The sequence below is a fragment of the Microtus pennsylvanicus genome, chromosome 7 (assembly GCF_037038515.1).
Source record: "Microtus pennsylvanicus isolate mMicPen1 chromosome 7, mMicPen1.hap1, whole genome shotgun sequence".
Classification (NCBI taxonomy): domain Eukaryota; kingdom Metazoa; phylum Chordata; class Mammalia; order Rodentia; family Cricetidae; genus Microtus; species Microtus pennsylvanicus.
The window spans coordinates 10761767-11046306 of record NC_134585.1 but is presented as its reverse complement, the minus strand read 5'-3'; the positions used below and the strand labels follow the sequence as shown (position 1 = coordinate 11046306).

Below are 284540 nucleotides of genomic sequence, written 5' to 3'. Positions count from 1 at the left end.
CCCAGGTGCCTCTCTCTAGTTCTTCCTGGTCACTTGACCGGAAGTAGGACTAACTGGGCTTGTGAGGCCCATGACCATACAGGTCTAGTTTCGGCCACATCATGGCCTTATTGAGATTCTTTTTGCCCTTTCACCCCCAGGCGGTGACTGAAGGCCTGAAGACTCGGAACCACTACATGGAGGTCACGCCCACCTTCATTGCCGTGGTCCAGGCCGTCGTCCGAACAGCCAATGGTTGGGCAGCTGCCTCAGACTCCAGGAAGGGCGGGGAGCCAGCTGGCTACTGAGAGCTCAGAAGAGGCAAGACCTACCTGCAATCCAGAGACGAGATATTGATCAGGAACAAGAGTTGGACTTTGGAAGACCTGCTGCCCCTGAGTGAGACAGCAGTATAATAAATGTGGCCAACCGCCAAGCTCCGGGAAGTCTTGCTGGTTGGACTTTCCGTATCTTGGCCTTTAGTGTCTTGTTATGAAATGGAGACATCTGGCTGGGAGAATGATTAGGCAGAATCCTAAGACCTACTACCTCAACCTTTAACCCAGTGTGTTTGGGAGTTGGGAATCCTTATCCTAAATTGTCCTAGGCAGTAACATTTCCCAGTAGCAGCCACTAGAGGGCGCCCCAACCATGCCGTTAACTGGGATAAAGCAACCCCTTAGCTGCGTGGAAAACCTTGAGACTGCTTCACATCCAGGGTAGGTGTGGGCTCTTGTTGCCCAACACTTTTGGAGGTAAAACCAAAAGGGAGCAGAAGAAAGGCAGCTTGGCCAAGGCCATAGCTGAGGTCACTTCCCGAGCTCAGACCCGGAGTGAAACCCACGCTTGTCTTGCAAGAGGCCCAGTTCTCAAGTTATCGGAAACTCACAGATCCATGAGGAAAACACAGCTCAAAGTGGGTGGGCCCAGAGGAGCACAGTGAGGCATGGTGTCCCTCCTTGTCTTAGTCAGGGCTACTATTGCTGTGATGAACCAGAGAACCAAAGCAACTTAGGGAGGAACGGGTTTATTTGGCTTGCACTTCCACACCGCAGTTCACCATCAAAGGAGGTCAGGACAAGAACTCAAGCAGGGCAGGAACCTGGAGGCAGGAGCTGATGCAGAGACTCTGGAGGGGAGCTGCTTATTGCTCCTCCTGGCTTGCTCAACCCGCTTTCTTACAGACCCCAGGACCCTCTGCACCAGGATGTTCCCACCTGCAAGGGGCTGGGCCCCCCTGCGTCAATCCACTAATTAGGATAATGGCCTGCAGGCTTGCCTGCAGCCTGATCTTACGGAGTCAGTTTCTCAGTTGAGGCTCCCTCTCTGAAGACTCTAGCTTGTGTCAAGTTGACAGAAAACTAGCCAGCACGTGCCCAAAGGGCAGCCCCTTCCCACGTCCCTAGGTCTGTAGAACTCATGGCCTTGAACACTAGGTCAGGAGACCTTGAAGACGTGTAGAGAAGTGGGCCATTGGGGCACTCACAGCTGAGGAGCTAAATATTGCCCCTAGAAGTGAGCACAAGTTGGGGTTCCTGAGGGAAGGGGCCCAGTGGCTGGAGGAGGGGCCCGGGAGCTTCCAACCTGCCCACAGGAAAGCAAGAATTTGTCCTGTAGTTATGCTCCATGTCTGGGCCCTAGGAGTCTCCGTCTCTGGGGTTCCCTGGGGAAGACAGAAGCTGGGCCAGAAGGGGTGGCAGTCACTCCTCCTTCCGGTGTTTGCAGGGGAGAAGGCAGGCTTCTTAGGCCAGCATGTTGAGGTGTGGCTTGTCACAGTGTTCCGTGCCTCATGGGACTGGCTAGAGAGGTTCATGCCCCCAGGGTGCTAGAGGGGTACCTTACTCTCCCAGACCTCTGTGGTTTAGCCCAGAGCTTCTCTGTGGTTTGGGAACTTGAGCGCCTTTTCCATCCCATCGCCATTTCCCCGTCGCTTCTGGAGTAGAGACCTTCAGAGCCACCAGAACAGGCTTCCCCCCAAATTCAGTATGATATCAGTTCTTGGAGACTAGAGCGGGTGGGGGTGGGGGGAGATAAGTTACCCTTGAGTCTGCTTGTCCCTCATTGCTTTGTCTCGAAAGCTTTGAGGACCATGACCAGTGGGTGGGCTGGCCCACACTCAGGAATGTGCTCTGGCTCCTGGTGAGCAATGACATGGCCATGCGGGGGACAGTCGGGATAGGGAAGATTCCCACAGACACTAGTCTCTCCCTCTAGGCAGATGTGGGAACAGGCTTACAGGAAACGGTGTCGCTGGCCCACGCTGAGCTGGGCCTCTGGATGGGAAGCCCTGAGTAGATGTAGACATTCTCTCTCTGGCCCTCATTTTTGGGTGGTACCAAGCGGAAGATGCGAGAGAACCATGCTCAGTGGAAAGATGACAGATACTGAAACTCCGAAAGTCCAGCCCTGAGCGCTTCTGTCCTGTGAGCCTGTTAAGTCTGCTCAAGAGAGCAGCACCTCGCTGAGGCCTCTCTCCTCCAGCTGCTCCCACTTGAACATCCTGAGGTCACACAAAGACAGGACCCAAGCCAGACCCACAGGAGGAGGAGGCTCACCGGCACAGGCCCAGTTCTGAGAACCACTGTACCCAGGGAGGCAGACTAGCAGCCAGTGGGGCTCTGAGCTGCAGAAGAAGTGAGGGTACCCGGGCAGAACAGACTCACCCCCGAGAAGTCTAACTTTGCGTTTCTGGGTCACCATGTCCTAGAGTGGATGATGCAATGACACTGGGTGCCAAGGGCTACACATGTGGCCCATCTGCTCACCCCCTTCCTCCCCTTACACACCTATGTATGGATGAGGCTGTGCCAGGCTGTGGTAAACGGTCCTGAGCGGCTGCCCTGGTTCACTTTCAGCCCCTCCCTATGCCATGTGGGTGCCTAGATTGAGCTGATGCTTAGGTAGGACCACCTGGGGGTATGGGGCTGAGCAAAGGAGTTCCACCCTGCAGGAGACACCCTGACCCTAAGCAGGTGGGAGCCAGAGAAGGGCTGAGAGTCTCCACGAGTTCTGGGTGCCATTCTGGATGTAGCAAGTGTCATATTTCAATGGCAGTGGGATGAGGTTTCCCCAGGGGCCCTGCCCCGGGTGCCGGCAAGAAAGGCCGCAGGCTCCACTGGCGGTGAAAGAGTTAACAGCAGCAGCTGGCCCTTCTCATCAAGAAGAAAACTCCCTGTCCTGGCCTGCCTCCAGGGCCAAGCTGTAGGAGCTAAAAACTGGAAGTTCAGACCTGTGACCAGATCTGCCTCTGTAGCAAGTACTGGAGGAGGGTCTGTCTGTCTGTCTGTCTGTCTGATGTTTGTCTCTCCATAAACCCATCAGGCTTCCTGTTGATCCTCTGTAAACCTGCCTGCCCACCTAGCTGTAAGCCTGTTATCTTTTCTGGCCAGCTGTCGGGCCTGTGTGATAATTTATCTCTATCTCTGTACCCATTGATTTTTTTCATCTGTCTGGTTGCTGGAGTTTACCCGTATACTTTCTTTCCTGTTCATCTGCCGGTCCGTTCATTTCTCTGTCCACTGCCCTGTGCCCACCTGCCTCCCTCTCTCTTCCTGAACCTCTGAGCCATGGCCTGGAGTCACAGGGCCACAGTCTGCCTGGTCCTGCTAGGTCTGGGTCTGGGTCTGGCCATCGTTGTGTTGGCTGTGACCCTCTCTCACCACCGTGCCTCTTGTGGCCCCGGAGCCTTTGCACATGCTGCCGTCGCCGCTGACTCCAAGATCTGCTCAGATATTGGACGGTGAGTAAGTGCTGGGTGTGAACTTGGTGGCTCTGAGCAGCTGACTGCTCCTGGAGACTGTGTGACTGTGGTAGGGACCCGTGAGTGCCACGCTGACTGTGTGTTTGGCCTCTGACAGCAACTCCAGGGCCCTTGTGTGGAAGGCCCTTGTAGGTGTGTCCATAGGGGAGGTGGGGACTTGGGACAGCGTTGCAAAGGTATTGTGACACTATTGCTCAAGAAGACCATCTAGACAGTGCTGGTTGGAAAGGTAAACTAAATGAGGCCTGCTGCCTTGTCCCTGCCTGTCCTGAGCAAGGCTGGCACTTTTCCGGGAGCCTGCGCAACAGGCTACAGGGTTCCATGTGGAGGTCCTGCCCTTCCTGCCATACACAACGCTTCCCAGGGCCGGGCTACCTCTCCAGGTCTTTCAGAACAAGCACACACATACACATGCACACACGCACGCTTGTGCACACATGCATGTACACACACAACACTCTCATGGACATATGCATGCGCAATGCATGTACACATGCACTCGTGCACACGTGTGTACACACACTCACCACACTCATGCACACATGCATGTACACACACATACACGACCAGTGCCACATCTACCAGGACTTCTCTATGGTAGACTCTGGCCTCCGTGAGTGGAGTCACTGATGACGGTTGGTGGACTAGGAGAGCGTGACAGAAGCCACAATGGGTGTTTCCTGACCTTTTTCCAGGAAACCCAGCCCATGGAGGGTCCTGCTACCCACCACGCTGCCACAGGAGCAGACTGTGGCAGGAAGCCACCTCTGGTCCCCTAAACATTGAGCCCCCTAAACCTGGACAAGCCTCTCCTTCCTTCCAGCCATCTGGGCCTCCTTCCCATCATATTAGCCTGGTAGCCCACTGTGGGGGTCCAAGTGCTTTATACACCCAGGGCTGGGGCCTGCAGCAGGGAGAATGGTGGGCTCAGTCCAAAACACCAGCCTCACATGCTTTCTTTTGCTGTTCTTGAATCCACCCACCCTTCCTTCCTTCCTCCCTTAATCCACCTGTCTAGCCCTTCTTTCCCACCTCCCTTGCTCATAGTAGCTCCCAAGCCTGCTGACCTGGTCCTCTGAGCTCCCAGACTTTCTGTCTCCTCCTTCACGTCTCCACTGAACTTGGTAGTAGCTGGGACTAGCCGTTCGGATCAGTAGAAGCGGTCCTTTCTGCTCCACATGCTGTTCCCAAGGGAGGCAGGAGTTAAGATCAACTGTTTCTTTGTGCGTGAGATGCACTGTCTACTTAATCCTCCCAGAATGCAAAGATGTAAATGAGGTTAAAGTGTGTGCACATGCACATACTCAGGCCCCACAGAGAACCTGCCAGACAGGCAGCCCTCTCTGAGGAAGGTCTCTGAGCAGTGCTTGGTCCATGAGGGCTGGACTGCGGTTGGTGCTTGGAGCATGGGGCCTGTACTCTCTTGCACCCAAAACTCTCCCTCAAGCTCTCTCTGATGAAAAGCGGATGTGGGTTCCCCTCCTGTGTTTTGTCAAACAACTCTCTCTGCTTCCTGTTCTTGTTTTAAGAGCCTAGGAGAGGGGAGGGAGCCTCTGGCCCCAACTACTTACTGTGAACAAAAGTTCAGGGACCATAGCCAGGCAAGGCCTCGGGAAGGCGCCCCAGCTGCTGTAACCCCTGGCCAAGAGCTTTTCATTTGATTTAGGAGGTCTGTCCAGGGGAAGAACCTGGGCAGTGTCTTGGCGGGCCATCTCAGTGGGTCTGGGGTTTTCCCCTGACTTTTGTTGCTGCTGCTCCCGCCAGGGTGGGAAGGCTGTGGAAGGAGCTGTCTTCCTCAAGTCCCCTGCCCATCCGCTTTTACCTCAAACTGTCCAGCTCTGGGCACATATTGACCTCAGCTTTATTTACCAAAATTGCAGAGGGTAGGGCTCCCTTGGGGTTCTGGGGAGCAAGTTTCTGGAGGGTTCCCATCTGGAGTGCGGCCTGTTGTTTCATGCCCACCTGGTGTCTGAGGGTTGCATTCTTAGCTCAGAGGAGAGCAGTAACACAGACCAAGCTATAGCACCATGTGAGCCTCAGTTTTTCTTCTGTGACATTTATGCTGATACCTCCCTCATAGGATGGCTGTGAGCATGCAGGTGAGTTCACCCCCCCCCCACACACACACAATAGACATGTTTCTTCAGTAGCTCTGTATAGTGTCATCTGCCTGGGTTGATCCAGACATAGCCAACATCCCAGACCTAAGGGAAGATTAGCGCGTGGCTCTTATCCGGGTTCCTCCCTTCCAGGGCCTTGGCTTTAGTTTCTCCTCTTATGTCCTCCCGGCCTGAAACTTGTTCCATGACCTTCTTGGTCTCTGTATTCCTGGCCACCTCACTGGGAAGTGACAGCCTTCTCTGACCGCTGGGGCTCATGACGAGGCGTGCAAGCAAATGCCCCTGTGAGCACACCCACGTCTGAGTGAGCATGTCACGGAAGTAGTGGTGACAGCAGCCTGCTGGTTCCTTGGGGACAAATGATATGAATCATTCGCCTGCTGACAAAAGCGATCACATTTCTCAGCTGAGGAGAGCCAGGCTCTGGACACCGAGCTACCTGCCTCTTGCAGCTGGCTAGCAGGAATATAATCCTACTGGAATAGGACTACTATGGTCCCAGGCTCCCGGCTCATGCCTGTGGTTGGGGGTTAGAGATACATGTGGGCAGGTCATGAGCCCTTCTCTTACCTGCGACATCTGATGTTTTTGTTTGTCATATGTCAGATATGTGAGGGGCGGATGTCTGGCTCAGCGGCACGGCTTTACCTAACACGCATGAGGCTCTGGGTTCCATTTCCAGAATGGAAAAATAATGCCTGGTGAACACCTCTAATCTGTCATGGCCTGGGGACACAATGGTAACCAAGAGGGACAGAGTCCCGCTGTTGGGGAAGGAGATGCAAACAGATCTATAACTGTGTTAGATGGTTGGGTATGGTAACTGTTTATCTGAAGTTTTTGTTCTGTGAAAAAAATCTCTGCCTCTCTGTCTCTGTCCTCCCCACCCCTCTCCCTCTTTTTCTCCTCTTCCCTTTCTGTGTTGATCAGGACAATCCCCTTGGCTTAGTCAGCCCCAGGATTACAGTTGTGAGCCTCACGCCTGACAGCATGGGGCGCTTCTGCTACTCTCTTCCTGCCATTTTTTAAAGATTAGCTTGTACATTAGATCTTCTCCTTCTCCTTCTTCTTTTTGAGATTTATTTATTATGTACACAGTGCTATGTCTGCATGTATGCCTGCAGGCCAGAAGAGGGCGCCAGATCTCAGTACAGATGGTTGTGAGCCACTATGTGGTTGCTGGGAATTGAATTCAGGGCCTCTGGAAAAACAGTTAGTGCTCTTAACTCTGAGCCATCTCTCCAGCCTTAGATGTATTTTTTTTATCTTATTTCTCTCCCTTTAAAACACAGTGAGTATTTGTATTCCTAGCATAAACTCCTTCTTTTTTTAATGCTCACATTATCACAATATGACCAGTCGGTGTCCCTTTAAGACAGAAACTATATATTTTCTACTTTTTAGATTTATTTGTTTTATTTTTATGTATATTAGTATCTTGCTGCATGTATGTCTGTGTATCACGTGTGTGCCTGGTGCCTTCAGAGGATGGAGACACTGAATCCCCTGAGACTGAAACCACAGGAGGCCATGAGTACTGGAAGTCAAACCTGGGCCCTGTGCAAAAACAGCTAATGCCCTCAACTACAGAACGACCTCTCCAGCCCATAGCTAAGTTCTTTCACACGTGTGTTAGTCGGGTTTCCATTGTAGTAACAAACACCTCAGATAGTCACTTGTAAAATGAAATGCATTTGGCCTGCTGTTGGGAGGTTTGCCCATTGCTGTTGTCCACATTGTTTTGGAGCAACATATGGCAAAACTGTTCATCTTGTGGCTAAGATGAAAAATGAAGAGCCAGGTGTGGGGCATCAAGGTATGTTCTCAGTCCCTAGAATATCTCCCACGAGGCTACATAGCTTGTGGTGGCTTGAATAAGAATAGCCCCCTAGGTTCGTGTGTTTGAATGCTTAGTCACCAGTTAGTAGAACTGTTTGGGAAGGATTAGGGGGTGTGGCCTTGTTGGAGGAGGTGAATCACTAGGGGTGGGACTTTGGGGTTTCAAAAGCCCATGCCAGGCCAGCTTGCGCTCTCTCTCTCTCTCTCTCTCTCTCTCTCTCTCTCTCTCTCTCTCTGGATCAGGATGTAAAGCTCCCACCTACTGACTGTCCCTGCATTATGTCCACCTACTTCCTGCCATGGTGATCATGAACTAATTCTCTAAAATCGTAAGCAGGCCCCCAATTACCTGCTTCTTTTTTTTAAAATAAGAGTTGCCTTGGTCATAGTGTCTCCTTTGATCGATAGAATAGTAATTAAGACACATCAAAAATATTCCACTATTGCCGGGCGATGGTGGCGCACGCCTTTAATCCCAGCACTCGGGAAGCAGAGGCAGGTGGATCTCTGTGAGTTCGAGACCAGCCTGGTCTACAGAGCTAGTTCCAGGACAGGCTCCAAAGCCACAGAGAAACCCTGTCTCGAAAAACCAAAAAAAAAAAATCCACTATCACCCAAGACTGCCAAGTTGGGAACTAGGCATTTCATACATGGGGGATCTCCCCAACCCAGACTCATCAGTCTTGGAGACCATTCCTGTCTACTAACTCAGGACGTCTCAAGATCAATTTGCATATTCCATTGACTAGACCTGAAGTCAAGAACTAATCAAGGATGGTATGCATGAAGGAATTATGCATATGTAATTCAGTTATTTTATATCCTGGTTGGCCTAGAATTCACTAAACAGACCAGACAGCTTTGAATTTGTGTTATTCTCTAGCCTCTGCCTCTTGAGCACTGGAATTACAGCCGTGAGTCTCCGTGCCTGGTTTGCAGATGGTGCTCTGGAAGTAAGAGCTGAAAGCTGCTGCTTCCATTCAGAGACTAGAGAAGTCATGTCTGGGAACCATGCGCTTCCTGGTAGCTCCAGTTCAAATCCATAATAGGGTTCTTCCAACACACACACGCACGCACATACACACATACACATGCACACACACTTGCACACATGCATGCAAACACACACATGCACACACACACTTGCATACACATGCACACACGCATGCACACACACGCATTGTCATGGATATAGAAATCTACAACAAGCTCATTATTTGCTTGTCTAAATTTCAGAATTGCTTCAACAACAATATTAATGCTAATAATTAATTTGATGTTCAATGTTCTAGCAGACTAGATGTATTAGTTATTTTTCTTTGCTGTCATGAAACACCACTGTCAATGCAACTAGTTATTAGCTTAATATATTATTAGATTTTAAGGTTTTATTTCTTTCATCCTTTTCATTTTTATTTTGGAATAAGAAGTAAAAGGTACTTAAAAGGTATACTCAAAAGTCATATTCCCACTCTTCACCATATGCACCAAGTCACTGCAGAGGTGTGAGTCTGTGTGTGCATGTGCTCTATGTAGGTGCTCATGTATTTGTGTGTGCATGTTTGCAGATGCACATGGAAGCTGAGGCTGGCATGGGGTATCTTCCTTTGTCATTCTTCATCCTATGTTTTGAGACAAAGTCTCTCAAACATCGAACACACCAACTCAGCTAGGAGTTCCAAGAGCTGATTTTTTTTTCCTGAGACCAAGTTTCTCTGTGTAGCTCTGACTGTCCTGAAACTCACTCTGTAGACTAGATTGGACTCAGACTCACAGAGATCCACCTGCCTCTGCCTTCCGAGCACTGGGATTAAAGGCACGTGGCATCTTTAATGGCCTGGTTCCAAGTACAGCGATTAAAGGAACACACCACCATGCCTTATCCTGTTCTTAGTTGTTACTTGTTGGAATGGTTTTTGTTTGTTTATTTTGATGTGTTTGGGCAGGGTAGCCCTGGTTGGCCTGGTACTCACTATGCAACCCAGTTTATCTTGAAATCATAGCGATTCTGCTCCAGCCTCTGAGCACTGGGATGACAGGCAAACATCCCAACACCTCGTTTGGGTTTTAAGGGCTTTAGATTTTATATTGATGTTGCAGGGCCCAACTTCATCAGCTGTGACCCCATATGGGGTGGGGAACTCAGCATAGGATCCCCCAAATGACAACTCTAAAAGATTTCTGAATGAATGACCAAAAATTATTTCAAAATTAAGTAAATTCTAAATCCGAGGTATTCCTAGATCACTGGTGCTGCACACATGCAGCCCTGGTTCTGAACATGCGGCATGCATGCTTTGTATTGTGTGCACCAGCTTGCCATAAAGCACAGGTGAATGCTGCAGAAACCCCTAGGCAGCCTACACTCTGGCTGTTGTGTGCTGTGTCTTCTGCTCTTATAGAAACGTAATGCTTTTAAAGGTCTTTACTTTTTTCTTCCTCGGCATTCCTCAGTATATAGGAGCCAAGTTAGAGTGTATTATATTGTGTGAAAATGCTTGATTTTAAAAGTTATTGTTCCAATTGCTGACTCGAGTTTCAAAAAAAAATGTTAAATACATTTTGTCTTGTGATTATGAGAGAATTTTTAAAAATTTCTGAGAATTCCCTAGATATACTTTGACCATCTTATTCTACATATTTATGCAAATGTCTTTCTTAGTATTGATGATGATAAAGCCAAGGCGTCAATCAACTGAAAAATGCTGAAGATGTTCTCGCTCTAGAAACATTAATTAATTATTAATTTGGAGTTTAACTCATTATGCAAAAATAAATAAGCATATCCATGTCATTAATATGCAGGTTTGTTATTTTTAATAAGTGGAAAACACAGGTGTGGTGACACATGCCTGTCATTCCAGCACGCTGGAGGTAGAGGCAGGGGGATCAGAAGCCATCTTTGTTGCTTATCCAGTCTGATGTCAGCCTAAACTGTATGAGACTCTGTCTCAAAAGGTTAAAGAAAAAAAAGGGCAATTGAATGGATACTAAAAAATTGTTTTAAAATAAGTGTCTTCAGTACTTACACCAGTAAATATTTTATTTATATACCCAGAGTCATACAAAAAAGTCTCACTCAAGAAAGGTGACCCTGTTCTTAAAGAATACTTTTAAGAAGCTTTAGTATAGTTCAACACAAATGAAAAAAAATCCAGGCCTGGTGGCCTAGGCCTATATTCCCACCTGAGGGAGACTGAGGCAAGGGGGTTACAAGCTCAAATCTCGCCTAGGTTACCTAAAATACACACATGCACACACACACACACACACACACACACACACACATTGTCAATAGCAAAAGCTTTGTCTGTGTCTGTGCTAGAAGCAGTTTTAAGTTGATACATTTTAGTGACTCTTCAAACCATGGCTTGGTTTGTTTTTTATCCACAGCTTTGTTTTTTATTTTGCTTTTGTTGTTGTTGTTTATTGTTGTTGCTTTTTAGACAGGCTCTCATTGTGTGTCCCTGACTGTCCTGAACTTACTACAGACACCAGATTAACCTAGAACTCAAAGCTCCGTCTACCTCCCCCTCCCAAGTGCAGGTATTTTTTTTTTTTGAATTTTCGAGACAGGGTTTCTCCATAGGTTTTGGTTCCTGTCCTGGAACTAGCTTTTGTAGACCAGGCTGGCCTCGAACTCACAGAGATCCGCCTGCCTCTGCCTCCTGAGTGCTGGGATTAAAGGCGTGAGCCACTACCACCCGGCTCAAGTGCCAGTATTAAAGGTGTGCACCACACACCACACTTGGCCTCAGTTCTGTCTCTGAAGTGTTAGTGCCTCTCTGTTTTCTCTCCTGTCGTCACAGAACTCCAGGGTCTCAGGATTTCTACCTTCCTTTATCTTTTATATCTCTTAATTTACTTCTTGCACGTTCTCTTTTTCTCTACCCTGTGTGTGTGTGTGTGTGAATGTACATGTGTGCGATAAGTGTGTGAAAGTATGTAGGTGTGTATGGGTGTGTCTGTTCTATTGCTGTGAAGAGACACCATGACCAAGGCAACTCTTACAAAAGAAAACATTTAATGGGGGGGTTTGCTTACAGTTTCAGAGGGTTAGTCCATTATCATCATGGCAGGGAAAATGGAGGCAGGAGTGCTAGGCATAGACAGAGAGGAAGAGCCTGGACCTCAAAGCCTCTAACAAAGCCACATCTCCTAATACTTCTAATCCTTTCAGACAGTTCTACTTCCTGGTAACTAACCATTTAAACATATGAGCCTATAGGAGCCATTCTTATTCAAACCACCACAGTAAATATGAATGTGTGTTTGTGTATGCTTGTGTGTGTGTGTGTGTTTGAGTGTATATATGTGTATACATTCGTGTGTGTGTGTGTGTATACATTCATGTGTGTGTGTGTGAATGTATATGTATGTATACATTCGTGTGTGTGTGGAGTGTATATGTGTGTATACATTCATGTGTGTGTGTGTGTTGGCACATGTACCATAGTGAACCTGTGGGGGTCAGAGAATAGTTGGGATGCTCCAGGGGATGATGACAGCAGAATCATTTGAAAACAGAGAACAACCTTATATATGGTACAGGGAAGTGTAAATGCCTTCCTGCTTCGCAATCTATTGGGTATGAGGATGGACCAAGGAGTAGCTGGATTTGAGGGGGCAGTGTGTTTTCTCATCTAACTTGGGGTTTGGGGCCAGAAGATACACCATCACTGTTTCCGAGTAATCACCAGTCACATGAGCCCAGGAAGAGATGGGGTAGGGATGCCAGATCGCTGATTCTGTGTCTTGTCGCCTAGAGCCATCCTCCAGCAACAGGGCTCACCCACGGACGCCGCCATCGCTGCCTTGATCTGTACTGGTGTCGTTAACCCACAGAGCATGGGTCTGGGCGGAGGGGTCATCTTCACTATCTACAGTGCGACAACAGGTGGGCCCTGTGTGATTCCCCCTGGGGAGACAGACTTATCTTTAATCACGGGGCACTCATTTCTTGGGCTTTCTTGCATGCTTCTTCCTTGGTACTCCTGGTACTCTTCGCCCTGGCTTTGCCTCTGTTGTGTGGAGCCCTGGTGGTAGGTGGCATTTTAAGGGTTAACAGAGATGGAAACCAAGACCTAGAACAGGTTGGAGCCATCTCTCACCCGCCTCAACTCCAGGGAAGGTGGAAGTCATCAATGCTCGGGAGACAGTGCCAGCCAGCCATGTCCAGGGCCTGCTAGACCAGTGCACAAAGGCCCAGCCACTGGGCACAGGTAAGGCCTTTGGAAGGGTTCTTTAGACAACCTCACTGACACCAGAATGGGCCTGTCCAGAACACTCCCCTGCCAAGGGTCTGTATGACTCAGGCCGTGATACTCTGACATTGGGGATGGCCTCTGGACATGAGGGAACTGTGGACCCCCTGATCTTCTGTGGTGGGTTAGAGGTCTTCTTTTGGGGGAGACTCTGAAGAAAGGGGTATTCTGAGGGGAAGACCAATCTTGGGACGCTCAATGGGTTTGGGCTGGTGGGACAGGGATCCTGGGTCTAGTTTACTTGAAGGCAGAGTAGACTCCAGCGGGTAGCCTGGTGCCTTGGTGGTGGTATTCTTACGTGGACTTTATATGGAAGGCATTGGGGAGCCACAAGCAGTCTATGACAAGAACAGTATGGTCAGGCATGGTCTTCAGAAGCTGGGCGAGCAAGTTGGCGTGAAAGGGTTGTGCCAGGCTGAGGTTGGATGTGTATTGTGCAGGGGCCCAGTGGATTGGGGTTCCTGGGGAGCTCCGTGGCTATGCTGAGGCCCACCGCCGACACGGCCGCCTGCCTTGGGCTCAACTTTTCCAGCCCACCATCGCTCTGCTCCGAGAGGGTTTCCGCGTGCCCTCTGTCCTCAGCCAGTACCTCAGTCACAACTTCCTGCGGCCCTTCTTGTATTCGTCATCCCTGAGGTGAGTAGGCACTGTAACGCAGCTCTCAAATCCACATCCTGCCTGAGCACAGCCACCAGACAGCTGTGTCTCGTCATTCCTCAGCCAGAGGGTCGAACCTGAGGTGCCAAGGCCCTTATAGCCAGGGTAACCAACGCTTTCCTCAGATCAGAACCGAACTCAGGCTAAGCGCGGCTTATCCCTTCTGCTCTGCCTTCCTTCTGCTTCTCTTTGGGAGTGGCAGACAGTCCTCAGCTCACCCCTCTGCCACCTCAGTGATAGGTCCTCCCAGTAGGTGACAAAGTGACTCTGGGTGACACAGATAGACCAGAAAGGTTGCAGGGCCAGGAGTGAGGGTGGTGATCCAGCCCCAGCTGTTTCCAGAGAACCAATCCCTAGTGGTTCTGTGCTGGGGCCGCTGCTGTTCCCCCAGAAGAATCCTGAAGATTTCTCTAGAGCCCAGAGGAATGTGAGTGTCCTCTGGGAGCTGGCATTAGTCTGAGGTTGCCTCCTCTCCCTCCCTCCCCATCCCAGACAGCTCTTCTTCAATGGGACTGAAACCCTGAGATCTCAGGACCCATTTCCGTGGCCTGCCCTGGCCAACACCCTGGAGACAGTGGCCATGGAGGGTGCAGAGGCCTTATACACAGGGAGGCTGGGCCGCGTGCTGGTGGAGGACATTGCCAAGGAAGGTTAGCCATGCGCCACGCTGACGCCGCATCACCCAGCCCAGCTAGGGAAAGAACCACGTTCTGGGCATTGGGGTGGAAGTCCCACCTTTCCCCAGGCTCCTCAGGACTACTGGGTGCTCTGGGATTCAGGAGGGTGCTGCTGGGGTTCGGGAGAGGCCAGGTGCCCATCTAGTCCAGCCTAACCATGGCTAGCCTTTGGGGTCTCTGTGGTTAAGAACCTCAAGCGGCAGGGCTTTCGGCATGTCTGCCTGTAGAGGAGCAGTGGCAGGCTTGGGTGGCAGAGTTGGCCATCTTTCTCTTCCTATTTCCCACTTGCCTTCCTCTGGTCTCTACCTGTCTACCTATACCACTGGGTGCACTGGTCCCCTTTGGGACTGCACCATTTGCTGGCGAGAGGAATTCTTTTGGGTGTCCCTGAGACACACTGCAGGCAAGAGCAATTCCTTTGGGTGTCCCCCAGAAGCATCGCAACTTTCTTGCCCTTTGGCAATCTCCATCTGCACCTGGAGCTCACCGTCTCTCTCCAGGAAGCCTGCTGACAGTTCAGGATTTGGCTGCCTTCCAGCCTGAAGTGGTGGCCCCCCTGGAGATGGCCCTGGGAAACTACACCCTGTACTCACCACCACCGCCTGCAGGGGGTGCTATTCTTAACTTCATTCTCAATGTGCTGCAAGGTAAGCCCTTCATCAGGTCTCCTCTCTGTCTTTGGGCTCTGCCCTGCAGGGAGCCTGACCTCCTGGTTCACCCCTGACTTTGGTGAACACATTAGCTTTCTGTCATTGTAACACCAGGCTGGATGCGGCTACTTATTAAGAAAAGTTTATCTCTGGGAGTTGAGCTCAATAGGAGAGTGCTTGCCAAGCTTGGCCCTCATCATATCAGCCCTCTTGTAAGAACTACCAGAGTCACATGTGGGACACTTCCCAACAGCAAACTCCCTGTGACCTAAAGTCTTATCAGGTCTTCCTTCTTAATGGTTCAGCCACCTCCCAATGCAGACACTATGGGGATCAAAGCTCCAATCCCAGTGGACCCTCAGGGACACCCATGACATAATCCCATCATAGCATATGGCCCTTGACTTTTTCAATGTACACTAGATTCACAGAAGCATGCTATCCACGTCAGGACAGTGAGTTTTACAGTTGGTCTCTGTCTCAGGAACTGGCCCAGATTGCAAGGAAGGAAATGGCATCCTTTCCCTTAGTGCGTGTGTGACTCAGTCTCAGGGCATGGGAGCAGAAGGCCCTGCGGGTAGCGAGCTGCATGTCAGGTGTGTATGCTCCGGGTTGACACACAGCGCAGGGAACCACAGCCTGCAGGGCCTGCCTGAGGTCTCACAGTTCCAGAAGCCAGAAATCACACAGCAGGTTATACACAGGCCAGGCTCAGTCTGGAGTCTCTGGGGAGAATCTGTTGGCTCTCCTCACCTTTACTGCATCACCCTAGGCTCTGTGCCCAACAGTTCAGACGGGTACAAAGCCTTCGACATGCCCCATGTTTCCCTATGGCTACACTTGTGATTAAAAGTTTAATTATAAATTAGGGACAGTAAGACACAGCCTTTCACCTACAGGAAGCCCTAAGTGACTTCTCTTTGGTCTATACAAATCATCATCATTGCCATCGCTGGTTAGTTTTCTGTTACTATGCCAAATATCTGGGATTAAAACCCACTTATAAAGAGAAATGGTTTCTTTTTGTCTCACGGGTTTGTAATTCCTGCCTGTGTTTGGTTGGCTCCATCGCTTCTGGGCCTGCAGCGGGGCAGCATGTTATGGCAGGGATGGGTGATAGAGCAAAAACTCCATCTCAAGGCTGCTGGGAAATGAAAGACAGGGAAGGAGAGAACACAGCCCCATCTGAGCACATGACCTAACTAACCATCCTCCCAGGCCCCGCCTTTTAAAGTGTTCACCATTCCCCAACAGTGTCAAGCTCAGAACCAAGCCTAGACGTTGTGCACTGGGGCCATTGTTCAGTAACAGAGGTCACCTTGGCATAAGACATTCAATAAGGTGACAGCTGGTTTCACCGTAGAGAGGGTTACTAAGGTCTGAGAGCTCCGTGGTAGAGCTCATGTCTAGCGTGTCCTGTCTCAGTGCTGGGGCAGGTATTAATAAGGGATTAATAGCCAGGCAGCAGATACAGTGTGGCTACATTAGACAATAGAATGAGTCACGTCCTTGGTGTGATGGAGCAGGATGGCTCAAGATTTAATCATGCTACACAGAATAGCACTTAAAATGGACGAATTGTTTATTCTGGAACTTTCCATGTAATATTTGCAAGCTATGATTGACTGCAGGTAGCTGAGATTGTGGAAAGTCAGATCACACAGAAGAGGGGGATATCTCTTCTCCTCTATGTGTCTGACTTAGAAAGGTGAGTATGGAGGCTGGAGAGATGGCTCAGAGGTTAAGAGCACTGACTGCTCTTCCAGAGGTCCTGAGTACAATTCCCAGCAACCACATGGTGGCTCACAACCACCTAAAATGGGATCTGATGTCCTCTTCTGGCATGCAGGTATACATGCAGACAGAGTACTCATACCTAAAAAGTACATTTAAAAATGTGTGCTGGGCAGTGGTGGTTCACACCTTTAATCCCAGCACTTGGAAGGCAGAGGCAGGCAGTTCTCTGTGAGTTAGAGGCCAGCCTGGTCTACAGAGTGAGTTCCAGAACAGGTTCCAAAGCTACACAGAGAAACCCTGTCTCGAAAAACACAAAAACAAAAAAGATGTACGTGGCCTGGTGCGGTGGCACACGCCTTTAGTTCATGTATTCAGGAGGCAGAGGTAGTTAGAACCCTGAATTTAAGGCTAGCCTGGTCAACAGAGAGTTTTAGGACAGCCAGGGCTACACAGAGAAACCCTATCTCTGGGGGGGAGGGTAGAGAGACACACTTGATCCTCAGATTTAGGGCTAACCTACTAATCTATACAATCCAGGATAAATATTGCCTCTCAAAATCCTTAACATATTTTGCCATACACTGTGATAGTAATTCTTGTGCTATATAAATCAATATTCATGGATCCTGAGAAGTAAAGAAATGAGTAAATATTTTGGGGGGCCAACATTCACCTCACTACACAAGGTAACCCCCTTGGACCCCCACTACCTCCCAAGGGTTCAACTTCTCGGCAGAGACGGTGGCCCGGCCTGAAGAAAAAGCGAACATGTACCATCACCTTGTAGAGACACTCAAGTTCGCAATAGGGCAGAGGTGGCGGCTCTGGGACTCTTATAGTCGCCCGGGGATACAGGTAAGGCTCCCTGGGACTGATGGTGTCCTCTTCCAACCCTTTCCTAGAATACAGCATGGAGGGAGGGGCAGCATTGGCATGGGGAAGGTGGAGGAATTTCTTTGTAGTTCTGGGCAGGGATATCCTGGCAGCAGTCCCCAGGGCTGCAAGGGACTCTGAGGTGGTAGCTATAGTGGGTAGGATCTGGTCTTAGCATGGGCTCAAGTACCTTCTACAACAGACCGGAGAAAGGGTCCTCCCAGGGGGAACGAGTTCACGCTACGCTCTGCTTTGAGGACCCTGCCTGGCTCCTCATTAATTTGCTATCTGACTGCTCACTCCAGAACACCTCCCAGAACCTTCTCGGGGAGGCTCTAGCCCAGCACATTCGCCAGAAGATCGACGGCCGCGGTGACCACCAGCTCAGCCACTACAACCTGATCGGGGTCAGGGGCAACAGGATGGGCACTTCTCATGTGTCGGTGTTGGGAGAGGACGGCAGTGCTGTGGCAGCTACCAGCACCATCAACACACCGTGTGTGGGACCTGGGGAGGGGCAGGGGCAGACAGGGCGCAGGGGCAGGTGGGTAGATCCCTCCGCCAAAGTCTCCTTTGACCCAGTTTGGTCTACACCCTCTGACCTCTCCTTGTTAGTCCCTAAGCAGGCAACACCTCCCTTTTGTTTTTCCCACTGTCAAAAAAGATCTGGCACAGGGACCTCCTTGCCTAGAAAAGCTTTTATTTGGTGGCCCTTAGCCCGGTCCTGCCTGGGTTTGGCCTAACTCAAAAAGGAGTCCTGATGGGAGCCAAAGGGGATCTTTGAGGTCCCTGAGTGGTTCTGGGCTCCGGTGTGCTGGAAGCACTTTTGTAAGGGGTCCTCAGAGGTTGCAGCCCTGTGTTGCTGGGAGCCAAGGCCCCAAGTTCAGACCCCACCTTACCCATCCGCAGCTTTGGAGCCATGGTGTACTCACCCCGGACAGGCATCCTCCTTAACAACGAGCTCCTGGACTTATGCTGGAGGCACGAGCCAGGTTCCACTGCCACTCCTCCACCTGGTAAGAGAGAAAGAAGGGTGGGTGGGCCACTAACCCCTGGGCGAGTTACCCCCATCACTGAATACTGTTAACTTAGCAATGTATGGAGGAGGGGTAGGTGGTACCCCTAGAGGGTGTGGGTGATGCTTGTTGGCCCCAGTTCCAGGTGAGCGCCCACCGTCTTACATGGTACCCTCCATCTTGGTCAACAAGGCACAGGGATCCAAGCTGGTGATTGGTGGGGCTGGTGGGGAACTCATCGTGTCTGCTGTGGTCCAGGTAAGTCTGAGAGTTCCTGGCTAGAATGTTGCCTCTCTGGTGAACTCCCTGGGGTGGAGATGGGAGTGTGGCAGTGGGAGAGCCCGTGTCCCTTCTCTGTGTCCTCTTATTTCTTCCAGACCATCATGAATAAGCTGTGGCTTGGCTTTGACCTGACAGAAGCCATTGCAGCCCCCATCCTACACGTCAATAGCAAGGGCCATGTGGAGTATGAACCCAAGTTCAATGAGGTGAGGCTGAGGTCCCACCGGCCTCCTGAAACGCATGTTTTTCTCCCCTGTAAAGAATTCGGTAACTTCCTGTGCCAGGGAGACACACTCCACCTCCAGGGGCCATGAAGAGTTGAGAAGTTTAACGGGAAGACAATAGGTCTGTTCCATGGCATCCAAGTCAGAGAGTAGGCTGTTGCCTGAGCATCTCCTGGGCTAAGGACTTCAAAATCTTGTTCTGTGTATGCCGTTTCCAGGAAACTAGCTTTTCTGACTGTGGTCAGTTAACCGTTCCTTCCTGGCGCCTTCTTCCCTCATGTGGTGAAACTCAGAGTCAAGAGTTTATTCACAAAAGAGCTCAGTTTTTCCCCTTGGGATTTTGTTCTGGATCGTGGGAGGTCTTTCTGCCCTCATGTCCAAACATCTGATTTCCCCACTAAGACCCTGGAGTATGACCAGAGGCTGAAATCTCTTTACTCTCTGCCTACCACCTTCCTCCCCAGAAACTTAGCTTTCTGGGTGTTTTCTGAAGCTCAGTAGATGCACTGTGTGGAGCACATATAAAGATTAGCAGCTTTGGGGCTGGAGAGCGGGCTCAGTGGTTAGGAGCACTTGCTTGGTGGTTCTCAGCACCCATATGGCAGCTCACAACCACTCTGTGAATGCTGTAAGAGATCCAACACCCTCTTCTGACCTCCACAGGCTCCTGCATGTGTGTGTGTGTGTGTGTGTGTGTGTGCATGTGCGCGCACGCATGGAGGAGGAAAGTAGATAAATGTTTTAAAAACAGATAAATAAAAAAAAAATAAATCTTTAAAACTACCAGTAGCTTTCTGAGGCCACAAACTGTGTTCAGGATCATTTCAACTATCTGTGGTTCAGGGTTCTCGAAGTTCTATGCCTTGGTCCCAAGGCCATCTTCCAGGGCCCCTTCCAGTTCTAAAAACCATTAGACTCGGAGGCCGTTAGTGAAAAGGGGCATCAACAGGTGCTCCTTGGCTCATGGATTTTTTAGTTTTCTAGTGGTATAAAGGCCATCTATGCAGGGCTGGGGTTGTAGCTCAGTGATAAGGTATGCACAAGCCCCCAGCACTACAAAAGGCAAAAGAAAGAGAAAGAAAAGTTACACGCATTCAGTAGAAACCATCTAATGTCCATTATACATTAATGGTGATGACTCATATAACCATTCTATGTTATATAACTTTAGGACAAAACTCAAAAAACTACATGTAAGATGTTCAACACCTTATAATAAAATAATCTTTGTCTCAGATGACTTTGTAGGCTAAAGTAAGTGTTCTGCACATTTAAGACAGGCTATGATGTTTGATAGATTAGACATACTTAAATTTTAAAAAAGGATTTATGTGCATGAGTGTTTTGCCTGCTTGTCTGTATGTGCACCATGTCCACGGCTGGTGTTCATGGATGTCTGGAAGGGCACTGCAGTCCCTGGAACTGGAATTGTAGCATGGGCCCCCATACATGGACTGAGAACCAAACCTGGGTCCTCTGCAAAAGCAACAAGTGCTCCTTAAGTGCTGAGTCATCTGTCTGGTCAGGTTAGATATGTTAAATATATACATGCATTTTTGACTTGTAATATTTTCAAATTATGGAGGATTTATTGGGGCACATCACCCAATTGTAAGTTGAGCAACCTCTGTAGTGTTGAGAACTTGTTCAGATCCTGAGGTTCAGGGCATAGCCCCTTGGACTCAGATTCTTGGCATTTTAGCATCTGCACAGGGTTCTCCCAGGGACCTGAGACATTCTCTCAGAGCACCGGGTCCAAGGAACTAATGTCTAGAGGATGTAAGAGCCAAGACATGTTCTTTTAAGCTCGTACTGCTTGAGCCTTGGCCGTTGACTCTTAACTGAAGATCCGTTGTCAGTGAGTATCAATTCTCAAGACTTGGCACTCTGAGATTCTTGGAGCATTCAGAAGATGACACAAGGTCTGGGAGCTGGGACAACGAAATCCAGAGCCTTGTGAAGCCAAGCTTGTCAGCACCCTGAGTGTTCAAATGTCAGTTATGCAGATGCAGGGCTTTCCCTGGTGAACCCCATCAATCCTGGCTTAGAGACCTCAAGTCTCCAAGGACCCTCATAAGCAAAAGCCACCACCAAGGCGAGGAAGGGCTTGGAGTTTGGCCACTAAATTCTGAGAAGCGGAGCCTCCGAGGACTGAAAGTGTAACTCTGGCTTTAGCACTGGGGTCCTCAGCCTCTAATGTCAAGGCCATTGGGCAATTCATAGAGTAAACACGGAAAAATTAAGAGCCCTAAAGGCGTGGCTACAGATCTCACCTTGCCAGTGGCTCAAGTCACATAATGTCACCTGGGCAGCAAACAATTATAAGGACTTCAAAGATGCTGTTACACCTGGACATCTGTAGAGTATCCGGTCACCGTGAACAAAATTCTTGGCCCATTAATCCGGAACAGCAAATGGAGACGTGGGGCTGAAGAAATACAGTTTTTAGGATTTTTGCTCCCTTGTAACATGATAAACTGCAGTAGTGGGGGTTCATACCCCAAGAATAGAAAGTCCTTAACATCTTAGACATCAGAACTGCAGGGCAAGGCCCTTCTTTAGTTTCTACCTCCAAGTTCACAGATTTAGTATCTTACACCTGAGAATTAGGGCCCCATGTTCTGAGTGTCCCCCACTACTTCCTCCAGGGTTTAGTTTTCTTGGATACAAACCAATTTGTTTGCTTTAAAGACAGAATTTGGCTCAGGCCAGCCTCAGACTTGCTATGTAGCCGAGGCTGATCTCAAATTGACAATCCCCTGCCCCTGCACCCCTACCTGGCTTGATATAGGAGTGAGTGTGCCTTTATGTTTATCTATACAATCACACACACACACACAAGAAATGCTTCATGGATTTACAAGTCATCCTGAGTGAGGGCCATGTTAACCTTTCTGTATTGTTCCAGATTTAGAGTCTGTCTGCTGAAGCTAGCACAGTGCAGTGCACGCATACCCTGGACAAATGGGATCAGCAGCCTTGGGTCCTCCTTATTAGCCATAAAGTTATAGGCACCCCCAGGTTCTATATGGTTTGGTACTACTCAGGTTGGTGGGCCTGGGTACCTAGTATCTAGTGCTTTGTCCTCCTCAAGGTCCCAGGGTATCTATGGACTCCAAAATTGTGGCCCTTTAACCTAAGTCATCTTCTTTTTTTTTTCTTTTTATTTGTTCAGTATATATACAGAATTCTGTCTGTATGTATGCCTGCAGGCCAGAAGAGGGCACCAGATCTTGTTACAGATGGTTGTGAGCTACCATGTGGTTGCTGGGAATTGAACTCAGGACCTCTAGAACAGCAGGCAGTGCTCTTAACCTCTGAGCCATCTCTCCAGCTCCCTAACCCAAATCTTCTAAAACGACCTTCTCCACAGAAGCCCTGAGATCACCTCAGATTTGTCCTCTGGGTCCACAGTGAATTAGACCCATGAACAGAGTGAACTTTGTTCTTGATGGGTTGTTGCTTTGAGCTGCCCCGTCCTTGCCTGGTCCCTGTAGCCTCTCACATCCCTCTGGGATCTCCAAGCTGTAAACTCAATGCTCTAGGACCAGTTCCTGCCCACAGTCTTTCCCTAGCCAGGATCCTCGGGCTCCCTTCCCCCAAGCCCCACCTTTTCAGGTCTGTTTTTCTATTTTTTGTCTGGCCACTCCCTTGCATAATGGGGGGACTTGAGCTGCCCTCTCCCTCTCCATGAACGCTTCTCTCTCTTTTTCAGGAGGTGAAGAAGGGACTGCAAGACCGGGGCCAGAGCCAGAGCCCGCGGCTCTTTTTCCTGAACTCTGTCCAGGCTGTGTCCCAGGAAGGAACCTGTGTCTATGCGGCATCTGACCAGAGGAAGGCTGGAAAGGCTTCGGGATACTAAGACAGCTTTGCCCAGAGGTGGGATCTGACCCTAGATGAGTCCTGGGCTTCAGATGGATGAGGCTGTAGGTCTAAGTTCTCCAGGACCTGGAACCTTTGCTACGAGACCAACCTGGGCCTGAAGAGGACAGGGACCAGCTCGACAGATGAATGACTGAGAGGGAAGGACTGACTTGTCCGTGGTCCCTTCCCAACACCTCTGGTGACCCTGCTCTGCCTCTTCTAGCCTCCCTCGGCATCATGCCCATATTCCAACTGGTGTGCCTACCAGTCCAGGATTAAAGAGGAGCCATACTATGGGCTGATTTGGTGGTTCTCAGCAGTTAAAAGACCCCCAGACAGTGTCCAGTGACATACAATACACCTCACACTCCTGTGGTCCTTCATGGCTCCATTCACCATCAAAGCTCGGGAATGGGGCAGTGAACGGAGGGCGTCCACCTCTACCCTGCTCAAGCTACAGTGTGTCTGGGGGCTTCACAGTGTGGCTGCCTCCCATTTTGCCTGCCAGTGAGAAGGCAGGAGTGTGGCTTGTAGTACTTTCCCTCAAGTCTCGTGAGGCCCTAATCCCCTCCAGGAAAATGTCGATTGAAGCAATTTTTTTTTTGAATTTTTGAGACAGGGTTTCTCCATAGCTTTTTGGTTCCTGTCCTGGAACTAGCTCTTGTAGACCAGGCTGGCCTCGAACTCACAGAGATCCGCCTGCCTCTGCCTCCCGAGTGCTGGGATTAAAGGCGTGCCCCACCACCGCCCAGCTCCTGGCTCAGGTCTTAATATTGCATGTTCCCGAGACTAGGGCTCATTCTTGGTAGTACTGACATGTGAGATGAGGTGACTCTTTGTTGCTTAGAGCTGTCCCTACATGGCACACCCGTGGCACAATAGCATCCCTCATATTCCCGCAGACACAGCAGCACAACTCTCTGGACAGGGTTAGACATCCCTGGTTGAGCAGTACTGCTTCGGATGGGTGGGAAACTCTGCAGACCATCCAGTAGGGTGCCTGTTATGAAGGAATTCCTAGAGGAACCTAAGCATCTTGTATCACACTCCTGGGAACATCAGGCATTTCTGGGTCACCCCAAGTGTCTGCAGGAGTTGCTTTAGTAAATCCAGGGTGCCACAACAACCTGCATGACTTACGCATGCATCTTAAAGAAATCCATCACTCTGCTTCAATGGTTAAAAAGCTCTTTTTGAAAAAACAAGACTCTTTTTGCTAGGACCTAGGTTTTAACTCCCAGCACCCGCATGATGGTTCATCACCATCTGTAACTCCAGTTCCCAGGGATCTGATGATCATTTCTGATCTCCACAAGCACCAAGGATACATGCAGGCAGAACACTCACACATAAAATTAAGTGAATAAATCTAAGTTTAAAAATTAAAAGCAAAATTGATGACTCCTAACTCTGAAAACCAGGCAGTCTGAGATAAAGGTGCGGACCGGTTCGGTGTTTGGAGAGGGCTCATTTCCTCTCAGATGGTCTGTCATATGGTAGAAGGAGTTAGGTGACTTGCTCGGGTTTCTTCAAAGACAATAGGGTCACTCCTCACGATGGGTAGAAGATTGGTTCTAGGACCTCCCCAAAGAAGACTCAAGTCTGTGGATGCTCACATCCTTTATATAAAACGAAGCCATGTTTGCATCAGCTGCTTGTAGAGTCAAGAACTGGAAGCTCATGGAAGGTTCAGTGAGATATGGTTGGGATCTTTTGGTGTTCCTGATTATAATCAGATTTTCTTCATCTTCACTGTGGCATTGTGGTAAGGTATGGACTCCCGTCCCTTGAGTTGAGACCATAAAATTCTCTACTCCCTCCTGACCACAGCTTCTCTTTGGGCATGCACTTCTGTGCCTAGCTACAGGATCATTCCTGATTTTATGACCGTATGCTTCAAGCTTCTTCATCTTGCCCCTCCATGTGCATGTCTAACTCCTGCTACATCTGTGATGATGGAAGTTACAAAATAATCCAACACTAGCTCAGAATTAAGTATAATAAAGGGTTATTGATTTAGGGGTAGACTCACAGAGCACAGTCCTCTGGACAAACAGGGAAGAGGAACCGAATCCAGCAGCTGGAAGAGAGAGCAAGCACACTATTTACATCAGCATTTATAGTATAAGAGGCCAAGCCTAAGTCGGCTGGTGTCTTGAAGGCTACTGGCTGAAGGAGTTCCTACAGCACCTCCCCCTTTTGTTTGCACAAGAGAGTTCTAAGCCTAATACAAAACTATATACAATAAGGACAAATATCAAGTATAAAAATTAGAATTACAACCAGCATAAAACAATGGTGTGTGTAAGTCTAAGATACCACTGCTTGCTTAATTTCCTTTAGATCATTCATACCTATAGGTATCCACCTACATTCTTTGGCTCCTTTGGGGCATTTAGAACTTGATGGTTTTTCAGAGGTGTTTACAGGGTAGGAAGCTAAAACCCTGGGTAAGCCATCTCTGACTCTGACACATACTGGTGATGTTACACCCTGTCCTTTTACCTTCCCTCCTGCCCATCAGCTCTAATATTTTCCTCCGTTGTTTCAAATCTCTTTACCACTGTCTTTTGTAAAGCCTGAATCTACTGGCTTGTATATATTTCTAGTGATTTCACTGAGGCACCTAGCCTCTGCTCCTCATTCTGCACATGTGATTCCAAGGTCTAAAGTTTTTCCTTTTAAGATAACACCTCACCCTTGGACATTATTTGGATAGCGTGCAGATTGCCTTCCTGGAGAGATACTCTGTCTGCTAACCTATCACAAGTTTTTAACAGATTTTGATTGTCAAATTCAACAGTATGAATTCGTTCAGATAATTTCTCAGTACCCTTTGACATGGATTGAATTTTGTCCATCAAATTAATGTTATCCTTTCAATGGTATTAATTTTTTTCAGCTGACTTTTGTTTTTTGATGGTATTAATCCTGTCAGCTAGCTGTTTATTTTTAGTCTGTAAAGACTGTATCATTTCTAAAAGTGCCTCATTCTTGGCTGTTATCAAACCATTTTCTTAGGGATATAATATGAAAAAGAAAACTAAGTCCCAATATCCAATAAATGGGTGTATCAGGAAAACCATATAAGCCTTACAGAATACCATTCATAGTATAAGCAAAAAGGTTATCAAAATCCTGGATGGAGATATATATATATATATATATATATATATATATATATATATATATGTATATATATGTATATATGGCATACATACACATAAATAAAATAAAAAATAATAAGGATGAACATCAAACATATATATATCCAAGTTTATTGATTTCAAGTTTATTGATTTGTTTATTAATCAAATAATTACCTTTGTTTTGAGATTTCAGTATATTGCTGTAGGTATAATAATCTTTATTGGCCACTGGGTGTCAATGTTGCAGTCGCATGGCAGTGAGGTGCATTGGTGGCAGCAAAAACAGTCCAGCGCCACTTTGGTTACAATGCTGGTGCCTGGTTAAATACTAACAAATATGCTTTGCTCTTTGCTTCAGAGCAATTAAATCAATTCCATACATGGAGAGAGGGTTTCTTTGTATAACAGCCCTAGCTGTCCTGGAACTGACTCTTGTAGACCAGGCTGGCCTCGAACTCACAGAGATCCGCCTGCCTCTGCCTCTCGAGTGCTGGGATTAAAGGCGTGCGCCACCACTGCCCCGCTCGAGTGACAAAATCTTTACAAGAGGATTTTTCCACAGCAGTGTGAGCTGTAAGTGCATGGCCAGAGTGGTACTGGATGAGCAGAAGGAGAGGGAGCCTGAGACTGGAGAGCTAGAGGGTGCGTGGGACCCGCATGCTGTGAGCTTTGTCTGATCCTTCCATGCTTATCACAGTGAAAGAAAAGGCACGGGATACTCAGGCACGCAGAGGGGATGGTGTAAAACGACAGTGCTGTGGAATTGAATTCGGAAAAACTTTGAAACTGCTTCCCTGTGAGCACCAGGCTGCCGGATAAGTAGAGCATGGGATGGAGGGGGGTGTTTCTGTGGTGGGAAATGATGTTGATAATGTGAATGGCAGCATCATTCATCCGGCCGTAAAGCCGCTCATTGCCTGTGCAATGCCTGCTGGATCCAGGGAAATCATCCCTTTATGGACGGGTCATCTTGGCACAGGAGAGGCATGCCAAAGGTGGTAAGCAGTGGGCAGATCAAGCTGCCTCGTGGGCATGCTGAGTTTCTAAGTCTGTTTCTGACTTAGAAAAGGTGGTGGTTTTGCAGCCCTGCTCATGGAAACTTCTATGGCTCTACTTGGTCAATAAGAAACAGTCAAATGGAAAGAACTTGGAAAATGAACTAAGTTATAGGGAGTCAAACAAGGTGATGTTTATCTGGAACATGGTGCCTAGTAGTACCTACTTCTGGGGCGGTGGAGGGAGCAGGGTGCGGAGGAGGGCTGGTGGGCTTGCGTCATGCCCCTCAGCTCCACAAATGCTGTTCCATACGAATGCTGGTTCAGCATTCCTTTGAAACTGGGCCCGCCAGACCAGCTCACCCCCACTTGGGAAGAAGGCCAGTAGACATTCCCTGCTGCTGATAGTTCTTGGTTCCACTGTAGCCACAACAGTGTGCTCGCTGGTACAGGACACCAGAGGATGGTTGCAAGCCTTCACACGAGGGATGTGTAGGAAGCACTGTACTACCCACCCAGTCCCAGGTATATTCCAGTTAATGAAACCTGCTCAAATACAGACGTGCTAGGAGATAATAGCAAATCTTCTCTACAGAGAAGGGCGTTCGGGCTTCATTCTTCACCTAGCTCAATGCCTATGCTGACTGCGTCTTCTCATTGGGAGAGAGGGAAGGAGTCATGGATTTGGGGCTGTGGCTCAGCGGTAGTGTTCACCTGCCAAGTTTGAGGCCTTGTGTTCTTAAAAATGGAAGGGGAGCATGGGACTGGGAGACTCTAACTGCAAGCCTCTGCAAAAGCACTTAGCAGCCCGTCTCAGACTGCGGGCACCTGTTACCATTTCATCCCCACAACAAACGGCATGAGCTGGGCCTTCCGGCAAGAACCAATACAAAGGCAGCTCTGATGGAGCTGACCTAGGCTTCCTCCTCAGAAGAGCAATCTTGAGCAGCGATTCCTGCCTTAGAAGAGGTGGAGCCACTGCCTGGGAACTACCAATCACAACATGAAGTAGCCTGTCTCGGTCCACTGTAGTGGGGACCCTGCTCTACGCAGTGGCATGTGTCTCACAACTCAGTCTTCTCAAGAGCTTCCTGACTCCTGGGCCACAGGCAGTGTTAGGCCTGGCTACCTCCAAAACAGCTTCCACCAAGACGGCATACATACACATAAATAAAATAAAAAATAATAAGGATGAACATCAAACCCCCAGGGCTTTGGAAAAGGTGAACATACATAATATAGAATATAACATAATATATTTATTTGTAATAGATCAACAAGCTACTGAATAAACTGAAGGAAGTGTAAATGCATAAAATAATACATTAGAATGGAGAACTAACTATAAATATAGATATAGAAGATGTTACAATATTATATTAAAAAGGCAAAAAATTTGACAAAATACTTTCTAGGACAATATAATTAAGGTTTTAATATTTGGGACATATTTAAACTAAATACCATTTATCTAAAATGTAGGTTTATTTGGCATCTTATATTCTTATTTGCTGCAATGTCAAATATGAATAACTAATGAATATGGCATTAAGGTCAAAGATCTAAACACTGCTGACTGTGCTGGCTAGTTTTATGTCACCTTGACACAAGCTGGAGTTAGCTGAGAGGAGGGAACCTTAACTGAGAAAACGCCTCCTTAAGATCCAGCTGTAAGGCATTTTCTTAATTAGTGATTGATGAGGGAGGGGCCAACTCATTGTGGGTGGAGCTATCCCTGGGCTGGTGGTTCTGGGTTCTAAGGAGAAAGCAGGCTGAGCAAGACAGGAAGAAGCATCTCCCTATAGCCTCTGCGCCAGCTCCGGCTTCCAGGTTCCGGCCCTGCTTGAGTTCCTGTCTTGGCTTCCTTCAGTGATGGACCACAAGGTGGGAGTCAAATAAACCCTTTCATGGTGTCTCATCACAGAATAGCCACCCTAAGTAAGACAAATTGAGACCAGGATAGTGGGGCATTGCTGTGACAGGCTTGTCTAGGTTGTTTATGGGCCGACTGTGCAAGGACTTTGGAATCTTGGGCTAAAAGTCATCGAATGCTGAGAGCTCAGTGGGCTGCTGTGTAGGAACTTGGAAGATGAGAGCGTTGAGAGCAGAGGGGATGACGGAGGCCTGGCTTGTGAAGTTTCAGAGGGAAGCAAAGACGCTACTGGGCCGCCCGAGCTAAGAATTGGCGATGTCTGGCCCAGCTGGAGCTTATGCATCAGCTGTGATTAACAAGAGGCCAGAGCCATTAGAGTGAAATCTTCGCTTTGCTGGGATAATGGACGCTGGTCAGCTGGGACTGAAGAATCAGCTGCGATTAAGGAGAGACCAGCATCGCTGAGGTGAAATTTCTGAGAAGTGTTTTCTAAGGGTCAGCACACAGAAGCTGTGTCCCAGAAAGGGGCACGCTTGTGCCTCCTGCTGCCAGCTGAACTTGGCAGTGCAAGAGCCCCAGGCGGTGTTGATTTTGAAGGCATAAGTGAACTATGGAAAGCAGCTGAGGTTTGGCGCCACGTGGCAGGGCTGGAGTCCCCAACGAAAGCCTGTTGGTGAAAGCGCAGCCCAGTCACAGCAAGGGACCCTAGCATTTTGGAGATGCCAGTCCCATGGGATGGCCACCAAGAAGAGCGGCAGGTGTGGATCCAGTTGGAGCCCAGCAGACAAGGCGCGTGTGCTGCCCAGGGTGGAGCCGGAGAAGCAGAGGATAGCGAGTCCGAGGTAGCTGGGCGGTGAGTGATTTACACTTTGGTGGTTTCGTTAGTTTTGCTCAGTTTGCAACAACGCCCTGGGTTCTCCCCTCTGAAGTAAGGAAGTGTTGACCTTATTTTCGATTTTATGGAGGGCCACCGTTCGAATGCTGAATTTAAAAAGAGATCTTAGACTTGGATTTTTAAACCGAATTTTAAAGTGTTTGAATCTGTAAATACTGGGGACTTTTAAAGTTTGTAAATGTTTTATATTGTGACATTGATGCTAATTGGTGATCTGGTGGATGGACAAGGAAAGGTTTTGGCATAATCGTGATATGTTTGTGAATCAAGTGGACAAGGCTAGTTTTTTGTTGTTGTTTTTTTGGTTTGTTTGTTTGATTGAGACAGGATTTCTCTGTGTCACCCAGTTGTCATGGAACTCACTTTGTAGACCAGGCTGGCCTCGAACTCAGAGACCTGCTTGCCTCTACCTCCCCAGGGCTGGAATTAAAGCTGTGAGGCACAGCATCTGGCATGACCCGGTTAGTTTTCCATCAGTTTGACACAAGCTAGAGTCATCTGTGAGTGGGGAGCCTCACTGAAGCACCAGAACCCCTAGGACAGTGACCATTAAAGAAACCGAGAACCTTGCCTGAGCCAAACCTCTCCTAGATCCCCCTTTGGAAAGCTCTATGGGTAAAGCATGTCCTGCCATTAGGACCAGAAAATTCTTTTATGAGTTAAGTCCCACAGTGTAAAACAAGGAGAAGGAAGTCCACATTTAACTTTGTGAAGTCATTGTCGATCCCAAACCTGGCAAAGACAGGACAGACCAAATTGTGCTTCCTGTGCAATACAAAGTCCTAAATTAAACATTGGCAAGGGGAATCCAGCTGTGTACTCAAAAGCGTGGCATGTCCCACCTGTTTAGGCGGAGCTGGCTCTAATACTTCAAGAAAAATGTCTTAGTATAGTTACGAACACAACTTTGACCTCTGATCTTTCACTAGAAAGGAAAAACCACAGGGCATCTCCAGAGGACAAAGCATTTGACTCCTGGCAGCATTTGGCGTCTGTTCTTTCGTGTGTGTGGAGGTAGAGTGTGTGCCGCTGTACTCAGAGGACAGCTTTTGGGAGTCCGTTCTCCCCTGCCACCTTGTGGGACAAGTGCCTGTACCAAGAGAGCCACCTCACTGGCCACACATCCATTTTTTTAAGATAAATTTTATGTGTATGTGCGTGTGATTATGCATGAGTGTATAGGCACCACTTGCATGCAGGGAGCCATGGAGGCCAGAAGAGGGTTCTGAAGCTTCTGGAACTGCAGTTATCAGTAGTTGTGAGCTACCATACGAGTGAGTCCTGGGAGCCAAGCCCCAGTCCTCTACAAGACCAGGAGATATCTCTCCAGCACCCCCACAGCAACTCTTTCTTTTCTTTTTCTTTTATGTGCATGGGCGTTTTACATAGATGTCCATGCACCATGGGCACCATGGGATGCCCACGGAAGCCAGAAGAGGGCAATGGATCCCTTGGGACTGGAGTTAGACTGTTGTGAGTTGTCTGTCATATGGGTGCTGGGAATCTAATCCCAGTCCTCTGCAAGAGCAGCCAGAGCTCTTAAACACTAAGCTATCTCTCCAGCCTCCTCGGCCCCAACCATCCATACACGAAAACAAAACCAAACAGAGAACTGTGGTATAACCCATCATTTGGGAGGCAGACACAGGGTGATTCAGAGTTTGAAGCAAGCCTGGGCTACCTAGCAAGTTCTAAGACGTCCTGGCTAGAGAAGGTGAGCTTGTCTCAAAACAAAATAATTTAAAACCCTAAATAAAAAGAAATGAAATGGATGGAAGCTCCCTTAACACAAATCTACATGTAGAGATATGAATAGATATAAATATATATGAATATATATACTTTTCAAGATTCTCTCTCTGTCTCTCTCTGTCTCTCTCTCTCTCTCTCTCTCTCTCTCTCTCTCTCTCTCTCTCTCTCTCTCTCTCTCTCTCTCTCTGTCTCTCTCTGTGTGTGTATGTGTGTGAGTCCAGAATAGGGTACCACAATCCCCTGGAGCTGGAGTTACACGTAGCTACAGGTGGCTGTGAGCTGCTCAGCACGGACACTAGGAACCGTGAACTCTGAGAGAGCAGTAAGTGCTCTCTCCTGACCAATGAATATGTATCTTAAAACAATAGCAAGTTTTGTTGGGCACTGACCATGGCCTAGGTCTGTTGCTTTACCTACTCAATTTACAGAATTTTTCTTTTTGAATCAGGGTCTCACTATGTAACCCTACTAGCCTGGTGTAGGCTAGGCTGGTTTTGAACTCACAGAGATCTGTTGACTGAGGTTTTCTGTCCTGCCTGGTCCTGCAGTCATTAAGTCCCAAAGAAATTACACAGAGGTCCACATTAGTTATAAACTGATTGGCCTAGTAGCTCAGACGTCTTATTAACTATTTCTTATTACTTACATTAGTCCATAATTTTTGTTTGAGTTAGACACGTGGCTTTGTACCTTTTTTTGGTGAGGCAGTTACATCTTGCTTCTTCTGTGGCTGGGTCACAACTGCAGAAAGAGCTTCCCTCTTCCCAGAATTCTCCTGTTCTCATCACCTTGTCTCTACTTCCTGCCTGGCTACTGGTCAATCAGCGTTTTATTAAAATACAATTGACAAGGTACAAACCATTGTCCCACAGCACTCCCCCCTCCATTAAAAAAAAACAAAACCCAAGAACTCTAAATCTAATATCCTTTGTTTAGCTTTTCTCCTGACCATTAGCTATAACAACTTGTAACCAACATTCTAAACAAAGGAAAATATCCATAGTCCATTTTTGGGAATGTGGGTCTAGTTTTCCAGGATACTTCCTGCTGGTTGGGGGCACTGATAATCTTATGGGGACCTAAAATATTTAGAATTATGATCAAGTCATGACTGGAGTATCCTGTAAGACTTGATCATCTCAGGCAGCAGTCTGAAATCTGTTCTGGATGTAGAACTCAGACATCTGGGCCATCTGTTCCTACTGGAGATTTCTCAGGTGGTCTTCCTTGATCAAACCTGATTTTTCTTAACTCAGAATGAATCCATAGCCTCTCATTTCCTGTGGAAACGAAAGCAAAGCCTTTTCTCCAAAGTAACATACCTTTTGACTTCAATTTTGACGTCAAGGTATTTCCAAAATACCTTGGACTAATTCAATAGCATTTATAAACGAATATCTTTTAGTAGCTGTTGCTCCTTCCTCAGCTGTTGCTCCTTCCTCAGCTGTCAAGCAGTTCAAAGACAGCATAACAATTTACAGTATCCAGACTCTCTGTGCATTTTCATCTTTATGTGGCTTTACTTTAAATTCTATTTATTTTTACTTTTAATTTTTTGGCTTTTTGGGACAGGGTTTCTCTGTGTATTTTTGGCTGTCCTGGAACTTACTCTGTAAATCAGGCTGTCCTTGAACTCACAGAGATCTGCCTAGATGCACCTGCAAGGTTTTACAGCTAAAGCTGAGTCAGGAAGCCTCTCTTAAATGAGAGTGCTTGTCTCTAGCAAACAGAGCCCACTCGAGAAAGTGCTGCTATCAATAAACTGTGCGTAACTCTATTTTTTTCTGTCTAGAATTACTTCTCAAGCTCTTTCAGGCTTTATGTGGATGCAGTTGTCCATATATTGGGTACCAGAGATCTGTTTGCTTCTGCCACCTGAGTGTAGAGATTAAAGGTGTTTGCTTATAATGCCTGGCCTCAATTCACGGAATTCTAATGAAAGGAATTAGAATGATCTCAACTTCACAGATGAGGTTACTGGAGTGTTAATACTCGCAGGGTGACCCAGAATAAACACCAGGGTGAAACAGATGAACTTACAAGTGACCACACTAAACTCACTGGCTCACCAATGAGCCATAGGAATAGTCCTGGCGAGAAGCAATAGATGTCTACTCACCCCAGAGAGGGACTTGAGGACCGGACAAAGTATAGGCACTGCTACCGAAGTCCAACTTGGTGAACCAGTGAGTTTAACTGGGCTGACTTACAGGAATATGGGTGAAGGGTTACTGACAGGAGAAGAAAGGACTCCGAAGACAGTGGCATCACCAAAGCCCACCCCAGCATGAGCGAGAGCTCACAAAAGCTGGGAATCCAGAGCATACTTCACAGTCTAAAGGCAGTTCAACAGGCTGAGAGTCTTTGCCTGGTAGCTCAGCTGGTCTGAACCTCTTCTAGGCAGTTTGGTGGTTTGGGTTTCTTCTAGGCCAGTGGTTTTCAATCTGTGAATCAAGACCCCTTTTGAGGATGGAATGAGCTTTTCACAGGGGTCAAAACAGTAGCAAAATTACAGTTACAAAGTAGCAATGAAATAATTTTATAGTTGGGGGTCACCACAACATGGGGAAACTGTATTAAAGGGTCACAGCATTAGGAAGGGTGAGACCCACTGCTCTAGGCTGCCCCGCTGGTCTTCTCTTCCAGGATGCTTGAATTGGTTTCTTCCACCAAACGAGCTTGATCTGAGCCTCTTCGAGAACCTTACAGCTTGTCTTGTCTGAGAGTGACTCTCAGCAGTCTTTATTGCTTATATAGTCTGTGGGAATCAGAGGTCTAATGAATCTGGTCAGTTTCAGGGACTTCCTGAAGCTCTTTTGTTTTCTTTCTGTCTTAAGCAGCTTTCTGCAGGATGGAGGGTTTCAGTACTGGGAGGAAACTGCTACACCCCACCATCTTTCCATCCCCAAATGTAACAAAACAAACAAACAAACAAAAAAAACCCTGGTATAGCAGAGGCCAGAGGAATGGCTACAAATTCAAGGCCAGCCTGTGCTATATAACAAGTACCAGGTTAGCTAGGGGTCTATAATAAGAAAGACCAGTTCTCTCAAAAAAAAAAAAACAGGAGAAAAAAAAAAGGAATAAACTATGTGAGCCAGAGGTGTAATAGTTGCCTAGCATAGTAAATTCCTGGGGTCTGGCCTAAGTATAGAGAAAATGATAATTAAAAAAAATTCGGGCCAGTGAGATGCCTCAGAGGCTAAGCAAGGCTGACTACCTGGGTTCACAGAGTAGGAAAGGATGGAGTCCCACAGTTGTCCTCTGACCCACGTGCATCATCTGCACAGCGCTTCCATCCCCCAGTGTAATGTGTAAAGGAAAAATTAAAGCACTAAAACCCTTTATTTTATATTACTATATGCTAGCAAAAAGGAAGATGTATTTTAAACGTGAAACAACATACAGAAAGAATAAAACAAGTAGAAAAATCAAGCCATCACTGAACATGGTGGCGTACACCTTTAATCCCAACACTCAAGAGGCAGAGGCAGGTGGAGCTCTGCGAGCTTGAGATTAGTCTGGTTTATGTAGGGAGTTCCAGACCAGCCAGGGCTACACAATGAGACCCTGTCTGGAAAAATAAATAAATAAAAATTAAAAATAATTACTTTTTAATTTTAAAAGGTAGCATGGGAAACTATCTTAAATAGCTGGTGGAGAACTTAAAGAAAAATTTCAATACATAATATGATGTGGGGCCCATTTCTTTAATATTTAAATATTTATAACTGATGGCCAAGATCCATTAGAAACCCTCACCGGGACATGAGTCACTTGTCCATTAGAAACATCACCAAGGACATGACTCACTCGTCCACAGCAAGAGTCCTCCAAATGCAGAAAGTTACTCAACCGAACTCATAAATCAGCACCGACAATTAAAATAACACTGAGATCTGGGAAGGGCAAAATAAACAATTCGCAGGGAGAACCTTCCTCCAGGAATCCTCACAAACAGAGCCGGGAACAGCAGCAGTCTCTCACAGACTCTTCCAGGAAACAGAGGAAACGTTTCCCAGACTTTAGACAAGTTAGCGTAAAGCTGACAACCTTCAAGAAGGTGGCAGAGGGTAATTTTAGAACAAAGGCGTGAGGGAGCCAAAGCCAAGGATGCAGAGCAGACCTCTTCACCAAGAAGCGTTAGATTCTATCAGAGAAACAAGCATCGCCACTCAGCGCTCTCACAGAATAAAGAGAGGAGCAAAAACTGATCACCTCAATCAGCGTGGCAAAGCATTTGATAAAATTTGGCAACGTTTACTCATGCTAAACATTTGGAAATAGGAAACTTCCTCAATCTGATAGGATGTGGCTTTTTTTTTTAAAAAAAAACAAAACCCTACAGTATAGAGAAGTTGTCTGACGCATCAAAGTCTGGGAAGCGGTTTACTATGTCTAGTAAACAAATGACTTGTAATAAAAAGTAATGCAAACACATGTCTAGTAATAAAGATTAATGCAACAATACTCATAAAAAAATCCATAGTGAGGCATCATACTCAATGACAAAACAAAAAACATCCTTCATTTTTACATCAGTCACTTGCTTTTATCTTTCCCTTCAGTAGTAATATAAGGGAAGTCCTGGCCAGCACACACACACACACGCACACACGCACACATGTGGGCGGACACACACACACACACACACACACACACACACACACGAGGCATAAAGATCAAAAGGGAGAAATGTGGGCGGGGGTGTACTCAGTGGTAGAGTGTTTGCTGGAGTCCCTGGATTCCAAACCCTAGCAATGGGAAAAAGCGAGGAAAGCCATCAGGGGCGGGGGCAGTGTTAGCTAGAGGCCGTGCACAGGGAAGGCTCGGTCGTCAGGTCACTGTCCTATTGGTACAGAGTAAGCAGACTGACCACCAGAACAGAGCAGGGACAGCAGGCCTCTGAGAGAGAACACACGCAGTCCAGTGGGAAGGGACAGCTTGAATAGAGCCATTGAGTCATCTCGACAGGAACAATTGCAGTTTGACCCCCCCCCCACACCTGAACAAACAATCTATTCCAGATGGTTTGAAAATCTAATTATGAAATATTAAACAAGAAAACAGAAACCATCCCGTGACTTTCAAATAGTAAAATAACCAACTCTAAGAGAAAAAAAAAATAACAGTCCATGAATCAGACTTCATCAACAATAAGAGCCGGACCGAGGATCCGGAATTAAAATGTCAGCCTGGGATTCAGAGCCAAATCCTATCAGGAAGAGGAAGAGGAGGAGAGGAAGAAAGGGAGGAAGGGAGAAGGGAAGGTTTACTCTGAATTTGGAAGTGGCCTTTGTGCAAGCCCATAATCTGGGCCTTGGGGAGCAGAGCCAACTAGATTAGTCTAAGGTCATCTTTCAGCTACACAGCAAATCCAGACCGGCTAGGGCTAAATGAGACCTCATGTTTTTTTTTTTTTTTTTTTAAAAAAAAGCCAGAAAGATTTACTTTGAAGGTTTCAGTTCATGATGCTTTGGGGGGCTGTGTTGGTAATCATTACCCACAGTGCTTGGGGGAGGAAACCCACTCCTCAAGGCTGGGAGCAGAAGCAAAAAGAGGCTGGGTCTTCACCTTCACTATGAGGGCGTGGCCATGGACGGGGAGACCTCCCACTAGAATCTACCTCTAAAAGTTACATCGCCTCCCAGTAAAGGGTGACAAAGTCTTTAGCAATAGGGGCCTCTGAGGAAGCATTTATCCCAAACGCAAAAGATTAGATGGAATCTGATTGATTAATTAATTAATTATATTTTCCCATGATATGGAATACACTTGGCAAAAATAATCAGCTTCAGCCTCGCATCTTAAGCCAGATAAGCCTTGTGAACATAGAGCTAAATATTCTAAATATGCAAAAATATTGCCCCGCAGCTCTATTTAAGGTGAATGCCAGGTAAAGCTGAGCTATGGCGGGGTAAATTCAGACAGTGCCAGGCAGGACAGTGCGCCCGTGATTTCAGCACCCAGGAGGCTGAGTTGGGCTAGCAAGACACTATCTCAAAAAAAAAAAAATAATGCCTGGCATGTGTGAGGCTTGCCAGAGGGAAAAGGGAGAGAGGGAGAGAGAGGTGGTGATGAATTGCTAGGGTGGGCACAGTTCATATTGGTCCAGTGTTTGGGTAGGTGGTGGTTGCCTGGGTGTGGTCAACTTTGGGCTAATCCATGGAGTTATATCCTTAGCTGGCGCTGGCTAGTAGTTTTTCTGCATATAGGTTTTGGGTTTTTTTTTTTTTTTGGACAGTCTCATGTCTTTATGCATAGCCCAGGCTAGCCTCAAACTCTTGATCCTCCTTTTGTCTGGCTTCCCAAATCCCAGAATTAGAGATCCAACATCTGGGGTTCTCGCACGTTTTTCTTGGCCGTGTTTCCGGTTAGAAGGAGCCACAAGAGAGCCTCTTGTAATAGTGGACAGGAAGAAATGTCATTCTGGGGGCTCGTCCTCCCTGCTGCTAATCTGTGGGTCAGCCTTCAGCTCTGCAGTTCAGGGCTGAGTTTCCATGAAGGGTTCCAGCTCCTAAAGGCAAGCTTCGTCACCTGCGACAACTCCAAGGAGACCCCCCAGCCACATTTCCTATTTCACTTTTATAATTCATTCATTTTTCAAGAATGGTTTATTGAGTTCACTGCCGGGGAACAGTGGGATGGGTAACAGCTAGAATACAGCCTGCTTGTTATTCATACTTTACTTCTTTTAAATTTTACATGTATTTATTTATTTTGCATGTGTGTCTGGGTGTGCACATGCCACAGCTCATGTGTGGCAGTCAGAGGACAACCTGAGGAAATCTGTTCTCTCCTTTTATGTGTTCTGATGTCAGACCTGGCTTAGCGGCAAGTGGCCCTGACCTGTTGCTCCATCTCGCTGCCCCCCCCCCCCACGTTTTTTGTGTGTTTGTTTTTAACTTAAAGGCATATTTATTTGTTTTGGGGCATGTAGGTCAGAGGAAAACTTGCAGGAGATGGTTCTTTCCTTTGGTCATGTGGGTCCTGGGAATCAAGCTCAGGTTGAGAATCTTCAAAGCAAGCTCCTTCACCCACTGAACCACTTGGTCCTTAATTCCTATTTTTAAAGACAAGTTAGGCCAGGTGTGGGGCCATGCATAGTCCGAACTACTGCAGAAACACAAGCAGGAGAAAAGCACAATCTGGGGAGTTCTGGATCCACCATAGCAACAGGATGAGACCTGATCTCAAGAAATAAACAAAGCCGGGTAGTGGTGGTACACGCCTTTAATCTCAGCACTTGGGAGGCAGAGGTAGGTGGATCTCTGTGAGTTTGAGGCCAGCCTGGTCTATAAGAGCTAGTGCCAGGACAGGCTCCAAAGCCACAGAGAAACCCTGTCTCAGAAAACAAAAACAAAACAAAAAAACAGAGAGAGAGAGAGAGAGAGAGAGAGAGAGAGAGAGAGAGAGAGAGGGGAAATAAACAAATTGGGCTGGAGAGATGGTCCAGAGGTTAAGAGCACTGGCTGCTCTTCCAGAGAACCTGAGTTCGATTTCCAGTAACCACATGGTGTCTCACAATTATTTATAATAGAGCTGGTGCCCTCTTCTGGTGTGCAGGCATACATGCAGGCAGAATACTGTATACATAATAAAAAAAATCTTTAAAAATGAATTAATTATTTATAAACTAAGGGGCTGGGGATGTATCTCTGAGTGCTTGCCTGGCATGTCAAAGGCTCTGGATTTGATCTCTGGCAGAGAGAGAGAGAGAGACAGAGAGAGAGAGAGAGAGAGAGAGACAGACAGAGAGAGAGACAGAGACAGAGACAGAGAGAGAGAGGAAGAAGAGGGAAAGGAAGAAGAGGGAAAGGAAGAAGGGAAGGAAGGAATAAAGGGGGATGCTTGGCTTGGTGGCTCTCCTCATCTCAGGAAAAGAGGGTCTGATTCAGGAGGACCTGGAGTTCAAGCCCACCTTGGCTACAGAGAACTTGTCTTAGAAATAAGTGAATGAAATGAGCTGTAAACAACAAAGGCCCGTAAGCCAGGCATGGTGGTCCTCAGATGGCTGGCTGAGGTAGAGGGTCACTGTGAGTTTGAGGCTAATTTGACTAAATAGTGAGTTCAAGGCCAGACTGGGCTACATAGATTCTAAAAAAAAAAACAAAACAAAAAAACCCAAATAAACAAAAAGGAAAAAACGAGAAAAGAGAAAGAAGGAGAAGAGGGGGGAGGAAGGAGGGACGGCACGTGGGATGCTGGGGCAGGAGGTTCAGTGTTGGTTTCACTCAGGGAGTATCAAGCCTGGGCTTTGATCCCCAGAAGTCCATCCCCGCTCCAGCTATCGGAGAAGCAGGTCCCGCAGCGGTGGGAGGGGTGCACCAGCTGTCTCTAAATCTGTCCTCTGCTCTGTGTTGGAGCCTGAGGTCCATGCAGCAGGAAGTTGGGAGGGAAAGAATGTGACCGAGGGCAGGGGCCCCAGAGCTGGCTGGAACACCCTGTGCAGACTGAATCCCAGGGGAAACACTGACTCGGCACCTGTTCCTGTTGTCATGGGTGATGAAGGTTTCCCTCAGGAGCGAGGACCCTTCATCGCACATCAGGCCTGGGAGTCTACACAGCTGAAGGCCGAAGCAGGGGAATGTGGGTCACCTGCAGGCTAGGCTCTGTTAACCCCAATAGGTGGATCCCACAGATCAGCTGCAGGGAGGGTGAGCCCCCAAACGACATTTCTTCCTGTTCGCTATTGCAAGAGGATCTCTTGTGCTCATCCTAATCAAAGGAGGAGAAAGTAAAGTGTGGGAAACAGGCAGTTTAACTAAACTGACAAAGGTACCGAGCTCCTTCCTCCCCGCCACATTTGGCAAAGAGTAAAGCCAGAGAGATGTCCTTGTGCAATGGTGAGTTAGTCGGTGGTGTTAGGGTGTGTCTCTCTGTGTGTGTGTGGCTTTTGGCTCTAGGAGGGTGTTGTGTGTCCCAGTTCATCAGCCAGCCTGTGTAGATTGCTTCTCCAAGGAGACCAGACCTGATTGCATGACTCTACAGTATGGAGCAGCAGGGGGACCTCAGTCAGGGTGCCCCGCGGCTGCCGTGTTCCCTGAAACTTCTCAGCTGGAGGCTGCTTTAGCACTGACATTTAGTTTCAAAGCTAATGGGAAATTCAAGGCCAGGTTTTCATAGCTCTCTTTCTGGTGTTTCACGCTTTTAAAGCCAGGTGTGGTGGTGCACGACTTTAATCCCAGCACTCAGGAAGCAGAGGCCAGCATGGTTTGTACAGCAAGCTCTAGGCTGATCCCGGCTACACAGTGAGACTGTCTCAAAAATATTATTTTTGCAGCAGAGTTTCAACGTGTTTTCAGGCCTGAAACTCAGCTTCCCAAGTGTTGGGACCAGAGGCAGGGACCACTACGTCCTAATTGATCTTCAGAGGGAACCTCTGATGGCAACAAGGACTTTCTCCAAATGCATCACGGCGGGGTCACAAGCGAAATTCATTTCTCGGGTTCATAGTTCTACAGGATGGCTGAGCAGATTGGGGTGAGAGTGGCCTTTCCATGCTGGAACCTCGCTGGGACACAGGTTGCCATGGCTTCCGACGTGGCCCTTCGCTTTGCGTGACAAGAGCAGGGGAAAGAGCCTAGAGGGATGCTAATGGGTTTCATGGGCTTGCACCGGAAGGATCCTGTCTAGACCTGCGACCATCCCAGGTACAAGGGAGGCTGGGAAATGTAGTACAGTGCCCGGCTAGGTCTGTGAGTGTAGGGTATACCCACATAACCTCACCGTTCTGGCTTCTGTTGGTTCCTGGGCGCCATCAAACCAGGAACACACATCTCCTTTTGTCTGTCTAGCAGCAATGCTAGAATCCTGCAGGTGATTTGCTGGCTCCTATTCGCTCACCTGGTTCTCCCATCACCTGTTCCTAAGTCCCTGGATTACTGTCTAACCATTGCCCGTGGATACAAGAGCTGGAGGGCTCAGCATGGGGTTCAGAGAGCTGGATATTCTTACTCCAACCAGGGGTAGGCTGTCTGCAAATTCCCTGCGCTGCCCTCCTGCAAACCCTGGGGCTGGTGTTAGAGAAACACCTGGCTGAGGCCAAGGCCCTGCGATGCTCCGAGGGTCTTCACTTCTGGTACCTTCCGTCTTCCTACAGGCTGAGCAGCACCTGGTTTCTCTGGACCCCTAGGGAAGTCCCTGTCATGTGACCGGGCTTCCCAGTCCAGCCTGTCCTTGGTGCAAAGAACAACGTCCGTTTGGGACCAGAGCACCCATTTTTATTCTTTAGATGCCTCACCATGCATATAGGCTGGCCCCAAACTTATGAGCTCAGGCAATCCTCCTGTTTCAGTCTCCGGAGTAGCTGAGACTATAGGCATGTTGCCACAGTCAGCTTAGAGCTCCTGGGGTCTTGGGGTAGAGACCTCCTAGAATGTTCTGATGGGCCTGCAGCTAATCCCCCATGGGACTCCCCGCTCCCACATGAACAGGCCCTAGGCAAGAAGCTAACCTCTCACTCACTGGCTGGCCGGGCTTAGCTTGGCTCAGCGACCCTCCTGGGAACTCAGGCAGTGGGAGGCAAGCCCTACTTTACCTCATCTGTGAGAGGAAAGTTCCAGACCGACAGCCAAGACAGAAACCCTCAGTCCTACCCTACCCTGAGCTGCAAACCTAAAAAAGAGAAAAATAAAGCAGTGTGTGTGTGTGGTGGTGGTGGGGGAGTCAGAACCTAGGAAGCTGCCCCCTCCTCTGGCATTCAGGTGCTCCATCCTCCAAGCCTGGAGGTCCCAGGTGTTCACACACAGTGTGTCCCATCATGTAGTTCCTTCTGGAAACTCAGAGGGACCCGCCCTTGCCACTCAGTTCTTCCATTTCTGGCCAGGACTTCTGGCTATGGGGAAAGGTTAAGTGGAAAGGTGGGACTCCTCTTCAGCCAGTATCAGCTGGACAAACCTGTACAACCTGAGATTTCTGAGTCTGGGAGACGACATGGGTGTGCAGGAGCCTTGGCTGGAGTGTGAACAAGTTAGCAAGGGGCTGTCATCCTCATCCCTAACCACCTAAGGTCAGGTGCCACCAGCATTAAGTGCTCCTGCCCTCTTCTTCCCTCTTGTGGCTGCCCCTGGAATTGCAGCACACTAAGTCCCACATGGGATTCTCCAGCAGTAGGTGGAGTTCTGCCCCACTTTTTGTCTGAAACGTAATGTTACAATTCTGAGTCCACCCTACTTTGTCTAGGCCCCTCGCCACACTCATTCAAACAAAGAACTTCGGGCTTGTCCTTTTGCTGGCGACTGATCTGTTTCCACGGCAATTCGCTTCAGGACTAGGTAGGTCTGGGACGAATAAAAGAGGCTTAGTTCTGTGCCTAGCTTCTGGACATCTCTGGCCGGAGGAGCATGGGTTCTAGTTATCTGAGAACTTAGGCATGGCCCTTACAGTGACGGCACCTGGGCAGGGTTTGGAGCTCAGGCCAAGCTTGTGCTTGGCGTGTTAGGGAACACCAAGGGTAGCATGTTTGCCCTTCCTAAAGTACAGTAGCTCATGAACGGTAGAGGAACCAGTGTCACTATGGCCAGCTCTCGAGGGTGATGTGTGAGAACCTGTCTGGAGAGGAGGTAGGGCTTGGCGGAGGGCACCTGTCTTGCCCATCTCCCAACATGACAGCCCTGCTGAGCCTTTTGCAAGCATTGGCCTTTTTGCTGGTTCCTGTGATGCTTCTGAATCCTCCTTGCACATGGAAAAGCTTGGGGGAGACTACGTCGGGGGAAGCAGGAACAGCGGAAGCAGGCGGGGTTCAGCCTGATGTTATTAGTGGGTGACCTCCCAGGCAACTACGGAACAGTTGGCAAAGCACAGGCAGACGCACACGGGGAAGAGGTAACACGAGCTTGTTTTCTTCTTGTACAGGCAGGGAAGGGTGTTCCTGAGTACGCAACAGAAGAGGTAGGAGTACAAGCCTGCTGAGCTAAGGGTGTCTCTCTTTTTCTGGAGGACTTGCTCTCTCTGCTCAGGCCCTGAGGCCTCTCCTTACTGTGGGACTGGGCCTACCGGGCTATCCAGTTGGGTCATGGTGCAGTAGCCAAGGCAGCTCGGTTCTGGGGGCCCTCACAGGATGGGCAGGCAGTCTATCAGGCTCTGGGAAGTGAGGGACTTGTGAGCTTCCAATGCAGGACCATTTGGGCTTGGGACCTGGGCACTCCAGCTCTAGGACAGGGCAAGAAGATCCCTCAAGTCCGAGAAATCAGAGCCATAACCATTAGCAGAGTTCAGGTTACTGATGGAGGATTGGGGGGTGGGGGTTTCAGGAGTTGGCATATCTGGCATCGTGTCTCCCTCAGTCAGGACAGGTTAGTCACAGGTTTGGGGTCCGCAGCATTGAAGGCACAGATAGTAGACGTGGGAATCAGGACTAGGGTACATGTGACTGGGGCTGCTCCTGCGAGGCTGGGTCTTGGCGGCCATGATGCTGTCCACTAAGCGTGCTCCTGTGTCAGGGCTGTGAACTCCACATGGCCCTGTAACGGATATGGGTTTAAAGTGGTACATGGGTCCCACCAACTGCTTCTTGGGCCTAAGAAAGCTAGAGGGACGGAGGGGGGGTTCTTAAGTGATGTCCTCCCGCGGGTGGAACCTTACATGTTGTTCTTCCTGCGGCGGTGCAGCAACACATAGATGATAGAAATCAGGGCCACGATGGCCAGGCCTCCGAAGATGATACTCAGCAGCACTGTGTAGCTTCGTCCTGGCAGAGATGAGAGTAGCAGACAGCGGTCAAGGAGACACAGGTGTGCAGAGGCCAGATGGCTCACAGGAGGGGCATCTCACCTGGCTGACACTCTGGGGTAGGTGTAGACCAGGTACCATCAGCTCGGCATTTGCTGGTCTCGGACCCTACCAAGCTGTAGCCACTGTGGCAGCTGAAACGAACGGTGGAGTTCACCAGATACTTCAAGCCTTCCTTGTGCCCATTCGAGGGTGGGGGTAGCCAGCCACAGGACACCACTGGGATAGGGGTAGAGCACCAAGGACAGGCCTGAGCTGCTGGCCGCTGAGCGGGGCTCGACAACCTGAGGGGTCCACCGCTTGACCCCCTTACCATCCCCTACCAGGTTGTAGGCTCCCCAGACGTTCTTGGTGCAGTCGGAGGGCCGTCCGTGTGGCATTGCCCACACTCACGCTCCCTGTGCTTATCGCGTCAAGGATGCAGAAGCGGTCATTCTGGCACAGCCCGGACACTTCTTCTACCTGGCTGAGTGTGAGCTCGTTGAAGAAGAGTGGTATGAAGTTGGGGTCGTGCTTGGGTTGGTTCAAGAATTTGGAGACCAGAAATGAAGAGTCATAGGTGAACAAGGAAGAGGTGTTGGGAACAGCCCCTGGGGAGACAGGCGGCAGTCTTGTGTGGGCACAGTTCCCTGCCACTGCCAAGTTTCTCTCCTTGATCTGTTGTCACCCTGTCCAATCCCCTCTCACCCTCCCTGCCCTGCGTATGTCGCCCCCCTCCCCCAGGGTCACTCACAGTTGGCTCCAAACTGGAACACCTGCTGATCGCTGGCATCCGGGGGCAGGACCTGCTCATCACGCAGGGTGAAGTCATCTTTGGGGTTATCATTGAGTGTTCCCAGGAGACCACGGGTGTGGGTCAGGAACTTCTCAGGCAGCAGGACGGTCACACTCAGAAAAGGACCTTGTACGCTGACCTCAAGGCCAGCCCCCGATGACAACATGATTGACACCTTGTCCTCAGAGGCCACTGACAGGAACATGCCTGGCCATAAGTAGATATGGGTTAGGGTTGCCCTCTTGGCTCCTGTGCTCTGCCCCCCAACCCTTGTCACAGCACCAAGGTAGGGTAGAGGGTACTTAGAGGAAAAAGGAGGATGCACCCAGGACTAGCTACTGACTCTGGCCACCATTCCCATCTCACAGCTGCATGCATCCAGACTGCAGGTGGCTGGCCCCAAGGCCATCCCTGCAGGGATTTCCCCTTCTCCATGCTGAGGCTACATGTTTGGGGTCAATCCCCGACGTGACTACAACAGCCTGGCCTGCTGGGGCTTTTCTTGAAGGTCTTTTGGATGCTCTCACCCATCCCCCGTAGGAGCCATTTCATGGTTCAACTCTGGTGTAACACAGCCTGGTGGTAAGGGGGACGGATGCCACTGCTGTGGCTCCTGGCTGCCACTTCCAACCCGTCTTAGCCCGTGTTCTTAAATCTGTAGGGCCGGCTGGTGCCTTTGCAGTGGGTTTTGAAAATGGAGTAAGGGGCCACAGCAGGAGGCGAGTGCCATCATCATGGTCTTTAGGCTTCTGTGGGCTGTGTGGGCTACATGCTAGTCACTGGCCTTTCAGGGCTCTGAGCAGGCCCTATAGTTTTGACAGGCATTCCCATGCATATGAAGGTATGAGAGAGACCTCGGGCTGAGCAACGGCTCCCTTTGGCCTAAGAGAGTCACAGGCAGGGCAAGGATCCCCCAACCTGTCACCATGTGCATCGTGACTTCTTCAAGGCCCGAGAAACCTTTGCTTTTGTATTTGAGCCCCAGAGTCTACCACCTCTTGTGGCAGGACTAGGGACAGCATGACAGCCATGGGTAATCCCTGCATCGGGCTTGGCCACTCACCCTTGAGGTCCATCCAATTCTGTTCAGTGAAACTGAGGGCTTTCTGGTTCAACAACACTTCCAGGGCCTGAGGATTGCCAGCTAACCGCACCTCTACTACATCCGAGTTGCCTTCCTGGACAGCCACTGAAGTCAGTCCCGTGCCACGGGCCTGGGTGCCTAGGTAGCGGGTGCGGAATGGGGTTCTTTTGGTTCCCGTCTACTACCCTGGATGACCCAACAGTGCCACCCCCAAATACAGACCATGGGGCCCTGCCTCACCATTGGGCATTCTCCCGGGCTCGGCCTGTCCCTGTACCCTCAGGTCAGTCAGTCTCGCCTCCAACAGCACATACTCGCCGCTCCCGCTGAATGAGAAGCTGGTGCCATCGAAGGTGACAAAGTGGGGGTCCCCAAAGGCAGAGGCTAAGGTGAAGTCAGAGGGTCAGGTAAATTTCCTGGGCCTCTTCCACCCAGGCGTGACCCTCCCTCTGCGATCAGGTACCCAGGCCCACACCCACCCAGGCGTGGAGGTCTGTAGGTGCGGCAGTCACTGGAGGGCCGCCGCTTCATGTAGCGGGGACACTCAGGTGCCCAGAGACAACAGTAATAGAAGCTGATGACATCGTAGAGCCAATGGGACATGCCGGGCACACGGGGCGGGGTGCGGTATGGAGGTGCACCCCAGTCATGGCCGCGGTCAGGGGTGCTGCCGCTCGTCGAGTCTGAGGTCAGGAGTTGTGTGCCTGCTGCCGTATAGCAGCACTGCTGGCCTGAGCCATACCTGGGGCTAGGGTAAGAGCAAGTCAGGGGCCATGCTGGCAACGTCCCCGGATCCCTGCCCATCCCTTATCCCTAGTCGGGTAGCTCACCTGGCCTGCACGGAGCGCACACAGTGCACAGCCCCTGGGTGGTAGGTGCAAACGCTGCCTTGCTCAATGTCACAGCCGTAGTCCGTCTGCAGAGTACCCAGGAGCTATCACCTGGGCTCTGCATCCCCTCCTCCCTGAGGACCAACCCCAAGGAGACCTTCAGATCCCACCCTACCTCCTGGTGGCCTCTGTCTACCTCAGTCAGGGAGGTTGGCCCCGCCTGTCCTCCTCCCGCTTTCTGGGGGGCCCTAATAGGTTCAGGGGCTTACAAAGAAGCGGCCAGAGTCAGCCCTGGCCTGGGCCAGAGTGCAGGGGCAGTCTGGCAGCTCCGTCAGGAAGTTGGGCAGCTGATCTTCCAGTGCCTCCCAGGCTAGGCATTGTTCACGGGCCCAGGCTACAGAGTCTGCCCGGAAGTCGTCCCCCAGGTGCCAGGCCAGCGCGTGATCATTGGTCCAGAGCGCCAGCACATCCCTGAGGGAGAAATGATGCAGCGGCTAGGGATGGGCTGCTAAGCACCTGACCCCCGGGTTTTCCTGGGCAAACTCTGCGGTCTGCAGGCGATGATCCCGGCGTATCGTCTGCCGAGGCCCTTACTGTTGCCCAGGATAGTTCTTGCTGCTGCTGATCCTCAGAGCTCCCACTTTCCACTTCTGGTGCTCAGGAGATGCGGGCTTTGGGGTGAAAGTAAAGACGCCGGAATTGGGGGTGTTTCCAGTCAGAGTGTACAGATAGGACCACTTTGCTGTCCAGTCCTCTGAGTAGGGTTTTCCTAGAGGAAGAGGAGACCATGATCAGCCCTCCCGTGGCCCCTTCCTTGCCTCAGTTTCTGGAACTGACGGCCTGACTGATAGGCAGAAAGCAAATGGATAGGAAGACGGTCCCTGTGGTTGGACATGCTCTCATGCTTCAGCAGGGTCCCCAGCTTGGGTGACCAGTGGGGACACTCTTGAATCACTGGCTCTGATCCATGCCAGGCTCAGAGGTGACAGAGTGGAGGTGGTTGCTTCTGTCTTCAATATACACTAGCTACTCAAAGGTCGCAGTATCCAACACTCTTGCTGGATCTGGGGTCCACCACGCATGCCGGAAGGGACTGTTCTTCTCTTCACCTAGCTGCAAAACCCTCCTCCTCTGCTACGCTGGCCTCAAATCTCTTCTGACTCTCCATTTGTAAACTGCTTCCCATTCCCCTGCCTCCAACCCCACCTGGGACTCATTGTCTCCTAGCTGAGGGTCTGAAGTTCCCAACACCTCTACCGGCCCTTGGCAGGCCCCACCTGTCTCCTCGTAGCCCCACAGCTCAATGGTGACAGTTGGCGTGGGCAGCACGGAGGTGTTCCAGGTGAGGCTGAGGTTCCCAGTGGTGTTGGAAGTGCCGTAATATTGCCAGCGGGTCTCGTTCACCAGCTGGCTCTTCTCAGACTCGGATACTTTGTAGGGATGGGCTGCGCAGGGGTGACGAATGAGAGGGGACTTGATGGCACAAGAGACCTGGAGGACTCTGAGAACCTCTCAATAACAAACAGTGAAAGCAGCCAGGTGACAGTCTCCCTCAGGGTCTCTAGGTGGGAAGACACCATGGCCAGGAGAGATGAAGGCCTGGCCTGCAGAGCTGAGGACCCAAGCCAGATTCCAGCTCTCATTTGGCCCTTCCTCAGCCCCTTGCTGAGGGACCATCAGGGGCCAAGTCTAGGCCTGAACCATCTTGATGGGGACCCCACAGCTCCAACTCCCTGTGGGCTGGGCCTCTGGCCTACATGCCATGGGTGGAGTAATGACAGAAGCCCTCACCCAAGGGACTGGTTCAGCCAGAGGGACGGGTAGGCAGACTGGGTGTAGTATCAGTATACATGGATTAACGTTGGGGAAAGTCCCCTGGCCTTGGGCTGCGGATGGGAACCAGGGCCCACGGGAGGGTGGGGTCTATGGGCTTAGAGCCTAGACCAGCTTGGCAGAGTGAGGGCTCACCAGCTAGCCAAGTGCCTGCACGAGGGAAGGAACGGCCGTTGTCCAGTGAGATGGTGAAGGGAATGTGGCCGCTTTCATAGAGCAAGGGTGATATACAGTGTACTCGGGTCAAATTGTCGATATAGCCAAGGGTCTCGATGCTGTCCTTAAACCTGAGGGAAAGAGATGGTAGAGTCAGCCTGAGCCAACAGCTCAGAAGACTTATACTGCTCCTCAGGGAATGGATTATCCTGTGTTCCTTTATCTTCCTGTGTGCCCTTGGTCCCAGGGTGCTACCTCCAGCTCCCCCCTACACATGTGGGGTTGAGAGTGTGGGAGCCCTGATGACCCAGCTGCTTAGGTCCCCCTACCTGCAAATGACGCCATCAGTAGAGCCAGGCCACTCCAAATGCTGCACCATGAAGTCTTTGCCACCCATCATGGAGCCCGAGGTGGGTGAAATCTCTAGGCAGTAGTCCAGAAAGTCTTCACAACAGGTGCCGAGGCCAGAGCAGGTCGGATGACAAGAGCAGAGTCCATCCTGTTCCCCACAGCGCAGGGAGCAGCTACTCTGGGCACCTGGAGAAGAAACTCTCGTGTATTGGGGTCAATTACCCTACACACAGGGCCTGTGTACCCTGGAGTCCAGGAGAAGCCTCAGTGGATGTTGACCAGGAATTGCTCTGGCTACCAAATGACACAGTGGAAAGCCATTGGTTCATCTTAGCACATAGCCAACAAGAGTCCCATTCAAGGTCCAGGAGGGAATGGTGTCTAGGTTGAGCTTTTCCCATCTTTTTCTGGGGGTAGGGTAACAGTTGAATTCCAGAGAGCCCCACCCTCTGCAAAGGCAGCCAGGACACTCCCTTTTAGGGGACAGGAGGAACATTCCAGTGAGGATTCCAGCACAATGTAGTTTGGGTGTACACCACAGGCATTGTGGACATCCTGTTCAGGCCTTCCGCTGTGGGCTGTGGAGACCTGTGGCAGGGCTAGATTTCAGCCCAGGGCTGCAAGGCCAAGACCGGGGTGGGGTGTTAAGTTCTCAGGCCAGAGCCCATCTCCCAGCAGGCTCTTGCCAGGCCCTTGATGAAGGAGGTCCACCAAGAGCCAGGCCCGGGCCTCAGCCACCAGCCCCACTTCACTAAGTGGAGTGTTTGCACGCCAAGAGCAGCAATAAATATTTATTGGCTAAGGACTCAATGACTGCAAGGGGTGTGGGAAGATGCTTCAAGATGCCAGGAGATAAAAGTATCAAAAGGGCGGTGACACTTTCCTGTGATGGAAGATAGAGTGAGGCGGGGGACTGCGGGCTGATAACTCCCAGCTCAGTTAAGGGAGAGGCTGAGGCAGGGGACTGTGGGCTAGTAACTCCCAGCTCGGCTCAACCTTCTTGCTAGATTTTCTTGATTCAGCTGATAGGGACCAGCACAGGGACAGACAGAGGCTGGAGCTCCATATGTGATCACACCCTTCACTGGGGCTAGGAGTGCAGGCCAAGGACTCTTGGGTCCCCCGCTTCCTTTCTAGACCACGTTCTTAAGTGTCCAGGGAGTGCAGGATGAGCTTGAGTCAGACCTCCCATCTCTACCAGAAATGTCTAGAAGCGGAAGCCTCAGAATTTCTTCCCAATACTCCCGAGCACAGCCACAGATGGACTGCCAGATGGACAGACGCTGAACCCAGAAGGGTGTCTGCTTAGGGCCTGCCTGCCAGATCAGGCAGATAAACAGGGAGGGCTCAGAGGGCAGAGTGGGGCATACCTGCTGTGGACTTGGGGCCTGGGGTGGTCACTAGCAGCATCAAAATCCAAGGCAGGAGGGCCAGCTTCATGGTGCGTCCTGGGTGTGCAACCAGCAGCAGGCAGCACAGAGGCTCAGATTGCAGGACGGGATCCCTCTCTGCTGGCCTGGCTCCGCCTACCGGCCCCGCCCAGCATTCTGCGGCACCACTCCTCCCCTTCCCTCCCCCCTCCTCTCAAAGTCCACAGGTGCCCTTAGAGACCAACAGCCTGATCTGCCTAGCTAGCACATTCTTGTTCCATCGGCACAGCCTTGGGACCCTGTGTGCGCATGAGGGGCTGGAGTGAACAGGCATCAAGACCTTTGGCACGTGAGAAGCCAGCTGGCGGACGCTGCAAGACAGCTCAGACCCTGGGTCACACAGTCCAGTCTTGTGTGCGAGGCTTCTGCAGGGTGGTAACTTAGTCCTGGTCCCTTCAGGACAGACGCAGGCCTCTGCTTTCCTTAGGGAGGTGTTGCTAATGCCCACTCAGCCTGACGGAGGTGGAGCGGGACTTAATCTTCTTGGCATGCAAGGTGCTTGGCATGGGTCACTTCTGATTCACAGCAGGCTTTAGAGGAGCCCAGGGCCCTAGTGTTGCCATTCGGTGAGCTAACATACCCTGTTCTGGGTTCCTGAAGCTTCTGCAGAGAAGGAGTCAGATGGAGACACTCTCGTGGCTCCTGGTAGTCCTTGATGCCAGGGTGGCCCATGAAGGCCCCCAAGCTTGGGCTTGTTACAGGAGAGGGAAGCTGCTGTTTCTCAATGCAGACACATTGGCTAGCCTCAGGGGAGGAAGAGGTAGGCAGGTTGGCCAATGAGCCGAAGTCTTCTGGTCTGGTTGGTGATCCTTCTCTGCTCCCGGGTCTCCGCCAGCCCATTGTTTCAGGCCTTGTCTCTTCTTAGTCAGGGCTGGAGCTCACCTGTGGATCTCCCTTGAGTGAGGAAACCTGTGGTCAGGAGCGGAGCCAAGCTGCTCCTAAGGTGACCGTGTCCCCACGATACCTGCCAACTCCACAGGTCTATGTGGTGAGAAGTCTCTCAAGGCCTTCACGCTTACCTTCCAGAGCAGGAAGAGAAGCTGTGTGCACACAGGTCCTGTGGCAGAGAGCAGCCTGTGCCAGTGTTCTGGGCCCAGGCCTGATATAGGTAGGCACAGAGGCTTGGTTGAGTGCCTGCTGTCCCTGATTTCTTGGCTCTCCAGAGGGTTGGTTGTATGAGGACTCAACTTGGGCCTCCATGTTTCTAGCTCCAAAGGGTCTGGACTAGGGATCTAGGTCTGGTTGAGTTTCTTCCTTCTCAATTGAGGGCATGTGCCCAGTCCATGAAGGCACAAAAGGGTACCTCATCTCCATTCTGGCCTAGAGCTTTCAAGGAAAGAAAAATAGGGCCCTAAAGTGCTGTGGGTGACAGCCATGACAGGCAGGTATGAGCCCCTGGAACCTCAGTATCTCCAAAATGAATGGCATGGAGCCCAGGAAAGGGAAAGGGCCAGAATCATGACTCTGATCTGGTGTGGTCTTAAAAGTTAACTTTTAGCCAAGTGCTGTGGCACACACTTGCAACCTTGGTCAGGAGGCTGATGCTAGGCCTGCCTGGGCTTCACAGTCTCAGGGCTTCAATCTGGTCTCTCTCCCCAGATCTTACATTTTTATTCTGCTAGCATGTATGTCTGTGCATATGTGTGCAGCGCCTGTGGAAGCCAGACGGGAGCACTGGATCTCCTGGAACTGGAGTTCTATCTGGATGTGGACTATTGCGTGTGTGCAGTCAGGGCTCTTAGTGGCTAAACCAAACCATCCAGCTCCCAAATCTTACTTCTGAGCCGGCAGTCCACACATACTGTCCCAGCTCCACACCTGTGCAGCTGGTCCTCTCTGGGAGGAGTTATGATGAGATACACCTCCCAGTTCCTGAGCTACCTTCTTCCCCATAGTGCCCTTCTGTTAACTCCTTGGCATCCACAGTAGGCTCTGCCTTCCTTGTGTTCTTACACTTAACACCATAGGAGCTCCAGGAAACCCGGCACCCTCTCAAGCACTGGTCCACCCTCACCAGGAGTCTCCCCAGAGTCAGCAGTCCAGGGGTTTCTGAACAGTAGTCCCTGTCTGAGAGTGGGGGGGGGGGCAGTCCCTGCACGAGGTGACCACCCCCAGGGTAAGTAAAGAAACAAAGACCATTTTCCCAGCTTTATTAGAAAAGAAACAATGACAAAAAGGGTATGGGGTGAGCTAGACTCTTGATGCTGCCACCAGAACCCATGTTAGTCTGTCTTGGCACTGAACTGTGGGCATGAGCTTGTACAGAAAGTCAGTATTCATAAAACAAAACAAAAAAGTGCCAGCCCTGCTGTGTAGACCACAACCAGTTCATCCTCATGTGCCTAAGATAGCTCTCATCTTCCTTTGGACCAATACACTGGGCGGACAGCCTCAACCAGGGCAGGATGCTGTAAAGAGGGAGCCGGGCAGGCTTAGGAGACCATGGGAAATGGTACCTCACATGGGCTTCTGGCCTTGCTCTGGGTATGGCCGTAGGGGCTCTAGGTGGCCCCCCTCACATGTCCATATAGTCGTCATCCTCGTCTGTCTCACTCTCCAATGAGGACTCCTGGCTGGATGTCTCCAGAACCTCCAGGGCTGGCTGGCACAGGCTCTCCTTCCTCACGTTGGCAGCTGACTGGGCGGAGAGGATGGCTGACTGCACACAGGGCAGGGAAGAACATGGTCAGGAGTGACCGGCTTTACCCTGAACCTCTTGACATTAACCCAAATTCTCACCCAGGCCTCCCTGTAGCTCAAGCCCCTTCGCAGACCTCCAGTATCATTAGCCCCTACACCAGGCCCCCTGCCTGGTACCCAGTTACCTTCAGCTTCTGCTTGGTCTCCTCCGAGATGCTGCCTTTAGGGGAAAGCAGGGTCGGGGTAGGTGGTGTGACAGTGATCTCAGGGGGGAACTTGGTGGTGGCCGAAGGGATCACCAACTTTGGCATGTTGGACAGGAGGCGGGATTTGGCCCTGCTGGACTCAGTCTTGCCTTGATGGCTCTCCGGTGACTGGGTACTTCCGCTGCTGGGGACCTTAGTGCTGGTGGCTGTTGGGAGACCTCAGAGTTTGAGTTCACTTGCCTGCTTAGTCTGCCTGTCCCTTCTCGCTAAGAACTCAGTTCCTCCTACGGAAGTCAGAGAGCCCATACCATGGATGCTTTTCTGGCTTTCTGCCTATGTTGACTGTTAGGGTCCCAGGCTCAACTCTGGTTGCAGACCTTGGCACACTAGGTTTGGACTTGCAGCTTGGAGCACCCTGGGCTCTGAGAGCATCAGAGGCTCCAGCAGTTTCTCTGAGGTTCCCCAGCACCGAGAGAACACAAACCCGCTGTTGCATCTTCTGAACTATTCCATTCCAAGGGGAACACAAGCTGGCCCCAGTGCATACTTTTTCTCTCTCACTCCAGTATGAGTAAGGAGCTGAGTCTCCTGGAGGCAGTCAGGGCCATGGCAGACTGCAGATCTGGAACCTGGCAGCCTCCAGGGAGCTGCATGAACTGGGAACAACCCAGCTGCCCTGGCATGACTCCACATTCTTTTAGCCTCATCTCTTTAAAAGGAGTGGGAGCTTATCCAGAGCCCTGCTTGGTCTTCGCGAGCTGGCGCCATATCCTTCTATCCCGAGTGGTCTAGGGGAGACCTCGCCAAGCAGTCTCAAGGAGCCTGACTAGGAGAGTGGCTAGTGGGTTCCCACAGAGAGGCTATCTCTCTGCTCTGTACAGACTTAGCTGCCCACAGAGAAACCTCGGTGACAGGCCCAAGCTCCTCCCCGTACAGAACTGCTCCTCTGGGCTTAAGAGAGACTCCACACCCGGTAGGACCCTTCTGTGGAGCTAGGGTGAAAGGAGGCTTTAGGGTCCCAATAGGTCCCTGTTAGACTCTAACCAGGGCCTTTCCTCATCTCTCTTCCAATCCACCAAGCTGGATGGATCCTCTGTGGGGAAGCCTACCTAGGGCTGTCATCTGAGAGCAACCTGGCGGGAGCTGGTGCTGGGCTCCCCTCAACTAGCCTTACCTTGGCTGCAGGTAGGCTCAGCACCTGTCTGGCAAGCAGCCTCCACTGGCCAGCAGTGCTGCCCAGTCAGGGGACCTGTGGCAGTCATTTTCATCTGGTGCCGTGGCTCTTGGGGTGGAAAGCTGGTACCTTCTGTTGTTCCTGACAGCTGCTCTTCTATCTCTATGGAGACACAGGCAAACTGCAGGTAACAACCCCATTCCGTGGGAGTTGGGGACAAGTCCCTCTTCCCAGATCCCCACATTTCTGTGACAGACTATTATGCCTTAGGACATGTAACAGGGAAATGTGGCCAATATGGGGACACTGGGCTAAGGTGGCTCTCCATCCCCACAGCCCTGACTAGTCTTTACAGTCTGGTACCATGTCCTTCCATCTTGAGTGAGTGACAGTCTTTGGAAAACCTGGCTAAGAGATCTTGAGGAGCCTGACTGGTAGAGTGGCTAGTGGGAATGAGAGAGAGAGAGAGAGAGAGAGAGAGAGAGAGAGACTCTGACTGACTATGTCTGTGCCCTGTCTCTGCCCACAGGAACTCACCTCTTGCATCTAGTAAGATACTACCACAAGGCTGTCAGGGGTGGGTTTATATGTGAGGAACCTAATCCCTCTTGTGGCTCATAGGAGTAGGAATCACAACCAGAGTCAAAACCACCAGCTAAGACCAAGGTAGACAGAGAACATGAGGGCACCATGTCTTCCTGCTGGACCGAATCCCTCCTTGTTTGGCACAAGGCAGGAGTCTGGCACTGGTCAAGTGTGCCAGAGCCTGAATGGCATTAAGGGACAACTGTGTACCTGTATTATCAGCTAGGATCTGCCTCCCACCTCCTTCAAGTTCACAGTGGTCTTGCAGGTGGTTCTCTCCTTCCACTCACTCAGGTACACTGTCTGCCCAGCTCTCACTCTGCCCGGACAGCCGCCACCCCCTTCCTCGGGCAGGGAAGAGGCAAGGGCCTGAGTGCCACGGAACTGTCCCGCCCAAGTCTCCACAGAGCTGTTCCAGGAGAGGAGGAATTGCTATGGAGCCCAGGATAGGTCCATGGGATTATTCAGTTTCAGCCTCCTGAGGAAGGGCTATACCACCACACCCAGCTTGAAGAAGGCCATAGCTTACCTGACCCGAACCACTCCCTCTCCTGTCTTCAATGCCTGGCAGTTTAGGTTACAGGCAAACAATGGCTGGCAGCATGGAGCAGCTCAGGATTCCCCTGCAATGTTCCCAGCACCACCTCCCATGTGCAAGGGAAAACCACCAAGCTGCCTTCCCTGGGTCCTGACCCAATGCCATATCCATCCATAGGGAGCAGGGGGTACTTCCCTGAGTAGCAAAGGTGGGGGGTCTGAGTTGGGTGTGAAGGCCCATGCACTCGATTTCAGCACTCGGTGGATGGAGACAAGAAGGCCTGTGGCAAGCTAGAGGCCAGCCTGGACTACCGAGACCCTGCCCAAAAAGTCAAAACCAAACCAGAGTATCCAAGTTTCTAGATGATATGAGTCAACAGGCCTGACTTCCCTGAGGTGGGCTCAGGCACACTCTGGGTAAGGCTTCCCCTCATGCCAGGATGGATGAAGGCTGCTTAGTGTGCCCAGCTGTCAGGTGCCTTGCTCTTCCAGCCCTGCAAACAGCAGCCCCAGGTGGTAGACTGTCCCAAGTCCTCCCTTCTACTGTTTACTATTCAAGGTCTTCACCGGTAACAGCAAACACTGGCGAGAATTTCGTTTCCCTCTATTTCCAAACACCCGAAATATGGACAGACACTTAAAAACCGAAACTGGTCATGGAGTCACACAGGACCACCTCAGGACCATGGGGAGCCCAGGCTTCCTTTCTAGTAAGATGCTTGCTGAGCATGGCCACAGGGTGCTGTTAGCAAAGTGTTCCTGTTCCCTGCCACAGATTTCAGGTCTGGCACCAGGTCGGGGATGATTGTCCTGGGAGGCATGGGGCCTGGCTCAGACTTCCCCTGGACTCTCAGGACCTGCATGAAGCCGACATCTTGGCATCTCTATACTGTTTAGGGCAATTCTTCTCCACATGCTGTCCTAACTCTACTCTTTACATGATGGCTTCAGGAAAAGGGACTCTTCTTCATTAAGATGGTGAAGCTGGCCACAGGCTGAGGCTACTTAGTCAGGCAGCAGCAGGCAAGATAAGCTGGGGCGGCATGGTAGCAAGGCAGAAGGCAGAGAGCCCTCTGCCTTGGGGAAAGCCCCACCAGGGTCTCCTCAGCAGCTGCCCCCTGGCTCTCCCATATGTACCTTGGAAGGGTGTCCTGTAGTTCTTGCTCTCAGGTAGGTATCTCAGCCTTCACTTAGCCCCACTTTCTAACCATCTGCTACTGAAGTCCCCCACTATGGCTGTCACTAAGCAGACTCTACCATCAAGAGAAACAGTGCACCCAGCCACACGGCTACACTAGCCTGTCAGGAACCTGGAGTTGGTGATGCTCTTTCCATGAGGGCTCGACTAGTTCCAGAGATGGAGGGTGTGGGCTTAAAGAGATTGGTCTGTCCCAAACTGGTCCCAACATCACCCCCACAAAGCTCTGGTGTCCATGGAAAATCCCTACAAACATCACATGCTGATACGGGAGTAGGGGGCAGGCTCGTTCAAGAATGTGAGTGCGCCTGGGATGCTCTGCCAGGCCTGAGTGGGCACAAGTTTTTGCTGAGTGCTGTCTCTACCCCATGTTCATTATATTGCTCCCGTGGTAAAAAACCATTTAGTCTAGTCTTGGGGGAATAACTCTGGTGAATAGATACCCAGAAATAACAGGTACTCTTTCCCGGAGCTAACCTCCAAAGAGAAAATGTGAACTGTGGGATTTTGCTTGCTTGGTGGCAGACAGGTGAGGGAGGCTGCCAGCCAGCTTTCAAGTGGTCTTGATGTCTACCGGCTGTACCTACCAGAATAGCTGATACCAACAGACAGGAGCAATGTGTGGCCCGGTGATGCTCAACTCTTCGGAAACTAGGTTGTAAGAGATGCTATGGCTTCCTCCCCACTCTAGCAGAACTCCGGCTCTCAAGGTAGGAGAGCACTAGGTTGTCAACAGAGAGACCCACAGGGGAGAAGACCCCAGTAAGAACCCGTTTCCCACACAGGTGATCAGCCACAGACAGCTGCATGGGAGACCTTGAACTAGGAATATTCCATCTACAACACTGGCCTGGAGCCCCAGTCCTCAGACTCTCCAAAGTCATGGAGAACATGGGTTAAGCAGAGGGTGATACAACCTGAGGTGAGGGGCAGGTGAGGTCCTTGTGGGCCCGTGCCCCCTCCCCCCCTGAACTCACCGCCACCAGCACAGCTCCGTTTATCTGCTAAGTGTGATTAGAAGGGCTCAGACTCCTGGAGGCAGAACCTAGCACGCGTAGCTTTCTGACTTTTCTGGGTGGCACTGGGGGTGGCACCCAGAGCTTTGTGCATGCTAGCCCGAGCCCACCTCAGATCTGACTGCTCTGTTCTGTGGACTTCAGAGGTTCCCTTGGAACAAATGGTGACAGAGAGTGTAACTGTGAGTAACTCGGAGCCTACATGGGCACAATCCTTGAAGTAACCTGGGGAGAGCATGAAAGCCCCAGTCACTGAGAGGGGCGCTTCCAACCCAGCCTCCCTACTATGCAGATGAGAGGGGAGACCACACAGTCAAGGTCCAACGCCTGCAGGCGGCAGACCCAGATGTGACCCACAACCACAAAACTGACTGGGAGGTCAGGCAAGCCCTAAGGGATGGCTCCAGGTATGCGCAGGTGACCCTGTGACATGGAACCCAGGACACAGACCAGGTCTCAAAATGGTAAGAGAAGGAAGGGTGGGCAGACTGGGGCAGAGAGCTAAATCTTAGCTATTTCAGGGTCTCCCGAGCCTGGCTATGGTGCCAGCATACTGGGAGTCAACCAGAAGCATGCAATGCCTGGGGGTTGGCAGAGTCTGGCACCATGCACAATGCCAGAGGAGTGTCTGCACTAATGAAGAGGATAGTGCCTTTATACCCCGTGTGTGTTGTCTTCATGCCTCTTCCTCCTAGAAAAGTTCCAGACCACGTCCTGCCTGCCATGCTGACCACCCTAACTGGCAGCTCCTGATTAAGACAGCCTGTGACACCCCATCCTGTATTTTCTTCACAGGTCCATCTACCTGGTCCTGGAGAGTACCTGGGGCCTCAAGGATGGCTGAGGTCAGACCCTTTCACAGCAGCCCAGTCTGCACCAGCTCCTGACCATCTTAGGTACTGTGGGGCTCTGCTGGGGCAAAGACCAAGACAACTGCACACCCCTCAGTGGTGGTGCCTGTCCCGCTCCTCCTCAGCCTTCCATGTGCAGCGAGGACAGGCACAGAGGCTGTGATGGTTTGAATGTAATTGGTGCTCATGCTCATAAGGAGTTGCACTATTAGGAGGTGTGGCCTTGCGAGGAAGAATGTTACTGTGGGGTGGGCTTTGAGGTCTCCTGGGCTCAAGCTACTCCCAGTGCCACAGTCCACTTCCTGTTACCTGCAAGATGTAGGACTCTCAGCTGTCTGTCTGCATGCTGCCATGATGATGATGAGGGAATAAAGCTCTATTGTAAGCCCCCCTAATGAAATGTTTTTCCTTTATAAGAGTTGCCGTGGTCATGGTGTCTCTTCACAGCAATAGAAACCCTAACTAAGACATAGGGCAAGGTTACCAGAGTTATGGACACAGGCAGTTCCAACTAGGCCATAAATAAATACTGTCAGCAACTGATACTAGACTAGCAACTGACTGCCCCAGGGTTTCCCCAGGGGTTCTGGAGAGCAACCCCCATGCCTCTTTGCCAATCCCACAGGGAAGGATTGCTGGTAAAGGGGACTAGGCTCTGGGAAAGCTGAGTATGAAAATCTCAGGTTGCCAGGTGGATTGAAATGGCACTTACCAGGACTCAGAGAGGCCATGCTGGTGGTAGCCTCTGGTCTGTGTGGCTGCAGAATTCCAGGATCTGCGGACAGGTCTGGGGTAGAGGCTGATGTGGAGGGAGGGCAACCGATGACAGCGGTGGCAGAAGACAATACAGTCTGAGGCTTGAGGTGGGAGTCACTGGGCCGCTGGAGGGCATCAGCTGGCAAGGGGTCAGGTGCTGTGGGGGCTACTGTGGCAGGGAAAAAGTTCTCTCTACTGTCCTTGGGGTGCTTGGGGGTGGTGGGTGCGTCTCCTGAGGCCTGCGACAGCAAAGGTAAGGTGAAGAAGGTCAATGGGGCCGCCCTCTGAGCACGCATTGCCCTGTCCCACCGCAGCCTAATCCAGTCCCACAGGACACTCCTTCTGGGCCCTGGAAGCCAACATAACATCATACATTACTCTGAGGTTCTTGCTGGCTGTGCCAGAGAGCTCAAACATTCTACCAGGACACAGCTGCCACCAACACACAGCCGAGAGTCAGCTCCTCCTCTCTGGAGACACCCACCATGCTTAGCAGAGCCTCATGAAGACCTGGCTTACTTCTCTGTCCCCTCCACAGTGCCAGTCGAGAAGGACCCATTCACCTATATCTCTATGGAGGATGTAGGCCCAATCTTGGGGCTGGAGGAATGGGCGGTAAACCTACGAGAGTGACTTTCCAAGGGAGAACAAATGAACTAGTCTGTTCCCCAAGCTTGAGACCCTCAGGCCTAATGCTACTAAATTTGGCCACAGAGGCCTTTCTTTCGCCTGCAGCCTGGCCTTTGGTTTCCGGGAAGCCCTTAGAAGCCTCTGACTCTCCACACAGTTCCCTTTGCCTTGGTACCCATTGGTGCTTTCTCTTCTGACATGTTTCTCCTAAGGTGTTTCACATGATGGGGACAAGCCTGCAAGTTCTGCTTCTGGTGGCTGTCTAGTGCTGGGAGAAGTTAGTTCACTACAAGATGAGGCAGGAGGCCACAGCAAGGCTGGCAATGCGCAAGAGGGCAAACACGAGTCAGAGTGAGGGCTACTTGCCTGCCTGTCTTCAGTCAGGAACAACCTCAGCAGCAAGTGACTGCATCTAAGGAGGCCCACGGTGCTTTCCAGGGACACACCAGGCTGCCACAGCAACAGGGACCCCAGCAAACAAAATGGAAATTCCTAAAGGGGCAGGAGCTCTTGGCTCTAAATGCTGGTGTCTTCCTAATCCTGGCCAGAGGTAGGCCTAGGCTAGCTCTAACTGTCTCAACTGCTCTTCTCAAAGTGCAGGCTTGTGCGACACTCTTTGGGAAGGGGTGAGGTAGAGTGGCTTTGGAAAAGACCCGGAAGAACGGCCTGCCAGCAGTCCCACCCCCTGGGATGATTATGGGATAGTAGGGGACGACATGAGGTTTAATGGGAAACTGGAGGGCAGCCCGCTAGGTAGTGTCTCCTCCAAGAGAGGAGACACAAGGAAAGATGCAGAGATACAAAATAGCCCTCAGACTGGGCCCCCGGGGACAGAGCTGCTAGCCAAACCCAAATGGTGTGTGGTAGTGAGAGAACCTAGGACAATCCTAGGAGCACCCCATCCCAGGGGGATCTGGGGAGTGGGTGGCAGGCCCTAAGGACCATTTGTCTGCTCTCTTCCACTCTGGCTCTGTATCCCAGGAGGTGACCTGACACTGCCTAGCAGCAGGCAGTCTACCCCATTACCTAGCCTGGTGCTTTCAAGAGTTGCTGGTAGCAGCCACCACTAGTGACCCAAATGGTATCGATATGTGTAGGTCTTGACTTCAAGTAGTCCTCTTTCCCTTTAGCTGCCTCCTCTAAGAAACCAGATTCCACCCTGTCCTTAATTTAATACTGCACCAGTAAAGGGAGGGGGTCTGGATTTCCTGAATGTGTTTAACACTTAAGCCCATTCAAAGTCAGATATGCACTTTTTTTTTTTCTTTTCGAGGCAGTTTCTCTGTGTAGCTTTCTTTGAGTTCTTTGTCCTGGGAACTTGCTCTGTAGACTAGGCTGTCCTTGAACTCATAGAGACCCACCTGCCTCAGCCTTCCAAGTGTTAGGATTAAAGGCATGTGCCACCACTGCCTAGTGAACGTACACATTTGTATTCCCAATACTCAGGAAGCTGAGGCAGGAGACTGCCAAGAGTTATAGGTCAGCCTGGACTACATAGCAAATCCCAGGCTTGCGGGCAACAATCAAGTGGTGAGGTCGGCTGGCTGGTTGGTCAATCCTGCCAAGGATTCTGCTTCTCATCTAGGAGGCTGACCCACAGCCTGCACGCTCAAAGATGAGTCAATCCTTGGACCCTTAGACCTAGGGTCTGACAGTGTTGATCACCTCAGGTCCTATTCTACCAGGAGGAAGCCTGTCTGAATCCCTAAGATACCTGCCAGCTGCTGGGGCTCCTAGGACAAGGCAGTCCAAAACCACTGGGTCACTCCTAGGATGAGAAGACAGACCCACAATGACACAGACACTGACCACGGCCACTGACAAGAAGACTGTTTTGCCTTTTCTGATCTGTAGCTCTCAAGGCTTTACAGGGGTGACTCTTTGTCCTGCTAGACCTGCCTCCAATTCCTCCTAGGCTGTTCTCTGGCAAGATTCAACATGAGCCCAGGTCTCCCCACTTTTTAAATTTGAGACAGGACCTCTCTATGTAGCCCCTTGCTGTCCTGGAACTCACTGTATAGACTAGGCTAATCTAGAACTCACAGAAATCCACCTGCCTCTGCCTCCTGAGTGCCAGAATTAAAGGTGTGCCCAACACATCTGGTCACCAGGAGCTCTATCTTTGGCCTAGAGGGGCTTCTCTCAGCCCATCCCAGGAGGATCTTACTCTCGCTGCCATCTTCCCCTGCCTCTTCGGCACCTGAATACCCTGGCTTGGGATGAGCCCTATCACACCTAGTGATTCCCCCTACAGGCTCTGCCTGCGCCCCACATTCCCTATTGCTTCGGTCCTAGTCAGCCAGATTCTGGAATCACTCCTGTACTGGTCACAAAGGTTAAGGCCCCTCTACTTGTGAAGGAGCGAAAGCATAGCACCTGAGGACCCACATGTATGTCTGAGTCCTGTCAAGGCACTACCATGTTGGGGTTGTGACCCATTATCCAGAAGCCTAGACGCTTCCTGCTCTTTCCCCTGGGCCCATGGTGACCACAGGAACAGCTCCAGGGCACATTTGCTTCTGAACCTGCAGTCCAAGGCTTTGGTGTGGGACAGGTTCTGTATGAAGGGTGGCATAGGCTGGGGAGTTAGTGGGATGTGTGTACAAGGCAGAGCTTACGAGCTTACCTGTCTCTGGGTAGCAGCCCCAAGGTGAACCTGACAGAACTTCACAGCCTGCTCCAGTGCAGTCTCCTCGTCCACCTGAACAGAGAGATGCCTAAAATGAGGGAACATAGGCCACAGTGCCTGACCCTTAGGTGCTATATTAACCCAGCTCAAGAAGGGCACTTCTATGTGGACTCTCCTCAGTGAGGACCACACCCAGCAACCAAGTCTCATCCATGTGGGGATGCAGCCCAAAGGCCCATGTACCAGCTGCTGCTGTTTGGACTTGTCCCTGTTAACCCTCAGGCCACATCAAGTTACTTTCCATGGCCAGTTATTTGTGTCCTTCAGGGCTGAGATTGACAGAGGCCTCAGACCCCAGTGAAGCTTTCAAATTCAACTGAGAGCTGGGTTTGCAGTACACGCTTTTAATGTTAGTACTTGGGAGTCAAGAGGCAGGATTGAGTGTCTCAGGTCAGCATGAATTACACAGTAAGACCCTGTTTCAAAACAAAACCAGATTAGCTAAAGTGGCTGTCACAGGTTGGTTTCTGATCTACCTTGAGAGTGGGATGTCGATTCCAATGGGAGGAGCCCTCTAGAAGCCCAGGTAGGATGGTGAGTGTGTACCACAGACTAAGAGCCTAACATGTGGAGGTCAGTATGAGACTAGAGGTGTAGGGCATCATAAACAAGCACATGTGGCTCGAAGGAGATGGCCACATTGTCAAGTGAAGATGGGGACAGGCAATGTAGGAAGGGACCGGTTCTCCCCGCAGGAAAAGCGGCTGCACCTATGCTGTTCCTAGGAATTCATGGTGGAGAGGATCTCAAAGGCGCCATGTGGGAAGCCGACCACTAGGACAGTCACCCCATCTGCCACAAGTTCTGGGGATTCCGCCTATGGGAATAATGCATCTGTTTGGGGGGTGGGGATCAAGCAGACCGAGAAGGGTGGCAGACTCTCTGGGTTGCCATGCTTAGACTCCAGTTCTGTGCCTAAGACTGGGTACCACAGTCACCCATCTCAGGAAGAGGCTCAAGTCTCTCCTCACAGTGATGGGACCGGGGCTTCCACACTCCTGTGTTTAGTCTTCCTTAAAGGCTGAATTCACACGTACACCTCATTGTTTTCTGAGTCTAAACTTATTGCCTGCTCATCAGAGAAAAACCTCAACAAACAAACAAGCAAAGTATACAGTGGGAAAGGGGTAGGCACAATACCTAAAGCCTACCTCCAGGGTGGGCCCCTGATACATGTGGACCCAAGAAGGAACCTTCTGGAGAACAGAAGGCCCAGGCAATGAAGGAGTCTGAGACACATGTGGCCCTGGGGTCAGGGCAGCAGCTGCCTACCTGCTTGATGAGCATGTAAGTCTCCGACATGATCTTCTCAATGCGGCCCAGGTCATAGGCCATGCTCTTCTGGCCCTGCTGCCACACTCGATAGGCATCCAGCAGGAGAGTCTTGCCAGACTCTGTATCCTCCAGGAGTTTCCTTTTGCGATTAGGCCTTGGAGGTGCCTCCTCAGGGTGGCCAACTCCCCTGGCTCCCGTAGTGGGGGGAGTAGCAGTGGTGGTGGGCGTTGCAGGGGTTGGTGTAAGTGGAGTGGGTTGTTGTCGGGTACTGATGCTCAGTTCCTCTAGAGAAAGCTCAGCGGACCGGCTCTCAGGGCCCCTGTCCCTTGGGGGACGCCCTGGAAGCAGAGGTGAAGTCTGTTCCAAGTCTGGGTGGTGAATAGTAGCCTCAATGGTGTCCATGGGTTCAGTGGGCCCTGCCTGGGGACTCTCTTTGTCTTTCTGCTCCCCACCCTGGTCTGTGCTGTCCCTTGTGTCTGTGGCCACTGGCAATTGGCTGAGAGGGCCCACTCTGCCCCCTGGCTCAGGCCCTGGTCCTGAGCCATCAGCTAGAGGTAGCTTCTTGGGTTGGGGGAGGCTTTCCTGGCCATCCTCGGGACTGGCTTTGTGTGAGACATCGGTGGTCATCCTGGCTCCGGAGTGTCCACAGCCCTTGGGTCCTGGGTGTTCTAACCCCTATAAGAAAAACAGACTAGTTACTACTGGGGGTTCACTGATCTCAGAGCCTCTATGGGTCTCTCGACCCAACTGCCATTCCATTCTGGTTATGCACATGTGCCAGCTGGACAAGACTGGGTTCCAGACACAGACGAGGGGGCTAGCCGAGAGTCCCATTCTCCTCTGCTCCCCTGGCATCCACCCTCCTCACATAAGGGAGTGTGGGGCAGGTCAGACAGCGGGACTTTTACTCACTGCTTCTGGGATGGCACAGCCTAGTTTCCCAGAGGCGCTGTGCTGTGAGCCTTATGGGGTGCTGACATGGGAAGGACCTGTGCAGGGCCTTACTGTGGCTGCTGCAGAGACTTGTTTTCTTAGGCCCTCACGCGCAAGACCTGGGCTGTGGTGTGGGAGGCTGACATACCTCTGCAAGCTCACTCAGTGTGTCCTCCAGCACTTTCACAGTGAGAATGAAAGCCCGCTGGGCCAGGACCTGGCGGTCAGCATCTCGTAGGTATTTCCTGTGGTCACACGGGGACAGAAAGAATGGGACAGGGTCAGAAACCATATAGTGCAGCTAGGTGGTGAGCCAGCACTTACCCCAGGAGCACTTGGGAACACAGTCACATATTCATATTCAACAAGCCTCTGACTTGGTCCCAGTGACTGCCCAGAGCCCTCTGGACTACAGGCTAGCCGGAGATCAGTGCTATGGTGGGCTAAGTGCCAGCTCACAGAAGGCTTGGGGGCTAAGTTCCTCTCCCTCGGGTTGGTTTCTGGGATGCTTATGCTTTACCGCAAACCTAGCCTGTGTGAGTAGCATCTCTGGGTATGCCATCCCCAATCTCTACGCATGGCAGCTGTGGCAGACATCCTCTGTCTTTGTGTCCCATCCTTCTGGCCAACGAAGCCCTGAGAGCTGTTGAGGCCTAAGACCTCTGCTGCCTACCTATTTCCCTGGGGTGCCAAGGCGATTTTCTGATTGTCTATCCCCTACACCCCATGCTAGTCAGTGCCTCTGAGAGCCCCACATTGGACAGAAGGGAGGGTCTAAGTGTGGAGACTAACAGCATGTAAGTCCTAGGGTGTTCGAGGCAGAGGCAGAGTACTTGAGTTCTAGATACTAAGAGATGTCCCTCAGGACAGAGGGAAGGCTGTGGCTTCTGGACCAAAAGATCCCAGAGCCAGATGGGACAGTGGGGACAAGCCTGGGAAGATGATAAGCCAGGCTGTATGTGGTGGCTCACTCACTTGCCCTGGTCTGGTGTCCGCTGCAGCATGGAAGACACCTTCAACAAGGTGCTATGGTCCCGGAGCTGGGCTAGAACCTTGAGGAGCAGCACGATGGAGCGGTTCATGTGCCAGGCAAAGCTGCCTGGCCGGTCAATCTCATCCACGGGGATCCGCCAGATGCCCTAAGGGGTAAGCAAAGGTAAGCTAAGGAACGCTGTCCCTGGAGCCCTGGGGATACCCCTCCTGAGGTTCCCTCAAGCCTGCCACTGTGTTTAGGGCCTAGCCAGGGATTTCTCAGCCCTGTCTTGCCACCCAAAAGAAGAGATGGGCGTGGCTGCCTCTACCAACTCCCTTCTCATCCAGGGCAGAGGATTGTACAAGTGAGTTTCCACGGCCGTTTTCCCAAGTCAAAGTCACACTAAGTGAGCTGAGCCTGCTTCACTCATGATCCTCCTGCCTCAGTCTCCTCTTTTGTATCCCACATGCTCACTGGACCTGTTCCCTATGGTGGCTTTCACACCGTGCAAACATTTCTCTGCACAAGTATTGGCAAAGACACAGGAATGACTCCCAAGGGAAGAATACTGAGCCAGAGGGGACCGGCAACAACTGCTGCTGGAGGTCAAGCCCCTGCAGTCTCACTTTCTCAACCCCAATGCTACCCAGGCCCCCACCACCTCAGTCATATCATCTGGCTTTGGTGGAGTGTTCCCATCTCTCGGTTCACATCAAAGCATGAGGTATTGCCCTCCTTCTCTCCCTGTCACCAGCACCCTTGTGGTGACAAGTCTGGCATCTGACAATCACTTGTTGGGTGCCATCACATGGATGCCAGAGGGAAGGAGTGACGAGCTGTTTGACACATGACTTCAGCCTGGAAGAAGCTGGGGGGTCCCTGTAGTCAACCTCAGAGAAGCTCCAGCAAGCCCAGGCCCTAGATCTTGACAGGCTTCATTAGGGGTTTTTCAGGTCTCAAGTGCCAGTCACAGGTATTAAAGTAGCATCCATGTGGTGCTCTGTTCTCATGGTGGTTGGCTGACTATTAGCGGTTCATACCCAGAAGTGTAAACCCAGGCTCTAGCAGGCCAAGGGGATGGGGGTGGAAGGAGGGCAGGGCATCTCAAGATGACCTAGAAAAGCTTAATGCCCTCAGTCCTTAACACCACAGCCTCCATACTAGGCCACAAGGAGAGCCCACTTGGCAGGCTAGGGGCCGAGAATATCCACCCCCAGGACAGCAAACACCGTTATATATTCCTCAGATATGTATCTATAACAGCTTATAAAAAGCCACACAGTGTGTGTGTGTATGTGTGTTACTCTCAACTACAGCAGTTGGCGTGGGAGGCAAGGACCTGCTTCCCTGCTCCTAGTGCTGAGGCTAGCCTAAGACAGACTACAGTGGCCATGAAGGTATCCACAGGTCCAGCGGTGTGAGGCTAGGAAAGGGCTCCATTTGATTATAGACATCACACACAGACAACAGACAGTGGAGCTCAGAGAGCAGGGACTAAGCCTTCTGGAGCTACAGACTCGAGGGGCTACCCAGAACTGGGTGGACCTCACCACCCCACTGCTTTGAGGAAAAGATCCCTGTGGGTATTCACAAGAATACTACACCTGTACCAACCTCCACAACTGGCTGCAGCAGCTCTTCAGTCTGGATGGTAGGGAGAGTCACCCCAAGATCTGGTGTGACCAGGTGCCCTTTTCCAGGTCCCCCATGCCCAGCACAGACACACTTGGAGAGGCCTGGAATCAACCTGGATCCACAGAAGTCTCCCCTCCACAGAAGTCTCCCTACTTTATTCAGACCTCAGGATGGCAGAGGGTCTGCCTGACTTCTCAGAGATGTGTTCAGAACCAGGCATGGTAGTGCACACTTCACCTCTAGTGCTCAGGAGGCAGAGGCAGGGGGATCTCTATGAGTCTGAGGCCAGTCTAGTCAGCACAGCAACTTCCAAGCCAACCAGCCGGGCTACATGGAGAAACCCTATCTCAAAAGTCAACCCCCCCTACACACACATTTGCATCTGCTTTTCTGACCTGTGACTAGAGGAGCAGAGCAAGGCAGGGAAGGGGTCCTGCTCCAAAACAGTGGTACTGGCGTGCAGACACAGGAAGGCTGAGCAAAGCACAGAGGCAGGGACCTGGGGGCCTCAGACACCAGTTAAGGGTGGGGGTGTTGGATACTGTCATGTTGTCTAACAGTTATACATACTGGAGCTAATCACCCCTGGAGGTAGCTAGTTAATTAACTCTGGTTAATTAGCAGAATGGAGTTTTTCTATATGGCACAGGGTTGCTCCCAGGGCTTTGGGTGTGCTAATGAAGCACTGTTAACCTCTGAGTACATCCCTAGTCCTTGTTTGAGAGAGGTTACACTATATACCCAGGCTGGTCTTAAACTCTTGGCCCTCCTGGCTCAATTATATATGTGTGGACCAAGCTAGGTCCCATTGGCCTTTTAAATTTTCTATCTCAACTGCCTCTCCAACTTCCCTGAGTCCTTTTGACTGACACAAGCCAGATTCCATGCACACGAGCGTTTGTTTATGTCCTTCCACAGCCTCTGCCCAGCCAATAATCCCAGTGTCTTCCCAGGTCCATGTGATATCTGGTCCCTTTTCTATGGAGTTCCTGTGGCTTGCTTTCTCTGATGTGGAGGAGATAACTCAAGGTCAGCCTTTCTTATGGCTTTGCATCTGGCAGTGTGTCCTGGCCAGATACAGGCTATCTGTGCTAGGGGAATAGATCCTAACCTTCCCCGCCTCTTTCTGGAAATTTCCATGTTCAACTGTGTGAGGCAGGAGGGAAACAACGGTGTTCACAGCAAACACAGCTCTTCCAAGCTCCAAGTGTATATGACTCCCACACTTGGGGGACATGGGAACTGCAAGAAGGTAAAATGACCCTTCTCTAAGAGGCAGCCAGTGCCAGGTGACAATGTTACGGTTCCAAACAGTGTTCGAGCACGGTCCACCTGGCCAGGTGAAACTATCACACCATGAAAAAGTGAGCTGAGAAGGTGCTACCAGCAATAAATTGTGATTGGCCACATGCAGGGTGTGCTGGTAAGCAGAGGAGACCTGGCAGATGTTAAGGGGCACAGGAGGCCAGGAGTCCTGAAAAGGCTCTCATTCCTCAAGGTGAGGATTGAAGGCACAGCGCCTCAGGTCGCCTTCCCATGCAAGGGCAGGACTAGAAGGGCCCAACCCCCTCTGGGGGCTGTAAAAGACCTGTCAGGCAGGTAAGGCGGATGGCTGCAAGGGAATCACATTCAATACCAGGGGAAGAGAAAACCAACAGGGAGGGACTGTTAGCAACAGTACTGCACCACAGCACGGCTAGCTGAGGGATCTCGCCCCCGTGTCTCCCAGAGCACCCAACAACAAAGGTATTAGTGCAGAGAGGCCGAGTTTCTGACGCACTACGCATGGGTATGGTTTGGATCCCTACCTCCTTTCACTTCCTTTTATAACACAGCAGTACTGAATCCAGAAAGAATGAGGCAAGTCCTAGGAAGAGCGGAAAGGATCCACAGATGCCCCTGACAAATACTCCAAATGAGCCCTAGGAGGCTTGAAATCCAGCAAGTGCAGAGGCTGCTCTCTCCTGGCCCTTCCCTAGAGGAAGTAGTGCTGGAAGGCACACTTGCTGGGCAAGGTTGGCTCACTCAGGCCTCAATTTACTGCTTCACAAGACTCTTGATTTACTGGGTACCATCTCCTCCCTGTTTCCCGTTAACAGGTCCCTTCTCTTTCCTGGGCATGCAGCCAGAGGGTAAACTAGCAGGAGCTCTTGGGATCTCCTTTGCCCTCTCAGCATGGGGCTGTGTGTGCAGATGGAGACAAGCCTGGGTAGGCAGGGGAGTGTTCCTGTGGCCACCACGCTGGCTTTTGGAGACAGCTATACTGAGAAAGGGCAGAGTCATGAGCCAGCAAGATAGAAAACAAGCCAACTATGCCTTCTGCCTGAGCTAAGCAGAGTCCAGCTTCTGTGTTTACAGCTCCAGGATGGACTGGGCAGGGCCCTTTCTTAAAGGAAAAGCTGGAACTCACCTCTCCCTGACTGCCCCACCAAACCCACCCCAGAGAAGGCATCAGAGGGCCTCTCAGGAGGAAGGCAGGTACCCAGCAGGTAGACAGCTAGTCTGTTCTGTCTCCCTCACCACAGTTCACAAGTGAAAAGGGATGGGGCTAAGCAGAGGCCACATAGCACCTAGCCCAAAGCCCAGAAGAAAAAGGCACGGACCTCTGGAGGACATTAGGGGAAGCAGGGTCTGAGCTGGGCTGGAGCTAGTATGGAAGGAGCCTGCAATGGAGCTCATGCCATAGTAGGAACACACGCTTGAGAGCTGGCAGCATTGCTGGAGTCAGAGGGCATCAGGGACCCCGACCCCCAAGGAGGTCCCTGTGTAGGACCATACTTTCCCACCCCTGCAGGCATGCACGCCATCTTTAATCAGCCTCACTTGAATCCTGAGTTGTGGTGTCACCAAGACTGGATTCCCTGGCGAGAATGCTTGCTCAGAGCAGTCAGGGGCCTTCCCAGCAGCCCCAGAGCACTTCTAATCACCACATTGTGCTCAAGTTTCTCCTGCATGCCAAGTACTTCATCCCAAGCATCTCAGCCCATCTCCGTTCCTCAGAGTGGTTCTGGGCTCCTGGATGACCGATGAAGTCACTGAAACACACACTGGCCACTGAATAATTTATGCAGTCCCAGACTGTGGGCTGAAGGCTGGACACAAGCTCCCAAACCCTCCTCACAGTGTCCTGCTGTGGAGGCAAGCTCCAGCCCCCCCCCCCCCCCCCAGCAATGTGAGTCTTGGGGCGGATGGAGGCGGGGCATGGGCACTGCTGTGAGGGTTCCTGAAGCCTTTCTCAGAGGAGCAGAGAGCTGTGTCAGTGGAGGTAGTGGGTAAGCCTGAGTAGCACCCACTAATGCTCACCTACTCACAATGGACTGGAGAGCAGCGTGGGTGGACAGGCCTGGCCAGGAGCTGGTAGAGCTCTGCCTTCCATTAATGGCAATCTCGGGAAGTAGTACACTACAGAGGTAGCACACAGCATTGGCTCCTGCAGGTATGAAGCACTTTGCCTGGGCTACCGTCTCTTGACATCCCTGCATGCTGTAGTTAGGGGAAGCTCATTCCTGCTGAGACCCAGGCTCCTCTTTCCCTATATTACAGACTCAGCAGCCAGCTCATACTCCCCTGAGGGCCTTGGTGTAGGCAAAGCTCGTCCATGCACACTTCTGGATCTCAGAACCTACATACCTGACCTGGGGGCTGCTAAACATAGCCTCTTTACTCAGCCCAGAGCCACTAGCACAGCACCCGGAGCCGCAGAGTCAAGTTTAGATCTGGTTCTCCCGGCACACTCTGTAGAAACAGTTACTGCCCATGGCTATTCTGAGATTCTTACCTTTCAGTCACAGATCCTCAAGAGCCCCTTCTCTAAGGCACAAAGTACCCTGGGAACTTGCCTGGAAGGGCGCCTTTGGGAAAGCCAGGAAGGAAAGGAGGTGGGGAGGGAAATGGCCCAGCCAGAGCTAGATGGTGGTGGGCAGGGGAGGACTTGGAGTTTCATTCTCCTGCCACACTGGCAGAGACAGCCCAAGCTATCCCTTCCCAGAGAGAATGACTGAGCTCAGGAGACCTGCTCAAGGATGTCCAGTGATGGTGGGACCAGGAGCAGGGATCTCTCGCCCTCACCTCGGAGCCTCTTCCCATGCCCCTCTTTAATACTCCCAAAGGGAGGAGCGGGCAGGGTTTTGAACCATGTTTCTCACATCCACTCATCTCAGCGCAGGGCAGCCTCTGCCGAAAGGCTTGCTCACAGATAGGGCGGCTGGCCGCTGGCTGGTGTCCCTCCACTGGTAGCATAGGTGCTTCAGAGGCCCACTGCAGGAGAGGGTCTTTAGCCTTGGTCCTCCCAGGGCTTGACTGTTTCCCCTAGCTGTCCCCTGCTGCCACACATGGGACTGAGGTATGACACTTGTTCTGATTTGCCATTCTCAGTGTCATGCCCAGTAGGGCACCAGGCCAGGCAAGAGGGCAAGCAGGGGAGGATCTCATCTGGGGGTACCTAGAAAGGCTGTAAAGGAGGCAGCACATGGCACCTCCAGCGGCACTGACAAGGAAAAGGCAACAGACTGTGCACAGGCTATGTGGCCTGAGGAAACAGGTGGGATACTAGGCAGATGGCAGTAAATTTTCCCCTCTCTACCTCACCGAGGCTCCCCATTCAAGGGGTCTGAGTCTGGCTGGGGTCTGGCAAATTGAGGCCAAGACTGACTCCAGCTTTTGACCTTGGTTCAAGGGCCTTAGTCTTGGACTCAACAGTTGCCCCGGCACAGCCCCAGGACACTGAGCTGCTAAAGGCAGGAGGGCAGATGGACAGATAACAGGGTTGTGCTGCTCTTGTGGACCTCATGACGTATGAGGTAAATCTGAGATGGGGGCAGAGCTCCCAAAGCCCCTGAGGAAAAGGAAGTCCACCAGTACAAGAATCCAGGAAACAAGGATGGTACACTGTCGTCTATGGGGCCCTACCTGCAGACTGAGCGGAAAACTAATGTTCTGGATTAAAAAAAAAACACAAGATATTGACTCCAATTCTCTTAAAGAAGGGGTGGTAGGGCAACATTCCAGCCATCCAGGCCAACTATAGGAGAGAGTGGCCAGTGAAATAAGAGGCCAAGAGAGCAGAGACTCTGAGGGTGTCTGGGCAAAGCCAGAGGAGACAGGAGTGGGAGGCTGTGTGCCTCTGCTGAGCAGACAGAAATACAAAATGGGCAGCTGAGAGGGGATCAGGCAGTAGCAATTTCCTTGCAGTCAGCCCCATAACTTGGGGAAATCCTGAGCACAGGGAGGTATTTCCCATGTCATCAAAACCATCTCCTTGATAACAACCACAGAACCCTTTGTCCCATAGTACATGGGCCACAGTTGGCATCTGAGCTCGTTTTCAGGGTCAACATGAAGAATGATGGGTTGGAAAAGGAAAGCTGACAGCTGGGGGATAGCCATGGGACAATGGGGCAAGCAAGGCTTTCTAGAGCAGCATACTCGCACAACCCTGTCCACCAAAAATAGCACTGTGAGTACCCAGGAGAAACCCTATTCCTCTCCCTGGTAGAGGTGTTCCTATGGTCCCTCTAGGTATGGGCAAATGGTGAGCAGGTGAGAGCAAGAATCTTATTGCAAGAGTAGACAAAGGGTAAAGGAGCAGATTGCTGTTAGCAATGAGTGGCTGAGCAACAGAGTGATGGCGCTTCAGCAAGGTAGAGCTCAGGGCTCAGCAACTCCCTCCCCCAAACCCCAGAAAAGCACAGAAACCTGTGCAGACACCAACACAGCCTCAAAATTAACAGCCTGACTCCAAGGAGCCAGGGATGGCCCCGTGCAAGGGACAAGGGCATCCTACAGTCTTGAGGTGACACCTGTCGCCCACTAACACACACAAACCACTCAGACAAGACGACCTAGAGAGGTGTGTGAGCAGGGTCTAGAGAGATGCTCTCAATATCGCGCAGCTCCTGGACTGACTACACCTCTTGGGGCAAACAACTCCTGGTGAGTGCCCAGCATCTCCCACACCAGATTTCAGTGCTCTTGCTCTGAAGAGACTAGCTCCTTTGTGAGCCAGCAGGCAGCAGGAAGCTGAGGCTACAGCAGAACTCTCCCACCAGCTCTGCCTTTTATACCCATTTGTCCCCAGGAAGGAGTGCATCAAGGATGCTGGCAGTCAGCGCCCTGGGTAGCGCCCATGGCCTCTTGTATAGATGCTCTCTCTGGCACCCTCCTCCTGCTCAGGAATCTCGGTGTTTGAATCTAGGGCTGCTTTCTAGGTAGGTAGCTCCTCATCTTTTTTGATGCCCTGAGGAGAGAGGGGCCCCGCAGCACTTCTGCTCCATGCCTAAGAACCGGGAGCCTTCCCCCCACCCTCCTGCAAACCAAACACCAGAGGGGACAGAAGTTTCTGCAATGAGTACCTCATAATCATATGGAAAGCAATCTGTGGTCTCAGGACTGTGCAGAGGCCATCAGGGACACCCTCCTACTCCCTCATAAGGTCCTGACTGTCCAGGCAAGGCTACTGAGGGCAAGGGATTTCCCCATGCCATTACAGGTAATGAGTCCTCAACCGACTCAGGCAGGGGCTGGGGAAGCCTGCAATTTGCCTGCAGCTGGCGTCTGCTGTTTCCAGCCTTTTCTGCCAAATGAGACATATCATGCACTAGGTCCCCTCCCCTCCCCCTTCTGGGAAAAGCAGAACCGACAACAACTGAGCTGGGGGAGAGCCTGGCGGCCGGCCCTGCCCCCAACGTGCGGAACTAGAAGCGCCCCATGCCAAAGCGACCCCTACTCCAACCCTACCCCTCCTCCTACTCTTGAGTGCTGAGTGGCTAGGACCCTGGGCCCGGTGTTCCAAGCCGGCCCGCACTTGCAAAGCGCTGGCACCATCCTCCCGCCCCCGCACAGCGGCTATTTATAGCTAGGGAAGCACCGCGCCCGGGCGCCGCTGCCCATCCCGCCCGGCGGCCCGCTCACCATCCCCGAGAGCGGCACCGCACAGCTTTTCGTCAGCGCCTTCTGCCGCGAAGTTGTTGCAGCTAGTGGCTTTCGTTTTCGCAGGCGCACACCCACGCCTGGGCTCCGGCCTGGGGCTTGGTCGGGCTGGGCTGTCCTGGGTTTGCTGGGCGGGCTCAGTACAGACTCCACCAGCGCCAGCCGCCCCCGCATGCCACTACCTAGGCCAGTCTGGCCTCCCACCTGACGTTCGGTAGAACGCCAACCCAGTACGGGCACGGGGGGCACCGCACCCACAGTCGGCGACTTCCTCTGTAGAGGCGCTGGGGAAACTACGGCCCTCGGGCTTCCTGCTGCGCCTGGGGTGGGGGCAGCTGCCAGAGCCCACCGGGGGGAACTGAGCACTGAAAAGCGGGGAGCCAGGCAGGCAGGCAGAGGTGAGGTGGTCGTGCAGCCCTGGTCCCAATCCCCGCCCTCGGCCGCGGGCAAGTTCCTACCCGCCGGCTCCCTGGTGGCATCTGTGCAGGAGAGCTAGTGCGGGCGCCAGGCCATGGCCGCGCGGAGGCTTGCTCCTCACTCGTGGCGGGCCGGGGCGGGGCAGGCAAGAGTCGGACGGGCCCCCGGCAGTCGCTTGGCAGCACAACTGACTTTTGCCGGCCAATCCTGGCGGGGTCCCTGGCCTAACCGCCAGGGGTTCAGTGATGAGGGGCTGCGCACTGGTTGAGGGATATCTTGTGTACAGCCCTTGGCACAGGAAGCTGTGGGATGAGGAGGTGAGGAGTTCGGGAGGCAGGATGGCAATGGCTAACGGCAGCATGGGGGTGGGGGCAACCTTCCACCTGCAATGGGGTTCCAACGTGAACAGTACCCTTCCCCCATTTGTGCCACACAGGGCCTTGTGGTAGGTAGAGGTGTAAGTTGTAAGAGGGCCACACACAGAGCTGTCAGTCGGGACTACAGTGAAGACTTCTGGAGTAACATCCTCAAAGAAAGAGGCATAAGGACGATGTCACCATCAGACCTCCAGTGAGCTCTCCAGATGGAAGCCATCTATTTTTCCACCTGGGGCTGGGCCCTCCGCATGCCATGTAGTGGGGGGGGGGGAGCTGGGCCAGGTAAATGAGGATCCTCCCCACCGATGATGCATTACTCCTTGGAAGGTACTGAGCCTGTTCTACAGTGGAAGGGCTCAGGAGGGGAAAGTATTTTTGGCATAGAAGGGCACCCACAACACTGGTCTGCATAGGGCATCTTCAACCTAGTGGGGCAGGCTGCACAGGCACTATCCACCAATTTCTGCCCAGGTTGAAGAGAACACTGCAGGAAGGGGCAGAGCACCATACGAGGTCTATGCCATATGGAGAAGACCCTGCCTCCACAAATTTCCCCTCACCGCCAAGGCCACGTCCCCTTCCTGGCCACACTCCCAAAGTGTCTTCTATTTCCATCTGCCTTACCCTATTTGCCCACCAGTGTCCCTAGGTTTCGTACCTTTAATCCAAACAAGGCTGGTCCAACCCCCCTCCTCTCCACCTAGAAAATAAACCATTTTCTGCCCTCGGAAGATGACTCTCCTGCTCAGCAATGGGCTTGCTGCTGGGGACATGGAAGAAGCAGACTTGGGCTCCCAGAGGTCATTCAGTTGCAGGTACACACCCGAGCGCAATTCTTCATGGCTTCAAATGCATGTTCCCCGTGATAAGAGTTGAGAATTACCAATCTGATTGTCTCTCAACTCACTGCACCCTCACTGCATCCACACTGCGACCCTTTTGACAGACAGCAAAATGCGAAGAGGCAGGGAGTTTGGGCACTGGTACAGTTACACAGCTGTTAAGACTGGGACCCATCACGCAAACCTGGCCAGTTCCGGCGTGGATCACTTCTTGAAGTTGTCCCCAATTGCTGGAGCAGACATCATGACCAGGTGACAAAATGTCATTTGTATTTCACATAACTCATGACCTCACTTCGTTCCTTTTCTACTTCCTAAAAGATCAAGTCAGACTAAAGGAAGCTGAGAACATGTGCTCATCACCTCTACCCAGGCCAGGAAGAGGTTGTGGAATCAGTGTCCAGGAGGCCTCCAAGTCCAGTAGCAACACCTGCTCTCCAGAGCACACCACCCTGCCATACACAGCTCTCACACACACTGCGGAGCACATACTGGGGTGTAAACGTCTGCTGGCATCATTTTACCCCAGCCCGAGGGTCCTGGGCAAGGGTGCCAAGTGGCCTCAAAGCACAGTATCTGTCTTTTACAGCAACAGGGAAGCATACATTACCTAAGAACTTGCAGGGTATGGGGTGAACAAGCAAAGTTTCAAGAGGGACATCCCTGGGAGAACATTTATTTCCAGCTCAGCTCTGGAGGCCTTGGCATAACCACCTAACCTTGTTTTTTGAGGTAGGGTCCCACTGCAGTCCAGGCTCAACCTCATGGTAACCTTCCTGCTTCATCTCCTGACTGATAGTCACTAGCTATCTTGCCCTGTTTGTACACCATGTGACGCCCGGCACTCTGAGCCCTGGCTTGTGCCAGCCAGCTCTCTCCAGAGGCACCATCGTCTCTAGATGATCAGCGATAACAGAGTCCCAGTGAGACATTTCTCACAGGGAAATCACCCTCCTTGTTCCTAGCACCAGAGGGATGCTCTAGAGTATGTGTCCGAGTGACAATACTATGGCAGATGCTTGTGGCTCGTGTACCTTACATCCTTGAAGAACTCTGGCTTAAAAGAGCTTTGAGATTCCTGGCACTTGTCAGTAGCCTGAGCAGTAGAGTCTGGTAGGTCCTGGCTGCCCATAAAGCGCCTGACCTTAGAAGGTGTGTGGACCTCTACCACTACCCTGCAGACAGCCCCTCAGTCACCTCTGGGCATCCTGAAGCCTGAGATTGGGGGCTCTGGCAGCTCTCTACCAGCCCAGAGGCTCAGGTGATTAGGCCATCTTGACCACTCTTCTCTCGTAGGCAAGCAGTAGCCCCCCTTGAGTGGCCATAGGTCTTCTTGGGAATGTAGACTTAGCCTTTGGCACACCCGGCCAATGGCATAGAAAGACATTCCTGACTCAAGTGGGGGTGCATCTCTGGTCTTACAACACTAAGTTCTGGATGACAGAGCTTAGCAGTGCTTAGCTCTGCTGGCTGAGTTACCCGGAGAACCATGGAGCCCCGGTGGTATCTTACAGCTGTTCCTTCTCAAGACCTGGGTCCTTGTACACCTTCAGGTCTTTTTTGGTTCCTTTCTTGTAGGCTTTTACTTCAGTCCCAAGGTAGAACCCGTCTTCCTTCTGAGCTGGATTGAATGCTGGAACAAGAATGCTCCTTAAGAGCCCTAATTTCTAGCCTTGCCACCACTCACCTGCCTCACTACTGTGGGACAGTAGCTCTGTGTAAAATTGGATCTGGCGTCTTTCCTATTATGTATGTGATAGCCAGTTTTCTTCTTTAGGGTTGAGAAGGGTGAAACAGGCCACCCTTCCTGAGGTACAGAAACCTTGGGTTTCCCCCAAACCATGTGCTCTACTTGACTCTCTTGAGCTAGAACTTTTGGTTCTGAGAAGCTGACCCTCCTGTACTATACAGCTCTTTTAAGCCAGAGTTCTTCAAGGATGTAAGGTACACGAGCCCAGCATCTGTCACAGTGCCTTGAGATGTCACTGTACCCAACAGTGTCGGGAGAGAGCCAAGGTGCAAAGCATGAAGACTGGCCCGAGGAACATCTCCAGGCTGCTACTGCAAGGGCTCTGCTCAAAGATTCCTGCCCCTAGGGCTAGAACTACAGCAACCTCAGCAGATAGCTATGTTGTACCACTTAAATGTGCTGGGCTGTGAGGTCCCAGTATATGTGTGTGCACCCTCCATGCACAGGGCCACTGCTCACACCAGCTCTCTTGTGAAGGGAAAGACAGCCCCCCACAACAGGAAGAAAAAATAGGATCTCAGCCAGTTCCCTGGGCTCTTGTGAACAGGCAGTAATGGGGCATGTCAACTTAGCTTAACCGGCACCTTCAGTCCAGCTACACTGCAGACCACAGAAGGAGGATGTCAAGGGTGGGATGGGACCACGACTGCTGTGTGGGAGAAGTGGCAGGCAGTGCTACTAGGTGGATATTATTCCACGCAGGAGGGCCAACAAGAGAAGGAGAGGCAGCTCACAGAAAGGCAGTGACAATGGCTGGTATCTGGGAGGGCAGGTGTACTTATGGGGCAGGCTACATGTGGCAGAGGGTAGTGGGTAATCTTCAACAACAGGGAAGGGTTACTAGAGGTCAGAGGAATAAATCAGGCAATGGAGGCCAGCAGCCTCTGAGGCAGCCTGGATGTGCTGGGAGGCACCAATTTTGACCATGAGCTCCCTGTCTAGGAACCTGTGGTTGGTCCACTACTGATAGATCTGGACAGATAGCAACGGTGGCATCTGGGTCAGATAGGCCAATTTTGTCTTACCCAGTTGTGCCTCTCCTGTCCACAAAAAAATGCCTCCCTTCACTTTCTCCCTTCTAAGAGGGTATGAACAGGTCTGGGTCCCTAAGTGCCTCCTTAAGATAAAGGCGCTTACAACAGGCTCCTCTGTGGCCTGCTCCCCTCTCCCCAGGCTGGACGCGAACCCCACTGCAATAACCCACTCTTTGGAGGACTGCAAAGCTGCCTCCATTTCACCTCAGGAGGGTAGCCCAGGTCCTAGGAATTCTCCTCTGGCTAGCACACTGAAAAAAAAAAAAAAACTAGCATAATCTATACGTCTACTGGTCCCTGGTCCCTGGCCCCTAAGGAATAGCTGTTATGGCTTGAGAATTCTTCTTCCTAGCTGGCCTAGGGGAGTGTGTGTGTCTGTGGGGGGGGTGGAGGTATGAGGAAACAATGGAGGAAGGGCACAGTCTGTAAGATCAGATGGCCTCTGTCAGGCAGCTACAAACAGGTACTCTGGCAGACAGGAAGGCTAGGCATGATAGCTTGATGACATGACAGGAAAGGGATAAGCAGAACTGGCACCTTCGTGGGCATTCCAGTTCCCAGGAAGGCCCATACCTCACTGTTTCTTCCTGCTCTATGATGGCTGGAGGAAGAAACCTTTGCATTTCCGGGTGATGTCAAAAACAAAACAAAAACCCTCCAAGCAGGCTCAGCTCCACATATGCACAATCACCTCCTAGCCAGAATGGCAACAAATCCACATGTAAGGGACAGACACAGGTTTCTTCTATGACAGCCCAGGGCCTCTCACCCATTCTGAGAGAAAACCAGCTAAGGTTTGGGGTCACCTGTTCAGAGCAGGGACCCTCTGATGACCAAATATCACCTAAGACCAGCACTGTGGTGCTCTTTCTAAGCCAAGCTGAACTTGACAAATGGTTACCAGAACATACTCCTCCATGTACAGACTGCTCTCAGCATGAGAACTAGGGGCTTCTCAGCCCATCTCGATGCTCTCACTCCACACAACTCCCCTTACGCCTTCTTTCAGATAGTAGGACCAAATTCCATTAAGGCTTCCAGAAGTGTCTTCATCACCTTTGCTGAAGACTGCGAGACAATCATCTCCAGCATGCACACTACTACAAGACCCACTATTATAGTAGGGGTGCCTAGGCTAAGGGTTGGGCACGGAATCAAGTTTAGGGAGTTTAACAGTGGGCTCCAAGCTGAAAGGAGCATTCCCTTACTGTGTACCTGCAACAGGCATCCTTCTATAGAAGAACATGTCTTCTATAAAGGACTCCCCATTCACAGCCTTTGAAGGCCAACCTCTTCTGCCAAAGGCATCCACAGCACCTTTGCACCGGATGCCTTTGCCCAAGGCAGTTATGCGAAGTTATATTTGAAACAGGATCCTCAGTGAAAGACTCTATGGCCAGGGAGATTCCACTCTGGAAAAACAGCCCCATGCTAAACCAATGGCTGGTTTCCCTTGGAGCCCAGAGCTGGCCCTCATTTGACTCATTGCCTCAAGAGCCCCATTCTGAATGCTTAAGCCAATGACTAAGTGTTCATTTGCAAAGAGGAAAAGTGTTTAGGGCACTAGACAATCTGCACCCTGACAGTGATGGGCTGGGGTCTATCTTAAGGTCCATGAGGCCTCATCTTTGCTTATCTTGTTTTGTTTTGCTTTTTGAAACAGGGTTTTGCTAAGTAGCTGGCTGGCTTCAAACTCTTGATCCTCCTTGACTTAGGCTTCTGAATACTGGAATTACAAGTAGGCACCACTATGCTAAGTTCAATCAAAATTTGCTTTTGGACTGGTGCAACAGCACAGCTGGTCAAGATACTGCTGAGCCTGACAACCCGAGTTTGATCCCCAGGACCCACATGGTGGAAGGGGCCTGCAAGCTATCCTCTGACCTCCGCACATGCACTGTGGCACAGATGTAGACACACACATGCGTGGCCTGTACACAAGCTATCCTCTGACCTCCGCACACGCACTGTGGCACAGATGTAGACTGTGGCACACATGCGTGGCCTGTACACAAGCTATCCTCTGACCTCCGCACACGCACTGTGGCACAGATGTAGACACACACATGCGTGGCCTGTACACACATGTGCACCTACCCACCCGCACTCACACACACGCACACATGTTTTCAATCAACTAAACTTGTGTAGTTCTGTCAGGGCACTTTACCAATCTGTCCACTCTATCTCACTTTCTCCACTATCAATGAGCCTTGCCATCTATGTCCCTTTTTTCACCAAGTCCCTTCCCTGTCAACTGACCCCTGAACACAATGGTCATGGTCACTGTTGCTCAGTACTAGCCTGTCCTCCTGTGATCTTTAACCTCACCTTGAGGTAATGTCAGGTCCTCTGTTCAGATGAAGAAATAGCCTACAAACACTAATGGGCTTGCTCACAGCTACCACAGTATGAATGGAGCCAGGAGTGGAGGGGGTTTCCTCTACATATGTGATGCAGTCTTTGGCTTGCCCCTCTCAGGCAGTTCCTGGCCCCAAGAGCCTGTCACCATGATAATCAGACAGGGGCAACCAAGTTCAAACCCATTATCTTAGAAGTCAAACTTCTCAAGAGGGAAAGCAGGGGGAAGAAGGGAAAAGGGAGAAAGGAAAGGAAAGGGGAAGGAGAAAAATGGGGAGAGATGAAAATTACCCAAGCCAGGAGGCCTGGCACTGCGCTAAGAAGGAACACTGGGCACTGGGTGCGGGGTACATGGCAGAGAGGAAGTCCACAGCCTCTCAGGGATCACACCCCTTCTATTCAAAAGCTGGCATGGTACAGCTAAGCAGGTGGAGCTTGGCCCTTCCTACGTCTTCTGGAGTAGCTGCCACTACATCTGTTTTTCATTGGTTATGTGAAAAGGTTTCTTCTGGAAAGGGAGATGGAAAAACCACTGACCTTATCCAATTGGCCCACCTTTGGAGAGGGAGACACTGAGGTCAAAGGGGCTGGGGACAGGAAGTCTAAAGTGGGGCAGGGCAGAGTCCTTCTCCAGTGTGTGTACACTGGGTAGCTTTGGCTTAGGTGCTTGCCTTCCCAGTCCATCCTGTTACACATAAGCCCTCTACAGATGCTCTTGGCTGGAAGCCCCAAACTGGGGCAATCTCAATGGCATGTATAGCAAAGAATACGAGCCCTCACAGAGCTCAGGGCAACCTTAGGCTCTCCGCTGCCATAGGCATCCATCACAAGCTTAACCTGGTGACTTGCTGGAAGTGCATACTCTCCTATGGGAGCAATGGCAACAGGGGTACTGGCCAGTCCCCTCACTCAGCTTCCATGGCCACAGCATGTCCAGTACTGAGGCTGAGTAAAAATGTCTAGCACTGCCACACCTATGCTTTCAAGCAGGTGTGTTCCTAGAGTGATCTCCCGTTCCTTGGAACCCCAAAGTTAGGGGTTTCCAGCTCAACAACCACGGACTTCTCCCAGCTTCTTTCTCTACCGTGCCCTACTCCACTTTCAGAGCTTTGCTGAGGCTCTATGCACAGGACTAGAAGTATACAGCACATCAGAGCCTGAAGCAGTGTCCTAGGGGCACTGCCTATGCTAAAACCATCACACACGGGCATCAGAAAGACATGACAGGGTCAATTAGTCAAAGAGCAAATCTTTGAAAAATAATTTACAGTAGAAAAACAAGTCTGTGCTGGAATGTTCTTCTCTGTGAAAATGCTAAACAGTATACTCTTGACTGAACACTCACTCTAGCAGGGTAGTTGGGGGTGGAGGGACCCTGGGCTGAGGTTGAGCTGGACATATCCACTAACACCGTAGTCCATTCTAGGGGAAAAACAGCAGTGATCCAGAGTAGCTGTGCAGAAATTTTGGCATGGAGGTTGGCCAACAGGACATGGTCCTGAGCCCTGGGCTTGATTCCTTGTTCTGCTACTTGCTGCTTGTGTGACCTTGGGCAAGTCATGCTGCAGCATCTACATGAACTTCTGCATCCTCTTTAGGGCTGTCCCAAGGACTCAGGTCACAAATGCAAAGGGCTTAAGAGTTCACCCCCTCTTCTGTCCATGAATCCTGGCCTTGCCATAATTCTCAGTACCTCTAGGCAACAATCGCCTCTGGTGGTCAGAAAAGAATGCACACCAGAGGAAGACACTCTAAAGGCCGCTTACATTGGACTTTTGTTGCTTTAGATTAGAGCCGTGATGGCAGCAGCCTGGCTCGGCAAGATTTCTAACTACCACAACCTGGGCCTGGGTGTTTTATGCCATGGTCCACCACTGTCTTAATCCCTACGTCCTCACTGTGTGCCTCCTCTTACAGACAGGGCAGGAGACTCACAGCTCTTCCCCACGTGATGGCCAGGGAGTGCTCCAGCCTAAACCTGGACTGAGTTAGTCTGAGCTGTGTGGTTCCAAAAAGTTCAGAAGCTCAGAATATGGGAAGGATGGAAAGGTCAGTGCGGGCTCTGAGTCCATGCTAACCCCTTTAAGATTCTCAAGAACAGGACTGCTTCTCCCTGGAGAACTTGAAGTGTTTCTTTTGTTTACTCTGCTTGAGCAATTGGCCCATGGATCATCTCAGCAATGCTAAAAATAGCAGGATTGCAGCAATTCTGACTACAGCCAAGAAACTCACATTTCCTCAATTGAAACTTTCCCCTGCTTTTCTGTCCTCTGATTCCCACTATGATGTGACTGGCTTCCTTCTGCCCTACCTGCAGCAGTAAGTTATTGCTGTACACCTTGGACCAAACTAGTGAGGAAGAAGCAGCTGAATCAAGCCAGGAGACCTGTAAGAGTGACAGCCACCAAGAAAAAAGTGAAGGACAGAGAAGCTGGCCAGTTTTCTCACCAGCCAGGGGTAGTACATCTACTGTCTTCAGTGACAAGCTGTCATGGAGAAGAAAAAGCCACAACCAATGTCAGCCAATGTCTTCTGAGAAGCAGAGATCTTGTTTTAGATGAGGTAATGAGCAGCACTAAATGGGTGCTCACCACTTCCCAGCAGCAGATACCAAGTTTATAGAGCGTTAGCCCCATCCTTGAATGAGGACAGCACCAGTAAGTCTCACCAACGGGGACACCCCAGGTAGACCCTTCATGGAGTTCTCTCTACTGAGTCCTAGCGAGGCAATCTGGCCCAGGTACAAATGTACCAGCACAGCAATCAGGAGCAGCCGCCTCTTTTTCTTCCCCAGTCTTAGGAGTGGCAGCCCCGATGACCTGGATGAAAATGCTACCACAAAGACCAGGTACAACCGACAGCTAAACACAGTCCAGCTCAACACTATGGCCTACCTACTGGTCCCCCGACTAACCTTACTTCCTAGGGGAGGGCTACCTGACTTACGTTCTTCTGCCTGTTGCCAACCTATTTTCTCCCATAAGTAGCATTCCTGCTTGGAGCGGCTGGGCCACATCCAGTGAAGGTACAAGCAGGTCACTGACTTTCTGCCCCTGAGCGAGGCTACCAACCTCTTTAATCATGGGCTCTACTGCTAGACACACAAGGCTCACAGCTCTCCTTCTGCACAGACCAGCCATGAGACTGGGCCAAGTCTCGTTACCTATCAGCATCCCTGGAAACATGGATCTGAGCCTGGCTGACCCTGTGGCATGCGGAATGTTTACAGTGGGTCGACATGCTCCTTGGCGCCCGGGCACAGTGACAAAGAGAGCTGCTAAGTGTGGTCACACTTGTTTCTAGGTGAAAAGATGACGCTGTGGGACCGTCAAGGAAGCTACAGGCTATCACAAACTAGGTAGTTTCTACCCTGACGTTCCTGGCTCTGACCAGTGCACATGGTAGATGAATCTCCCTGCTGAGAGTTACAGGGCTTCTTGACATTGAGTTTTATTGATATCTACCCAAACAAGCCTGAACTTGGGTCTGCGGTTGGGGACAAGGACTATGCACAACCAGATCAAGCATGGTGCCTCTTTGAAACCAGAAGACAGAAAGAAAGCCAAGCCTGGTAGTGGTGGCACATGCCTTTAATCCCAGCACGAGGGAGGCAGAGGCAGGCGGATCTCTGTGAGTTTGAGGCCAGCCTGGTCTACAGAGTGAGTTCCAGGACAGGCTTCAAAGCAATACAGAGGAACCCTGTCTTGAAAAACCAAAAAAAAAAAAAAAGTCAAAAGCAAGTATGCTGGACCTGATGCTGACCAGGGGAAGGGATGCTGGACCTGATGCTGACCAGGGGAGAGAATGCTGGACCTGATGCTGACCAGGGGAGAGAATGCTGGACCTGATGCTGACCAGGGGAGAGAATGCTGGACCTGATGCTGACCAGGGGAGAGAATGCTGGACCTGATGCTGACCAGGGGGAGAGAATGCTGGACCTGATGCTGGCAGGGGATGCTGGACCTGATGCTGACCAGGGGAGAGAATGCTGGACTTGATGCTGACCAGGGGGAGAATGCTGGACTTGATGCTGACCAGGGGAGAGAATGCTGGACCTGATGCTGACCAGGGGGAGAGAATGCTGGACCTGATGCTGGCAGGGGATGCTGGACCTGATGCTGACCAGGGGAGAGAATGCTGGACTTGATGCTGACCAGGGGGAGAATGCTGGACTTGATGCTGACCAGGGGAGAGAATGCTGGACCTGATGCTGACCAGAGGAGAGAATGCTGGACTTGATGCTGACCAGGGGAGAGAATGCTGGACCTGATGCTGGCCAGGGGAGAGGATGCTGGACCTGATGCTGGCCAGAGGGGGGGGGATACTGGACCTGATGCTGGCCAGAGGAGGCAATGCTGGACCTGGGTATAGCAGGAACAGAGGCCTTGCCGTGGCTGGATTCCTGGGCACTGAGCCAAGATATACCTGTGTTCCGGGCTGCTGCTCTCCTCTTACTCATCTCTAGGAATTCTCAAAAGATCACACATAGTCACTAGGCACTGAGCTAGGGGAGATGCTAGGAGTGTGACAGTAATGCTTTTAGGTTTGATGGTTTCCATAAACTGTTCCCTCCCTGGCTCTGCTGGTATCTAATGGCTCTATGGAAGGAGGGCACTGCCTGAGGAGCAGCCTGGAAAGTGCGTATCTATTCACTGGATAGGGGAAGGGGATTTCCCCAAGGCCACAGGGCCAACTGGCGGTAGTCAGAGTAGAGTGAGTACCAGTCATCCCTGCTGAGAATGGTCAGCTAGGGATCTTCAGAGAACTCTTCTCCATCTCTGGCAGATGGCTAGTCATTCAGCTGCCCCCACCAACAGAGGTCCTTCTTCCACCTTAACCACATCAAGGCCCTTGAGGTACTAGGCTCTAGGGTTAGGGACAGCAGATACTGAAAAACAAAGATGGCTCACAATGCCCATCCCTTCTCTTTGTTTAAGCCACAGAGTCAGGACAAAAGACCCACTTGGGCCTCTGCGGTGGCCCCCAAGTAAGAGTGGACAAGCCCAGAGCCTAGGCAGACAAAGAAAACTAGCCTCAGGCATGGGAAGGAGCTCAGCTTCCCCAGTCACCTGCACACAGACGGAAACAATCCTTGTTCCTCACCACACCCTGTTGAAAGATGGCTGGGAAAGACAGCCTAATTCTGTGGGACAGAATCTGACCTGGTACTGGACGATTCAGCAGTACATGAAAGTACTAGGAGCACAGGGATTGCTCCCTGGCTTCCCGACATCTGTCCTGGAGGCTCCTGTACAGCTGAGGTGGCTGTAGCATAGCAACAAGCTCTTGAATGGTGGAAAACATACATCTTTCGAGAAGGGGCAAGACAGACAAGATGTAGCTCAAGTCAGACAGTGAAGTATGATATAGCCAAGAAAGTGAACGAGAGCTGCAGCCACAGGTACTAATTCTCAGCATAGGCCACACAGAAAGGGTCTGGTGTGGTACATGGGCCCGCTACAAGAATGTTTTAGTTGGCTCTCCTAGAGCCAAGGTAGCCCTCCTGCTTCCGGAAGACCTCAGCCACATGGGAACCAGGGTGTTTCAATACTGTCCCTTCTGAAACCAGCTTTGACCTCTGGGATCAGTGGAAGACCTTTGGGGTTCAAGAGACCTGAAGCTCCATGTGGGTCAATCTGTAGTCATATGGATGAGCTGCATGTGTTCTAAGTGCTGGGGACATTCATGAATCTACCTGTTGGGACCATCCTGCTCCAGAGAAGCCTTGGTCTTTGTGTAAGGCCAAAGGGGTAGAATGACTGAGTACTGAGCCTACCTGCACCCCAGATCTAAGTTTTTCTCAATGCCTTGGGTGGGAATGTGTCTACTGCAGTACCCATTGCTTCTTTCCGAAAGGCTAGAAACTGGGTTAAAACAGGAAAAAAAAAAACGGTCTTCTAAAATAAGCAAACATTTTTGGGGAAGATGAAAGAGCCATCTCTGGCTCTGTTACTATGGGAACACTTCAGAATCAACTACAAGATAGGGAGAGATGCTCACCCTGGACAAAACAGCCTGGTTTCAGCCCACGCAGGCTTGCTTGCCTACCCAGAGGTGAACATGCTTGCACAGGAAGTGCAGGAACCTTCTGGACACCCAGAAGCCAGTTCCTAGCTCCAGTGGTGTGGGCAAGCTATCCAGATAAGCAAGTCACCTGTCAACCTGACTTGGCCTGTGCTTTCCTGCCCACCCTGCCTTTCCAGGCAAGGACAGCCCCTGCTTCTTTTCCTATTCAGCAACACCCTTAGCCTGGCACTGGTTAATTAGGGGTCTTTGCATATGCCTGCAGGCCCAGCCTCAGCCTGTCTCCTATCCCTGAATCCACAGCTGCACACTGTTCCTCCAGATCCTGCAGAAGGAAGTACAACACTGCCAAGCTGGTTCCTGACCAGCAGTGCCCAAGAACTCCACCTGCGTTTGGACAGAGATGAGACTCTTTGCTGGTATAAAAGGGCTAAAGAAATAAGCACCTCCACCTGGGCATCAGTCTCCTGCTGCAGAAGTTCCAACTAGGAGCTCTGATCTATTCCTCCCTCAGCCTCACGAACAGAGACACCCCAATTAAAAATATAGTTGTGGGAATAGGAACACATGTGTGTGAGCACAGATGTGCATATGCCATGGAGCATATGTGGAGGTCAGGGGACAATTTTCAGGAGTTAGTTCTCTCTTGCTTTACTCAGAGAATCAACGTTGGTCAGATGGGGCTGAAAAATCAGTTATGATTAGAAAGAGACCAGCATCAGGTAACATCTTCTGGGAAATATATCCTTGGGGTAGCACACAGAAGCTGTGGTCCAGAGGGGCCAGAGCTGCATTTCAAAGCAGCAGCTGAACTCGGTGTTACTGGCAGGGTTAAGGGGACATGGACAGCGGTTGAGGCTTGGTGCCGAGAGAGCCAGAAAAGGCCACTGGTGTAGGTGGAGACCCTAATGCTAGGAGATGCCAGGACCATGGGACAACCATCAAGGACAGGAGCAGGATAGAGTGGAGCTCTGAATGACAGAGACTGCAAGGTGAGCTGCCTAAGCCCTGATCATGAGTGACGACCAGATGCAGGACATTGAATCTGATTTACATTGCAGGATTTGATTTACATTGCTGGATGTTGGTTTTGCTTTGTTCAGATTGTGACTGTGCCCTGGTTCTTCCCTCTTAGAAAAAAAACATTTAATTTTTATTTTATTTTATGAGGAACACACAGTTCAGAGACTGATCACTTGAACTGTTTGAATTTTTAAAGACTATAAGACTTTTTTGTTTTGTTTCCTCTGTCCTGGAACTCCCTCTATAGACCAGGCTGGACTTGAACTCACAGAAACCTACCTGCCTCTGCCTCCCAAGTGCTAGGATCAAGGCCTGTATCACCACTATTTGATAAGACTATAGAACTTTTGAAAGTTGTAAAGTGCTTTAGATTGTAATAGTGATATAAGATTCTGGATAAAAAAGAAAGGGAAAGTTATGGTTTAACAGTAATGTATTGGTGTGTCAAGTGGATAAGGGATCAAGGTTCCAGTTAGTATTTTTTTTTTAGTCAGTTTGATACAAGCTAGAGTTATCTAGAAGGAGGAATCTCAATTGAGAAAATACCGCCATTAGATTGCCTGTGGGTAGGGCATTTTCTTGATTAATTATTGATGGGGAGGCACTCCTGGGCAGGTGGTGCTGTGGTCTAAGAAAACAGGCTGAGTAAGTCGTGGGGAGCAATCCAGTAAGCAGCACTCCTCCATGGTGGTCTCTGCTTCAGTTCCTGCCTCCAGGTTTCTGCCCTGAGTTCCTGTCCTGACTTCCATATAGGATGCACTGTATAACCTGAGAGATAAAAGAACCCCTTCCTCCCTAGTTTGTTTTTGGTTATGGTCTTTATCACAGCAACAAAAAGCAAACAAAGACACCCACTGAACCATCTTCCCAGCCCATGAATAAAGATTGTTCCATGACAGAAGCAGGGTACAAGAAGAGGCTAAGGCAAGGAGCTGTCTCTCTAGTGATGCTTGTCCATCAGGATGTGAAACAATGCGACTGTGTCTGTATCAAGTTCCCTCCTCTCTCCTTCCCCGCTCAATGGGTCCAGCCATACACTGGACATGCTGCCTGCTTTGTCTGTGTCACTACAGAGGGCCAGCGAGCTGTGTGGCAGGCCCCGTGTGGAAGAAGTCCTCTCAGGAAATCTGGCATTAGAACCCCAGGTTCCATCTACCCACCTCCTTTAGAACCTTCCTCCTTCCCTTGCCCTGTCACATTTCCCACAGAGCCTCAGTCAGTTTCCTCAGAGAGGGCCCAGAGAACTACCCCCCAGGGTGTTCTAATCCTGACCTCTCTTTCCAACCTGCTTCCTGGCTGGGCAGCACCCTTCCCTGCACTTCCTCCACGGTCTGCAGCATTCACTGAGGCCTTGAACAAAGATGTGCATAAGGGGCTCTCGGACAAACCCCCTGCATCATGTTCCCCGCCACATCAGCACTCAGTGGATTAGGAGGTGGTGCTTGGAGGCCACCCATTAAAAGAAAAGGTGGAACCAACTTACACTCACTTATGCACTGAGTGTAGCCTTTAGGCCAGGCTGGGCCAGCCCAGGAGACTCGAAGAGCAGACCAAAGGAGGACAATGACGAAAGCACTGGGTTCCTTGACATGTGCACCTAGAGGGCTAGGAGAATCCCTTGGGCCTGCTATGTGTGGGGTTCCTCCTTTGCTGCCTCTGCTATCTTAAGTTAGGCCTGGTGCCTAGCATGGCAAGAAATGTTGGGTTGGGGCCTGGAGAACCCTGGAGCCACAGCAGGTGCAAAGCAACCTAGAAACTTCTCCAAGGTGTAGTGTCAGTAAAACAAACAACAATAAAACCAAGTTGTTGAAAGTCGCATACACTGTTGACACATTCTCATATACAGGCAGGCCTATTTATAAAGCCAACACAGGGGTGCTCACAGGAGCGGGTTTGAGAAGATACAGTGCCTGGGGAGTTGTCACAGGGCTAAGGTTTCCCTGTGTCTGAACTGCTGCTGGTGACAATGTGGTCCTATTTTAAGACCCCCCACAATTTTTTAAAAGTGTTGTTATTATGTAACAGAAGGGTTCCCTGTGAGGATCTGAGCAAGAGGGACAGTACGCACAGCCCAGGGAAGCAGGCCTACAGGGACTGCAGGTCAAGGCACTTGTCTACTCTGCATTCAGTGTGTGACTGAAGGGACTGAGGCAGCCTGCTTACCCAATCTATAGACTTGTCAAAGACACTGCCACACCCAGAAAGGAGCAAAGGACTGCCTGAAATGATTCTCTGACATGTTGCTAAATACTTTTCTCAAACTTGGTCAAGGATGCAGGATGTACGTGCAGAATTCTCAGGGCATCTCAGAACCTTTCTGTAAAAAAATTAATTTTATTATTTTATGTATGTGGGTGCTTTGCCTGCATGTGTCTGTCTGTGTACCACTCGTGTGCCTGGTGTCCTTGGTGGTCAGAAGAGGACATTGGATCCTTTGAGACTGCCCTTATGGACAGCTATTGGCCACCATGTAGGTGATGCGGATGAAGCTCAGATCCTCTAAAGGAGTAGCTAGTGCTCTTAACTACTGAGCCATCTCTCTAGGCCCCTGACCAACACTCCTATCATGCTAGGCCCCCAGTCTCATAGGCTAAGGAGTTTAAACCACAGAGGTGGCTGAGGAGGAATGCCACACATACCAAGCCCACAAGGGATTCTCGTAGGCCCTTCAGGTAGAACTCATTTCTGGAGGGAGAGGTTCTAGAAACCACAGGAGGAGCTGCAGGGAACAAACATAATGGGAAAGAGGCTGCAGCACCTGCCTGAGGGGTGACTTTTCAATTTCAGTATCAGCGAGGAGGGAGGACTAAGTTTGAGGAAGGCACGGAGGCTTTGCTTCACCTTGCAATATCCCTGTGCTGTCTTTAATAGGTCAAAGGACCAACACAGGAAAGGCAGGAAGGAAATTATTTTTCTGAGTACCTACCATGTGCCATTCTGGGTTTCGGGCACTACACCATTACCTAACTTGGTTCCTACAGTTACTTTCCTTTAAGACAGTTTCCCTGTGTCGTCCTAGCCCAGACAGTCCTGTCTCGGCCTTCCGAGCAGAGAATTACAGGCACGTACCACCAAATCTGGGATCCTATAGTTAACATTCTTGTGATGTAATGGAACTCCACTTTATGAGTTGAGTTACCAATGAGCTCCAAAAATTAAACAACATGCCTGACTCCAATTCAACCTAGAAAAATAGGTTTGCAAAAGGGTCCACTTAATTAATATATAGTGTCTTCTAGATCAGTAACAAAAAAACTGATCATCCAGTAGAACAATGAACATGAACAAAAACTGTGCACAAGCCAAAACTGTTGGGCCAGGGACACAGGAGTGTCCTGTTCTACATGTGTGAGGACCTAGGTTCAATGCCCAACACCACAGAGAAGTCATTTGCACAGTTAGTATATTATACAGAATCTCACTCATAGGGAATGGAACATAGCAACAGGTTTGGTTTTTTTTCCTCCCTTACTAAAAAGCAGATATTCACTCAGGAGGCAGAAGTAGGAGAATCATGAGTTTGAGGCCAGACCAAACTACAGAACAATCCATTCCCCACCACCATCCCAAAATCAGAGCCATCAAGATGGCTCCAAAGACAGAAGCACTTGCTGTACAAGCCTAGCAACCTGAGCTTGACCCCCAGAACCCAAGACAAAGCAGGAGGTAAACAACTGGCTCCACAGTGCGGCCCTCTGCCCTCTATTTACAAGCCAGGGCCACACACTATGGGACAAGTGTCCCCACACATGTATGCAAATAAACACACAAAACCCTTAAAACTATAAAGTTAAACATATTAACAGTACTGATGAACTGCTGAAGCCTTGAGAAAAAAGGATGTGTGTAAAGGTGGGGGTGGGGGGCAGATCTAGGAGAGCAGTATCTTCTGATACTTTAAAAGTACCACAAACATTAACCCAGGCAGGAATTCTATTTCAGGCTTTTTCTTATAAATGGGCTCCCACAAATGTACAATGTACATTCTTGTAGTTACGGAAGACTGGATCCACCAGTGGGTGACGATGGGCATCCACCTGAATACTGGGCAGCTATATAGAGTAATCAAAGGTAGGGGTGGGGATGAATGCCTAGAAGCCCAGCACTTGGGGAAGTAGAGGAAAGAGCATCTGACTCCTCAGTGAGTCTGAGGCCAGCCTAAGCCAGAGGTCCTGACTCAAGAAAACAGCAGATACAACAGAGCAGGCCTGTAATTCCAGCACTGAGGCTTAGGTAGCAGCCTGCGCTATATAGCAAGACCCTTTCTCAGGCAGAGGAAAAAGATTACTGTACATTAGCTTAGCCTGAGCAAGGCTCTGACTTTGATCCCCAGCGCTTCAATAAATGATAAATAGAATGAACACATTTTAAAACACTCTCTAAGAGATGCTATTAGTGAAAAAACAAGACAACAAGCACACACTAAGGGTCGAATTGTGCACGCTTCTGTTCTCCACGTGTAGATACATGCACTGGCTTACGGCAGGTCTTCTGGAAAGACTCTCAGGACAAAGAAGAGCAAGACTAGGTCTGGGCAAAGGGGTATGTGGGTGTCCTTTTTCACAGCAGATTCTGTAGTACCATGTAGTTTGATTAGCAAAGACACCTACTACCTGCCTATCAATGACAACAGTGAGCACGGGTAGGTGCAAGGTTCTAGACTTGAGTGCCTCCTCACCCACAGGTTACACAGCCTGGGAGAAAGGATGAGCCATGGAACTGGACCCTCACCACTTGACCAGCTCTCAGAGAGGGCTCTGGCAGCCTTCCACCTTAAAGACCTGCCTCTGCCACAACCTTCCTGCCTGTCAATACCTCTGTTGGCAAACCCTGCCCTTAAATTTCTCTCTGCTAATATCAGGGGAAGACATCAGGGGAAACAGAGAAGAAACAAAAACTAAGAGGGTCTGTGTGGCCTGCCAAAGCCATCTAACTGGGAGCCAGCCACTCTGGGAGGAGTGTGGAAGGGGAGAAGACCTAGACTAGAGGTAGAAAGGAGCAACAGCCCACTGTCCCTGGGTGGGGCAGGGTACGTGTGGGGAGACTGGGCTGACAGGTGCTGAAGAAGGCTTTTAGGAGGCAGACAGGGTAGCCCTGGAAGGTGGATGATGACCCAGCCAGGAAAACACTGCTCCTCGTCACAAGGAATGGCAAAGCTGACTAGAAGGGCACTGAAGGCCCAACCTTGGGAAAACTTGTTTTCAAGTAGTAGAGTTAGCCTTAGTGAGAGTCTCCTCGGTGCCCAAGATCACAAGGGGGAGGTGGACCTGCTCCAGAGCTACAAGCCCAAAGTCCTCTTTCTCTACTGCACATACGGCCCCTGAACACCCAGGCCTCTAGAGGACACACAGAGCTCATCCATGCCTCTCCCGAGTGCCCAGAGGGAGTAATGACTTGCTAGAAGTCACTCAGTTAATTACAGCCCTGTATCAGTTTTGAATTCTCTTATCTGTATCCCCCTGTCTACCCTCTGAGGATGCCACACACCTGAAGCTCTGTAAACACCTGACCAGGAGGGCAATTCACACAGCTTTAGTGAGAAACAGTGGCAGCAAGCAGCCTCAGAAATCAACAAGGCAAAGTACTCACGTTGAAGAAATTGGTCTTGTTCCTCTCGCAGAAGAGCCCCTGTGCCGGCATGTGCTGCAGTTGTTGCCATGGGATACTGCTGCCTAGCAACACATCACGGGCCCACTGGAGGTTCTGGGGAAACAAAAGTAGGTTGGAAGTGAGTGTGTGGGCTGCTCAGGGTGCCCATGGGAAAGCAGGTGGTCCCTTCTTCATGGCTGCATTGGCAAAAACTGGTCAAGAGCAGTTCTTCAGACAATGATCCTATAGCTCCAGGAGGCTCTGGACCAGAGCTCTGAACACTGGGTTGTGGGATGCATTTTTGGAAGTAATTTTTTTTTTTCTGTTCACCATAGCTGACTTAGGAATGTGACCTCAGACTTCGTAAGGCAGTGGGCATAGAGGGGCCCCTCAGCTTGCCCAACCCTACAAATCTGCCTTGTAGACTCAGTGTCCACACATTATTAGGTACCCCTATTAGCCCCAAAGGCAGACCCTATTCATTTATCACGAATCCTTACTTATTATAACCTGTAGTAGAGTTGCCTTAGAGGCCTGGGCTTTGATTGGGCTCAGACTCTTTTGGCAATGGGGCTTCTTGCTGGAACCCATGTAGGAGTCCTGAGAGACAGAAGGGAGAACAGGTACAGGCCTGACTTAAGACTGTTTCACTAGGCCATACAGAGATCAGTCCTTTCCCACCATGCGTCTGGCCACACCTTCCCCTCTCTGGGTATGCGGCTGAAATGAGAAGCCTAGCCATGCCCCTTTGGACCCATGACCACTTCACCCTTTCTGCGGTATTCACCCTCCCCATCTAATCGACATTCTCTCCTGAGCCTCGTTTGCCTGGTCCTGGACCCAGACTTTGACTCCAGGAGCTCCAAATGCTCATCTGTTCCCATTCTGCATGCCATTACTACTCTAGGTCTAAGTAGAAACTCTGACTCCAGTGAGACACACACTGCCACACACACTGCCTGACAACTGAACCTCTGACCTCTGCTCTGCCTCTACAAAGAGCCACCCTCCCTTCACCAAGGAGTTTCCTAGAACTGCTCAGGACTCTGTGGCCAAGGGTTGGAGACACACAAGAATGAAGATCTTTTAGCAACAGGCACAGGTGAGGTCTTAAGTATGCACCTCTAGAAAAGACATTCAAGGCAGAAAAGGCTTGAGTTTCCATGGAGCTAACAGGAGACAGCCACTTTCCAGCAGACTGGATAGTGAAGCTCAACACTGACTCTAAGTCCGGTATCTTCAAGGGCAAGGACTGGGTCTCAGTACCAAAGGCTAATGCCTCAGAAAGTCAAGGCTGTTCTGCCCAAGTAAGACTACACCCCTATCATCTGACCGGACTTGCAAGGAGGGGTAGGGAAGCAGTGGACAGCCCAGCATGAGAGCAACCACAGCAGGTAGAGGGCACTCTGTCCACATGACCCCTGGCAGCCTTGTAGGTGGAGGTGGTTCTGGCTGAACCCGCTGAGTCCAGATACCTGTTCCTACTTGAAGCTGGCATGCTGAGTGAGAGCAAGCACAGGGTCTAGCTCAAGGAGGCAAGGAGGAACTTCCACCAAGGAAAGGCAGAGGCCATTCTTTCCAAGGCTCAGCTGCTGGTAGGCTATGTCCACTGCCTCTAGCACGCACAGGCCTTTCCAGGGTCCCAGGGAATATGCTATCTCTTAAGGCAAATAAATACACCAGTGGGGTTCCTGCCCAAAGAGTAGGGGTGGGTGAGATCAGAGTGCTCTACCTTTGGCTTGGTCCCCAGCTTTGAAGCACGGAGTACATGCTTCTTCACACGAGGAGCAGGGGAAACGTTCAGTCGCTGTTCCACCCGTGCTCTAATGCTCCAGGAGGAACGATGGGTGGGCCACATTCAAATGCCCAATTCCCAGGCCAGCAGTCATGAGTACCACTGCTCTATACTCATCAAGAACTATACAGGAGTGAAGATATGAATGCCTCCAAATCCTGGACTTAGAATCAATTTTGACCTTTTTAATAATAGAAAAACTATGATAAACAGTTCCATGTTTAGAAAAAGCCTAACATGGAGCTGGTGAAATAAAGTGTGGCCTATTAACCAAGAAAATGTAGTATGGCCATTAAAATTGTTATAATTAAGAATTTGGGTGCATGGGGCAAATTTTAAAAAAGCAGAATCAAAGTAGTATGTGTTGTATGCATAAAGAGCCAGGTGCTGCAGCACAAACTGCCATCCCAACACTCAGAAGGCGGAGGCAAGAGGAACAGAAGTTCCGGGACAACCCTAGCTCCCTAAGCAAGACCCTCTTTCCAAGAATGGAAAAGAAAAGGGAATTCTCCCATTATTCCTGGGACTACTACTCAATGAAAAAGGCATTCGGCGAAGTAGAGATACTTCCTGACTGTGCCCTGTGGGGTTGCCAAGCATGGCCCCTTAGAGGCCGCCAGCCTCTGGGGACAACATAGATGGCACTGCATCCTTCCTCCCTCCTGGGTTTGTTCCTGGTCTTCATTCAGACCCTCAAAGAGTGTCACTGGGTTCTACTAGGTTTCCAAATCACAGAGGCTACTTCCTGTCTGCCCCATAGTTCAATGTCTCTCACCCTAAGGCCACACAATGCCCAAACCCCCACCTTCGACATTGCAATGGCTTTAACCTCACTTGCAACAGTGTCCTTGCAACTTCTACCGCCTACAGGGCCCTAGGGAGCCTGTGATTCTGCTCTCCTCCATATCCATCATTGTGTACCAGGCCCGATATCATCTCAAAATGGCGGTGCAGTCCTACCATCCACCTGGAAGCCTTACTCGCAACTTCCTCATGGGTTTCAGGACTCCACTGTTTCATTCACAACTCTGGCCAGAAAGGCCTTCTCTGGATTTTCCAAATAGCCACATCATCCCTTCCGTTCCCTTACCCAGTTTATTTCCTCCCAGACCTATCACTAGCTGCCAGCAGATGTGTTTTCTACCCCCTGATAACCAATGGGCACACTTGAGAGCTTGCTTTTGATCCCTGGCTCCTCAAGATGGCCTTCTATACGGTAATTGCTCAGTTATGATGTTGAACCTGTCCAGATACACACTAAAACACAACTAAGTCTGCCATTCATGGATCTTGGACAATGAGGGAGGACATTCTACTTTCTAAGCTTAAAGAATCTTATTTGTAACAGATACTGCAGGCAAAGTATTCAAACCCCTTCAGACTTCTGTATCTACATCCCTTGGTGGGAGTAAGAGTTGGGAAAACAGCAACCTTTATGAGGCAATCTGTCTCACTCCCTCTGTACCCCCCAGGCTCAAATACTCTTTATCAAACCAAAAGGCAGGCATACTGAAATGCATTCCCGATTTGAGCAAGGAGTGTTGTAATCTTAGCACCAGTGAGACTGAGGCAGAAGGCTGGCCACAAGTTTGAGGCTAGCCTCAGCTAGCCTAATAAGAACTTACCTTAGCTAAGACATTATTCTAGAAAGCACACAAAGTAAAGCCTGCTAAGACCCTATTGGACATAGTGGCCCAAGACATTTTGAGAATACCAGGCAAAACAGCATTTTGCCTATGGGGCAAAGGAAGGTACTGAATACCCAGTTTAGGACTAATATACTTCTTAACAGTTGGGCCTGCTACCTAGCAAGTCCAGGGCTCAGTGGTCCTTGGAGATTCTACACCAGAATGTGCACTACTGTGGGGTCTCAACACAGGAGTCGGCCTCTGATCAAACCCAAAAAGTAGGTTCCTTTCACACAAGCCTTCGGCCAAAACAGCAGGCTCTGTCCGGGCCACCCCTGCACAGACTCAGTGTTTGCCTTTTTGTGGCTGGCCTATTTCACTGAACACAACATCCTCAGGTTCATCCATATTGGTAGACTTAATAACATCCCACACTATTATTGATTACAAATTTTATTACTGTATTATTGAAACTGGGAATGTATCTCACCAACTCCATTTTTCTTTGGCTGTTTGGCTCCAGGGCCCATTTTATCAGTCTCTCTGCCCTGGACTGTAATATACTTATAATAGTTACAGCAAATATTGGAGGACCTGGGCTCCAGGACAACAGGACATCTTTCACCTAGACCCTACCTACTGGTGAGGGCAGGAGCCCAAATGATAAGATATCCTGATACAACATGGAGGGCAGCCACATATAGGCATCAAAGATTCCCCAGGAGAAGACCTAGCCTTGGCAACTCTACAAGGCACAGTCCTCAGAAGGCCTAATTGGATGGGGGAAGGGGGTGGGGTGCTGTACAGTGACTACAGAGATGGAGGGGCAGAGGAGATGGGACTGGGTAATGGGAAAGAAGGGCTGTTTGCCTACCCACCCCATCATCACAATCCTGTATCACCAGCAGACTCCTTCAACAAAACAGCCCTGGGCCTCCAAGAGCGCCTAGCTATAAACCCTGGGTCTGTCCCTAGGAGGATCTGCTCCACAACACACAGCAAGGCAATGATTTTACCTGGAGTGACATGTGAAAGACCAAAGGGATCAGCAGCAGCTAAATGTCCATGCTGCCTGTTGGATCCCTGAGTAGACAGACACCTAACAATCCAGCTGGCCACAGGAAAATGCCACTGCTAAGCCTATAGGCAGGTTGTGTACAAAATGTGCTGCTGTCAAATACACACATTGGGAAGTATTTGTTAGCAAACACTTATGTGTGGAAAGAGGTCACTGCTTGCCAGTTAATGTTTCTGAATTAGTCAGCTACAACTGAGTTGTGTTCCAACATCTGAGCAGCTGCCAGCAGAGTTGGCACCCAAGACTCACCCCTAGAACAAAGGTTTGTCCTGAGCAGCAGGAAGTTATTAATTCATCCGCTCAGTAGAGCCTGGTGCTAACCTGTCATTCAAGTTGTAGACGGGAACTGGCGTTCAGCAAAGGCCTGTCAACGAATCCCATAAAGGCTCCTCCAACAGTAGAGGCAGCCCAGGGACACAGTTGGGGTCCAGAGTATACTTGGTATGTATACACGACACACACAACATTCCACAGTGCTATCTCCAAAGGAGGCCTAACATTGAGAAGAGAGTGCCCGCCCCAGGGGAGTCTCTCTGAGAATCATGGTCAGCATTCCATTTTCACAAATGAAGGAACCCAATCTAGGAATTCGGTACGAGAAGAGCCCACAGAAACTAATGGATGTGGCTGGGCTGACTCGGCCGATCTACCACACGAACTACCACAGAATGACCAACATGACCTGGGGATCATTCCTAGGAAGAGCACAAGGGAAAACACATCACCCATAGGGGGACACACTCAACAGTGGAGGACTGTGGAGTAACAAGGTCTACAACTGAAGAACCCGATGCTCCAGAAGCTCCGGCATTAATATTATCTGTACACGATAGCCAGAACAGTATCAGGCCTAAGAGTTTGTTTTCGGGTATGGAATCATGGTTTCTCTTTGTGTCTCCTCCTTCCCCCACCCGCCCCTTCCTCTATGTCTTCTTTCCTCCCTTCTTCTCTTTACTTTTGGTTTCTTAAAACCTAGCTGCCCTAAAACTCAAAACTCTGTGTAACCGAGGATAGCCCTGATTTTGTAATCCTTTGCCTCTACCTCTCAATGACTGGGACAGTTAGGTGTGCATCACCTCCGTCTGCTTGTATTTTCTTTTTTTCTTTTTTCTTTATTTTTAGTTTTTCCAAGACAGGATTTCTCTGTAGCTTTGGAGCCTGTCCTGGCACTAGCTCTTATAGACCAGGCTGGCCTTGAACTCACAGAGATCCACCTGCCTCTGCCTCCCGAGTGCTGGGATTAAAGGCTTCTTAATCCTGACACAAACACTACTTTGACAACTCTCCTTCCGTGAAAGAGAAGTCTTTAATTAGCATATATTATACCTGGTGCCATGCTAAGTATTCTGTACAATGGCCCCCTTGGGACTGAAATAAAGCCGTTAGCAGGACATAGAAGCTTGGAAGGGCAGTCTAGCAACCCAGTCTGTTTCCTACTGCACCCTCTTCTTGCTCCTTTCTGGGGGTGATAATCCATACCTGCCATCCTGCACCCCACATTCTGTTTCAGCCTTTGCTGGGGGAAGGCACACTGGAACAAGAACTGTCTGAGCACAGCTGTATGGGGAATATTGGAGGGGACTGATGACTGAATCTCCTCACTGGGACTTGGGAGGCTCTTACCGCGTGCTCTGCTGCTCCTCAAGGGGGAAAGGGCTACTAGAAAGAATGAAAGCAGAGGAGATGTGCAGCTCACGTCTTCAGCAGGGGAGACATGTGCTGACTGGGATTTAACACCCAGCCCCTGAACACAAAAACCTGGTGCATGGAGGTGAGGTTCACTGCCAAATGCAGGCCAGCTAGTGAGACCAGCTTTTCAGAGTAGGGGCAGCAGTGTAACAGGCAGCAGATGGCCTCAGGCAGCTGGACATGTCAGTCTACTATGGCTGGCACACACCTTGCAGAGACTGGCGATGATGTGACTGACTCCGCCTCAGCTCAGCTGAGGCTAATTTTACCTGCTGTACCCTCAGAAAGTTGGCCAAGCTATAGAATATGTCAGTCACTGCAAGGACAAGCCTTCTGACACCTAGTCCCCAGAGTTCTGTGAAGTGACTAGCACCAAGTCAGGGTCTATTTCTCTGGTCTACTACTCTACTTGGTTCTGCAAACATCCACAGGAATGGAGTGGGGCCCACAATGGGGCGGCAGCAGGCCTCTGGGAGGAGAGTCTGACTGAACTGGGAGGGTCACATGAAGGAAGGTCTCACAGCAAGACCTTATCAGATGCCCTGCTCACCTGGACACTCTAGCTCTTCCTAGCCCTAACTCACATGGCACTCTCCTGGGCTGCTGGCACTGTCTCTCCTCCCTCAAGCCTTACCTGTTGCCCCTCACACTACAGGTCTCAGCCTTCGCAGAGTTGCAGCAGCACCTGGGGCTCTGTGCACCCTGCTATTTTCTCTGTAGTGCTGGTCACAACAAAGCTGCCTGGCTTGCTCATGTGCATATTTTTAGCCCGGCACCCCCTTAGAGTACAGCTCTGCAGGAACGGGCACCAGAGGCAAGGGAACTCTCTCCCTGTCACCTCTTGAATGAGGAACAACCGAAGGAAAAGAAAGTCACTATGGCCCTCCCACCAATGCTAAAAGCCAGAAAAAATGGTTTGACTGGAAAGCCCTCAGGAGTGCTGAAGCCTAGGGCACAGCCATTGCTTTCTAAAAGCACCCAACATCCACCAAGCACGGGGTGGAAGATGGTTCAGGCAGCTGTACCTTTGAGGCGAGCCCAGAACAAGGTGACAGCAAGGAGACCTGTATTCCAGGGCACACAGTCCACACTTTGGACTAGCTCTGGCTCTGCAGCTCTTCTTCACACCCCGCTCGGATGAATTAGCCAAGTCCTAACCCCAATGCTGTTTTATTCTGCCTGAAAGCCTCCCCTGTCTGGCTGGGGTGGCCATGCACACCCTTCAGGGCCCTTCTCACCCGGTGAGTCTTGCTGTAGGTGTAGAGAAAGGCCAGGCGGTAGAGACTCTTGTAGTGCTGTGGGAAGCGGCTCAAGCAAAGGCAGAAGGAGGAGATGCATTGCTCTGTGAGGAACTGGCGCTGCTCCTCAGCGCCTGCTGGGAGTCCCTGGGGAAAAGCCACCGGCTCCCCTGGGAGGTCACCCCTCTTCTTCCCATCCCACGAGGAAGGTGTGGACACCGGGGGCTTGCTGAGGATGTAAGCAGAGGCTGAGGAATCTGCTACAGGCTTCTGGATGCCTTGATCTACAACCCGGAAGGCCTCTGTGCTCTCCAAGGACTCCTCAATTTTTCCTATGGTCAAGAAGAAGGAAGAGAAAGTCATTGTGGTTTAAGGTCTCTTTAGGTAGCAGTTCACCACAAATGATACAGACACCTCAGTGAGGTAGCAGGGACAGCTGGGTTGATGCCCATGCTTGGTGGGCAATCAACCCAGCAACGGGAGATACAGGGCCCACTGGTGGTTCTGGCTCAACCCCCTACTGGCTATGGTCACATAGGTTCCTGCCCCAAGACATGGGAAGTACCAGTGACTTGCAGCAGAGGGCCTAGAGGCTATAGAGAGGAGGAGTTCAAAGCTGGGCTCTGGCTCCTACTTAGTATGGCATAGGTGGCATCAAGGCTGGTCGAGGCACACAGGAAAGCAGCACACAGAGGGAAGGAGACATCAGCAGTGTGACACACCTGTTCCGCTGGTATCAGGACCTCGGCCTACAGCCTGTCCAACATCCTTCTCTAGGCTACTGCAGGTGTGCTGCTACGTGTTTATGTATGGCGCCTGCTTGACAAGTCCAATACTTCCACACCCAGCCAGCATGGCGGAGACCAGGAGAACTCTCAAGATGGCAGGAACGAATGGCTTCACACCACCCCTCCTGAGGCACAGCCTCCTTGGCTGCCCAAAGAAGAGACTCTCTGGCCCAGGAAGTAAGAGACAAGGTTGCTTTTGGAGCACGATCCTGAGGTCTCTATGCATTTGGCATATTCTGAACAGTCTGCCTGGGGAAGGAGCCAGTACCACCTATTCTGAAGACAATCTGCACTGTGGGTTGAGCCTCAACAGCCCTCCCTCTACTGCGAGGGAGGCCTGGCAGTAGCTGAAACCCTAATATGGCAAAGTCAAGAAGACAAGGACTAAGACTCCAAGTTATCCTCACAGCAAGTACCAGCATAAATGGGCGGATCTCAGGTATGCGGCAAGCTTGACTATCATTATTCTCCTTACCAAGGGAAGGGCTGGGCAGTCATTCTCTGTCCCCCTCTGCTCCTCAGAACACCCCCTTTCCATCTACTTCAGTTGGACACACACACTCACCTCTGCCTTTTCCCACCTTACTCCTCTGCTCACAGGTCTTAGGGCTCCAAGTGTTTCCTCGCTCAGGTGTCCCCACCCTAAAGCAGTGTTTGTGGAGGAAAGGCACAAGACCGCCTCCTCTCCCAGCAGCCAGAGCTTACTAGGGCCTGTTCTCCTAGCTCCTACCATCTGTCCCTGTTCTACAGTGCTAACACCTCACCCCAGCTCCCACCCCACCATCTGAAGTAGACAGAATCACTGTCAGCAATCCTAGAGTCTCTACCGCCATGCTGTATAATCTCTCTCATGGGCTCAGGATGCTGTCTGCACCCCTAGTTGAGAGCTGGGGCCACTGTCGTCTTGCTCACAAGCATGTCAGGTTTCTAATGGATTTCAAATGTGGCTCAACACCAGCAGTGGGAACAATGGGAACTGAATGACAATACAGTCCTTGGCCCCAGGCAGGAAACAGGGGGCAGGGGACAGGGATAACACCAATGACAAAGTCTCAGAAACACAATTTTTACAGAAAGCATTAATTAATTAATCCAAAAAGGGTTTAGATTGAAGGACCAAAGAAAATGGAATCTCTGATAGTTGACTCAGTTGCTCAGAGTTCTGGGGGGCCTGAGAGGTCTAGGAAAAATGAGGTGAACTGCGTCACCCGAACATGCACTCCCTCCGCTAAGTGGGCCTAAGATCACTGGACTCTTTCACTTCCTTGATAAAGGAAGCTGTAAATCTGCAGGATGCTTCCCAGCCAGGATGTCAAGTACTAACCTAACACCAGCAGCATGAAGATCCTCCCATACAAAGGTGAGAAAAACACACAGTGCCATGCAGCCTAAGCTAGATCTCATTGGCAAAAACTGACTTAGAATGCTTACGGTGTAGGTACTGAGGCTAGCAGAGGGCAGGAGTTCTAGGAAGCACAGAGGTCTGACAGAGAGAACTTGCTCTATCTAATGGGTTTCCTGGGAAGGGTAGAAAGACATGGCTGAAAGTCTATGGCTGTCACCATAGACAATGCCACTAAGTCTCTACTTATAGACCAGAGAGCAGGCACATGTGGCCATGGTATAGTGTTTACTGCATGGACTCTATGGCTTACTGACAATTTCCACACTGGGTTTATATACTTCAGAGTGAGCTTGTTTAAGTGCTGAAATTCTAAGCGACGTTTTTCTCTATACACACACACACACACACACCTCACTGCTGCCACCTTCACAATCTAGGCCTATATTGTGAAGATCTGACTCCTGCAAAGGTTAGCTTCCGAAAGGTGAAACGGTAGACGGTGTAAAAGCCTTTCCTTGAGCACTAGCAGACCAGTGTGAAGTGTGCCAGCCTCTGAAAAAAGAATGGAAGCCAGTCTCTCAGAAACAGGACTCTTCACACTTGCTGGACAATGTGGGAAGGAAGATGGCTCAGAGATAGGCATGGTCCCAGAGAAGACCCCGCTCCCTTCAATACCCAGTGCCTGAGGGAGATCTGGATCTGCCAGTCTGCTGTAGTGGACACCGAATGTATGACCAAGGGCCTGCATCTCATGCTATGGACTGCAGGAAGCAGCAGGTTGGTAGCAGGGCTGCCCAGAAGAGTGGGCCTGGAAGGTCAGGAGAGTGCAATCAATAGACTTCAGTACACAGTGGCCTGCAGCTCTGGCTCTCTCAGGGAGGCTGACTGCTGCTCAAGGTCAAAAAACTAAACCAGTGGGGAGGGGACGGGGCAGGGACGGACACGGAACACACCATTTCATGCCTGTTGCGCACTGTAATGGTCTCTGGTTCTACCCTAACATTCCTTACCAATGGCCAGCAATGCACTGTCTGCCCCTGCCCCACCCCAAGTCCTGAGTAGAAGAGGAGTAGTAGGAGTATGCTAGCAAACTCTCTATCAGTCTAGAAGGATCCTGTCCCACACATGGTAGAGGGAGGCCGGTGTGGCTTGGATGGGAAATGTACCCCAGAGGCCATGTGTCCGAACACTTGCTTTACAGCTATTTCAGGAAGCTGTGGAACCTTTAGGATACAGGGCTTAGCTGGAGGAATGCTGGGCAGTCAGACCTTGCAGAATGCTAGCCAGGTCCCAGTCTATTCCTTCGTCACCTGTCGAGACACACCAAATCTTGGCACAGCTTCAACTGCAAAGGACAGAGCTCTAGCTCTGTAGACATATCCCCATGAACTGTGTGACCCTCCCTTAAGGGTTCCTGTCTTGGACCTCCGTCACAGCAAGGGAACAGTAATTAACACCGAGTCCATGATGACAGCTGCACGCACAGGAGTTCCCTGCATGCTGGGACACAGAACACAGATGAACAGTCTCACTCGTCCAAAAGTAAAAATCATCATATTTTAAAACCAGAAATGCTATGTTAGGACGGGCAGAGTATGGTAATTCTTTTCTTTCTAGCCTACACTTCCTACTGTGTATTTATATCCATTAGAGTTTCAGCATGATGGGGGAGAGCATACTGATGGCTGACAAAGTGAGGCAATGGCCGTATTTTTTTCTTTCTGGTTTTTAGGGACAAAATTTGCTATGCAGCCCAGTCTGCTATAAAACTTGTGATCCAGCAGCCTCAGCCTTTTGAGCACTGGATTTCAGGTGTATATCACCATACCTGGTTCTAACATTTCTCTCTCCTTTCTCACCTTCCTCCCACTTTGTTGTTTATTTTTGACAAAGTCTCACTGTGTAGTCCTGGTGGCCTTGAACCCACAGAAATCTACCTGCTTCTGCTCCCCCAAGTTCTGGGATTAAAGCTATGCACCACCAAACCCAATTTTAACCTTGTCTTAATAGGGACCAAGCACAGGTGAGTCTGATAAGTCTCCTTAAAGATCAGCCAGGGATAGCCAGCAGGGAACAAAGAGCTGGGAGAGTCCTATCCTCCTCCAAGTGGCTTTGGCTCTACTGCCACAGTTCCAAGGGAACTCTTAACTTACATAAAAACTTGATAATAGGCCCAAGCCCCCAGAGTATGCAAGTTATCCCCCATCCAGCCCACTCAGAAGGCCACATAGGGTAGTGATTAAGGCTGAACTCCTCATTCTTTCTCAATCTCAGGCTCCTTGCCCTGGAAACAGGAAAAGCCATGACACTTTCTGCTGTGGGACAATGGTCTGTGTACCCTGTCACTTATATTTTAAATAAATGCTGATTGGCCAGTAGCCAGGCAGAAAGTATAGGCAGGGTGACCAGGCAGGAAGTATAGGTAGGGCAACAAGAATTCTGGGAATAGGGAAGCTGCATTCTGCAATCGTGACCCAGCCACAGAACAAGCAAGTTGTGACTGCCTCACCAAAAAAAGGTACTGAGCGACGTGGCTAACATAGACAAGAATAACGGGCTAATATAAGTTATAAGAGTTAATAAGAAAGAGCCGGGCAGTGGTGGCGCACACCTGTAATCCCAGCACTCGAGAGGCAGAGGCAGGCGGATCTCTGTGAGTTCGAGGCCAGCCTGGTCTACAAAGGAAGTTCCAGGACAGACTCCAAAGCTACAGAGAAACCCTGTCTCGAAAAACCAAAAAAAAAAAAAAAAAGAGTTAATAAGAAGCCTGAGCTAATGGGCCAATCAGTTTATAACTAATGTCAACCTCTATGTGATTTCTTTGGGACTTAATGACTGCGGGAACCGGGCAGGACAGAAACCTCAGTCAACAGCTTTCCTTTCCAGCTGGCTAAGAAGGCAGTGTCTGACCTGGAACACCTGAATGTGGGACTGGGTTGTTGGGCATTTACACACACACACACTATTGTCCGCAGCAAGAATGGGAAAGTTCTTGGGAAGACAGTTTAATGGGTAGGGGCTTGCTGTACAAGCACAAGGACCTCAATAGAGATTCCTTAAACCCATGTGAAACTGGACACAACAGTCTCTATTTTCATCTCAGAGTTCCTGTGGCAAGTCAGGGGGTGAATAAGGGGAATCCATGAAAGCTCCTGGGCCAGGTACCCTGTGGTACAGCAGCAAAAAACAAAAAGACCCTACTTAAACAAGGCGGAAGTGTGGACCTGTGCCGATGTCCATCTGTGTGCCACGGCACACAGATACCCATGCCCACATGTCACACACATTAAACAAGAAAGCAAATTTCAAAAATATATGGTCAACTAGTCACAGTCTGTGAGTGGCACCAGGGATGCCTCAGCCTGCATATAGTCATGCTACAAACTTAGAAGTGGGGCTCTGCCTAGGGAATCCCAAGGGAGCTGGGCATATCCCAGGCTTAGATCAGCGCTCTCTGCCCAAAAAAGGCAGATTTCCCAAGAAGTCTGATATGATTCAGACTAAAAAGAAAACATATTTGTGACATTCAGAATCCCAAGACTTCTTCTAATAACTGTTCAACAAGGCAGGGGCAAACACACTCCACCGACGTGGTGAGCATGGCTTTCTGCATCACTACATTATGACAGCATCACAAAGCACACTTGGCAAACCTCGCTGGTGCCAATACCTTCACTATCCTTATTTAATCCTCACAGTTCCTAGGACTTGGCACTGGGACCAGTCCTATCCTCCAGTGAGAGCAGAGGACCAGAAAAGTAAGTAACTTTCGCACTAACACCCCAAGGCAAAAAAGCAGAAGCATGAAGATGGGACAAGACTGAGACTGAGCTTTTCAGGACCCAGACACCTCAGTTCTTCCTGGACTGCCCCAGGAGATCAAAGCAGGCCCAAATTAGCAAGTCAAGCTTCTTACCTCTTTCCTCTGTGGGCCCTGGAAGATCTTTACCAGTTGGTCCTGCTGGAGCACTGAGTCCAGATAGCCTCTTCTCTGCAAAGGGCTTTCGAGAACCCTCCAGCAAACTTGTGGGCTCATTAAAGAAGTCCTGTGTCGAGCTGGAGTCTGACAGGGCCACAGCGGTGCTATCCTGGCTTCGGTCTGAAGGAGGGAGGAAAAGGGAGGACCATGAACTAACAACACCTCTGGCAGAGAGGGGTCTACCAGGGCTAGGCTCCCAAAGGCCCAGAACCATCCTGTAAGAGGTCCCCCCTCAGTGTACCATCCTAACTCTGCTAAGTACAACCCACCCTAGAGGCCCTAAGTCACTCAGAAAAGGCACCAATCTCTACGGTCAACCTTCCCGAGTTTCACCAAACAGTGGTCTGGCAAACTCAACTGGCTCTTGTGGAAAAGCCCCATGTGCACTGTCTACTGTGAAAATCCCTATGACGGCAGATTCCAAGCTACCAGTGTGCTGCTGGGAGTTGTGGTGCTAAGAACAGATGGAGCAGTCACCGTCATTAGAAGAGAAATGGTAACGGCAACGAATCAGCAAAACTTTTTAGGCAGCTGTATGTTATAGAATGAAAAGTCTAGACTCCTTTAAGGACACAAAGGCAGGTTGTACTCGCTCCCTGGCTTTTCTCAAGTCTCTACAGGTACTCTAGGAGAAACACTAGAAGCAGAGCTGGCAGAAAGCTTGACAATGTCTGGGAATAAAGGTCTAGGGAGGAGGTGCAGGCTGTACTATAAAAGATGGGAGGCATATCTGGACCCTTCACCTCTAAAGGACAAAAGCTCCAGCTTTGACAGGTGGCAAACCTTGCTGCCTCCAGGACACAGGGGAAGGGAAAAGGAAGACTTTGATGTAAGAAAAAGCAAGAAACCCAACACTAGGAAGGGACAGGGTCACTAAGAAAGCTGTACCCCTGAGATGCGGGACACAGAGCCTTCCTAAGTCTGAGGCTAAACCAAGAGAAGAAAGCCACTTTTGTCTCTGCCCCAGGCCAGCCAGCAAGCAACAGAGCTGTCTCTACTGCAGAAGAGAGGAGCAGGCAGGCAGAGCCTGCAGAGGCCTAAAGCGGAAGAAAGTCAGAAAGCTGAGCAAAGTCCAACTGAGAGAGAATATGGAGCTGGTAGCACACTGAAGGTAGCAACAAATTGCAACCCAGCTCAAAGGCCCAGAGGTAGAACAGGTAAATCTATTCCAGAAATAAATGTATTGATTTCAGATAGTTTCTTTGATCCTACACATGATATCTGGTATCCACTATAAAATTATAAGACAGATACATATGCATTAATAAACAAAACTCATACTGTAAAGAGACAAAACAATAGAACTAGAATCGGAGATGATCACGGACTATTTAAAACAGCAACAGTTAATGTGCTGCGTAGCATGACTAGGATGGGAAGGCTGTGGTGGAAAGCCTGCTCACTACCCATGAACAGATGGTGAATTTCAGAAATGAGCTGGAATTTAAGAGTCAAATGCAGCTTCTAGAAATAAAAAACAGTAACAGAGATGAGGTGTTTTTGTCGGGCTTTCCAGCAGACTTGACACAGTGGGATGAAGGAAGGATCAAAATTTGAAACTAGAGGACTGAGAAGACAACTCAGAGGTTCAGAGCACTGGCTGCTCTTATAATGGACCCGAGTTTCATTCCCAACACACCACAGCGGCTTACAACCGCCAGTTCCAGGGGATCTAGCAGCTCCTCTGGTCTCTGTGGGCAGGAGGCACTCATATTGTGCGTATATATGCATATATATATAAATATATACATAATACATACATACATATTCGTGCAAACACAATACTCATATACACAGGAAAAAATAAAACTTAATACCACAAACTAGTTAAGTATAAACAGTCCAATGGGGGACGGTGGATAAGCAGAACAGAGCACCTGAATGATCTAATCCATTAACCAGAGCACAAAAACAAGAAAAGCAAGACAGGAGAAAACACTGTAACAGACAATGACCAGAGCACTTGCCTAGCATATGCAAAACCCTGGGTTTGATCCCAGCATGGAAAATTAAACACATAGATTAAGACTTTCCAAAAATAAAGACATCGAGTCCCCAAGAATCTCAGAGAACACTAAGCAGGGAAAGGCCCCTCTACACTTGATGGAGGGGGTCACACACGAGCAGACTCAGACTGCTGAAACCCAAGACAGAGAATCTTACAGAGTTCAGCAAAACACATACCACAGAAACAAAAGAAGAATGACAAGGGCTGGAGGGACAGCTCAGAGGTTAAGAGCACTTGTTGCTCATACAGAGGACCTAGACTTGGTTCCCAGCACGCACATGGTGTTTTCACAACAACCCCTAACTCTAGGGCCAAGGAATCTCTCAAAGGCATCAGATAGAACACTCATACACATTAAATAAATAAATCTTTTTAAAAAGTGAAGAAGCCATTCATGGTAGCACACATCTGGGAGGCAGAAGCAGGCAGATCTCTGTGAGTTTGAGGCCAGTCTAGTCTACAGAGTTAATTCCAGGACAGCCAGGGCAACACAGAGAAACCCTCTCTAGAAAAACCAAAAAATAAAAAGTAAAAATAAATAAGATAAATAAAACCCTAAATAAGGTTAAGAAGAAGAAGAAGAAAAAGCAAACTACAAACTTCCGATCAGAAAGCATGCCTCAGATAATATCTTTGGTGCACCCACTCTGTGGAGGAGGGGCAAGATCGATTCTTTAATCAGTAAAAATAACTTCCTAAAAGGCAAGCGTTAACGAAGGTATTTCTGAGATAAGCAAACTCTGAGTAAAATCATTATCAGCAAATAGGAATCATATGTTTAGACAGAACGAACAAGAAGCCAAACAGAAAGCTAGACCCGTATAACGGAATTAAGCACGCTAGAAATGGCTAGTGTGGTGTCACGCACCTGTGGAGCCAGCACTGATGAGTAGGAGACAAGACTGTGCCAAAGAACTAAACTGAAGTGACAGCCATGGCATGGAGCCTTGCAGAGTACATGAGAGTAAACGAGTAAAACAGCACAAGGCCAACACTGCCTTCAAGTAGGACAGCATCTTTCGAAGGCTGGTGGTAACGGACTGATAGTCCGTTAGCCGTAAGGCACTAACTAGAATTGTATAATTCACGAGCAGAGGTCAATAGTTTGTATATCTGAAGGTAAGGGGACGAACAAGTACCTGCCCTCTCATCATGGCTGAGGTCAGTTTCACAAGGGCTTCTGCGGACAGGGGCAGAGGCAGACAGTGCCCATGGCCCTTCCGTTCTTCCTTCGGAACCTTAGAAATCAAATACAGGTGACTATATTAGCGCCTATCAGGCAATCCTGAAGACCTGTGCGAGCCATTAGGTGGGCAAATCGTAAACACGGTGGAACCGTTTCCACAGAGTAGCAAGCCTGGACTCAGGAAGGGCAGACTGTCAGTGCTGAAATCCCACTCTTTCGTGTCCTCGTGTAGAAATGTACACTTTGGTTTCCCTTCATGTAAAACTAAGGAGTGTGCTCACTTCCTACAACTGTCATCATAACTACATAGCTTATTAACCACCAAGTGCCTGAAGCAGTACCTGGCACACAGTAAAGATGTCCGCTTAATTATCCATACCGAACTGTTTCAGAGCCTAGGTGTGATTTATCAGATGTCTCAATGGATCATCAGCAGTTTCATTCTGGACGGAGTTCACTGAGCCGCACGGCAGTGGGGACAGGTGCACATCCTTAACCGGGGTCCAAACACTGGCCTCCAGCAGACACAGGCAGAGGAACACTGAAAATTAGCTCTAGCCTCAACCACCTGCTCCATCGCTCTGGCCTTGGGCAGCACAGCAGACTGTTGTCCAGTCCACTGCCAGGGAAGTGGCAGGTCATACGTTTCCACTGGTCAGACACAGTAAGAACAGAGGCTCTGGGCCTTGGTCAAGACCCAGGCTGACATGGGGAGCTGACTAGATCTGCTGCCTCATACTGACAGAGAGAGCTCTTCCCTCACACCCATTCCTTCCAGGGGCTTCATCAGCACTGAATAAGGGTAAAGGCCAGGCCTGCTATACTCAGAAGAAATTCCAAACCCAAGTTTCCACTATACAGGAGTCATTTCTCCCTTTGTCTAAGTCAGACAGCCCATCTGCTATCTCTGCAGAAAGAGAATGACAAATGGAGACCCTGATGTCTCCAGTATCAAATAAAAAAGTTATTATTGGGGTGGGGTATGTGTGTGCCTGTGTGCACGTGCGTATATGGGGGAGGGTCACAGCATCTATATGGAGGTCAGAGGACGGTTTGTGGAACCAGTTATCTTCTTCTGTCTTTATGTGGGCTCCAGGGATGGGACTCAGGTCATCAGGCTTGCTTAGTAAGTGCCTTTACCTGATAGATGAGCCATCTTGCTAGTCCCTGTTGAAGAACTTTGAACGTAGGATCTCAGGCCCACATTCTAATCTCAGATCTGCTCCTGATACTCTGGACACAAAGGGTTGAATAACTGCTCTCTTAAAGCCTCCATTTCATGTTTTTACCACAAGTTTTAGTTTCCTAACTCCTGACCATGGGATCTCCACAGGGTCTATTTCCTGACACACACTAATGACAGCACAGTGATCTATCCCACCCAAAGAAGTCACTCTGGCCTGGACAGGGAGTATGGATAGCTTGGGCAACGCCAGAGAGGCCTCAATGCCTCCAGAAGAAGGCAGGCCTTGTACTTGCTGCTAAGGTCTCCATGAAAGCCAGGCCAGGGCTGCCCAGCTCATCTCAGGTACCAGTAAACACCCTGAATTCACGGCTGACTGAGAAGCGCATCTAACACTGAGCTTCAGGAAGCAAGCCTCGCCAAGATGATCTCACCCCCTGGCAGACTGCCCCATCAGTTCACTGGCTCTCAAGCTGTTAGGCTCTGGGCCTGAAGGAATTGCCAGTTTGGTGGAATCCCAGCTGTGATCATTACAAAAACAGGGCAGACTTAAGCAAACGGGTATTTACTCCTAATGAGCTAATGCTCCCTCAACACTTCAACACGAGGGGACCACGAATCAACCGGCAATGTAGGGAAGACTACAACAGAAATGGGGTGGGCAAGAACAGATGACAGGATGGAGCCTGTGCTCCACTGGAAAGCAACACCCAACTGAGAACACTCTCTTAAGCCTCTTGGAGTAACAGACAGCCAACAGCAGCCACAGGAGAGGGACCAAGGAGGGACAGGCCTATGGACGCACTTTCCCTGGCCCTTCCCCACACCTCTCACGTGGATGAGAACCTCTAAGAGCTGGCAGAGCCCAGGCTGCCATTGGTCCTGAGGATGCAGTGGGAGCGCCAGGTCTCTCCTCAGAGATGAGCACAGCTAATGGAAGCAGAGTCCTGTGGTAACAACTACAGGTCACAGCGCTCGGCAGAAGCGGTGTGTGTGTGTGTGTGTGTGTGTTAAAGGTTCTGCACAACAGACATGGCAGAACTGGGAAGTTGGGTTGAAGGGGGTGCTGACAAGGCTGCTGCCTACTCATGGGATTCTGGGGACTTACTTGGATTAGAAAGAGAAGACAACAAGAAGACAGTCAGCAGTATCTCTGCCTGGCATGCACAAAGTCCAAAGCTCAATTCCCAGCATCACAGAAACCAGATGTGGTGGAGCACACCTGTATTTCCAACACTCACTAGGAGAGGTAGAGGTCATCTTTGGCTACACATCAAGTTTGAGTCCAACCTGGATTACACGAGACTATCTTCAAAAAACAAAGCAATACAAAAACTTGAAAAAATGAAAGAGGGTAAGTTATTTTCTCCCTTATACTTCAAGACTAAAAACTGTTAAGATTTACTTTTGTACTTTGAGATATCATCTTACACCTGTCAGAATGGCTAAAATCAAAAACACCAATGATAGCCTTTGCTGGAGAGGTTGTGGAGGAAGGGGTACCCTCATCCATTGCTGGTGGGAATGCAAACTTGTGCAACCACTGTGGAAATCAGTGTTTCGGTTTCTCAGGAAATTTGGGATCAACCTACCCCTGGACCCAGCAATACCACTCTTGGGAATATACCCAAGAGATGCCCTATCATATGACAAAAGCATTTGTTCAACTATGTTCATAGCAGTATTATTTGTAATAGCCAGAACCTGGAAACAACCTAGATGCCCCTCAATGGAAGAATGGATGAAGAAAGTGTGGAATATATACACATTAGAGTACTACGCTGCAGTAAAAAACAATGACTTCTCGAATTTTGCATGCAAATGGATGGAAATAGAAAACACTATTCTGAGTGAGGTAACCCAGACCCAAAAAGATGAACATGGGATGTACTCACTCATAATTGGTTTCTAGCCATAAATAAAGGTCAAGGAATCTATGATTGGTGATCCTAAAGAAGCTAAATAAGAAGGTGAACCCAAAGAAAAACATATAGTTATCCTCCTGGCTATGGGAAGTAGACAAAATTGCCGGGAAAAAAGTGAGATCTTGGGGGTGGGGTGGGATGGGGGTAAGGGGAGATGGGGAGAGAAAAGTGAGAAGGGGAGGATGGGGGGAACTTGGGGAAACAGGATGATTGGGATAAAGGAAGGTTGGATAGGGGAGCAGGGAAGCACAAATCTTAGTTAAGGGAGCCACCTTAGGGTTGGCAAGAGACTTGAACCTAGAGTGGCTCCCAGGAGCCCAAGGCGATGTCCCCAGTTAGTTCCTTGGGCAGCTGAGGATAGGGAACCTGAAATGACCCTATCCTATAGCAATACTGACGAATATCTTGCATATCACCATAGAACCTTCATCTGGTGATGGATGGAGATAGAGACAGAGACCCACACTGGAGCACCGGACTGAGCTCCCAAGGTCCCAATGAGGAGCAGAAGGAGGGAGAACATGAGCAAGGAAGTCAGGACCATGAGGGGTGCACCCACCCACTGAGACAATGGGGCTGATTTATTGGGAGCTCACCAAGACCAGCTGGACTGTGACTGAAAAAGCATGGGATAAAACCGGACTCTCTGAACATGGCGAACAATGAGGGCTGATGAGAAGCCAAGGACAATGGCAAGGGGTTTTGATCCTACTTCATGTTCTGGCTTTGTGGGAGCCTAGCCAGTTTGGATGTTCACCTTCCTAGATATGGACGGAGGGGGGAGGACCTTGGACTTTCCACAGGGCAGGGAACCCTGACTGCTCTTTGGACTGGAGAGGGAGGGGGAGAGGAGTGGGCGGAGGGAGAGAAGGGTGGGAGGAGGGGGAGGGAAATGGGAGGCTGGGAGAAGGCGGAAACTTTTTTTTTCTTTTTCTCAATAAAAAAATTTTAAAAAAAAGATTTACTTTTGTTATTCTTAATTATGTTTAGGTGAGTATCTGTATATGGGTATGTACGCCTGGGTACAGGAGATCTCAGAGCCAGAATGGTGTTTAATCCCCTAAAGCTGGAGCTATAGGAGCCATGAGCCACATGACATGGGCGCTGAGAACCGAAATGGGTCCTCTGGAAGAGAAACGAGTGCTCTTAACCACTGAGTTATCTTCTCCGGCGCCAAGATTAAAATCTTTAAATTACATGTCTTTCTCTTTATTATGTATATGTGAACATGCATGCACATGTCTGACATGTGTACATGGAAGTCAGAGAGGTTCCAGGTTCTCTCCTTCTACCACGTAGGTCCTCAGGCTTAGCAAATGGCAAATGTGTCTTTTCCTGCTGAGCCAGCCACCTTGCTGCACCTCTATCCCTCTTCTTTTTCTTCCTTCGAGAAAAGAATCTTATTACATAATCTATGATGCCCTGGAACTTGGGATCCTCCTACTTCAGGCTCCTGATTTCTGGGGTTGCAGGCAGGCGTTACCATACCCAGCTAAGGTGAATTTCTTCAAACATGAGACACTAATGGGATGCAAAGGTCAGGATTCCGTTTCTCCCAGCTCCTGCTCCCTGGTGAGTATGAAATGGTAGGTGGTTTACAATAATCCTGATTATAAACTCCAAAACGACACTCAAGGTTCCATATCAAGAACCCAACTGTTCAGAAGGAAGCCAAGTTTCCCTTCTTTTAGCGCACAGGGTAAAGACAATGAAAAGCTCTTACAGTGTGGCTCTGGGCCTGGTGTGGCACTGCATGCCTATAACTCCAATACTTGGAGGCTGAGGCAGAATCTCTGTGACTCAAGACCAGTCTAAACTACCTGTCAGGATCCAATCTAAAAATAAACAAATAGGTTGCTTTAGCAGGGCATGCATACAGGGCCTCCCATTTCCTCTCCTAGGGAGTCACATCTTCTTGGGCTCAGTTGACTGAGGACCTTGGGAAGGCAAACACAAAGACTAAGAACTGAGATTGAAGAGATTACTTAGCAGTTAGGAACAACTGGCTGCTTTTCTAGAGGATCTGGGTTTGATTCCCACATGGAAGCTCACAACTGTCTGTAACTCCAGTCCCAGAGGATCCAACGTCCTTTTCTGACCTCCCTGGGCACCAGGCACATGCACTGTACAGACATAAATTCAGGCAAAATAATCATATACATACAAGTAGATAAAAAAAAAATTAGTCAAACTTACCATCTGGCTGGGTAACACAAATGGGACCTCTAAGGACCACACACACACCTCGGTTCTGCCCCGAGTCTCAGAAGCTGGGGCGTATTTTTTTTGAAGAAGCTGCTTGGTGGCCAACAGGAAAGAAGAATGGCACCAGCAAGTAGGTTGCGGGCTGGTCCTGAACATTTTTGAATGTTCTTTTCTTCACAGTAACAAATAGCCGGGTGGTGGTGGCGCACGCCTTTAATCCCAGCACTTGGGAGGCAGAGGCAGGCGGATCTCTGTGAGTTCGAGACCAGCCTGGTCTACAAGAGCTAGTTCCAGGACAGGCTCCAAAACCAAAACCACAGAGAAACCCTGTCTCGAAAAACAAAAAAAACAAAAACAAAAAAAAAAGATTAGAAATACCTGATTCTCTTAGTCACACAAAGGCAAGGAGCCACTCCCAGCCCGCTCTCTCTGAATCCTGAGGGGAGGTACAGCTGCCAGTCACCTGCTGAGGAAGCCCTGGCACCCTCTACCTCCAGGGCAGGATCCAAAGGAATGAGAGCCCACTACAAAGAAGGAAAGGGGTGGGCTTGGTGACAGAGAGGCAGCCTGTCCTGTCTGCTGTAAAAGGGAGCTCTGTGTTGAGTCTTTCTTCACCCAGGTTTAACTATGCTCAACATCACAGGATGCCCCAGACAGACAGAGATTTTATGAGATGTACGCTTCCAGAATCTCCTTCAATGTGTTTGTGCCACTTGTTCCTGCAGTAAGACTTACAACAGCTCCTGTTTATTCCCTCAGTTTAGGTCAATGGGCACGCAGAAAGACATGTGACCATGCCATCAGACTGCAGTGGCACTGAGCAGTGAACCTAAAGAGATTAGAATGCCTGCCAACCAGAGAACAAGTTTCTAAAAACCATGAGCTCAAGTAGAATCAACATTCTGAGAAATTTTCAAAGAGGAAACCCATAACTTTGCTAGCCAGCTGCCAGGAAACAATGGGTCCATCAGGAATAGGCTGGCCACGGGAAACAGGTGTCCACAGCAGGCTGAGGAGATGCACCAACAAGAGACACCAGAAACACAGACACCCTGAGAGAAAAGCAAGCAGCGGTGGGAGCAGGCTACACTCCCACCCTTTCCCCCAGTTTCAATGAAGCAATGCCAGACACTTTAAGCTCCACCTCACTCAGTGGTGCTGGGAGTCTGGTATTCATAGGGAAAAGAAAATGTTTTTTTCTGTCTCTCCCACTCTAAATCTCAGGTCAGGAGAAACACTGGCCAGAAAGAATTCAACAGGCTTCCTGCACTCCTAAGGCTAGTGAGCATCAGGCTCTGAACTCAACAGGCAAGAAAAGAGGATACCACGACAGCTGGCAGCTCATGGCTAGCGAGTGTGCTTCCCAGGTGGCGCAGCCATATCTGATGAGAATACCAAAAATGATAAAGCCAGAACAGCTGCATGACAAAGATCCAGCAAACCCGAGCCACAGGACTGTCACCGTGACTCTTTCACTTCTGGTTTTGACCTCCACAAATTGCATTCTTAAGGGGCTTTTAATATTTGTACAACTTAGGGATATTTAATTAATAGGAAATTTCTTATGAATCATTTATGCCTTCTCCCAGGAATACTGAATACTGTTTCTAAGCTTTCCCGGCAAAGTTCTGAACATATTACTCCCCCCACGCCCCCCCTCCACTTTTAGGGAGATACTCTTATCTACTTGAAGGTCTTCTTTATGCCCTGGAGGTTGTGACACACATAGAGAAGCCAGAGGTCTAGTTATGAGGCTCTGAGATATTCTTGGAACATCTGCTCCATACTTGCTCAGGAACAAGATAATCAGAACAAAGTTCAGGCTTCTTCCTATCATATGCCCAAGCAATTGCATGGCACATATAGCAGCAAAGTTAGACAGCTGGAGTTACCTCTGCCCTACACAGGGACTTATACTGATGAGCAAAGAAGGGTGTGGAAAGACGATAGAAGAATGAGGGGTCAGGACCTCCCTTTCTTAGAAAAGTTAACTTGTACAGAGCCACTATGATGTCATATGACCAAGGAATAGAAGAATACTAGGGTTACAAATAAATACTAGGGTATACAAATAAATTCTATAAAGATATAAAACGAAAACCATTGTATTATGCCAGAAATTAAATACTAACTGCAGCAACTTAGGCCTGACCACTAAGAGTTAACAATATACTGCTAGGGACATGGCAGTCTGCCAGGGCTGGCTTGAAGATTTTCTTTCTTTCTAGCATTCTTGAAACCGGAAGAGCTACCTAGCAGTTGGGTTATGGGGTTGATGAGTAAAACTGATTGCAAAAGATAACTCTGTTTTGTCATGGTTTATCATTGATGACTAAAAGATATAAAAAAGAAAGTAAAACATGAGTCCAACAACAAAAAAGACATGACCTATGTTTTGGAACAACACAACTCTATCCCTGCTTACTGAACTCTGTACAAATAAACAAATACTCTATCTGCTAATCAGTCCGGCTGCAAGATTCTTCAATAACCAATGGCCTGACTCAATCCTTCCTCGCTGACTCCTTACCCCCTTTCTGGGATGGCCCCCAGCACCCAGGAAGGCTCTTCCAATAAGACAAGGAGGATCTGTTTGTCTGGAGCTAAGGCAGGAGTCTCCGTGGCCCTGTCACTCTGCTGACTGCAGAAAAGAGTCCCACCTCTTGGAACCCAGCTGCTCTCCCAAGTTCTTTCCCCACAACATCCCTTTTGCCCACCCTGTCCACCCAGCAACCAGACACTGCAGGGCTCTCTAACCCACATTGTCTTTGTCCCCTCAAATCTTCCTCAGTGCCTTGTAGCCTTATAGTTATCCCAATCCACAAACCCCAGAGAACAACCACTGTCTCAAGGCACCACCTAGGGACATGCGGGTCCAGCCACAGCAGGGCGCAGGGCACTCTCATCTTAACTTTCCCCACGGTGCCCTCTTCCATGCCTAGCACACAGCAGGAGCTGTTGAACTGCCATCATCAGCAATGGCCTGAAAGAGGTTCTTAGAAAGGTGAAGAATAAGAGAGGGGAGCAGAAAGGGAGTAACTGGCTCTGTCCCCAATGACATGAGCTCCCTGGGACTCTCTTGCATTTTGGTCAGGTCCGTTTTCAGGAATATGGAGCTCCCACAAAACCCGACCTACCCTTCTCCCTAGGAAGGCAGGGTGAAGATCAGGCCCAGGAGTGACCCAAGAGTCATTTGTAAACCCAGGGCCCTTAGTAGTCAGGGCACTGTGAACTACACACACAAGGAGCCAAAACTGCAGTTTTCTATTTGTTCTCATAAAGGGAATTCGGTCTCTTAAGGGTCCGTTGCCTTTTCGTTGTTGGTTTAAAAAGAATGAACAAAGCAATGGGAATACAGGCAGGCCTGAACTACCTGCCAGGCAGGGAGACAGGAGAACTGCGGGAGAGAGGCTACCAGTGCCTCTGGATCAGGCCAGAACTGGGGAAATGGGCAGTTGGCAGAAGCCAAGCACATCAAACACACATTCTCAAAATCACAGGACTGGCAAACATGAAGGTGCTCCTGGTCACAGGAGAAGCAGGGAGCCGGACTGAAGGCTGAGCATGCGGTCTGCACTGTTCCCTGAAGCGAGCCGTGACAGGTGCAAGCAGAAAGACAAAGCCTGGAGAACAGAGTGTGGGCAGAGTTAGGGGCAGCACGGGCAATATTGGTGGGGGCAGTGTGGGGTGAACGTGAGGATGAAAACAACCAGCACACGACAGTGACAGAATGGTGGGTGAGGATGGATGGCTGTGAGGAGGGCATGGTACCCATACTCCCTGGGAAGCCCCACCCACAGACACCAGTTCCCAAGAACCCTGTTCTTGTCCCCTCTGCAGACCATATATAGACCATATAGACCATAGATTGTGGCTAAATTTGGCCTTGTGCCCCTAACTAAGCCAGGCCTCTGGGCCATGCACTCTCCCCCTCAGTGCTGATCTTGGTCTGCCCCACTCCTTAGCTGTGTGACGACTGACTTGAGCCTAATTTCTCTGGGCTTACAGGGCTGTTCTGTGCATCTGGCAGTGTTGCCAGAAGACCTAGATGGATCTGGACACACACTGGTTAAGAATCTCAGACCATCCACAGGGGAAGCCCTCTGACTTCTGAGGCCCTTCCTGGCTTTGACACTCTCAAGTGACACAGAGCGTGATAGGCAACAGCAAGGCTCTTCATCCAATAGATACTTCTACTGACATATCCTGAAAGTCAATTAAGCCAGGTCAAATGAAGGCCAAAGTCCTGCTCCATCATCCTTCACTGGGGCACCTCCAACAAGAACGAAACACAGAAATACAATCTGTACAGTCAGCCTCACAAGCCTGGAAGAGACTTTGACCATATTCTCTCTCAACTCTGCCCCAACAAGCAGAAAGCCCTGCCTGCTCTCAGCTTGATTTTCTTTTAGGGAAACAAGGCCACTGTCAAGCCTGATGGTGGCTGTGAAGATGGAGACATGCCACCACCCTCAGGTACCTGCCTGAAGCCTGGCACTGAGAGCATGTAAGTGCTATGTGGAGATGCCTAACTGCTCATGCATGCCCACATGTGCAGACACCTAGTATGTGGGGCAAAACAAGATTCTACTCAACTATTCCCTTCTGCCATTTGACATGTGCACACAGCGACCACTGGGAGCCCCCTAAAGGTTATAATGTACTTCTCATGTCATTTCCCTAGACAGGAAGTCTCAATATGAAGTATATGGGCCAATTCCAGGAGATACACAGAAGGAAGCTAGTTGAGATGGGAAAACATCTGTATCAGCTGGACACTCCATCTCTCCCTCTCTGTTTCAGTCTTCTCAATCTAGGGTATCCTTGTGACTTTGCTAAGAAGAGCTGCGCATGATGGCCAGCTACGGTGGCCACAGGGGGCAATCCTAAAGCTTTTGCCAAGTGTGATAGACTGCAAGAAGTGTCTACCTCCAGTGCAGGCAACACAAGGTTGCAAGTCAGACAGTTCAGACAGTGAAGCTGGGTCTTAGGAAGGAACTACTATCAAATGGCAAGCTAGTCATATCCACCTGATGATTCATTTGGCACTGCCTACACCTCTTTTGAGGCCACACTCCAGCTAGAAAGTTGGGGTAGAAACCAAGACTGATGATATGCCCCAGGACCTGGGCTTCTCACTCTCTGAGGTACTTCCCAGTTCATGTGCCTGCTTCACTGGTCATCTGAAGAACTGCATCTAGGAAGAGGCCAGGCTGTGAAATATTTTTAATACCCTTGAGGCAAACCAAAAAAGGCCCATGTCTAAGAAAGCTGAGCTTGTAATCAAGGGAGCTAGGCTGGAATTCAGAGGTCTGATTCCAGGGCCTAGACTGCCCTTGCCCCTCCATTTGACCTCTAACAACTCCCTAGTCAAAGTGACACTGGGCTAGAAGCACCCAGCACCCTAGCTGCACTGGGAGGGTGACTGACTCCATAGGAAGTAATAATACCCCTGTCCTCGGTCAGATCATGAGACAGGAGTAGTGGTGGGTAGTGTGGCTTCAAGCTACCAACAAATAAACAGCTTGCTTGCTGCTGCCTAAGGTCTAGACCTTTCCCTAGAAACTGAGAAACTGATGAAAAGGTCACTACAACATCTGAAGAGCACAGCTATTTTAGGGCTCTAATTACTTTCCTGTTATAGACATTTCTTTAGGGATGCAGAGGGTGAAGAGGCTGGGGGTTCTAAAGGCATATTTCTCTATACAGTGGGGCTGGACAAAGATGGGGTGTGGAAACAAAGTGGCTTCAGTTAGCAGGAATAATTTTGAAACCACTGAAAGTATATCCAAACTTATTTATTCTGCAAACTTCCAGAACAAATAGTTAGGTTAGCACCATAACCATGCCATGCCCGGTACCCAGTTCCTGAACTCTGCAGTAGCCCCCAATAGCTCTATGGTCGCACATGTGCCCACATGGGTTATAAGACCTTATGTGCCAAGTGATGACATGGGTTCCTCAAATCATGATCAATCCTGTGGGCTGATAGCTGAGCCCATGGCACCTGCAATCTGAGCTGGTGGGGGTGGGCCTACAGAGATGGTACAGGTCCTCCCTAGCCCGGAAGCACATGACAGGGTCATAGCACAAACCACTGAAAAAGGTGGTCCTTTCTCCTGAGAACGTTGGCATGGTAGCGGAATCCTCACCAGAAGTATCTAGCAGAGACTCACAGAGCAAGGGTCTACTTCTGTGTTTTCTCAGTATCTTCAAGAGTCAGGGATTGGAACAGTGAGGTTCTCCCAATTAACTGGAATTAACTAAGAAGGGCAAGAGGCTCTTAGGTAGGGAGATCTGCTGAGCTGGAGACTGGATGACCAAGGTGTCAGCTCCTCTCATTTCTGCTCTGGAGAGCTATAAACACAGGGACTTATCAAAGACAACCCAGTGGGAGGTGATGGAGACACAGCACACACACAGGTTCTCAGGCTCTTTACAACACACATGCTGTAGGCCTAAACCAAACCTACGAGGGATGCTCAAGTACACTGTCCTTCCAAGAAGTTACCAAAACACCAGTCCCAGAGGAGAGGAATGAGAAGCCCTAGCCACTGTGCCATCCTTCCCTGGAGCTTTTCTGAAACTGATTTCAGTGCAGTGAGCTCTCCAGGAATCTGTATACCAGGCAGGCCACAACAGGCTGCTGGAGCCAAGGCAGAGAGGGTCCTGCCCCCTCAGCTCTCTGCTGGACCTCAAAGTGAGAGCTACCATGGCATCCAGAGTCCACCCTTCCCTTTCCCTAAGAACCACCTGACACGGGAAGAGCCCTGGTGCCAATCCTACCCACTCAGGAGGGTCCCATCACCATCCTGGAAGGCAGAGCAAGGCCTGTTTGCCCACAGCCAGATGAAATGAGTGACATGGGAGTGAGGGTGCCTTCGGCATTATCACCTCTCTAATGCCCACTTTAATGACCGTCTAAGTCCATCAATTTGCTGATCCCAAGTACTCGGTCACCAGCTTGTTACTACACAGGTGAGAACATGGAAAGATTAAGCTATAGGCCAAGCATGCAAGCCTCATAATGTTAGTAAGGGATGTGACTGAATAGTCGCCACCTGCCTCATCCCACATGGGACAGCCTTACAAACGTCCTACTTGATCCATCAGCATCTGGATGCCCAGGAGGGACAGATTTAGAGTTAGTTATGGCCCACCTACAACCACCAAAGGACAGTCGGCTGTAGGCCACATAGAGCTGACAGTGCAAAGAATCACTCCAGGCAGTCTACAGGGTCTTCCAAATGTCATTCAAAGAAGATGCTGGCATTGCCATTTTGCAGGTAGGAAAACATAAGCTCAAAGTAAGCTGCCCCAGCCAGACCTGCTCCTCCCTGGCCTCCCAAGTGGGTGAGTGGCAGATGGCGACTCTGAGCATGTCTTGGAAGCACAAGAAGCACCGTGAATCCATGAGGTAAATGAACAGCCGCAACATTGCCCGTGTCACTCCAGACCCAGCACCCCCCTCAACAAAACAAAGCGACAAATGAAGTCGCTCAAGCACCCTCCCCACAATTGGTGTGCCACCATGGGCACAGTAGGGAGAACAGGCACTATACCGTCCGGCGTCGCCTGCTGATGGGGTTTTTTACATTTGACGTAATCGTGGTCAATCGGAGTGGCTGTGTAAGGTGGGGATGTCAGACCTGGGCCAGAGGAGGAGGGGAGGGAGGCTCCGGGGCCCGGCAGTGTCCCAGCTGAAGAGTGGGAGTCCTCATCCACCAGGCAGGCCTTCTCCCTGTGGGACAGAGGTACATATCAAAGTCTACACTATGATGAAATAAATGCTCTACTATGGGCCAGCACCATTCCCAGGGGCTGCTGCTGTGAGTTGGGGTCAGAGAAAGCAGGCCACTTCACCATGGAGTCTGGCACTTGGTAAGGGTTCTTCAGAGAACAAGCAGGAAGTCAGTGTCAGGGAGAGCATGCTTACACTCCTGTCCAGTCAGCACTTGAAATGACAAGGGATACAAGTTTCCCTTTTCTGAATTCTAACCCACAAAAGCAAGCAACCCACACTGAGGAGGCTCCTTCACAAGCAGCTGTGCCTTGCTTTTTTTGTTTGTTTGTTTGTTTTAAATTAAAGGAACCTGGAGGAGACTTCAGTGGTAGAACACTTGCCTAGCATGCACAAGGCCCTGGTCTCAATCCTTTAGTACCACAAAAGCAAAATAATCCTGCAATTGTATGTGTGCAAATAACTGTGTACAAATATGCAGAAAACTATTAAGAGAAATTAAACTAATGGCCAGTTCTGGTGACAAGAGGAGACCTGTCACATTTCAGTCTATGCACGTGTGTCTGATTTCCTGGGACTACAATGTATTCACATACTGCCTCTCTAATTATTTTTTTTTTTGGACAGAATTACAATCAATGAAAATTTCATTGTACCCTGGAAACCTTTTATGACTAGAAAACACCAGTCAATAACTTTTGAGCACACTGTGCCAACCTAAGTGACCTACCCCCAGGTGCTCATCTCTCCAACAGAAGAAACACTGCTTGTGCAGGGTTGTGCACTGTTGGCTGGAGGCACAGATCATGTGACTACCTATAGCCATGAACAGAGAGTTCTTAGGGTCAGGCCTGGGAACAGGTTTCTCAGCTGCATAATCCTCAGCCAGGTGGAGTCTCAGAGATGGCATGCTTGCATTGAATGGAGCAGTGGGGTAAAACATCACAGTAAAAGGTGTCTGGCCCCAAGACAACTTGTGTCAGGGAATGAGTGAGGAGACTGTGCCAGGCTCCTGCTTCCTGGCTCTCTCAGCACTGAGGCCAGAGAACAGGCCATACACTGAGCCTCAGAGGTCACCTAGCTGGAGTAAGAGGAAAAAGTCAAACTTAGCATGTAGGTTCTGCACAGGACAAAGCTTTGTTCCACTGGAAGGGGAGCAGGGCTGGCTTCTCCCCAGGATTCACCCTTGTCAGTACCACAGAGATTCAACAGAAATAGCTTGGCCCCGCAATTAGACTCTGAGTCCTAGTTTATCCAGAAGCCCTCCTCTGAGGGCTTCACTACAGAAGATGAGCCCCTGCAAGCCAGTACTCACTTTTCGGAAGCTTTGGGTGTATTCTTCTCCTCGCCCCTGGCAAAAGGTCCTTCTGCTGCCTCCTTCATAAAGCTGACCAGGACCTCCGCAGCAACCCCAGAATCAGGTTTGCCCAGGAGCTTCAGGATGGAAGCATGGAGCCGGAAGTACACCTAGAACAATACCTCGAGTATAATAAGCAGCCTTCTCCAACCTAAGGCCTGTTCCACAGGTGAAGCAGCCATATTGTAAACAGGCTGCTGCTGTCCTGAGAGACAAGCCACTATGATGGAGGAAGGTCATTGGCTAATGAAGGAAATGCCTTGGCTCATTCTATTGGTTAGGACATAGGTAGGTGGAGTAAACAGAACAGAATGCCGGGAGGAAAAGGAAGTGAGGGCAGACCCGACAGCTCTCCTCTCGAGAGCAGACGCCTCAGGAGAGATGCCATGCCCTGCTCCCGGGCAGACACACGCGATGAAGCTCTGAACTAGAATCTTCCCGGTAAGACCGGTGCTCACAGATTGTTAGAGATGGGTTGATTGGGATATCAGAATTAGCCAGTAAGGGCTAGAGCTAAGGGCCAAGCAGTGATTAAAAGAATACAGTGTCCGTGTAATTATTTCGGGGCATAAGCTAGCCAGGCAGGCGGCTGGGGTGTTGGGGACACAGCCCCGCAGCCGCTCCATATTACTACACCACTACACGTTGCCTTATTAGCTTTTAACACCCTGCCCCCAGACCTTGCACAAATAAGCCCTGAAAATGAAAAAGGATACTGTCAACATTCTAACTTAAACGTGTACCCAGTAATCCAAGCACATGGTGATGGGGTAATGATAGTAGCAGCCAGTGGGCACTGCCTCAAGATCTGATGTAGCTCAGGCTAGCCTAAATCTTGCTATGTAGCTGCTGGTGGTGTAGCTGGAACTCTTGATCCCTGTCTCAACTTCCCAAGTGCAATATTTTTGTGTGTGTGATTACAAAACTGGCAAATATTAAAAGGAGGCTCTTAGACTGGCCAGAGAACCAAAGTGCTCACCGGTGTCATTCTCTGGAGTAAGCCAATGCCATGGTCAGAACTGTAAGTTGTCTACAATTCCACCTTTAAACCTCAGGCCCTGGAAACACTCCTAAGAGCTCTGACACAAGATGAGGGACGCGTACTTCCTCACACTATCCCGACAAAGTCCGTGAAGAGGCTGTTTAGGTAAGCAAATGCTCTGAGCAGCTGAAAGGCATGGCACAGGCAGGAGAGCTTTCCATCCCTTCTAGTACACCTTGTCCGATGAAAATAGGAGCTGCAAAAGCCTAGGGCAGTGCTCCTACCTACACAGGGATAGGAAAGAACACCTAGACCTTCAAGGACATAGCTAGACTTTTAGTACAGATTATGGGGTGAGGATATGAGGGTCTCTGCGGACTTTCGTGTTTTATATTCTTGAGAATTTTATGACTCTCTTAAAAAAAACAAATGAATATAGATTTTATAATCAGGGAAAACAAAAACAAAACAAAAATCAAACAACAACAACAAAAACCCTGTGCCCACAGAAGCAGGAAAACAAGAAACAGGGTCTGCCTAAATCCTAGGATGTTCACTGGCCATGTGGGACTCGCAGGGTAAGCACTTGCAGCCTCTGGAAGGGTAAAGCTATCATGGTCAGGACCTTGGGAAGCTCTGAGTCCTGAGCTGAGAAAAGCATTACTGGGTTTCCACTGGCGTTCTTTGCTTCCTCACCTCTAATAAGGGTTTGCTAGGCTCCTGGTACTTCTAGGAACAATAAACAGTGTGAGCCTTCATCAACAGTATTCAAGAAATCATAAAAGTGAATACCGGCAATAGAGCACTGCTCTAGTCTTGAGCAGCAGTGGACAAACACAACACAACACAATGCCCTGTGATCAAAGCAGCCTGCTTTTATCCTGGTTAGCCCAAGCACAGGCAGAGGCCTCACTTGGCCTGAGGTGCCTATCTGATCCTAGGGCAAGAGTGACCACCGTTTTCCTCCTGCTACACAACAGGTCTGAATGACTCTGCAGCTATGGATGTTGCACTGTAGGGTCAGTGTGAGAACGTGTAGGCTGTGAGTAAGGCCGTTTCCTCTGAGAAGTGAAAACAAAATGCCATACTCTCCAAAAGGATGGCAAGCACTCTTAGGGAAAGAGAGCCCAGGCTGCTTGAATGTAATTGAACATGAAGATGCTGAGCACAGAGATGTTACCAGTGGGGTTGCAAGGGAGTCCCTGGGACTGTGAGCTCCATCCCCTGGGAGAAAGAGTGAGCAGACCCTCCTGCCCTGCCTTCCTCCCCTGGATCTGCCGTGTTACCTCCAGGGCTTCCATGGCCAGCTCTGGCGGGTTGTGGTAGTGGATCTTCTTAGGGTAACGGGCAGCCTCCTCGTGCAAGTAGTGGCCAGCCTGCCGGTAGTGCCGCAGGTACACAGTTGGTGGTTGCTGCTGCTTCTCGGCCACCTTGCCCAGCATGTAGTGAATGAGCCATTCCTCCTCATCGCCATCGCCCTCACAGTGGGCTGCAGATGTGAAACAGTGTCTGGCAGTCTCCAGCATGCTGTCGCGCCGATCCTCCATCTATAACAAGATCACAAGCCTGCAGACTGGCCTTAGGTACAATGCCTGCACCTGCCCAGGGATCATGGTTTTCTTGGTCGAAGCCAGCTCACTTGTTCATAGAATTATGGTCCTTTCAGGAAACCCGAGACCCAGCACTGCTGTCACCATTTCACAGCTGTAGACAAGGAGATGTGGAACTTGGGAGTTCCTTAAAAGCATGCCAGGTCCAGAACTGGACTTAAGATTCAGGTCACCGCTCATCAACTCAACGGTTCTTTCTTTTAGCTTCTTCCTGTAGCACCTAACAGTAAAGTTTGTGAAGTTCCCATTGACCTCTTTCTAGGTTCCCTATTACAGCCTGCATGGCTATGGTAAAGACTGGCGCCCATCATCCATCAGCATAAGGAGGAAGAAGGCTGATGTGACTATGCCTCATCGGTCTTTAAAAAATCAGGTATCCTTTACAGAATGAAGCCCCAACTTCAGGGAGTGAGCGCCTTGCTCCACCCTTTCAGTGGGGCAGGCAAGCTGACCTAAGGGAACACGCATGCAGCCCTTGCCCCGCAGCCCTGGAGAGAACAGCACCTAGTACCCAATCACGGCATTGGAAACCCAGTCACAGCATTGGAAACAGTGTGAACCTCTGGAGTAAAACAGCTTCCTGCTTCTCCTCTTTGCCCTTTCATTCTGAACCTGCAAAGGCAGATTCCTGAGCTCCATATGAGACACCCTGACTTGAGCTTATATTTAGGCGGAGCCTCTAGCCAACCTTTCACAGAGTCTGTGACAAGTCACGACAGAGGGTCAATTTGTTAGAGGCCTTCCAACTTAGTTGCTTTTTCTACTTCTTGGCAGCTGCCAAGCACACATGTTCCTTTATTTCAGAGCTTCCAGGTTGGGGACAGAGTGGAGAATGCTGTGTTTTGGGCATCCTCGGTCTCTGGTCCCTCTTCACTGTGCCCTGGCTTGATGGCAGGGAGGCTGTAGCTTCTTCCCAGCTCACCTCAGGGACCAGAGCAGGGAGGGTACACAAGCACTGGTGTTCAGCAAGGGAGCTGCTGGGGTCACAAGCACATGCTCTATCTCACATGGCACACCTGCCCTACTTATGTTTGCTCGACAGAGGCTTAACTTTCACGAACATTCTATAGCAATAGCTGACTTTGGGGGCTGTGTGCTACCCAGATGCTCTGCAAGACATTTTCTAAAAAGAAACTGGCCATCTAGAAACTACAAACGCATTCCTGAATGAATAAAAAGAATGACAGCACAGGGCCAAGCATGGCACAGGGATTCTATCACATTCAGGGCCTCTGAAATGGGCCCTAAAGCAAATATGTCTAAGGAAAAGGCAGCTGCTTAAATGTAGTTCTGTTTGAACTGCTTGACAGCTGTGTGGCATTGCCAATGTCCCTGTTTTTGTTAATTCAGCAGGTGCAACATCCCACAGGAAGAAAAGGGACAGTCACCAAGAGTGTGTGTCTAGAAGCTCTGCCACTAGACTTCATTCTAGTGCCATCCTCGGAACAGATTGGATACCCTTCCTCATGGCACTTCAGTCTTGTGCTGGGCTTAGGGAATGGATGAGGCAGGCATCATGACTGACCTCTCCAATGCTGCCTGAGAGAACGAATGGCCATCTTTATATGTAGCCTGAAGCACAGAGAGAACATTAAGTCACTCCCCAAAAGTCACTTGGTTAGGAAGTTCTGGTCCCCAGTTCTTTCTCCTGCCCTAGAAACGACATCACAGGGAATGTTTCCACTTCCCTCATCACCTCTGGCAAGTCTGCAGGTGAAAACTAAAGAGTACAGGAGCTCAGATACATCAAGCATGTTCAAGCCCATTTCTCAGACACGGTAAGTCTGGACATAGCTCAAGCAACCAGGGGACCGCATCCTAGGAAGCTGCCTCCTCTGAGGTGGAAAGAGTCCAGGGAACACAGGGCAGTCGTTCAGGGCAGTACGTGCCCCAGATAAGGAGGCCAAACCTATCCCTTCCCTCAGGGCTCCTGCATCCCTGGGCGTTCTAGCCCCTCTGGCAGTCCTGATACTTAAGGGAGGCAGAAGGCCTGAGAGCAGTTTCAGGATCTGAGCTGCCTGGGATAACAGGGGCCATCAGGCAAACACCATGGTCATCTAGAAGCTGTGAACTTGGGTAGAAGAGAATCAGATCAGGGGTAAAGGTGGGGGGATGTCAAGTCCACCTGTGGGAGTTGTACAAAAAGTGCAGAGAGGTTCCTCCTGATTCTCAGAATGTATATTTCCTGGAAAGTGTTAAGTGTGAAATTTCACCAGGATCAGTACAAGGAAATTAGGTGAGGGACTCTAAGATCCAGGCCACCTTACCTCACTATGTGTCCTTGCAGGATAATTGTGTTCCTAATGTTACAAGGCCACCCATGGAGTCAAGTTCTATAGCAGCAGGTGGAGGGGGATCAGAGGCCATTGAAACACAAACAAATGCAGTAAGTTGTTTCTGTACTGTCAGCTAAGGACTCTACTACACCTATAGAAAGTAACCTGAGAAGGGCTCAACAGTGCAAGCAGAGGAGAAAAGGAGGCCACACACTGCATTTAATAGAACAGTATGTAGGCTGAAAGAAAAAATCAAACAGGCAAATCCTCCTAGATTCTCCTAAATATACACACTTCATGTGTGTAAAAAAGGTTTTGTTTCCTTTTGAAGTCTAGAAAGACACAAATTGAATAAAAGTGTCTTAAAGAAGGTGATGCTTAGTTGAGAGCCATGCAGCACTTCCCCACTGTGTTCTGGTCAGGGCTCAGCCCTGTGGAGCTGTGCTATCTGCCTCCTGTTAGCAGTGCACTGGAACCTACTATGTGTCTATGCCTCTAAGGCCACTGCTCTCACATATCCGCCACCGGTGTCAAGTCTATCCCTATGATGTCACATACAAACCATTGGAGAAAAAAATTAAGAAAATAATAAAGGAAAACATAATAACCACACAGGAGCTTACAAAAAGCACAGCTGTCTGAGAGTTCCCGTGTGTCCTTTTAACAAGCGTCACACCCATGCAAGAGACCAGTCAAACATGGGAGTCACTATTCTCACTCATCTGTAGAGTTCACACAATCTGGACATTGAAGAAAGGAAAACTTTGGGACCAAATTGCTGAGAGTCTAGAACCCAGAGGCCAACTCCTGAACTGAGGGACTGCAGTGCCCCAGCACAGAGGAGGAAGGCGGCATCATTGTGGGAGACCTCAAACAACAGCAGCAGTAAAGCCTAGTGTTGTGCTCCCAGCCTGCCATACTCCTGAGCCTTTGTGCACAAGGATTGAGAACTAACACAGTTGGCCACTGCCTGTAAAGAGAAAACCCCCGAAAGGCACAATGAATTCAAACTCCCAGGGAAAGGGAGGCAGCTCCCAAATAAGTCTACAAAAGCAGCTTTCTAAATGTATGAGGCAGAGGTGAAAGGTGTGTGTCACATGATCATATAACTGATAGAAAGTTGAGCTCTCCAAGAGTCACGTTCTTGGCATTGTCAAGGTTCTAGTTACATAGATTCAGGAGACATTTCACTATTAATTTTTTCATAGAGCCCAATGACATCTTTTATTCACTACTTATTACAGTAACTCAGTCCTCATTAGCAGATGGACTTCATGACTTCCCCAGGGCTGAGGTCCTCAAACAGTGGCCTTGTATTCACTGTAGACTGCTAGGGCCTACTCTAGTGGTGAAATGTACTGCTGCATCTTCACCAGGCTTTCCAATATCATCTGAAGAGTTCAAAGGCTCTAAGAGCCCGTGTCTTACTCTGCAGGGTCTTGAAGGCAGTAGGGGCCTTGGCACAAAGTCAGTCCACCCACAAGGAGACAGCGCTTTCAGAGGACTGCAGTGGCGTCTGCCAAGGGTCTCCTCAGCCCTCCAGCAGTGTCACAGCACTGTTAGCATCATCTTGCCAGGGTTTTAATCACAGACAATCAGTGCAAAACCTGAGACCAAGTACTGCCTGATTGGTCAGCTCCTTCAACACCTTGCTCTGCTCTGCGACCTTTCTGAGCTGCGACACCTTGTTGTCCTGCCGCCTAACTTTGCTAACGTGAGGGTAACTCTGTGGCAGTGTGCGTTCAGCAGGCACAGGACCTGGGTCTGATCCACAGCACCCTTCACCCCTCCCTAAACAAACCCTAAACATGTCAGTATGATTCCTCCATTTCTATCTGAAGGAAACGACCGTGCTCTTGCTGAGCAGTGACTGCAGGTCAGATCCTGGATCTTGCACTAGAGACGACACACACCAAGAAACTGAAAACCCTAATGCCAGGTAAGGATTTTACCATGGCCCCAAAAGTCCTTTGGAGCAAAAAGGGAAGAATGTCTACTTCAGATGTCCAACATCTCCTCTCTACCACTCAACTACATTCAAACTGATGACCAGCTGGTCAGGACAGAATAGTTTACCTCTGAAATTCCTGCCAATGGACTAGGTGTAATGGATTAATAAAAATTGCTGCGGATCCCCAAGTAGCTGCAGTGGCAGAAACACTGCAGGTCCCTGGAGTGGCAACAGGCAGTAGGTCATGGGGTGTCAGGCAGGGACCATGCTGCAGCGAGGCCCATGGCAGTGGCAGGTGAGGGACAGATGGATAGGCATGCCATGCAGAGTGAGGATATTTATTTAGTGGTTATGGAAGGGAGGGGAGAAGGGGGAAAGAGCAGAGTGGGAAGGAGGGAGAGAGGGAGAGAAAGAGAAAAGAGAAAGAGAGAGAAGAGAGAAGTGAGAGAAGGGAGAGATGGAAGCTGCCTCTCCAAGAGGAAGACAGAAAAGGGAGAGAACTCAGGCTGGAAGCTGAAGATCAGCCTGTCTCAGCAGATGGGGGAGGGAGTGGGCATGGCTTGTCTCTTAAAGAGACAGAACAATCATTACACTAGGTACCCAAAGACCAAGAACCAAGTTATTACTGAGTAGGATAAATGTGTGTGAGGGTAAGAACAAGGGCCCCTAGCAGTCTAGCTAGAGGACTGCAAGCCCTTCGGCAGCACCCTTCTCACCTGCTGTACAAGCTCCGGAGGCAGTTCGGCTCTCCACTGCTTCAGCTGGCGGGAAGCAAATGAGTGTAAGGCATAGGACATGGTGCCATACTCAATCCACAAGGACAAATTAGAGCTGTCAATCTCGAGGGCCCTCCGGAAGCAGTTCAGAACAGGTGTGGCATGTTTCCAGATGGGTCCATCACTCTTCAGTTCATTGGAGTTCAGCTTGTCCTGAATTCGGCTGGCCCGGGCCAGAGCCATGCCTGCCCAGGAATCGAACCTAGAGTAGTAACAAAAGTGCCAGCTAAAAACACTGCTGTTTCAAGGGCACGGCAGTCAGGCAGACATTGTGGGAGTTCTGCTCCACACATGGCTCAAAGCCCAACTCAGCCATTCTACAGTCTGGGTCATGACCTCTCCTTGTCGTGGCCTTGCTCCCTCCCATCAGTACATGTATTTAATGCATGAGGATGGAGGATGGTGTGCCAGGAGACAAATGTTCTTCTGTGTCCCTTGGCAAGCAGCCGATGACTGCTCTTGTTTTTTTTTTTTTAATGATTAATAGGGTGGTATTTATTTATTTATTTTATTTTTTTATTGAGAAAAGGAAGAAAAAAAAACAAGTTTCCTCCCAGCCTCCCATTTCCCTCCCCCTCCTCCCACCCTTCTCTCCCTCCTCCCACCCTTCTCCCCCTCCCTCTCCAGTCCAAAGAGCAGTCAGGGTTCCCTGCCCTGTGGTAAGTCCTAGGTCCTCCCCCCTCTGTCCATATCTAGGAAGGTGAACATCCAAACTGGCTAGGCTCCCACAAAGCCAGTACACTGCGTAGGATCAAAACCCCGTGCCATTGTCCTTGGCGTCTTATCAGCTCTCATTGCTCGCCATGTTCAGAGAGTCCAGTTTTATCCCATGCTTTTTCAGTCACAGTCCAGCTGGCCTTGGTGAGCTCCCAGTAGATCAGCTCCACTGTCTCAGTGGGTGGGTGCACCCCTCGTGGTCCCGACTTCTAGACTTTAAAATGCTAATTAACCCAATTAAAAAATGGGACACTGAACTGAACAGAGAATTCTCAGCAGAGGAAGTTCAAATGGCCAAAAGACACTTAAGGTCATGCTCAACCTCCTTAGCGATCAGGGAAATGCAAATCAAAACAACTTTGAGATATCATCTTACACCTGTCAGAATGGCTAAAATCAAAAACACCAATGATAGCCTTTGCTGGAGAGGCTGTGGAGGAAGGGGTACCCTCATCCATTGCTGGTGGGAATGCAATCTTGTGCAACCACTTTGGAAATCAGTGTTTCGGTTTCTCAGGAAATTCGGGGTCAACCTACCCCTGGACCCAGCAATACCACTCTTGGGAATATACCCAAGAGATGCCCTATCATATGACAAGAGCATTTGTTCAACCATGTTCATAGCAGTATTATTTGTAATAGCCAGAACCTGGAAACAACCTAGATGCCCCTCAATGGAAGAATGGATGAAGAAAGTGTGGAATATATACACATTAGAGTACTACGCTGCGGTAAAAAACAATGACTTCTCGAATTTTGCATGCAAATGGATGGAAATAGAAAACACTATTCTGAGTGAGGTAACCCAGACCCAAAAAGATGAATATGGGATGTACTCACTCATAATTGGTTTCTAGCCATAAATAAGGGTCACGGCGTCTACAATTGGTGATCCTAAAGAAGCTAAGTAAGAAGGTGAACCAAAGGAAAAACATATAGTTATCCTCTTGGCTATGGGAAGTCGATGACTGCTCTTGTAGATGGGCTTTGGGGCTCTATTCCCCAGCAGTAAAGGGTTGCCCAGGGCATTGCACTGGTGGAAGGCAACAACACTCCCAAAAAGCCTCACAAGAGGGGTCCAGCTGAGGCAATTACAATAAAAAAAAAAACCCAACAAACTTATTTCAGTGTCCTTTCCTCCTGAGGCTCATATTTTCACCAAGCAGGAACTCAGGGAACAGAGAAGCATGGGCCCCTGCCACTCAGTTTATTCCTATTGTCTCTTGGATCCTATTTATTCTCTCAGCTCAGATCCCTGCAATAAAATGAACAAGATGGCAGGTAATGGCTGGGACCTGATGGTTCTGAGACCACCTGAGAGAAGCTAAGGCAGGAGAACACACAAGATTCTGGGAGAAGATGAGTAGCCATGGAGATACTACACCCGGACAGAGGTGATTTCTGAGCTCCTGCAGAGCTGTTTACTGAGTGCTGGTCCAGAAAACGCAGCAACCAAAAGAGCTAGGGCTGCCCTGTCGAATACACCATCAGTTCAGCCCACCACACCTTTACAATACCCGGTGTGAGTTTACGCTGGCTAACTGTTGTCTGGAATTGTCTGATCATCCCAAGAGATGGCAAAGGCAAATAAACCCCATGAGCCCCCAAAGTGCTTTCACTGTCCTCCAACCAAAGATGGCACCATGTAAACAAAGGAGCGAAGAGACACCACAGACTCAATGGTGACAGAAGGACAGCAGAGATGGAGGCTTCACCCTTCGTGTGAGAGGCTTCTGACAGTAGCCTTTCTTCCTCACAGGTCTGGAGCCCAAAGCAACCATTTCTTCCCTGGCTCTGCTCAGCCTACTCTGGAGAAGGGAATGGGGGAGGAGGGCTTAAATCGCAAATTCTTCACCAGGGACAATTTCACAACAGGGACTTCTTTTCCATATCCAACATCTCTGAGAGAAGTTACTCTCACCTCGAGGAAAGAAAAAGTTGTGACAGTCCTGTATGGCGGCACGAGAACCACTTCCTCTCTACACAAAGCAACCAGTGCAGAGAGGCATCACCATGAAAACTCAGAAACAGGCTGGAGTGATAGATAACTCGGTAGTTAAGAGCACTTGCTGCCCTCCAGAGAACCTGGGTTGAGAGCCCAGCACAAACATGGCAGCTCACAGCCATCTGTAATTCCAGTTCCAGGGGATCTGATGCTCTCTTTTGGCCTCCAAATGCACCAGGCATACATATAACACAGACATACATGCAGGCAAAACACCAACATACTTTTAAAACACACACACACACAAATAAACATGCCCTTGTCCTCCTGATGTAAGTGTCTGATTCAGGCACAACACTACACAATCCATACTCTGGGAGTGAAGGCCTCAGGGATGCCTGTGACCCCAGGAGGAAGAAATATCTAGAGTCTGCATTTTAGGTTCTCATTTGTGCAGAGCAAGTTCAGTCCTGGTGCTGGGCTTAGAGTTGTTTCATGCTCAGCTGAACTAGGTCTTAGGCCCACTTCCATCCGAAAATGGCTGTCTAATTTGATACCTCTTCCAGTTCAGAAAAACCAGGAAAGCTCAATCAAAGGGAAGGAAAACTGCCAGTCAACCCTCAGGAACCTCCATCGATATAATCAGGGCCCTACTGTCTACCCAGCCACCTACCATGGCCTTCACCCCTCTCAAAAGGCATCAAGGAAGAATTCAAATATTCAAATCAGTACTTCAGCTAGTTCCAAGGACCAGGTGGAACCCCAGTCTCCACTGGTATCTGCCTGTGGAACTCAGAGTAAGAGCAGCTCTAGGCTGAGACCTAGTACCAAGCTGATAAAACCCTTTCTACGTTAGGACCAGTCCTCAGAGAAGACATCTCAGCACACAGTGGGCCAGATCTAACAAGCTGATAGCATCTAAACAGACAATGTATACACTAAAGCAGCACTTCTCAGTCTGTGGATTGCAGTCTCTTTGGGAGTCACATATCAAATCTCCTACATATCAGATATTTATTTACATTATATCCATAACAGTAGAAAATTATAATTATGAAGTAGCAACAAAATACTTTTATGGTTGGGGGTCAGCACAGCATTAGGAAGGTTGAGAATCACTGGACTAGAGGGCTATCTAGTTGAGCCTTTGGTAGGTACTCTCACCCACTGCCTGTGGACCTGCAAGTCAGGAGCCATGGCAGGTGCCGGCTATCATTACTCTCACTTTTTAGATAGAGAAGCAGGTGACCTACAATGTCATCCACAGGACAAGCTCAGCCAGTAAGTGCAGATTTGTGCTATCACAACTGAAGTAGTGACCCCCCAAGACAGCCAGGGCTTTAAGCACATGGCTCCTTGCAGACTCAGCAAAAAGGGGTCTTCTGAGGGCCTTTGATAGAGGTGATGTCTTACAAATTTGCTTCTCTCTCCAGAGCTCAGCCCCTTCCTCCCTTGTCCAGGCAGGATTGTGGAAAGGTGAATTCTATGGCTTCCTTGGGCAGGGCAGTTCTGTGCCCACCCATGGTCCAAGAGCAGCACCATGATGGTTCCTAAGGACTTCCAGAGAGTGTGTCTGCAGGGCTTTACCTCCAGACACAGGCTGGCTACTTTAGTCAAGTGGACTGAGCTTCGTGAGTATAGCAGAGTCCTTCAGAATGCTTAGTTCTGAAAAATCACTACATTTTAGGAGGAAGCTCAACAGGAAGCTACAGAGGAAGCACAAGCCTTGTGCACAAGGCTCCTACACACCACTGGGACAAACCTCACTGTTGACAGAACATCAGAGCAAGACAAAAACAAACGAACCAAGAACAGAAACAAAAACAAAACCCCCAGGCACCAACTTTTCTAGTATTCCTCTTTAGTTAGATAGTTTATTTTCTATATGTGTTTTGTGGGTATGTATGTATGTGCACATGAGTGTGCCTGGGACCCACAGAAGCCAGAGAAGATGTTAGGTCCTACAACTGGAATTACAGTGGCCATGTGGGTGTTCTTAACCGCTGAACCATTTCACATCCCTGGTATCCCTTCTTAACCCCCAAAGCACCCCTAATTAAAGAGCCTCTCTACTCCGGACATACCAGTTGTCCTGGTTCCAGGAAAGAAGCACCACAAAACAGTATGGGGCTATGTAGTATTTCCTTGCCCTGCGCACCAGAAACCAAAAGGATTCCAGTGCACCTCCAATAGGACTCTGGGAAAGAAACTTTCTTTGCTCAAGAATGCTAAGCCATTTTTTTCTTTTCATTCTTTTTCATTATCTTGCTACAGACAAGGAAACTTTAGGCTGGCTCACTGGAGAACTGGCTGAACTAGAGACAGCAGACCTCCTGGCAGCAACCTGGCTCCACACACTATCACCCACCTGTTGGGGCAGATGCAAATATCGTGCATGTAGAACTTGATGGCTTTAGATTGCTCCTTGTTTTTGAAATGATAATCAGCCAGGAGGTAGTAGAGCTCATTCACCACCGGAGGAGTGGGATCTGCCCCTTCTGGAAGGCAGGGCACCTGGCACGAGAGAGGGCAAGTTTAGGAGAAGAGGTGGAGTCCTGGTGCAGGTATAACCTGTCAGTTGGCTTTCTCTGATCTCTAGCAGCTGGTGCTGAGCAAACAAGCAGCAGAGCTTGAGAGGAAGCCCACCCCCACCTCATGTTCCCTGAGACCCACCTCGGTGGAAGTTCCCTCAATGTAGGCAGAGACTTTCTCCATGCTCAGGGCTGGCTTCTCTGTGCGGGGCACGATGGTAGCAATTCTTTTCAGCAGGTTAGCCAAGTCAGCAGAAACAGTGCTGGTCTTGTAGCTATCAAATTCAGGAAGGGTCTTGGGCTTAAAATACTCAAACATAAACAGGGCATCCTCCCATATAAGATCCACCTGAAAAAGACAGATGCAGACTCAGCACACTCACGGTTAGGAAACAAAGAGAAGTTCCTCTAGAGGAGCTCAGTGCAATGAGGTCACAACGTGTGGTGAACAGAGCACGCTCCCCACTCCACTCCTCTAACCTGCAACGGGCAGGCAAGCCTCCATTCCAGCATCCTAAGAAGACAAAGTCATTTGTTTTCTGAGTAGGTATAAGTCTCAAGCTTCCCAAGGATATCACTGCACAGAATTATGTTATTAGTGTTAAGGTTGTAACTCTCAAACAGAAATATTTAACTTTCTTAGTGAATGGGAGTAAATGATAAGACAATTTTATGTTAAATATTAAGGTTTTAGTACTATTAGCCAAAAAATAATTTTTATAATTTTATTATACTTCACGTGTCTATGTATATTGCCACATATGTGCAGGTATCCATGTAAGGCAGAAGAGGGTATTAGATCCCCTGGAAAAGGAATTAAAGGTGACAGCCACCTGTTGGAGATGCTGGAAACCAAACTCAGGTCCTCTGCAAGAGCAGCAAGTGTCCTTAACTGTTGAGACAACTGTCCACTCACCTCCTTACCTGGATCCCACGTAGTCTAGGCTGGCCGTGAACTCACTATGAACTTCTAATGATCTTGCCTGCACCTCCCAAGGGCATGCTCTACCACACCTGGTTTTACATGATGCTAGTAATAAAACCCAGGGCTCCATCTTTGCTACATAAGTGCTCTACCAACCGAACTACATCTCCTGCCTAAGAAATGTCTTTTAGGATTCATACCTGGTTAGAGCTAGTCTCTAAAAACCCAAATATTGAAAACTGAAGGTTATGATCTGTGAAATCATGGCCAGGTTGGGGTGGGGGTGGGGCGTCAATCATAACTGCGAAGCTTAGGCTCCACACCTCTGGGCCAGAGTAGACATGCCATCCAAACGAGTCTATACATTAAGGTATAGAATATCTAAGAGTGGACAATGGCTGATGATATAACCCATGGCATAATGTACCCAATAGTGTTCTGAGGAGAACAAATCAAAAAGAAAAATATGTATGGAATTATGAGTGTAATCCAAACTGCAAATGAACCTGGTAACAACAAGATGTCAATCAATTACATGTTATATACTATAGAAAAACCCTCTCCTTTGATCAGCCATCAGATCATCTCAGAGAACTGTGTGTAACAATCTCATGTCCTGTAAGGAGCTCTCCTCTACCTGAGAGCTGCCTCTCCCTGGCCTGAGCAGCAGGCTCACCTGCTGAGCCGAGTGTTCCTCCAGGTATCTGGCTTTGCTCTTCTTGCTGGGGAAGCTGTACAGGCAGTAGAAACACTGCTCCAAGGCAGTCTCCAGCTCCTCCTTGTAGGGGTGAGTGTCTTCAGAGGCAGATGCAGCAAGTTCCTTTTGGAGGACTTGTACCTATGGCAGGTGGGAAGAGAGACCTACAGATTCAGCCTCCCAGTCAGAGCAAGACCCCAGGGGGACCACCACTTTATCAACTCTTTTAACCTGAGGAGGTAATGCCTGGGGTCCCTAGATTCCAAAGACTTGCTTCCAAGAAAAGACTTGTTATCTTTATAGAACTGTTCTGGGTGGATCTGGTAGTAGGCTCCATCAAGGTGTGTGAGCTGCCTGACTTCAGCACATCTAGCCAGCATCTACCACCACCATTAGATACACTACACCCAGGCAACGTCCCCACCCATTTGCTAAGTATGCATTTACTGAGCAGCTTCTTTTATGTGGCACAGTCTGACGGAGATCCTACTTTTTAAAAGTTCAGATTCCAATGGAGAAACGGTGCTAAATACTTACAGACAACAACTCTAAGTGCCACAAGGGCTGAGGAAAATCTCCTCCAATAAAACATCACCGAGAGGGGCTGGAGAGATGGCTCAGTGGTTAAGAGCATTTCCTGCTCTTCCAAAGGTCCTGAGTTCAATTCCCAGCAACCACATGGTGGCTCACAACCATCTGTAAAGAGGTCTGGCACCCTCTTCTGGCCTTCAGGCATACAGACAGAATACTGTATACATAATAAATAAATAAATAAGTAAATACATCACCGAGAATCAGAGGAGATATCAATACAGCAAACCAGTTATATCTCAGGATATGAAATGTTACGACTATATTTATACCCAACTGTCGATAAATATACACACTTCAAACCTCCATAAATTTTGGCAATACTAGATGAAAAGTGAATTTATCTATCTATATTTATTTATTTTGCATCAAGCATTTAACCTACTGAGCCACTTCCTAAGCTGAGAGCGCTCTCTCTCTCTCTCTCTCTCTCTCTCTCTCTCTCTTTCTCTCGTATCTCTGTGTAACCCTAGAACTAGCTCTGTAGACTAGGCTGACCTCTAAGTCACAGAGATCTGCTTGCCCTCTGCCTTCCAAGTGGTGGATTAAAGGCATGCACTCTTTTTACTTAAAGAAAAGGGAAAAGCATAAACAATGTTAGCAATAAAAAAGGGAAAATTATTAGAAGTACCTAGAAATGTTTTAAAAAATAAATTTAACACCAAACTGATTTATGCTAGTTTTTGTTTGTTTGGGGTTTTGTTTTGTTTTTCAAGACAGGATTTCTCTGTGTAGCCCTGGCTGTTCTGGAATTTGCTCTGTAGAGATCCTCTTGCCTCTGCTTCCCAAGTGCTAGGATAAAAGGTGTGTGCCACCACCACCAGGCCACTTTACAATAGTGGGACATTATTCCAAAAAGTTTCACTCAAGAAAAAACAATCTAGAATCAATAAACAATCAGAATTAGCAGTAGCTAAACTTTACAAATAGAAAGACCAGATCCAGGGTGGGAGAAAGGGAACAACAAATGACTGGCCGTGTGTCAGATCTCAAGACTGTTAGTTTGTTTATGAGTTAAGAATAGGGCAAAGTTAGGGGTGAAGGTAAGAGGGGAGTGGAGAGCAGGGATAGGAGGTGACTGTGATCAGACTACACTGTGACATCCTCAAAGAAGTAATACAAATGTTATAAAAACAGCATTTACATTTTGAATGCCTGAAATAAATCAGAAGAAAACGAGTTTGTAGCCTGGCATAAACCTGAAATTCCAGCTACTCAGAGACTGAGAAGAGGTCAAAACTTCAAGGTCTGCCTGAGTTAAATTCAAGTTGCCAGTCTAGGTAACTCAGGGAAATCCTGTCTCAAATAAAAATAAAACAAGGCTGGGATATACCTCAGTGGCAAAGACTTGCCTAATATGCACAAGGCCCCATATTCATTTCTAATACCATTGCAAAAAAAACTACTTCATAATACAAAAAAGGAGAGAAATTCAACTTTCATCTCCACAAGTTTTATTGCCTTTGCACTACAGCAGGAGTCTGGGGAGTTGCAGCAGAGACTCTCAATGCCCACAAACCCAGAAAGTGCATGCTTTAGTGACAGAGTGTACCATCTATGACCAGGTGTTAAGAGAATAAAAAGAGAACCACAGAGACTGAAAAGAAGGGAAATAATAAGGAATCCACAGACTAATCATTTACATAGAAAATCCATCAAGCCTCAAAACCATTACAATTTACCAGAAACCAGGAACAAGAAACCAAGGACCTATGTGTAAGAGAACTTCCTTTTCAAAATGTTCCTGTATTTCTACAAAACAAAATTAAATTTAAATATCAACTTGTAATAGGAATTTCTTTTTTAAAGATACGTAGGGTTCAAAGTATAAACCATATGCCTACCAAGCACAAGACCTTTTTGGATCCCCAGAACCACACACAAAAATCTAGGATTCAAGAAAAATGTGCATAATTGAATTAAGAAAAAGGAACATGTAAGGCTGAAATAAATAAGAAGACATATTATGTTCATGACTAAATAATTCAATTTGGGCACTTCTCTTCCAAATTAATCAACAAGACCACTGATTCCAATCAAAATTCCAGGGAGGGCACGGTTTCCTTACATCTTATACACTGATCTTACAATGTTATAGAAGAAGGAGCCAAGAACAGCCAAGAGAATATGATGGAAATAAAGGTAAGTAGAGAAATTCTAGCAGTTATCAGACTATCAAAGAAACTGTGGTGCTGGCACAGGGGTAGAAAGGCTGCGAATATCAATACAGACAGCCTAACAATAACCTCCTCGCACTCACAAGAGATGAAGGAGAATTAGGTGTAGCAAGAAAATTCTTTAATAAAGAGCTCAAACCAGTTGGCCATCCACGTAAAATGTGAAACTGGTCCTACCTTGTCCTACAAACAAACAAAAAATCTACATGGAATGGAGAACACATGTGACAACAAGCCAGGAGAAACCTTTATAAATGAGATGGATTGTGTGTGTTTCTGCTGTGGGACAATGGTCTAGTACCCTGTCACTTGTATTTTAATGAAACACTGATTGGCCAGTAGCCAGGCAGGAAGTATGGGTGGGGTGACCACTGCTCACATCCCTAGAGATGCTTCAAACTGCAGGACTGGAAGGTTTTGTTTGATCTCAGCCAGCTGCTGAATAGCAGAGAGACACAAACACAAGCTACACGGTGCCAGGAGCAGGTGGCACAGGGTAGGGAGAATGGGGAAAGCCTCTTGGAAAAGGTGGGAAGAAAAGGGAGTGAGTTGTGCAGGATCCAAGGAAAGCAATTTGGTAGGGAATCTGAGGACTCTCAATGGGTCCTGGGTAAGAAACTTAGGAACTGGAAGCAAACATAGCAGCACTTGTCATTTGTCTCTCAATTCACCTGGCTTATGAGATTCAGCGTTCAAGAGACACAGACCAGGGAAACCTGGGAAGAGGACGATACACTGGCCCTTTTCCCTCTCACATTACTCCCCAACACAGACAGCCTACAAAGGTATCTGTTCTTTTCTTCCTCGTACATAGGATGTGTGTATTATGAATATCCGCATGTGTATGGTTTCACCTGTATGCATGAGTATCTTTGTACATGTGTGCAGAAGTCACAGGTTGACACGGGAGTCCTCAATTACTTTCTACATTATTCACTGAGGCAGACAGGCAAGTTCTCAACTGAACCCAGAGCATGACAATACAACTAGTCTAGCTAGTCAACTTTCTCTGGGCAGTCTGTCTCTGCCTTCTAAGCACTGAGATTACAGGCAGGCTGCCATGCCCAAGGGCACTTATATAGTGTGCTGGCTAGTTTTATGTCACCTTGACACAAGCTAGAGTCAGAGAGGAGGGAGCCTCAATTGAGAAAACGCCTCCATAAGATGCAGCTGTAAGGCATTTTCTTAATTACTGGTTGATGTGAGAGGGCCCAGCATACCTTGGGTGGTACCATCCCTGAGATGGTGATCCAGGGTGCTCTAAGAAAGCAGGCTGAGCAAGCCATGTGGAGCAAGCCAGTAAGCAGCACCCCTCCATGGCTTCTGCATCATTTCCTGCCTCTAGGTTTCTGCCCTGCATGAGTTCCTGTTCTGACTTCCTTTAGAAATGGAAATATAAGCCTTTATTTAAATAAACCCTCTCCTCCCCAACTTGCTTTGGTCATGGTATTTCATCATAGCAACAGCAACTCTAAGACACAGGTCCTGGGGACCTGAACTCAGGAACTCATCCTGTACAGAAATTACGGAGCCATGTTCCCAGGTTCTCTGCATGAGAGCTGCCTGAGGAGACCTCCTAGAAGCAGTGTCTGTGCACTTGGGTAGAGGAATGAGGGTAGTGGCTGATTTCTGCATAGCAATGCAGACTTTGCGAGCTGTCACGTGCATAGAAAAGTTCCATACACTCTTAGTCTCCTTCAGCCCTGTGATAGCCAATTTTGGCTGTCACCCTGACCACATCTAGAATCAGCTAAAACCCAAGCTGCTAGGCACTCCTGCGAGGGATTGTCTTAAGTGGATTAATGGAGGTTGGAAGACCCACCCTAAATCTAAGCTATATGTTCTGGTAGCAGCCAACATAAAAGGACATGGATGAAGGAAGCTTTGCTTCTTGACACCAATCTTGTTGGCAAGTTCATCTATCCTGAGGTATTATGTAAAATAAATAAATTTATTTTTAAAAAGTCTAGTTTCTTCAGGATTTCAACACAGACTGAAAACCAGCAGCTCTCCAGGAATCTTCCGGGATTCCAGCATCAGACTGGGATTGTTGGGCATCCAACCTCATGAACTGAACAGCTACTGGATGCCCAGCGTTTCCATTGTGAGACAGACATCACTGGACTACCCAGACTATATCCTGTGAGTCAGTCTACTAAATCTCCTCTAGTATCAGTTCCATCAGCTCTGGTCCTCTAGAGCCCTGACTCACACAAACCTGCACTGATTTAGTGCCAGGTGCTGTATTAAGCACTTGGATTCAGCAGTGAACCAAGTGAACAAAAATACCTACTCTCTCTGAATTTAACACCAGCAGAGGAAAGTCAAATAATAAACATAATACGTAAATTATGGAGTATGCTAATAGGTGGTAAGACTGTTGTAAGATGGGGCAAACTAGGGAGGCACTGAGAAGGAAGGCTGCAGCTGCAGAGGATATACCCACCAAACACAAGTTACCCAGTAGAAGACAGCAAGCCTTTAAAGGGCAAAGAACAAAGATTTTAGGCCTTTCAAGCCATACAGACTTACAGTTTCTTGTCCTTATCAATGCATAGTAAAAGCAGTCATAATTACTATGTAAATAAATGCCCCAATAAAACTTTATTAGCAGGTATACAGGCTGGACTAGATGTCTCTTCCTTGGTACATCCGAAAAACCTGATGCACTGTAATCAGTCTGGTGTTAACTGGCCTCCTACTCAGTGGAGACTGGGTCCATGCTGCATATCTCCAATAAGCCCAGAGCTACCACCAATCAGGCCCAGTTGGCAGGCTCAAGAAGACTGTCCCCAGTGCTGTAATAGCTACTGATTGAACAATCAGGACTTGTGTGCTTTCATCACGATGTATGCTAAAGGCTCTAAGATAATGGGGTCAACTAACTCAAATCTTTGAAACCATGAGCCAGAAGAAACCTTTATTCCTTTAAAGATAATTAGCTCATGGGTTTCGTCACAGTGATAGAAGAAATAAAAAAGTCACAGGAAGCAAGTTCAGATTTTCTTCAAGTTTCTTCAATTACACACACATATTAATCAAAGACCCACAATGGGAACCCCTACAGGAAGACAAACTCAAGCGCAAGGGAACCACCAGGGTTCTGTCGTCTTTCCCACTTGCCCCCACCCCGTACTGTCAGCCTATGACCCAGGAGGATCACTTACGTAGAATCGCAGCAGCGCCCCATCTGAATTGCAGCACCAGGACCTCCTGCCCAAGTATTCATGCGCTGTGTTGAGCAGCATGAGGGAAGATGGGAGCATGGGCATCTCCGACATCCCTGGGAAAGGTCGGACCAACAGACAATCAGTGCAAACACTCAGTGGCAAAAGGACTGCATCCATGTCTCATTTTCTCTTTTCTCTCTCTGTCATATGACCAGACGGTTCTCTTTCCTTTTCTGTCTAAGTAATTACTTAACTGGCTTTAATAAGCAATCTGTTTATCAAAAATCAACTGAAATCATATAGAAAAATGTAAATGAGGGCTTCCCTCACAAAACAAAACTGCCCTAGCACCCGAGAACCAATACTAGCATCTGCGGCACATCACTCAGTGTACCTCCTGTCTTTTCAAAGAGAAGGACAAGTTACAACAGACCACACACTACATGAACAAATTCTGAAAACTCTCACATTTAGGTTTACTTGAATACTGCAGAAGGGAAAAAAACTATTAACTTGCCATTAAATGTTTGTTCACCATTAAATTATTATTAGTTCCTTAAAAAGCCTCAGAATTTTTGAAACTCTGGACCATATATAAGCCATGAGCACCTTTTAACTGGCTCTTTGTGGGGGTGGGAGCAAAGTAAATTAAAAGAGAACATTTTAAAACAGAAAATACCAGATGGCATGGCACACAACTACACATAGCTTAAATGTCTTTTACAAAAATTTACGACTGGTCAATCCCTCAACAACAACAACAAAAAAAGTAACCCCCCCCCTCCTAAAAAAAATCCCTTCAGGTAATAAAGGCTCAAACCATTCCAGACATTGTGGGTTCTTTAGTTTCCTTTTTTTAAGGCCTTATTTTTTATTGTGTATGTGTGTCTGTGTCTGCCACGTGTGGAGTACCTATGGAAGCCAGGGTGCTCTGATCTGCAGTTACAGGTGGCTGGGAGTCGCCTACATGAGTATTCTTTAAAATTATGAGTTTTCTGCCACGCAAAAACTGCCTCTCATTCCTTAAAGCTACAGTTTTAACTCCCCGCATGTCCACAGAAGTAGAAGAGGAAGCTGAGGGGTGGGTACCGGCCCTCCTCCCCGAGATTTCCCTTCGGCAGGACTTGCCATCTCCAGCTGTCAGCTCCTTCAGTGTCTACAACAGCTGCAGGACTTTTGAGTCCACACACATCCACGAGCCCCCATCCAGTGACTACACGAGACAGCACGACAGCTCTCCAAAGGCTCTGTCACTTCAGAGTCCCTGACAGCCTAGCCAGGGTCTGTCGGCCAGCACCACAGGCTAACTTCTCCTGGCCAATCCTGCTGCTTCTCCAATCATTTTACAAGCATGGTCCATTTTGAGAAACTCAGCTCGTATAAGGTCTCTCACTACTCAGCCAGAAATGTACTTAATCCTGAGCCACGCCCTTGGAATTAAGTCTGGTCATAGGAGGATAGAAGTACCCCCTTACCTTAACTTCCTCTAAAAAGGCCAAATGGTTCTGGAGCATGTCTCCATTATTCAGCTCTCCATAAATGGGAAGATATTGGGATTTTGTCCCAGAATTTGGTCACCTCCCATCCCTCAGTCCACAGGATGGGGGGAAGAGACAGCACCATGCCTGCCTGTCCACAGAATATGTCTATTCCTCCCTGGGCATGATGCTTCAGCTGAGGGTGCTAATTCCTCTTGTTTACTTACCTGCTCACAACTTGATTGTTTTTCTTTTCTTTGCTTTTCTGAAACATGATCTCTCTATGTAGCCATGGCTGTCCTTGCTAGACTAGACTGGTCTCAAACTCAATCACAGAGATCTACCTGCCTCTGATTCCCAAGTGCTGGGATTAAGTGTGCATGCCACCATGGCCAGCATTTTCCAGTAGTAGAGAAAATTCTTTAGTATGCATAATTAACTTTCATTTTTATAAGAAAAATAATAACCATTTATAGATATACATTTTTCACTAGTAAAGTCTTTTGAGAATACAATTTAGTACTATTTGTCAAGAGTTCTACAGACATTCATTACTAGAAATTTACACTTTAAAAAAAAAAAAAAGTGAGCAGCAACAAAAGGGTCTCCATGATCTGTGGATACCCATAGCATGGCCTCTAAGAAACAAATACGACAGTGCCCCAGAGGCTTAAGTGTGACAGCTCACTAAAGAATGTGCCTACTCACAATACCTACATAAGGCCTCAGGGACCTACCACACAGAGCAGATAAGGACAGGCATCAGCCCCATGCCTCCAAACCTGGTGATAACACACCTTCCTCTGCCGGGTTCTGGAGCTGCTGTTGGTGGCACAGGGAACGGAAGGTGTCTTCTTCCTGCCAGATAATCCTGTGCAAAATGATCCAGGGCAGCACTGAGGAAACATAGGGCTCCTTGGGCTCCTCTTGTACAGCCATGCTGCAGTCAATGACCTGGCAAAGGGCACCAGCAGCATGTCAGCCTCCCCAGACCCCCTGAAATGAGCCTAGATTGCAGTGCCTTCTGGGAGAGGCAAGGTATAACATCTGCCTACCCCTACAGCTTTAACATGGGAACACTGACCTAGCAGTACCCAGTTTATCATCAGACAGTCCCACAATGCCCAATGACATGCTCTTTCCTCGTGCCACATGCAACTACTGACTGTGGCAAGGGGAGCTAACAGTCCAGGGGAAAACAGGCCTGGAGAAACTACTGAGTCCGGTGGGCATACACAGATGCTACCATGAAAGCAGGAGCAGCAGCAGGGGTCTCAGGTAGAGAGTGATCAGAGACAAGCCCTTGAGGTGTCCAGGTAAATTACTGTGGTATGTCCAACACTGAGGGCAGTGCATGAGGGCAGAGGACACACTCACAGGCAAGGATCCCAGAGGGTGGTCCAGAATAGCTTCAGCCAACAAAGTAAAAGAGGAGCAGCAGGTTGGGAATCAGTGCACTTTGATACACTACCCAGTCAATATGTAAAGGGTTCAGGGAATGAGAAGACAGTCATATTTCAGCGTTTAAAAGGTGCCTCTGTGGCAGAACAGTAGCTGGGCTAAAAAGGTAGAAGGTACAGAAAGAACTACTATAGGGGTTCCACTGTTCATGAAAGAAATGGCAGATGCCTGGTCTTGGCTGAACAAAATGGAGGGAAAAAAATAAACACTAGAGTAGTAATGGGTAGCAGGACTTACTCATGGCCAGAGCATGAGTTCAGAAGACAGCAGAGGGCTCTCAAATGAAGGTTCTCTGCCTCAAAACCCACCTTGGGTGACACGAAATACTATGACCAATCTATGGCTTAAAGTGCTACCCCTCAACTGGAAGTTCTAGGGTATTGTGGGGGTAGGGAACCCCAGCAGGGGGCCAGGCCTGGACTGTAGTCCTCACTCTGCCTCTTGGCACACTAAATGCAGACAGGACCTCCTTGCTAAGTCTATTTCTGCCCCTCGGGAACAGGAAGTCTGAGAACCTTTGTTATCCCAGGCGCTACATCAATGATAGACCTTGACACAAAGCAGTCTCAGAAGGTCTGCAGCTGTGGACAGCGAACTCAAACTCTGAAGTTCTAGCCAAAGAAGTCACCGTGTCCCTTTGGGGTACATAAGTCACAGTGACTATCAGTGAACCTCAGAAGGCTGTATTGGAGAGATACACCAGCTGAAGACAATACAGTATGAAGAGGAGCCAGGGTTACCTGGATGAGGTTGTTGGTGAGCCGGACAAGGCCGGTGGTTGAGGAAGATTCCTTTAGGATGCTGCCACTGCTGTCTGATGACAGTGCCTGCTCGATGCCTAGCAGCAACTGGGTCACCGTGGCCACCCACTCTTCCTTGGCTGCAGATTCAGTTGAGTTCACCATCTGCTGGACAGCCTCATTCAGAGCCACGTCAGAACATTCAAAACACTGTTTGTGGTCCTTCAACCGGAGCAATGAGTCCTGAGCACAAGAAGAAGCAAAACGAAAAGTATGTGTCAGTTCTACACACAGGGACCACAGGCCTAAGGCTGGGAGAAAACACAGGACCAAGAGCAGTTGTCCTTCAGCGGTTTTCATTTGGCCTTGAGGCATCTGCACTGACCTGGGTGCAATGGCAATATGGCAGGTCACCAGCCCGGGAGCTTTTAGAGAAATGCTTTACTTTTGTGCCTGATCTTCCCATTTCTAAAGCTGGGCCTCTGTGAACAGAACCAGAGTTGGCAAGCAGCAAAACTGAAGCTAAGTGACTAATTCCTTTGTTACCTCTTGTGTTGACCTGAATGAGAATGGCCCCCATGAGCTCATATTTGAATGCTTGGTCTCTAATTGGTAGAACTGTTTCGGAAGGATTAGGAGGTGTGGCCTTGTTGGAGGAGGTGTGTCACTGGGGTGGGATTTGGGGCTTTAAAAGCCCACACCAGGCCCAGTCTCACTCTCTCTGCACCCAACCTGCAGATCAAAAAACATGCTCTTTATCTATTGCTCCAGGGCTGCCTGCTGCCACACTTTCTGCCACGGTAGTCACGGACTCGCCCTCTGAAAATGTAAGCAAGTACCCAATTAAATATTCTTTTATAAGTGGCGTTGGTCATGGTGTCCCTTCATAACAACAGAAAAGTAACTAAGATACTTCTCCTCCAAAGTATTATGTCCCTCTACCGTCAGGTCTCAAGGAATGAGAAGGCCGTCTCAGCAGGGTAAGGCAATGTGCTGGGGAGGAACTATCTCAGCACAGGAGGGCATGAACTGATGCCTCAGAAGGGACAAATGGCCAGTAAGTGATGAAGTCATCATTCTGTGAGCTCCCTCTTCCCCAATGCACATGTGAGCCTCAGCCATGGCATCACCCCTTGAAGGTACATTTCCATGAACTGAAATGCAGGCCACACTGAGCACAATGTGAAGGACACACACGGCTCTTACAACACCACACAGAGTCATGACTTCTATTTTAAAACCTCCGTGGAAGCCACCGACTTTCTATAAAGCTCCTCTGAGGAAGGAGAGGAGGCCTAGAATATAACCCATTTAAACCCCAGGGAAATGGGCTTCATCAATGGCTTGTGCTTCAGCAAACAGTGTGTGAAGTCATACATCTGAGAGGCAGCTTGCTGGACCAGCAGGAAGCACCTACTGCCTGCGTGTGTCATCTGGCTCTGGCCCACCCCTTGCCCTGCAACCCCAAGCCTAGGTCTGGAGGCAGCTCCTATCCACCTTTCTCTGGGGTGGCACAGGTATGGGAGCAGAAAGGTCCCAAATGCCTTCAAAATATATTGCAAAATTTGAACACAAAACTTTCTCCTAGCTCACCAAGTCAGGAAAAGGGAGCCTCTGCTTCTTTGAGAAAGCAGCCTCCTTGAAGAGGAAGTCACTGGGGAAGGGGCTATGGAGTATACCTATGGGGTCCCAAACCCAAGCTGATTCCTTCTGATCAAAACTGAACATGCAAGAGGCAGATATAAGACAGCGTGCACACCGATTTCCAAAGTTGGCAAAGATGAGGGGTCGCCAATAGTGCTCTAACAGAACGGCTCAGGGCCAGAATTAGAAAAAAGCAGAAGACTAGCTTCCAACTAGTGTAGAAACCAAATTACCACTCTCTGTGGGCAACACTACCATACAGTCAAACAAACAGTAAACAATAAAAAAAAACAAACAGGAATCTCATTAAAAGACCAGGTTTAAATAAACAGGCAATGATCAGTAGAGTTCTTAGAAACCAACAATGTACTATTAAAAAGTACATTAACAATCCAAAACAGTAATATCCAAAGATTAACTCCACAAGAAGGAACCACTGCTATACTAAGGAACATAAAAAGAAGCTTGCTAAATTGGGAATTCTTTCTTGTATCTCCCTTACCATGAGAAAGATTCTGAATTTGATCCCCACTCCAGAAACACAAAAGCAGGCAAGTTAAAACATGCAAAACATAAAACATACACTGCTGTAGGCCAGCAAGAGCAAAAATACTTTCAACCCTATTGGTGTGTGTCCAGCCTCCTTCCCTCCTCCCTCTAGAACACTGCAGCCTTCTTGACTACTGCCAGGTACTCGGAGGAGCTCCAGTCCTCTTTGTGGAGTAACTTGAGTAGATGAGCATTGGTCCAGTATAAAAAATGTTATTTAAGCATATGAACAACTTACAATGAACAAAATCACAACCATTTGCAAATATGAAAAGATTCTGACAACATAAAAGCTGAGAATTTTGCATATAAAAACAAACAAAACAACAATAAGTCATGATTTAAAACTAAACAAGCCTGGCAGTGTTAGCTCATGGGCGATAGTGGCACACACCATTAATCACAGCACTTGGGAGGCAGACACAGGCAGATCTCTATGAGTTCTAGGTCAGAACTTCCAGAGGTAGACACACACACACACAAAGTAAAGGCAATATAAACATGGACGGTGGGCACATACCTGCAGTAGAAGCAGTTGGGCTGGCCTCTCAGGAATGGAAGTCATAAACTCCAGGTGTTTGGCTCGGTCAAACCCACTGGTACACAAGGTGGGCCGTAGCAGCTGCACCACTGCCTTGTAGTCACCTGCCTCAAACAGCCGCTGGATCTCCTCCAGCGACTGGCACCTTTCCAGAGACTTCAGGTTCTTATCAATCTGAAAAAGGTCCAATAATGTTGCCTAATAGCAATCTCTCATCCCCTCCCTGAATTTAGTCAATGTTTGAGTCTTCCCATCTAAATGAGAAAGATAAGCTTATACTCTAGCACTGTTTCAGCCAAAATACACTAGGTTCTGCACTTAATATCAGTGTTCATACAATGTGCATACTCCTTCAAAATTAGTTAATATCCAGATATATTCAAGTCTTTAAAAGCAAAAACACACAGCCACTGCAAAAGCAGAAGGGTTCTTGAATAGTATCGGCCAAAACAGTGTGAAAGTTCATGGTCACAGTTCAGAAGCCAGACTTAACAACCAAGGACTGCCTGGCTGCCAAAGACACAGAGAAAGGGTCAGGGGATTGACATGCATTGACCCACAGGGCCCTTTCCTCACAGAGGGCCCAATGTAGCCCTGCCACATAGACAGCAGAGTGCCTGGCCTTGTCCTGAAACAAAGGTAGAGGAATGTAGACGCGTTCAGCCACGTGAACACATCACAGATATAGACTGCAGCAGGGCAGAGGGCGCATGTGAGGAGAGTGCCATCCAGCAAAGGCCTGGCACACACAACATTTATTCCACTCCTGTGTGCAGCCAGATTAGCACTGGTCCAGTGCTTCCCTCCAGCTCTGCTGGGGCTGAGCAACTACTCCTTCTGAATCACGCTTGGTCACAGCTTCCACACTTGCCAGCTGGACAAGCTTTCTGCCAGTGGAGTCTGTCCAGGACTGTCTCCTACACATGCGCTGCCCCCTACCCTCACCCCAGGACCTTCTGCTCGGCATGTGGGCATCGCTTATTCCACAGGAGCAGATCAGGTCTGGTCTGACTAGATCAACCAGAGTACATCTTCCACCAAGAAAATACTATTAAAGACATCTACTCACTTCCTCCAGAGAAACAACAGAGTCATTGTGAAGGTTGGGCAGCCGGATGACAATGTCCCCTTGCTCAGCTCCTGCCTCTGCCTGGATGGCACTGGAACTCTGGAGCATTTCTGTGCAGATGTCATAATTCTCCAGGGCTTGTTCCATGTCTCCCTGGTCAGAAGAAAAACCAAGAAAAGGTGGCAAAAAGTAGAGAGTTAATTGTGCTGTCTGGTCCCATACACTCCTGATCTCACTAGACATAGACACCCTTAAGCTGGTTTCTGTTTATTTGCTAAGAGACAGGGTCTCATAGTCCATGCTGATCTTATACTATGTAGCACAAGGCTGGCCTTAAACTCTCCCCTCTAGGTGCTGGAATTACAAGCATGTGCCAGTAAGCTAAGGTCTTCAATTATTGTTATGCCTCTTTCCCCACCACCGAAAAGGGCTTTCCAGAAAAGTGCGGCTAAACAAATCCCTTCCCGTGACTAAGTACATGAATAATGAGTGATCCATTCCACAGCTCTGTGAGACAAAGTTTCATTAACAATGTCACAGGTGAAGACACCAATGTCACCTCAGCACAGCCAGGTGTCTGGCCAATCCAGAGTTAAACCAAGGCCTGTCCTAACTCTAGAACTGACATTCTTCACATTAACCATGCTGCTTCCCCCAGACTGAGCTACTATGATCCAGGCTATCTCTGACACACTCTCCCGGTGCCCCAAGTACCAGCAGAGAAGGGTACTAGAGAACAGTCGAGTCACTATGGCCTTCCCACCTAGGCTCTAAGGTGAGTAATTCCTTTTGGAGCACCCTGTTCCTATTCCTGTTACTTGCTGAGCCTTCACGGGAAAATAAAAGGATCAATCAAGGCAGTTTTGAGCAGAGGTCGCTGGAGAACACAGGATCCCTCCAAAGCCCTGTGGTGGGCACTGAGGTGCTCCCAGAATGGCAGCCATGCTTTGACTACTGACATGCTGGCAATTTCCAAAATGCCTCACTTCCTCACACAAGTCCAGCAGAGTTACAAATGCTTATTTCCTCAATATAGCCAGTTCTCTGCCCTCCCTGTCAGGTGTGGGGGCACGTTCTGACCACGGAACCAACCTGCAGCGCCAAGAAACGCGCTTTCAGCCAGTACACGCGGACAACAAACTCCAGCCAGCCATCCTCAAAGAGGTCCCGCTGAGACGAGGCGAATGACAGCTGCAGGAGATCACCCAGGCAGTGGGTTCCTGGGAAGTCAGGCCCAAACCTACCTGTCACCACACCAGCAGGGCAGTTCCGGGGGGACACTAGAAAACATCCGGGCAATGTGACGCCTTCATGTACATCATCCAAACACCTTTCCGCTCCCAGAGGCCTCCTTCAGCCCTCCCGGTAGTAGCCCCCAAGTGTCCATGATTAGGTTCCCCGAGTCCTCAGAGTCCCACAGCCCCTGAGCAGCAGGATACAGAGTAGCTCAGTCAGACAGTCACAGAGAGATAAGAAAGGGGGCTGCTAACTTCACTGAACACTAAACTTAACTATATTCTACCAGGTGGAATTTTAAAAGAATAATCTGAGAAAATTACTGGAGACACATACAGCACTGAGCAGTCACTCCAAGGCTGGGAGTCTACTTCCTTAAGTCCCAAGTAACAGTAACGGCAGCTAAGTGATACCTACAGCTGCCTCTGCTGCCACCTCCTCAGTGTCAGGGGATTTAGCAGAAATACTGAAAAGCCATCTCAGAGAAGGTGCCCAGGGACTGCATGGCCCAGTCTCACCACTCAGGCTTCCTCCAGCCTAGTGATGTTCAGAAAATCACCATGCCAAGAATACAAATGCCTCCTACCTGTCGAGCTTCGGCCTTTGGTCAGCAGCCACTGGTCCAGCTGGAGCTCCATGCAGGAGAGAGACATTAGCATCATGTCCTATAGGACAAGCACAGGGAGGGTGGGGCAAAGACTCACCACATCAGGAGATGACCAAACTAAAACCAACTTTTCTCATGTATCCCAAGTTTGGCTCAAATGACTACGTAGCCAATGGCCAACCTTGAACTTCTGCACCTCGTCTTCGCACCTCCCAAGTACTGGGATTACACACTGTGCCACCATATCCACCTGTTTGTTCCAGGGCTGGGGAATCAACCCAGAGCTTTGTGCATGCCAGGCAAACTTTCTACTGAGCTGCATTCTCAGCACTAAAGGTGCTTTTTACAAAACTGATTAAAATTTATTTATACATTTTTTAATGTTGTGCTAGAGCTATATGTATGTGCATATGTATGTGATGTGTGTATGTGTGTTATAGCACGTTTGTGGAGGGTCAGAGGACTTTGCAGAGTTGGTTCTCTCTTTCCATGGGTTTCAGGGATCATCTAGGTTACCAGGGCCTATGCAGCAAGCTCTTTTACCCACTGAGGCATAGATGAAAATTTAATTCTCTTTACTAAACAATAATCACGGCTACTGCCAGAATGTTTAGAAAAAACAAGAGATGGCTCTACTTAGGGAAGAAGCAACCTCTCTGTCACCTGACTCCTCTGCCAGGCCAGACACAGACTAGCCACCACTCAACATTTACAAGTGCCAGCAACATGATGTGTAATCATCAGGGTACTAAAGAAGCTAAGACTCAGAGATGGGGCACTGCCAGCAGGTACAGCTGGAAAAGGGGCAGCCCCATTTCTGGATTTCAAACACTGGCTCCTGCTGACTCACATTATTCCTGGAGAGAATAAAGCCTAGTGGGAAAAAGCTACTTGGGGGTATCGCAGTGAGATGGGCTTGGTGACGAAGCAATGGCTCTGCAGACATGTCAACTCCAGCCTGACTCTCACCCAGAAAGATTACCTGGATTGGGTCCTGTGGCATGGCTGCCACAGGCTCACAAGTTTGAGTACTGGTCTTAGTGGAACTATTTTGGAAGGATTAAAAAGCATGGCCTTGTTTGGAAAGTGTGTCACTGGAGAGAGGCTTGAGGTTTCTGGCTTACGGTTTGTGGATGGAGATGTGAGCTCTCAGCGGCTACTCCAGCACCATGCCTGCTTGCCTGCCGCATGTTCTGCACCAAGATGGTGATGGACTCCTATCCCTCTGGAGCTCTAAGCCCCAAATAAACCCTTCCTTCTCTAACTTGCCTTGATCATGATGTTTTATCAGCAATAAAAAAGTCACCAAAATAGATGTCTTTCCACGTTCCTACCTCAGTGCCTGGCATTCTACCTTCAACAAGAGAGGTCGGCCTGATAGCCTGTGTCCTTGAGCTCTAGAAAAACACTACAACAGGAATCTGTGATAGGGAATGCAGTAGACGGAGCTGAGCAAGGCTTAACTCCCAACTGCTGGAGGACGCCACCACTCCCCTAAGCACCCTACCTAGCTGTTTCCTCTATTCTGTTTTCTCACCTGATAAATGTATAAACAGGGCTATGGATAAAGCTCAGTGATAGAGTTCTTACCTAGCATGGACAAGGCCCCTAATACCATGTATGCACACAAAAACATTTTTACAAATTAGTAATAGTTCCTAGCCTGTCAAATACAGCCAGAGCTTCCTTTTCCTATGACCACTCTCATCTCAGTAAACAACATTAGACACCGTCCCCATGGCTTACTTCTTCTTACTCAAGTCCAGATATCTTGCCAGTTGTGTTCCAGAACCTCAACTCCACTGCATTGCCGTTAATGGAATCTGTCACCACCATGGCTCAACTGGCAGCAACCTTCAGTCTGCTATACTCATTCTCACCCCCAGAGTATCCCATTCAGTCACTAGGAGTTTTCTGGACACAAGGCAGGTCATGTGGCTCCCTGCTTCAAACTGCACAATGGTCCAGGTTCCAGACTGAGAACTTAATAGAGCAAGTGGGCTGGACACAGCAGTCCTGCACCCGAGGAAGATCCCTGTCACTGTCTCCTGGTACCAGTGACACTATAGCCCTTAAGAGGCCCAACCTTGATGTGCTTGTTGCTGCAGTCCCTCAGCAACGGGTTGGGCAGGCTGGTGCTATGCCTCCTCCAGCTGTGGTAGACGCTAAGAACGACATCTGCCAGGCCCGGGGGCCACCGCAGCAAGAACTTGTGGCCCATGCTCTTCAGATAGCGCATCATCAGCTCCAGGATGCCCCCATTGGTCAAGTTCTCCATCAGGAACTCATGCACATCCTGCTTCTCTGTCCAGAGAAGGAAAATAACCTCACCAAGATGAATAGGCCCCCTGCACCCAGTTTCTCTTCTCTTCAGAAGAGGACAACTTGGCTCCTCTCTTCCCCAACTCAATCTAGGTAAGCATAAAGCCATGCTGCAGTGCTAAGACCGGGCTTATCAGCATTCAGTGCTGACTCCAGCACTTGCCAATGGTGAACAAGCCTCCCAAAGTTCCCATGTCTAAGATGAATATCAAAAGGGCTAACCTCCAAGTGCTCCCATGTGCAGTGAATGAGATCATACACACAAAACAGTGTCTGGGACCCAGCACACACAGAATAGATGTGATAACACACACTACGCTTGCAAAGGCAAGCCTCTGAGGCCGGTGTTAAGTACACAGCCTCAGGAGCACAGCAAGCATGCACCTGGAGCCCTCAGCTGACCACAGCAGCTCTTTCACCAACGCTCACGAAACACCCTGAACCATCATGCAGAACAAAACCCAGGCAGGTTACAGGTTGGTGGAAGGAAGAACCCCAGCAGTGACTGATGGCACCGCTGATTCCTACCAGATTCCATGAATGTGGCCGAATCAAAGGACAGTCGGTGAGGCCCCACATTTGAGAAGCTCTCCAGCTTGGCTTCTGACTGAACTTCATAGTTATTAAATGGGTCATCTTCCTCCTCAGGGTCCAGTTTTCTTAACCTACATGGAACATGCTCACATCACAAAGCCATACCACTCACTGTGACAAAGCATCCCAACTCCTAGTAGAGCAACTGGATTGAGCAGAGATGAAGGACACTGAAACAGACAGATGAGAGCACCCACCCAGGCCTCCAAAAGGCGCCGCCTCTCTCCAGACTTCCTAAGTCTGTGGGGTCGGTACCCATACTTACTCTATACCACCAACAGATAGCTGGTGAGCAGCAGCCATGTGCCATGCACAAAGCTAGGTACCAGAATACAACTACAAATACTGGCAGTGGCCGGCAGCAAGCTCATCTCTCAATGTGAGAGGCAGACCATAAGCAGGTACTCACCCACAAACAACCCAAATAAAGACCAACCACTACAGGGCCCTGCCTTGGGGAACAGAACCAGAGGGCACACTCTCGGACTGACAACAGAGGAGCTAAGCACAAGCAGAGGCTCCAGCCAGAAGAACACAGGTGTGCTGTGGGGCCACATCAAGCCCATCCGAGCTCTATCCGTGCATGGCTCCTCACACTGCAGACACCACCTCCAGACCTTTCCCTAGGACCATGTTTAGCCACCCTATAGCTTCCTCAACCAGCACCAGCACAACACTTAGGGAACCTTTAAATGTCTCTCTCAGGACACTCACAGGAACAAATATTCAAACTTCATGGAGACCAACTTGAAGCAGATGTAGCCCCACATAAAGAAGGCAGGGAACAAGACCACAGGGTAGGCCAAGCAGGGTTAAGGGGAAGACAACTACAACACAATCAATCCTTCACTCTCCCAAAGAGACACTTTTCCCTGTAGCACGTTTCAGGAGAAGCCCAGCAGACGGCATCACATCTCCACCTTGGTCCTCCTTAGCTATGTACTAAAAACAACCTTCATCTAAGAAGTTTACCCTCATGGGAGAGATGGATGGAGGGGAAAAAGAGAGGCTAAGTATCCTGACACAAAATGATGTACAGTCTGTTAAAGTTTCTGAGTTCCCCTTGAACTCTAACGGAATAACCACTGAAATAAACCGTCACTGTCAAAATGACAGCTGAAGACTGAGATCTCCTGATGGTGTACTGATCAAACGCTGCTCAGATAACGGTAAAGAGAGAAAAGCCCTAGACTTACAAAGACACAGGAGTTGAGAGAGGAAGTCCTGGAAGATCAAAAATATGCCCCCCTCCAGATGCTATAAAGGAGAAATATGATGGAGCAGAGCAGATTACTTGCTCTCTTAACTTTGCTGGGAGGACAGAAACAGGATACCATGAAGCAGGCCCACTGGCACGATAAACCCTAGGTAAGGCTCAGGAGAGAGAGTCTAGGGTAAGACCAAAGGAGGAGGACCAGTAAGAACTTAGAGGCCTAGGTGCCTCCTGTTTCTGAGACAGCACCTTCTGCCCTAGGATTCTTTGAGGGTAATGAAGAATCAATAAAGGAGCCAGGTCTTCCTCCTTCTTCCCAGAAAGCAATGGAATCATGGAAACAAAGAAAGGCAGAAACACTGCAGTGATCTTAAAAAAGCGGCATGCTGGAGAAAGACGCCACACAATGAGTTCATGTGGAGGGAAAGGGAAGGAGGGACACCGGCTTCTGGGACAGGAGCAGCAGAAGAGAAGTGAAAGGCAGAGATACAGAGAGGGAGGGAGAGAATGAGAGAGGGAGGGAGGGAGGGAGGGAGGGAGGGAGGGAGGGAGGGAGGGAAAATAAGGAAGGGAGGAAGGGAGGGAGGGAGGGAGGGAGGGAGGGAGGGAGGGAGGGAGGGAGGGAGGGAGGGAGGGAGGGAGGAGGTGCGCAGAGCCCTTTAAAAGGGAATGTAGACAATGTGCACAGGAGGTGCTCTTAGTGGCCACAGCTGAGGACATAGCCTGCCAGAATCCCAAGGACAGGCCAGTACAAATGCCTGAATACTAACAAACACACACCCTTAGGAGAGGCGAAAAAACCAAGAAGCCAATCTAGTGCAATCTACACTCTGTATCCAAGCAAAGGTCAAGGGAAACAAGAAGGGTACCCAAAGGGAGGGGAACTAATAGGATGAAAATGCTGCTGGAAGAAAAAGACAGCAATCTGCAGGTTACTTCAGAAAAAAACACAAGAGTACAGTACCTGGACGGCAGGAACTTTACCAGAAGCCCCTGGAAATCCACTTTCTCTTCCTTTTTGCACTTGGTGTTTCGGACACGGGCAGACCTCCGCTTTGCTGTCTCTCCACTCTCTTCTAAAGTCTTCTTACGCTTTACACCTTTCTTAGATTTATCTCCCCCAGAAACATCACCTTCACCAAGAGTGAAAATTAAAATCTTACACAATGGCAGGCAAAGAAGACAGCAACACACGTACCCATTGCTTACAAGCCTCCAGCACTGAACTCTTCTGTAACAGCCATGAGATCTCTTCTTAATAACAAACATATCCTTCTTGCACTGAAGAGACCCTAGTCAGGGCTCAGAACACGTCTACCTTCAGCACTAACCAGCGGCATGAGCCTCTGTGGCCTTAATCCTAGGGCAGGCAGGGTAAGTGGCTCTGACCTTAGCCAAGACCCACCAAATACAGAATGACAGGAATAGAAAAAGAAAACCATGAATTATGTAGAGAACAGGGAAGTGTCACGTGTGACTGAGAAAACAACCATGCCTACAGTCATTCTGAAACTTCTCTAAGTGCCAGGAATTCTTGAGTGTAGTGACAGAAAAATCAAGAAACTGCATGGGAGCTTTTGGTAAAAACTTCTTACAAGTTCAATGGTAATAAAAAAAATGTACTATTATAACACATGGTAACAACTTCTAAAGTCAACAAACTTAGAATGCATGCATATAGCAAGAAAGCAGGACCAGCAACAAGGAGACGCCAGATCACATCACAAGAGAAAAGAGGACTTGCATGCAAAGACTTAGCAGTTGGAAAAGGAATGGGAATCTGCCAAGGAGCTGCATCTGTAGCCCCAGCCCCTGAGCGTAAAAGCTTCTGTGCTGGCCCTGGGACCAGGCTGATTAGTTTTCTACAAGGTTGGAGCTCTCATTTTCACTCAGTCTACAAGGACCAGCATGATGCTTTTCCCTGGAGATGCCGTGTGATGTATTTCCCTGGAGATGCCAAAGTCCCCTGTTCTTATTCCTGCTGGGCTCAACATACATACATAGGCTCTTCAGAATGTGACTTTACAAGGTCTACTCACCCATTGGAGCATTTGTGTCCAGCAGACCAGGACTGTGCAGTGGGAAGCTGGCTGTGGTCACAGAGGTATAGGACAGCACAGGCTCAGCCACAGTGACAGTTGGGTTGGTGCTAACAGGACTTGGCTGGACCACACTGATAGGTGTAACCACTACAGAGGATGCTAGTAGCTGGCTGGGGTCCTGGTAGTCAGACAGGTCAATCCTCTTGCCAAGGCTGGGCCTTGGGGGTTCACAAGTGGTGAGGTGATTGTACATGGCCAGCAAGCTCTCTCCAAGGCACTTCCACCTACAAAGAAAGGGGTGCCACACCTGGTCAGCACCTCTTAGAGGCCAACTGGCCTGTATAAATAAATTCAGCAGAACTAACTATTCCCAGAGCTGTGACCTCAACAGAGCAGGGAGAAAGTAGTCAGCATGTTGGTCACTATTGTAACCAACAAAGTGTTGACTCCAACATGTGCACAGTGGAGGAGCCCATACCAAAGCAGGTGCAGTGACTGCTATCTTCCTGGTCCTCACCCCAGCAGAGACCCCCAGTGTTCTATTCCATTATGTCATCCTCCACAAAAGAGAGATGCTATTCCCATATTTTTTTTTATTTTTTGTTTTTTTTTATTTATTATGTATACAATATTCTGTCTATATGCCTGAAGGCCAGAAGAGGGCGCCAGACCTCTTTTACAGATGGTTGTGAGCCACCATGTGGTTGCTGGGAATTGAACTCAGGACCTTTGGAAGAGCAGGAAATGCTCTTAACCACTGAGCCATCTCTCCAGTCCCGGGTATTTTTTGTTTTTTTGAGACAGGGTTTCTCTGTAGCTTTGGAGTCCATCCTAGAACTAGCTCTTGTAGACCAGGCTAGCTTCAAACTCAGAGATCCGCCTGCCTCTGCCTCCCAAGTGCTGGGATTAAAGGGGTGCACCACCACCACAGTCCCTAAGGTCACACCAGGACTGCTGTGAGGGCACACAGGAGAGGCGCTCTACACCACAGCAGCAATGACTGAGTAAGGTCACCGAGGGGCAAGAGGTTAGGATTATACTGGTGCCAGGACATGCTAAATTTTAAAGACTCAAGATTCAATGGCAGAATATGTGTGTGTATATGTATGTTTGAGACAGTCGTATTGTATAATCCCAGCTGGCCTTAAACTCATGCAATCTGGTCTGAAAATCAGAGACCCACCTGCTTCAGCCTCCTGAGTTCTGGGATTTCAGTCGTGAGCTTGTCTATAACGCCAAAAATTTTAAAGCAAAAATTAAATGCCAAAGCTTACTGCAGTACTAAATTACCCTAACTCCAGTGAGCCACCAATATCAGCTCCCCCTTCCATCAAGGAAAGGGCCTCTTATACATGTCAGGGCTCACAAGGGCTACGCTGAGGCCTATCTTACACATCTTGCATGTCATCTGGCCCTCATATGAACACAGACTCAACAGCCAGGAAAGTCCACACCTGTGACAAACTCCACGATGCCAGGTTCTCTCCTAGTTAATGGTGCCAAATGTTAGTGTTCTTTCCTCTGCTCAGCAGAGAAGACTGAAAAAGATAAGAACATTCCTAGTGGTTGGGAGAGCAACCTACACCGGGCATACTAAAGAGAGTGAACCTGTTTCTTAGTAGTCTACAAGGAGGCCCATGACTCCAGCTCTCTAGCCATTGCACACCAGCCTTCCCACACCTCCAGACATGGATGGGCCTGGGGTTCCTCCCTCCTGCACAGAGAGTATCTTGACAGACCACCCGATGTTCCTAGAGAAACCAGATAACCTACGTGAAGAAAGGAATGGGTTGCACTAGTTTCAGGTCCGGTTCCTTCTCCCGCACGATCAACGCTTGCCTCTTCTTCCTCAGCCCCAGAGCCTCATCTACAATGGCCTGTGTCTCCGCTGCACTCACAGTCACATCGTGAATTGACATGTCACTAAAAGCATAGAAGACAGGAGGAAATTAGTTAATACTAGAACCAAAGATAAAATTCTACAAAGAGAAATACATTTAATACCCTGTGATCAATATTTGATAGCTGCTGAACATAAATTACAACGTGGCTCTGACCTCAAATGAGTAGTTATCAGCATGCATATGCCCACATACACTGGGAATCACAAAAGCCCTCTGCTCCTTCCACAGTCCACAACAGGGCACAGGTTTCTGTATGTATTAACAGTATCACCTTCGTGTCTAAAAAGCCATAGGAAAGAAAAGCCTTGCCTGTCTATTCTAACAAAGTCATTAGACAAATTATGTTCACCAAAATCAACAGCATATCCAAACTACAGAAAGATCTCAGGTGAGCACTCACAGCCTGAGATGACGTACTACCTGCCCTCCCAGTGTGCCCCGGTGCCTCCGGCAGTCTACTGCACTACAGTCACTCTAGAGACTTAACAGTCTCCTCAGAAACATTACTTCACTCAAGACATTCATGAGCACAGGGGTAGGCTTATAGAGAACAGAGCCTGAGACAAACAGCCACCAATCCCCTCTACAGGGTTGTCTGAGTGGAGAAACTGGGGAGGAGGGGCACCACAGCTCAGAGGCTGCAGAGGCACCATTAGAGAATTGCAACGTAAGTGAAACAATGCAAAACAAGTGGGAACAACATGGCAGGTGAGGGCTTAGCCAGAGTTTCTATACTGCGATAAAAGACCATGACCAAGAATCAACTTGGGGAGGAAAGGGTTTATTTGGCTTACACTTCCACAGCACTGTTCAATACTGGAGGAAGTCAGGCCAGGAACTCAAACAGGGCACGAACCTCGAGGCAGAAGCTGATGCAGAGTCCACAGAGGAGTGCTGCTTACTGACTTCCTTTCCCAGGGTTTTCTCAGTCTTTCTTATAGAACCCAGGACCACCAGCCCAGGAATGGCCCCATCTACAGTGAGCTGGGCTGTATCTCATCAATCACTAATAAAGAAAATGCCCTACAGGCTCACCTACAGCCCAATATTAGGGAGGTATTTTCTCAGGTGAGGTTCCCTCCTCTCAGATGATTCTGACTTGTGTTAAGTAGACATAAAACTAGCAGCACAGGAACCACAGGTTTGAAGAGACAGGATAGTAAGTCACAAGGGGGCCAGGTAGGAATATGCCAGGCACCTGAGAAAATTCTAACAAAGGAATGTGTGTGTGGAGGGAGTGGGGGAGAGCAGAAGGTAAAGGGAGAGAGAGGGAAGCGCCCAGGCTGCAAAGGTCCTCTAGGTGATACAGGTCAGAATGAGCTTTACTCTGGAGGCATGGCAGGGGTGGCACAAGATCAAGACTGAATTTGGGCAGTACTGATGACAAAATCTTGGCAGGGGCTGTAACCCTGAGTTCAATTCCTACTCCTTAACCCCACCAAACAATAAACAGGCAAGTAAACACAAGCTTGTTGAGGAAGGCAGCACAGGGGCCAAAGCCCTGGAGTTCAAGGACTCCAACTGCACTCAGATCAGGACACAGAGTGGGGACAAAGGATGTTCCTGATGCTTACTAGCCACACGTGGTGACGTGATTCAGGCCTTACCATTTGAGGAACATTCGAAGTGAGTCCTTCCGGAGACAAGGCTGCTCTTCAAAAATCTTCTCCTTGAGGACCAGACCTTTGCTGTATCGGCAGTCTTTCTCCAGTGCTTTGCAGATGAAGTAGAGACATGCTAGCAGGAAAGAAACAGGTGAGGAGCTAAGACTGCTTCCCGAACTCTAGCCTCCCAGTCAACACCAGGAAAATGTTCCCACTCTGGAACCAAAGAACGCACAACAATGATGAGCTAGCATCTTACCCTACTCAATTAATTAGTAACGACTGCTGAGACTGTGATATCCAGAATACACCAGAACACACACCTGCAGGTGAGTAGCACAGCTGCTGCCAGAAGCAAACACATATATGACTTCCCTGTGCAGCCTTAACCCTGTGATTCCATATTTAATAACTGCTGCAAAAAAAAAAATCTAAAGAGCTCACAGTGATCAGCTATTTATCCTTCAAAATGTCTAGCCATCTCTGCTATGAGAGTGACAATGCCACCCAGGATGAACTATACCTCTATATCACACACACATAAAGAATTGTGCCCCAGGATGAACTATACCCCTAGTATCACATACACATGAAGTGGATTCACCTTCCCTCTCGTTTCCCAACCCCACCCCATCAAGTAAAGATATCAGAGGTGGCAAACACAGAAGCCAAGAGCAGGCACCAATCTGCTGGCTTAGCCTCCAAAGCAATGAGAAATGTCTGCCATTAAATCACTCAACGTGGCAGGCATTTTGAGTTCAAGAGTAGCTTAGGTGACACAAGAAACTTTTTCTCAAAAAAAAAAAAAAAGAACAACAACCCAAAAAAGACAGAACAATGGACAAAGGTAAAGAGGAAATCCTTTAGGAACACATTAACACTATCCTACTGTTATACTTACATTATGAGGTTAATGAAGAAAGGAAAACAGAATAAAGTATGCAAAAACATCTCCATTCTTCCTCAGTCTGGCAGAAAGTCTAACAAGATCAGTTTTGTTACCAGCTTACCCAAGTTAACTTCTCTCCTCTGTTCAGACTCACTTGTGTAATCACTGAGGGTGTACAAAACAGTGATGAGATTGTCCAAGCAGGGCCAGTGGTCAGGATTACACCGAAGTCCTTCCTCAAAAGCATGGCGAGCCAGGGGAAGCCGGATGAGCCTCAGTGCCACGTGTCCAATTTTGTACCAGAGGTTGACGTCTGTGGAGTCCAGCATCACTGCCTAGAAGCAGTGCAAGCAGAGGGCACATGTACACACGACTAGACTTCTCACTGAGCAGTCAGACTGGGGACAAAGGGACGAAGCATTGGCCCAGCCATACAAATTACCCAGGGCACACAAGGCTCTATGCCTACTTATAACTAGTAAAGCTGGTTCACTTCTCTGGAGTCACACGTGTCCAAGACCCAGAGAAAGGACACAAAAAAGTCACATGGAACAGGGCATGGTGACTCACACCTGCAGTTGTAACACTCTGCAGGCGGAGGCACGAGGACAGCAAGTTCAAGACCAATCCCCAGACTACAAAGTGAGTTTCAGGACAGTCTAGACATAATAAAATCCTCAAGAAATGAATGTTATATAATGACTCCATGTCTCCATGTCTCTAATTCCAGCACTTAAGAGGAGGAGGACTAAGAATTCAAGGTCATTCTCCCTTCATAGCCCTGAAATACATGAGAACTGTCACACAAAACTTACAGAAGCATTTGTGCTCCTTACATATTTATAGGTAGACTCTTGGCGGAAGCTCTGTCAGTAAAGTGCTTGCCCAACAAACACGAGGACCTGAGTTTGAGCCTCCAAACCCATTAAGAAACAGGTGGATCCCGGGAGTCACTGGCCAACTAGACTAGTTCTAATTGGTTGAGCTCAAGGTCAATAAGAGACTCTGCACCAAAAAACCTGGACATGTTCCTGAGGATAGCACTCAGCATTAACCTCTGGCACGTGCACATGTGAATACGTGGGAGGGGGAAATAAGATGCTGAAAAGATGGCTCAGAGGTTAGGAGCATTTGCTGAGAGTTTGCAGAGGATATGAGTTTGGTTCCAGCACCTACGCCAGTCAGCTCACACCTGTAATTCCAACTCTGGGGGTCTGAAGCCAAAGGGCCTGGCAAGCACCTGCAGTCACACACACATACTCACACATACACTTAATTAAAAATATGATACATCTTTAAAATAAATCATAAGAGGAGGAATTGGACACAAAGAAAATATGGGACTCTTACACGATTCTAGAAAAATTATAGGCTTTGAGAAGACCTTAGTTCACATCACTGTTCTAACATTAATTAGCAGAATGACCTAAGCCTGTGTCCTCATCACTGAAATGAGGATAAGCTCAACCTCCTTGCAAAAATGGCATAAGCCTGCATGGAAAGCCATTGGTGCACTATCTGGTACAACAGAAACAATGCTGATGTTATTATGGCTGCAGTGCACTGAATACAAGTGTCAGGCTCTGCTCTTCATACCTAATAACTGGATTCCTTTGCTCCAAACTTACTATGTGATCCTCCGACCTCAGCCTCTCCACTGCTTGGTTTATAGATATGTACCACTATGTCCGGCTTTACCCCTTCTTTTCTCCCATTATATTGGCACAGACCTGGAGGCTCAAATGGATGAATTAAGTCACCTATAGTCATGGGTGTACTGATGGTACAAAGTCCATCCCAGTCCCTAACCCTGCTTTCCAGGCCTTTCTAAATTCAATGCCTCGGGCTCAATATCCTGGTAGGACACCACTACAAACTCTTCTTTTCAGTCAACACCACCACATCATATCCCCTTCTTCATTAACTGTGTAAATGGATATTTGAGTACTACCAACTCCGTACTTCCAAATAGAATTCCATGGCTGTCTCTAGATCTTCTCGTTGGGCTGCCAGCTGGGCCAGGTTCTTATATGTAGAATATTTCAGTATCAGTCCAGGGTGTTTCAACCCTTCCTTCTCATCTCCGGAAGAAACTGCCTGAGAGGAAAGAGAAACAGAAGTGACTCCACGTTCCTAGAGCTTCAGCAAGCAATCAACAGGATGCCTGGTTTCCAGGCCAGATACTGCTTGGGACAGCCCAGTTCACCTGACCTGGGAAATTTCTGGGCAGTCCTGACAGCTCCAATCATACAAAGAAAGGCCAAACCACCAGGAAGATACCAAGGCCAAACTTGGTAATCAAGAAAGAAAAGGGACTCCTTTCCGCCCCTGCTGCTGTATCTCGGGTGCTCAGTGTAGCTGGAAATGTTTATCAGTTCTGACAAACCAGTCCAGTCAGTCCCCCTGCTCAGGGACAAGTGTGGAGAGGCTTCCTGGGGTGAGCAGGCAGGACCTAAAGTTTTTCCCCAGAAGTCCAAGCTCCTGACTCTGAACCATCATATAACCACCAATAAGCTACTCCAACCAAAGAGCTGCTGCAAGTAAACTCTGTAATCAAAGGGCAGTAATTCCTAGCCTGGATAGCAAATGTGAACATGAGATCAAAGAGCATAAGGATTATAAACATCTTTAACATAAAAAGTTAGTTCACTGATGCTTTTATAGCAGTGACTTAAAAACATTAACTCTTCCAAGAAATGACTGAATAAAAACTATTGCCTGAGCCGGGCAGTGGTGGCACACAACTTTAATCCCAGCACTTGGGAGGCAGAGGCAGGCAGATCTCTGTGATTTCTAGACCAGCCTGGTCTACGGAGTGAGTTCCAAGACAGCCAGGGATATACAATGAAACCCTGTCTTTAAAATACAGCCCTCCCCACCTCAAAAAAAATTGTCTGGGCATAGTGATACATACTTTTAATCATAGCATTCAGGAGGCAGAGATAGGCAAAACTGTTAAAGGTCTGTCTACATAGAGAATTTCAGGCCAACCAGCACTCAGGAGGCAGGAGCAGGACAATCAGTTTAAGGCTAGCTTTGGCTACACAGCATGTTCAAGACTAGCCTAAACTACATGAGATCCTGTCTCAAAAAGAAAAAAACTAAAGCCAAACACACATGAACACATACATGTACACATGTGCAAAACAAGAGACAGACAACACTAAAAAGCACTGGGCAGGGTGTTCCATGCCCACAATCCCAGCATCCAAGAAAGCCCTGAGTTTCAGGTTAGCCTAGACTTCAAAGCTGACACTCTTCTCTCAAAAACCACAACCCAGCCTACCAGTGCCTCACCTCCCGCAGCAGGCGCGCCTCCAGGAGCTCATGGTAGGCCTTGGCAGACTCCTCAAACCTGTCATGTTTCTGCAGATCCAAGGCCTTGTGGTATAAGGCAAAAGCCTCTGCTTCCTGCAAACCAAGATAGGAGATGGTTCACACCACACAAAAGTTGATCCATTTAAACCAAAACTCTGTGTAACAGGAAGGCTGTGAGTCACTGCCAAGTTAACTGTCAGCCACAGCCGCTATAGCAAAAGAAATGCTATTCAGTGTCCAGACCTCATCACTGGGGAAAAAGAGTCCCTTTCAGGCACACACAGAGAATCACGGCACCACTAAGTGTGGGCAAGAGGCAGCAACACAAAAGGCAGAATAGACAGCTCTCAAGCATGGCTATTTCAGAATGAAGAAGTCCAACACAAGGTGAAGTCAGCCACCGTCACAATGCAATCTCCCCTTACAATTCCATTAAGGAGATGCCTGAATTCATTTAAAATGAGCAGCAAGGTGCACCCCAGAGGAAGATCTTTGAGTACATACATACCTGGGCCTCCTTTGTCTGAATTTTGTGGCTCTTAAAGCTTCCTTCATGGTCATCCTCAATTGTGGAGCTGGCATTTAAGGCTGCAATTCGAATCTAGAAACATTCAGAGGAAGAGCAGCGTAGTGCTCAGATGAATACAATTCTGCTTCCAAACATATTCTAAACTGCGATGAAAAGCTATGGAGGAATGAACCACCAACAATCACCCAGAGGTAAAGACTAGAATAAGAATTTGTCTGTGGGGAGATGCCAATCAGGATGCAAAGTAAACCCTGGATACTGCCCACCACAGAATGAACAGAGGCTGGGGGTACCCAGCTTCTACTTAACACAGTACAAGACCTGTATATAGAAAAACAATCCCAGCTATGCAGTGGTGGCACACGCCTTTAATCCCAACACTTGTGAGGCAGAGGCAGGTGGATCTCTGTGAGTTTGAAGTCAGCCTGGTCTACGAAGAAAGTTCCAGGGCAGCCAGAGCTGTTACAGAGAAATCCTGTCTCGACAAACAAAACAGAAAGAATAACAATCCTAAAGAAACACGTCAGTCTTCTGTCTTTCCTACTAATGTGACTGAAGCCCTAAAGCAGCACCCAGTCAGTCTCCTCACCCACAGCTGCATCAGCAGTGTTCCTGGCAGCAGAAGGAAATGCTCCTTACTCCAGGTACAAAGTGACAACACTGTCCCCAACAACTTGGGCAGGCATTAGCTCTTACCATATTTAGAGATTCAGCACCACCACGGAGGATCAGTTCCCATTACTGGTAGAGGATGTGCCAGTCCACAGTCCCCTAAAAAGGAAACAGGAACAAGGGGTTCAGGAAGAACCAGGAACAGCACAGTGCTAGGACCCACCTGTGTCTTAGAAATATGGGAAAAACAAAATTAGAGGAAGGCAAACCAGTCTGAAGGCTGTAAAAGACAATGGGGATGGCAGAATGTGGTGATGTTAGAACTTCTATGTTGTTCCTGGGAATATAAAACAGCCCCCCAGGAAAACGCACTGGCAATTCCTCAAAACGCCAAACAGAATCGGCATGCAGCCTGAAAGTTCTACTCCTATGCATTTACTCAGAAGAAAACATGTTCACATAAAACTTGCTCATGGTTATTCCTAAGAGCTAAAAGGAAGAGTCACCACAACACCCACAAACTGATGAACAAATAAAATGGGGAAAGTCCATGAAAGAACATTATCCATTCATAAAAGAATAATATTCTGATACATACTACAACATGAAGGAACCTGTAGAACTAAGATAAAAAAAAAAAAGATGCCAAACACAAAAGTCAACACTGTCTGGTTCCAGTTACGTGATGTATCTGGAATAGACAGAATCGACCAGCAGGCAGGGAGAATGTTGAGATCCGGCTATGCCCTGCTTGTTCTAAGTCTATATTGTGTAAAATTCTGGTTCTTCAGGCTGTGCCCTGCCCTCAGAGTCTCAATTTTACAAGCAGCTTTGGACTCCATCTTGAGTATGGAGGATGACTATGGACATGGTGGACATGGGAATCGTCCATCTGTGATGTGGGATTCTCTCTGTATATGTGTTGCTTTTATTGGCTAATGAATAACTCTTTCTTGGCCTACAGCAGGGCAGAATATAGCCAGGCTGGAAGAGATATAAAGAGAGAGTAGGCAGAGTCAGACAGACGACATGTAGTTGCAGAAGCAGAAAGACTCCGGAATCTTACCAGTAGGCCACAGCCTCGTACTGATACATCTAATAAAATTTAACACCAATGAACAAAAAAAACACTTGAAGAAAATGGGAACTGAAGGATGGTTTCTTGTCATGATAAGAAATATAAATACCTTGGTCCTAAATCCAAAATACTATTAATGGAGAAACACTACAAACACTTCTATTGGTATCAGGACTAAAGCCAGGATAGCCACCACCTCTGCTAGGATGATCAACCAATGCAATGAGAACAGGAAAAGCAAACTGAGGTTTAAGAGTAGGTATGAAAGCCAGGCTTAATCTCAGCATTGTAACCTCAGCATCGGGAGGCTAAGGCAGTAGAACTGTGGACTCAAGTTCAGCATAGGCTACATGGCAAGATCCTATCTCAAAAAAATTAAGAATTGAATAAAAAGTAAAAGTATTACTAATTGCTGTGCTGACAATACAATAGAACATCTTTAAAAAAAAACTTTAAACCCATAATCAATGGCAAATTTACACACTAATAAAAGAACTCAGCGAAGTATACCATTAGTACCAAGCCAATTAGTATGGTGCTGAAGCATGGTTCAGACGATAGAGAAACCTGAGTTCAATCCCCGGAACCTACACAAAGGTGGAAAGAGAGAACCAGCTCCACAGGTTTTCCTCCGACCTCCACACTGGTCTTGTAGCAACCATGCCCGCCACACAAAAAATAATCTGTCAATCTGTTAAATAATTTTCCTGTTGTTTTTTAAGCTGGACGTGGTGGCCTCTCATCCCAATAGTCAGGAAAAAGAGGCACCTGAAGACCACTGCAAGTTCAACACCATCCTGGCCTTTTTTACATAGCAAATTCCAGGTCAGACAGGACTGCATAATGAAATCCTGTCTCAAGGCAGAGGGGGTAAGCAAATTTTGTGGAAAAGCAATACTATTCTCACATAAAGGAAAGTGATACAATCCTTTTAGAAAGCAATTAGACAATATCTAAGAAAATTACAGTTGCATGTACATTTCAACCAGAACTGTACTTTTAGGCCTCTACCCTGAAGACCTATCTCCAACTGTAATGATCTGTTCTATCTCTTTAAGAGACAAGCCGGGCTGGAGAGATGGCTCAGCGGTTAAGAGCACTGCCTGCTCTTCCAGGGGTCCTGAGTTCAATTCCCAGCAACCACATGGTGGCTCACAACCATCTGTAATGGGGTCTGGTGCCCTCTTCTGGCCTGCAGGCAGACACACAGACAGAATATTGTATACATAATAAATAAATAAATATATAAAAAAAAAGAATGTGTTGTTAAAAAAAAAAGAGACAAGCCACACCCACTCCCTTCCCCATCTGCTGAGAAAGGCTGATCTTCAGCTTCCAGCCTGAGTTCTCCCTCTTTAAAGTCTCCCTCTCGAATAGGCAGCTTCTGCCTCTCCCCGCTTCTTCCCCCCCCCCCCCCGCCTTTCTCTCTGCTCTTCTTCCTTCTCCCTCCATAACCCACTGAATAAATATCCAAGCTCACTCTGCATGGCATGCCTATCCATGTTTCTGTGTCTTGCCCGCTGCCACGTGTCTCCCTGCCCTGGACCAGCCACCACTAGGGGATCTGCAGCCGTCCCTGCCTAGAACTGGCTGCTCTCAGGGCCTGCTGTCGGCCACCACATGGCTCGCTGCCACCACTTGGGGACCTACAGCATTTCTGCTACCTGCTGCCACAGCTGGGATCCACAGCATTTTTAATTTTTCCATTACACCAACAATACAAAAATACAAGAACATAGGATTATTTGTTGCACAGGAGTTATACTTGCAAGATAATGGAAGCAACCTAAATGTCTATAAAGAGAGTGGATAAATTAACTATGGAACATCCACATAAGTCAAACACCAAAGCAAAGATTAATGAGAATTATTTATAATATGCAAAAGGCAGAAATAGCTCAAAAGTCGATAATTTTATGAATGGATACACAAAATACGGTACATCCAAACAATGGATTACTCATAAAAACAAAGAGCTAACAACCTGGGTAGCAGTCTTTGAAAACATGCTGAGTGAAAGAAGCCTATCACAGAAAAATGTGGGGAGCAGAGGAAGGCCTGAGCAAATGTGTCTGGTTGACAAGGGCATGCTGTCAAGGATCCCAATGCCTTGCCTTCCCTAGTCTGTGTGCTATTGTTGACTGTGTGCAGAAAATGTGCCTGCAGCACCCTACCACGACCTCTACCCAGACTAGCTTAGTCAGCTATATTCAGTTCTACCTCCTGGACCCAAAAGTATAAAACAGACTCAGATGGATAGTCTCTGAGTTGCTGCTACTGGTGCATCTCCACCTGATCCCAGCTTTTCTGTTGTGCACTTGAGATCATACATGATCGCTGTGTGTGTAAGCAATTCAAGAATGGCGGGTCACATATTTACTCTTCTCCATGAGCCCCAGAAGCAGCTAATTTAAAAAAAAAAAAAAAACAGTTAACAGCACTTGCTCTTGCAGAGGACCTGGGTCCAGCTCTCAGCACCCATACAGCAGCTAACTACAGAAGTACCAACATCCTGGTTTGCTTGGTACCAGAAACACACATGACAAACATACATGCACGCATACATATAAAATAAATCAACCTTTAAAAAAAAAAAAAAGAACAGCAAGCCAGGCGGTGGTGGCATACTCCTTTAATCACAGCACTCGGGAGGCAGAGGCAGGCGCATCTTTATGAGTTCAGGGCTAGCCTGGTCTACAAGAGCTAGTTCCAGGACAGGCTCTAAAACTACAGCAAAACCCTGTCTCGAAAAAAAACAAAACAAAAAAAAGAACAGCTACAAAATAAAGAGGAGAAAGTCCAAAAATGTTTCGTTTGGATTCTGCAGTTTTTCCAAGTATATAAGATATCTTATGAGACTCATCAAAACACAAAGTTTACTAGTTTCATATATCCTTATACACATAGCCTCAAGATTAATTTTACATAAAATGTTTAATAATTTTACACGGAACAAAATTTCACAGTGCAGTCATCTCTGCACTCAAGAGTTTGGATTTAGGGGATTTTAATTTGGGGTGCTTAATTTATAATCATTTATCAAATTCCTAGCAGTTGCAATTTTTCTTTTTTTCAGTTGCATTTTTCTAAGAATAGCACATTAATCGCTTTAAATTCTCAAGTTTCCAAACCCCCACCACCACCAACACACATGCCCCCCCCCTTTTTTTGGACAGGATCTCTCTATATATTCCCTGAAAAATGGGCCTGGACTTGCTATGTAGACCAGGTTGTCTTGAACTCAGAGACCCATCTGCCTCTGCCTCCCGAGTTCAGGGATTAAAAGCATGCATTGTCACAGCAAGTCTCTTTAACTCTTTATAGTTTCCATGGCCCAAAGCCACATTATGAAGAAAAATACTTTAAGCCCCTCATGGCTGTCACCCAGTGATAAGCAATGGGGGGCCTACCGGGGTCAAGGAGCCTGGCAATCTTTTTGCATCAGGGGCAGGGGACGAAAGACAGGGTCTCACTATGCAGCTCTGACCGTCCTAGAACTCACTATGTAGACCAAGGTGGCCTTGAACGCAGAGATCCAGAGTACAGCCACCCCAAATCTAAAAAACCATTAAAAGTATTACTATTCTTATTAAATTTAAAACATATTATAAATATATCGACAAGAGTTTGGGGGCCCCTAAAGGAGATCACTCTAAATATTCTATTTCTAAACAAAGTAATCGCATAGAAGGAACCTTAGCTACATCATGGCGTTCAGCTGTCCACATTCATGTCCTATAAGAAGTCAAGTCTTGTGCAGGGCGATGGTGCTTGCACGCCTATAATCCCAGCACTAGGGAGGCAGAGGCAGACGATCTCTGAGTTCGAGGCCAGCGTGGTCTACAGAGCGAGTTCCAGGGCAGCCAGGGCTACACAGAGAAACCCCGTCTCGAAAAACCAAAAAATTCAAGTCTTGAAGAGCTGAGCAGGCCCCAAATCCACAGGTGCAGAAAGCGGGAGAGCCAGGTGAAGTCGATCAACCTGCTTCCTCGGGGCGGCTTGTTGGCGGAACAGCTGCAGTCGATGGAAGCCGCTCCGGGAATTTTTAAATCATTGAGAAACCTTATGTCGGCGTCCGTTTCCACCCGCGTAAACCGCACTAATATCACACTCACCTCGCTGGGCTGCTGTGAAGGTGAGTGAAAGGACGCACAGAAAGGGATGGCTTCGCGCCGCTGTCACCGTGAGCCACCCGGCGCACCTCTGGCCGGCGGTGGGAGTAGCGCGGAGGAGGAGGCCCGGTCCCGAGCCGGCGGATCTCCGGTCTCGCTTCGGCCCCGCGCCGGTGAGGATGCGGAGAGCCGCGGCCTTCTCGCGTGGCTTCGCCTCCTGGCGCTCACCGCAGCCGAGCTCACGCACACCCCGCGGCCATCCGCAAACCTGACTCCCCGGAACTCGCCCCGCGTCTCCACGGCAACAGCCTGAGCACCCAGACTCCTGCGCGCCGCACGTTCAACAAGGAACACTCTCATTGGCTGGGGTGCCGGCATTGTCAGCCAATCGGCGTGGGCGCTCGCGCCGTTGCAGTCTGAGCGGATTCGCAGGCGCCCTGGAGACTGTGCTGTGTCTCTGTAATTCCCGCGCGTGGCTACTGTTCTCGTGCAAGAGTCCTGAGCTCCTGCAAGACTTGTTTTTTTTTTTTTTTTTTAATATGCATTAGTGTGAAGGTGTCAGATTCCCTGGAACTGGAGTCACAGACAGGTGTGAGCTGCCATGTGAGTGCTGGAAATTGAACTCGGGTCTTTCTGGAAGAGCAGTCTGTGCTCTTAATCGCTAAGCCCATCTCTCCAGCCCCAATTGTTCTTCTTAAGTTCTTCGAAGTTGTGGCTGCTTCCGTCTCGGGCTTCTGACGTTACTGGCCAACGCCATCACATACTACCCCTTGCAGCGTTTATAAGGCGAGAGTTTATAGACTACGGCTCCCGCAGTCACTATAAGAAAGGCATTCCATGGGGGCTGGAGAGATGGCTCAGCGGTTGAGAGCGCTGGCTGCTCTTCCAGAGGACCTGAGTTCAATTCCCAGCAACCACATGCTGGCTCACAACCATCTATAATGGGATCTAATAGCCTCTTCTGGCATGCAGAGCACTCATACAGAAAATATAAATTAAAAAAAAAAAAAGAAAGGCATTCCTAACAAAGACCCAGGGCAGGTGTCCTCAAGGTAATAGAAACGCAGAAAAACGCAGGCAGGACTAGATGGGGGAGCTGGAACTTTCTCGTTCCATTATATTGCCCTGGTCTGGAACTTGGTAATTTATACCAGGCTAACCTCAAACTCACAGATATGTGCCTGCCTTTGTCTCCCAAGGCAGAAATTAGAGATATGTACCAGAGATTAGAGATATGTACTGAAAGACTTAGAAACCCAAATGGTTTAAAGCAAAAGGGCAGGGAGCAGACCCAGTTCAGAAAGGGGTATAGAGAAGTATTTCGGGTCTTGACTTGAAATACCTCCCGTCCAAAGTCTCCTGATAACGGTCCACTATAGGAGAGGTTAGTCTCTTGAGAGTTAATAAAACGCTTGGGGGGAGGGCACGCCTTTCATCCCAGCATTCAGGAGACAGAGGCGAGCAGATCTCTGTGAGTTCAACGCCAACCTGGTCTACAAAGTGAGTTCCAGTACAGCTAAGGCTGTTCCACAGAGAAACTCTGCCTTGGAAAACAAAAACAAACAAAAAAAAAAAAACAACAGGCAAAAAAAAAAAACTAATAGCAGTAAGAATCATGCTAAATAATTCAATCCAATCAGTCCAGTACAAAGATTGGCATATAGGCAAGTCTATAAGTGATTTTCTTGGTTAATAATTGGTGAAGGAGGGCCCAGGCCACTGGGTAATGCTCCAGCTAGGCAGGTGGTTGCAGGTTGTATAAGAAAGCAAGCTGAGGAAGCCATAGGCATCATGGTCTGTGCTTCAAGTCTGGCCTCCAGGTTCCTGCCTTCAGTTTCTGCCCCGACTGTAAGGTAGAAGGTGAAATAAATCCTTTCCTCTCCAAGTTGCTTTTTGTCGTGTGTTTGTTTTTATCCCAGCAATAGAAAAGCAAATTGAGACACCTTCTGAAAGTTAGATGAGGGGCTAACAATGACTAGGAAGAGGAGACTTCCGTGGCAGCCAGGCTGCCTGCACATGGTTCAGGGAGCTCTGGGAATATCTATTTTTGCGTGGTCACGCACACTCGGTGTTGCATCTACATTTGAGTCACTTGTGTTCTGGAAGCAAACCCCCACCCACACTCACGCAAGCCACTTTCTTTGGTCTGTCATTAGTGTGGGGTGAATAGACATCTATTAATGTCCCCCCAGGAAAGGTCATATGCCATCAGGTCTGTAACTATTAACATTAGACCTGTAAACATCTCTTAAGCTACTTCAGCCACCAGGATACCTGGGCAGAAGGATTGAGTGCAGAAACAACTGGACAGTAAGGCAGGAGGAACTCTGCAACTACATTTTGTGAATGGCTTCAGCCATGCTCAAGTAAGAACACAGCAGAAACAGGAAGGTTCTATTGGTAACTGACTTTAGCAACTATGTATACTCTACAGACTAAGATTCTCAAGTTGATGTTTCATTGGCACACACTATAATATAGATCATTAAATGTCTGCTCAGGAAAACAGTACCGAGCAGAGTTTGGGTCATGGCTGTCAACTGCATCAACATTTGGAAAAGCAACTGAGATGCAGAGATACTATAAGCCCTTCCCACTGGAAATACACAGGCAAGACAGGACATGTAAATGAGTCAAGAAGGCATTTCTACAGAGTCCAAACTGATAATCAGGGAGCCTGCATAAGTCTGCATATATGTTGTAGTTGTGAACCTTGGTTTTCTTGTGGGACTCCTAACAGTGAGAGCAGGGCTGTCTGACTCTTTTCCTCCTACTGGGTTGCCTTGTCTAGCCTTAATATGAGGAGAGGTACCTAGTCTTATTGCAACTTGATATGCCATGTTTGGTTGATATCCCTGGGAGGCCTGTCGTTTTCTGAAGGGAAACGGAGAAGTGGTTCAGAGGAGAGGGGAAGTAGTGGGGAGGAGAGGCAGGAGAGGAAACTGTGTTGGGATGTAAGACATGAGACATGGCATTCCTTCAGTTTCCAGTAGCAGGCATGCATTCCCATTCATGTTCTTAGAGGGACCAGAGGAGGTCTCGAAATCCCAGCCAGCCCTGTTCCCTGGCCATCACGGCACTCTGTGAAGACTGCATGCCCCAGGTCATCCAAACCACAGTACAGGAACTTCAGGATAGCAAGGTGTTCAGAAAGTTCCAGGCAAGACTAACTAACTGCACTAGCCTAGAAGTAGCTACAGAGAACATAACTCTCCAGGCTGAGTCTCTGGCCTCCCCAGTCAAGTCAAAGCCATGAAAACAGGAAACATACCACTTCTATTATCAAATAAGCCCAATTTTCATAAGCCAAATCCACTGCCCGTGATGGCTCAGAATGCCAAGGAAGGAAGGGATGAGGTAAAGAACTCATGTTAAGTGAGTTCTCTTTGTTTGACATAGGAATGGGCAACAACCGCTGTGAGGTCACTAGCATTTCTGCATGGAGCGGTACCTGAAACTGACATCTACCCACCCATGCCTCTGCTAGGAGGTGTTTTTGGGAGGAGCATCCAGCTCACAGATGCTCTCAACCCTTTGTTCTAGTTATAAGAAAGTTAACAGAGAGTTGGCTCAGCGGTTAAGAGCACTGGCTGTTCTTCCAGAAGACAGGGGTCTAATTCCCACACTTCCCAGCACTCACACAACAGCTCTTCTGTAAGTCCTGTCCCAGGGAATCCGACATCTCCTGGCCTCTGAGGTTACTGGGAAAGTAAATGGTACATAGACATACATGGAGTAAAACTCCCATACACGAAAGGAAGGAAGAACGTTAACCACCTCATTTGCAGAGAGACAGACACTCTATGCCTGGCTTGGCTGCTAATGTGCCAAGGCTCGGTCTCCATCTGAGCAGACATCCATAGGAAGACCTGCTGTTCATGATGCTACCACACGGTGGCAGTGTCGAGAACCCTCCCACCCGCTGCATCTGGGCTGGGGGCTCCCCCATCTTTCAAGTGACTTTAAGAATGAGTCACAGTCCTAAATCCTGATTAGATGAAGGTTCACACCACATACCCCTTAAGGGGCATTACCCCAGTTCACCATAATAGCCATGCCACAGGGTTTTAAGCAAGTAACCTCCATCTCAAAGTCAGACAGCTTTACACTCTGGAAAACAAGCACCAATCCGTGAAGCCGTGCAGAGAAAGGTCTCTCTCCCTGCCAGCTTTGGTGGCCAGCTGTTTGCCAGGGAACGGGTGGAACTAGGTTCCCTTGGCCATTTTACCCAAAGCCTTAAATTATTTCTCTGAAGCCTGGCCAATGAGGAGCAACAGTAGCCAAACAAGAGGACAAGACTCTTCCAAGAAACAGCTAAAGCTCTCTGCATTAGCCGTCTTTTCTCCTTAAAATTTCCCACTTCCATACATTATTGAAACGTCTCTTTGCTTATTCCTAATGTGGATGTTTTTTCACCTAATAACTGTTTAGGGAATAATGTCTATAGCCAACTGTGATTTCTAGAAAGTATTTCCAGGTGGCCCAGAGTATGTATAAACATAAGGGACAGGACTAACTCCTGGAAGCTCAGGGGGCAAGGCACACGGGGAGACTGCCAGGGCTCCATACCTTGGTTCTAGTGCTGTGACACAGGTGGTTAGGTTTGGCTGTCTCTGGCTTTTCAGGACCTGGTGTTCTAAAGCCCTAGATTGTTTTTAAAAATCAGGAAGCAGCATTCCCTAGGAGGTGTGCCTGTGCCCACTGTCACCATGACTTGCCCCGTGCCATGCAGGCCTGGTACAGCAACTCTGCAGACATCCAAAGGGCTTAGGACTACAGATCTGGAGGTATTAGTGGTCAGGGGCCTTCCTTGGTACTGTGGCTTAGATATGGTAGGTAGGATGTCAACATTGGGGAAATGCAGTGGGAAGAGAAGGTACCATGGTCATTCTCCAGCCATCTGGGGGGATATTTTCATCTCCATATGGTACAGAGGAGGAAAGAAGCTGAAAGGGTAGGCAATTTGCCAAGGGTCGAACATCAATGCACTGGGCCATTCCATTATCTGATCTCAGGATGTCACAAAAGAAACAAAACCTCATAAGGACTTGGATCCATTCCTGCCATCTCCCCTAGAACAGACAGAGCTAGCAGCAATGCTACCGACCTCCTTACTCTCCTGGGGTGAGAACATCCTCTTAGGTAACAAAAGGCCACTGCTACCTACTCTCTGGGAGTTCCTAGACTCTCTCATTCCTCTTCAAGAGGCTCACACCTCGCATCTGGTCAATGGCCTGAACACAGCATCTCGTTCACATAGTTGTTAGAATATGCTCTGTGAATTGGACTCTGTTCCGGAGGTGTTGTATGGTCTCAGCACAGGATACTGTCTCCATCAGCCGCATGCCCGGAGGCTGACTTTGTCTCCCATCATCCCCCACATCTATGGCCAATACTTCTGCAAACCCTACAGCTAGCACCATGTTCCACATCACTCAGCCAGCTGCCCTCACCTCACATTACACATCAGAAGCTACCTCATTCCAGCCTGGGAAGTATGCTAAACTACAGGGAGCCCGAAGGGTCTCCAAGGCAGAGCCTTCAATGAGAGGCCCCAGCAGCAACACTCACAACAGCAGGCCTAGGCAAACACCACTGGAAACTAACTTTATGAGCTTATGGGATAAAAAGCGTAATGTGAAGTTTCATCGGTGTCTGAAGATGAGGATAGCCAACCATCTAACCATGCAGGGGTATCTATGGGTTATAAGCACTAAGCTCTGCATAGAACGTATGGAAAAGAAGAGACAGAGACTCCTTTGGGCTCCTCACTCTGTCTGTAGAGTCTGAAATACAAAGCCATGTGGATGGGAAGTGGGAATAGCAGCTGTTCCGTTTCTAGTGGAAGGAATCACATCTCTGGACCTGGCATGCTAGCAGATATTACATTCCCTGCATTTGGCATCAACAAGACTCAAGCAACACAGTGAAGCCCCTGGGATGATCCCTGAAATGCAGCCAGCCTCATTCTCCAGGCCCAGCTCATCAGTCAACAGTGATAGCCCAGGCCAAGGTAAGGATTGTCTTTCCCTCCCTCCAGACCAGTTGCTCTCACGTCCCCAGTGGTCTGCACACGGGTGTGGAAAGCAGACCTTCCAAGTGTCTGCACCCCAGATTTTAGCAAACATGAAACAGCAGCCCTGTGAACAGGAAGCACCCCATCCTTTGCCCTGATGAACAGATCACACCCTCGAGAGCATCCAGGATGCCAAAGAGGGGTAACAGAAGCAGAGAAGCCATGTTGGGGTTACACTCTCTTCCTTTATTTGACCTCATATTTATTCATGAGACTGGAGAAGAAAAAACAAAGTGTGCAGTGAAACCACAGACACATATACAAAGGAGGTATTTGGCAGTGGTGTCTACTGGCCACAAGTCTGCCAGGAAGCCTCTCTAGAGGGCTCTGGACAGGCTCAGCAGGCACCCTGGCTTCTTTGTTTCAATCATAGAAACGTCATGACAGTTCCTTTCTTTCCAATCTGCCAGGCCTCCAAGGGGATGAAGCGGATACATATCCTTCAGGAAGCAGAAAAAAAAAAGTCAACTCCTTGGCAAACTCCTCATCTGCCAATGTCCCTGGCAGACATGCCAAGGTAAGAGCTCAGGCCAGCCCACATCAGCCTATAGGGTATTTTACCAGTCTGCCCACCCCAGCTAATGACCCTTGCAACGAGACAGTCAGGTGCACGATGATGGCTGTACATAGGCCCAGGACAGACATAAATGTACTTTGGTAAGTTTATTCTGTACACAGTTGCATATGTCAGGCTGTATAAGGGCTGAGAGGGACAGTCCTCCTCCTAACTTCAGATTCCTCTGGGCATGCTCAGGGCACAGTTATTTTGTTTTTAACCAAAATCCAGCTCAAAGCCAGGCAAAGGTCAACCCTGAGTCAAATCTGTGGAATTTGATTCATCAGAGATTTTTTAAAAAGTGTCTAGTGATTGCCTGGCACCAGGGGGCGCTGTGCTCAGGGCTGACACTGTAAAGTTGGTCTAACGCAATTATCTACCTCTTGAAGATACCAAATCTGCACAGAAGCACTTAAGGGTCAAACGAGGTAATGGGTGTAGCAACCCTGGTACATGCCGAGCTCGAGAGTGTTACAGTTAAAAAGGCATTTAACTGTCTCTAGGACTGAAGGATGGAGTTTAAGCAGCCACCCCAAGCAGTCATTACCAACTTTCCTGAGCCAAAAAGGACTCCATTCTGGAAGGTTCTTTCAAAATTTTCCCCATGCCTCACAGACATGGACTAGGCTCAGGAATATGAGACCCTAACCCTGCTTCAGAGTGTAAGGTGTTTTTGTTGTTGTTGTTATTGTTTGTTGTTGTTTGGGGTTTTTTGGTTGGTTGGTTTTAGATTTTGTTTTTGAGAGAAGGAAAGGGGACACCTTCTTGTCAGAGAGGGAAGTCACTCAGCCTGACCCACTGCTTTTATGGAAGAGAAGGCTACAAATTGGAGGTGGTTCAAGTCCAGATTTATCTGGGATCTCTTAGCTGTGGTAGCCCTCAAATCAAGGTGTTTACAGCTACCTGGGCCAAGGGTCTTGTAGCTAGCTACCCGGTGACTCTCCTCGAACCTTATCTTACCTAGTCCAAAGTTCTTTGCCTCAGGACATAACCAGATTCCCTCTGGAAAGGTTCTCCCTGAAGACCAGACACCCTGGTTCAGAGACAGGGCAGAGGCCACAGTGGTTCTCAGGGTACCTGACCACATTCTCAGTACACACACAGAAACACAGGGGTTTCCCATGCCATCCTTACTCGGGGCTAACAGGGATGGCTGCAGGTCTTCGAAGGAATCAAAATCTTACAACTATTCTAAACACAGCCCACCGTTCCAGGGCCTAAGGAGCAGATGCATCTCCTTACACTAGGTCCTGGAGTGCTTTCTGGAACCAGCAGATAATGTCCCCCACACCAACCGCATTCAGCGGGGAGTCAGGACCACTGCTTTGGCGGCTCAGCAGTTCCAGCTAAGTTCCCTCACTTGCCCTACACATACCGGTCCTGGTCCAGGGCCAGCTCCTTGGTGAGGAACTCGAAGAAGCGGGAGCTGTGGCTGCGGTTCTGCTCTGCCGTGCCCACAACGCCGATGGAAGAGACCAGAAGCTGGACGCAGGGCTCTGTGGATCCGTTCATCAATAAGGTCATGCCAGGCCGTAACGTCACACTCACGCGCTGCAAGGAGCATAAAAGTTAAAGTCCTAAAGCGTAGGCAGGCCGGGCTGGCGTCCGGGAACCGGCAAGCCAAAGTCTTAAGGTGGGAGGGTCTGAGGGATGAGGGTTTGGGGCACTGGTCTAGGAACCCTGGAAGTCAGAGACGTCAGGGTCACGCCTAGGAGGGGCAACCAGGAAGGGACCTGGGAAGGGAGGATGGGACACGCAAGGTCTGAGGTTAGCAGGCAGGTGGGGTCTCTGGTGAGAAGAGTAAGGGTCATTGGGAGGTCTGACCCCTAACCCACAACTTCCACTCGCCCAGGGCTCCCCGACCCTAGCTCACGTCTTCGGGTTTGTCCAGAATGGCGGCGGTGGCCGAACACAGTCGCTTCTCTAGCCCTGCAGGTATGCGGCTAGCTGGCAAGTTCGTTTCCAACTCAATGAATGGCATGTTGGGGGGCGAGAGGGATCGCAAAGCCGCAACTGCGCAGAGAGAGCCGCCGGAGCCAGCAGAGGTTCCAGAAAAGGGGAGCGGGGCGGAGCGTTGAGAGGGAGGCGCAGCTAAGCTTCTCATTGGCCGGGCAGCATCGGCAGTTCTGGATTGGCTACCCGGACTACTCCTCTTCTGCAATCACGTGTGCTGGCTCCAACTTACCTAACTCCTAGTTTCAGAGCCTTTGGCCCTCCCAGTCAGCAGTGGGCTGTTTCCCTCTGAGTGTCCCAGCGAAACGCCCACAACCCATATATTTCTGTAGACTTCACAGCGCCAGGCTGGCTTAAAGTTTCTTGAATGATTATGATTATGATTATTTCAAATTCAATATAGGAATTACACTTCTTTTGAACAGTCTTGAGACCAGGTATCACCTGTGAGTGAGATGCGCTTGGGCAAGACCCTAGAACAAGGGCATCTCCAGTTGGACCTTAAACTACCTGGGTTTGTAGCCTCTTCTGTGAGTGATGAGAGGGTAGCAGAACCATTTAAAACAAGGCAATCTGGCCGGGCAGTGGTGGTGCACGCCTTTAATCCCAACATTCTCAGGAGGCAGAGGCAGGTGGCACTCTGAGTTCAAGGCCAGTCTGGTCTGCGGACCGAGTTTCAGAGAAACCCTGTCTTGAACCCCCGCCCCCCCCCCAAAAAAACCCCACATAAACACACACACACACACACATACACAAAAGCAATCTAGGTGTACATACTAAAGGAAATGTAAGCAAATGGATTGAGAGACTCGACCATCACTCTTGTTGTTCTATTAGCAATTTATTTATTAGGTAATGCACAGACCAGAGGTCCTACAGCACAAGATTAAGTAGCCTGACAATTTGGAGTTAGAGACACTCAGAAGACAGCAGTCAGGGTAAGGAGACTTGGAACAAGCAGCACTGCTTGGCAGAATTTGGAAGGTCAGGACACTGTCAGAAACTTCCACCCTGCAAAGAACTTCATGAACCAACCCTATACCCTATTTATGGCAGGCAGCATCACTCCAGAAGGAGAAGGACCCAGAAGACAAAGGCCTTCTGATCTGTGACAAGTGCTCAAGCCAGGGGTCATAGATCCTGCCTGCCAAAACAGAGGAAGGGAAGCACTGGGAACGAGGAGCCCAAAGGGGACACAAGGTGCCAAATGTCAAAAGATATGGGAAGGGCTTGAGGTGGGGAGCAACAGGAGAGCAGAAGAGGAGCCTGAAGTGAATGCAGCCAGAAAGGTGTGACTTGGAGGGTGGGCCAAGCTCACAGTTCAATGGTTTGTAAAGTTTCAAAGCAAGTGTTTCCCCAGGGCTTTTCCTGCAGCTCTCTCCAGAGGTCAGGTAAAAGCTGGTGTCACAGCACAAGCAGGGTGGGGGATACAGAAGGAACGCTGATGATGCCTAAAGGAAATTATGGACCAGAGACTCCACGGCCTAGTGACAGCCATGGGGACAGTCTGCCTAATCTCTTCATTTGCACAGCCCAGAGTTTCCCCTTGATGGCGCCACAGGTTTGGGCCACTCCCTCAATATAACAAACACTGCACCGAGAGTTTCAGTTTCTCCTTCAAGTCAGGGTCCATCAAAGGAGGCATGTCCTTGGCCTTCAGGACAACTGCGTGGGCCTCCTGGAAGAGGTTTTCCCCCACGGCAGCTTCCACACGCTGACGCCAGGCATCCAGTTTGGGTCTGCTCTCGAAGATTTTGCAGCCAGCACTGACAGGCTGTGGAGAGAAGTCAAGTAGAGGAGGGGCTAAGTTCCACCATCTACAAAGGCAGCATGGCCTATTTCAGGATTCCCCTCCCGCCTGCCCCGCTGCCCCCCCCCCCGCATCTTCCCTCCTCCACCATGTGTGATGCGCCTCTCAATGCCCCCATCGGAAGAAGTTATAAGGATTTACTTGGTAATGCTAAGAAACATGATGGTCAAAAGCTCAATCATAAATCAGGCATTTTATGCCATCCCCTCCCAAGGCTTAGGAAGGAAATACTGGGGAAGAAGTGGAAAGAATAGAAGAGACGGCAGAAAAGGAAGAGGAGTCCTGGGGAACACTGACTTCTGGGAATGGAATGGTATAGCATTTGCATATTACGGGACCCACTAGCATCCTGTCCAGGAGGGACAAAGGACACTTGGGGTCTCACCCCTCTCTGAGGATAATAGTTGTCGAGAGAGGACATTTTCTTCTGTGGCCACTGGCAAGGCGCCCACGCTTTTGTAAACAAATCCTCACCCATCCTCCAGTAAACAGCCTTGATGAAACTCGCTGAAACAGACAGACAGACAGACACACACATACAACATGATAGTAGAATGAAAGCTAGTGAGAGACGAGGAGGGGACAAGAGACAGAAAGGGGTGAATCTGATCAAAATACATTATATACATGTATGAAAGTCATAACGAAACCTATTATGTACAATTAATATATGCTAATAAAATATTTTAAAATTCACATTATAGATGAAGACTCAGGCTCAGAGGGAAAAGTGACTTATCCAGGGCCCCACAGCCAGAAGTGAGCATGAGCAAGGGCTCCCCCCCCAGGCCTCTCCGTCGTCCAGCAGATCGCCCCAGTCCACAGCACTCACATGCATCAGCTCTGTGATGGCCATCAGGTCAGCCATGGAGATATGGGATCCCGTAAGGAAGGCCTGGTCCCGCAGGAACTTGTCCTCCAGCATCTGCAGGCACCTGTCCAGTTCAGCCAAAGTGGATGCCAACATCTCTGGGGGCACCGGCTGCCCCAGGAACTTAGGGAACATCATCTGGTGGACCAGCGAAAAGAAACATTTGGCTCTGCCCAACACTCAGTTTTTGTCTCGCTCTTACCCTTTTCCTGCAGCAAGTCATTCCTGGCTCTCAGGACCAAGACCTCAACACAAAGCCCTCCACGGTGTAGCTGCTGCTGCCATCCTGTCCCTACTCCAGATCCCCATTTTATTCAAGTGGGACTTCTCAAGAGAGACAAGGTAGTTGATACACTGTGGAGGGAGTTTACTGGGCTAACACCAGTACTCAGGAGTGCCTCTAGCATTAACCTATGACATTTCGTGATGGAATGCTAAGATCCCTAAGTTGAAAAGCTTAAACATAACATTTAATTGAAAGTGTATTTGTTTGGGGTCTGGAGAGATGGCTCAGCGGTTAAGAGCAGTGACTGCTCTTAATTCCCAGCAACCGCATGGTGGCTCACAACCATCTGTAATGAGATCTGGCGCCCTCTTCTGGCCTGCATACATATATGCAGACATAGCACTGTGTACATAATAAATAAATATTAGAAAAAATTGCTTTTAAAAAAAAAGAAAATGTATTTGTTTTATCTATTTCTTTTGAGTGCATGCACACATGCTCTCACACACGCAAGTGCATGCCTCTCTCACCACACATGCTTGCGGGGGGTCAGAAGGCAACTTGCAGGAACCGGTTCTTTCCTTCTACCATGCGGGTCGCAGGGATTGGACTCGGGTTGTCAGGCTTGCCTGATAGCCACTGCCTTTACACCCACTGAGACACACCACTGGCCCAAGAACTTTCACTTCAACCGGGAACACCACCTCTGATGCGGCCTGAGAGGGGACCCTGCCCTTTGTCCTGTGGCTCACCTTCTGCCACATGGCCCTGGTGCAACTACTCCGGAGGGCTGTGTGCTGCCAAGACAGGTACTCGTCTACACGGGCTCGAGCCTGAAGGTCCTGAGGGTACCAGTGGTCAGGGGCCTTGTACTTCCTACTCAGATAGAGCAAGATGGCCACACTGGAGGAAAGCAGAGGGGAGGAGAACACGCCCTGGTCATTCTTAAGTCACCTTGGTCCATAGCCAGAGTGTCTTGTGCCTGAATTTCCAAGTGCCTTCTTAGCCAGCCTGGGAACCCTTTCAAACACAAGGGGGATGGGAATTCTCTGCTCAGGTTCTCCTGCCCACGGGAAAGGTCCAAGCCTTTCCCCATCTCCCAACGCACCCCCCAGCTCCTTCACCCCAGCAGTGCCGGCCTCAGCCCTTCAGCCTGTACTCCTGCATGGTCCTTCTGGCAAGAGCACACCTCCCACATACCTGCACACCCACACTGGAAGTTCCCACCTCTGCAGCAGGCTGCCCTCCTAACCCCTCACTTGCAGTCACACCCCCGACCGGTGTCTCCTCCATCTGTTAAGTCATTGCCACGCCTCCCTCCAAAATAAGAGTTCCATGCGGGCCCAGATTAGGTTCTGCTCAAGCTCCAGGGACAGACAGTGACCTGGTGCTGCTGGGTGCTTGGCAGAAGGTGACTAAGTTCAACGGGTGAGCCTTTGGCTTCAAGGGAAGCAGCTCCCACTCCCCTGCCTACCCCAGGATATGTGGTAGATGTGGTATTTGCAGAGCCTGGTATAGCTGCTCTTTGGCACGGTCCATCCTTGGCACAGCCATATCTGATATGAATGGCAAAGGTGATAATGCCAGCCCAGCTGCTTGACAAGCTGAGCCGCATGATGGTCCCTGTGCCACCTTCGCTTTTCATCTCCACCTGTCGCATACTCGGGGGACTTTTAATATTTGTACAATTTGGAAATATTAGATTGATGGAAAATTTCTTATGAATCATTTACATCTCCCATGAATGCTGCTTCTAAGCTTCCCCCAGGACAGTCCTGAACACACTTTGAGGGAAATATCCTTATCTAATTGAAAGTCTTCCTTATGCCTTGAAGGTTGTGACACACATAAAGAAGCCAGAGGCCTCTTTAGGAGGCTACAAGACATTCTTGAAACATCTGTTCCTATACCTATGCAGGAACAAGATATTCAAAACAAAGTAAACTCAAAAAGGTCAACAAGATTCGGTGGGCTGGAGGAGTTGGCCACAGATCAGATCGTATATATATGGTGTGAAGAGGTTTATATATATTATATAGCCAAGGTTACCTCTGCCCTATAGAGAGACTCATATTGATGGGCAAAGGATGAAGTAGAAAGACGATAAAAGAATGAGATGTCAGGACCTCCCTTTCTGAGGAAAGTTAGCACATGCACAGTCACTGTGGTGTCGCATGGCCAAGGAACAACGGAGTGCCAGGACTAATCCTGGCATTTGACATACAGACAAATTCTATAAAGATATAAACATTGTATTATTCCAGAATTTGAATAATAACTCTAGCAGCTTTGGTCTGAGAACTTTTGTTGGGCCCTCTGACCATTACGAGTTGATAATTCACTGCTTGGGACATGGCAGTATGCTCAGGCTGGCTTGGAGATTTTGTTTTTGTCTAGTGTCCACAAAAGCTACCGGCCTGAGAACAGGTTGTCATATGTCTCTAGAATCTTAAAAATTGGGTTATGGAGTTAATAAGTGTTATTTAAAATGATAACTGTTTATCAATGATGTCAAAACGAGGGAAAGCCGGGCGGTGGTGGTGCACGCCTTTAATCCCAGCACTCGGGAGGCAGAGGCAGGCGGATCTCTGTGAGTTCGAGGCTAGCCTGGTCTACAAGAGCTATTTCCAGGACAGGAACCAAAAGCTATGGAGAAACCCTGTCTCGAAAATCCAAAAAAAAAAAAAAAAAAAAAAAAAACAAACAAACAAAAAAACGAGGGAAAATGATTGGCAATGATAACTGTTCTGCCACTGCTTATTAATGATGACTAAAAGATGAGCAAAAGGAAGTGAGACAATGTGCAAAAACAGAAATGACACGACCTATGTTTTGGAACAACATGAATGTATCCCTGCCTACTAAAGTCTGTATAAATAAAGAAGCACTCTGGCTGCCAGTCAGGCAGGCTGCAAGATTCTCCTGACCATTATGGCCTGGCTCACTTCCTCCCCTCACCAACTCCTTACCTCCCCTGCCGGGACCTGTGTCTCTGCCAGGGATGCCCTTCCTCCCTGTCCGTCTCTCCCGCTGCTGCTCTTGCATCCGTCCATCAAGGAGCTGGGAAGCAGCCTGTCCCCCTGCCCCCATACCCCTGGCTTAGTTTCCTCATCCAAAAATGCAGAGGGTGGTAGGCATACCATGTCTTCAAAAGCCCTACCTCAGCCCTGGGTACCTATCTGAGTTTCATCCAATCCTACCCCTGGGGCTGACACAGAGCCCACAGTCCAAGTTGTTGGCCATGGGCTCAGACAAGTGGCCTGCCTCACACAACTTGGCTACAAGCCAGAAACACATTACCTCTCTGCCAAGACGAAGTCCCCATCCTTCAAAGCGGGCACCTTCCGCAAGGGATTCACCTGGGCAAAGTCATCAGTGTAGTGCTGGCCTGCAGAGAGACCAGAACGGTCAGGAAGAGGACTCTGGGGCTGTTGGTAGCCTTCCCTCCATTCAGGCACCAGTTTTCCACACAAAGTCTCAGCGAAGAGGAAGCCACTGTGCTGGCCAGTGGATCACAGATATCGATCCTATCTCAAATCCATTTGCTTTCACCTCTGTGTCCACTTGGGTATGGGAACGAGGTGGTTCTGTGCAGTTATGGCCTACAGTCACTCTAGGCAGACACCCAGTCTCATTCCCTGGGCTCTGAACCATCTTCCTATCCCAGGCAAGAACTCGGTGGGTTCTTCTGACCAGACCAGGTGACCTATGTCCACCCCAGAGCTCCAGCTCTCCCTCTTCTCGGTTCTCAGCTCAGCGTGGCTCTTGCCAGGGACAAGTGCCCTCCATTCAGCCACCTGGCCCCTAGCAGCTCAATTCTTCCTTTTCTGTGCCAAGCCTTCAAAGTTCCTCCCCACTTGGGGTTCCCAGACCAAACTCATTGCCTCTCTTCTGATCACCGTGCCTAAGCCAGATCTGATTTACAAGGGGGGTTGCCCAGTCAATATGAGTTGCGTATGCAGGCATTGGTGAAGCCAGGAGTCTAGATTCATTTGTGGGCCTCTCTCTCTTTCCACTGAATGGATACCATCACCTTGGCCCATCCTCCTTCTCCAAACTGCCTATGTGCAGCTCCCTGTCCTGCAGCCCAAGTTGAAAGTCCCAAAGACAGCTGGTGGGAGGACTCAGCAGAACAATTAAGTTCTAAATTCTCTGCCTGTCATTCCCCCATCCCACCCCACCCCACATGACCACGTGACCATGTCCACCAGTTGTGGCCCTGCCTCCACTGAGTTCTGGCGCAGGGGCTGTGTTTTGTTTTGTTTCTCAGACTAACCAGAGCAACATTCCAACTCCAGTCAGAGTGCTGGCCTCTCCCACTGTCCTTTCACAGAACCCTCTAGCTGACAGGAAACACCCAGAAAGCAAACTTCTAGAAGGGGAGGTGGCATGCCCAGGCAAGCCTGTAATTCCAGCTCCGTGGCAAACTGAAGGATCCCGGGCTCAGGGCTTGAAAGGGCTAAGAGTGAGTGCAACGCCTGGACAACTCAGCAACTCAGTCTCAAAATGACAAGCACAGAGAGGGCTGGGAGTGTTGCTCAGTGGTGACTACTGGTTTGGTCCCAGTATCACCAGGTGCGTGCGCGTGCACGCGCACATGCACGCACACACACGCACACACACACACACACACACACACACACACACACACACACGCACACACACGATGGCAAGCAAGCCTGGGACTTGACCTGGTGGGTAGGAGACGTGCAAGAGTCCTAGTGGAAGGTCGCACACCCAAGTAAACCAATTCTTTTCGGCCCCAGAATGCAGACACTTGAGATGGAGATCCTCCACAAAGAAAACGAGTTAGTTCAGCCTATTTTCTCCCGTGAAAGGAGGTGGGATTTTCATACCCCGCCTCTGCCCCACCACCAGAGCTTCCACGGCGGCGCCTTAGCATAGGGTATTTGGAAGGATGTTAATTCACCAGGCAAAGGTTCTCTGAAAATTCACTGCTGAGGTGGCTAGAGAGGTAGGCTACTCTTTCAGAGGACCGACGTTCAGATCCCAGCACCCACGTCAGGTGGCCGACAATCATCTGTAACTCCAGGTCCGAAGGATTTAAAAAGCCCTCTTCTGGCCTTCCGGGGTACCTGTACACACACTGTATACATACATAAAACAAACAAATAACTCTAAAAAAATCACAGCTCCTAACCGATACAACCGCTTCCTCACGGGAGCAGCAGGCGTTTCCTCTCCTGTTTGCACTCCTGGCCTGAGTTCGAGGACTACTCAGAACGCTGCAGAGGTGCAGCGTACACAAGGCTGCAGACTACCCTGCCAGCCAACTCGGCTCACCTTTGAGCAACTCTATGGTACGCAGCTGGAAGGGGATGTTGTTCTTCTTGGCGAAGATGTAGACAGCACGGCAGGGCTGGGACATCAGGTCCAGGTAGAGCTCCAGGCCCATGGTGGAGGTTGTAGGAGCGGCCGCGGACAAACCTCGGAGACTGACTTTGGGGAACTGCCCCCCTGGAGACAGAGCTGGAAGCAGCTACAACGGCAAACAAGAACGGCTGCGAGCAGGCCCTCCGGGCGTCTAATCCTATACCCGAGCCAGAACGCAGCCTTTCCTCCCATTGGATGCTCATGAGAACTTTGGGCCAATCAGAGGCGGGCTGCCGGTTAGTTCTGCTTCGATCAACCTAACTGTGTACCTGGGTGCTTCTCCTCGTGTCTCCGTGCTTAGGTAGAATGAGGAGCAGAGCGTACTAATGGGGAAAGGGACGCGAAGGGCATTTCCATCGCTGAATTTAGGGGCAAAAGTGTTGCTGCCCACAGTTCACTTTCTCTCTGTCCACTCAGGGAGACGGCTGAGAGAGGAGTGGCTTCAGAGATCCTTGATGCGGAAAAGGAGAAAGTTCAACTGCCTTCCCACCCAGTTCCCCGGGCCCAGGAATCAGGATGGGGGTGATGTTTGGCCAAGTGTGCAAAGGCTGGGTTCACAGCCTGTGAGGAAGCGACCTGGCCTTTCCCATTATTATATTCCAGCTAATCCTCTTCTAGAGACTAAGGGGAGGGAGGATTGCAGGTGTGCCTGGGATTGGATTAAACGTCTCCACCCAGGGCAAAAAGCGTTCAATAGCACTCACGGGCACGGATGACTACATGGTTTTGCCAGGGAAACTCACCAGTGTCTCAAATGACAATTTCGGAAAGCGTGTCTTGGCAAGTCACTGGGAAAGCTGAGAACAGCTTTATCTTCCTAGTCCTAAATGTTTCCTGTTAAGGGGAGACTTATCCCCCCACCCGCCCCCAGCAAAGTGTCTTCTTGTCACAGTGGAAGCTAGACGAGGGGGGGGGGCTTCTCCATTTTCCCATAGCTTTTCCTTTGGAGCTTACTAGCTCTCCACAAGTTGCCTTTGTCTACCCACCCACTCCCACCCCCACTATCCAGCCTCTCACAGCTCCTTCCGGGCTGCCTTCTAATCCACTCCCCCACCCCCAACAGCTAGACTGTGATCCCAGGATGCAATCTGAGCCCCACATTCCTGCTTCCCGTTTGAGCATGACCTTTGACCAGGAGAGCTGATGTGGGCTTTTTCTCCTCTTGATCAATTCTGTAGGTCAGGAAAGGCTGATGATCTATGAAGGGGCATGTCCAAGAGCTGGCCTGGCCAAGTGATGGATTTGCATGCCTGCAGCTAAGGCACCTGCTGATGAGATTCTCCAAGAGCCAGAAGTCTGAAGGGCATTTGTGATTTAGCGTGCTCTGTCTGTTGTTGTCTTGTTTTGTTGCTGAGATACAGTCTCACACTGTATCCCAGGCTGGAATGGATCCTCAATGTGTAGCCCAGGCTGGCCTTGAACTCTCAGTGATTCTCTCGCTTCATCCTTCTGAGTGCTGGATTACACACATGAGTTACCATGCCTACCAGTGATTTCATTCTTGGCAGCCACGGGGTGGGGGCCGGGGGAGGATCTCAAAGACTGGGAAACAGAGCTGTCTTTGGGAAAGATAGCTGGACCCAAATAGAGGAAGGTCAAATAAACAACACAGAGAAGCTAAGGCTCAACTCAAGGCTAGGTTTATTATCCGAACTCAAAAAGTTAAAGCTAGCGATTTAGTCGTGGTCATGTGTGGCTATCGTGGAAGGAGGGTGAAGATGGAGCCTGACCTAAGAACCATTGTGCTGTGAGGCTTTGTGAATACCCATGGGCGGTGCAGGGAGGAGGGTGTGCCCTCACTGGATCATGGTCAGCACTCTAGACATCAGCTTCTGCTTTATGATGGGGTTGGCAGGAGGAGAGTCCTTAGCCTTGAGGATGACCTCATTGGCCTCACGGAAGAGCTCCTTTCCCACCGCTGCCTCAACTCGATGGTACCACGCAGCCAGCTTGGGATGCCCTTCAAAGACAGGGCAGCCGCCACCTATAGGCTTTAACAGGAAGAGAACAGAACAGGGGAGGGGGGGGTGAGCTTGTGGCTAAGTTTGGGTTGTTCACTTGACATACATGGAAAAGAGAGCATTCAACCGAGGGACCGTCTCCATTAGATTGGCTTCTAGGAATGCCCGCATGGCATCTTCTTGATTGTTGACTGGTGTGAGAGGACCTAGCCCACCGCGGACGGTGTCGCCCCTGGGAAGATGGGCTTGGGCCATATAAGAAAGTGAGCCGAGTGTGAGCCTGGGAGCAAGCCAGGATGCTTCTGTGGTCTCTCTGTTTCAGTTCCTGACTTCAGGCTCCTTCCTTCCTCCTACCCCGGTTTCCCTTGATGATGGTCTATAACCTATAAACTGAAATACATTTTTTTCTTTCTCAAGTAGTTTTGTTTGGGGGTGGGGAGCATGTTATTTCTCACAGGAACAGAAAAGCAAATGAAAACCGGTGACAGAAGGGGGGTGTTGCTGTGATGGTCCTGACCACGTTGTTTTTAGCAGGAGGGTTGTAGAAGCATTTGGAACTTTGGGCCAGAAAAGTCATCGAGTAGTCAGAGGTGAATGGGCTCTTCTATGGCAGTTTGGAGAAACAAATGTTGAAAGAAATGCAGATGATAGAGACCGGGTTTGTAGGGTTTCAAAGAGAAGGTTGAGAATCCCTTAAAGACTTTATCAGGGCCACTAGGATGAGCTATTAAAAATCTGTGGCAGTGAAACACTGGGACAAGGGATGCTGGTTAGCTGGGGTGAAAACTCAGCTGAAATTAATAAGACCAGCATCACCAGGCAACATCTGGGAAGTATTTTCCGCAGTGTCAGCACACAGAAGCTGTGGTCCAGGAGTGGGGTAGGCCAAGGAAGCCTATCAAACTGGCAGCAGAATCTGGCAAATAACGCATAAGAGTCTCCCACAGCGTATTGGATTTGAAGGCACGAAGGAGCCATTGAGAGCAGCTAAACGTCGACACTGGATGAAGCCAGGAGAGGCCACTGGTGAAGTCTGCAGACTCAGCTTTAGGGAAAACCCCAGAATACAGGATCAGCCAGGACTATAAGGTGACCAAGGTCAGCGAGCGGCAGGTGTGACGTGAATCCAACCAGAGCCAACAAGACAAACTGTACGTTACAGACGGCAGAGCAGGGGAACTACAACCGCGAAAGCCCTCTGGATCCCAGCAGATCATGAGTCTCAGGTGTCAGACACTGAACTGTTTATGCTATAGGATTTGGATTTTGCATTGGCCTGATTGTAACTATGCCCTTATTCTTCCCTGGGAAGCAAGATCCCTTGTGGAAAAAGAAATTATGTAACTTGGTTTGGGATTTTACAACATCCCACAGTTAAGAGACTGGATTTTTGTTGTTTGTTTGTTTTTTGAGACAGGGTTTCTCTGTGTCACCCTGGCTGTCCTGGAACTTGCTCTGTAGACTAGGCTGGCCTTGAACTCAGAGATCCACTTGCCTCTGCCTCCCGAGTGCTGGGACTAAAGGCCTGTGCCACTACTACCTGGTGGTGAGATTTTGGATTTTTAAAGAGGAACGTGTACTTTTTAAACCATGGGGCATTTTAAGAGGCCATGGGACATTATACTGTGTTTTGTGATCCTAGATCTTGGGGACAAAGAAATGGAAGATGACGGTTTAACAATGATGTGTTCATGTGTCAGGCAGACAAGGAGAACATTGCACTGGCTAATGTTTTCCCCACTTGACACAAATGTAGATATACCAAGGAAGAGCAAATTTCCACTGAGCGATGGTCTCCATCAGACTGGCCTGTGGGGGTGCTTTCTTGATTGCTAACTGGGGTAGGAGGGCTCAGTACGCAGTGCATGGTGCCACGCCTGGGTGGTGGGCCTGAGCTGTGGAGCTGTATAAGAAAGGTAGCTGAGCAAACCACTCACTGGGCACAAGCTGGTAAGCAGCATCCTTCCATGATGTCTGCTTCCAGCTCCTGCCTTGAGGATCTGCCTTGGCTTCCCTCCGTGCTGCAGTGTAGCCAGTAAGCCACATAAACCCTTTCCTCCCAGAATGGTTTTTGGGTTAGTGTTTTAGACAGCAACAGAGGAGCAAACTACAACAGCCAAGGACACACATAAATCTGGAAGGAGTCTCCGGAGACATAGGAACAGATCTAGTGAGGGTTAGCAAAACCGGGACTTCTGTAACTAGCCAGCACTCCCTGTATCAGCACTCACATGCATCAGCTCTGTGATGGCGACCAAGTCAGCCAGGGAGATGTGGGGTCCAACAAGGAAGGCCTTGTCCTGGAGGAACTTGTCCTCGAGCACCCGTAGGTTCAATTCCAATTCCGCCAGTGTGGCTGCCAGCGTCTCAGAAGGAACCCGCTCACCCAGGAAAACAGGGAACATCACCTGGTGGGTAGATAGACAAAATAAGGAATTGGCGCCAGATGAGCCTTGGGAGCGGGAAGTCAAGTCTCCCAAGTCGGGAGCTGCCTTTTGGGCCTGTGCCCCTTCCTTTGGGACCTGTTCAGACCTGCAGGGAAAGGTCACCCAAGTGATTCTTTTGTTTAGAAATAAATAGTCCTGTTTCCACACCTCTGGTTGACTGGGCCTCAGAAAGAATCATTCTTTATGAATGACTGAAATGGGAACCTGAAAAATAAATAGAACGAATTATTTTTGAGGAAAGAAGCTAGGTTAGGAACCACGGTCATGTGCCATACATTGTTGAGAATAAGTGGTTCTTTTGTCTTATAAATATCACATGCTCTCACAACAGGAATAATGTGGGTCGGTCACTCAGACAGCCTCTTCATACAGCCAAGGGACAAGGAAAACACGAGATCATATGGAAGCACCAAAGACCCTAACTGAAGCAATACTGAAGGTATCACAGTGCCCGGTCTCAAACTAACCTACAGAGCTACAGTAACTAAAACAGCACGACACTGGCACAAAAGGAGCCGCATATGCCAATATACGCCAATGTATAAAATAGAGGACCCAGAAACAAACCCGCACGGCTACAGTCTCCTAACTCCTAACAAAAGGGTTAAAAATGTAGATAGGATAAAAAGCCACCACAACAAGCCGTGCTGAGAAAAGCAGATATCCGTTTGTAAAAGGATGGAACTAGATTGATAACTTTTACCCTGTACAAGAATAAATTCAACATGGATCAAAGACATTGGCATAATGAGGAGTCAGAGTAAGAATAGAAATGTAGAATAAGAATATAGAAATAAAGAAACCTAAAGTTGTAAGCCTAGGAGAAGGAAAGCAAGCTGTCAGCAGTTTAAGCATTAACTATTAACAGTGGGTTAGTTTGCTTTTCGACCCACAGTTCTGTCTGCAAGGCTGAAGCAGCCCTCTGCAAACTGAAGGTCAGCTTTTAGATAACCCCCCTGGCTACTCATGGCCAGCAATTGATATGAGCCAATTTAACCTTTCAGTGATCGGATGCACCTGACTTTTCGGTTGTTCATTTTCCCATACCCTTCCCTGCTACGCAAAACTGGCAGGATCAGGGGGGAGTGTAGAGCTTTGGTAAACACCAGCAGGAAGTGCCAGAGAGAAGCAACGGGCAAAATACAAACACTAGATCAACTGAAAAACCCCTCAATGGAAGTTGTAAAAAAGGCAATTTGTACCTGAGTTTTACCTAAGACTGTAAAACTTCTTTTGTTCATGCCTAATTCCTGCTTCTTGCTATAAAATGAGGAGCTCGGAAACAGCCCATGGCCACAGGCAGACAAGTCCATCTCTGGCTGCGGTCTCAGCTAGCTGATAAGCTTTTGTGTCCCATGGAGATTTGATTCTTTTCTTCTTCCTGGAATAAAGTTTGCTCCCGGTTTAGGGGACTTTGGTGGTCTGTTCCCCACCTTTGCGCAACACCCCCCAGACCCAACAATAAGACCTCAGACATTGAAACTGGCAGAGAAAAAGAAAAAAGATTCATAAGTAAAACACTTCAAGATATAGGCCTAGACAAGGACTTTCTGAGGACTCCTGTAGTATAAGAATAATCCTAAAAACTTGACAAAAGCAAAGCAAAGAAAACAATCACTGGAGTAGACAGACAGTCCACAGGATGGAAGAAAATCTGTCAACTATACACCAGACAGAGTGTACAGCTTCTAGATTCTAAACTAATATAACGAACTGCAACAAGGAAACACTAAAAAATTCCAACCAACCAAGTGAACTGAGAATACAGCCCTCCAAAGAAGACCTTCAAAGGGAATATGCTTGAAAAGCAGAGTCTGTAGTTGGTCCCATATCCATGCACATACAGGCAGCACCAAGTGGACTCAGTGGGCAAAGCAAAAACAAACAAACAAAAAAGCACATGAGTTTGGTAGGAAAAAGTGTTGGGGTGGGGGGGGGAGGTATTAGAGAGGAGAAAATGGGAATGAATTTGATCAAAACACATTGTATGCATTTATAAAATTCTCAATAAAAAAGGAAAGAACAAAACAGGCTTTTCAACAGCCTTAGCATCAGGGAAATATAAACCTGATTTGAGAGATTACATCTCACTGCAGTCAGAACAGCTAGCACCAAAATAAACAAACAAACAAATAAGAAACTATGATAGGGTCTGGGGAGACAGCTCAGTTGGGAAAGTGATCGGCACATGAGCTTGAGAACCTGACCAGATCCCCAGCACCCACATAAAAAAGATAGGGGAACTCCAGGTCCAGCGAGGGGCCCTGGCTCAGGACGTAGGTAGAGCCCCTAGGGAAGACACTACACACATGATTCCGCACATGTAATAAACACACACAAATGCGTTAAATGAATTAAAACAGAGAGAGGCTAAATGACCATAGATGCTGATGGAGATGTTGGGAAAGATTTCTCACGCGCTGCTAGTGGGAACGTAGCCTCCTACAGCCATTATGGAAGTCATTTTGGAGATACCATAGAAAAGTAAAAACAGAATGAACAATAAAAACAGAACTCTGGGGGTTTATCAGCTATGAGGAAAAATGAAATCATAACATTAGTTAGAAAACATTAGTTAGAAAACAGACACAATTGAAAATTGTTATTTTAAGCAAAATGAGCCAAACTCAGAAACACAAATATTGTGCGCACGTATGTGTGTATGCACGCATGTCCATGCATGTTGTTCATAATAGCAGAAAGAGGGCCATGCATGATAGAAGAAGCAATCTTAGGGAAATGGGAGTAAGGAAAAACAGAGTGACGGGATATGCATGACATGAACTGCCAAGCTTGATGAACTGGGTTCTGTCCCTAAGACCTACCTGGTAGGAAAAAGCCAGCTCCCAAAAGCTGTGCTCTGACGTCACACTGGCACCGAGGCACACACCACCCTCCAGCGCACATGTGCACGTGCACACACAAAAGCCACAATAAACAGACAAATATGTAAGTTTTAAGAGCGGGGGTAGGGGATCAGCAAGGATAGAGAAGGAAGACAAGGGAGGGGAGTGGAGGAGCAGGTGAGTCAAAGCATGCAGTGTGGGAAGGCCAGAATAAAAGGCCAGCCTGGTCTACAAGAGCTAGCTCCAGGACAAGTTCCAAAAGCTACAGAGAAACACTATCCTGAAAAACCAAAAAAAAAAAAAAAAAAAAAAAGCCATCACTTTGTGTACAGGTGACTGGCCAGGCTGGTCACATAAGTTCCAGGATTGAACTTTGAACGGATAGAATCAGCTAGATAAGGAAGTTTAATATAAGCCTTACAGCTATTGCCCCACTAGTAGTATTAATCCATAAAATTGATTTTCCCCTGTAGCTTAATCATACAAAACAGCTAATAGCTGAAATGTCATGGAGTCTTGTGAGACATATTTTATTTGACCTAAACTAGAGGTTTGGTTTTGTTTTTATTTTGAGACAGAGCCTCGTGTAGCCCATGCTATGAATAAAGCTGAGGTTGGCCCTTGAACTCCAGGTCCTTCTGTGTGTGTTTCTCTCTGCCTCTGCCTCCCAAAAACTTGGTCGGGTGTGTGCCACCACACCCAGCTCCAAACTGGGGTCCCTTTGTGCCACCAGAAAATAATTTATTTTCAGCTTCTGATGTCCAGTTTTGTGACTCTTGTGTAATCTTCCTAAGAAATTGTCTCCTCCCCTGCCTCTCTTTTTTTAGAGACTGTCATACTATGTAGCCCATGCTATGCCCACAGTCTTCCTGCCTCCACCTCTCAAGTGCTGGGATTGCAGCCGGCACCATCCCCAAACTCAGCTAAAACCATCTTCGGAATTATCTCCACTGGACCAAGACAAAGTCTTGAGACATTGAGTCTGGAAGGACGGTACACTCAGCAATATTACTGGCAAAGTGGTTTTCTCTAGCCTCCACGGTGTCTAATTTCAAACAACACATTATTTATTTATTTATTGGTTTTTCGAGACAGGTAGCTATGGAGCCTGTCCTGAAACTTGCTATGTATACCATGCTGGGCTCGAACTCACAGAGATCCACCTGCCTCTGCCTCCCGAGTGCTGGGATTAAAGGCGTGTTCCACCACTGCCTGGCCAATTCAAAATCTTAATTGTTGAGAGCTGTACTGATCCACCCCAGGCTTTCTCAGAGGCCCCAATGAAAGGACAAGAGGAACCTAGTTTTGTGTCTTGCCCAGGAGCAGACTTAGCAAGGCCAGTTTGGGGCTGGGGATAAGGTCTCGAAGGAGTTAAGGTTTTCAGTTCCTGGGAACTTGGCTTTTCCCCACAAAGAGACTGGAGTTATGTGTCCCAAGGCCGCTATATACGTGGTCTGCAATGCTGTTGAGACATCCTGTGTTCCCTTTATGCAACATCTCTTGATTAGCCTCCTGCTGGCTTCGTCCCATTGCGTGACAGTTTCTGCTGACTCTGCTCTGTTTCTCCCCCAGAAACATTCATACTCCTTGATAAGCTTGCTTGGCAGAAAAGACAGCTTGTTCAGGACCTCACGACCCCAGCTTTCCTATCTGTCTTCTTTACTTCCTCATCTCCTGGCCAACTCCCACTTAGAACTGTCACTGAAGAATGACTGGTCCAGGCCGCTCAATAGCCAAATCCACAGGCAGTTAAATGGCATCGAACACTCTCCCAAAAGGAGTGGAAGGAGCCAAGCTCAACCATCACAATGGGAAGGCCGTGGCAGCAGGAGCTCCAGGGAATGGTCACATCGTGTCTACACAGAGGGATGGATGTGCTCAGCTCATATTCGATCTCCCCCTCCTCACAATCTTTTGAAGATTTTATTTTTATTTTATGTGTGCGAGTGTTTTCTCCACATCTAGGTCTGGGCACCATATATATCTCTAGTGCCCATAGAGGGCACAAGAGGAAATCCATCAAATTCTCCTGGACTGCAACAGTCATATGGGTGCCTGGAACCCAACCTGGGGCCTCTGGAAGAGCAGCCAGTGCTCTTGAGCTTTTGCTCCATTTTCTCTTTTTAAATACAATCCCAGTGCAGGAAACGGTGCTGCCCACAGTGAAGCGGTCTTCTCATCTCAATCAGCCTAATCAAAACAATCCCCCAGATGTTCCCAGATGTTCTTCTCTCAGAGGATTCTAGACCCTATCAAGTTGACAACCAAGATTAACCATCGTAACAGCTAAAGAAACTTTTACACAATGGCCATTTGTGATTTTTTTTTGTTTTTTTGCTTTGTTTGTTTGTTTTGGTCTCCACTGGAGGGAGGAAACCACTTTGCTTCTGTAACATTCCCAAATCACAAACAACTCCAAAAATGTACTTACCTCCTATGTAGAGGTTAGAAATTTTCCTTTAACTTGTCAGGCTGAAGGGGAAACGGGCACTGTCTCTCAGGCCTGGATCATTAACTCCAAGAGGTTGCTTCAAAGCCTGACAATGCATGGGCTACGTTGTAACTGGCCTAAGACCGATCAATACAGTCAATCCTGAAGGGAATCAACAACGATCTGTTAAAGCCTTAACTTCTGGCTTTAGGGGGAGAGGAAAGAGGGCCGCAGCATGCAGGCGGTTACAAGAGGACACCAGGCAGGGTCGAGATGCAAGCCAGCACCTGGGAAGCAAGAGTTCTTGCTTTTCTAGAATCGATTATGGGTCACATTTTCCTGGATAGCCTGGGCTACATAGAGCTAAGTGCTGAGGATAGTATAGCTCAGCATGAGCACATGAATAAAGAAAGAGAGATAAGGAAAGAGACGAGGGGGAGGGGGAGAAGAGGGAAGAAGAGAAGAAAGAAATAATGATGATGGTGATGATGATGATGATGATGATGATGAAGATGAAATATTACTTAGGGCACAGGCTGACCTCAAACTCACAGCTGTTCTCCTGCCTCAGTCCCAAACACTAGGATTACAGGCTTCTGCCACTATATCCAGCTTACAAAGACTCCTTTTTCACAGCCTCTGCCAACTTCAACTTTTTTGACTTTGAGATCAGCAACTCCATGTTCCACAGGATGTATTTCAAAGTACACAGTTCAGTGTACAAAGCTACGTATGCTCATGTTGCCACACAACCATGACTGCCATCTGTCTCCACCTTGGTTCCCATTAAACGCTAACTCCCCGTTCTGAGCAGGGTGACCTAACTTTCCTCCCCTGGCTCCCTTTAGAGCTCTCACCAAGATATCTGTTGAGGATGCCCTCTGAAAGGGTTTCAGACTTTGTGGTTAAATATATGGAATTTCTTTCTTTCTTTCTAGTGTGTGTGTGTGTGTGTGTGTGTGTGTGGCGGGTGGGGGCAGGGTTTCAAGAGAGTGTTTCTCCCTATAGCTTTGGAGCCTGTCCTGGAACTCGCTCTGTAGACCAGGCTGGCCTCTAACTCACAGAGATCCGCCTGCCTCTGCCTCCCGAGTGCTAGGAGTAAAGGAGTGAGCCACCACCACCTGGCTAAATATATGGAATTTCTAAAAATGAAAAATACTTAAATACTTATCTCCAAAAAAGTATTATTAAATGAGCTTAACAATAACTTAGACACAATCAAAGAATCAGTGAAATAAAAAATAAGACAGTGGAAAATAGCAGAAGTGAAAGGAAGAACTTGATGTTGCCTGAGCGCTTCTCGCCCCTGCATCATCAGTCTGCTTCCCACTGTTTTAAAATGTGCATCGGTGTTTTGCCTGTGTGTAGGTCTGTGCGACTGTGTTGGATCCTCTGGAACAGGGGTTACAGACAGTTGTGAGCTCTCCTGTAGGTGCTGGGAACTGAACTCAGGACCTCTGCAAGAGCAGCCAGTGCTCTTAACCGCTCAGCCATCTCTCCAGACGCAGTCTATTTTCTGTGCTTACATTCTAAAGACCTGCTGCAAAGAGTCATTCCTACCTCCAAGATACAGGTGTTCTTTGAGTTTTTCAAAAAATATATTCCTTTGTGTTATTTTCAACTATGCTAGCAGGCAATGTATGGGATGGAACAGTAAGTTATGAAACATGAGAGACAGGAGGAAAATGTGACCTGCAATCAAGAACAGAAAGAACAACCAGTAAAAACAGACCCACAGAGGACCTGGATGCTGAAATGAGCTGACAAAGGACACACACACATGCACACACACGCACACACATGCGCACACACGCATACATACACACATTCCCACACTCACACATGCCAGGAGCTGAGACTTGAACCTAAGACACTGTGCTTGTTACACAAGTATTCTACCACTAAGCTAGCTTACCAGCTAAACTGAAGAGGACATTTAGGTAACGGTAACAGACAGCTAAGAAGGTGGAAGTCCTAGCTGGGCAAGCCTGACAACCCTAACCATCTCAGTTCAGTCTCCAGAACCTTCATAAAAAGACAAGTGTGGTGTAACCCCAGCTCTCTACAGTGAGACGGAAGAACAGGAGAACTGCCTGAGACGGAAGCTCAAAGGTCAGAGGTCAGATATCCTGGAGCACACAGCACAGCGGTGGAGACGAAGGACAGTCTGCCTCACCAAGATGGATTTCTCAGAGCTTTCCTCTACTTCCACACGCACAAGGTGGCTCCTGGGACATATACACAGCAAATAAAGTAAGTAGTGGTAACAAATATATTCAGAAACTTCAAATAGAAGATACCAAAGTGTGTGACAGATGGTAAATTTTGGCTGAGAAATGCAATGCTACAAAAACAACAAAATAGTATTTCTACAAATAAAAAATAACTGTCTCAGGGACTGGAGAGATGGCTTAGGGGTTAAGAGCACTGACTGCTCTTCCAGAGGACCTTGGTTCAATTGCCAGCACTAACATGGCCGCTCACAACTGTCTGTAATTCCAGTTCCAGGGGATCTGATACCCATGGCAAAACACCAATGTGCATAAAATAAAAATAAATACATCATTAAAAAAATAAAATAAATGTCTCAAGTAAAGATGGTCTTGAATAACAACCTGGGCACAACAGGATTAGTTAAACTAGAGGCGAGACACTGGGAAATACCAAACTGAAAATGAGTTGCTGTAGCCTGAGTCTCTTTGGGGTGACATCTTTACTTCCTTCCCTTCCCCCACATTTCCAGTCTCACCTTATGCCACAGGGCCCGGAGGCAGCTTCTCCGAAGGGCTGTATGCTGCCATGCCAGGTACTCATCCACACGAGCACGGGCCTGCAGGTCTTGGGGGTACCAGTGGTCAGGAACCTTATACTTGTGTGTCAGGTAGAGCAGGATGGCCACACTGTGTAAGCAGAGGAGCAACTGGGTTGACTCGATGCCCAGTACTTTCATTTTTTATTTTTTTTTAATTTAATTTTATTTTTTGGATTTTTCGAGACAGGGTTTCTCCGTAGCTTTTGGTTCCTGTCCTGGAACTAGCTCTTGTAGACCAGGCTGGCCTCGAACTCACAGAGATCCTCCTGTCTCTGCCTCCCGAGTGCTGGGATTAAAGGTGTGCACCACCACCGCCCGGCTTTCATTTTTTAAAGATATACCTATATCTATGTATGTGTGTGTGTGTGTGAGTACTCTGTCCGCATGTTTGCCTGCATTCCAGAGAAGGCATGCAATCTCATTACAGATGGTTGTGATGCCATGTAGTTTGATGGGGATTAAACTCAGGCCCTCTAGAAGAGTAGCCAATGCTATGAACTGCCTAGCCATCTCTCCAGCCCCTACCTTTTCTGATTTTTCTAACAATTTGCCAATCTGAGCCTCTTTTTCAGAACATGGAAAGTAGGTTCAGAAAATGGAAGAGCCTTGTTCCGCAGGGACACCCAGTTCTTAGTATCAGAATTGAGTCTTCTCTTCCTGAGGTCAATGCTCAAGACAATTCTACCACCAGGCAAAATCTCACCATTGAGTGTGTCCCATCAAGGGTTGAGTTTCTGAGTACAGGGCCCCACAGCTTCCTGGAGAAGAGGCATCCAAAGCAGAGCTTTGAGGAAACGTGGTTTTGTTTTATTCTATGTCCACTCTCATCCTTCAGCCTTCAGGCAGCCTCAGATGGCCTGGTAGTCCCAAAAGGCGCTCACAATTCTCCCTTTGCTCTTTGAGACAGCCTAGGCTAACCTCAAACCCCAAATCCTCTTGCTTCACCCTCTGGGCGGTGGGCTTGAGTCATATACCTATCCCTCTGTTCCTTGTGGTACTCCTTATGGTAAGGGTCAGGTTGGTTCTTTAAAATCTTACTCAGATGCTTGAGGCACTGTAAATCCCGGAACCACAACACAGAGAAGACTGCCTGGAACTCTCTTCCTGCCTTGGGTTATGCCAGCTACTGTGAAGATGGACTCTAAAGGACACTTGAAGACAGGCCAGTTGTGGTCATATAAAAATTCCAGCCATGCTGCCTGGAAGAAGTTTAGACCAACTGAGTCATTTAGAAAGGGAACTCTCAGCAATCCTGATCCAGCCACAGAAGAAGCAAGATGTGACTGCTTCGCTGAAAAAGGTACTGAGCCATGTGGCTAGCACAGATAAGAATAATAAACTAATACAAGTTATAAAAGTTAATAAGAGGACTGAGATAATGAGCCAATCCATTTGTAACTAATGTAGACCTCTATGTGATTTCTTTGGGACATAATGACTGCGGGAACGGGGTGGGACACAAAACTCAGTCGACAAATGGCACCCACGTGGACAGCTGCATCCACAAAAAGTGTGACAAAGCTTGGGAAGTAATTCTAGACAAAAAAGAATAGAATTAAGCACAGCTTATTGATAGCAGCATTTTCTCGGGTGGGCTCTATTTGCTAGAGGCAAGCACTCTCATTTAAGAGAGGCTTCCTGACTCAGCTTTAGCTGTAAAACCTTGCAGCTCTTTTAAGAGGCCATGAAACATTTAAATGGTGTTGATGAAAGCTAACTCGTTGCTTTTTGGTTTTCAGCCATACCAGGAAAAAAAGCTGTGCCATTTTAAAATGCTGGCTTTCTGGGCCATCCTGCCAGGGCAAACTCTGAGTCTTTCAGGCAGGAGGTCCAGCTACAGAGCATTTGAGTGTGGTTTGTGAGCAGATTGCTGCAGCTTGCTTCCTGGCAGGGACCTTGAAATGCCATAGAGTTGTGGCAATAAACATGGCTACAGCCGGTACTTCTACCATGAGGCCAGAATCTCAGAAAGCTAAGGAATGGCGGTGTCTTTGTTGGACTATGTTGATCATGAGACACCAGAAACGAGCTCAAAAGCATAAACTCTAGATTCCCCTTGCTAAGGGACAGGTGACTTCTGTGACAAAAGAGACAGAACTGAGAAAAAGGTTTAGCTTCTCTGAAGAGGGACGTTGCACCGTCTTGGGACATGCCAGGATATAAAAAACATCTTTATCTCATAAGGGAGCCCCTGGGACCTCAGTACTTGAGAGTCCAGGAAGCCCCGATGCTACAGGCCCTGTTTACACCAGCTGGGCTAGAGGATAGCGCCCATGGTGGGGTAAATGTCCCACCTTCCCGGACCCAGGGTATTTTAATCAACAACCACAGCCTGGTACAGAAGTCAAGTAGATGTATTATCTTCCCCAAAGCCAGCTCAGTGAACTTGGGCAGTGGGTGGGCAGCGTCCTAGGTTCCAGCACCCACTCTGTAGGATATGAGGCACAGCAGCCCTTGGCCTCTAGGGCAGAGGTTCTCAGCTGCAGGTGTGGCCCCATTTGGGGTATAACGACCCTTTCATGGGGGTTGCCTAAGACCATTGTAAATATCAGGTATTTACATTATTATTCATAATAATAATATAATAAACAATATATTTTATATAAATTATATACATGATATATTTTAATATAATTGTTTAAATCATATGATTAAATTAAATAATTATGTAATTATTTAAATATTTAAAAATTATATAAATTACAGTTATGAAGTAGCAATGAAAATAATGTTATGGTTGGGGGGGTCACCACAGGATGAGGAACTGTATTAAAGGATCACGGCTTAGAAAGGTTGAGAACCATTGCTCTAGGGAGTTTAGGTTCCAAGTGTGTGTCTGCGTGAGTTTGCATGCACACAGACACTATGAGGGCAGTGGATCCCCAGAACTGGAGCTATGAATGGCTGTGGCTGTAAGCTGCCTCTCATGGGTGCTGGAACCAAATCCAGGTCCTCTGCAAGAGCGGTGGGTGCTCTTAAGCACTGAGCCGGCCCTCCTGCTCCAGCTCTGTAGTTTATAACATAGAGGGTTACAACAGGCCGATTCCAGTAAAGCTTGCCAAAAGCCCCCAGCGCCCCGTTACCTCTCGCCCAAGGTGAAGTCATTGTCCTTCATGGCTGGTACCTTCATCATGGGGTTCACCTGGGCAAATGCATCGCTGAGGTGCTCACCTGCAGATAGTCGAGCATAAGGGGATGGGAGTAGAACACTGGGCCTCTGATAGCATGGGCCAAGGTTCTAGGACGCCAAACACTAAATTCATGGTTCTTCTAGGAACTAGGCTGCCGGCTAATGGGAGCTAGATGGGAAGTGCAGGCAGGACTGCCTTGAGAGGAGAGTAAGCTGCCCCTGCCCTTGACACAAACAGACTTCACACTCTATTGACAGGTCCTCCAGGGACTTGCCCCTGAGACAGCCCTGCAAAGTGTTCCCAGTGTCCCCTGAAACCCTGGCCTCTGCTTGAATTAGCCTAGATTCATTTTCTTCATGTTGATGAAGCCAGATGAACGTCTCTACGATTATGTCTTTGCTGCTCAGCCCAACAGACCTCAGTAGTTCCCACTCCCTTGGCTGTCACCCTCTTTTCTTTTCCTGGTGGAAATCTGTCTCCCTCTGCACCCTTATTTTTCACAGCCAACTTGAGCCAACTTTGTCGGTCCCCCAACCCACAACACCCTACATCAGACTCTGCAGGGGCAGCGCCTGGGGGCAGGGAGGTGAAGTTTCAGACTGAGAGACAAGCCGTGAGACAGCGTGCGGATGCCACAGCAACTTAAGCAACACCATTCTGCTACAACCCTGTCTTGCCGGGTTTGGGGCTCCCTCAAAGACCAGCAGGGAGGAGGCTCCGCCCAGGACCTGTGGAAACCGAATAGCATGCCGACCCGGCCGTCTATTCCACGGAACAGCAGAGTTTTCGGGGTCTCCCTGGTGGATCTTTTCTCACTTGGTCTCTAAACCAGAAAAAAACCTAGGAAGGGGGCGGTGCAGAAAGGAATCCCCTAAACTGGGCTTGCCTCCCCCATCTCTCAGCTCTCCAAAGCCGAGGCCCTGCCCACCCTTGCGCAGATCCACCGTTTGCATCTGGAACGGGATGCCGTTTTTCTTGGCGAAGATATAAATGGCGCGACAGGGCTGGGACAGCAGGTCTAGATAGAGCTCCAGGACCATGGCACAGGCGGCAGGAACCAATTCCGAAACTGGCCAAACTCTGAAAAAAACAAAACAAAACAAAACAAAACCCAGGCTCGGCGTCTGAGTTTGTGTCTAGGCTTAGTGTGGCCACGCCTCCACTGGGCGGATCCTGAAATCTGGCCCTTCTTTCTAAAGCAGAACCGACCTGTGTTTGTGTCCCAAGAGAAAGGCACCAGAGTCTAGCATGGGTGAGACAGAAAAGACTGCTGACCTTTCCTGAGAGGGCAGAGGAAGTGCACAGGGGCCGGCACCTAGTCCTTCTGTGACTGGTTTATTTGATGGCAAAATTTCTTCAAAGGCATCCTCGCCCTGTCTAGTGTGTTAGAATTTCCAATCGTCCCCGGTTCCCAAATGGGAAAACTAAGGTATTGCTTGATAGACACAACAAGTCTACCCCAGGAAGTTCCTCCTAGGCCTACAAACCAAAGATATGGATGCCGGCAAGCAGCAAAGGTTCTGGCTGTGCCAAGTGTGCCGTGGTCCCTAGTGACATTCCCATTGGAGCCTTGGCCTTCCACAAGATTAGCCTTCTGTTCTTGAGAGCGCCGGGATCTCCATTCCTCGAGCATCTTAGCCCCCTTTGGACTGTGACAGCAAAGTGCCCTGGACATAGATTTTGAACTGGGCAGACTCCGTGTCTAGCGAAGGCTAGCTCTCTGCTTTACGGTGGGCAAGTCTTTGTTACCCGCAGACACATTGGAAGGAACACACAGGTCCCTTTCATGAGAAGTAGAATCCCCAGATCTAATCCCTTCGCCCCCAAGGCCCCACCTCTTAATACTATTTCCAGCAAATTAATTTAGGGGTAGCATCACTGTTCAAACCATCACACTGGGTTTGTGTCTTAGCCTCAGTTTCTCCATCTTTAAAATGACTATAGGCCTTGAAAGCCCAGCACGCTGGACTCCTCTGCTGAGCCGTAAACCCTTGGTCTGCACCTTGTTATTAAAGGACAACCCCTCCCCAGAGCCCACCTCCTAACTGGTTGGAAGCAAAGAATGTCCTTTGGGTGGCCTGCCCATACTTAGCTTATCACAACTAACTCCCCCATTTCCCCCTTCACAAGCACCAATGACAGGAACCAATCTTGGGTCCTGCTTGCCCCTGGTTTTAAGGAGGCGTGGAACCATTTAAATTAATAAATCTATTAATTGACAACTCTGGACCTAGTATATTAACAGGCACTACGGGTAGTTATCTTGCCTCCATTTCAGGGAGTTTCCCCTTGTCTCAACCTTTCAGCCTGTTTTGGGCAGGGGCATGGGACATGTTCCTTTCCGCAACTAGTTCAAGCTGACATTGGGGCGTTGTTATCCGGGCCCAAGTAGGTTGAAAGGTTAGCCAAAAGTAGGAAGGAAATTCAGGCAATGGGGCACTCGTCAGACTTTGTTGAAGGGACAGGAAGAATTCATGTTCATATCAGCTGGACTCTCCACATCAGCTTTCAGGAAGTCCAGGGCTCGCCGCCATTCAGAGCAGGTTGTAGTCGGCAACTGATGCTTAGATGTGTCTGCCAGCCAAGTGGAAGCCTATTGAGATAAGTTTAAACTAGGAACAGAAGATAAAATCTATTTACTTAAAGAAAAACTCACATTGCAGAAAAAGAGCAGATAACAGCTATCTGTAAACAGAAGGAATAGACTCATACCTTTGGGTCCTAGCAAAAACTACAGGTTTTGGTTAGATAATGTATATTTTTCTGCTGTCCAGATAACCACGTATGGTTTGGACAGAGATGTCTTTGGCCCGATGAGAAACACCTCCAAGTTTATATTTAGATGGCAACCAGAATAGATCTAAAATTTTGAGCTTGTGACCCAAACAGTAAATAGTCATTGCTCTATTAGCTTATTAGAACTACCATGGGGGGGGGGAATTAGAAACATTTTTTATATTTTCTTAAGTCATTTTTTAGACCCTCAAGGCTTTTGAACTTTTATACTTTCACACCTTAAAGCATTTTTTTAATGAGCTAACAAGCTGGCTGTAGCTGTGTGGGAGGATCTGGATACCTTTTACTGCTAAAGTGGCATTATAATATTTTTGTCCCCTTCACAAATCCCAATGACAGGACTCAGTCATGGGTCCTGTCTGTCTAGGGGCTCAAGGGGGTGATACTGGGACCACAACACCATTAGTTGGACAGTATTCACCCATATGCAAACGAAAGCCATCAGTCTGTTGATTAGACAGGGACCGAGGATAAATAGAAGAAACATGATCATTAGGGGTCCTGTTAGGGCTTACAGTAAGGTGGTTAACCAGGGAGACTGGTTGAACAAGTTTTAATGCCAACCAGCTTCCACGTGGTCTGTCCCCCATCATTAATCTGTTTTCTTAACAAGGCCATTGAATCTCTAATTACCCCAGAGTGATTAATTATGTAGAAACAAAATTCTTCCCCCAGGGCGGCACATAGGCCTCCCTGTTGCATGAAGAGGAGGTCCAAACCTCTTGGGTTCTGTAAGGGAATCTCAGCCAGGGAATCTAAAGAGGTCTCTAATTTGAGTATAGACTGTTCTATGTCTTTGAGATCCGAATTGATGGCTGACTCTAGGGCCTGGTAGGTTTTATCTTGGAGAATTAACCCCAAGGTGCCCACCCCTGTTGCTCCAGCTATGCCCAATCTTATCAGGGAAGAGAGCAATATAGCGGTTGCTCCTACAGCCCATTTTTTTCCTGACAGGAACATGGGAAAGGTCAGTTCCATTTGGGCCTCTGTATAGTATTTTATGTTGGGGAACAATTGGACCATCATACAAAAATCTTGTCCTGTGTTAAGGACTGTCCTATGGATGCAGGGAGTGAACCCTGAAGGGCAAACCCACCATCCAGCAGATGCTGAATAGAGGGTGTCATTTTGTATAGTGATGGCCTGGTTACATAGACCTGCTGGGGCCTGACTTCCAGGGGGCACTACACAGGCCCCCGTATCTGTCAGCTGTTGTAGCAAAAATTTTCCTTGGTTTTATCAAGGGCAGAATTTTGGGCAGATACTGGGGTGTAGCTTTTTGGTGACCGTCTGGGCAGCTTCATGTCTGGTTGGAAAGGCCTCTGACCATCCAGAGAAAGAATCTATAAATACTAAAAGATATTTGTAACCATATTTGCCAGGTTTTACTTCAGTGAAGTCTGTCTCCCAGGGGGAACCAGGTTTGGTGCCCCTAAATCTGTTTCCAGGCTTTTTAGGTTGATTGTCTGCATTGGTAAGTCAGCAGGCCAGTCATTTTTCAGCTATTTGTTCAATCTTGTGCTGAAGGTCAAAGATTTTTCAATGAGACTGCCTTATCAGGTCTTGTGTTTTCTGCGTGCCAAGGTGGGTAGAACGGTGAATCTGACAAAGGAGAGTTTCTGCCGGCTTCCCTGACAAGAGGAGTCTTCCATTTCTGGTCATCCACCAGTTCGCTGTCTGTTGTGACTGCCATGCTCTTGGTAAGCGCTGTATCATGCATAAGTCAGCAGGAGTATATGCTGGAGCCTCCGGGAGGTTAGGCGGTCCTGGGTCTGGTAACATCTGGGCCAGGACAGTCATCTGCTCTGCGGCTTCTTTTGCCACTGGATCTGTCCTCTGGTTCCCTCTAGCCGTTGGGGTATCAGCTGTTGATGCCCAGGACAGTGAATAATGACCAATTTGGTTGGCAACCATAATGCTGCCAGTAAGTCTAAAATCTCCTGTTTGTTTTTGATAGTTTTTCCTTCAGCAGTAAGGAGCCCGCCCGCGCTCATGGACATGGGCTGTGGCAAAGGCATAGCGGCTGTACGTATACACGTTCAGCCTCTTTCCTTTGCCATCTCCAGTGCCTTAGTCAAGGCTATCAGTTCGGCTTTTTGAGCCAATGACCCAGATGGGAGGGCTGTTGCCCACATAGTGTCCTCTTGTGCCACCACAGCCGCCCCTGCATACCTCTTGCCTTCACATGTAAAGCTGCTGCCATCCGTGTACCAGGTGAGCTCGGCGGCAGGCAAGGGCTGGTCTTGTAGATCTTCTTTCAGTCCATGTACCTGGCTCAGGATTCCTGTACGGTCACGTAGTGGTGCGTCCAGATCCGAGTCAGGGAGCAGGGATGCTGGATTTAAGGCCATACTTGGTGCAGAAGAAACCGTGTCCAAGGTGGATTATGGAGGAGACTTTGATAGTGAGTCCTGCGAGCATTACCCAGCAGCCCTTGATCAGGCAGTTGTTTGAGGACTCCCTCAATGGCGTTAGTGGTGGTGATGAAGAGCTCTTGACTCAAAGTCAACTGCTCTTCTCCCTTCTCCCCTATCCCCTTTCCCTTTCCCCTCCATAAACCTCTAAATAAATATCCAAACTCAATCTGCATGGCATGTGCCTATCTGTCTCTGTCTCTTACCTGTCATGGGACCGGCTGACCCGCCGAGGTCTCTCACTGGCTGTGTGGCTCCCTGGCTAGGACCTGCTGGCCCTCATGGCCTGCAGGCCCATGGGGGAACTGTAGCATTTTATTTTTACCAAAACACCTGGGTTCAATTCTCAGCACCCACATGACAGCTCACAACTTGTCTGTATCTACAGTGGCAGGGGATACCAGGCACTCTTCTGATCCCTGTACCAGGCACACATACAGTACACAGTTATACATCCAGGCAAAACGCCAATTCACACAAAATAAAATAATTTTTTTTAACATGGGCCTTAAAATTCTTTGTCTCTTCTTTGTTCTTGAGTTTACTAATGAGACTGGAGATGTCATGTCTCTGCATGGACTCCCCACAATTCCTAGTAACACTTCTTTCCTGGCTTTTAATTATTTAATTGGCAGAGAAAATGACCCATTCCTGCACCACTATCACTTTATAGGATCCTCTGAGAATTCTCAAGGTCAATACTTTCCAAGTCAAATCCAAGAGGAATCTGAGAAAACAACCATCAACGTGCCAATGTCTTTCTTGAGATATACTTGACAGGGGGTGCCCCTTTGCATGGCTAGCACGGATGAATGCCCAAGCTGACTGTCCTCATTTCTCCTCTTCTCTAAGTTAGTTTCTTTTCTTGGGAAGATAACTGGAAGAATTCACCCTCCCTGTAAGAGATGGGCAGCTTTCGTTGGAGATATCACAGGCTCAAACAATAACCCTTGTGACTAATATCCTTTCTACACATATAAGCTCCTAAACTCCCTTGATCCTTCTGCTCCTTGACCTGAAATTGGCTTAACCACTGGGAGACATGACTTTGAGGACCTCATTGCCTTGTTTGGGCCTCTTGACCTATCATGCCCCCTCAGTAGCTTAATCATTGAGCTTATGAATAGAAAGGAATCAGGGACATTTCTGATAGGCAGCCAGCCATCTCCTTCACTTGCTGTGTGAGGTCCCTGGGGCCCAACTCCCACTAGTCTGGCATGCAGTTACACATTGATCTTTATAAAGTCAGATAATCTATGAGTCATATCCTGTTCAAGCCAGATAACACAAAAAAGTCCCTCTCTTGAGAGGTTGGTCCTCATAGCTCTTGTGCAATCATTGCACAAAACGGTAGGAAGAAGTTACTTTTCTTTGTAACACAGATATCTTGAACACAAGCAAAAATATTAGGAATGCGGTGTTTTGATCCTACTTCATGTTCTCTGGCTTTGTGGGAGCCTAGCCAGTTTGGATGTTCACCTTCCTAGACCTGGATGGAGGGGGAAGGACCTTGGACTTTTCACAGGGCAGGGAACCCTGACTGCTCTTTGGACTGGAGAGGGAGGGGGAGAGGAGTGGGGGGAGGGGGAGAAGGGTGGGAGGAGGGGGAGGGAAATGGGAGGCTGGGAGGAGGCGGAAACTTTTTTTCCTTTTCTCAATAAAAAAACAAAACAAAACAAAACCAAAAAAAACACAAAAAAAAATTAGGAATGGGAACCAGGGGCCATAATAAGTATGGAAAAATTAGGAATGGGAACCAGGGGCCATAATAAGTATGGTTCAATCCCACCATCTGGGAATAATTCCTGAGGGGCACTGCTGGCATCACATCCAGGGATGTGGGATTCCCCTCTGTATGCTGTGAATATGATTATTACCTTTGGTTAATGAAGAAGCTGTTTCAGCCAATGACTTAGCACAGTAAAACCAGGTGGGAAATCTGAACAGAGATATAGGCAGAGCCAAGGAAACACCATGTAGCTGCCAAAGGAGAAAGACACCAGCCAGAACCTTACTGGTAAACCACAGCCTCATGGTTATACACAGAATAATAGAAATGGGTCAGTTTAAGATGTAAGAGTTAGCTAGATGGGGTTGAAGAGATGGCTCAGAGTTAAGAGCACTGACTTCACTTCCAAAGGTCCTGAGTTCAATTCCCAGCAACCACATGGTGGCTCACAACCACCTGTAATGAAATATGCTGCCCTCTTCTGGCCTGCAGGGACATATGCAGGCAGATCACTGTATACTTAATAAATAAATAAATCTTCAAAAATAAAGAGTTAACTAGAAATATGCTTAAGCTGTTGGCCAAACAATGTTGTAATTAATATAGTTTCTATGTTATTATTCGGGTCTAGGTGTCCAGGAAACTAACGAGCAGTCTCTGCCTACCATCTGGCACTACACATGAACTCCATGAAAGAAAGCTGAGTCGTTTGAGCTCTCAGTTGGAGAAGCAACCACATCCCAGAAGCTCAGTGTATTTACTCTATACAGCTGAACAAGGAGACAGGTTCAGTTAATCTTGGTGGATCAGGCTCTGTATGTGGAGGCTTCAGGTCATAAACATCTGGGCGGGAAAAGCTGTGGTAGGCATCCTTGCATGTACTGTCACCATTCCGTCTTAGGCCAGATGAGGCTTTGTCACCTCTCTGAGCTCACCAGGGTATGGGGGAGGGAAGGGAGAATCCCTGTGAGTCTGAGACTTTGGTCCTTTGATAAGGCTAACTCATGTCAACAACATACACCCACCCAGGATTTCACAGCCTCATGCCTTCCCCTGCTCCCCACACTGGATTATGTAAGCACCACCATTCCCAAACTGGGGACGCCCCTCTGGGTAGAGGAAGGAGAGTGAAAAGCAGAATGGTGTAGCTTCCACCCAAACTCTCCTGTGTTACTTTTATTAACAGATAGAACGAGTTGATCCTAGACTTGACATTCTGCTATCCTGCCTCCTGAAAAATGTGGGATAAATCAGACCAACAGGGTTTCTGAGACCCTCCCAAACTCACATAATCATGGAAAATTGGCTGCCTTCCAGCGTTTTATGGATGGTGGGTCCTACATAGGCAGGGTAAAATTAACGGGGCAAAATGCAGATGCAACTGATACGCAAAGGTCACAAGACATTACAGTTTTCTTCCTTCTTTGTCATCACTAATTAGGGAAAACAGGATTGCAGAAACCCTGGTCTCCCTCAGGAAAAGAAGCCCCTCGTCCCCAACAGGCCAATCCTTCCAGTGCTGACAGAAGGGGCAGATAAAGGCAAGTACCCTAACCTGTATTAAGAACCAGACTTTAAAGAAAAAAATATTTGGGGCTGGAGAGATGGCTCGGAGGTTAAGAGCATTGCCTCCTCTTCCAGAGATCCTGAGTTCAGTTCCTGGCAACCACATGGTGGCTCACAGCCATCTCTAGTGGGGGTCTGGTGCCCTCTTCTGGCCTGCAGGCATACACACAGACGGAATATTGTATGCATAATAAATAAATATTAAAAAAAAAGAAAAAGAAAAAAATATTTGATGCTTTGTGTACTCCGGGCTGGCCTAAAGTTAGACTACAGGGTGAAAAGTGGCCTTTAATGGGAAAATACTAGCCAAAGGTTATATTATCCTAAATCTTGATCTCCTTGTAAAAAAGAGGGTAGCTATTAAGTTTTCAGAGTGCCTGATTTCATAGGCATAACTAACTGATGTGGGCACAGGACGTACTTGCTGTTTGAATGCTCCCAATCCAAACACTCTAAAGAGGAAGAACACTTTCTGTCACTTGGCAGTCCCAAAGCATGAGTCACCGGATAATACTCTACAAAAATGATAAGGACACTTTGGGTCCCCTTGAGCATCACTGAGCTCAGCGGCACCATAGAATTCCATCTCTCTCCTCCGATCCTTTGAAAAGAAAGCTCTAACTGCCTTTGCTTTGGCAAAGGGATAGGTTATACTGGTAAATTGCCAGGTGCCGTTGGATCTCACTGAGAAGCTGACTCTGGAGATGGGATTGGGTCCTCCCACTTCCGAGCCAAGCAAGTCCATCTCAAAGTGTCCTCCAAAGTCTCTGCCCTGAGTCAGGATGGCCCCCTGACTCTGCCACAAGGAGAAAGGGGTGGAGAACAGCTCCAGGATAAACCTTGTGTCCTTGAGAAGAGCTTAGGAGCAAATTGTTTCCAACAGTGGGCACTATTCTTATCTCATGATACTAAGATGCTCTAGTGGAGACAACTAATGGGATGCTCATTGCCAGGGAAGACACAGGCTCTGACTAAAAATCTCTCAATCAGTCGCTCCAATATGGTATTTTATTTTTATTCGTTTATTTATTAGATTTATTTATTCATTATGCATACAATGTTTGGCTGCATGTGTGCCTACATGCCAGAAGAGGGCGCCAGATCTCATTACGGATGGTTGTAAGCCACCATGTGGTTGCTGGGAATTGAACTCTGGACCTCTGGAAGGAAAGTCAGTGCTCTTAACCACTGAGCCATCTCTCCAGCCCCAATATGGTATTTTAACAGGGCTTTCTCAGGTGATTTCTACTGGAAGAGGTCTTAAACATCAACTTGATGATGTTTTGCTGTATCTCTTCTAGCTTTCTCTGTATTCTGTTTACTCTCAACCAAAATGAAAAGCACAGAGCTGGAGAGGTGGCACAGATGATAAGAGCTTTGATACTTTTGCAGATGATCTGGGTTTGATGGATAGCACCCACACAGTGGCTCACAACCATCCATAACTCCATCTCCCAGGGATTAGATAAAAAGCCGTAAGATATTAAAACATTTTAAATGCTGTTTTCTGAAGGTCTCTGAAAGATTTGAAGAATACCTATCTAATTGAAAAATATCTTTATATATCTAGAGAACCTAACTGACTACAAGCCTGACTATTATTGATGACTATCTATTAACCTATATTTCTTAATTATGCACTACATTTTTAAATGATCTGAATACACAATACCTTAATCAAGAACAGAAATACACATATAACAAAATTGACCTGAAATTTGTATCAACAGATCCATATGTATCAAGATCCATACCAATGCAAATTATTCATATCTATAGCATATCCCCCTTTAAATGTAAACAAACATTTATAAACAATATTTGGGGATTTAGGCATAGTTTTCTTCAGACTGCTTCCTGCTTTTTGTTGGGAGAAGTATTTTTGGGGGTGCATACAGCAATTGTTTGGGGGTTCTTGGTCCATCAAACCATATTAGTCTGGAATTAATCCACAGGTTCTCATCTGTGGAAACAAAAGCTGACCCTCTTTTCCAATGACAAATCCTTACACCCAAATTCTGAAGTCAAGATACCCTTATGTTGGTTTAACTTAGCAGTCCATACAATGAAATGTCATTCATTATGTAGCTCCTTAATAGTCAAAAAAATTGGAGGAAAACACAATAATATACATAATCCATACTCTCTATGTATATTACATCTTCACATGGCTTATTTTTCTTACTCTATTACTTTTTCTACAAGTTTAATATTTATTTTATTATCTCTGTTCCTTTAGTCTATGATTGTACTCTTTTATATTAAATTTACTTCCTCTATACTCTTTTTCTTCTCTCTCCCAAGCCTATGTACATTTTGAACACACACCGTGTCTCATTTCGAGTTCTTTCTTGTCTGGATCTGTCCTACTGTGTGTCTGTAATTATTTTCTGACCAGAAGCGCCTTTTTAAATTGCTAAGCAGGCATGTCTAGGGCCTCTGAGAGCTGTGTACATTGCCCCATTTACAGGCTCACAGTAGGTCTATGTTACCAAGAAGTTGTAACTCTCTGCTCACAAACCCCGTTTAAATGCTTCATAGCCAGACCTCCTGAAAGAGTCAGCCATTTGTGCTGGTGAACCAAGAAGCCGTTGATTTTTAAAGAAGCCATGCAGTTTTTACTGCACCTCTCTTAATGCAGCTGCAGCGCCCCTGCTCGCTGTGAACTTACGCAGAAAAAATTGTGGCTACCAAAAGCCATGCTTAACTCTGTTCTTCTGTGTCTAGAATTCCAAAATTTTTGCCTCTTCTCTCTAACTACACTTCCAGAGCCGCTGAGGTCCATCTTCTAGGACCACTGAGATGAACTGAAGCCAATCGTGTAGGCTAGCCTTAGTGCTTTGAAGCCCACGTTTTCACCATTTCCCGGACAAAAGGTGCATGTAGCCCATAAAAACTATTGCTTGTTTTAATTCTTTTAGATCACTCATGTGTATTGGTTCCCATGCATATTCTCTGACTACCTTAGGGTACTTTGTGCCAGATGGTCTTTCTGAGGAAATTACTGGCTATACAATTAAAACTCTGGGTAAGTCATCCCAAGGTCTGGGCTGTACTGATGAGGCTAAATCCTGTCCTTGCATCATCAATTTCAATAAATTGCTCAATCTTTTTAAGTATTTTTACTACTGCCTTTTGTAAAGGTCGCAACTCCTGTCCAGTGTTCTGTTCTAATGCCCTCACTGAGGAGTCCATGGTATGAACCTTGTCCAGTAAATATAATATCTCATCCTTGGACACAATTTGATTGTGTGAATATTATCTTCCTTGAGAGATATCTTATCCATTAATCTATGATGACTTTTCAACAGATTCCAATTGTTAAATTCTTTTTTTTAATTTTTTATGATTTATTTATCTTTATTTTATGTGCATTGGTGTGAAGGTGTCAGATCCCCTGGAACTGGATTTTCAGACAGTTGTGAGCTGCCAGGTGGGTGCTGGGAATTGAACCAGGGTCCTCTGGAAGAGCAGTCAGTGCTCTTAACTGCTGAGCCATTTCTCCAGCCCCCAATTGTTAAATTCAACACCACAAATTCTTTCAGATAATTCTGTCAAATTGATGCTATCCCTCTCCATAGTATTGATGTTCTCAAATAGCTGTCCATTATTACTCTGTAAAGTGCCTCATTCTTGGCCCTGTTATTGAACCATTTTTAATGAGATAACATTGAAAACAAAACTAATTCCTAGAATCAAATAAAGGGATATAGAAGGAAAATCGCATAAGCCTCGCAGAATACCTTCCATAGTATAAGCAAAATAATTATTGAACTCCTGGATAGTTGTGTTATCAGTGATTTTTGTAGTGTTTCAGATAGTACCTGTTGTAAGGTAATTACAATGAATTGGAGCAGGTGTAATAATTGTTAGTGGCCAGCAGGTGTTGCAGTTTGCAGGCACATGGCCGAGAGACGCTAGCAGCAGTGAACAGCACGTGTTGCTTACTTAGGTACTGAATGTTTTGTGCTTTGTTTAACAAATTAAGAGCAGCTATGAAGGCAATCAAACGATTCTGAAAGGGGAAGCTCAGGATAAAGAGAAAACCCAAAGTTTTCCATTAGTGTGAGTTGTGGACTGTGTGCACCACTGGGATCACAGGCAGCAGTGATCCAGAATTTCTCCTACAGGAATTTTAATGCAGAGGATGGATATTATCTTAGAATTGATCCTTTTACTTATTTATTTATTTATTTATTTATTTATTTATTTATTTATTTATTGTTTTTTTGAGGCAGGATTTCTTTGCAGCTTTGGGGCCTGTCCTAGAACTAGCTCTTGTAGACCAGGCTGGCTTCAAACTCACAGAGATCTGCCTGTCTCTGCCTCTCAAGTGCTGGGATGAAAGGCATGTGCCACCACTGCCCGGCTTAGAATGGATCTTTTTACCACATAAACCAAGTAAAAAAATAAAAACTTATGTGGAAAAAGTCACTGAAATAATTATAAAAGGTAAATTGAGACTTCGTCAATTAGCAGGTATAGACCCAGCAGAGATTATAGTGCCTTTCACTACTGATGAAATTAAAAAGTTATGGGAAGACAATGAACCATGGCAAAGAGCTTGTGCTATTTTGGGGGGGAGAAATTAATAGCAATTATCCCAAAAACTATAGACTTAACCTTATAAAGAGAACTTCTTGGATTCTTCCCTGAATTGCAAGTGATGCTCCAATAACTGGAGCCTGTACATTTTATACTGATGCAAATAAATAATGGAAGGCAGGTTACAAATCAGAAGAATTAAATAAGGTGGAACAAAGCCATTATAATTCTGTCAAGAAGGCGGAATTATATGCTATTCACATGGTGCTAAGGAATTTTAAATAACCTCTTAATATAGTTACTGATTCACAATATGCAGAAAGAGTTGTATTGCATATTGAAACCACTGAATTTATACCAGATGATACAGAATTGACTTCATTATTCATATAGGTTCCAGATATAATCAGGAATAGGCTTTGTCCCATTACATAACACACATCCGATCCCTTACAGGTCTGCCAGTTCCTTTAGCAAAAGGTAAAACAGAAAGGGTTTGAAAATACCCCCAGAAACAGATTATATAATGCCACCTGTCACCACATGGCCCGCTGCCAACTGCTTGGGGACCTGCAGCATTTCTGCTGCCTGCTGCCGCCGTTTTTCCATTACAAGCCTTCTTGAGTTTAGTGAAGGGCCCAGTGTAACTTTCAGAGACTAAATTGAGTTTGGTGAGGATTGAGTCAGCACAGCCCGGTGTAGGCCTACCTCTGCCCATCCCAAGACTCCTGCTCCTTATCTCAGCCCTCTATGGAGATGCTGCTTTGACAGACTCCTGAATCGGTGTGTGTTTCTCTCTGCTGGCCCGGGGAGGTCTGGGTCGTCAACACTCACCCCAGGGAGAGACCGCTGGCAGGATCAGCTCTGCCTCAGCCCTATCTGCTGGAGAAGCCGGCACTGCCCAGATAAGATGATAGGACATCAAGACCTCTGCCCAAGTGAACACAACAGCACCTAGCGACACCCAAGAGGGTCAAGCCCGCTATTGTTTCTTCCCCTCCCTCTCCAGAAGCCATTGAAGAGGGACTCACACTGTGCACCCAGCCACTCCAACTGTTGCCAATGTGCCTGAATGCACATCCTTGGTTCATATTCTAAAGTTGTGCCTTAGAGACCAAAGGAAAAACAGGGAGGAAATTGAGGCATGGATGCTCTTGTGACCCCACTGAGAGATCCTAAAGCACTTTGAATTAAACGTTTTGGAAATGTCCTGTGATCTGTCTCCTCCAGTTTCTCTGCTCAGGCCACATACACTAACGACTCCTGGCTTCTCTTCGTATCTTTGTCCAGGTGCAGACTTCCTTTTCTCCCTGCATCTGGCTGTTATACGGACGGAACTATTGATTTGCTTTTGGGTTGTCCTAGCAGTTAGGTCCCAAGTGCCCTCACCCCAAAACTGCAGAAATGCTGACAATGTACTAAACAGAAGGACTTTGATTGGGTAAACAGAAGCCTGAAGTCAGGTTACTGTTTACCAGGAGCCTTCTCTGATCAATTCCCAAAAGTTCAAAAGTCAAGGCAAAGGCTGAGCTAGGGCATCTAACTCCAGGTCAATCCTAACTTTGGAGTATTAAAGACTCCAAAGTTGTTGGCGGTCGCAAAATCTGATTGTTCTTCTGATGTTTTGCTTCTCTCTGAGCCCCACCCCCACCCCCGGCAGCAGGCAAAGAGATTACTGCAGCAGTCTGATCCCCAATAAACCACAGGGAGAAGTCCAATTCAGTGGTTTCAGTGTGCCCTCTACAGTAAAGTACACTGGAGAGGTGCCTCCTGCTTCATCTGACAACCCCACTTATTAGGAAGCCAAATATGGTTGTCATCCATAAAAAATTTCATACCCCAATACAATAAATCATATCAGGCCAAATTAATAGTCCAGGCCTAATGAGCCAAGCATTCCTGGTGGTCCCAGGGCAAAAGCAGAACTCACAAGGTTGAACACGTGGCCCGTCAGGGACAGTTTAAATAACCTATAGGAATGGTCTTGAGCATCTCAGGGGAGGAGTTGCTGATGGTGGACTTTCTCAGAGGCAGGGTCTGGAAAGGGTGGAATGGGGCTGGGTGGAACTTCCCAACATCTCAAACTCCCTGAGTGACAGTTGAGGTGACCTGTTCTGAGGGGGAATAATAAAAACAGGCAGTAGAGACAGAAAAGGAAGTTCAGGGCAGGGTCCCAAAAACGTCTTTGAGTCTCTCCAAGAAATGCCAGAGGGAGCTCTAGGCTCTTGTTGCCTACTGAATGAGCACCCCTGCCTAGACAGCATATGTGATAAAAGCTCAAACCCAGTCCCAAACACAAATCCCTTTGGTGAACATGAAAAATCTCTAGATTTTCATGATAAAAATGGGTTGAAGCTATTCCCTAATTTCAGGCCATCTCCTACATACTTTTATGGATCCTGCCAAAGACAGCTCTTCAGATGCAGTTGATGGATATAAAGATGGAATCTATCTCTGGTCCGAGACACGCTCCTGACTCCTCCTTGAAGGGTTAATCCAATGGTGCAGGTAAGAGCTCTGGCTAGGAGGCTCACCCCATGGAAGGCAGGTTCCTCCCAACAGAATGTGCTTTTCTTTCCAGAATTCTCACCCCTTGCTGCAGCCCCTACCCGATGAGGCACCATGAGATTCAGCTGAGTCTGGGTCCACCCACTTTTCTGGGGCCTGACTGTTTTCTTTTCTTCACTCTTTTTTCCATAGGATGCTAGTCACAGTCTAAGGATGCTTTCCAACTCCCTGGCTAGTGCTCTGGGCTCTTCATGACTCCTTTTCTAAAGTCACCCTCCTGCCTGTGTGACTCCCTGCCACCAAGTGGCTGTCCTCTGTGCCACCTAGTCTCAAGTACTGAGACATTTGTTCTTCTCCATTTTCCTCCTTCCTTTCAGGCAGCTGTGAGACTTAGAGCAAACCCACCCTGGGGTTTCTTTTTAAACTCTAATAAATGGTCCCAAGGCTTCTGTCTGAGTCTATTCTTTGTCCTTGATCCTTTTTCATGACCATTCTTTTTTTAATGTACACTGGTGTTTTGCCTGTATACATTTGTGTGAGGGTGTCAGATTCCCTAGAACTGGAGTTACACACAGTTGCAAGCTGCCATGTGGGTGCTGGGAATTGAACCCCAGGTCCTTTGGAAGAACAGCCAGCCTAATTGCTGAGCCATCTCTCCAGCTCCCATGCCCATTCTTAAATTCTTTTATTAATGAAATGAGGATCCCAAGAGTGGACCCTGACTTCCCAGTTATCACATGTATCTCCAGGGAGTCCCCAATATTCCCAGGAACACTTTTTAATTGCCTTTTCATTATTTAACTGGCAGAGAGAATGAGCCCATTCCTGCAGTGATACATAAAGTAAAACCTTTATGTCCGGCTCTAAGAAAGGCTTTTGTGTCTGGCTTTGAGAGAAATGTTTCAGCAAAGCCTTTGCTATATTTGGGTTAATCAGCAGAGGCTGAGATATTGCTTTGAGGCTGTTTAAACCTCGAATAAATGTTTCTCTGGAGAGTCTGCACTCGGTTCTACTTAGCACCATGTGAGAGCTTGCAGCTCTACCAACCTTGATCCGAAGACACTCTTGGCAAACCTGGAGTTCTTATTTTTGATTACAGCCATAATCAAAATGGACTGAGATGTGTGTGGGTTGTCCGTTCTCATGGGCAAAAAGAACAAGATGACTTTGGTAGTCGGAACCTTTCCTCACCCCTATTAACTTTGTGTATGTTTGAATAAAAAAACTAGAGTGAGTTAGCTGCTGTGGGAGCTCCTTCAGGCAGTAGCCTTTAATATACCAGCCCACTTGGGCATGGTCTCTTTTGCTTTAAAAAGCAGTGGTAGCCCTGCTCTCCCTCTCTTGCTTCCAGCTACTAGAATCTGTTCTGGTCACGCAGAGGGCTGTTGTCTAGGAAGGTGATCTGTAAGTTTTCCCCTTAAATAAATAACCCTTTTATTAATTATAATTCCAAACTGGTGTGGGATTGTTTTGTGACTTACGTCTACACCTGGCGCCCACATGGATTTAAACTCCACACCTCCCAGGCTCCACAGGTCCAGACAGTCTCTGCCCTCCTGGTTTGCTCTTTCCTGAGCAGTTTTGAAATCCCCATCACAGTGCAGTGCCTACGCAGCACCAGTCAGAGCACAAGAGGTTGCCCAATGCTGCAACTCCTCAGGGCGACTCTCTGTCGTGTGGTGGCATATGCAGCTTCCGGGTTGCTGTTCTCTGCCCCTAGATTCTGGGTTTCTGGCTCATGTATGGAAATGGTTTAATTACATTTACTTTGTTGAGCAACTCCTATTTCCCAGTCTTTAACAAATACCAAGGCAGACACTGAAACAGGACCATTTCTGTCACCTTTGCTTTGACTCAGCAACAGTGCCACCTGATGGTTACCACGTAATATGGCAATTTTTATTTCCAATGCAACTTTTATTGCTTTCTTTACTAATACAATGGATTATATCATGAGAGGCTTATATGACTATGGGGATACCTCAATTTACTGGTTACTAGGTTTCAGTTTTCTTCTCCATATTCTATCATTAAGGAAGAATATGGCACTCCTAGGAAAGATACAATCTTTATGAACTAATAATGAACAGCTAGTTGACAGGATTAAAATAATCAAAAATCAGAGGTTATCTGAACAAGTGGATACTATGACAGACAGAATTGACTCCATATCTAAGGGTATTAGGAAGATAGCTGAAAGAATTCATACTGTTGAATTTGACATTCAAAAGTTATCAAAAAGTTTTGATAAAGTAACAGACAGAATGTACCTCCAGGATGGCAATCTACACGATATTAAAGAAAAGTCCAAGGGGTAAATGTTATCTTTAAAGGAGAACATTAAAACCTTGGAATCACAGGTACAGAATGAGGACCAGAGACTTTGATGCCTCTATGAAATCACCAGAAATATATATAGGCCAGGACATTCAGGCTTTACAAAAAACAATGATAAAAAAGATTTGAAATGATTGAGGAAATTATTGGAGCTGATGAACAGAGAAAGAAGGCACAAGGACAACGTCACCAGTGGCAGTCAGAACTGGATTACCCAGGGTTTTAGCGTCCTACCCTGTAATTTACTCTGACAAAGCATCAACTTCTAAAGGCACAAAGGGAGCCAAAGAAGGATGCCAATAGGAATGAATGATCTAAAAGAAATTAAGCAAGCTGTTGCAACTTAAGGCTTGCATTCTGTATTTGCTAAGGAGATGATAAAGACCTGGGCTTCTAACATCAGAGCGACCTCTCATGACTTTTTTTCAGTTAGTTTCAGCAATCTTGGATGATGGACCTTTCTTGATGCTTGGAATTTATTTCAGAGAGGAATTCAAATATATGGAATGACATGGAAAAACTAAAGGTCTTGAGATTTTCCAAGATTAACTTCTTGGTGAAGGCCTGTATGTGGACCCACAGGTTCAAGCTCTTTACAACGAAGAAATCTTGTCCCTATGCCACAAAGCAGTCTTGAATGCTTGGGACAGGATCCAGGAACCAGGAAAAGGATCGAATCATATACCAGGGTTAGGCAGGGACAGAAAGAACCCTTTACTGACTTTTTTTTTTTACAGAGATTAATTAAGGCTGTACAAATAGGAGTAACAGATCCAGAAGCTAGACAAATAACTCTTGAATCTCTGGCTTTTGAAAATGCAAACTTAAAATGCAAAAAGATAATTAGTCCTTGAAGGTCTAGATCAGCACCTATGGATAAATGGATTCAGCACATGATGAATGTTGAGACGTTTGACTATAATGGTGAATTTTGGGTAGGAGAAGTGAGTTCTAAAGCAATGAGGAGACATAAAACTGCCAAACGTTTCAATTGTGGTAAAATAAGACATCTGAGAAAGGATTGTAGGCAAGGAATTTCTAGGAATAATGTCTCCTCTGGGGATGGCAAAAGTAGGAAACCTTGGCCTTCAGGTATATGTAAAGGTGTGGTAAAGGCTGACATTGTACCAATGAATGCAGGTCAACAACAGACAGACAAGGCAGCCCAATACCATTGGGAAACTCCTTGAGGGGTCTCTTGCGGACCACCAAGCCAAAAGTGACCCAGTCATTCCCAGTGACAGTGGAGAATGTGTCTCACCAAGAAAATTAAAAAATCCAATGTCTGCTGTAAAAAGCAATGCTGGTCTGAATGATGTGTTAAATGTGGAGGATGAGTCAAAACAAAATCCAGTAGGAAAGAGAAAACATATATTTTGGCAGACTTCTATTAACGATCAAGGACCAAAGCTAAGAGTTTGTATAAATGGCATTTTTATTGAAGGCTTATTAGACACGGGTGCTGATGTAAGTATCATTACTCCAGAATCTTGGCATCTGAATTGGCCTCTTCAAGAAGTAGATGTTCAGTTCCTGGGAATTGGAACCCTATCTCATGTAAAACAAAGCACGAGATGGGTTGAATGCACAGGGCCTGAAGGGCAAATAGGAAGACTAAGGCCATATATAGCCAATATTGCAGTGAATTTGTGGGGTCATGACCTGTCGCAGCAATGGAATACCCAGATTAACATTCCTGCAGCCCATAAAACTTAGGTTTCTGAGGAAAATATTAGAAGATATTATAGATGATGGACACCAGCCATTTGGGCTGTACAAGAACACAAAGCAATTGATAAATCTTCAGAGGTACCAACATTCCTACATTTAAAATGGTTAACTGAGAAACCAATATGGGTTAAGCAGTGGCCTCTATCTGAGGAAAAGTTGCAGGCCTTAGAACACCTGGTACAAGAGAAACTAGATGCTTGACATATAGAAGAATCCACTAGCCCTTGGAATTCTCCTATATTTGTTGTTAACAAGAAATCTGGAAAATGGAGAATGGTGACAGATCTAAGGGCTATAAACAAGGTTATTCAACCTATGGGCCCTCTACACTCTGGAATTTCTCTGCCTTCTCTGTTACCAAAGGGATGGCCTCTCATGGTTATTGATTTAAAGGATTGTTTTTTTTTTTCACTATACCTTTACAAGAAAAGGATAGAGAAAAATTTGCCTTCACAGTGACTACTTATAATAATTCTCAGCCTACTAGGAGATATCAATGCACTGTCCTCTCACAGGGAATGCTCAACAGTCCCACATTGTGCCAATATTTTTTTTTTTTTTTGTTTTTCAAGAGAGGGTTTCTCTGTGGCTTTGGAGCCTGTCCTGGCACTAGCTCTGTAGACCAGGCTGGTCTCGTACTCACAGAGATCTGCCTGCCTCTGCCTCCCGAGTGCTGGGATTAAAGGTGTGCGCCACCATCACCCGGCTGTGCCAATATTTTGTAAGTCAGCCATTGGAAATAATTTGTAAGCAATTTCCTAAGTCAATAATCTGCCATTACATAGATGACATTTTGTTATCTGATTCAAATGCAGATACTTTAGAAAGGATGTTTGAACACCGGGCGATGGGGGCACACGCCTTTAATCCCAGCACTCAGGAGGCAGAGGCAGGCAGATCTCTGTGAGTTTGAGACCAGCCTGGTCTACAGAGCTAGTTCCAGGACAGGCTCCAAAGCCACAGAGAAACCCTGTCTCGAAAAACCAAAAAAAAAAAAAAAGGATGTTTGAAGAAGTAAAGAAAGTCTTGCTTAAATGGAGAATACAAATTGCTCCTGAAAAGATTCAAAGAAGAGATTCTGTTAATTACCTAGGTTACAGAATAGGTTTACAGAAAATTAGAACACAAAAGGCACAAATTAGGAGAGATGGACTCTTAATGAGTTTCAAAGATTGTTAGGAGACATTTCAGTCTACAACCGGCTGTTGAGATAACACCTGATCTAATAATTCATTTAAACACAACCTTAGATGGTGATAAAGATTTGAATAGTTCCAGAGAATTAACAGCGAAGTAGAAAAGGAACTGACAATGGTTGAGGAAAAATTACAGGAGGCACATGTGGATAGGGTGAATCTTAGTTGTATTCTAGTAATATTGCCTTCCAGAATTTCTCCTATGGGAATTTTAATGCAGAGGGAAGATATTATTTTTTTTTCGTGGAAAACGATGAATTAGGCAAAAACTTTATTTCCAATTTCTTCAAAGATTATTATAAACACAGACTTTCCTTCTACAGTGTCCCCAATTAAACCAAAGGTACATCACCCAAATAAGGTACTTTGACATTAGTTCTCACAGGTTATAATATTTTCATATTTCGTTTTTAACCAGTTGCAGTGTTCTGAATGTTAAAGTAGGCCACTTTAAATGTTTTAATAGGTACAAGCACATTTTTAAGACCTACAAAAACAATTGTAAGTTGTAAACAAAAGGAAGTAAAGAAAGACCTAACCAGCCTCACCCAGGATGGGCAACCTGACGCTATATCAATTCTTTAGTTGGCTAAGAGCATCTCCCAAGTTTATTGTCAAAGTAAGACCATATTTCATTGAGAAATGAAAATGTTTTCCTTTTTTTAAAAAAAAAATCAAGATATCAATTATTCCCCCAATTTTATACTTTGTCTTCATTTAGTAATAGTAAATTCTTATGAACAAATTTTATTAGAGTATAAAAATGTTAGGAAAATTACAAATCTCAGTTTTTGAAAACAAAACGTCTCCCTTCTAAAATGCCAACCCCCAGTAAGTAGAGCATCCCCATATCCCCGGCGGAGCAACACAGGTTCTATGGGGTGAGAGATGCAGCTCAGTAAGTTTGGAGATGAGGTGAGGGTTACAAAAATGGATTTCTGTAGAGTTTGGCTCTAGGACCAGGCAACAGAGAATGGGATTTGGCTGTGGAAACTGTCTTCTTGCGACGTGGGCAGTCATTCTCCCGGTGTGCTTCCCAGAACTCCTTCCCAGTCTTCAGAGTAAAGCACAGGACCTGGGCTCCCGGAAGGGATTGCTCCCGGCTGGCATGCCGAGCAGCAGGGCATCCTTGCAGGCATTCTTTTTTTTTCTTTTATTTATTTATTTATTTATTTATTTATTTATTTTTATTAATTAATTTATTTATTAAAGATTTCTGTCTCTTCCCCGCCACCGCCTCCCATTTCCCTCCCCCTCCCCCAATTAAGTCTCCCCCCAGCCCGAAAAGCAATCAGGGTTCCCTGTCCTGTGGGAAGTCCAAGGAACCCCCACCTCCATCCAGGTCTAGTAAGTTGAGCATCCAAACTGCCTAGGCTCCCACAAAGCCAGTGCGTGCAGTAGGATCAGAAACCCATTGCCATTGTTCTTGAGTTCTCAGTAGTCCTCATTGTCCGCTATGTTCAGAGAGTCCGGTTTTATCCCAGGCTTTTCCAGACCCAGGCCAGCTGGCCTTGCTGAGTTCCCAATAGAACATCCCCATTGTCTCAGTGTGTGGGTGCACCCCTCGCGGTCCTGAGTTCCATGCTCGAGAATGGATGAAGAAAGTATGGAATTTATACATATTAGAGTACTACTCAGCAATAAAAAACAAGGACTTCATGAATTTTGCATACAAATGGATGGAAATAGAAAACACTATCCTGAGTGAGGTAAGCCAGACCCAAAAAGAGGAACATGGGATGTACTCACTCATATTTGGTTTCTAGCCATAAACCAAGGACATTGAGCTTATAATTAGTGATCCTAGAGAAGCTAAATAAGGAGAACCCAAAGAAAAACATATAGGCATCCTCCTGAATATTAACCTTCAGCAAGCGATGAAAGGAGACAGAGACAGAGACCCAAATTGGAGCACAGGACTGAAATCTCAAGGTCCTTGCATGCATTCTGCATGCAGTACTACTGGAGCTCCGCGGCTGCCTGCGAGACCTTGATTCTTTCCACGCTGGCCTCCAGCTTGAGCTGCTCCACCAGGCGCTGCAGGGCGCTCACGCTGGCCCCGGCGGACATGGCGGCGAAGTGGGAAGATATTATTTTATAATGGATCTTTATACCACATAAACCAAGTAAAAAATTAAAAACTTATGTGGAAAAAGTCTCTGAAGTAATTATAAAAGGTAATTTGAGACTTGTCAACTAGCAGGTATAGACCCAGCAGAAATTATAGTGCCTTTCACTACTGATGAAATAAAAAAGTTATGGGAAGACAATGAACCATGGCAAAGAGCTTGTGCTAATTTTGTGGGAGAAATTAATAACAACTATTTCAAAAGTGATAGACTTAACCTCATAAAGAGAACTTCTTGGATTCTTCCCTGAATTATATATGATGCTCCAATAACTGGAGTCTGTACATTTTATACTGATGCAAATAAATCAGGGGAAGCAGGTTACAAATCAGAAGAATTGAGTAAAGTGGAACAAAGCCCTTATAATTCTGCACAGAAGGCAGAATTGTATGCCAATCTTATGGTGCTAAGGGATTTTAAAGAACCTTTTAATATAGTTACTGATTCACAATATGCAGAAAGAGTTATCTTGCATATTGAAACCACTGACTTTATACCAGATGATACAGAATTGACTTCATTGTTTATCCAGGTGCAAGATATAATCAGGAATAGGCTTTGTCCTATGTATATCACACACATCCCCATCCCATATGGGTCTGCCAGGTCCTCTAGCATAAGGTAATGCAGAAATTGATCAATTATTGATTGGAAGTGTGTTGCAGGTCTCAGAATTTCAGAAAAAACATCACATCAATAGCAAAGGTTTAAAGAAGGGGTTTTCTATTACATGACAATAAGCTAAGGAGATTATAAAGAGATGCCCTACTTGCTGTTTCTATAATCAAACACCGTTGCCTGCAGGAAGTAACCTAAAGGGTACTCAAAGGAATAAAATCTGGCAGATGGATGTGTTCCACTTTATGGAATCTGGTAAATTAAAATATGTACACCACACCATAGACACATATTCAGGTTTTCAATGGGCAACTGCCTTAAACTCAGAAAAGGCTGACTTGGTAATCACACATTTATTGGAAGTTATGGCCATCATGGGTATACCTGCACAAATAAAGACAGACAATGGTCCGGCATATGTATCTAAAAAAATGAAATGGTTTTTTGCTTTTTATAATATAAAGTACATTACAGGTATGCCAAATAATCCTATAGGTCAGGCAGTTATAGAAAGATCAAATCATACAACAAACGATATGCTGAATAAACAGAAAGAGATGGAAAATACCCCCAGAAGTAGATTACATAATGCTTTATTAATCTTGAATTTTCTTAACGCTAATGAGAAAGGAACAACAGCAGCAGAGAAGCATTGGATAATGGAAAGAACTTCTGAATTGAATCAACCAGTATATTTCAAGGATGTGTTGACCTCACAATGGAAACCAGGAGATGTATTATGTTGGGGAAGGGGTTTTGCTATTGTTTCCACAGGAGAAGAAAAATTATGGATACCATCCAAATTAACAAAGATTCACTTTAAAAAGGAGAAACCTATTGAAACAGAGAAATAACAGCTCATCCACAATGGTGATAACCATACAGGTGGTAAGGAAAGCCATATAGGGTTTGGGCAGGGTTCTGCTCTCATCTTTTCAGGAAAATACACATCATCAAAAATTCAAGAGACCCTGGATGTTTGAATGATGACAGAAGAAAAAATAAACGTCCACTAAGGAGCATCTAGAAAACAGAACATGGTTTATGAATCCAGGTATGAGTTACACTTACATTTACACACACACACATGCATACACACACACACACACACACACACACACACACACACACATATATATATATATATGAACCCTGGATTTTACCAGACCTGATTCTGATATAGCAATAGAACATTTCCAGGAACCTGTAAGAGAACTGGAACAGATTTTATAGCAAAAGACTATTAGGTTAAGAGTTATGAACATTTTAGAAGGCAATTAAAAGAAATTGGGAACTCTGAACCTCTGAAGATGGTTAATCCTGGACTATGAAGCCTGTTAAAGAGCTGTCAAATGCCTTTAGACAAATATGGGAGGAATAAATGAGCAAAAAATGAGACAGCTTTTTGCTATGCCAGCAATCCCAAATCTTCTCCTTGGTCCTTGGAGAACACCAGCCTTAGAAGCAGTGCTTGCCATTAGCTGCTGAGTTTGAGAGGCCCAAAGATTTTTTTCTGTGTGGGGAAGATTTTGTCTACCTGTCTGGGAAGGACGAGGAGATCGATTCCCCCAGTGAAGCATCCAGGAAGCTGGGGAGGTAAAGGGCCACTTCTTTTGCTTCTGTGTGGGTGGCTTTGCCAAACCCAGAGGCAAGGTGCAAGGTCTTCTGTCTTCTTGGAGGAGCTGAGGGTGCTGCAAGAGCTGGCATGTCTCTGTGTTATAAGGTCTTGTTGTTAAAATGCCATGATCTCAGGTTTGTAAAGGCACTTGAGAACCAGGTACCATTACCTGTTATTTCAAATTGAGCATATAAACTTAAATACCCTTTAGAAGTGTTTCTGACCCTCCCCTGGGGAGGAGTCAGGACCTGGCATGCTGGGATTTGGAGTCAAGACCAATGCAACTCTTTGGCCAGGGGGCTGGGGTGATGTTCCCAACTTAACATCACAGACACCATTGTTACTGCCTGTGGGATTGTTAACTTGTCTGTATGCCTGTATAAATTGAAAGCTTTGTGGAGATTGCCCCTTTTAATGCTTTATGCCTGATACCCTTATGCCCTCTTTTTACCCTTTTCTACCTTTATCCCCCTTTTTAAAACTCCCCTTATACCCTTACGCCCTTACATTTTTACCCTTAGTCTTATGCCCTCACACCCTTGCCCCTTTCAACCCCTTTTTATCCTCATGCCTTATGCCTTGTCCCTTATATCTGACACTTTGACCTTAAGGCTTATGCCTTAAGTCCTTACGCTCATCTTCCCCTAAGTAATAAAGAAGCTTGCAGGAAAAATGTGCCTAGCCAGTCAGTTTGTTCTGCCTCTCAGATCCCATTCCCAAGCCAGTCTTTCTTTGTCTTAGAAGTTCTATTCTGACCCCCGAGAGAGTGCTGAGACCAGTGCTCAGTAGCTTCTGATAACAAGCAGCCCGTAGAGCGAGACTGAGCCTGGTTTGGCCTTTTGAAACTTCAAAGCCCATCTCTAAGAACACTGAAATCACAAAGGTAATGCCATCCTGTCCCAGGGTTATTTTGTACCTCGCTTTTCGGTCATCTACCCCAACAGTCACGTTCACCTTGGCAATGCTTCTGGGACAGTCAACCTTGACCGTGGTCCAAGCACGTTATGTGGTGTCTGGAAGACACCACTGAGCCTTGCAAAGAAAGCAGATGTTACTAGGCAACTCTAAATCCCTCTCTAGTAGGCTCCATCTCAGACACTGATGTAATTATTGTAATGATCTGTCCTGTCCCATTAAGAGACAAGCCTTGGGGAGCTGGAGAGATGGCTCAGTGGTTAAGATCACTGACTGCTCTTCCAGAGGTCCTGAGTTCAATTCCCAGCAAACACATGGTGGCTCACAACCACCTATAATGAGATCTGGTGCCCTCTTCTGGCCTTCAGGCAGGATACTGTATAAATAAGTAAATAAATATTTAAAAAAAGAGAGAGAGAGACAAGCCTTGCCCATTGCCTCCCCCATCCGCCAAGGCAAGCTGATCTTCCTTTATAAAAATTGCTGTGGTCATGCTGTCTCTTCACAGCAATAGAACAATGACTGAGACAGTGCCCATGTGTCTTTTCACAAACCCTTACCCATGTTCCTGTAAACAACCCTAAGGGAGCTCACAATTGCACACTACTCCAGGTCCAGGAGACCTAACATCCTCTTCCAGCCTCTGTGGATACCTGCATACACATGGCACATGCTTAGACAAACAAGAAAACATCTTAGGAAGGTGAGATGAAGTCAAGCCAATGCTGTGGAATAGTCCTGTACTCTGTGTGAATATATGTCTCTATGATATATTGGTTTAATAAACAAGCTGACTGGCCAATAGCAGAACAGGATAAAATTAGGTGGGAAATTAGCTGAGAATGATTGGATGAGAAAGGGCAGAGTTAGAGGAGTCGCCAGCCAGTAGCAGAGGAAGCAGGCGATGAATGTCCCATGCTATTAAAGGTACTGCCACATAGCAGAGCATATATAAGAAATATGGGTTAACTTAAAATGCAAGAGCTAGTTAGTACAATTACTATAAGTCTCTGTGTAGTAATTTGGAAGTGGCTCCCAGGATGGGAGAACTCTGCCTACAAGCCACCATCCTAGCAAGACCAAATTCCTTACTGGAATAACAATCTCGTGGTGGCAAAACAAGACTGAGCGCCTTGGGTACTGTATTTCTTTACTTATGGGATATCTGAGGCCCAGGCTAAGCTCTATGCCTGTGGGCACATGGAAAGGTGAGATCTGGAATCCAACGCACATTTTCATCCCACTGGCAGGCTTCTTGAGGACCAGAGGTGGGGAGGGGTCCGCTGATGCAAATGATCCCAATCAGACCAAACCAGACCAAATTAGAAGATGCCCAGGTTTAATGGATGGCAGCGCTCCTGGGTGGCCTCCAGAAAAACACGGAGAGGGAAAGAGGAGAATCAGAACGACCACTGGAGAGGGAAAAGGGGAGGCCATGTGTTAATTCTCGGGGGGGGGGGCAGTTTAAATAGCCTGTGGGAGTGGTCTTGACCCTCCCTGTGGAGGGGGTCACCGTTTGGCAGGCTTTCTTGGAGGTGGAGTTTGGACTGAGGCAACTCCCAGGGGAGGTGGCTCAAAATGGATGCCAGGGGGCTGGAGTGAAGCCCCCAACTAAGCATTTCAGACTCTTTGTATAAAGGGGTGTTAGGGAGCTGAAGTGACGCTTTTAACCAAACAGATAGGTGCTCCTACAGAGACCATATGCTGATGTTGGATGGCTTAGTCTTTTGCTTTTCCCCTTGTTTTTGAGCTAACATTTTTGCTGTTGAACCTGGGGCTTGCCATTTCTTCTGAACTGGCTACTTAGTGAGCTCTGGGGATGGTACTTGTACCTGGTTTTAGTGTGGGTAGTAGATGTGTGAGCTAAGACAGTGTAGTAGTTTGAATGTAATTGGCTCCCTTGAGCTCACAGGAAGTGGCGCTATTAGGAGATGTGATTTTGTTGGAGTGGGTGTGGCCTTGTTGGAGGAAGTGTGTCATTGTGGGGGTGGGCTTTGCAATTTCCTGTGCTCAAGATACCACCCAGTGTCCAAGTACACTTCCTGTTGCCTTTTGATGGAGATGTAGCCAACACCATGTCTGCCTGCATACCACTAGGTCCCACAATGATGATAATGGATTGAACCTCTGACAATGTAAACCACCACCCCAATTAAATGTTTTCATTTATAAGAGTTGCTATGGTCATGGTGTCTCTTCACAGCAACAGAAACCCTAACTAAGATAGGCAGAAGCACTTTACCCTCTGAGTCATCTCCCCAGGCTCTTATATTCTTTTTAGAAACCAAGAAGACTTGTGATGATCACCTCCTCCCATACCATTCTCTTTGCTCACACCTACTGTCCTCATAACAGCATTGGTGACTGTTCCAGGTGGTTTTTTTTTAATTAGGTAAAGGAAGAGAGTGTTTCTTAGTGTCTTCCCTAAGGGAAGAGGCTCAGAAGGCAGAGACAGCCAGACCCTGCAGAATGAACAGCCTCTGAGGTCAGTTATACTTCTTCAGAAATTCACCAATCCTGGTCTTGACCATGGGGTCCAGCGTCGAGCAGTCCCAGCTGGGTAACTTCACCAGTCGGTCATGAGCTTCCCAGAAGAGGGTAGAACCAATGGTTAACTCCACCCGCATCCGCCATTCGGCAAGTTTGGAGCTGATGAAGACGTTGTGGTCACCCCCCATCGGCTATGGGTAAACAAAAGGAAGATGTGATCAGCATCAGCACCAGCTGCACTCGGGTCTTCTGTAGCCTCAAGGGTTATCTGTATCTGCCTCTGCAAAAAAGGGATGAGTTTGGGGCTGGAGAGATGGCTCAGAGGGTAAGAGGCCCCTAGTTCAATTCCCAGCAACCACATGGTGGTGGCTCACACTCTCCTTGCCAGCAGTACATTGTATGCTTAATAAATAAATCTTTTTTAAAAAAAGGGGGGGGGATGAGTCTTTCTTGGCAAGTGTCAAAACTATACCATCTATGTGAAACAGGCACTGAGGGTCCTGGTCAAAGATGGTGACTCCTGACCCAGGTGACTCCCACTTCTCATTTCAGGAAGGAATGGAACTTAATTGCTTCCTTCCCCAGTGTTGGGTCTCCTTCTGTGATCAGAACAAGAGCAGTAAGAAGAGGCTCAGCATGCAACCTGCTTAGCGGTTAGCTGCTTCATTAAGAAATATGCGCCCCAGGGTTGTTTTGTCACATGCCCTTAATCCTCACACTTGGAAGGTGGGCAATCTCTGTGAGTTTGAGGCCAGCCTGCTTGGTGCAGGCCAGAATGGTTTCCCTTGAACTGTTCCACATCACACATTGGCCTATGACTAAAGTTGCTACTTTGAGTCCTGGCTGGAAACTATAAAGTCCTCTCAAGACCCTGGCCATGGGCTGGGCATGTGACTCAGCAGACAGAGGACTTACATAGCATGCACAAAGCACTGGGCTCAGGATCCAGCACACTACAAATGGGACATTGTGTTTGTTATATACCTGTCATCCCCACACTGGAGAGGTAGTAGCAGGAGTATCAAAAGCTCAAGGTCTTTACAACTAAATAGCCAGTTTGAGGCTAGCCTGAGACACTGAGAGCTAAGGCTAGCTTAAGAAAGGAAGTAAGGGAGGAAGAAAAGGACAATGGAAGTGTCTAAACTGGCTAGCCTGCATATACCAGCTAGCTCGCGTGGACTGAGCGAGCATACATGTAAAACACATGAAAACCCTGCGCTCCTACAAGTTTTCCTCCAATGCACAGTGCTCTCCACTGCTCAGACCCAGAACTGGGAGTGCTGTCTTAATGCTCCTGCCTCTGGAGCTCTGGAAAAGAGGCAACCGGGAAAGAGACACCGGGAATCTCCATATACTTCCTGGCAAGTCCAGCAGGAAGAGCGGGTATCTGGGAACTTAGCTGGTATACCATGGTTTTCTCTTCATCCCTGGCTCTCCCTCTGGCTTCTCTCCATGCCATGGAATTTTGTCAATTTCCACGATCAAGATGTTCCTAGATTCAGAACCACTGATTCTTTCCTGTCACTTCCAGGTGGGTCCAGGCACCCCGACCTGACTCCCACATCTGCCTCTCTTGGTCTATTCCCCAGACTCCAGTCCCTGGTCACAGAAACACCTTCCCTCTCCCCATACCTGCATCATCTCCACCAGGGCCACTAAGTCAGCCAGGGAAATATTGTCTCCAGTGATAAACATCTTGTCCTGCAGAAACTTCTCCTCAAACTGCTGTACGTTTCTCTTCACCTCATCAACTGCCTCATCCACCTTCTCAGCAGGAACCTCCTCACCCGTGATCATCGGGATTAGACACTGGGCAGGGAGGGAAGTGGACGATGGAGAGGCAATATTCCAGCCCATTCCCCCTGCCGGGCTTTGGTATCCCTGTCTGTTAGATAGAGCTTGGACATGATAGGGGCCGGAATCTTTAAAACCTGGAGTCTAACTACGGGTACTAACTTCAGAAGGAATCGAGGTGGATACAGCCAGTACTCAAGAGAGCAAGCTGTTATGGAAAGGCAAGCCCTGCGCTGGCTCTGATTCCCTGTCTTAGCAGGTGATCCTGGCTAGCACCTGATTCCACTGTGATAGCATCTGCTCCGGGGCCCTCTTCAGAGCTGGTGCTGTGCTGTTTAGACTTCCTGCTTCCAAAACTGTGTGCCTACTAAACCTCTTTTTAGGCTGGAGAGATGGCTCAGCGGTTAAGAGCACTGACTGCTCTTCCAGAGGTCCTGAGTTCAATTCCCAGCAACCACACGGAGGCTCACAGCTATGTATAATGAGATCTGGTGCCCTCTTCTGGCCTGCAGGCATACATGCAGGCAGAATGTTGTATACATAATAAATAAATAAATCTAAAAAAATAAAATAAAAAATAAACCTCTTTTCTTCACAAGTTACCCGACCTGGAGCATTTTATCATAGCAATGAAAAATGAGCTAAAAACACAAACAGAAACTAGAAGTCAGAATATGTGTGCTGGTTGTCACCTTTTAAGTTTACTGGCATTCTCTAACTTAGAACCAAGTTTCATGAGTCCTGCCTTGACCCTTTCTAGTTGCCCTTTGCCTTTGCCAAGTTTTGTCCCACTTAGTTCATCCCACAATCTCTGAGAGGTAGGCAGACATGGGATCCTGGAAAAAGAGGCTCAGTCAGCAGAACCAGGCCTGGACTTCAGGCTGTCTGATTGTTTTGTTTCCCTGTTCCTGAGCCCCAGGCTGGGCCACTCACCTTGATCCACAGTATCTTGTTCATGGGCAGCTGAAAGGCTGTATGCTGCCAGGCCATGAACTCGTCCACACGGGCACGCATGTGTAGGTCTGGCGGGTACCAGTGGGAAGGTGCACTGTACTTGCGGCATAGGTAGAAGAGGATGGCCACACTACAGAAAGGGCGAGTCGGGGCACTCCTTGTACCTTCTGAAAGCCCCGACACCACCCCAACATGGCCTTCAACCACAGGCAGGCCTTACGTGCTAAATTCCGGCAGGAGGAGGAGGAACCCAAAAGGTTCCTCTGGGAAGTCTACCCCAAGCTGTTATGTCAGACCAATAGTCAGCAAGACACGGGTCGCTGAAGGGCGCTCAGGAGTTGATGAATGGCATAAGAAAGGGTAATGCCCCGCCCCCCAAATCACCAGGCAGTGGTGGTGTACACCTTTAATCCCAGTGCTTGGGAGGCAGAGGCAAGCAGATCTCTGTAACTTCGAGTTCAGCTTGGTCTACAGAGCAAGTTTCAGGACTACACAGAGAAACCCTTTCTCGGAGAGAAAGAGAGGGGGCAAAGAATGTTGAGATTCCAGAGGGAATGGGGACATCAGGGAACTGCTGAACGAAACACGTGGCTGGTGAGATGATTGCTGTGGTGGGAAGAGGACTGCCAGAGACACTTAATTCTTTTTTACCTAATTTAGTTTTTGTGTATGAGTATTTTGCCTGTGTGTATGTCTGTGAACCTCTTGTGTGTCTGGTGCCCTCACAGGCTGGAAGACGTTTGATCCCCCAAAACTAGAGTTACAGACTATGAAACACTCGTGAGAGCTGGGAGCCTGGGTCCTCTAGAGAATGGTTAGGGATCTTAGCTGTGGAGCCTTCCCTCCAGTCCCAAGACTTTATCTTTAAGATTCTGAGGGATGAGAGGATATAGCCCTCTAGTTAGAAGAGGTAAGATAAGTCTCAGGCAAGCCAAGATGGTGGCTCACGCAATAACCCATTAAAAGGGATTGGTCTCGTGGGGATGGGTGTGGGATGGGGTGGTGGGGACCAAAGGATACAGGGCAGAGGTTAGACCAGAGCTTTGCAGGAAGGGATGGCCCAGGCTTGCTAACGGACAGTTAGTGTATGTAGGAAATGCCACAGGACGGAAGAGCACACAAAGAAGGCCAATCAGAAACAAACAAACTGAAATCAAACAACCAGAGTTGAGATGGTTTGCAAGTCCCACTAAAGCTCAGAACGACATTGCATTCCCACCAGGGGAATTTTAGGAGGTGGGACAACTCAGGGTGATGGGATTGCAAGGGCAGATTGATTCATGCATTGTTAAAATGATTGATAGGTGACCAGGTTGACACAGGTGGTTGAGTTCTGTAAGCACACACATAGATGCTCTCCCGCCCCAGCTCACTTGTTTGCTCACCGCGTTGTAATCTCTCTGTTACTAGGACCCAAAGGGAGGGCAGACGCTAAGCCAGGTACCAGTTCCACTCTCCTGGGCTTTACAGCCTTTAGAACCACGAGTGGAAGTCAACCTTCTGCTCTTTAGAATCTCCCACGCTGCCCAATTCAGCCACAGTAACCCCAAACCAACTAAGCAGGACTTGAGAGGGACTGCTGTGGAGGCTCAGTGGTCAAGAGCACTTGCTGCTCTCCTGGAGGACCCTGGTCTGGTTCCTAGCCCCCACATGGTGGCTCGCAGCCATCCATAACTCTGGTTCCAGGAGATTTGATGAGCTCTTCTGGCCTCCCGGGCACCAGACATGCACTCAGTGCACATACACACATATAGGAAAAAAACTCATGTATTTAAATGTGGGACTTGAATATGAGCTGGCTAAGGATAGAATCTGGGAAGGCTTGGTAATTTCACCCGTTGTCATAATGGTATTGGCTGATGTATGTGTTAGAGTCTTTGTTTCTTAGTGGGATATTTCTAAGCACTCATGGGTAAAGTGATGGAACGTGTGGGAGGAGGACAAACAGAGGGAGGTGTCGATGAGGCAAAGTGGATAGCCCCAGAAGCCAGGAGATGGATGTGTGAGGTTTGCTGAAAATCCCAGGACTTGGGATATAGAGACAGATGAATCTCTGAGATTAAGGCCAGCCTTGTCTACATAGTGAGTTCTAGGCCAGTCAAGTGTACATCAATCTTTCCTCATCTCAGGAAATAAATAAACAAATTAATAAATGCTGGCAGGCAGATCTGTTCCCACTGAATCTCCCAGGAGGAGCAGAGACGAATCTTACCTTTCACATAAGATGAACTTTCCGTCTCTGAGGCTGGGGACCTTCCTCAGGGGGTTGATTTCGATGTATTCCTTGCTATGGTGGTGACCTGAGGGGGCAGGGAGGGTCTGGGGCTTTGGGGACCCCAAGGGAAAGAGAACTTGGGCTTCTAGAGACAAAAGGGGGAATCTGAGGCCTCAAGAACCCCATAGCTTGCCCCAGATCATGGGGAAAGCAGAGATATTGCCAAGGCCAGGGTTAGGAAAGATCCCCCCTCCCCTTGTGACCCCCTTTGCCAGGGATCAAACCATCCCTTTGGCTCCCAGGAGCTAGAAGTTCAGTCTTCACCCAAGGCTTAAAATTACAACCTCAGCCCTAGGGACCTAAGTGCGGCCTTCCGTCTCATCACCGCTCACTCACTCTTGTTCCCCTTTGAAGGGATTGGGCCACTGAACCATGAAGCTTGCAGAACCCTGCCAATGCACCCAAGGTCCCTTGATATCTACAGAGAACTCCACAGCAAGCGGGACTACTAACCCCTCCTGACCCTCCTGTTTGCAAGAGGAAACCCATTGGGAGTCCACCACACCTCGTCCATTTCTGCAGCTCCCACGTCTACTGCACAGTCTACTGCTCTCTCTCCTCGGTGTCTTGGATCTTGATCCACCCATCCCCATGGGGGATGAGGGTCTGTGCAACCTTGAGTGCATTTGTTTTTTATGTTCCTGTCATTTATCTCCTCCTCCTTTCCTTCTTTTTTTATTTGTGCATATGAGTGTGTGTGTGTGCGCGCACGCGCACAATTGCGCACACATGGGAGCACGCATAACCTGAGTATCAAACCAAGGGTCTTGTTTGTGGCATGCTAAGCAAGTGCTTTATCACTGAGCCACAGTCCTAATCCCAGAGCAAATTTGAACACTGAGAGAGGATGGGCACAGACTGGGGGAGGGTGGGCACAGACTGGGGGAGGGTGGGCACAGACTGGAGGAAGGTGGGTACAGACTGAGGAAGAGTGGGCACAGACTGAGTGTCATATGCTCTGTCCCATGGTAATGGGTGTGTCCAGGGTCAGCCTGGTTGGTGGGTGCTACAGATAACAAGATGTGAGACCTCTAGAGGTGATGGTCAAAGCTCCAGCTCAGAGTCTGAGGCTGGCCTAGCAGCCCTCCTTCCTGACCCCCAAAGATCCTATTCACCCCAACGGGAGATTGCTGTTCATGGTGGCCGGCAAAGGTTAGGCTAGATAGGGACAAGGCATGAGTACATTGATATCTCTTTCACCTGTTTCCCTTGCTGACCTTTGATCCTCAGAAGCACTCTCACCAGGCACCCTGGGAGCACCTCAGGACCAGGCTTCCTGGCAGCACTGAGGACTGACCTTTTAGGAGATCCACAAATTGGAAGTCAAAGGAGATGCCATTCTTCATGGCAAAGATGTAGACGGCGCGGCAAGGTGCTGACAGCAAGTCCATAAACAGCTCCAGGCCCATGTTGGGATGTTTGCCAAGCCCACAGCTGCAGTGGGTGGAGCACAGACCTGGGCCTGTGTCTAGCCTGAGCACCCAGGTCTAGGCCCTCTCCCACCTGAGCTGAGAGCCCTGCATTCTGGAACTTACATCCCTTGATGTTCTCATGAGGCCAGGGCACCTGGAATTCTTACAATAGCAAAGATTCTGAGACTCAGGGGTGTCGAGGGGACTTCCCAGAGGGCTGGGACAGGTTCCTATTGAGCCTGTGCTCTGTGGCTCAGCCCCACAGACATCTGTCTGAGAAAGGCTCACGTCTGAGAGCATCCCCAGGGCCAGGCCTTCTCTGAAGAATAGGGTGAAAGGGAACTTACAGGTCCAGGATAAGAAAAAGACAAGGACTGAGTTTGCATGGCCTGACGTAAAGACTGGGCTGTCCGTGGGTAGATCTACTCTGAAATGCAGTTGGGAAAGAACTGGAAAAAGGTAGGTGCTTCATCTTGGATTTTGAATGATCTCTGAAGGCCATGCGTTAAAGGTGGTAGTGGGAGCTTTAAAAGGTGGGGCCTGTAGAGCTGGTACTATAGCCCAGTGGTAGCGTGCATATAGAAAGCCTAGGCTCTACCCCTATGACTAATGGTGATAAAGAAAGGTGAGTCCTGGCAGAAGGCATTGACACACTGAGAACAAGTTCTTGAAGGGATAGAAGGTGTTGGCTCATTGGAGGACATTTTCTTGAGGGGGCCTATAGAATGAAAGTCTCATCTTTCTTCTTTTTCTTCCTGGTCATGAGGTCACAGTTCTCTCTGCCATATGCACTTCCTCACCGTGTCTAACACCCCCACCCCCAGAGACCTGAAAGCAATAGGTCCTCTCAGTCATGACTCTTAACTCTTTAAAATCTTGAGACCAAATAACCTCTCTTTCCTTTAAAAAAATTTTAGGGGCCGCAGAGATGGCCTGGTGGTTAAAAGCGCTAACTGCTCTTCCAGGGGACCTAGGTTCCATCGCCAGCACCCACAGATAGGCTTACAAAAAGACCTGTTCCAGAATACCTAATGCCCTTTCATGGCCTCCACGGGGCACAGACATACGTGGAGGTAAAGAGCCATGCACATAAAATAGAAAGCTTCTTTTCTTTGAACATTTATGTTTATTTTGAAATTATGTATATGTGGGAGGGAGAGTATATTTATATATATATATATATATTATACATGTATGAGTGAAGATGCCCAAAGAAGCCAGCAGAGGACAAAAGAGCCCTTGGAACCAGAGTTACAGGTGTGTGAGCTGCCCAACACGGTGCTGGGAACTGAACCCTGCTCCCCTGCCAGGGAAGAACGCGGCCTTACCTGCTGAGCCACCTCTTCAGCTCCCTTTTCTTCATTGTAAGTTAACTCTCTAGGGTATTTTGTTACAGTGATGGGAAGCTAACACACTGCGGGAGTTCAGGGAGCAAAGGGTCAGTTTTGAGGGCGCTCAGGGTGTGGGTTCACCAGACTGTACGATGCAGGAACCCAGAAACTCTTTAGCCTTGATTAAAGCAACACAGCTCCTACTGTGCACCGCGCAGCTGTGGAAGAAGGTCACTAGAAACGCATGCTGAGGCCACAGTGTGGCTTTGGGCTTTACGGCTTTATTAGTTAATTTCCTCTTTGCTGCAGTAAAATACTTGGCCAGACAAGATAGGGAAGGAAAGATTTATTCAGTCTCATGCTCTATCACGGTGGAAAGCCATAGGGGGAAGGGTCTTGAGGCAGCAGGTCATATCAAATCTGGGGTCAGGAACAAGAGGGTGGTGAACACTGCTGCTCACATTTCTTTTCTTGCAATCTGGGAACCAACCCCAAAGAATGATGCCCCCCTGCCCCCGCACACACACACACCTGTATTCCCTGGCGGCACCCAAGGTCCTATGGCTGCTACTTCACCAAGTAGCCTGTTCAGAGGTGCAAAAGTTCCCTTTACAAGACAAATTGTGCCCATTCTTGCTCTTCCCGCTGTTTTTCTGAAGAGGGAAGCTGCTCTCTGCCTCTCTCTCTCTCTCTCTCTCTCTCTGTCTGTCTGTCTCTCTTCCCTCCCCACTCCCTTATCACAATAAAACACCCACTTAAGCTCTGTCTCTCTGTCTGTCCCTCACCCACACGCAAAGGTCAGGCAGAATCCTATCACTTCCCACTTTAGTGAACCCAGTCAAGACACGCCCTCACAGGCGTGGCCAGAGACGTGCCTCCGAGGTGACTTAGACTTTGTCACGTTGACAATAACAATTATCTTGGAAGATGCCCTGTCTTTCTAGGCCTCGTTTCCACAGGACAGTGTGAGGCTGAGGATCAGGATCTGTTTGTAACAGACAGTATCATGCAGGGCAGAAAGCAAGCTTCTTCCCCTTAGTGAACACCTCCAGAAGCCACTGCAACAGCTTCTGTGCCAGCAGAGGGTCGTGCCACACCTTATGGGTCCCCTGGGGCTAGAATATTAACTTGTGGAGCTCCTAGAATCGCCTTCTGTGGGCCTAACAGCCAGCTGAGGTCAAGCTTTGGAGAGGTGACAGCCCACGTCTGCTAGCAGGCAGGCATGAAGGCCTCTCTTACTTTGATTCCAGGAACATCATCACACCTACCAGGGAGACCTGCTCAGTAGCCAGGAAGGTCCTGGCTACTAGGCCACTGTTGTGTAATATTTTATTTGTGTTCTGACAAATAAAGCTTGCCTGGAGGTCAGAAGGCAGAGCTAGCCACTGATTAACCATAGGGCAGTGGTGGTACATGCCTTTAATCCCAGCACTTGGGAGGTGGAGATGGGAAGTGATAAGGTGGAGTGTAGACAGGATCTCAGTTTTTTGGACTGAGCAACAAAACCAGTAGGATACAATTGGCTGCTCCCGGTCCTCTGATCGTCCAGGTTTTTAACCCGATATCTGACTCCTGGTTTTTCTTAAGATTAATTAGATTAACGAGTCAGACCATTAACCTAGTTGCTGTGGGCCTGAGTCAGCCCTCTCAGTAGCTACTGGAGCATCACCCAAGACTTCCTCAGTGGGAGGGGCAGGCCACACTTGGCCAGGAAAATAAATATCTCATCCTGGATCCTCACAAGCCTCCTTGAGCTACTCTACCTGTCTTCCTTGAGGCCAACAGTTAGTGATGCCCACTGGGGCTCAATGTTTACAAGGCTTCTGAAGATTCCTGGAGGAAAGAGTACTGTGATGGATTGATGATGTCTGTCCGGGGCAATGGGAGGGAGAAGCTATATATACCAATTGGTACCTTCCATTACTGGCAGTCCTGGCTCCTGCCCCAGTCTGCAAGACAGAATTGAGATGACTTACTTTGTACATGTGGATGCTATTGGCAGGCAACATGATGATGATATTGAATGCAGTGATGGATTGATGATGTCTGTCCGGGGCAATGGGAGGGAGAAGCTATATATACCAATTGGTACCTTCCATTACTGCAGCCCTGGCTCCTGCCCCAGTCTGCAGGGCAAAGTTGAGGAGGTACAGAAGACAGCTATGCTGTGGTCAGCTAGAGTAGCTATTTTTCTTGTTTTGTTTGTTTTTGAGGCAGGGTCTCATTCTGTGGTACTGACTGACCTGAAACTTGCTATGTAGACCAAACTCACCTCAGATTCATAGAGATTCACCTGCCTCTGCCTCTCTATCTCACCAAGTGCTGGTACTACACGTGTGTGCTGCCACCCGCCATAGTTGGGTTTGTTTTGTTTTCTGTTACTGGAAAAACATATTTATAACAGCATATTAAAGAAAAAGAGGTTGGGTCTGGAGAGATGGCTCAGCAGTTAAGAGCACTGGCTGTTCTTACAGAGATCCTGAGTTCAGTTCCCAGCAACCACATGGTGGCTCACAAACATCTGTAGTGAGATCTGGTGCCTTCTTCTGGCCTGCAGGGATATGTGCAGGCAGGACACTGTGCATAATAAATGAATTAATTTAAAAGAAGGAGAGGTTAATTCTGGCTCACAGGTGGAGTGCAAAGGCCATCAAAATGGAGAAGGCATGGAGGTAAGGTAGAGGGAGTATGAGCTGCTGGTCTCATCCCATCCACAGCCAGGGAGCAGAAGTCAGCCCTCACATTCGTACATGCTTCTTTACACGCTGTCCTGGACTCTATCCAATGGCATGAAATCACCCGTATTTAGAAAATCCCTTCCCAGACTCACCCAGAACTGTGTCTTCCACATGATTCTAAATTCAGTCTAGTTGACCATCAAGATTAACCACCAAGGGCTCAGATGATGACTGATGACTCAGAGGTTATGAGCCCTGCCTGCTCTTCCAGAGGTCCTGAGTTCAATTCCCAGCAACCACATGGTGGCTCACAGCCATCTGTAATGAGATCTGGTGTCTTCTTCTGGCCTGCAGGCAGAACAGATTATACTTAATAAATAAATAAACCTAGGGGGAATATTTTGGTAAACGAAATATTTACCGACAAACAGGAAGGGAGTTGGGAATCTTTCTGAGCCAATCTTTGGCTCACACCCTAACATTTAACCAGCTTCTCCAAAGCTTTGCCTTTAGGAGAGGGACACCAAGGCTGTATTCTGTCTGCGCAGCATCGTTACTGCTCCACCTCCACACACTGCTGGGACATGTTCCCCTCTTCTCCTCTCTAGATCCACATTTCCACCCTCTTCATCTGCAGCAGCCCTGGTCTGCCCTCTATGGGGGCCTCACTCCTTCCAGCTAGCAGCCCCATTCCAGACAAGGGAAGCAGCCCTGCCCTGTGGAGGACTAGCAGTGTGGGTGTTATTCTTTTTTTTAAAAATGCTCCAAGATCCCCCGCGGCAGTAGGCAGCAGAAATGTTGTAGGTCCCAAATGGTGGCGGCGGGCCATGTGGTGGCAGGCAGCAGGCTCTGGGAGCAGCCAGTCTCAGGCAGAAATGGCTGCCGGTCCCAGAGCAGTGGTAGCGGGCCATGTGGCTTATCCCTTAAAGCGACAGGAAAGCACAACAGTGGGAATCTCTGACATTGAAAAGTGGTCACCTAGCCCCTCCGTGCAGTAGTTTTTCCGTGTGCTCACGGTCACACTCTGTGCGTCTATTTTGACTGAGACACTTCTGTTGTGTTGTGAAGGGCTGGGCTGTGGGCAAAGTCTCAGAAAATGGGTGCAAAGGGAGCCAGGGCTTGGCACCCACACTGGAACGTGTTGATCGAGTAGCATGTGGGGTTGGCCACAAGCCAGAGTCATCTAGGCTTTCCTGCGCTCCTAGTCAAGACCTCCCAGGAAATGATCAGGACCCCATTCTGAAACCTGAGGAAGGGAGACTCATCCTCCGGTCCACACCTTTTTGGCCTGTTGAAAGACCCCTAGTGTGGGGAGATTCTCACTCAAGTCTCAGGATAACACAACCCCCCCCCCCCAGGAACTCACGAGAGACCGTCCTTGCTGCAATCACATGAGGTTTATATTGACAGGAACCAGAGCGCTGGGGCTGAAACTCATTTCCCACTAAGGGGTAGAATTCGACCCCAAGTAGCTGGGAGAAGGGGTATTTAAGGGAAGAAACTATAACCCAATAATTCAAAGGGGGTAGGAAGGACGTCATTGGAAAATTCGAAAATACCAGTGATCACTGAAAAATTCCGAAAAGACCAGTGATAATCACAAGGGAATAACTCCCTGTTTCTGAAGATTATAATCTAACTTTATCTTCAGCTAGTTCCTGAAGCAGAGTCACTGAACCGGCTAATCTAGATTTTTGATTCTTCTCTCCCTGCTTAGATTTTTTGCTCTATTTTTTCTGCTAGAGGGGTCTGGATTTATCTGGGTCTTTCACTGTGAAAAGGGGCTGTAATGTCTTCCCCATGCTTTTCACAGGATCCGAAGCCTACTAGAGGGTAGGACTTTGGGAGATAGACATGCCCCCCAACACACACATTCACATGATGATGTGGGGATGAGATCTTCCATGGTTTCAGGAACAGCTCATGCCTTGGCTGGGTGAGTGAACACCCCACTTACGCCTTATGTCACTCTGACAGTGACAAGCAAGGTCACTGTCCTGGCTAGTTTTATGTCAACTTGACACAAGCTAGAGTCATCAGAGGGGACAGAGCCTCAGTTGAGAAAATGCCTCCATAAGATCAGGATGTAGGCAAGCCTGTAGGGCATTTTCTTAAGCAGTGATTGATGGGGGAGAGCCCAGCCCATGGTGAGTGGGGCCATTCCTGGCCTGGTGGTCCTGGGTTCTATAAGAAAGCAGGCTGAGCAAGTAGTAAGCAGCCCCTCCATGACCTCTGCATTAGCTCCTGCCTCCAGGTTCCTGCCTTTCTTGAGTTCCTGATTTCCTTTGATGATGAACTGTGCTGTGGAAGTATGAGCTAAATAAACCCTTTCCTCCACAACTTGCCTTTTGGTCATTGTGTTCCATCACAGCAATAAAAACCCTCAGACAGTCACTGTGGCTTCTGCCCCTGGAATGAGGAACCAGGACACAGGTGAAGGGTTGAATTTTTGCCAGGTCCTTGGTTCTCTTCAAGAATAAGCTCTGCTCTGTACACAATCGCCTGGCTGGTCCACAGTGGAGAAGTATGCCTGGGCTAGGAACCGGAAATGGCCCAGAGCCCAGGCAAACAGAATATGCCTTGCGAAAGCAGGCAGGACCAAGAGAGCAAGGGGTCTCACCACTGCCTGGCAGTGGGAATCTAGGCCCTGATCTGGCATGTTCAGATGTGCCAGAAACCCCTGGCCCATATTGCCTTTGGACACTGCAGCCCCATCCCATGCTGGTGGCCCGGTAGAGACTTGGATTTGTCACAGTCCTGTGAACGAATGGAGCATGGACAGATAGCTCAACAGGAAAGCAAAATGGAGCAACTGGGCTAAGCGCAGGGGAACGGAGAGGTGTTTGCTCACTGACTTGTTGATGTCACCCCTCCATTCAACAATGAGTCTTGGAGACAAAAATCAATGGTCTGGTCTACATGTCAAGAGTCACTTGGAAGGAAGGCACTAGATAAAAGTCAGGGTTCTTTTGTGTTAGCATATCAGGCAGCTGGGCTTAACTGTTGTTGCAAGGGGGAGGGACAGTACTCAGCTATCTGTGGTTTGAATAAAAATGGGCCCCAAAGGCCCATAGGGAGGTCTGGTCTTATTGGAGGAGGGCTGGCCTTGTTGGGGGAAGTGTGTCACTGGGAGTGGGCTTTGAGGTCTCAGATGCTCAAGCCATGCCCAGTGTGGCATTTTCTTCCTGCTGCCCGCCATTCTGGATGTGGATAGAGAACTCTCAGCTCCTTCCCTAGCACCATGTCTGCCCACATGTCACCATGCTTCCCGTGACGACAATGGACTAAATCTCTGAAACGGTAAGCCCGTCCCAATGAAATGCTTTCCTTTATAAGAGTTGCCATGGTCATGGTGTCTCTTCACAGCAATAGAAACCCTAACTAAGACAAGATCTATGTGCTGGAGAGGGGTTTAGTTTTCTTTTAGGGAGGAGAGACCAACTTGACACAAGCTAGGGTCATGTGGGAAGACAGAACCTTAACTGAGAATACGCTTCAATTGGATTGACCTGCACACAAGTAAGTCTGTGGGTTACTATCTTGATTGATGATTGATGTGGGAGGGCATGTTCTTCTAGGCAAGGGGTCCTGGGTAATATAAGAAAGCAAACTGAGCAAGCCATGAGGGGGCAAAACAGTAAGCTGTGTATCTCCATGACCTCTGCTTCCATTCTAGACTCCAGATTCCTGCCTTTGAATTCCTGGCCTTTCTGAATAATGGACTATGAGTTGTATGATGAAATAAACTCTTTCCTCCCCAAGCGTCTTTTGGCCATCATCTTTATCACAGCAACAGAAGCTGCAGGGTCACAGCCTGTGTGGTTATTCAACTCTGGAGTGAGCTGCGTGGGAGGGTGGCCTGATTTCTGGAGAGAGAATCGCATAAAGGCTCTTGTGATCAAAAGGTCCCCAGCACAGCTGTCCCAACAGCACATCACAGCTGCCTCCCATTCTTCAGATGCTAACAAAGGGGAGGTTTGCATCCCTGAGCCCTCCTGAGGCCCTGGGCAGGAAACAGTTGCAAGATCTGAGGGGACCACTGACCGCCAAGGATAGAAAAAAACCTGAGAGTCAGCCTAAAAAGGGCAAGAGCAAAGAAGGCTGGCATAGCTGCTCTGAACTCAGTTGGGGTTACCTAGTGACCTGCAAGGGGACTCGAGGAATTGTGATCAGGGTGACCTGTCTGCCCGGCTCTTTTTAGAGGCAGCCAGCACCAGTCAGCAGGTGATGGAAAGATGAGCGCAATCTGGACTCCTCGCCTGTGCCTCTCGATGCCCGTACTGTTCTATCTTTTCCCCATACCTGTTCTCATAGGACAGTTTTAAAAAATGACATAGTTACCATGCCAGCCTGCACCCTTCTCCATACAGAAGCAGAGACAGTGGATCACTCTCTGGTATTTATGATTAATGATGGACTGGGGCATAACAATGGCCTTGAAGACCCTCAGACACTAGTCTCCTCCTTCTTTGAGGAGCTATAACCAATGATAGTTCGTGGATTGCCCTGTCCTCTGCTGTTCCCACCCCTTACAACCTGAACCACAGGCCTATCCCTGACTCACACACCCAGGCCCCTCCCCATTGCGTGGGAACCAATGCCTTCTCCATAGTACTTACGTCTGTTTACAGATGATATTGGGTCCTAATCCTCTTGGGTTCACCCCCAGCCCTTGTAAAGTGGCGAGGGGGGTGGTGGTGCGGAGAAACTGTTTGCAAGTCTTACATGGATGAACAATTCTCTTTAACTCTGTTGCAGGGATATGAGGGTATAGGTATTTGAGTCCTCTCCAGCTGACATGAGTTAAGTCATGCATTTGGGTAGCATTTTGTATGGGCAGAGTTGCGACCTCTGAGACAGGTCGCTGAAGCTACAGCATCCACAGCAGCATTCCCTTGGGAAATGAGGCCAGGGAGATTTTGGTGTCCTCTGAAATGTTGAATATACGTGGGATTTTGTCTACCTTCTAAGAGTGATCCGAGTTGTATCATCAAGGCAGAAACAGGCCTCTAGGTATAGGTTCTGAGATAATTTTGGCCCAACAATTTTCCTTTTCAGATCTTTGATGGGTTAAAGACTAGATAGTCATAGCTACTTTCCTCCCATAACTTAGCTAAGGCATTTTAGTACAAGACTTAGACTCCTCAGGGTAGGACAACTATTGAAATATTCTCTGTAATTTGCTAATTACCTTGGACTGGTTGCTAATTACCTTGGACTGGACATTTAGCATGTGCTTCTTGCTTAATGTTGTTCATATTGGTTGTAGTTCTATTTTTGTGTTTTTTTTTCCTTTTTCCTGGACAATACTTGATATTTGTTTTTATTGTATGTAGTTTTTTGTTGTTTTTTTTTTTTTGTTTTTGTTTTTCGAGACAGGGTTTCTCTGTGGCTTTGGAGCCTGTCCTGGAACTAGCTCTGTAGACCAGGCTGGTCTCGAACTCACAGAGATCCACCTGCCTCTGCCTCCCGAGTGCTGGGATTAAAGGCGTGCGCCACCATCCCCCGGCTGTATGTAGTTTTGTATTAGGTTTAAAACCCATTTGTTTAGACAAAAGGGGGAGGTGTGAAAATTCATTCAGCCAATAGCAATAGCCCCTAACATCCTATGCCCAAAGAGTCTGGAATGTTTGGGTCCAGGCTTAACCCAGCCCCTGGCATCCACGTATCCAAGGAGTCTAAAATATTTGGGTTTAAAGTTCCATCCCAAGATCCCTCCTCTGGGAGTTGCCTCAGTCCAGACTCCACCCCCAAAAAAGCCTGCCAAGCGGTGACTCCCTCCCCAGAGAGGCTCAAGACCACTCCCATAGGCTATTTAAACTGCCTCCAGTTGGAATCTTCCTTCTCTGTCTCCATCCCTGGGGGGCTGGAAGGCCACAAGGGAGCGCTGGCATCCATTAAACCTGGGCCTTTTCTAATTCGGTTTGATTTGGTCTGATTTTGATTATTGATTGGATTATTGATTGGTCTGATTTGGATTACTTTTGGATTACTGGAAATTTACTGATCCGTAAAAACTTTTCAATACCCTGTTTTCAAAAACCCAAAACAGCCAACCAAATCAATCAATCAAACAAACAAACATAAAAATTTCCAGAAAAGCCAGGCAGGGTGAGTCTCCCCTGGAGTCCTAGCTGTTCAGGAGAATAAGGGAAGAGAATCAATGGAGCCCAAGAGTTTGAGATCTGCCTGGGCAACATACCAAGATCCTCCAGTGTCCAAAAATAAAAAAGGAAATAAAACTGGAAATAAACTCCTAGGGAAGCATTTTGGTTCCTCATGTTGGCCACAGGCCACAGCTATTCTAAAAGATTCAGATAAAGTCAGTGACCATCACTATGGAAGATGCCACACGTGAAGGTGTGTGTGTGTGTGTGTGTGTGTGTGTGTGTGTGTGTGTGACTACTCCCTCAGTCATGGCTCGCAGCCTTCCAGATTTCATGGACTGATGTCGGAGATGCAGTTTTTAGACGACCTCCTTGCTCTACGGAGCTGCTGGGACTTAAACAGTTCTGCCTTAAGGCAAGGTTCCTAGCAGCCAGCGACAAAGCTGCACTCATTGGACGGGGGTTCCCTTCTTCCCAGGGAGGACTGGAAGCTGAGCGCACGTCCAGCCCACAGCATTCTCTGGGGCTCTGTATTGAAAAGTGGTGTTTGGTTCTTTCCCCGCTCCGGGTGACACTAAAGTTCTGGGCTGGATCTCTAGCTCCACAACTCCTTAGAGCCAAGAGCTTCTGCCCGAAGGCACGCTCCCCTTTCTGTGCAAAGTCCACCGTAGCAGCTCCCTCCCCCAAGGGCAACAGGCGTCCTTTGTGTAGGAAGGGGAACGTGTCAGGTTTGGCCCACTGAGACAGAGCTGGACACCTTATTAGCGAAATCGCCTGCACTTGCTAGTGCTGGTTTTGCAGACTATCCGCACCATCCGCGCCTCTGCAGCCATGGGCTTGGAGCTCTACCTCGACCTCCTGTCCCCTCGACCTCCTGCCGTGCTGTCTACATCTTCGCCAAGAAGAACGGCATCCCCTTCCAGCTGAACACCGTGGATTTACTCAAAGGTTGGCCTGAGCCTGGTGCCCATCTTCGCCTAGAGCATGTCAGCCCTTTACTCTTTAATGGGTACAGTCCCCCCCATCATGTCATCACCCAGTGCCCTCACCAGGGAATGCCCTATTTGGAGTGGCCCCTCTGAACCTGAATTCTGCTCTGACAAGGAAGACAAGGTGGTACTTTCTGCCCTGGGATGTAGGGGAGAAAATGAAAGATTTGCAGAGTTCCTGCTTTGAAGGTATGTGACATTTAGATTAACAAAACCCCCGGAGATTTTGCAGGGAAGAGACTGTTACACTCAGATCGACAAAGTCCCTCAAAAAAACAACAAGGAGTCCCATTTGTAAAAGCAAAGAGCCTTTATTTTATGTAAATTTGCAAACTCCGCCTCTCCGCATGTCCAACATATTGGAATAAACAGAGAACACCCCGAGCTCAGTTGAGTTGGGTTTTTATAGTAGTAAAGGTGGGGGTGAGGGGTTTTTGAGGTTCAGGACCCCTGGTTGGCTGACATTTGTCTAGGGGTGTCCTGGTGAGTGTGCTGGCAGGTGATCCTATCTAGGCATTTCTTTGGATGGTCTGTTCTTGGGTGGTGTTCTGGTAATCCAGTTTATGATCCTTCCTGCAACCAGGTATTGCTTCAGGGTAAACTAATAAGACTCAGGCCTCCTTAAAACTTCTCAATGGCTGAGTCCTACTCTGGCAGGTGATAATGGTTGTTGGAAGTAAAGAACTTCCTTTGGGTGGTCTTTCTATTTAGCTTATCATGGCTGGCTCCTGTAGAAACACATAGCTGAACCACCTCTGTGCCACTGGTCCCAGTCCAGGCATTGGTCATTGTAGCCTTGTCTGGTTGCAAAGAGAGAGGGGAAATACAGAGGTACTGCCTGAGTCCTAGAAGACATTTTCTGGCTTCTTCCTTCCCAGGGCAACATGTGAGCGAGCAATTCTTGCAGTTGAACTGCCAGCGGAAAGTTCCTGTCTTCAAAGATGGAAATTTCGTGTTGACCAAAAGGTGCAACTGGAAATAAACCCAGAGCCCACGCCACCTCCGGTCGGGATGAGGTGGCGGGGGCGGGGGTGGAGGGAGAGGGCTTAGCCTGACTGATACCCACCCCAGACTGTGAGGGGACATGGCTAGAGCAGACAGTCTGAATGAGGCCAGGATGACTGGGGGCTGATCCAGTATATCCCAGTCTCTGTCCATTTCTTCTGCTGGACTCCCCCACCATCTTTCAGACCTCGCCACCATGACTGAGGAGTATTGAAAGGTGACAACGGGGATGTTTGTCCAGGGATACACGAAATGGAGACTCAATAATGAAGGAGTTTCTCCTGACTTCACAGAAGTCCCCTGTCTAATCTGCTAAAGGCTTGGCCCTGGGGACCAGGGAAACAATCAGGTCTCCAGGTGCTGGCTGGTTCTCCCACTAGTCTAATGACAAAAGCTCTGGAGGAGCTCTTGCCGTATGTGCGTGCATGTGCGTGCATGTGTGTGTGTGTGTGTGTGTGTGTGTGTGTGTGTATGTGTGTTGGGGGGAGGGTTTGGGTTCCACGCGCAGCTCCGCAGAGAAGAAAGATTGAGCAGAGAGAGAGATAGGTGAGGAGACTAGAAGAAAGTACTTCAAATGGGAGACTCCCCGGGGTCCCACCGAAGAATGGGAAAACAGCCCAGGTCCTTACAAGCCCCTCTTCCCACGGTCCCCAGCTCAGCCATCCTGATGTACCTGAGTTCCAAGTACCAGGTGGCGGACCACTGGTACCCAGCTGACCTGCAAGCCCGTGTCCACGAGTGTCTAGGCTGGCATACTGATAACATCCGTGGCATCTTTGGAGTGCCCCTGTGGACCAAGGTGTGCAGGGTTCTCTGGGGAGGGATCGGACCTGGTAAGAGTCAAGGTTACATACGGAGCACTTCTGCTGCTCGGTCAGGTGTTGGGGCCACTCATTGGGACCCAGATTCCAGAGGAGAAAGTCGAACGGAACCGAAAGAATATGTTCGAGTCTCTGCAGCGTCTGGAGGAAAAGTTCTTTGGGAATGGGACCTTCCTTACTGGCCATCAGGTGACGCTGGCTGATCTTATGTGTCTGGAGGAGCTGATGCAGGTACGAGACCAGTGAGTGGAAGAGTAGCTAAGGGCAGGACCCTTCTTCTTGCCACTTCCATAAGTCAGAAACACTGTGACCTGGGAAAAGCCAGAATCACAAAGCAGATCCTGAGTGACTTGTTCCCTGCCGGGGTGGGAGGCAGCTTCTGGCTACCGTCAGGTCTTGGAATGGATCACACTGCCCTGGACCTCCCATGGGGCTGTGTCCATCACGCCTGTGCTGAGTCGCCAGCAGTGGGGTTTCATTGGCTCTCCAACTTCCACATTTTTGTCCCTGCAGCCGGTGGCTCTTGGCTGTAATCTGTTTGAGGGACGGCCACAATTGACAACATGGCAAGTGCGGGTGGAGGAGTTCTTGGGTGCCGATCTGTGTCAGCAGGCCCTTGGGCATATCCTGAGCATCCGGGAACAGGCAGCCAAAAACGCCCTACCTGTACCCTATCCAGAGGTCCAGTCCAGAATGATGCTTCGAATTGCTAGGATTCCCTGAGTTCTAACTAGCAATAAAGCTTCATGTTGTTTCGTGGCTCTTTATATCTTTTCTACTTGCCCCAATACTTCTTCTGGCTCCCTTTCTATCTCTGGGAGGGGCTTTGCACAAAAGGGACACCGGTATCCTTAGATGCTTCTCTTGAGGTACCAATAAGAGACCAAAATCAATATGCTAAAAACCAGCAACACAAAGAAAAACAACCCATTCAAGAGTTGGCACACATCTGTATTTTATTACAATAAAAAGTCTGACTATTTTAAGGAATAGTTACTGGTTTTATTACATTGTCCTATAAAATGTACAGAATAAAAATCATGTCTCAGTAAACATTATGGGTAATCAAAGCAAAGTCACAGATAACAAATCCATATAAAATTATTACATAAGCAAAGAGATGATAAACAACAACCCATTCAGAGATATAGATGATCTTTTCCAAGACTTGGTCTTTGAAGTATAGACCACAAAAGATTTCTTTGGGCAAACATTCCTATCTTCCCAGAGAGCTTCCCAGTAACAACAAACAGTAGGATTTATCTTCATTGTTATGCAAACCCATATGTGTCTGTAGGATTGAGCTCACAACAGAAAGGATTTAATGTAAAGAATTAAGAGGTCGATCAGATGGATCAGTCTGTAAGGGTACTCATAGCCAATATTGATAACTTGTATTCAATTCCCAGAACCCAAACAGTGGGAGGAGAGAAACAACTGCTTCAAATTGTCCTCTGACTCCCACAAGTGTGTCATGGCATTCCTGTAAATGTAAAATGTGTTGGGGCAAAATTGTCTCAGGACCTATACCTAGAGGCCTGTAGGACAGAGAAAAACCTGGCTCAAGTTTGAGGGATAGTAAAAGCTACCCAGTGAGGATGAGACAGTAAAATCTAGGTAGACACCCCTCCAGCCAGAGGGAGGGTTTGGCTGTCTCTCATTGGCTGGAGGTACCCCCACATCACATGATGTCACTTAACCTGTATAAGCTGATGCTCACAGTAACTGAGTTCCTGCTTTGACTTGACTCCCTATAGCATCTTATTGTCCTGTGTCATGGGACGGCAGAACTGATTGTCCTGCTTAGTGGGGCTGTGGAACAGGCAGATAGTGCACTTACCTTTCCCTGGGGAATAAGGGGGTTAAGGAGGCCTGGCAGAAAATAATATTACCTGAGTAAGCAGGAAGTGCAAGAAAGTAACTTCCAAACAGTGTAAGAAATGATAGAGACAGCTGGCTACCTAAGCAATCACCTAAAGTCTCATTTGCAATGCTGTGACAAACAACTTTGGCTAAGGTCTAGAGTATCTCACAGACCATTTTCAGAGGCAGGAAAATTTGAAAGACTGTCCTGCCCTGTCTTGGTGAGATTTGGCAGTCATTTTTGTTTGTATCCTGCTTGTCCAGTTTGAACAGAGTGTATTTTGTCAGTAGTCAAGGCAAGGGCAGTTCTTTGCTCAAAGGCCAGTTTTACAGAGAAGAAAACAAGCTCCAAGTGGAGTGTCTTTGGTTCCCAACATTTTCTTGGGAATAGATTGGTACTTCCAGCAGCAGTTGTGTCAACAGAATCCTAAGTTATTTAAATGTCATAGTCTACAGTTCTTTGAAATGTTTGAAGATTACCCATCTATGTGAAGTACAATCTCTGTGCATCTAGACAACCTGATTAGCCTAACTAAAAGTATGACAAATATGGGTGACTATTGACCTATAATTTTTAATACCTATATAGCTTAAATACTAAGGCTTAACATTATAAAATTAAACAATCAATCTTTAAACAGATATGCAGTAAATGAGGACATGACCTCAAAATGTAAACTATATAAATATCTTGATCAGAGGCAGAAATGTATGAAAAATATGATAAATATATCCTAAAATTGTATCAATATACAAATTATCTTAAGTAGAGGTAGAAACATGCATGCATACAATATGATAAAATAACTTTGCATATGTAACAAATATTATAAACAGAAATAAGAGTATATTCAATATAACAAGTATAATTTGAATTTGTATCAATATACAAATTATCTTATATAGGAGTATAAAGCTAATTTTACATATGTATCAATATGCAAGAATCTATACCAATGTAAATTGTCTATAACTAATAGTTTATAAGTAGATAACACTAATCTACCTATTATCCCATCCCATTCCCCTTTTTTCCTTTCCCAAAAGAGATCCCTGAGCCTACTTCATTTCCATCCCCAACCCCATACAACTTATAACCAACCCCTAACAGATGACAATTGTCCCTAACCCTAAGGGCAAATTTTATTGGGAGAGGGAATGCCGTTTTTTAAAATTACTTTCAGCTGTCATGGGGGCAATGTTATTTCTAAGGGATCTTGCAAAAACTAAAATGATTGTAAAGTCTCAAGATTACTGTCTGGTTCAATTGTAGACAGTCTCTGAGTAGTCTGTAGGGTTTTTTTTTTTTTAAGCTCTTATTTGAAGTTTTAGCCAGAATGTTGTAAGAAGGTGCATCATCTCAGCTAGCCACATTGGAATCATCTTGAGCAGTTTGTAGCCCAAAACCAATCTTTGAGCGGTGTTTATCGGCTTAATGGCATCATATGAATCAGGTGGAATTATTGTTGTGAGGCTGCATCTTCTTTTTGCAGACTTCAGAGATTACTGTAGAAAATGTCTTGTTTACTGTGGAAAACTTAAACATTATTTATATCAAAACAGAAAGTTTGAATTTCAATAGACATTAGAGAAAGGTACTATAGAGACAAAAATAACTATGAGAAGTAGAATTTTTGAAAGCAGAGTTTTGATAACCTCAGTCTCTAGATTTTTATCTTCCTTTTGACCCACACCAGGTGGTTCTCCTGATAGGAGACAGAAACTCTGAATTTTTATGTAGGCATAATTAAAGAAGTCCACAAGACTTTAATTTTTTATTATTGTGTGTGTATGTATGACTCGTGTGTGGGTGTGCCACTGCACACCCGTGGAGGACACGTTTCCACTGTGAGTTCCAGGGACTAAACTCGGGATGTCAGACTTGCACATATGCACAAGAAACCCTCCTTACACACAGAGCCATCTTGCCAACCTTGCTTTGGGTCTTTTTGATATTAGTGTTCTTGTTGTTGCTGTTTTACAGCAGGGGCATTCTATGTAGCCTAAGGTTAGCCTCCAACTCACAGTGGTCCTCCTGCCTCATCCTCCTAAGTATGGAGATAACAGACATACATCACCACAATCAACGTCTCTTGTCTTAGAAACACCGGAAACACATTTTTGTTCTCAGTTGCCCTCATCTTTGACTGACATGTTTTGATATTAGATGTAGCAGGTTTGATTTCTAAGTAATTTTTAAAATTTGTAGATGTGTGTGTACACATGCCATGGTGCACACTGAAGGTCAGAGAACAACTTGTGAAGGACAGTTCTTTAATTTTACTGATTTTTATTGAACTCTACTTTTTCTCTACTCCCCTCCCTGCCTCTCCCCTCCTCTTTAACCCTCTCCTAAGGTCCCCATGCTCCCAATTTACTCAGGAGATCTTGTCTTTTTCTACTTCCCATGTAGATTAGATCTATGTATGTCTCTGTTAAGAAGGACAGTTCTTTCTTTCCACCATGTAAGGTTCTAGGGATCAAACTCCAGTCATTGGGGTTGGTGGCAATTGCCCTTACCCGCTGAGACATCTTGCTGGCCCCCGCCTATTTTAAGACTAGGCTCTCACTGAACCTGGAGTTCACTGATTGGCTAGAACAGTTAGCTACCAAGTCCCAGGGATCTGCCTGTCTCTAAATCCTCAGTGCTGAGATTAAAAAGACACAGTACGAAGCCTGGCTCTCATATCTTCACCCAGGCCCTCACAGTTTGGCAGCAAGCATTGGCTGTGGAATAATTCTTCTATATGCTGTGAATATGTATTACTCTCATTGGTTAATAAAAAAAAATAAACCTGACTGGCCTATAGCAAGGCAGGATGAAGCTAGGCAGGAAAGCCAAGCTGAAAATGCTGGGGGGAAGAAGGGCTGGGAAACAAGTCTCTTTCATGAATAATGCAATAACACAAGGCTTGACAAGCACTGTTAAATACTGCTACTTCCCGTTTTTAGCACACTCTCAACCGCAATCCAAGGAAATCCAAAGAACTGTCCAAGAGTCTGGTCATCAGACATAATTAGTTCTGTTAGTACAGAACAAATGCCTTGCATTTTCACATCCTATGTATCTCTCTCTTTTTTTTTTAATATAAGACAAACTTCTAAGAACCCCTATATTCCAAAATAGAAAACCCTGCAAGACATGGTAGCACACACCTTTAATCCCAGTACTGGAGGCAGAGATAGGAAGAGCTCTGTGAGTTCAAGGCCAGCCTGTCTATTTGATGGGTTTGAGGACAGTCAGGATTATATACGGAGACCCTGTCTCAAAAGCAAAAAACAAAAGAGAAGCTGGGCCGTAGTGGTATACACCTTCAATTCCAGTACTTGGAAGGCAGAGGCAGGCAGATCAATGAGTTTGAGGTCAGCCTGGTCTACAGAGAGAGTTCCGGGGCTATGCAGAAACTCTGTCTCAAAAAACAAAAACAAAAAAATCAATAATAATAACTTTTGAGAGTTCACTTAATATTCTATGGGAGTGGTCTTGAGCACCCCCCCCCAGGGGTCAGGACCTGGCCTGCTGGGATTTGGAGTCCAGAGTGCTAACTCTCAGGGTCAGGGGGCTAGGATAGATGCAAGGGGCTGGGGCCTAAGCTCCCAACTTAACAGTCAGAAGGGTGCAAACGTGCTATGGCTCACACACTCTGCACCTGCGGGACCAAGAAAGGCCACACATGCTTATAATCATAAATAATTTTTAACTCTTTAAAAAAGGAGGGTGGGGTGGTGTTCCTCACACACACAATACTTGAAGGACCAGGGAAGGTCACAGCCATCTAAAGAGTCTACAGGACTTACAACCTCCCATCTCCCACATACCAGAACCTCAAGAACACTGAGGCTGCAGAGACCAAGGTTCTCACTATGCCCCTCCACCACCCAGCACTGACAGAACCTCCTGCATCCAGAGGATCTGGGCATTTCATCATTCAGTGCAGCTGTGTGCCCGCAAGCCTCCATGAGCATTTTTCCCACTGCTGCATATATGTTGTGTGACATTTTTGCTTCTGTTTGTCTCCTGCTCAGTTGGCTGTTGCTGCTTCTTCCAGTTTACTCTAAGGCATTCTTTACTGAACTTCTTAGCACAGTTGAGATACTCCCACCTAATTCCCCATCTTTTCTTCTTCCTTTGTTTGTTTGTTTGAGACAGGGTTTCTCTGTATAGCTTTAGCACCTGTCCTGAAACTCACTCAGTAGTAGACCAGGCAGGCCTCAAATTCACAGAGATCGCCCTGCCTCTGTCTCCCGAATGCTGGGATTAAAGGCATGCACCCCCACCACCCGGCTCCCCATCTTTTCTTCTTTCATTCTTATTCCTGCCTCTTTTTACTTTTTAATTATAACCTCCCATAGCTTTCAGTCTTTAAAATCTGATGGCCCTGACAGCTTCCCGTCTTTCCCCTCCTATTTTAATCACCTTTGATTTTTCTGTTATCAGTCTAATGCTTCACCCTTATCCTTATGCATCCTTCCTCTCTCCCACTCCTAATCTTATTAACTAAAATCCAAGTGTACTCCAAAGTATCCTGGTGGTTTATTCTCTGAAAGTTACTGATACGTTATTAATTGGCTAGTATAACAGTTTTAACAACTTATAATAGCTCTGAATAGTAATGGTCTTATTTCCCCAATTAAAAGACACAGACTGGAGACTGGAGAGAAGGCTCAGCTATTAAGATCACTTGTAGCTCTTCTTAAGTGTAATGGATTAATTAAAATGCTGCAGGATCCCTGGCGGCTGCAACAGCAGAAACGCTGCAGGTCCCCAAGTGGCAGCAGTGGGCAACGGGTCCCAAGAGCAGCCAGTCCTAGGCAGGGACTGGCACAGTTCCCTGAGTGGCTGCAGTAGGCCACGAGTCCCAGGCAGGGAGCCATGTGGTGGGTGAGAAACCTCAATGGAGCAGCCAGTCCCACGAGGAGAGACAGATGGATGGGCACACCAGGAGACCACACTGCGGGAGGCTGGTCTCCAAGGCAGGCGAGAGACAGAGACATGGATAGGCCTGCCATGTAGAGTGAGGATGGATATTTATTTAGTGGATTATAGAAGGGAAGAGGAGGAGAGGAGAGAGAAAGAGAGAAAAAGAGAAGGGGGGGACAGAAGAGGAAAGGGAAGAAGTGGGGAGAACAGGGAAGTGGGCAAGGCTTGTCTCTTAAAGGGACAAGACATATCATTACATTAAGGAGCAGTGTTAGGTTTCCAGCATCTACACTGAGGAGCTCACAGCTGCCTCCGACTCCAGCACCAGGGGGATCAGACAGCATCCTCAGGCACTGTAATGCATGTGGCATTATACACATAAAAGATAAAGACACAGACTGGCATAGTGGAAGAAGCAGGATGTAACTCAAGCCCAAATGGTTAAATGCCATACATTTTCTCTCATATGTGGGACATAGCTTTGCATTTTTAGAACTGTGTTCTAGGGTTGAGGAAGCTAGGAAGAGCCCATAACAGGAAGGCAACGAAGAGGTCTTCAGAGGTGGTAAATCAGAAATGACAATCAGGAGAGGCAATGCTGGGGTTAAGAGCTTAAGGGGGATGGAGCAAAAGGAAAGAAGTGAGCAGGGAGTGTGGGTGGGTGGGTTGGTTAGCCAAAACTAAGGCTATATGGGAAACCCATATGGTAACCAACTTCCCAACTTCTGTGTAAGAGAATTCAAAAATATAATTTCACTGAGCATGGTGGCACACATCTTTAGTCCTGTAGAACTTTAAGCTGAGGCCTCTCAGCAGTAATGCTCCCCACTCCCCTGGGAACCAAGGATCTAACACGGACTGAAATGTTGGGAATTTTCCATCTCCCTGAGTCCTTGTGAGTGTTCTCCAAATAGAGCTCCGTTCCTGAAATTGGGGCAAGATAACCCTTAAGATGTTGACTCAGTTCCTGGTGTTTTGACTCAGTCCCTGGGAAAGGGTCAAAGTAACCCTCAAATGTTCCCTCTTACCTCATCTGATCTGGCAACCGCTCTCCAGCCAATTGTTGGTAATATCCCTTTGAATAAGCCAATCATAATAGTTAAAGAACAATCCCCAAGCTCCCCCCTTGTTTCTGTGGCTTTTTGCTTTAAAAGTAGCTTGTACCAGCTATTCAGGATCTTTTTGGCTTCTCAAATGCTGAAAGACCCTGTTGTGACAGAATTAATAAAAATTCTCATGCTTTTATATCAACTGCGGTGTGAGAGTGGTCTCTTGGGTCAACTCCTCCTCCGTAATTGTACTCCAGGGTCCAACAAGTCCCACACCTGAGATGCAGAGTGAATTCAAGACCAGCCTGGTCTACACAGTGAGTTCCAGGCCAACCAGTGCGACACAGTAAGACCCTGTGTTGGGGGCCAGCCTTGACAAAAATACCCTCTTCCAGAGTGGAGAAGTGATGGTTTAGAAATATAGTAAAGAACGCGAAGACGCGAATGAAAATAATAAAACGCAAAACATATAGGATAGTATCTGGAGGGAATTTCAGTGAGTACTGAAAAATTTTCCATGTTTAATTTCCAACTGGCTAATATACCCCTGACCCCAAAGACAGTACTAACATACAAAATAAGACAAAAGACTGTATTAACATACAAATTCAAAGTCACAACCTTACATTCATTGCTCATGCCCTAGACTCACGCCTTAGACCAACCAAACACTCTATAGGCAAAGCACTCCTTGGGGGGAATCCCAAGTTATTTCCATAAAGGGAACTGGAGCTTAGTTGGATCCTTAGACTTTTTTTTTTTTTTAGGCAGGAACCAACTACTTCCCTATTTCAGGATCCCAGGGTCTGGCAACTTGCCCACACCTGTTGACAATAGCCTTGAGAGAGCTGAACTCTGATTGACAACTAAGTGGGACCTTTGTTTGAGTTAGAAGTACAATAACCTAGAATGAACTAAAAACAAGTCCCAAACTCTCTGACCTTTGGCCTCTTTTGGCCTCCAGAACCCTATCTCAAAAAGAATTAAAAAGCAAAACAAACAAAAAAAAAACTGAGTTTGAACAGGTACATAGGTGGACAAGCTTTTTCTAGAATATGTGGGTTACTTAGTGAGATTTCCAGTGGCGGATGTGAGCTACCTCCTTATGTGTTGTTAGTAGTCGGGGAGGCCCCAACACAAACTATGTCTTTAGACTTGGCTGCTTACCAGAACTAGAGCTTTCTGAGGATACGCGTGTTGGCTGCAGGAAATAAAAAGTCAAGCTGGAACTAACCTGAAAACATCTTCCTTCTTGACTAGTTTGCTTAGGGGGGTGGGAGTTGTTGTCATTGTTTTGGTTTTGGTTCTTTGAGACAGGGTCTATCTATGTAGCCCTGGCTGTCCTGGAAGTGTCTGTACCAAGCTGGTCTCAAACTCACAGGATCCTCTTGCCTCTGCCTCTGAGTGCTGAGATTGAAGGTGTGCCCTACTACCCCTGGGCTCTGGCTAGGTTTCCTTAATTTTTATCTTTTAGATTGTTATTGTTACATAGGTGTGTCTGTATATATGTGTGTGTACAAATATATATAAACCTGCTATTTTGTTTTTTGTATGTATAGATTTTCAAGGCTGACAATTCTGCCTTGAGAGCGCATCCCTCGGAGAGGCTAATTCTTCTCCCAGGAGTCTTAGCTGCCTTTAGTCCTTTGTCTAGTGGTGGGACACTAACAAGCCCACCAACATTAACATGCCCATCGACATTGCCGTTGATCTAGTCTTTTTCATGCAGCCGTTTCTAGGAGAGACTGTTTCACAGCAGACGCCGTAGTACTCTGGCTTGAGATATATACTCTAAATGCTCATTACAACGGACAGCAAACTGCCCCGTAGTGTGAACATTGAGCCAGGTTCATCTCCCAGCACATAGATGCACCTCGGAGACCAGGACAAACACAAATCATGAAACCAGCTACAAGAATTGTGAACACATGTTCACGCTAAACACCAAATTCCCTCCCCTCCCACACACACCACTACGAACTTTTGAGAGGTACCAGGAGCTGCACCCGGAGCTCCCTACTTCAGCTGACCATCCCGCGAGGGGCGTTCTGGGAACTGCAACATTTCTTTCCCCACCCCCCACACCCGCCTAACTTCGAGAGTCCACCACGAAAGGCAAAGGCGTGCTGGGAAGACGGGTTTTCGAAAGTGGTCAGCCTCACTCTGCGGTGCTGGGAGGAGGGGCTGCATGCTGGTTGCCTCGGCAACTGCTCACGTGGGCAACGGGCGTGAGCGGATCGGTTAGGGACAGTAAACTAGAGACCACAGTCTCTAGCGGCCACTGCTTCTCCGGTTGGGAAGGTTGCTTAGGGAAAAGAGGGAACAGAGGGAGGGAAGGAAGCTGGTCGATTGCGGAAGGCTGAGCCTGCACCTCCGGTCTTTCCGGGGATCCTGGTCTCGGGCTGGGTCCTTTGCAAGATCGTTGGAAATGGAAAAAGGGTTTAGGGAAAGCATTGGCAAAGCTTAAACGGTGCTTAGCCTCCTCCCCCAGAGCAGTAAACAGTGTTTTTTTGGCAGTCCAGTGTTGTTTTTTTTTTTTTTATGTGCGTAATGGAATCGGGAAAGAACAGAAAGGGGGTTAAAGAAGAAAATAGGCACAAAAAAAAAGTGGAATTTACCCCTAGGAAGGAGGGTGAAAATGGCTAGATGCCAATGGGATATAGAAAGACACCATTGAAAGCCCAGTCTAGAACGACACACGGGGCTTTGAATTGTACCCTCGGTTCTACCGGAAACCCTCGATCCCACTATGGAGCTTGACAGCCCCTGCCCGCGGTGTTCATGCTTTGTACATCTTTTATCATGGCACCTTGGTGAGCCAGCCATGCAGTTAGGTGAATGTGTCTTGCTGGGAACACCCTAACAGAAGCCACCGAGCTCCTCGAGTTTTCTAAGGTTGCTTTGTCACCCGCCAAATAATCATTGTTATTCCCTTCGGTGTTTCAGAAACCCACTGACATACTGAGAGCGGTTTAGTCTCTGATTTGGGGGACAGTTCCCACTCCCAGGGTCTGAGAACCACTGTGAAGAGAAGCGGCTTGAGGCAGCTTGTAGTCACAAGCTGCTACCATGTTCTCCTCCTCCATTTGCCAAGAGGGATTCAACAGCTTTGGGGGGGGGGGGTGCCGGTCTCTATACCTGTACTTGCCAAAGTGCCCTTAATCCGTGCTCCTAGATTTGAACCAAGGCTCTGTCATTTACTAGTTGCGTAATCTTGGGCAAGTCATTTCAGCTCTTTCCTGCTTGTACAGAGCCAAGACAAATGTCTTAGGAACCAAGACATTTCTGGTTCTTCTCAGGGGGTGACAGCTGATGTTGGGGACAAGGAAGGATACCGCGGATCTGAGAGTTATTTTTCTTTTGGCCACCAATTTAGAAGGGCCTTAAAGAGCACATCATGTCATGTCATGCTTGGTCACCTTCCTGTCATACTGTCACCTGAGCACTGGTCTCCGTTTCCTCGTGTATGCCTGGAGGATAATGATTCATAAGAACCAGGATGCTTCGGGAAAGTTACATCATTTTCACAATTGAAATGTAGATAAGTAGATATTCTCGTAGAAAGCAGCACACAGTGAGTGTGGTGTTGGGACCCAGCCTTCAATGTTGAGGGCTGAGTGAAGAATCTTGTGTGTGGGAGTCTTGAGCAAAAATGAGGCTTGAAGAGAAGAGAAAAATCAGAGCGCTCAACATCTGTAACAATTTTTTTTCTTCACACCTGCTCAACAGGTTAATTTGTATGCTAATGACACACTGATTAAAAACCTACAAGCAATCCCTATAGGTGTTGGGCCTGGGTTAGGTTTTTGTCCTTGACAAATCGGCAGGCATTGGGGGGGGAGGGGGTCATGCCCTGAGCTCTTGGTTGAATCATCTTTTGCTGAACATAATATTTGAGTAAGATGGTGTCACTGCCGTTTGTATGGCTTGTGAACTCTCGCAGGGGCAAGTTCTCACAACTGTGAGTGTTGTCCTAAAAAATGTGGTTAAGGCATTCCATTCCCACTTACCCGCCAAAGCTGATTCAAACTGGGCTCCCTGGTCTTGGTGTAACCCGAAATAAACTTGATGCCCTGTCTGCTCTTGATCACCAGGGAGGCTTTCATGATCCAGGTGTAATCGAGACAAGATAGCAATTTGGGATTTGGCTAACTTGCACACTAGAACAGCTGCAAGCATTGTTATACCGTTGACAGAGGTCTGTCATCTAGTGAATGAAAAGGGGTTTGCTACAGTAGCCATTTATAGGTGTGGCGATGCCAGAAAATTGAGCCGCATAGCTTCCGCTTGTGTCTGTTAGCCCACGGGAGGAGGACTCATCCTTTGATGCTGTCGTTTCAATGAGATCATCCCGAGCAGCTTCGCTTTGCTGCTCTATCGATAAAAGCAAAGGATGGTCAGAAAGATTCTCTGATTTATAATCTTTATCACAAAAAGTTATTCCTGCATGGATAACCAAGTCGTAGAGTGGAGGAAATGTCTTCGGGCAGGGGAGGAAGAAAAACCAGGCACTTAACTGCTATTGTGCTTTGCTAATAATTGATGCATCATTTGGGGGCAGCCTACAGGCGGAGCTGATGTAGAGCGGTCCCTGCTTTGTCCCATGGAGCCAAGAGCAGGGCAGGTAATTTGAGAGATCCTTTTCTTCGTCCAACAATTTTTAAATAAAGGCTTAGAAATCACATATTTTTAAAAGAGCTGAAACATTCCAGGGAGGAAAAAAAGTCAGACATTTCTATAATATGCCAGACACATTTTGAATATCTCTTTATGATGTTCTTCTTTGGGGCGGAGGGGGGCATATAGACGATTTGATAACTCTTAGCCGTGTCAGTGATTTCGTAGTATTTCCTGCAGTGAACAGAGAGAAAAATTCTGGCTTTTTTTTCCTTGACAGTAGGTATATCCTTGTAGCTACTTGTGCAAGTAGGTAACTCCAGTAATTTAATAGGAACGATGACCACAAAGTACACCGCTACCATGCTGTGTCACCTTCAATACTGTCACATCCCGTGGGTGCCTGGAGGATTGTGATCTGTAAGAAGTGAGAGGACAGAGGACTTCAAAGGACATAGATGCTCCACTAAGGCCACACAAAATGTTCCCTCCATTTTACCTTCCCCCACAGCCACTCGTAACAGGATGGGGGGTGAGTGACAGAGAGTGTGCAATGGACAAACATCAGGCCAACAATGACCTGTCAAAACACACCTGTAATTGTTCCCAAGGACACAGCAAGAGCATTGCTAGGGCTCCTCCCTCCCAAGGCAAATGGGGGCCCGGAAGTTAAGCTCTAGTCACTGTGGCACAGGAGATCAACCTTTCTTGTATCAGTGTGGGACTTCACAGTCCATAAGCCTCTAAACAGTGTGAGACTGGCTTACTGTTCATTTTGGCTAACACACTGTTTACACACAAACGGCTCATCCCGCTCCGCCCAACCTCACTGGCACCTGTACACACATCCCTGACAGGAACATGGCTCTTCTGACAAACCTGTCCCACCCTCTCTTGAACATATAGAACTGGTCAACTGAACTTGGGACCACAGATCCTTGGAAGAGTGACAGATGGAAGCCAGGAATGCCTTGGAGCACCCCATGCAAGCTGCTACGGTTCCATGTCTTAAAGCGTGGCTTTGTATAGGACTGTTTCAAAGAGCTGCTGAAGATTCTCTGCAAAAAGGATGTCATCAGGAAGGGAGAGCTTGAGAGTAAAAGAGTGGAGAGGAAAGAGAAGCAGGAGGAAGGCACTTAACTCCTGCTTGGTCTGTGGTTCTCTGCGGGCCTTGTCCCTGATACTATGTCCCTTCCCTTGCTATGAGAGGCCTTCTATTCACGAATGGGCCTCAATTTCACCTTTAAAAGTGAGGCTGCCTACTCCTTCCTCACAAAGTCATTGTGAGGGTAGATTGACGTGAGGTCTAACAAGTCTGGGGGCAGTGCTAGGAAATGAGGAAAGGCCATTCAAGTGGGGGAATTCCTCATGACTCTGTTGGTCAAAGCATAGCTGGGCGTAGACCTTGCCTGTTTGGGGCTTGTGGTCTTGTCTTAGTCATTACTCGCTTCTGACCCTTAAATAAATGGAGGATCCTGGTCCATGCAGCCTCACGTGTTTATAGAGACCAGCTTAGGAGTCAGATGCCCTGAGCTCAGTCATCAGGTGCCTAGAAGGGTAATGGGCAGCTTTTTCTGAGGACCACTGGGCAAAGAACCAGCAGAAGCAGGACCCAGATGTCACCCCAGCAAAGACCGTCAAAAAGCTGACAGGGAAGCTGGCGGGGATGAGAAAGAGAGAGTCCTACTCCGCAGAGAACTTCAGGTCTCTAAACTGGGGACCAATAACGCTTAACCTGCGTCTCGTCGCACTAGCTGCTTGGGCCATAGGCTCACAAAGAGCTGGATGGGGGGAGACCTGGGCAGGGCTGGTGACAGCTGGTACTGGCTTTTGCTTCCCCCTTCTTGCTTTCCACGGCCTTCACTATCAGAACATGTTCTTCCAGAATAGGCAGGCAGTAGGCACTTGAAAATGGTTTCCTGATGATAGTTTAGGGTTTGTATCCAGAAGAGAAAATGGGTATCAGGGAGTCCTGGTTCAGGTCTGCCAGAAATCAGGAGAGCTGAACCCCCCCCCCAACTGAGCGCAGCACTTGGGGATGATGGCGGGGGTGGGGGGTGGGGAGGGAGGTGGGGGGGGCTTCACAAGTTGGCCGCCTTGCTCTGCTTCAGCCCAGTGTGGAGAAGGTACCATGTGTGCTGTCTGTTAAGACAGGACCCAGAAGCGCTAAAGGACCAGGAAGCGCGAAACTGACACTACCCACTTCTTGAAAACTCAAGCGTCATTCATACTGGTGTTACTCACTGAGCAGAGTTGGGTCGGTATAGGGATTGAAAAGTTTTCTGGGCAGTCTCAACTCTTCCCCACAGAGTGGAGGCTGCCCCATAAGGCTCCTGCTTAGGGATTCCTAAACAGTTAAGATTCTTCCCACCTGGGCCTTGGAATAGGTTAGAAGCCCATGTTATTTGTAAGAGCACATTGAACCAAATCTCCCCTTGTTTGATGCCCCTAAATTAGGTCCAATCTCAAAGTCTAAATAATTTGGCTCAGAGTTCTACAAAGACGTGAAATTGTAATAATTGCCACAATACAATAAAAACAGTTAGCATAGAAGTGTCCTCCCTCTCTCATAAATTTCCCAGGCTAAAATTCAGGTCCAAAAAAAAAAAAAAAAAACCAAAAAGACAAATGTCATTCCTTTATAGGTTAAAGCCCAAAGAAATGAAAAATGAATTATTTTATTGGCAAAATATTAATTGTACAAAGTAATGGGTTTTGTTGTGACATTTTCATACATGTGTCTAGTGTACTTGTTTGTCCTATTTGTGTTTTCTTACCTCACAAACTGGTTACCTTCTGGTTCCCAGCACCTTCGCTGTCATGTCCCTTCCTTAAAACCTAGACTCCACATAGGAAGCAAAAGTTTTAAGGTGGAAGCCCAGGGGTCTGTTAAAGAGCAGGGGACCACTTCCTCACTGGCCACTGACCAGTGGAAAGGTTATTAGGTTACTCCTGCAGTGTGGGGTCCTTCTGCCCGCGGTGCTCTCCAGAGACAACCTACAAGAATTCCTAGGATGATCCTAGGACTCCTCCCACTCAGCACACAGAAAACCCTCCATCTCTAGCTGCTGGACTTCTCCGGAAACCCATCCCCAGACACCTTTTTCTGAGGTGCCAAGACCTCTCAGCAGGAATGCTCTGGTCATTGAGCTGGAGGAAAGTTGATAAGGAAGAGAGACAGGACCTCACTGAGCAGCTTCTCCTCCAAGTGCTCTGTACCCTTGCTGTGTTCCTGGGGCTGCCCTGGAGATAGCTGGATCAACTGTCACCAAAATATTTGAAATCTCATATTTCCATCCCCACCCATCTGCATACCTGTCAGGTTTCTTCAACCCTGAGAGAAATTCTCCTCCAGCCTAGAAGGCTCAGCACGGCTCTGGACACTGGCTGTCGTCCACTTGGAATGGTCCTGGTCTTTTGAGATTGCTGTTGGTGCAACACAGTTCTCACTGCCTAAGGAAATCTCTCCCCTATGCTTCCTCAGACTGCCTAGGCGTGAGCAGCATCTCGCGAATGACTCAGCTGCTCTTCAGCGTTAGTGGTCGCTCCTGGCGGAAAGCCGGAAAGCCTCGACCCCTTTCCCACAGGGCAGACCATCACTGGTGATCTCAATGTTTTCCCTGTTCTCACTTGCTCCTTGCTTGCTAACCCAAGCGCATGCCCTAGATTTTGTCTCTTGGGGTCTCCCATGGTGACAGACGGCAAAACCAATCAATCCTGCTTGGTCTCAGATTCTGGTCTTCCTCCAGGAGGTAGCAGCCATTGGTCATCCAGGGTCCAGGGTCAGCTCCTCTCTCCTCAATGGGTCTGCTGTCCTCCCAAGTTCTCTTTGCAGGGCCTGCCTCAAGACATAGCCCATACATTTAAAAAAAGCTATGACCTTAGGGTCTCAAGCAATCTACTGCTGCTCTAACACATCCCAAATCTTCTGAAGGGTTAATGATGCCCTTCAGTCCTTGAGTCTCCAGGTCAGTTGTAGAATGACTTCCGGTTCTCACTGGGTCCCTGGCTGCCAAGTCGACTGGTCGCCAGCTCAAGGGTGTTCTGGCACACCTCTGTCAGCTTCTGCTTCTCCTCCTGTCTCTCACATGGGCTCTGGGCTCGTCCATCCTTGTCCAGTCTTTTAACCCCTTCACCTCTGGCCTGCCTGCCTCCTGAGCCCTCATCTCTAAAGCTCTTCCTCCGCCCTCACTGCCTCACTTCCCATACGAAGGCTGCAGCACATTTTCTCCTTGGCCTCGCAAGTGAGCGAGCATTCACCAGAGATGGCTGCTCCATACGAGCAAATTGTTCATACGGCCTCTCTGCAAACTCGGGATCTGCATTGATAGCATTAAGTTATTTTCCTACCTCAAGCCAAGAAAATAGCATATTCTCTGAAGAGTCCTGATTTCTTTTAATGCCGTGGTTCACTGATGGACAAAGCCCCGACTTTCGTGGCTCGAGTCAAAATTGAGGGAACTCTCAAGTCCCTGAACAGGGGACCAATTCAGAATGTCTAAAGAATCAGGAGGGACCCGGTTCCAGCAGGAACTTTGGGGAGTGTTGCAGAGAAGCTCCTCAGCGTGCTTCAGACTCTTTGCCCTTGAAAGTCTGCCCTGACAGCAGACTTGCCTGAGAACTGGGGCAGCAAACCTTGCTGGAAAGGGGGCTCCACCTGTGTCAGTCCCTGAACCTCTGTTGGCCTCTACTGTGCTGCTGTGGGTGGGGGGAGCTTAATCTCCTGTGTTTACCTGACCTTGCAGCCCAGGCTTGCTGACAACTGATCTACCAAAGCTCTAAGCTACCAATGTCATATTCCCGAAGGACCCTGCTTGTAGGAAGAGGGTGGAGCATCCACCCACACAAGGGCTCTAGTTAAAAGCCAACCAGCACACAACCCCAGAAGTACTGTGGGAAACTGGCAAGCACAGAGCCTATTGGGCTCCCATGAAGCCCATTTTGCATACACAAGCACCCCCAAAACCCTAAGTTTTCCCCAAGGATTTCTCTGCTGGACTTAGAGTCAGTGAACGAGATGTTAGGTTTGAAGGGGCTTAAAATATCCCTTTTGTCCAGTTACAGTCTTGGGCCTCATTCACAGTTCTAACGGCACATGCCAGAATGCAGGTACCACAAAGCAGGCTGTTGGCTTCCCTTTTCCAAGGGAGATGTAAACAAGTGACTATTTGCCTCAGACGGCACCAGTGACAGACTAAAGTCATGATTCACCGAAGTGCAACTCGGTGAATGAGAGCAGAGGTGGAAAGTAATTTACAGGGTGGTGAGTGACCCCCCCAAACAGCTATGACATTCCTTCAGAATTCCGCCCCATGACGGATGAAGAATTTATGGGAGCTGTGTCCCCCTTAAGGTTAACCCAATTTGTAGGTACTCTAGCGTGGCCCACTGTCACTTAATCTAGGGCAGAGCAGGAGCAAGAATTGTTGCAATCCCGGGTAAGGGTTCTATGACCCTCCCCTCCTTCCTCCTCCTAGGGAGTTCTGGGTAGCTCCATTACCATTATCATAATAATGGTAATGGCTATGGTGGTAGTCTGCTCTTGTTGACACGGATATCAGAGTCAAGGTAATTTCTACTCCAAGACAGCAACATTATGCCTAGAGAGGAAAAGACAGACAATGGCCTGTGCCCAGCAGGGTCGGACTGGGTAGTTCAGGGAGGGGTACAGAAAGGGACTCTTTGTTATTGCTGTAATAAAGTATCCTAACAACAAAACCAAAACTCAAGGAAGAGAGGATTTCTTTTGGTTCACAGTCTATCATAGTGGGGGAGGGGGGAGTCCTGCCAGCAGGTGCTTCAGGCAGCTTGGTCAAATTGTATCCACAGTCAGGAAGCAAAGAATGATGAATGTCTGTACTGGCTTGCTTCTCTACTGTCTAGGACCTAATTTCACTATTAGGGTGGCTCTTCCTGCCTCAACCTAATCAAAAGAGTCCTTCATAGGCTTGCCCACAGGCTAACGCATCAAAACAATTCCTCGCAGATGTACCTAGATGCTCACCTCCTACATTATTCCAGAGCCTGCCAAACTGGCAGTCAACACCAGTCATGGCAGGGACTTTGGCTGTGCATGTGTGTGTGTGGGGGGGGTGTCTTCAGGGATAACAGCACCTTAGAGACAAAGATGAGGACAGTAGTCCCTCCCAGTCCCTCAGGAACTGAGGTAGTGGAAGCTCAGGGAGCCTGAGGACGGCATAGGGAGATGGGCCAGAAACCAGAAAGTCCTAGGGCTGTGAAAGTGCTGGGCAGTCCTTCTGCATGGTACAATAGCCAAGGAACTACCTTTACCTTGGCACCTATGTCATGAAATATGGCATATAAAAAATACAGTTCAACAAATACAGAACAGGTATTCATAAGAACAGTGAAGGGAAAAAATAGCATATAGGCTGGGCTTGGCACGCACATTTATTCTCAGCACTAGGGAGTAAGAGAGATCTCTGAGCTTGAGGACAGCCAGGGCTACATTCATAGTGAGACCCTGTCACAGACACACCACACATACACACACACACACACACACACACACACACACACACACACACATGGGGATAGGTAACACCACAATATGATTGTTTAGGTGGCCAGTTCCATCACACACCCCCTCATCAGTGATCCACTGGCCTCTTACGACAGGTATCCTATTCAGTTGGTACATAGAGAATGAAGCTAACACAGACTTGCCCTTCCCAGTGAGCTTAGGAGAAAAAGCCTGTGGCTGACTGTGGTGTGTTATGGCCCTGAGGTGGGATGGAGAGTATCAGAAAAGACAATGCTTGGAGCAGATTCTCATGAGGCGAAATGGCTCAGAGAGCTGAGAGAATTAGCTGCTGTGTGCATGACGGGGACCTGAAGGAAAGGGGGAGCATTCTGAGAAATCCTATTGAAAGACCCTCAGAGAGGACCTTTTCCTCCAATGAAGTCCCCAGAACCAGGACACTCCGAGTCCAGACCACTAGATGCAATTAACAAGAGGTTTATTAAGTAAACACAGGTACCTGTGGGCGGCAAAGCCTTTTGGAGGACTTGCGCGCCTGCAGATTGGGGAAAGTTCTTTTTATAGGAAAGAGGGCAGCAGAAGCAGATTACAGAAGCAAATGCGTGGTTAGTGGTCAGTTGAAACAGGGCAAGGGGCATAGGTGGTTTTTCCTTTCCCAGCACAGATGTATGGCAACAGACTTCCTGTTAATTGATGTCCTGTCCTATTCTATAGATACAGATATCCTGCTTTGCAGCCAGGGGCCCTGACCTCACTCTGCACTTACATCTGTTCGTCAAAAGCCTTGTGAAATGACATTACAGCAGCTAAGCTGGGATCTTTCATAGGGGGAATTGTTTCTTTTGTGAATTGCTGATATTCTAAGTTGGGCACATGTGCTGACTATAGGCATCCTGTTTCCCTAAGCAAACGGGATGTTCTCATGAGAGCCGGCTAGCTGCAGGTCCTGAGAGGGTCCTGAGGGTCTCAAGCTAACAGGATGTTCTCATGGGAGCAGGCCAGCTGCGCGTTCTGGGGGGGGGGGGTGTCCAGAGGGTCTTTCACTATGAACAAAGAACATCTTCCTATTTTCACAGGTTTGGAGGGACCTGCAGTAGGTTCCACACCATGTGATTTAGTCTGGCTTAACCTACACGCCAAGGAATGAGGTGCTTGGGAGTCCCACAAATTTATAAGTTACTCTTGGAGCTGGGGGGGCGGCTGGGCTTGTTTCTCCCCACTCCTTGCCTCCCCAGGCCTGAGTGTGAGGCTAACAATGTTCACAGCAGGGGCCTGTCAGCTGCCCAGGAGGAGTCTGATTCCTGAGGGGCAGCTAGAGGGGCTGAGATCTGGCATCCGTGTGGAGTGCCCTTTCCTAGCTCCCCCTAGCTTTCTTGCTTTCCCATCTGCACACAGACCTCTACACAGCGTAGCCTGGGGTTGCCTGCTTTTGAACTTTGAATGAATGGGATTATGTTGCCTGTATATGTTTTTTTATCATATTTTGTCTGCGTCACAACATCCATAGCCAGGTCACCCAAGTGCACAAGTTCATGAATGAATGCACCACAATCTGTCCAGTATCCTTCCTGGTAGATACCCAGGTTCTTTCCAGAAACCAATTCCTCTAGTGTTTATATACCTACAAGTGGGCATTCCTTATGACCAACAAACACGCTGGCGGCTTGTAGAGGATCTTTTGATGGGTTTCTTTCAGGTCCCTAGTTTTTAATGCGGCTGTGTCCTTTGCCCATCTCTATATGGTTGTTGCATTAGGGTTCTGTAACAGACAAAAATACCTGAAATAGGAACATAAGGGAAGAGGCTTTGATGGCACAGCTCCTGAAGTTTCCATGCCACCCATGGTCCTGCACAGTTCCAGAGGGTTCAGATGCTTTGGATTGTGGCATCGTGATGATGAGTCTGTGACAGAGCAAACTGGTCCACTTCTTGGTGACTGGGAAGCAGAAAGGAAGGAGCAGGGGGTCCCAAGGGGTCAAGAGCATGTCCCTCAGGTCATCCACAAGACCATAAGTCCTAAAAGGTCTACCATTTCCCCACCACCACAGACAACCAAGCCTTCAACACATGACCTCAGGGAGGACATTTAAGATCCAAATCATAACAATTAATTTTCTGCCCCGCCTGCGGGTAAGTCAACGGAGACTCTAGAGGGCAAGTGGGAATGGGATGGGACAAGAGTCACAAGAGATGGAGACACGACAGTATTCTGATCAAGTCCTGTTTATTCAAGGGAATAATGCAGGTAAATCCAGGGTAAGGAAACGAAGAACTTCTCCTTGTATATATGGGTAACTAGGCAACTTACTAGGCAAAAAGTTCTTCATGTGTATAAGGGTAACTAAACAACTTCCTAGGCCACCTAACCATGGTCTAATGGTCAGGCAGAATGCAGCAAAGTCAGAATGTTCAGAACACAGAAACAATGGAGCAATAACTCCTTGCAGAGTTAGTATTTGACAGATCAGAACAGCAGGAGAAGCCAAGCGCAACAGGGTGGGTGAACTGATCCAGGGAACCGTACATCTCCCACAATTGTTTATTAGCAGTTTGTTGTTTATATATTCTTGATGAGGCCTCCAGTCACTCATGAATTGCAAAGGCCAGCAGGCCTTTTTATTCTAATTCTGCAGTTAGTTTTCTCAGCAATATAGTCTTCCTATATCTCATCTAATAAGCCATCAAGATGCTATTCTCTTGACTGACCTTTTAAGTCTTCTTGGTATGGGCTCTTTTTGGTTTTCGAGACAAGATTTTCTCTATGTAAGAGTCCTGGCTGTCCTGGAACTCGCTCGGTAGACCAGGCTGGCCTCGAACTCACAGAGATCTGCCTGCCTCTGCCCCCCACTGCTGGGATTAAAGGCGTGCACCACTACTATCAGGCTCTATATGGTTGATAGAAAGTTGATTTATTTTTCGTAGATAAGGGGTTCAATTTCTCTCCCCTTGTAGCAGGTGCCCAGGCCTCCTAGTTGAATTATGCTTCCTTTCATAGTTTCTGAAATGATTTGGGAGGAGGGACACACACGGTGTGCGTGTTGGCTCTTCTTACACTCTCCGTGGGTTTTAGTGCCACCTGCTTGCCTATTGAGTCAAGAGGCATATTTAATTCTCCTTCCACCAACCTCATTATTTCCTGGGTACCAATCCCACTATTTGGGTTATGGAGCTTTATAACCTGCCTTAGCACTGAGAACACAAGTCCTCTTACCTTGTTCTCTTTCAGGAACAATTTGGCTCTTCTTGGTCATTTGGAATCTCATAAATGTTAGAATCAGGTTGTCAATCTATGGTTTTTTTTTCAAAAGCAAAAAAACAGATTTGATTTAATATGGCAACAACAAAAAACAAACCCAAGCACTACACACTAACAACATAATATAACCCAGGAAAGGAGGCATGCAGAGGCTACAGTCATAAGCTAAATCTTTACAGGGGACCACAGAACTGCCTATGACCCCGTTGTGGCAGTGGCGGTACAAGCAAGTACTATATCTGGAGATGCCAATTCCCACCCCAGCAAAACCTTATTTTCATACAATAGTAAAAGGCATAGTCACTTAAGAGTATGCAGTCCTCACAACGAAGAGGTGGACCTGTTGTGTTTTGGTAGCTTCACTGACTTTTTTTACAAGCTGCTGGTACTACAGCAACAACCAACAAGGTCTCATAGCTCCTGGCTGATGCGGGCACCTTCAAGGGCACAGGTGTGAATTCCCATCAGTCTCAGTCTTGGCTGCAGTTCCGTACCTCATTCCACAGGAGTAGGTAATGACAGCAGCTACCCACACCTGAGATTCCCTTTATCCTTGGAGGCTCTTATTTAGGACCCTGTTCCTGTGAACACACGTTGTCCTCCAGGTGTGGGGTAGAAAGATGCAGGCTGGCAGCAGGAAAAGGGCAATCACTTTCCCCTTTTCAGGTACCCAGGCTTGTCCAGTGTGGAACTGCAGCTGAACCCAGCCACTTGAGTCTGCAGGAAGGCTTCCCCCATAGACCACACACCACAGTTCCCCATAGGTCTCGGGTGTTGTAATGGACTGCAGGACCTCGTTCTTCCTAGCATTGGCTGCAATTCTGGCCCAAGACGCCAACACTGCCTCAGAGGCAGTTGTCGTCACAACGGTCATGCTGGCTTCTCCACAGAGGACAGGAGGTTCAGTAAGGGCAGGCATCTGCTCCTCAGGTACAGGGACCACTTCAAGAGGACCTATATCACCTGAGGACAAGGCTCTTGTTCCTCCTCCATCTCTGTCTTTACTCTTTTCCAACATGTCTTCACCCTGGCCTCTTTTGGAGTGTCAGGAATGTTCTCTGAATCAGCTGGCCTTTGCTTCTCAGCTTCACCTTCTTGTACCATGCCTGCAAAAACATCTCGGTGAATCAGGTTCACTGGGGGCAGATGATCCGGTAGAGGAGGAACTGGTACCTTCCTAGGAGTGGGTTTTGGAGTCTCAGCACCTCGTGCTTTCTCGTTTGATTTACAATCGTCCTCTTTTGGTATCTTTTTTGGTCTTTTCTGCATTGCAGGGGGCTTTGCAAAGGATGTGCTCAGTTGACTAGACATCTTGTGCTGTTCAACTGTTACATACACTGTATATGACTGCCATGGTGAATTCTCAAGGGGGCATCATTTGATGTCTGACTTAGGAAACAGGGAAGCAATGGTTGGGGGAAATGAGGGAGCCAACAGGAAAAGCAGGCTTGTTGGCAACACAATTTTAATCATACTGCTAGGAGATTCCTTTTTTAAAAATTCTATCTTTCAGGACAGGGTTTCTCTGTGTAATGGCCCTGGCTGTCCTGAAATTCATTCTCTTCAGGCTGGCCTCAAATTCAGTGTTCCACCTGCCTCTGTCTCCGAGTGCTGGGATTAAAGGCGTGCACAACTTGTGAGTCCCCAGCGAGGCTATTTTAAGGAAAGAAAAATGTTCTAATTGCAATCTTAGCACTTGGGCAGCAAATGTAGGAGGATCACCATGAGCCTCAGGCCAAGTTTAGCAGACAGAACAAAACCAAAAGCACAAGATGAGATACAAACAAAGCAATAGGAAGAAAGTGACAAAGGCAACAGAAAACTAGTTGACTTTTGTGGGGAAGAAGCCTGTATCTTTCTCCACTGGTAACTCTTACCCCAAAGGTTGCTTTCCTTCAGTCCTTGGTTCAAATTCCACTTCAATTCTTATACCTTACTCCCTCAGTCTCAGTTCAAGTGTTACTTTGTTGGAATCCCTTTCCAGCTAAATCAACCACATACTGCCTCATTTCTACCTGCCAATTTCAGCTTTCTATGAGGTTCTTTCTGTGAGCTGACACCATCTGTGAGCTGATTTTGAACTCCACAAGAGTGAGGTCTCTTTCCCTTTCATTGCTGACACTCAATAATAAACATCCAACAATTTAATTATGGGAACAAAGAAACTACAGAAAAATAGCTAAATACAGAAAAACTAAAAGATAACAGACTAAGCACAGTCCTTGTTTTCACTTCATCTTCATATAACTTCGCAAGCACTACTCTATTTTCAACCTGGAGGACAAAAAGCTAAAAGCTCACTAAAGTTTAGAGGTGATGATGGTTTGTGCTTTTATCTCAGGCTCAGGGATATCCAGGCAGAAGCAGGTGGATCTCTCAGTTTCTGGGCAGCCAGGACTACAGAAACCCCGTTTCAAAACAAAAAGAAGCTGGGCTATGGTGGCACATGCCTTTAATGCCAACACTCTGGAGGCAGAGGCACGTGGATCTCTTTGAGACCACCCTGGTCTACAGAGCAAGTTCCAGGACAGAATCCAAAGCTAGAGAAACCAGGCCTTAAAAAAACAAAGAGAAAAAGAAAAGGCAGACCAATGTACTTCAAGACCCGGATATACCACTCTTGGGCATATACTCAAAGGATGCTCAATCATACCATAAGGACACTTATACTTGCTCAACTATGTTCAAAGCAGCTTTATTTGTACTAGCCGGAACCTGGAAGCAACCTAGATGTCCCTCAACTGAGGAATGGATGAATAAGGTCTGGTACATTTACATAACGGAGTATAACTCAACTATTAAAAACAAGGACACCATCCCAAGTGAGGTAACCCAGACTGAGAGAGATAAAATATCATATGTACTCAGTAGTGGTTACTAGCTATACAAATAAAAGATAACTATGCTACAACCCACAGACCCAGAGAGACTAGATAACACAGAGGGTTCACGGGGAGATGCCCAGATCTCTTTGTGAGTGAACTGAGGGCAGATGGGGACAGGAACATGAGTGATCATGGACAGAGGGGAAGAGTACTGAAAGAGACTCCTGGAAGCGGGAGCATTTCAGGGACAGGTAAAAACCTAGCACAAGGAACTCTCACAAGATGACCCCAGCTAAGACAGTCCTAGCAATAACACTGAACTGGCCATCTCCTGTGACCAGGCAAGGCTTCAAGTGGAGAGAGTGGGACACCAACCCAGCCACATAAACTTCGACGGACAGCCTATGCATTTGCTGGGATAATGGTGGTCCCTAGAGACTGAGGGAATGACCAACTAATGACTAGTCTATCCTAAAATCCATGCCAGGAGAGTGAGCCCACCCAGACATTGCCTGAACACCAGGACCCACAGGCTGCATCACCCAGAGACCAAAAATAGAACCAGACATGGCTGGTGAGGAAAAAAAGTCAATGTATTCTGCTATGCACATAGATTGGTGCCTAGCCCAGTTGTCATCGGAGAGGCTTCTTCTAGCAACTGTTGGAAACATATGCAGACCCACAGCCAAACATTAGGAGTTCAGGAATCCTAGCAGGGTGGTCGTGGCACACGCTTTTAATCCCAGCACTTGGAAGCAGAGGCAGGCAGATTTCATTGACAAGGCCCAAGTCAGTTCCAGGAAAGACAGGACTGCTACACAGAGAAACTCTCCTTGTTTCCAGCATCCTCCATCTTCGAATTAGATGAAACCGCCAAAAGAAAATTCTTCCATCTTCCTAATGACCTCTGGCCTCAGGCAGCTTTTAGAAATCTCCTCCTACTTCCTGATGCATCGCTGCCCCCTTCCATTCCCCAAACTCCTGACCCCGCCCCCAACTATTTGTGGTGCTAAAGTCTGACCTTGGCTGATAAATAAAATCAGTACTGTATTCTTTTTTAAAAAAATTATTAGTATTAGTATAATGTAGAACTTTAAGCTGAGGCCTCTCTGCAATAATGCTCCCCACTCCCCTGTAACCAAGGATCTAACACGGACTGAAATGTTGGGAATTTTCCATCTCCCTGAGTCCTTGTGAGTGTTCTCCAAATAGAGCTCCGTTCCTGAAATTGGGGCAAGATAACCCTTAAGATGATGACTCAGTTCCTGGTGTTTTGACTCAGTCCCTAGGAAAGGGGAAAAGTAACCCTCAATCATTCCCTCTTACCTCACCTGATCTGGCAACCGCTCTCCAGCCAATTATTGGTAGTAGCCCTTTAAATAAGCCTATCATAATAGTTAAAGAACAACCCCCAGACTTCCCCCTTGTTTCTGTGGCTTTTTGCTTTAAAAGTAGCCTGCACCAGCTATTCAGGGTCTTTCTGGGTTCTCGAATGCTGAAACACCCTGTCATGATAGAATTAATAAAATCCTCATGCTTTTGTATCAACTGTGGTATGAGAGATGATCTCTTGGGGTGACTCTTCCTGGTAGTTGGACTTCAGGGTCCAACAATTATATTATTATTATTATTATTATTATTGCAGGGTTTTCCTGTTTCCCAGATTGGCCTGAAACTCACTTTGTAGCCCAGAATCCCAAGCTGTACTCCAATCTACATTTTTTAAAAAGGCTTTGGGTAGGCTCAGCACTCAGGAGCCGGAGGCAGGCAGACTTGGGGTGCCAGTTGTTTGTGGTGACCTTGGGGTGTCAATTTTCTCTCTGTAGGGCTCTTCTTGGACTCGTGGCTGTAGTAAGTCAGGGCGACCTATACTTCTTCCTCCCTTGATTCTATCCCTTCCTTGTATCTCATCTTCCTTACCTACTCGGTACCCATGATGTCATGCCTTACCTGATTGAAGTCATATTCTACTCGGTACCCATGATGTCATGCCTTACTCTGGGAACCGTCTGCTGCTGCGTTTGCGAGTCGGAGTCCTAGTCCCGTGCTCCCACCAGGCCTGTCCCTCTACGCACATTTTAATATACATTCCCTATATTTAAAACATTTAAGCTAATTTATAATTAAACTATATAAATAGAGGCTCTTAAAAATTCTTACCTGGAGTGGATAAAGTTAAGTTCCCAGAGAATCAATAAAGAATTACTGTAACATGAAGGGTCCTGTTTGTTGGGTTTTTTTGTACGCCACAACTGTTTAGCCCCAAAGAAAATCACAACATAGGTTTCCATAAATTATAAGCCGATTGGCCCATTAGCTCTAGCCTCTCACTGGCTAACTCTCACATCTTGATTAACCCATTTTTCTGATCTATGTTAGCAATGTGGCTCAGTACCTTGTTCAGTAGGGCAGATCACATCTTGCTGCTTCAGTGATCTGGGCAGGAGTGGGAGAAGTCAACTTCCTCCTTCCCAGAATTCTCCTGTTCTCATTACATCAGTTCTACTTCCAGTCTGGTTTTCCGGCCTATATTTCCTACCTGGTCAATCAGCGTTTATTTATAACATGATTGACAGAATACAGACAATTCTCCCGCACCAAATTACACTACTAAAAAAATAAATTCTGGCCTGGCAGTGGTGGTGCATGCTCCCAGCACTCAGGAGGCAAAGGCAGGCAAATCTTTGTGAGTTCAAGGGCAGCCTGGTCTACAGAGCTAGTTCCAGGACAGGCTCCAAAGCTACAGAGAAACCCTGTCTCGAAAACCCAAAAATAAATAAATAAATAGATTCTGCCATGGTTGCTATTCTCTACCATGTCAGCACAAAAATAATCCTGTCAATGCTCAGTTGTATCCACAGAGGGATCCTAAACACTTGATTCTCTGCCTTCCTGGCTGTGTTTTCTTGTTTTGCCTAGGAACAGTTCGCTGAGAAGCGCCTGCCTCTCATCCTGGAAATACCCCACCCTAGTCCCTATCCTAGCTGCTGTTTGGCTTTTCTTTTTTAGCACACAACATTCATTCATGCTTTGTGGCAAGAGTTCTGTAAGTAGATAGCTGTAAACAGCTAAGGGTGTTTGTTTGTTTGAAACAGGGTTTCTCTGTGTAGCCCTGGCTGTCCTGGAATCCTGGAACTTGCTCTGTAGACCAGGCTGACCCCAATTCTGAGATACACTTATAGAGATCCACCTGCCTCTGCCTCCTGAGTGCTAGGATTAAATGTATGCATCACCATTGCCTGGTTCTCTCTCTCTCTCTCTCTCTCTCTCTCTCTCTCTCTCTCTCTCTCAATGAGAAGTTTTTTGGAAGGCAGCTATGCTCACCACTATACCACCAACGCAGATAATGAGAAGTTTTTTGAACCTGAAGTTACAGACAGTTGTGAGCTGCTGTGTGTATGTTGGGAATTGAACCCGGGACCTCTGGAAGAGCAGTAAGTGTTTTTAACCGCCAAACCATCTTTTCAGCCCACATGCCTCTTTTTATAGGGCTTCCATGCCTTGTTTATTCTTGTTGAACCAAGGGATATCTGTTAGACTGCATAAAGAAGGGAAGGGAATGATTTCTGCTACCCCTTGCCTGGCTAGCCTTTTCTCTTTAGCCTGGCTCCGATAGTTGGATGCTCAGAACAACATCAGCTGAGTACCATCAGCGCCACACTGTGAGTGAGCAGATTTCTTCATATTTGTCCCAAAGCTGTGCGCCACTTGGAAAAGTCTGCTTCTTTCACAGACTCTGAGCTTCCACCTCCCTCTCCCCC

General features: G+C 48.1%; 9 protein-coding genes and 1 pseudogene across 24 annotated transcripts in view; 3 read left to right on the top strand and 7 right to left on the bottom strand.

Moving 5' to 3' along the window:
* Ggt1 (gamma-glutamyltransferase 1) overlaps positions 1 to 474 on the top strand; it is a 33645-nt gene extending 33171 nt beyond the window's left edge. For 3 of the 5 annotated variants that reach the window (XM_075979972.1, XM_075979971.1, XM_075979970.1), the window contains exon 14: positions 141 to 448. In XM_075979972.1, the coding sequence (XP_075836087.1) occupies positions 141 to 287 (147 nt within the window). In that variant the 3' untranslated portion in view covers positions 288 to 448. Of the gene's footprint in view, positions 1 to 140 lie in introns of all 5 variants that reach the window. The other 2 variants (XM_075979969.1, XM_075979968.1) reach the window with 2 other exon arrangements.
* A 2697-nt stretch (positions 475 to 3171) lies between these two features.
* On the top strand, positions 3172 to 24319 carry Ggt5 (gamma-glutamyltransferase 5). Of its 3 annotated transcripts, none has more exons than XM_075979965.1 (12): positions 3172 to 3718; positions 12465 to 12595; positions 12825 to 12920; positions 13403 to 13598; positions 14112 to 14269; positions 14797 to 14943; positions 17402 to 17538; positions 17862 to 18052; positions 18466 to 18572; positions 18712 to 18830; positions 18950 to 19060; positions 22794 to 24319. In XM_075979965.1, exons 1-12 carry the CDS (start codon positions 3546 to 3548, stop codon positions 22938 to 22940), a joined length of 1713 nt encoding a protein of 570 aa, XP_075836080.1. In that variant the 5' UTR covers positions 3172 to 3545; the 3' UTR covers positions 22941 to 24319. The 3 variants fall into 3 exon arrangements, 2 of the variants coding, with proteins under 2 accessions (XP_075836080.1, XP_075836082.1); XR_012911331.1 differs by having other exon boundaries at positions 3435 to 3718; positions 18765 to 18830; positions 22794 to 22831; XM_075979967.1 differs by lacking the exons at positions 3172 to 3718; positions 12465 to 12595; positions 12825 to 12920; positions 14112 to 14269 and having other exon boundaries at positions 13535 to 13598; positions 22794 to 23090.
* Positions 24320 to 43344: 19025 nt separating this feature from the next.
* Positions 43345 to 50853, bottom strand: Susd2 (sushi domain containing 2). Its single transcript, XM_075979955.1, has 15 exons — positions 50738 to 50853; positions 49346 to 49553; positions 48996 to 49147; positions 48305 to 48472; positions 47622 to 47796; positions 47297 to 47498; positions 47028 to 47113; positions 46677 to 46945; positions 46438 to 46581; positions 46177 to 46335; positions 45072 to 45320; positions 44662 to 44928; positions 44381 to 44557; positions 44192 to 44297; positions 43345 to 44070 (listed from the first exon to the last, which is right to left on the bottom strand). Exons 1-15 carry the CDS (start codon positions 50805 to 50807, stop codon positions 44046 to 44048), a joined length of 2457 nt encoding a protein of 818 aa, XP_075836070.1. The 5' UTR covers positions 50808 to 50853; the 3' UTR covers positions 43345 to 44045.
* A 2079-nt stretch (positions 50854 to 52932) lies between these two features.
* Positions 52933 to 175626, bottom strand: Cabin1 (calcineurin binding protein 1). 8 transcript variants are annotated; one of them, XM_075979956.1, is made up of 38 exons: positions 175278 to 175626; positions 170169 to 170243; positions 169452 to 169544; positions 168923 to 169036; positions 167588 to 167722; positions 165780 to 165960; positions 164740 to 164869; positions 163002 to 163151; positions 161226 to 161512; positions 160151 to 160319; positions 157908 to 158044; positions 157144 to 157361; positions 155037 to 155115; positions 154307 to 154494; positions 153215 to 153367; positions 152125 to 152319; positions 149412 to 149654; positions 147993 to 148164; positions 145730 to 145845; positions 139774 to 139935; positions 138315 to 138521; positions 138010 to 138155; positions 132920 to 133181; positions 127653 to 127913; positions 125343 to 125494; positions 123849 to 124027; positions 110927 to 111025; positions 107717 to 107899; positions 101668 to 101999; positions 94240 to 94353; positions 66263 to 66426; positions 65436 to 65532; positions 64352 to 65029; positions 63017 to 63091; positions 59717 to 59999; positions 54818 to 54979; positions 53623 to 53849; positions 52933 to 53456 (listed from the first exon to the last, which is right to left on the bottom strand). In XM_075979956.1, the coding sequence occupies exons 2-38, from the start codon at positions 170169 to 170171 to the stop codon at positions 53313 to 53315; spliced, it is 6690 nt and encodes a 2229-aa protein (XP_075836071.1). In that variant the 5' UTR covers positions 170172 to 170243; positions 175278 to 175626; the 3' UTR covers positions 52933 to 53312. The 8 variants fall into 8 exon arrangements, with proteins under 8 accessions (XP_075836071.1, XP_075836073.1, XP_075836072.1 ...); XM_075979958.1 differs by having other exon boundaries at positions 123936 to 124027; XM_075979957.1 differs by having other exon boundaries at positions 148008 to 148164.
* A 5889-nt stretch (positions 175627 to 181515) lies between these two features.
* On the bottom strand, positions 181516 to 183975 carry LOC142854422 (D-dopachrome decarboxylase). Of its 2 annotated transcripts, XM_075979954.1 has the most exons (4): positions 183780 to 183975; positions 183282 to 183457; positions 182867 to 182939; positions 181516 to 181790 (listed from the first exon to the last, which is right to left on the bottom strand). In XM_075979954.1, the coding sequence occupies exons 1-3, from the start codon at positions 183885 to 183887 to the stop codon at positions 182867 to 182869; spliced, it is 357 nt and encodes a 118-aa protein (XP_075836069.1). In that variant the 5' UTR covers positions 183888 to 183975; the 3' UTR covers positions 181516 to 181790. The 2 variants fall into 2 exon arrangements, with proteins under 2 accessions (XP_075836069.1, XP_075836068.1); XM_075979953.1 differs by lacking the exon at positions 182867 to 182939 and having other exon boundaries at positions 183780 to 183970.
* Positions 183976 to 184681: 706 nt separating this feature from the next.
* LOC142854421 (glutathione S-transferase theta-3) lies at positions 184682 to 192312 on the bottom strand. The gene is made up of 5 exons (XM_075979952.1): positions 192071 to 192312; positions 190067 to 190154; positions 187519 to 187669; positions 186502 to 186678; positions 184682 to 185633 (listed from the first exon to the last, which is right to left on the bottom strand). Exons 1-5 carry the CDS (start codon positions 192180 to 192182, stop codon positions 185436 to 185438), a joined length of 726 nt encoding a protein of 241 aa, XP_075836067.1. The 5' UTR covers positions 192183 to 192312; the 3' UTR covers positions 184682 to 185435.
* A 1472-nt stretch (positions 192313 to 193784) lies between these two features.
* LOC142854420 (glutathione S-transferase theta-1) lies at positions 193785 to 208938 on the bottom strand. Of its 2 annotated transcripts, none has more exons than XM_075979949.1 (5): positions 208717 to 208938; positions 207741 to 207828; positions 204595 to 204745; positions 196353 to 196529; positions 193785 to 194151 (listed from the first exon to the last, which is right to left on the bottom strand). In XM_075979949.1, exons 1-5 carry the CDS (start codon positions 208826 to 208828, stop codon positions 193957 to 193959), a joined length of 723 nt encoding a protein of 240 aa, XP_075836064.1. In that variant the 5' UTR covers positions 208829 to 208938; the 3' UTR covers positions 193785 to 193956. The 2 variants fall into 2 exon arrangements, with proteins under 2 accessions (XP_075836064.1, XP_075836065.1); XM_075979950.1 differs by having other exon boundaries at positions 193785 to 194144.
* Positions 208939 to 236376: 27438 nt separating this feature from the next.
* LOC142853967 (glutathione S-transferase theta-4) lies at positions 236377 to 242812 on the bottom strand. Its single transcript, XM_075979122.1, has 5 exons — positions 242701 to 242812; positions 241341 to 241428; positions 239108 to 239258; positions 238013 to 238189; positions 236377 to 236571 (listed from the first exon to the last, which is right to left on the bottom strand). The coding sequence occupies exons 1-5, from the start codon at positions 242810 to 242812 to the stop codon at positions 236377 to 236379; spliced, it is 723 nt and encodes a 240-aa protein (XP_075835237.1).
* Positions 242813 to 253762: 10950 nt separating this feature from the next.
* LOC142853652 (glutathione S-transferase theta-2-like) lies at positions 253763 to 256469 on the top strand. Its single transcript, XM_075978843.1, is given in 6 exon segments — positions 253763 to 253795; positions 253798 to 253879; positions 254799 to 254886; positions 255580 to 255724; positions 255804 to 255977; positions 256260 to 256469. Coding segments are annotated over 6 exon segments (732 nt in total).
* Positions 256470 to 278481: 22012 nt separating this feature from the next.
* On the bottom strand, positions 278482 to 279265 carry LOC142853651 (developmental pluripotency-associated protein 4-like; annotated as a pseudogene).
* Positions 279266 to 284540: the final 5275 nt, after the last annotated feature.

Coding starts and splice junctions, on each gene's coding strand:
- Ggt5 (XM_075979965.1), top strand. CDS start 3,546: ATGGCCTGGAGTCACAGGGCCACAGTCTGCCTGGTCCTGCTAGGTCTG. Junction 12,596..12,824: donor TATCTACAGTGCGACAACAG/GTGGGCCCTGTG, acceptor CCTCAACTCCAG/GGAAGGTGGAAGTCATCAAT. Junction 14,270..14,796: donor GGAGGACATTGCCAAGGAAG/GTTAGCCATGCG, acceptor GTCTCTCTCCAG/GAAGCCTGCTGACAGTTCAG.
- Susd2 (XM_075979955.1), bottom strand. CDS start 50,807: ATGAAGCTGGCCCTCCTGCCTTGGATTTTGATGCTGCTAGTGACCACC. Junction 45,321..46,176: donor GAATTGGATGGACCTCAAGG/GTGAGTGGCCAA, acceptor ACTTATGGCCAG/GCATGTTCCTGTCAGTGGCC. Junction 44,071..44,191: donor CGCCGCAGGAAGAACAACAT/GTAAGGTTCCAC, acceptor TATCCGTTACAG/GGCCATGTGGAGTTCACAGC.
- Cabin1 (XM_075979956.1), bottom strand. Junction 153,368..154,306: donor CGCGTTTCTTGGCGCTGCAG/GTTGGTTCCGTG, acceptor TCTTCTGACCAG/GGAGACATGGAACAAGCCCT. Junction 138,156..138,314: donor TTGAGGGAACTTCCACCGAG/GTGGGTCTCAGG, acceptor CTCTCGTGCCAG/GTGCCCTGCCTTCCAGAAGG.
- LOC142854422 (XM_075979954.1), bottom strand. CDS start 183,887: ATGCCATTCATTGAGTTGGAAACGAACTTGCCAGCTAGCCGCATACCT. Junction 183,458..183,779: donor TTCTGGACAAACCCGAAGAC/GTGAGCTAGGGT, acceptor TGCTCCTTGCAG/CGCGTGAGTGTGACGTTACG. Junction 182,940..183,281: donor CTGGCCCTGGACCAGGACCG/GTATGTGTAGGG, acceptor TCTCTGAACCAG/GGTGTCTGGTCTTCAGGGAG.
- LOC142854421 (XM_075979952.1), bottom strand. CDS start 192,182: ATGGGCCTGGAGCTCTACCTGGACCTGATGTCCCAGCCCTGCCGTGCT. Junction 190,155..192,070: donor TACCATAGAGTTGCTCAAAG/GTGAGCCGAGTT, acceptor GTCTCTCTGCAG/GCCAGCACTACACTGATGAC. Junction 186,679..187,518: donor CCAGGGCCATGTGGCAGAAG/GTGAGCCACAGG, acceptor CTGGTCCACCAG/ATGATGTTCCCTAAGTTCCT.
- LOC142854420 (XM_075979949.1), bottom strand. CDS start 208,828: ATGGTCCTGGAGCTCTATCTAGACCTGCTGTCCCAGCCCTGTCGCGCC. Junction 196,530..204,594: donor TCCGGGCCCTGTGGCATAAG/GTGAGACTGGAA, acceptor TCTACCCACCAG/GTGATGTTCCCTGTTTTCCT. Junction 194,152..196,352: donor CCATCACAGAGCTGATGCAT/GTGAGTGCTGAT, acceptor TTCCTGTTAAAG/CCTATAGGTGGCGGCTGCCC.
- LOC142853967 (XM_075979122.1), bottom strand. CDS start 242,812: ATGGGCCTGGAGCTGTTTATGGACTTGCTGTCAGCACCTTGCCGCGCC. Junction 241,429..242,700: donor ATTTGTGGATCTCCTAAAAG/GTCAGTCCTCAG, acceptor CTGCCCCCTCAG/GTCACCACCATAGCAAGGAA. Junction 238,190..239,107: donor ACAAGATACTGTGGATCAAG/GTGAGTGGCCCA, acceptor CTCCCTGCCCAG/TGTCTAATCCCGATGATCAC.